The sequence below is a fragment of the Hemiscyllium ocellatum genome, chromosome 5, assembly GCF_020745735.1.
Source record: "Hemiscyllium ocellatum isolate sHemOce1 chromosome 5, sHemOce1.pat.X.cur, whole genome shotgun sequence".
Classification (NCBI taxonomy): domain Eukaryota; kingdom Metazoa; phylum Chordata; class Chondrichthyes; order Orectolobiformes; family Hemiscylliidae; genus Hemiscyllium; species Hemiscyllium ocellatum.
Genome location: NC_083405.1, coordinates 17566281 through 17854638, shown reverse-complemented (window position 1 = coordinate 17854638; position 288358 = coordinate 17566281). Strand labels below are relative to the sequence as shown.

At 41.4% G+C, this 288358-nt stretch overlaps 1 protein-coding gene across 3 annotated transcripts; it reads left to right on the top strand.

Moving 5' to 3' along the window:
- Positions 1–65568: 65568 nt before the first annotated feature.
- LOC132815625 (lysophosphatidylcholine acyltransferase 1-like) lies at positions 65569–287798 on the top strand. Of its 3 annotated transcripts, none has more exons than XM_060824572.1 (14): positions 65569–65628; positions 168826–168968; positions 188626–188840; positions 211601–211713; positions 218325–218385; positions 236343–236401; positions 242612–242646; positions 252578–252632; positions 257488–257570; positions 258701–258826; positions 266477–266630; positions 274900–274998; positions 280041–280179; positions 283119–287798. In XM_060824572.1, the coding sequence occupies exons 1-14, from the start codon at positions 65608–65610 to the stop codon at positions 283310–283312; spliced, it is 1497 nt and encodes a 498-aa protein (XP_060680555.1). In that variant the 5' UTR covers positions 65569–65607; the 3' UTR covers positions 283313–287798. The 3 variants fall into 3 exon arrangements, with proteins under 3 accessions (XP_060680555.1, XP_060680554.1, XP_060680556.1); XM_060824571.1 differs by lacking the exon at positions 65569–65628 and adding an exon at positions 129849–130123 and having other exon boundaries at positions 283119–287797; XM_060824573.1 differs by lacking the exons at positions 65569–65628; positions 211601–211713; positions 218325–218385 and adding an exon at positions 129849–130123.
- Positions 287799–288358: the final 560 nt, after the last annotated feature.

Here is a 288358-nt window from a genome sequence, read left to right as displayed (position 1 = left end):
TTTAAAAGACATTTGGATAAATACACAAATAAGAAAGGTTTGGAAGGCCAAGCATAGGCAGGTGTAACTAGTTTAGTTTGGGATTATGGTCAGCGTGGATTGGTTAGACCAAAAGGTCTGTTTCCATAGTGTATGACTATGAATTAATCAAAGAAAATGACTTGAGGGGGAGAGCAGTTTTGAACAGTTTCTGAGAAAAAGTCTGGCATTATTGAAAATTGTAAAAGTTTGAAAGTGTCTATTTGTTTCCTAGGGCATACTGTTAGCAGCAATGGCAATAATGGAAGACTCATTTAAAAACAGACATTCATCAATACCCCATCTTTTTCAATCCAAAAGTGATGCAAAAATTAGAACAGAATGATGTTAACAATGTGGGCTCAATTCCCACACGGGCTGAGTTTACCATGAAGGGTAAATCTTTCTCAATCTTTCCTCTCACCTGAGACTATCCTCAGGTTAAATCATCACCAGTTGTCTCTCTCTCTCTCTCTCTCTCTCTCACACACACACACACACTCTCTCTCTCTCTCTAATGAAACAGCAGCCTACGATCTGGTAAGACTATGGTGACTTTACATTAAATGTGGACCAGGACCATCAGATCACAAGTTGATGCTTTTATTGGACAAGTCAGGTCCCAGTCTAAAAGCTGACTTGATAGATTTTATTTATTTGATTTTGGTTTTAACAAGGGGAGTCTTTCACTGAAATGAAAGCAAGGAATTGGTTTTAACAATAAATGTAAAACTTGTTGAGCAAAATGACTCAAGGTAAAATAAAACAGCCAAAATCATTCACCTATAATATGTCTTCAATGATTCTGGAACATATGACAGAAACATATCAACATTAATCCCAAAACACTCTTGGCACTCCCCAAAATTATCCCTTATATACTACTTATAAAAGTAAAGAATCTAATTCTTAAAAATTGACTGTGATTTCAACACTCAGTTGAAAAATCTAATAGCCTTCTCCAGGAATTTTCATACACCTGAGTTTAAACATTTTCAGCTACAAATAATCTCTTCAGTGTTTTATCCAAGTGTTTCTGACCTGGAACTATCACTATCACTAAACTCTATACTCTGATTTTACTATTTTCTCCCCTTCTCAAGACCACTACTTTATACCCACATTTTAATCCAAGGGCCTCTTCAGAACTGTCCCAAATTGAAAACTAAACATAAAACACTCCCCCATCCCAAGCTATGAGTATTTCCCTTAAGCTCAAAACAAATTCAAGAATTTTCTAAATGATACCTTGATGCTCCATTACCTGTCTTTCTCTCCTAATGTAAATAAAAACTCATCTGTTCTGGAAGTTATTCCCTCAAACTGTTTCAAAAAAGATCAATTTGCCTATCTACAAACTAATCATTAATTCTTCGAACACACAGAAAAACAATTTTATCACTAATTCAAAATGTAAAAATCCAAACTTGAAGCACAAAATATTAAAAATTTCTATCAATCACACAGTTCATATTACACGTTAACGGGATGAATTCTACTCCCATTCCACCTAAATAATTATTCTCTGTGCAAGCAATCCAAAGAGCTCAAGTTCAAGAACAGTCTTATTGAAAACAATAGGCTTCTAATGATAACAAGGTGAAAGTGAGGACTGCAGATGCTGGAGATTAGAGTCAGGATTAGAGTGATGCTGGAAAAGCACAGCAGGTCAGGCAGCATCCAAAAAACTGGAAAATCGACGTTTTGGGCAAGAGCCTTTCGGATACTGCCTGACCTGCTGTGCTTTTCCAGCACCACTCTAATCCTTATAATAATAACAAGAGGTGCCATACCTAGACCTCGCAGATGGAAAGAGAAAATATGTGAGTAAAAGATGAAGGCAGAGACTGAGTAATCAGCTAGAAAGATGATAATCAACAGGAATCTTGTTTGTTAAACATTGCGCAAAGTACTACGTCAAAATAAGAATAATTTTAAGCCTGTTCAACAAACACAACAATCAGTCATACACTTAAGTGAACCAAATGTTCAACCAGAAATTCATAAAGAACCACATACTACAAGTGTCAATGAAGGCCATCTAAGTTAAGACAAAAGACAGACTGCTGATCTCCCAAGTGTCAGAAAAATATGCCCAAGGAGAGTTATAAAGTCTCCTGACAGATTGAAGCTGTGATATCAGAAATTTGGGGAGAGCTGGGCTAGTCCATAAATGTAACTGTAAAACATAAGGATGAAAACTTGGGGCAGATGTAGTATTCGGGTTGTAAAAGTTAATATATGGGCCTGTGTGAATAAAACCTCCATTAATGATCATGGAAGAAAACACATGGGGAAGAGGTGTGGAGGGAGTTTTATCATGGCTCCAAGTATTGCTTTGGATAGGAACATAGGAGGTATAGTTAGTAAGTTTGTAGGTGACACTAAAATTGGAAGTATAGGGGACAGCGAAGAAGGTTACCTCAGATTACAATGGGATCTTGATCACTTGGGCCAATGGGCTGAGGAGTGACAGATGGAGTTTAATTTAGATGAATGTGAGGTGCTGCATTTTGGGAAAGTAAATAACAGCAGGACTTATACACTTAATGGTAAGGTCCTAGGTAGTATTGCTGAACAAAGTGCAGGTTCATAGCTCCTTGAAAGTAGAGTCACAGGTAGATAGGATAGTGAAGAAGGCGTTTGGTATGCTTTCCGTATTTGGTCAGAACGTTGAGTATAGGAGTTTGGGAGGTCAAATTGTGGCTGTACAGGACATTGTCAGGTCAGTATTGGAATATTGGATGCAATTCTGGTCTCCTTCCTATCAGAAGGATTTCGTGAAAGGGTTCAGAAAAAATTTACAAGGATGGTGCCAGGGTTGGAGGATTTGAGCTATTGGGAGAGGCTGAATAGGCTGGGTCTATTTTCCCTGGATTGTCGAAGGCTGACGGGTGACCTCATTGAGGTTTATAAAATCATGAGGGGTATGGATAGGGTAAATAGACAAAGTCTTTTCCCGGGGGTGGGGGAGTCCAGAACTAGAGGGCATAGGTTTAGGGGAAAGGTATAAAAGGGACCGAAAGGCAACCTTTTCACGCAGAGGGTGGTGCATGTATGGAATGAGCTGCCAGAGGAAGTAATGGAGGCTGGTATGATTGCAACATCTGGAAAGATATATGAATAAGAAGGGTTTGGAGAGAATTGGGTGAGTGCTGGCAAATGGGACTAGATCAGATTGAGATATCTGGTCAGGATGGACTGATTAGACCAAAGAGTCTGTTTTCGTGCTGTACATCTCTATGATTCTTCGACTCTTAGTGATGCTTATGTGTAAAGGTATTCTTGTTTCCCTAATACGTATTAAACTCGTTACTCTTTAAAACTAACAATGGCTCAATCATCTTCCCAAAGCTAGCTTCCAGAGTCACTGATGAAAAATGTAAAAGTTATATTTTCTGTTCATGACAGCTTAGGCATTTGAAAAAAAAATTTGCTCTGTGCATCCATTAATATATTTATTAATCTACTTTCAAACTTTTTCACACTGTAGACTATATCTGATTTTCTAAAGATAACCACTTCAGACTGTAATTCAGATGTTGCAGACAACATCACTTATTTTAATTAATGCTAGCCCCCAGAAAAATATTGCAAAAATGCATTTTAGTTCCATTTGTATAATTTGTTTTTTTTTTTGCTTTCCTAAATAAAGACTTAGATGAATTAATTTGTGCTATGTTTCTCACCATTACAGATTACTGAAAAACATTACCTTTGGTTCATTGAAATTGTTTCAAAAAATATTTATTGAAAATGCAATCCACATTTCAGGATGAAAATGTCATTGCAAATGTCAGATTTGAAATCAACATGGTGTTTTCCTCTATTTATGTTGCATACTGAATTCTATAAATATCAACATTCCTTTCACCTTCGGCGATTATTGCATCATTGTCATGGAGTGCAACTCAGATTTGTGTCAAACAATGAACTTTAATGAATTCTTCAATCACGGAGCTAAAATTTTCATCAGATCTGTGATAAATTAAACATAGTCCAATAATCATAGAGTCACACAGTATGGAAACAGATCCTTCAGTCCAATTAGTCCATGTCGACCATGTTCCAAAAATAAACCAGTCCCACTTGTCTGTGCTTGGCCTATGTCCCTCCAAACTGTTCCTATTCATGCAATTATCCAAACGTCTTTTAAATGCTGTAACTGTACCTGTATCCACCATTTCTTCTAGCAGCTCATTCTGCGTACAAATCACAGTCTGTGTAAAAAGGTTGTCACTCATGTCGTAGAGTTTTAGAGTTGTACAGCACAGAAACAGACGGTTCAGTCCAACTCATCCATGCCGACAAAATATCTTAAATTAATCTAGTCCCAATTGCCAATTTTTGGCCTATATCCCTCTAAACCCTTCCCATTCGTATACCCATCCAGATGCCTTTTAAATGTTGTAATTGCACCAGCCTCTACCGCTTCCTCTCTGACAGCTCCATATATGCACCACCTCTGCATGATAAACTTGACCCTTAGGTCCCTTTCAAATCTTTCCCCTCTCACCTTAAACCTATGTCCTCTAGTTATGGGCTCTCCCACTCCAGGGAAACCTTGTCTTCTTATCCTATTCATGATTTTATAAACTTCTTTATTGTTACCCCTCAGCCTCCAGGGAAAGTAGCCCCAGCCTGTTCAGCCTCTCCCTATAGCTCAAACCCTCCAACCTTGGCAACATCCTTGTAAATCTTTACTGAACCCTTTCAGGTTTCATATCATGCTTTCTATAGTAGGGAGACTAGAATTGTGCGCAGTATTCCAAAACCGGCAGAATCAATGTCCTGTACAGCAGCAAAATGACTTCCCAACTCTTATACTCAATGCTCTGACCAATTAAGGAAAGCATACCAATGCCCTCTTCACATTCCATCAATCTGCGACTCTACTTTCAAGGAGCTATGAACCTGCACCTAGATTAGAGTGGTGCTGGAAAAGCACAGCAGTTCAGGCAGCATCCAAGGAGCAGGCAAAAGCCCTTCATCAGGAACAGAAGCAGAGTGCCTGCAGGGTGGAGACATAAATGAGAGGAGGGTGGGGGTGGGGAGAAAGTAGCATAGAGTACAAGAGGTGAATGTGGATGGGGATGAAGGTGATAGGTCAGAGAGGAGGGTGGAGTGGATAGGTGGAAAGGAAGGTAGACAGGTAGGACAAGTCATGGGGACAGTGCTGAGCTGGAAGTTTGGAACTGGGGTGAGGTAGCGGAAGGGAAAATGAGGAAACTGGTGAAGTCCACATTGATGCCCTAGGGTTGAAGTGTTCCGAGGAGGAAGATGAGGTGTTCTTCCTCCAGGCTTTGGTTGGTGAGGGAGCGGCGGCGAAGGAGGCCCAAGACCTCCATGTCCTCGGCTGAGTAGGAGGGGAAGTTGAAATGTTGGGCCACAGGGCGGTGTGGTTGATTGGTGCGGGTGTCCCAGAGATGTTCCCTAAAGCGCTCTGCTAGGAGGAGTCCAGTCTCCCCAATGTTTTTACCTATGAGTACGCACCCCAAGGTCTCTTTGTTCTGCAACACTCCCCAGGACCTTACCACTAAGTGTATAAGTCCTGCTCTGATTTACTTTCCCAAAATGCAGCACCTCGCATTTATCTAAATTAAACTCCATCTGCCACTCCCCAGCCCATTGGCCCATCTGATCAAGATCCCATTGTACTCTGAGATAACCTTCTACACTTTGAAACCTTCCACTCTCACCTTAAAAATAATCTCCCTAGTTTGGAACCCCCCACCACCCTACCTAAGGGAAACACTTGCTATTTGCCTTATCTATGTCCTTCATGATTTAACAAACCTTTACAAGGACACCCTTCAACCTCATATACTCCAGTTAAAAAATGTGCCAGCCTATCTGGCCTATTTTTATAACTGAAACCCTTCATTCCTGGCAACATCCTAGTAATTCTCTTCTGAACCCTCTCCAAGTGCAACTGGGATTGCTTTCTCACAAAACAAACCAGGTAACCATGGGAATGCAACTAAGAGTGCTCCCTCCTCTGTTCCACCTCTATATACTGGGGGAAAAAAACTGCTATGTAATGCTACCCAGCAGCAAGAAGGGATGGATGAAGGAGTAGGCACAGTTAAGGAAGAGATCAACTCTCTTTCCTCCAATAAAGTTAAAGAAGCCCCATGTAAAACTTGGATTATATTCTCAGAGTGTTCATATGCTTGTGACAAAAGATTCAAATCTAAATTTATCAAAGAATTTGAAAAGTGAATTTCTCCAAAAATAGCTTGGACTTATATAAAAAGTGGTTGAAGAAAAGATCTTATTGTCAGAAAAGTTTGGCTTGTTCTCAAAACTACAGATAAATGAAATTTGGCAGATATCCAATTTGAACATGCATTTGTTCTAGTTTCCAGGAGGGAAAAGGTTGTAAATATGAGCACGGAAAACCTAAAACAGCTGTAATCAGCAAGTGTGTTTTGTCCTACCCCTTTACGGATGAGCTGAGAGTTCATTCTCTCTGCTGGTGTTTATTTTAAAATTTTGCCATATAGGTTCCATATCGCTAAATGTGTGATTTTGGACAGGACTAGGATTTGGATTTCTCAATTTACAGATATGTTCGGATATTATTAATCAATTGAGTTTTTTTCCAGAGCCACAATGGGTTTAGTTTTGGTGTTTTAAATAAGCTTTAAGAACATAATCAGACTCTCAGGGGTTCTGCTGATACAAAATGTGTGTTGAGAAGAGGACTCCCTAAAATTGATTATGAACACATGTATCTCTAATATATAGCATTGTTTAAAACCTGAATGCAATTGTTCTGAAATTTGAAGTGATAACATAACTTGATATTGCAAAATCTGTCGGTGTAATCAAACGTAATGTAACCTGCTAAAGCTAAGCCAAAGTCCTCATAGGATCATGGTTTAGATTCAATACAGAATGAGGGAGAAGAGAGGGAGAACTCCAACAGTTTGTGTTAAGGAGAAAGGAAAGCAAAAAACTAGGAGACCAAAGGGGCTGGTGTTTGCCCCACTTAGAAACCTATCTTCTGCTTCCAAACAACTGAGAAAATTATAATAGGAAGCTCCATATGTAAAATCTCAGTGTAGAGAATGAACATCTCCATGCTGAATGAAGCACTTAAGGCCATCTTTGAATTTGACAACCCAATTGATCCTTTATCTCTAAACTTCAATTCAATCCTAGATAGAACCAAAACCTAGAAAATACCTGATTAAAATGGTAAACAAAGAAATAGAAGAAGAAATTCAAAAGATAGGAGAGAGTGTTTGGTATTGACCTGGATTATAATGTTTGTCAGACCTTATAATGTTTGTCAGTATTAATTGTGAAAAGTCACAAATATTTTCTTCTGAAAGGGAAGCCTGCTATAAATTTCAACCTTCTTTAAAACGGTGTGCTTTCGATATTCTATAATTTGGAGGTGCCGGTGTTGGACTCGGGTGGACAATGTTAAAGATCACACGAGGTTATAGTCCAACAGGTTTTTTTGGAAGCACTAGCATTCGGAGCACTGCCCCTTCAGGCAGGAATGTTCCCTCCCAGTTGGAAAATACTTCAGTGGTCAACCTTGGACCTTCAGGTGACCATCCTCCAAGGCAGACTTTGGGACAGGCAACAATGCAAAGTGACTGAGCAGAGGCTAATAGCCAAGTTCGGTACCCATGAGGATGGCTGCAACACACACACAAACACACACACTCCTATAGTCCCATAAACTTGCAGTCTCTCTCTCATACACAAACTCTCTCATACACTCACACATACACACCCACACTCACATGCACCCTCTCACAGACTTATACCCTTTACCCTCACACTCTCTCACAGACACTCAAACCCTCGCACACACAGACATAAGTTTGTGGGATGAATTTGTATTTGCAGAATTATATTTTAATTTGCTCAAAAACTGCATGAATTCATGTAAGATTCTGTAAATCACCCTTTTTAGAAATAGAATCAGTCTGAACACTGGGGCACAGACAGCCTCACACAGGGCACCTCACACCTTTAAGGCATTATCTGAGACGGCATGGCACCTATTGTTAAAGTTCATTTGAGAAGATCTGGGATTCACATATGAAAGAACTAAAACCAACTGAAACGATGAGAGACTAACAAACAATCCAGGTCTTTTCCAATATATTATTTCAGTTGCATCACACTGTAAATTTTGCTTTAAGTTCTGTGTCTTATACTCCCCAACTACCCGAGGAAGGAGCAGCACTTTGAAAGCTAGTGTTTCCAATTAAACCCATTGGACTATAACCTGGTGTTGTGATTTTTAACTTTCAATATTCTATATTCAGTATATCCTGTAAAACAAAAGATTGTACTAACTGTGGTGTAGTCATAACTAGACTTCAACCAAACAAAAACAAAAGATCTTGAAACGTTTTCAAAAATAAGATTTCGTCCTCAGAAATAATGAAAACTAACACTCAAGTAGAGGTGGCCTGGGGACAACATCCTCAAACATCTTGGAAACCATGGTCACTGGCCAAATGGATTCAACAATTGATTGGAACAGAGTAAGTTATCATCTCCTAGCAGTAGGGTATATGAACAAGTGCTCAGGGGTACAGGGCTGTCTTCATTTGGTGGTCAATATTGGGTTGTCCCAATTATTTGGGCAGCGCGGTGGCTCAGTGGTTATAATGTTGCCATACAACACCAGGGTCCCAGGTTTAATTCCAGCCTCGGGTGACTGGCTGTGTGGAGTTTGCCCATTCTCCTTGTGTCTGCATGGATTTCCTCCCGCATCCAAAGGTGTGGATGCCAGGTGAATTGGCCATGGTAAATTGCCCATAGTGTTAGGTGCATTAGTCAGAGGGAAATGGGTCTGTGTGGGTTACTCTTCAGAGAGTTGTTGTGGACTGGTTGGGCCTGTTTCCACACTGTAGGGAATCTAATCACATGAATCTCTTAGGCAGCTTTTATAGGAGGCAGCCCCTCAGAGACTTATCTTCTCCAAAGGGAAGATGGACAAAAAGAAGAGGAGAAAAACCCAGGATAGAGTTCCCTAGCACTTTGGCAATACAGCAAGATGCTGCCTTCACAACTTTAATGAGACCAACACATTCCACACCAACAATCCATTTGCCCTCTGTTATCAGTGAACCAACCCAATTGTCACAGTTGAATGTTTTATTTGTCTATGCTGCACACCTAACAAATCTTATGAAGCAAAGAGAATAAACAGTGTTGAGTTACTACAGGATTAAAAGCTTTGAAGTCAGAAATACGGTAGCATTTAAATGCTGCAGTGTGTGAAGCATCTATAAAAGAAAAAGAGTGAACCAATACATTAGGAAAATATGGCAGGAGATATAATGCATTATAGAAATATTTAATATCAGACATGGGGCAAATAGAACACAAAATTGGACATCTTAGAGTAAACAGTACTTAAGAAATAGTATGGTGTTGATTTTAGGTGATTTATGATCATAGTTATGCAGTCTAGGCAGTCAATTATCTATTATAATTTTCTCATCGTCTACTGAGAAGTAGCAGTTTAGATATGGTGCATTAGTTATTTAAGAAATGAAAGAAAATATACAATCTATGACAAATAAAAATGCTTTACTGATCCTAGACCTATTCTGTGGAGTGCAGGAGTAGAGGCTGTGCACTCCCACATCCCAGTGGTTCTACATCCTGTTTGGTTGTCTTGATACTGACAGTCTTTCTTCTTCCCTGAGGGAGCAGAATGATGTGGGGGGATCTCTTGGTCTTTCCCCCAAAGAAACGTTGTGGTTTGTCTCCCTGGATATTTTTATATTTTTCTCTTTCTCCGTTCCTGAGCCTGTCAATGCCTAATTTTGTGCATCTTCAATGCACAATTTAGGAGTGTGATAGTATACTCTCTACCTGCCTGGATCCATATAACTCTAACAACATTCAAAAGGTTCAACATCACCCAGGGCAAAGCAGTCTGATCTATATTTGATCTACCTCTCCTACATTCACTCCCTTCACCACATCAGCAATGAGTACATCTACAAGATACATTACAGTAAATTACTAAAGCTCCTCCATCAGCATCTGCCAAATCTAAGAACAAAGGCAACAGATACAGGGGAACACCTCAACCAGCATGTTCCTTTCCATCATCTTGACTTGGAACCACATTACTATTCCTTCCACGTCACTGGTCAAAATTTTGGCAGTATTGAGGGTGACCCTAAAATCCAGTGATGAAAGTGGATTAGGAAGACAGCTCCTCAGCATCTTCTTCATGTTTTTTTTTGTAGATATTTTTATTGAAATTTAACATTTTTGCAAATTTACAAAAATAAACAAAACTCTCAAGTACAAACATTGATGTACAATTAAATCATATATACAATAGCCATAATTTAACAAAGAAAAGAGAAAGAAGGAAAACAAAAAAAGAAAATAAAACGAAAAAAGAAAGAAAAAAAACCTCAACTTTCTACTAATCTAACTAACTAACCAGAGTGTATACCTAAGTCTCTTACATGCTCGGAATGTATAAACATCAAATATAATAAAACCCGTATTCGCGCAGGATTCCTCTCCCAAGGGGCCCCGGAGCAGCCCGGTCTGAAATCTTCACTAAATAAAAGCCCTTGTTAGGATAGCCGAAATATCTGCATTTATGTAATTCAAAAAGGGCTGCCATATTTTATAAAATAATTCAGTCTTTCGGTGCACCATATTTGTGAGGAAGTCAAGGGGGATATATTCCATAATTAATCTGTGCCAATTTGAAAGTCCAGGGGGGCCCTCAGCCACCCAGTTCACCAAAATATTTTTCCTTGCACAGAAAGAGAGAATAGAAAATAATCTCTTCCCATGCATATCCAGAGATGAGAGGTTCGAAAAGCCCAAAAGGAGAGATACAGGGTCCACCCTAATTTCCGTTCCTAAAATTTCTGTCAGGGTATTTGCCACTTTAGTCCAGTATCTGCGGATTTTCTGACAAGTCCACAGACAATGTACAAGAGTACCCACCTCTATTTTGCATTTGGGACACATTGGAGATGCTCCTGCCTTAAATTTTGCCAGTCGAGCCGGAGCTATATGGGCCCTATGAAGTATCTTTAGTTGGATAGCCTGAGTTCTGTTACAGATAGCAATTCTTCTAGCATTTTCCCAAATGTCATTCCACATATCCTCAGAGATTTCTAGCCCCAAGTCCTGCTCCCATGTTTTAAGCAGGTCATCCATGTCTCCTGAGACTCCATCATGTAGCAAATGGTATATAGTACTAACGGAGGATGCCCCCGCTGGTCGTAAGACATTACGTTCTCTGTCTGATTCTTCTTCATGTTAATTAGGACATTAAATGTTGGTCTAGCTAGTCATGCCCACATCCCATGAAATATTTTTTTAAAACACGCCACCATTTCCTGAAAGTGACATCAACCAAAACTAAATCAACTCTTATAAAACAATTCCTTTTGTAGTATTGGCTCCCTCACATACGAGTCAATTTTATTGATAAATTAAGCCAATAAAATCCTTTTTTGAATCATTAATATTTTTACAGTGACATTCATTACACCTGCAATCATAACACTTCTGTTTGATATAAATGACCTCCTTCTGTTGGTAACTCTTGTATTATTCCATAACTGCTCAAGGTGAATACATTTGACCAGTGACATTCTTGCAAAAGAAACATTTACATCATCTACCAAAATAAAATGTGGATATAAGTCTTTAAAAATGTCTTTAAAAGTAAATTTTAGTTAAATTTCATCATGTCCAGCCCTCAACCTACCAATCAACAGTGGTCCATGATTAATGTGATTGGTTACATCACACAATTGGATATAATTACAAACTACATCAGGAAATAGGTATTCTCCAAAAAATAAGTCTAAGGTATGAGGCTTGAAATCCTGCAATTTTGACTTTTGACTCTCTATTCACTTATCCCATAGAAAGGTACGTTATGTCTTTTGCAAAGCTGTGTGATTTAATATTGCAACAACTCCGTAGACAGTTTGAAGTTACATTGTACAGATGTTTTGAAAAGACCTCAGCTGAAAGACTGGCATGGAAATACAGTCCAACACTTGCATCTGACACAAAGATCTCTATTGTCTTCAGTTTAGTTTCTGCAGGGTCCTGACAATGCAATCATATATATATAACATAGAGCTCACATAACCATCAGTAAAGGCTTGTCAACACCAGCTCACTTTTGTAAGGGTTTCAGCAGTTCTACTCATAGCAAAGCATGAAGGGCAATTTCAGTGAAAGCAACTCATTTTCAAAGTGAGGAAGAAAATGGGCCAGATTGTAGTCCCAGCAAAGTACCATGCTTCAGCCCCAGGCTGTTTATTCAGGCACATTCAAAGCCATGTGCAGCTGCAAAGTTGTTTGACAGGAGAAAAACAGAACTTTCTATCTCAGCTGTCAAGTGTAAAATGTGATAGTCTTTTTCAGCTGCAGGATTTAAAATAATGTAGGAAGCCAGTAATTCAGTAAAATTTCAATATTTTCATTTCGTACTGAGCAAAGTTTGATTAAGCTATAACTCATATTTTAAACAATATGATAGCAATCACCGAACAACAATGCCCAAACCATTTGCATTGCTTGTTGCAGAAATTAATGCAAAGGCAAAGTCACCGTAGTTCTACCAGACTGTAAGGCAGCTCTCCCAGTAAAGAGAGAGTACTGCTGGTGAGTTTAACCTGAGTGTCACCATATCTTAGTTGAGGGGAGAGATTGAGAATGAGATCATTTTCTGTACCTCTGCCAACTGACCTAGAGAAATTGAAAACATGCTGTTGGAGTGACCCTCCATCACAAACCAGCCATCCAGCCACTGAGCTAAACAACCTCCTTGGCAAAAAGTAGCTTACTTTGGATAGCCTCTGTTATTAATTATAAAATACAAATAATAACATTAATGTTGCATTAAGCTATGTGATCCTTAAAATTCAGCTGCTGTCCAAAATATTTCATAAAGTCAAACCTTCATATACTTACAGTTCCTAATCATAGCTACACAAACATTTTTTGAACATCCTGAAAGGCCAGTTATAAAGTCATAGAGTCATAGAGTAATACAGCATGGAAATAGATCCTTCAGCCCAAACTGGTCCATGTTGAGCATGATGTCCACTGAGCTAGTTCTAATTGCCCACACTTGGTCCATACACCTCTAAACCATAGTCCTATCAGCATTCTCATAAATCTTCTTCATACTCTTTCCAGTTTAACTATGTCTTTCCTATTACAGGGTGACCAAAACTGTACAGAATATTCCAAGCGTGGCCTCACCAACAACTTATACACTCTAACATAACATCCCAAGTCATAGGAACATACAGCACGGAAACAGACCCTTTGGTTCAACTCATCCATGCCAACAAGATATCCTAAGTAAATCTAATCCCACTTCCCAACACTTGGCCCATATCCCTCAAAACCCTTCCTATTCATATTCCTATCCAGATGCCTTTTAAATGTTGTAACTGTACTAGTCTTCACCACTTCCTCTGTCAGCTCATTCCATACACGCACCACCCTCAGTGTGAATAGGTTGCCCCTTACGTCCCTTTTAAATATTTCCCCTCCAACCTTAAACCTATGCACTCTAGTTTTGGACACCCCACCCCGGGGAAAAGCCCTTGTCTATTTACCCTATCAATGCCTAGGATAGCTAGTGAGTACTGTGGAATAATGCAGCAATGCAGTCTCTATTCCCAATCTGCTGAGGTAGACTTGGAGTATACCACCTTGCTCTGACCCTGAGAGTGAACAACAATGACAAACCACCTCTAACAAAATCTCTCACTGGAAATGGCTCAGGATGAAGCTCAACGGACAATGAACCATAGACCTGTTTCCATAGCTTCATAATAATAGAAGCAGGATGAGGCCATTTGGCCCGTCAAGCCTGTTCTCTATTCATTAAGATCATGGCTGATCCATCCGTCATCTCAGATCCTCCTATCTGCATTATCCCCATAACCTTTAATTCCCCTACCATGCAAGAACCCATCCAAATGTGTCTTGGATATATTTAATGAAGCTGTCTTTACTGCTTCCTTGGGCAGAGAATTACACAGATTCACTACTCTCTAGGAAAAGCAGTTCCTCCTCATCTCTGTCCTAAATCTACTCCCGCTAATCTTGAGGCCATGTTTCCTCGTCCTGGTCTCACCGACCAGAGGAAACAACTTGCCTGCCTCTATTTTATCTATCCCTTCCATAAATTTATATGTTTCTTTAAGTGCCCTCCCATTTTTCTAAGTTCTATCAAGTACAGTCTCAGGTAGCTCAACCTCTCCTCATAGGGTAACCCCCTTATCTCCGGAATCAACCTGGTGAACCTCCCCTGCATCGTCTCCAAAGCCAGTATATCATTCCTCAAGTAAGGAGACCAGAACCACGTACAATACTCCAGGTGTGGCCTCACCAACACCTTGTACAATTGCAGCAGAACTTCGTTGATCTTAAATTCAATCCCTCTAGCAATGAAAGCCAATATTCCATTGGCCTTCCTGATTACCTGTTGCACTTGCAAATCTACTTTTAGTGATTCATGAAGAGCACTCCTATGTCTCTCTGCACAACAGCATGCTGCAATCTTTCACCAATTAAATAATACTCTGACCTACTATTTTTACTTCCAAAGTGGATAACATCACATTTACCAACATTGTATTCCACCTGCCAGACCCTTGCCTTTTCATTTAACCTATCTAACTCTCTGCCGACACTCCACATCCTTTGCACAGTTTGCCTTTCCACTCAATTTAATGGCATCAGCAAACTTAGATACGTTACACTTGGTCTCCATTTCCAAATCATATATATATATATATTTTATGAACAGTTGCAGGCCCAACACTGGCCCCTGTGGCACCCCGCTTACTACTGATCTGCAACCAGAGAAACACCCTTTTATCTCAACTCTCTGCTTCCTATTGATCTTCTATCCATGCTCGTACATTCCCTGCAACTCCATGCATTCTTATATTATTAGATTAGATTCTCTACAGTGTGGAAACAGGCCCTATGGCCCAACAAGTCCACACTGTCCCTCTGAAGAGAAACCACCCAAATCCATTCCCCTACCCTATATTTACTCTTGACTAACACACTATGGGCAATTTAGCATGGCCAATTCACCTGACCTGCATATCTTTGGATTGTGGGAGGAAACCCACGCAGACACAGGGAGAATGTGCAAACTCCACACAGACAGGAATCGAATCCAGAACCCTGGTGCTGTGAGGCAGCAGGGCTAACCTCTGAGCCACTGTGCCGCCCATTATGGATGAGTCTTTTATGTAGCACCTTATCAAATGCCTTCTGGAAATCCAAGTATACAACATCCACCTGTTCCCCTCCATCCGCTGAGCTTGTTACATCCTCAAAGAACAAAGGGTTGAATCCTAGGAAGCAATAATACCTATAGTGGCAGTTACAGAGATTTTGATATCTAGGGAATCAAAGTTACAGGGCAGCATCTACAGGCAGGGAATAAAAGAAAGAGTGAAAACTCCAGCGGGCAATGGAAATGTTCAAAGACTTCGACAGAATAGGAAAACACTTCAAGTTACTCAGTGTCAATGGTACAATGAAGGGATGGCAGTACCATTAAGAGACTGCAATTAACTGAGCAGTCTGAGAATACAGTAGGCTCACAGAGGTGGAAGATGGGAATTGTGAAATGACAGTGCTAACAAGATTAGTTAGTAGACATAACATGTTGGTATGTTCCTGTGTGCAATATGGCTGACAACTTCCTTATGAGGCAGAGTGTAGAAAAAAGGACTACTGATTGTGAGTCCACTCTTCAGACATATAGTGTATATTTTAACCCGAAATACAAATGGAAGTATGAAATCCATTGAAGCAGGTCAATCCAAGTAAGACATCCTTGCTCTTCCTAATGGCTTCCAGATTGCTTGCTGCTCCAGATTGGCATTGATGAAGTGCGAAGAAGCCACGTCCAGGTGACAGAACTGTGGTAATCCTGTGACGTCACTCTTCCCACTGATACTCTGGAAATCTTGCATACAATCAGCAAATTTTCCCCTTAAGATGAACAGCTGCCTCAGTGATAGCTTAATAAGGAATCTAAAACAGTTGCTCACTTCATCTTACTCATCCTCATTTCCATCCATGCTGACTCTAATTGACAAGAAACATGTCTTCATTAAGGCTTAACTATGTGAAAATCTGGTCTTTAAATCACTTTCCAATCCAAGGAAGGTTTCTGACTTGAAAATAAGCTGGACTTCTGTTTACCACCGGCATGGTGAAAACTTAACTCATTGTTTCAGCATACAAACGGTCTCCTCTGTCGCATCCTGGCAGCATAGCTCTCTTTATATGCATTCTGTGCAGTTATTTGAGTTTTGCCATGGAGTTATGAGACACCTCATGGGTGAATAGTCCTTGTCACTCAACAGCTAATCTTAAACGTTTGGGGGCCAAAGTTGGATGCCAGAATGGACTGCCTCCAAGTGATGATATTAGAATTGCTGCCAGAACTCCCGGTATTTTTGAGTGGTTCACGTGTTGCAAGATCGCTTGCTAAGTCAGCAGTTATTGTCCAACTGCAATTTTCCTACACAAAGTGAGCTGCCTTCCTGAACCAGCCCTTGGCATTGATCTGCATGATTTACCACCTGTTATTATCATGACATAAAGGACAAGAGGAATAACTGAAGTAACCGTGGGCAGCACGGTGGCACAGTGGTTAGCACTGCTACCTCACAGCATCAGAGACCCGGGTTCAATTCCCACCTCTGTGTGGAGTTTGCACATTCTCCCTGTGTCTGCTGAGGTTTCCTCCGGGTGCTCTGGTTTCCTCTGACAATCCAAAAAAAAAGTGCAGGTCAGGTGAATTGGCCATGCTAAATTGCCCATAGTGTTAGGTGTAGGGGAATGGGTCTGGGTGGGTTGTACTTCGGCAGGTCGACGTGAACTTGTTGGGCTGAAGGGCCCAAAATAAAAAAAATAAGTAGGACCTATTAAGGATCAAAAAGGCAACTTGTACGATGTAGTTGAAGATGTAGACTTTGTTCTTGTTAAATGCTTTGCATCTGTTTTACAAAATATTGATTGATTGATTGTGGGTGGCATGGTGGCACAGTGGTTAGCACTGCTGCCTCACAGCGCCAGAGACCCGGGTTCAATTCCCGCTTCAGGCAACTGACTGTGTGGAGTTTGCACATTCTCCCCATGTCTACGTGGGTTTCCTCCGGGTGCTCCGGTTTCCTCCCACAGTCCAAAAACGTGCAGGTCAGGTGCATTGGCCATGCTAAATTGCCCGTAGCGTTAGGTGTAGGGGAATAGGTTGCGCTTCGGCGGGTCAGGGTGGACTTGTTGGGCCGAAGGGTCTGTTTCCACACTGTAAGTAATCTAATCTAAGATTACGTGTACGAAGTGAGAAATGTTGTATTTCATGCTATACATTCAGTCATACCATATAAAGTGCATCAGGGTAGCAGAATAGAATGTAATGTTACAGCTGCAGAGAAGGTACAGAGAGAGAGAGAGAGATGAGAATTAACATCTGAGAGGTCCATTCAAAAGTTTGATAACAGCAGGGAAGAAACTATTTGTTCATGAATTCAAACTTTTATGCCTTCTGTCCAATGGAAGAGGGTGGAAGAGAGTGCAACCAAGGAGGGGGGGGGGGGGTCTTTGATTATGTTGGTTGCTTTCCTGATGTAGTGGGAAGTATAGATGGAGATATAGAGATGTACAGCACAGAAATGGACCCTTCGATCCAACTCGTCCATGCCTACCAGGTATCCCAACCTAATCTCGTCCCATTTGCCAGCACTTGGCCCATATCCATCTAAATCTTTCCTATTCATATACCCATCCGGATGCCTTTTAAATGTTGCACTTGTACTAGTCTCCACCACTTCCCCTGGCAGCTCCTTCCATACACGTACCACACTCTGTTTGAAAAGGTTGCCCCTGAGGTCTCTTTTATATCTTTCCGCTCTCACCCTAAACCTTGTAGTTCCGGACGCCCCCACACGCCCTCCTCCCAGGAAAGAGACTTTGTCTATTTACCCTATCCATGCCCCTCATGACTTTATAAACCTCTATAGGGTCATCCCTCAGCCTCTGACGTTCCAGGGAAAACAGCCACAGCCTATTCAACCTCTTCCTTTAGCTCAAATCCCCCAACGCTGGCAACATTCTTGTAAATTTTTTCTGAACCCTTTAAAGTTTCACAACATCCTTCTGATAGGCATAGTAGACACATATTTCTGATATTTCCTTGGTAACGTATTTACTGAGGTAGTTTATGATAGCAACAAAAACCTTAATTTATATGATGCCAATAATGTAAAGAAATAGTCAAAGATGATTCGAGAATAGGTAGGCGCAGCAACAGGAAGTGGAGGAATCACAGAAACTGGGACAATAGTTTTTTTCATAAATTGTTTCAAAATGGGAAAGAGAGAGAGAGAGAGTAGGAAACTGAAGAGGTTTAGGGAGAAAGGTTCAGAGAATGGAACTGAGGCAATGAATGCTGCAGCAAGTGCATGGAACAAAGGAAGTAAGATACACTGAAGACACAGTCTCTACTCCTGACAGGTTACTCTATAGCTCAGACATAAACATTGAGGGAAATAATAAGACACTCTCAAAACTCAAACTACTCATGTCTTTACCCAACTTAAACAATAAATTACTCTCGTTATAATACCCATTATAATAGCCAATTACAATACACTCATTGTAGTTAGCCCCGAATACATTACATGAAATAAGCAGTCAAAAAGTATGGCGCTGGAAAAGCACAACCGGTCAGGCAGCATCCGAGGAGCAGGAGAGTCGATATTTCGAGCATTAGCTCTTCATTCCTGATGAAGAGCTTATGCTCGAGATGTTGACTCTCCTGCTCCTCCTTAGTGGGCGGCACGTTGGCACAGTGGTTAGCACTGCTGCCTCACAGCGCCTGAGACCCGGGTTCAATTCCCGACTCAGGCGACTGACTGTGTGGAGTTTGCACGTTCTCCCCGTGTCTGCGTGGGTTTCCTCTGGGTGCTCCAGTTTCCTCCCACAGTCCAAAGATGTGCGTTTCAGGTGAATTGGCCATGCTAAATTGCCTGCAGTATGAGGTAGGGGGTAAATGTAGGGGTATGGGTGGGTTGCGCTTCGGCGGGTCGGTGTGGACTTGTTGGGCCGAAGGGCCTGTTTCCACACTGTAAGTCTAATCTAATCTAATCTACTCTTTGACCCTTATCGCCTGCATCTGCAGTCCTCACATGAAATAGGCAGCCAATCAATTCCCTGCAACTTGTAGCTCTAGCAACTCACCAGGCCAAAGTAGATTACATTGTAGAAATGAAAATTAGTTTTCTTCATAATAGATAGGTTGTAGGATTGAAAGCTTAGTTTGGGTTTCAACATAACAATACAACTGACTTAATTTGCTTCGTCTTAACATACTAGAAGAATTCCATGGCAATCCAGGAGGAAGTGTTGCAAGTATTAAAGATAACAGCTTCAATCCAGCCAGTGCTGAGCTGGAGGAAAAAGTAAGTCATGTAAGGCTTGATGTTGGACAGTACAATATCAGGGAGATGACGAAAAGATTGAGAGAAGTGAAAGAAGGTCGAACTCAGTACAATTAGCACAGCTTTGAAAGCTGATACCACCGCTACTCCCATCATAACGCTTCCAGTTGGCATTCTCAGCAGCATATAGTTAAAGAGGAGGATGTTAAAGAAAATGAATCCTTGAAAAGGAAGAATCTTGAAAGGCAAAGTTAAAAAATTAATTGCTGGATGTGAATTGACCCCATTTTGTAAGATTCACTTACAGGGATATGGATGTCACTGGCTGGGCCAACATTTGTTGCCCATCCCTAACAGCCCTAGAAAAGGTGGTAATGAGCTGACACCTTGAAGTCCATTGATGTAAATACAAATACGTACAAACTGACATCTTGAACTGCTGAGGTCCACTGATGTAACTATACCCATAATTCTGTTATGACGTGAGTTTCATTGATTTTGACCTGCGACAGAGAAGGAATGGCAATATAATTCAGGTCAGGGTGGGTGAGGAGTCTGGAAGGAACTTGCAATGTTGTGGTGTTCCCACACATTAATGGCTCTTACCCTTTGAGGTAGAAGAGATGTGTACACCATGATCACGTTGAGATCTGTTCTGACACATACAAATAGAACCATTCAAGGTTTGTCCAATGGCGCGTGACTGTGGAAAAGAGACTGTAAACAACATTAAAAGAGAATATTATGGCCAACTGTACAGAATAGTATGGAGACATCAAGAAGTGATACATCATCACAACCATCACAGAGAATGTTACCGTGACTTTGATAAGGACTATTCCAGTGGTGTGGAATGATCAGTAGCTGCTGGGATAGATTTGACCAGGAATTAAAAGAGATGGACATTGATCTGGGAATCTAATACTTTTTTCAGAGGAAATGGAGACTCGAGAATCGGAGGTAGTGAGAAAATTTAAATGCACTTGTTTGAATTAATGTCTTAGACTTAGTCCTCCATTATCCGCATACAAACTACATCTTACTTTTATTACTGGTTAACTATTAGCTGTAAGTTAAGAACACGTAAATAGGATTGAAACAAGTTTACTTGTAGTCATTCAAGTATCCTCAAGTTTCTGTATGTTGTACATCAATCATACTGAGTGTTTATTAGTAAAAGAATAAACAGTTATTCTTTAGATACTTGCATTACTCATCAACAGCTTCACCTATAGGCTTTCTGTGGCTTTTAAAATATAGCTAAGTCTAATTCTTGGAAGAAATTCATACATTAGCTCAGGAAAGTCAACACAGCAAATTCCTAAGTGTGACATATTCTTGATGTAATTTCAAACAACAATCATATTGTCGGATTGGGGAGCAAGAGAACCTATTATTTCTGTTAAAAATGTCACAAGAATTGATTTTTTTAGGACATTTCAATTTTAATCATCAACCACAGGATTAGGTCTTAAAATTCATTGCCCTAGGTTATAATATAATTGGACAGGATCCTGGAAATTGTATATATACTTGATACAAGTGTTAGGTAATTGTTTACTTCATGTTTTTAAATTGCATTTTTTCTTTTAATTTTACCATTCACTCTAAAGACAAGCCACTGTTCAGAGATTTTTCACTTATTAACCTTGAGTTCTCAATGGATGCAAATGTCACGACCCATCGTGAAGTGCCAGAGGGACAATTTGACAAATGTTCCTCACTCTAAATTAAAATTGTAGCTTAGCACAAGTTACAAGAGGCATTCATTTTGACATGTGCAATTACAAAGGACATACCAGTAACATGATTGCAGAACACATAAGAAATAGAATTTAATCAGGAGCATGTAGCTATTCACTGGATGCATAATTTCACTACTCCATGGCTATATGTTTTTGTGTTCGAATAATTAGGTACAGAGGTACATGCCTGTTGGGCAAAGGAATGTGCAAATCTGCTATCTTCAAATAACTGAAAGATTATCTTTAGAAGGGCAATGGAAGATGAATAAGGGGTTTATAACATTTTCACTACCTTAAATCTGAATTTTTAAAAATTACTCGAGAAAACATTTTCAAACTTGTTCAACTCTACATATGTTGAAGTTAAAGAAACAGTATAGATGGGGGATCCACTAGAACTTTAGACAATTATTCAGCTTTTATAGCTGTCTTTGACTTGTGGTTCATTTAGTCACAAATAATGAACTTGAATATTTTCATGATTCCTTGCTACACTCAGTGCATGGTTTGATTAAATGCCATGCCATACCTTATGCAGTAAAAGGTTTTGAAAAATGTTGAGAGTTAGCTCTGGAAAAAGTTAGCATGCTGCCTTCAGGTAAGAGCAACACCGCTCATGAAGTTTGACAATTCAGTCAAATATCTTATCAAAAGCTTTTGTGCAGCATCTCTGTGGTCTTTCTGGCTTCAGTTAGAAAAACACTTTGGTAAGCGAATATGTATTCATTGGATTTTTCAAGGTTAACCTCTTTGGCTTCCTCTGTTGAAGAATGTACTGCGATATAGTTGATCCAAATGTCTCTTCAATTTTGCAGTGTACAGTATTGTACAATTCAATGTAAGTTTCCAAGCATCCTGCAAGCAAGCAAAAAGAGTCTCATCACCAGGTTGGTTGGACTCACTCAGCTTCTCGGCAGCACGGTGGCACAGTGGTTAGCACTGCTGCCTCACAGCGCCTGAGACCCGGGTTCAATTCCCGACTCAGGCGACTGACGGTGTGGAGTTTGCACATTCTCCCCGTGTCTGCATGGGTTTCCTCCGGGTGCTCCGGTTTCCTCCCACAGTCCAAAGATGTGCGGGGTCAGGTGAATTGGCCATGCTAAATTGCCCGTAGTGTTAGGTAAAGGGGTAAATGTATGGGTGGGTTGCGCTTCGGCGGGTCAGTGTGGACTTGTTGGGCCGAAGGGCCTGTTTCCACATTGTAAGTAATCTAATCTTCTCTTCGCTCTCAGAACTTTGCTCAGACTGTGGACTGTTTGAACACAAAGTGCTGAAAGCAGTTGGCGATTGTGGCTTTGTTGGAATCCTCCATGCCTACTTCATCATGGTCATGGCCTTTAGAACAGTTGGATTATACTTCGTTTTCTTATCAGTGGCTCGATAAATTTAAAGATCAGCTACCATCAATTGTTGAATTTTAGATATCTGATCACAAGGATCAATATTGGGTGTTTTATTACTTGCCATATATATGAACAATGTAGGTGAGAATGTAGGGAGATTGCAAGCGGCTTTCAGATTACATGAAGACTGTTGGGGTTGACAATGAGGAAGAAGGTCTTAGGTTACAAGAGGATAGAAACAGATTGGTTAGATGGGCAAATCAGTGACAGATGAAATTCAAACAAGAAAAGTGTGAGGCAATGCACTTTGGAAGTAGCAACAAGATAAGGGAGCACTCAATAAATGGTAGGATACCAGGAGGGTCTATGAAGAAAAGGATCTTGGGATGCTTGACCTCAGTTCCCTGAAGGCAGCAGGACAGGTAAATAGGGTGGTTAAGAAGGCACACAGGACACTTGTCTTTATCAGTCAAGACATAAGTTATAAAAGTAGGGAGGTTACGTTTGAGCTGTACAAACACTTGATTAGACCACAACTGAAGTATTGCGTGCAGTTGTGGTTACTGCATTACTGGAAAGATGTGATTGCACTAGAGAACAGTGAAGAAATGCTGGATAAGTTTGGGTTGTTTATGTACATGCATTTGGAAAGGCAAGGACTGATTCTGAATAGTCAACATGGTTTTGTGTGTGGGAAATCATGTCTCACAAACTTGATTGAGTTTTTTGAAGAAGTAACAAAGGAGATTGATGAGGGCAGAGCAGTAGATGTGATCTATATGGACTTCAGTAAGGCATTTGACAAGGTTCCCCGTGGGAGACTGATTAACAAGGTTATTCCATGATCTCATGGAATACAGAGAACTAGTCATTTGGATACAGAACTGGCTCAAAGGTAGAAGGCAGAGGAGGGTGGTGGAGAGTTGTTTTTCAGACTGGAGGCTTGTGACCAGTGAAGTGCCACAAGGATCGGTGCTGGGTCCTCAACTTTTTGTCATTTACATAAATGATTTGGATACGAGCATAAGAGATACAATTAGTAAGTTTGCAGATGACACCAAAATTGGAGGTGTAGTGGACAGCAAAGAGGGTTACCTCAGATTCCAACAGGATCTTGATCAGATGGGCCAATGGGCTGAGAAGTGGCAGATGGAGTTTAATTCAGATAAATGCGAGGTGCTGTATTTTGGGAAAGCAAATCTTAGCAGGACTTATACACTTAATGGTAAGGTCCTAGGGAGTGTTTCTGAACAAAGAGACCTTGGAGTGCAGGTTCATAGCTCCTTGAAAATGGAGTCGCGGGTAGTTAGGATAATGAAGAAGTCGTTTGGTATGCTTTCCTTTATTGGTCAGAGTATTGAGTACAGGAGTTGGGAGGTCATGTTGCGGCTGTACAGGACATTGATTAGACCACTGTTGGAATATTACGTGCAATTCTGGTCTCCTTCCTATCGGAAAGATGTTGTGAAACTTGAAAGGATTCAGAAAAGATTTCCAAGGATGTTGCCAGGGTTGGAGGATCTGAGCTACAGGGAGAGACTGAACAGGCTGGGGCTCTTTTCCCTGGAGCATCGGAGGCTGAGGGGTGAATATATAGAGATTTACAAAATTACGAGGGGCATGGATAGGGTAAATAGGCAAAGTCTTTTCCCTGGGGTCAGGGAGTTCAGAACTAGAGGGCATAAGTTTAGGATGAGAGAGGAAAGATATAAAAGAGATCTAAGGGGCAACTTTTTCATGCAGAGGGTGGTAAAAGTATGGAATGAGCTGCCAAAGGATGTGGTGGAGGCTGGTACAATTGCAACATTTAAGAGGCATTTGGATGTGTATATGAATAGGAAGGATTTGGAGGAATATGGGCCAGGTGCTGGCAGGTGGGACGAGATTGGGTTGGGATATCTGGACGGCATGGACGGGTTGGACCAAAGGGTCTGTTTCCATGCTGTACATCTCTATGACTCTATTTCAAGCACAAAAGGCTGAGGGCAGACCTGATTGAACTGTATAAGATTATGAGGGTCAAGGACAGGGTGGATAGAAAGCAGCTGTTTCTCTTTGATGAACAACAAGGGGCATAATTTTAAGGTAAAATGTAGGTGGTTTAGTGGGGATTTAAGTAAATATCTTTTCATCAAGAGGGTAGTTGAGGTAGGAAACTTTACAACTTGCATTAGCACTTGAAGTATCATAACATTCAAGGCTACAGGCCAAGTGTAGGACTTGTATAGATTTAGAGTGGTTTTGTTGGTCCTGACGAGATGGGCTGAAGTGCCTCTTCTCTCTTGTACAATTCTATGATCACCCGCTATCCATTTACTGGAGCTTGGCCTCAATATTGCTAGGCAAGAAAATCAGCTTGACTTACTTATGGCCAGAGATACTGGGGTGCGAGGGGCTATTTCCTGTAATGGTATACTTTGTCCAAATCCTGATCCAATTACTGCTCGATCTATCTTTTGTGGTACATCTCATGGCAGATGTGAACCATGTCTTTATGAGACATTCTCATGAAGTCATTAGCATCAAAAATCCCTCCAACCTGCACTTCAACACGAATGCACAGCCATTCCAAGGTTCCATAATTGACAATCACTATCAGCATGAAAATTGTGGCATGACTTCTGGGTTGAGCAGATGCTACCACACGCAACCCTTGTAGGTTCACACAGCTGGAAGAAAAGTAGATGGAATGCTCATCATAATACATGACCTTATGGTGTAAAATACTACCAGTCTCCATTTTACTGAGCTCTGTCCTCTTGCAACATGACACACATGTTGCAGTACATCAAAATTGCTTAACTTTTAGCCTAATCCCAGATAGGCAAGTCTCTATGATTGTAGTGTATGCAAATACTAGGAGTCGTAATAAAAGCTCTTTGAATTCTCCATAATTTTAGCATTAAAATTCTGGTATCAGATTAGTTTTGCTTAATCATAGTACTAGCATTAGAATGCTAATTGATATTAGAAAAATGTTGGATTACTAAATTTAAAAAAAATTCTTTTCATCCTTTATGAATTAGTTGAAAGCATATGGAAAGAAAAACATATGCAACTTGTGATCTGACATAGAGAGATTTACTTTTTCTGAAGTAATTACAAAGGTTTCAGTCTTGTTTTGATTTACAAAGTATTGAATGGGTTTGAGATAAGATAGGAAGATATGGGCCTCAAATGTTCTGGAAATGCATCAGAGGTTTAGTACTTTTTTGCTAACTTATACTATGAATAGCTAATTAATGAACTATTTTTCTTTGTCTCTCTATTTTATAACAAAGATTTGTACCGAGGTATTTTGTACCTAAGATCGTGCCATGTAGGGCAACATTGTAAACTTTTCACTGTACTCCTGTACTTGAACACACGTGACAATAAACCTAATTCTAATTCTGAGTTCAAGCCATGGAGGTTTGACTTACTTCTGGCTGGAAGACCAATAGCATGCCTAGCCTGTCTAGAGAAAAGCACCTCTGGGCTCACCCCATCAAACACCCATGGTCCATGACCTATTCGCTGAACTGCAGAGGCATAGCTCTCCTGATAGTGAATGCCTCAACCTGATGCCAATCCCCTGGATAGCAATGGGAAGCTGCCGTTTATTACTGTACCAGATGGTTGCTTCCATGTACTTCAGTGAGGACTACGCCCCTCAGAGTTTGAAAAATAATTGTTTGTTTGCTGCAGAATGGCAGGAGAAAACAATCATTCTTTTTATTTTGTTGAGAGGTTTGAAGGGACTTCCAAAATTGAACATAACAGTAAAGTTATACAAGTGTTCAAATAATCCTCCTTTGTTTCTACAATTGAATAGAATCAAGCAGAATAGGTAGACTGAGCTATCAAGTCAGAAAGAGGCATCGGGTTTTATTAGTTTAGACAATGGGAAAATAAAGGCATAATTTAACTTGAATTCAGCTAACTTCAATAAACACATTCAAAATAATCCTTAAGTTCTGGTAACATTTTGACTTCTATTTCCATAAAAAGTTGTCTCAAATAAATCACTTTGATCATGGCTTTAGCGTAGCTGATGTAATCTTACTGAAGACCTTCTAGCTGTTTTGGAATTGTTCACTAATCAGAAGGTTGAATTGCACGTTGGATCATTAATGAATAACAAATGACTGTTTTCATTTTGAAGATTTCAGAGCTATACAACAGGTTTGCAAACTCATCATTCTTTTTCCCTTTGCTGTTTGGATGAAGATTAAGAATTTCCGAGACCAAAGTAAATGACTCCAGCAAGTTATGCAACTCTATAATTCTGTCACCGGTGTATGCAAGTACCAGAACAACTAGGCAGAGTCTGAAGCTTTAGTTCATGAGTCACTGTGTTCTGCAGAGGAGAAGCAAGTGCTTATATTTTTGGAGGTCTAGGGGTCTGTTGGACTACCATTTGCTACCCTTCGGATTAAGAAATTTAAAAATGCAATGAAATGAGGCGTCAACACCATTATACTTTGGCTAATCAGTGGCAATTGATCAGTAATACTTTATTTAGATATTTTAAAATGTACACCCAACTATTCACAATACATATTAATGATTTGGATGAGGGAACAAAATATAACATCTCAAAGTTTGTAGATGATACCAAGTTGGGTGGGAGGGTGAACTGTGATGAAGCTGCAGAGATACTTTAGCATTATCTGGACAGGTCGGGTGAGTGGGCAAATCAATGGTAGATGCAGTTTAATATGGATAAATGTGAGATTATTCACTTTGGAAGGAAAAATAAGAAGGCAGATTACTATCCGAATGGCTGTAAGTTGGGAGAGGGAAGTGTACAGCAGAACCTGGGTGACCTTGTGCATCAGTCGCTGAAGGTAAGCATGCAGGTGCAGTAGGTGGTTGCGAGAGGTTTCGAGTACAGGAGCAGAGATGTGTTGTCGCAGTTATACAGGGCCTTGGTGAGGCCACACCTAGAATATTATGTGCAATTTTGGTCTCCTTTTCTGAGGAAGGGTGCTCTTGCTCTCTATCTCTCTCTCTCAAGTGTAGCAAATGTTTACCAGGCTGATTCCAGCAATGGCGAGACTGATATATGAGTAGAGATTGACTTGGTTAGGATTGTTTTTGCTGGAGTTCAGAAGAATGAAGGGCAATCTCATAAAGATTTATACAATTCTAACAGGACTAGACAGGGTAGATACAGGGAGGATGTTCCTATTGGTGGGTGTGTCCAGAACCAGGGCATGGAGATTTGGGGTGGACCATTTAGGATGGAGATGAGGAGACATTTCTTCACCCAAAGAGTGGTGAGCCTGTGTAATTCATTATCAGAGGAAGTAGTTGATGCCAAAACATTGAATGTACTCAAGAGACAGCTAGATATAGCACTTGGAGTGAATCAGATCAAAGATTACGGGGAGAAACCGGGATTAGGCTACTGAGTTGGATGATTAGCCATGATCGCAATGAATAGTGGATCAGGCTCCAAGGACCAAATGGCCTCCTCGTGTTCTGATCTTTTATGTTTCTATTCCCATGCTTCTGTTAACTTTATATGATGTTGCAAGCACAATTGGCGTCCCAGTAAATATATAGCCAATATTCAGTATAACATAATATTATTCGTGGTTCAACATTAATCTTTCCGACTAATGTGGAGTAAAAAGTTCAAAATTAATTGAAGAAAATGCAGCAACAGAAGAATTTCAGAAAAATTCAAGGTATAAAAAGCAGAACCTTTCCTAAAACAATGTGCTTCAGTGATATTTGTGGCATGGACAGCCCCTTTCCTTGAAACAATTCAACCCTTGCATCAAGCCAAGTGAATCTTCAAGCATCCAGCAGCAGCGATGTTAGTTAGCAGCGCAAGCAGCTATCTCATTGAAGTGTTCCGAGAGATAGCAAAACAGAAACGAAAAGAGCTTTGCTTCGAAATAAAATGTTACAAAAAAACAAAACAAATGACTACGATTGGATTATGATTAAAGATTCTAAACAATATTTTAATTTGCAGATTTTAGGTGAAATGTGACACTTTACAAATACAAAATTAGCTCTTGCAAGCATTTAGTAATGACATCAATTTAAATTTCATCCAACAAGGTGTGATTTCTCCAAGGTTTTTTTAAAAAATGAGACTGGCAGCACCAAAGTGGAATATTCTATCAATTTCTTGATTCCTTAGGGATTGTACGCTATTGGAAATAAGGTACAGAAGCTTGAACACATGCACTAGCCTGTTTCATAATAGTTTGTACCCAACTGTTGTTAGAATACTGAATGGACTCACAAACTCTTAACATTCGCCTGTACCTGTGTTTTTGCTTTTGTCACTGTTTACCTATTACTTACTATTTATGCTACTTAACTGTGTGATCTGCCTATATTACTCGCAAGACTAAGCGTTTTAATGTGCCTCAGTACATGTGACAATAAATTCAATTCAATTCAATTCAACCCTGCACTATCTGGAGCATAAAATCACTGACAGCAATATCTCGATTTCCATGTTACTCTGCATATGTGCAGACTGAAGTTAGTGTCAGTTTCAGCAGAGAAAAAGTGGCAAATATGAATGGTTTAACTGTCATCACTATTTTAATTTTTTTCTGTACTTCATACAAGCTTACAGCAGATACCTGGATTTCTTTTAAACAACATTTATTTTAAAATACACACATGACAGTAAAGTTGCCAAGATACATGCTCTTTAAGTCCATGCACACAAGTCCCAATTTACTGGCAGAGTCCGATCACATGACTACTGAGTACACAGTTATATTACAGCATACCACAGAAGCTTATCTACATTTTCACTAAACCCTATCTCTCCAATCAATACCATAGGTGACTGATGGCGATTTAACCTGAGGGCCACTATATCGCAGATGAGGGGAGAGTTTGTAAAGGACTATCCTTTATGGAAGCCTCAGCTGGTGATGGAATTAAATCACAGGTTTGTTTCTGTTGATGGAAGTTTAAATGCTGCTTTTGAATAACTCTCTTTTTTTAAAATTTTTGATCAATTAATATCCAAATGATGAAGGTAGATAAGATGGCATCATTAGCAGTAGAAATAAGAATCTGGAGAAATGCAAACATCCACCTGAATTGCTATCATTTACTTTACACTATCATCCAATATCATAATTACTCACATGGAGTTTAAATAGACAAATGCACAAGAGCAAGAGAACTGCTATATGTGCTGTTGAACCAACTACTATTAGCTATGGTTGGGGTAGAGTGCTGCTGTCAATCTTCTTTCTACTCTGCATCTAAGACCCCATTGGTGAACAGTGGATTGTGTCGTCACAGTCTTACCAGACCATAGTGCTGCTATCTCATTAGGGAGAGATGACTGGTGGTGATTTAACCTGAGGGCCACCATATCTCAGGTAAGGGGAGAGATTGAGAAGGACTGTTCTTTCTGGAAGCGTTGGCTGGTGATGGAATTAAATGCACAGTGTTGGCATCGCAAATCGACCATCCAACCAACCGAGATAACTCTTAACAGTGGTGAAGAATGCACCACGAGTGAGTTTTGTAACAATAAGTACAAGTTACATTGACTAGTTGGATATTATCAGTAAAACTAACAGGTGAAAACGATGATGCATCTGTCTCCATCAAGCTCTTGACCTAGACTCTTTCACTCCTCACTCAAAACTGTATGATATTGTCAGATTGTGTTGAGCTTAATGGAGTCTCTAACGTTAAAACCTTTAGACCATTACCTTTTATGATAGTTCACTTCAAACAATATGTCCTACATTTTAGGTTCTGATATATAACGATATTTAAATTTAGCAAAACTCCATTTTCCCAGTGACTTCACAAATTCAAATGATCAAGGGAGTTCACAATTCCACTATAGCACATTCTCTTTGGACATGAAAAATTGATAGGTCTTTGGCTTGAGGATTGTGGACCTTCTGATTCTGATTTTGACATTAATTTGATCATAAGTTATTAGATTAGATTACTTTTTGTTTAGATTAGATTAGATTACTTACAGTGTGGAAACAGGCCCTTTGGCCCAACAAGTCCACACCGACCCGCCAAAGCGGAACCCACCCATACCGCTACATTTACCCCTTACCTAACACTACGGGCAATTTAGCATGGCCAATTCACTTGACCCGCACATCTTTGGACTGTGGGAGGAAACCGGAGCACCCGGAGGAAACCCACGCAGACACGGGGAGAAAGTGCAAACTCCACACAGTCAGTCGCCTGAGTCGGGAATTGAACTCGGGTCTCAGGCGCTGTGAGGCAGCAGTGCTAACCACTGTGCCACCGTGCCGCTCCTGTGCCACCGTGCCGCCCCTTTATCGCTTTACTGGACTTTTTTTTATCTCTTGGATGTTCTTCACAGAGCATGACATTCTTTCTAAATCTGGTAGCTGATCCATTATTTTATCTGTAAGGCACTCGATCCCTTGAGTTTCCTTCATAGACAAACTCTTTGCTGTTAATTCATATTGTTACACTTTAAGATCATCTGGGAAATCCTTTATTTTGTGACAATCCACCATAAAATAATCCAAATACTTCCATTTTGCAGAATCTTGGGATAGGTAATTTTTACCGACCAAATTCTGAATCTGTGTAAGTCTGTCCAGCTTCCATGGAGTTATATACAACTCATCTTCATTTAGTGCAAGCAATCTTCATTCACAATAGACAGATGTGTGTTGAAGTGTGTAAGCTCCTCACTTCAATTCCTTGATTAAGTTTGATACCTTTATTCATCCTCCATATTTGTGATACTGGTGCAGCAGACGTTTTCATTTACTCTGCATTATCTTTGTACTGTTACTGCTTCCAAAAGATAAAAGTTTAAAATATTGCCCCATACTCGAATTGTCTAATCATCTGACATTAAAGTTATGTCCATTACGCCTGTTTCTTCATGATACTGTTTTGTTAATGGGTTGTATTTCTCATTTTTGTTCTCAGTATTTGCTTCTTCTGGTAAACATTTCTGGTTGTTTTGTCTTTGATCTATCTTCAGCAATGATCGAGGTGTCTTATAAACTTTACTATCCTGTATAACTGTAGAATTCATAATGTGTTAAGAGGCTTACAAATTCTTCTGAACTCTCTGGCCAGCATACTGTTAACAAAGTTCTGGCTATACACCTAGCAATGGTTGTGTGGATTCTTTTTAAGGTAGATTCATAGAGCCCTACAACACAGGGACAGACCCTTTGACCAAACTGGTCCATGCCAACCAAAATGTCCATCCATGCCAACTCCATTTCCCTGCACTTGGCCTATATCCTTCTAAACCTTTCCTATCCATGTATTTGTCCAAATGCCTTTTAAATGTTGTTAATGTACCTGCCACAACCAATTCTACTGGCAGCTCATTCCACCTCCCTCTGTATAAAAAGTTGCCCCTCAGGTTCTCTCATTAGCTTGTTCACAAATCAAAGCCTTTCAGCCACCTGGTGAAATCTGATAGGAGGCAAGGCTTGGACAAAAGGCTAGGTGCCAGTGTGGGCTGGATTAGAAGGGCTGGTATTCAGAACTTTTTATTTCTTTTTTAAAAATATATTCCTATAATGCTGGGGTTTTTAATTCTTTATTTTTCTATTTTGTTTTCCCGCTAAGAATTTTTTTTGTCAGGTGTGTGCAAGAAGGGTTCCTGGCGCAATATGTAAGTAGGCCAACTAGAGGGGAGGCCATATTGGACACCAGACCCGGTGTCCAATCTCTCGGTAGGAGAGCATTTTGGCGTTAGTGACCGCAATTCCGTGATCTTTACTATACTCATGGAGAAGGATAGGAGAGACGGGATGGGAAAGTATTAATTTGGAGAGGGGGAATTACAATGCTATTTGACAGAAACTGGGGCGTATAAATTGGGAACAGAAGTACTCAGGGAAATGCACAAGAAATGTGGAGGTTGTTTAAGAAGCACCTGCTGAAAGTGTTGGATTGGTTTGTCTCACTGAGGCAAGGAAGAGATGGTAGGTTGAAAGAACCTTGGGTGATAAGGGATGTGGAACATCCAGTTATGAAGAAGAAGGAAGCTTATTTAAGATTGAGGAGGCAAAGATCAGATAGGGCGTAAGAGGGTTACAAGGTAGCTAGGAAGGCACTGAAGAATGGATTTAGGAGATCTAGAAGGGAACATGAAAAAGTTTTAGCAGGTAGGATTAAGGAAAATCCTAAGCGTTCTACACTTAGGTGAGGAACAAAAGGATGGCCAGAGTGAGGGCAGAGCCGATCGGGATAATGGAAGGAACTTGTGCCTGGATTAGATTAGATTAGATTACTTACAGTGTGGAAACAGGCCCTTCGGCCCAACAAGTCCACACAGACCCGCTGAAGCGCAACCCACCCATTCCCCTACATTTACTCCTTACCTAACACTACGGGCAATTTAGCATGGCCAATTCACCTGACCTGCAAATCTTTGGACTGTGGGAGGTAATCGGAGCACCCGGAGGAAACCCATGCAGACACGGGGAGAACGTGCAAACTCCACACACAGTCAGTCACCTGAGGCGGGAATTGAACCCGGGTCTCTGGCACTGTGAGGAAGTAGGGGAAGTCCTTAATGAATACTTTGCTTCACTATTCACTAGTGAGAGGGGCCTTGATATTTCTGAGGACAACATGAAACAGACTGATGTGCTCAAATGTTGATGTTAGAAAGGAGGATTTGCTGAAAAGTTTGGAAAAATGTAAGGTTAGATAAATCCGCTGGGCCATGTGGGATATACCCTAGGTTACTACTGGAGGCCAGGGAAGAGATTGTTGCACCTTTGGCATTGATCTTTGTATGCTTACAGTTCACTGGAATAGTACCAAATGATTGGAGGGTGGCAAATGTTATTCCCTTGTTCAAGAAAGGGAATAGGGATAATCCTGCGAATTATAGATCACTCAGTGTTACGTCAGTGATGGACAAAGTATTGGAGAGAATTCTGAGAGACAGGATTTGTGATTACTTGGAAAATCATAGTTTGATTAGAGATGGTCAGTTTGGCTTTGTGAGGGGCAGGTATTGCCTTCCAAGCCTTACTGAATTCTTTGAGAATATGACAAAATATGTTGATGAAGGTAGATCAGTGGATGTGGTGCACATGGATTTTAGCAAGACATTTGATAAGGTTCCCCAAGAAGGGCTCATTCAGAAAGTAAAGAGGAATGGGATACAGGGAAACCTGTCTGTCTGGATAAGAATTGGCTAGCCCATAGAAGACAGAGAGTGGTGACTGATGGAACATATTCAGCCTGGAGCTCGGTGACCAGTGGTGTTCCACAGGGATCGGTTCTGGGACCTCTGTTCTTTGTGGTTTTTATAAATGACATGGATGATGAAGTGGAAGGGTGGGTTAGTAAGTTTGCCAATAACACATAGGTTGGTGGAGTGGTAGATAATGTGGAGGGCTGTTGTACCTTGCAATAGGACATTGACAGGATGCCGAACAGGTCTGATGAGTGGCAGATGGAGTTCAACCTGGAAAAGTATGAAGTCATTCACTTTGGAAGATCAAATTTGAATGCGGATTACAGGGTTAAAGGAAGGATTCTTGGCAGTGTGGAGGAACAGACGGATCTTGGGGTCCATATCCATACATCCTTTAAAGTTGCCACCCAGGTTGATAGGGTTGTTAAGAAGGCTTATGGTGTGTTGCTTTCATTAGCAGGGTGATTAAGTTTAAGAACTGCAAGGTTAATATGCAGCTCTATAGACCCCTGGTTAGACCACACTTTGAAATTTGTGTTCAGTTCTGGTCACCTCATTACAGGAAGGATGTGGAAGCTATAGAGAGGATGAAGAGGAGACTTACCAGGATGTTGCCTGGACTAGAGGGCATGTCTTATGAGGAAAGGTTGAGGGAGCCAAGGCTTTTCTCATTGGAGCAAAGAAGGATGAAAGGTGACTTGATAGAGATGTACAAGATGCTGAGCGGCATAGATAGAATGAATAGCCAGAGACTTTTTCCAAAGGCAGAAATGGCTATCACAAGGGGGCATAATTTTAAGGTGACTGGAGGAAGCCGGGGAGATGTCAGAGGTAGGTTCTTTACACAGAGAGTGGTGCGTGCATGGAATACACTGCAGTAAGTGGTAGTAGAGTCAGATACATTAAGCACATTTAAGTGACTCTTGGAAAGGCATATGGAAGATAATACAATGAAGGGTATGTCAGTTAGCTTGATTTTAGAGTAGGATAAATGGCCAGCACAACATCAAGGACCCAAGGGCCTGTACTGTGCTGTACTGTCCTATGTTCTATGTTCTATGATCCCCAGTCCAAAAACCAATCCGCTACTTGTTGCTGGTTGAATCTCCACTTGTACACACTTCTTGGCTCCATCTCATCTACAAACTTTACTGTAACCATTGTTCAAAAAATTACAATGTCAGGTTACTTGTTTTCCAAAAAGCACAGCAATCTCTCAACAATCCTTAGTGTTTAAAACAGTTCTTTTCCCATTTCAGACCATACTCAAAAGTACAGAACAATATTTTCAGAGACAACTTGCAGTACTGTTGGACTTGCTATCCTTCAGTGTAACACTCATTATAATGACAACACGTGCTAGGGCTGTATTTGCTTTGTAGTTGAAATAGCTGGAGCTTCTTTTGACTTCATTGCCAGTGGTTTTTCTCAGCTATATGAAACAGTATGCTAAACATTTCAGGAAATCTCAAAAGATGATTCTTTTCTTTCTGGGATTCTGCCACATGTCTAAGCAATCCAAACAAATCTATCAGTTGCTGCTTCACTAACAGCAGCTTGTTCCTTTGGTACTAGGTGAATACCTTCTGCTACCTTAAGGATGCAGAGTCCTAATGGGAACAGGCATTTGTCTTAACAGGATGTAATTTATTGCATATCAATGATGGGTGCAAGTTACACTGGCTTATTAGACATTAGTCAAATTATGAGGAGATAATGATGACACACTTGATGACACACAAATTGAGCTGCACTTGTCATTTCCTCATAGAACATAGAACAGTATAGCATAATACAGGCCCTTCGGCCCTCGATGTTGTGCCAACCTTTTATCCTACCCTGCGATCTGACTAACCAACATATCCTTCATTGTACTATCTTCTATGTGCCTATCCAAGAGTCGCTCAATGTATCTGACTCTAGTATCACTGTTAGCAGTGCTTTCCACACACCCACCACCCTCTGTATAAAGAACCAAAATCTGACATCTCCCCAAACTTTCCTCCAATCACCTTAAAATTATGTCATCTCATGATAGCCATTTTCACCTTGGGAGAAAGTCTCTGGCTATCCTGTATGCCTGTCAACATCTTGTATACCTCTATCAAGTCACCTCTCATCCTTCTTCAACCAATAAGAAAAGCCCTTGCTCTCTTTTACCTTTCTTCATAAGGCATGCCCTCCAGTCCAGGCAGCATCCTGGTAAATCTCCGCTGCACCCTCTCTAAAGCTTCCACATCCTTCTTATAATGAGCCAACGAGAACTAAACACAATATTCCAAGTGTGGTCCAACCAGGGCTCTATAGAACTGCAGCATAACGTCACAGCTCTTAAACTCAATCCCCCTGTGAATAACAGGACTGGCAGCTTAATATTCCAGGGTATAGCTGCTTTGGGAGGAATGAAATAGGGGGGGCAAGAGAGGAGAGGGAATGGTGTTTTTGATAAGGATTAGCATTATGGCTGTATTTCGGGACAATATTCCCGGGCATACATGTAAGACTGAATGACAGTAGCTGATGGGTGAAGCCTAATAATGCATGTATCATTAACCCTGTCAGAAATATTAACTTGTATAACAGATTTAAATATTTGAATTATATTAATTCGTGATCAGGCTAAAGGTAACTATCAGATTGTACTATATACAATGGGATATATGCTCAGAGATTGATCATTAAGGAATTTCAGATATAATTAATTTGCATTGCATGTATTTGTTTTAAATATTCCATTTTACTGATGTAAATTCTCTCCATGGCTCCATGGATTTTGTCCAGGTGCTCCAGTTTCCTCCTACAGTCCAAAGATGTTCAGGTTCGGGTGGATTGGCCATGCTAAGCTGTCAGGCTCGATGAACTTGCAATGGGAAATGCGAGGTTAAAGGGACTTGATACGTGGGGTATGTCTGGGTGGGATGTTTTTACAAGGATTGGTGTGGATTCAATGGACTGAATGCTTCCACGTGGTAGGGATTCTATATTTTTCTAGCCTATCTGCATTTCAACCGTCACTCATTGGCTCTGTTTACTTATGTTAGACGCAGCCCAATCAATGGCAGCTGAAAGTTTCCTGGTGCTACATTGAAAACTGCTAATTGGCCTTGAAATTCATTGATATTATTGTCACTGAATCCTTTACTATCATTTTAGGGATTCCCATTGACCAGAAATTGAACTGGAACAGTCGTATAAATACTATGTCTACAGATCAGAGGCTGGAATTCTGAGGGGGTAAATCACTTCCTGTCTAGCCAAAGCCAATCCACCATTTACAAGGCATGTGTCATCATGAGTGCAGCTCCAACAGCACTCAAGAAACTCAGCACCTTCCATGACATTACCACCCCATCCACCACCTTCAACTTTCACCCCCCCCACTCCATACAAAGTAACAACAGTGGGGGATATAGAATATAGAAGATACACTGCAGCAACTGAGCAAGGCTCCTAAGCCTAACCCTAAACTCTGTCACCTCTGAGAACAGAGGCAGCATACACATGGGAACTTCAGGAACTGCAAGTGCCCCTCCAAGCTACACTCCATTCTGATTAGGAACCATATTGTCAATCCTTTCCTGCTGTGGGATCAAAATCCTGGAGCTCCATCCCTGACAGCATTACAGCTGTACTTATATTCTTTTTAGTGAAGTCACGTTCCAAGGAAAAGTAAAATAAATGTGTGTTTGATAATTCTCAAAATTTTACCCAATTATTATTGGAACTGCGTTTTGTAGCTTTATGTTAATTTTTTTACTACAATTACTTGTGCTTGGAAATGACTGCCTTTCAAAATTAAAGCCCACAGGAATGCTTCTGGAGAAATCTACCTCTTACCTTCAAATACTCAAAACATTTTTGACTTTAGCCATTAGATGGCAGTCATGGTTTGAGAAAGCTGTACATGTGTACCTACAACTGGCTGAAGTGAATATTTCAGTGCTCTTGTTTTGAAAGTATTTCAGTTGAAAAGGTCCGCGAACAGAGGCTTGCTTCATTTAAGAGTCGGAGTTTCAGTGGATGGAGGGAGGTGGAAAAGGCACTTATTACCACAACGGTTGAGTTGCTTTTTCAAAGATGGAATATCATCATGTAACAAACTGCATTCCAATTCAGTTAGTTCTTAGTAATCTGAGATTCCTTCCAAAGACATTGTTATAGCGTGCAAGTAAATAGTATTAATTCTGTGGTTTGACAGTTGTTTTGACTTTTGTGCATTCTCTGAAAATATCCACTTTGTACTAAATTTGCATTCACGCTCCACATGGTTTCTCCTTGTGTGTCTTTTTACATCTGCATCAGTGAATTCCAGTATCAAAGGATTTAAAGACTTTTTCTGTTGATCTATCATGTGGAATCCCTATAGCATGGGAACAAGCCCCTCAACCCTCCAAAGAGTAATCCACCCAAACCCATTGTTTATCCTTAACTAATATGCATTAGCCACACATCCCTGAACACTATAGCATATCACCTAAGGTGCACATCTTTGTGATTGTGGGAGGAAACAACACATACACAAGGCAAATGTGCAAATTCCACACAGAGCATCACCCAAGGCTGGGATTGAACCCAGGTCCATGGCATTGTGAGGCAGCAGTGCTAACCATTGTGCCACCCCAATGATGTGATGGAGTGTTGTTTCATACCTGAGAAAGGTGAAGCTGTCTGAAGATCCTTATGAAGTAAGTTGGCTTTCTGTTCCCATCATTCTCTTATGCAGCTTTTGGATTTCAGTTTGTAACATAAATGGGATAGTTCTTTCCAATGTGAGATCAATTTTGATTGTAATATATTTGAAAGAAATGAATCAATAATTTTAATGACAATTCTGTAAATCACTAGTCATAAAAATTCTGACAATGTATATAGATCATTAGTGTAGTTGTCTGCAGGTTCTCATGGCAGCTGTACTGTCAGTTAAATTGTGTTCTCTCCATTTAGCATTTGGTACATAATGTAAAGTCATTGTTGAATGCTCTAACAATATGGTCAAAAGCATCTGTCTCCTCTCTTGAATTCTATCATCTTAAAATTCTGATCTGCTTTTGTACTGACAGAGTAAAGAAACACATTCTCTTGCGCTTCTCTGGGTTTCTTCTCTAGTCCTGAGTAAGTGGTGGAAGGATTAAGGGGATGTGAGGAAAAACTTCTTATGCAGGGGTGGTAAGGGTTTCTGTAATTTGCTGCCTGAGTTAGTGATGGAGCTAAAGACCCTAAATTGTTTTAAGAAGTCTCTGGATCTCCACCTAAAGTGCTGTAATTTGCAGGACTATGGGCTATATGCTGGAAGATGCAATTAGAGAAGGCATCACGGTGTCTGGGTCAGCAAGGATAAGATGGGGGTGAATGGCCATCTTCTGTGCTGTATCATTTCTATGGTTCCAATTCTATCTTGCATGTATTGTCTTTTCCAGACAGTTTGATTCAATTCCATGTCTGAAGTATGAGTGATCTTAAATCTGCTTGAGCAAGTAATATGTATTTAACTAGAATTACTTTTCTTATTGAAATAATTTACTTGAAAGCTTTTGAAGAATTTTTGCATGAGTAATTTGTTTTATGTCAATGTTTTAACTTGTTAACCATGCTGATTATGTTGAATGTTGAGTTTCTTCAGGAAGCTTTTAAATGCTTTGTTTTCTGAAAGTTGCAATTATTTTTAATTGTTGTATCCTGAGCGTGAATTGCTCACAAAGTGTGGAAGTAAGAAAGCAAGAAGTGAAGAAACTTTGTTGTGTTATTGATGGTTTCTTTGCTCCTACTTGGAGGAGCCTCAGCCTGTGAGCCTGAGGTCTGAGATTCCTGCTCACTCTGTGGACAAGAACAGGAGCTATAGGAAGGATAAGAAAACTGACAATAGCATCGTGGTATAGAGAGCCATTCAAGAAGGGTTAGAGAAGAGAAATGTAATTGTAATCAGGAACAGCACAATCAGGGGAGTACTCACTGTTTTCTGTGGACAGTCACAAAGGCCGTGTTGTCTGCCTTGTGCTCGAGTTCAGGATATCTCAATACAAACAAAGAACTGTGGGTGCCAGAAATCAGACACTAAAATGGAAATTGCTAGAAAAATTCAGCAGGTCTGACAACATTCATGGAGAGAACGCTGAATTAATGTTCTGAACAGTTCTGAAGAAGGGTTCACTAGACCTGAAATGTTAATTCGGAATAGCTCATCTGATGTGCAGAGGAACTTAGAGTGGGAGAGGAAATATCCAGTTGCCGTGGTCCCACATAAGTACCAGCGATATTGGTAGAAAGAAGAAACAGATTCTGCTGAGGAAACACGTGCAGCAAGGGGCTAAATCAAAAAGCTGAACCAAAATTTCCAGATTACTACCTCAGCCGTGAACTAATTACCCAGTATCAACAAAATTAGAATTCCACAGTGTGGAAACAGGCTGTTCTGCCCAACAAGTCCACACCAACCCTCCAAAGAGCATTCCCCTATATTTCCCATGACTAATGCACACAACCTACACATCCCTGAACACTATGGACAATTTAGCATGGCCAATTCACCTAACCTGCACATCATTTGGGTTGTGGGAGGAAACCCACACAGACACAGGGAGAACATGCAAACTCCACACAGATAGTTGCCCAAGACAGGAATTGAACCCGGGTCCCTGGTATTGTGAGGCAGCAGTGCTAACCACTGTGGCTCAAAGACTGGTGTGGGAGAAATGGGTTCAAAAGCATGGGACATTGACACCAGAAGGAGCGAGCTGTCCTAATGGGAAGGATTCCACCTGAGTCATTTTGAAAACAGTGATCACAACTCCTTATGTTTTAAGATAGCTAGGAATAAGGACCAGGCAGAACCTTGTGGGAAAGTACCAAATTGGGAGAGGGAAAATTACATCAGTATTAGGCAGGAGGTAGGGAGTGTTAATTGGGAGGAGGTGTTATCAGGCAAGTCCACATTTTGACATGTAATGGTTGTTTAAAGACTTGCAGACCAGGGTTTAGGATCAGCATCTTCCAGTAAGAGGAAGGACAATGATGGCAAGGTCAAGGACCCTTAGATAATGAGGGAGTCAAAAGGCAAAAAAGGAAGCATATGTAAGGTTTAGGAAGCTAACATTGGGCAGGGGCTCTGAGGAATATAAGGGAAGTAGGAAAGAAATCAAGCAGGTAAATAGGAGAGCAAGGAGGGGCCATGAAATGACCTTGGCAAGTAGGGTTAAAGAGAATTCCATGGCATTCTATGCATATATTAAAAATAAGAGGATAACTAGGGACAATGTAGGACTAGATTACTTACAGTGTGGAAACAGGCCCTTCAGCCCAACAAGTCCACACCGACCCGCCGAAGCACAACCCTCCCATACCCCTCTTACCTAACACTATGGGCAATTTAGCATGGCCAATTCACCTGATCCGCACATCTTTGGACTGTGGGAGGAAACCGGAGCACCCGGAGGAAACCCATGCAGACACAGGAAGAACGTGCAAACTCCACACAGTCAGTCGCCTGAGGCGGGAATTGAACCCAGGTCTCTGGTGCTGTGAGGCAGCAGTGCTAACCACTGTGCCACCATGACTACTCAAGGACAAAGGAGGGGAATTGCACTTGGAAGCAGAGGATGTGAATGAGATTCTAAATGAGTACTTTGTATCGGTATTCACTGAGGAGAAGGATATGGGGGAGAGTGGGATTTGTGTGGAGCATGCAAATATGCTGGGACAATTTGAGATCAAGAAGTAAGTGGTATTGGTCTCTTGAAGAGCATTAAGGTGGGTAAGTCCCCATGACCTGATGGTATCTACCCCAGTTTATTGAGAGAGACAAGGGAGGAGATTGCTGGGGCCTTCACCATGATCTTGGTATCCTCACTAGCCACTGGAGAGGTCCAGGAGGACTGGCGAGTAGCTAATGTTGTTACTCTGTTCAAAAAGGGAAATAGGGATAATCTAGGAAATTATAGACAGATGAGTCTCACATTGGTGGTTGGGAAACTACTAGAGAGAATTCCTGGGGATAGGATTTACATTCATTTGGAAAAGCATGCCCTAATTAGGGACAGTCACCATGGCTTTGTGTGGGGCAGGCATGTCGTTTTAACTTGATTGAATATTTTGAGGAAGTGACAAAGTTGATTCATGAGGGTAGAGTAGTGGATGCATCTACATGGATTTTAAAAGGCTTTCTACAAGGTCTTTCGTGGTAGGCTCATCCAGAAGATTAAGATGCTTGGGATAGATGGTGACTTGGCTGCTGGATTCAGAATTGGCTTGCCAATACCATAGAAGGCAGAGTGGTGGAAGGGTGTTTTTCTGGCTGGAGGTCCATGACTAATGGTGTTCCATAGGGATTTGTAATGGGATCTCTGCTGTTGTGATACATACAAATGACTTGGATGAAAATGTTGATGGGTGGGATAGTAAGTTTGCCGATGATACAAAGATAGATGGAGATGTGGACAGTGTAGAAGGTTGTCAAAGGATACAATGGCATGATCAGCTGCAGATATGGGCAGAGAAATGGCAGGTGGAGTTTAATCCAGGTAGGTGATGCACTTTAGGAGATCAAATGTTAAGGAAAAATATACAGTTAATGGCAGGACCCTGAACAACACTGATATACAGAGAGATCTTGGGGTTCAAATCCAAAGCTCCCTGAAAGTGCCCACGCAAGTAGATAGGGTGGTAAAGAAGGCATATGGCATGCTTGCTTTTACTGGTCGGGGAACTGACTACAAGAGTCAAGATGTCATGTTGCAGCTTTATAAGATTTTGGTTATATCAGACTCAAAACGTATTGTGTTCAATTCTGGTCACCATATTACGGGAACGATGTGGAGGTTTTGGAGAGGGTGCAGAAGAGGTTTACTAGAATACGAGATGAAAATGAGAACTGCAGATGCTGGAGATCGGAGTTGAGAGTGTAGTGCTGGAAAAGCACAGCAGGTCAGGCAGCATCCGAGGAGCAGGAAAATCGACGTTTCATGAAAAAGTCCTTTACCAGGCTACTGCCTGGATTGGATAATATGGGCTACAAAGAGACACTAGAAAGACCTGGGGTTGTTTTCTCTGGAACGGCGGAGCTGATGGGAAACTTGATAGAAGTCTATAAAATTATGAGATGCATAGATAGGGTTGATGATCAGAATCTTTTTCACAGAGTTGAAATGTCTAATACTAACGGGCATACATTTAAGGTGAGAGGGGATACATTCAAAGATATTGTGAGGGCATGTTTTCTTACACAGTGCATGGTAGGATTCCGGAATGTGCTGCCAGGGGTGGTGGTGGTGGAGACAGATATGATTGAGGTGTTTAAGGCAATTTTAGAAAAGCACATGAATATGTGAGCAATGGAGGGATATGGGCCAAGGGTAGGCAGAAGGGATTAGTTTAATATAGTGTCATGTTCAGCATGACGTGGGCTGAATGGCCTGTTTCTGTGCTGTACAGTTCTATATTCTATGAATCATGCTGAAACAAGAGTCCTGGGAAATGGAATAACCTTTATAAACTTTTAAACTAAATAGCAGGAGGTTGAGTTCAATTGCAAGGAAAGTTATAAATCAAAGTTAAAGGACAAGGTGGGAGTGCAGGTTTCCAATGAGGTTGATTGCTACCAGAAAATGAAAGGAAAGGCTAGAATGTGCAAATATCATATTGTACCAAAGAACTATCAAAGAATAAGAATATTTGATAATAAAACAAACTTAAAGGCTCTGAATCCTAGTCCATTATACATTCAGAATAAGGTGGACAAATTGATGGCGCAAATCAAGGTAAATTAATATGATCTCCTGGTCATTATGGAAACATGGTTGCAAGGAGGTCAAAACTGGGAACTTAACATTCAGAGATATATGACTTTTTGGAGAGTTAGGAGGGATGGAAAAAAGTGTGTGGGGTAGCACCGTTAATAATAAATGGAACTGAGAACAGTTGTGATTGGATGATGTCAAGTCCGTTTGGATGGTGGTGAAAACAGCAAGTGAAAGAATATACTACTGGAGTCAGGTACAGGGTCCAAACAGGAAAGGTTATAAGTCAACAAATAGGATCATGTAAAAAGAATAGAGCAATAATTATGGGTGACTTCAATCTTCATTTGATTGGGCTAGTCAAATTGAAAAGGGTAGTTACAACAACAAATTCATACAGTGCATTAGGGATAGTTTCCTAAAGCAATATGTCATGGAGCCAACTAGGGAGCAGGCAGTCTTGGATTTGATAATGGATAATGAGGCAAGTTTAATAAATGGCTTCAGAGTAAAATATTCCCTCAGAAGTAGTGATCATAACCTGATGGAATTTAATATTCAGTTCGAGAGTGAGAAACTTGTCTTTGACAAAATGTGTTTGCCTTAAATGTGGGGCATTACAATGAAATGTGGATGGTGTTAGCTAAATTGAACCTGGTGGACAGCTTATTAGGAATGACAGTAACCAAGCAGTGGCAGGCATTTAAGAGGCAATTAACGACAGTCAGCATAAATATATCTCAGTAAGAAAGAATGATCCTAAGAGAGGGAAAAAACCAACCAGGGCTAATGAAAGGAAGTGAAGGAGAGTATGAAGTTGAAAGACAAGCGTATAAGGAGGCCAAAGTCATTGGTAACCTTGAACACAGAAATAACAGACTCCAGCAAAGGAAAACTCAGAAGATAACAAAGTGGGAGAAAATAAACTATAAAGGCAAACTAGCAAGAAATATGAAAACTGACAATAAAAGCTTCTTTATATATAAAAAGGAAGTGAGAGGTCAAAGTGAACATACACTCCCTAGAAAATGAATCTGGGCAAATAGTTTTGGGCAACAAGAAAATAGTATAGAAATTAAATAGATATTTTCTATTAGACTTGATGGTGGAAAACCTTCAAACAGTCCATGAATACTAAAGAAGTCAGACGAGGAATTAAGTCCCATCATTATCACCAAATAAAATAATATTAGAGAAAATAATGTGTGTAAAGGCAGATAAGTCATCTGACCTTGATGGCTTGCATTCTAAAAGAAGTAGTTGCAGAGATAATGGATGCATTTGATATAATTTTTCAAAAATCATTGGATTTGGAGAAGTACCAGAGAATTAGAAAACTGCTAATGTAACACACCATTTCAAAAAGGGAGGCAAAAAGTAGGTAACCATAGGCTGACATCTTTTGGTGGAAAACTGTCGGAATCAATTGTTAAGGAAGTAATAGCGAAACATTTGGAAAATCATCATCTAATCAAGCAGAGTCAGTATGGCTTCATGAGAGGGAAATTTTTTCCTGAGGAAGACTCAGCCAAAGCAGATTGAGGAGAATCAGGAGACATGTTGCACTCGAATACCTTCCAGAAATCATTCAACAAGGTACCTCAGTAAAGGTTAAATAATTAGAAAAGAGCCCACAATCTTGGATGTTGTTAGATTACTTACAGTGTGGAAACAGGCCCTTTGGCCCAACAAGTCCACACCAACTCTCCGAAGAGCAACCCACCCAGACCCATTCCCCTACACCTAACACTACGGGCAATTTAGCATGGCCAATTCACCTAACCTGCACATTTTTGAACTGTGGGAGGAAACCAGAGCACCCAGAGGAAACACACGCAGATATGGTGAGAATGTGCAAACTCCATACAGACAGGTGCCTGAGGTGGGAATTGAACCCGGGTCTCTCGTGCTGTGAGGCAGCAGTGCTAACCACCGTGCCACCCATTGGCATGGATAGAGAATTGTCTAATGGGCAGGAAACAGCCAAGTGGGGATAAAGGTTGGCAACTCCTGACCAGTGGAGTGCCACTGTGAATGTTTACAATATTTATTAATGATTTGGGTGAAGGGAGTGAATGTACTGTGACCAAATTTGCAGATGCCACTAAAAAAGGTGGAAATGCAGGTTGTGTGAGACATGCAAGCAGCTTGCAAAGAGATATTGATCGGATAAGTCAGTGGGAAAAAGTGCTGGCAAATGAAGTGTAAGTGGGAAAATGTGAAATTCTTCCTTTTGGAAAGGGAGAACAAAAGAACAGAATATTATTTACATGGAGAGAAATTGCAGAAAGCTGCAACACAAAGACACTTGAGGGTACTTGTACACTCAACACAGAAACTTAGAATATAAGTGCAGTAGGTACATAAGAACATAAAAACATAGGTAATAGGAGGAGGAGTAGGCCATCTGGTCCATCTTCACTGCCATTCAATAATATTTGGCGATTCATATCCACTTAACTGCCCATTTACCGTAACTCTTAATTCCTTGACCGTTCAAAAATCTCTGTGTCTTTGCCTTAAAAACATTCAACGAGGTAGCCTCAACTGCTTTACTAGGGTGAGAAATTCACAGATGCACAACCCTTTGGGTGAAGAAGTGGGCGGCACGGTGGCACAGTGGTTAGCACTGCTGTCTCACGGCGCCTGAGACCTGGGTTCAATTCCCGACTCAGGCGACTGACTGTGTGGAGTTTGCACGTTCTCCCCGTGTCTGCGTGGGTTTCCTCCGGGTGCTCCGGTTTCCTCCCACAGTCACAAAGATGTGCGGGTCAAGTGAATTGGCCATGCTAAATTGCCCGTAGGTTTGGGGTAAATGTAGGGGTATGGGTGGGTTGCGCTTCGGCGGGTCGGTGTGGACTTGTTGGGCCGAAGGGCCTGTTTCCACACTGTAAGTAATCTAAAAAAAAAGTTCTTCTACAACTCAGTGCTAAATCTGCTTCCCCTTATTTTGAGGCTATGCCCCTAATTCTAATTTCACCCGCCAGTGGAAACAAACTCCCTGGTTATATCTTATCTAATCCCTTCCCAATTTTATATATTTCAAAAAGGAACCCCCCCCCCCGCCCCCAACATTCCTCAAAATTCCAATGAGTAGAGCCCCAGTGTCCTCATACTCTCTCAATTATGGAATCAACGTAGTGAACCTCCTCTGCACCCCCTCCCGGAGCCAGTACATCCTTTTTCAAGTAAGGAGACCAAAACTGTACATGGTACTCCAGGTGTAGCCTCACCAGCAACCCACATGACTGCAGCATAACCTCCCTATTTATTAAGCTCCATCCCTCTCGCAATGAAGGACAATATTCTATCTGTCTTCTTAATTGTCTGCTGCACCTGCAAACAAACATTTTGATATTCATGCACCAGGACACTTAGGTCTGTCTACACAGTAGCCAGAGCAATTTCTCACCATTTAGGATCTCGGATTTACCAACAAGTATTCCATCTGCCAGACCCTTTCCCACTCACTTAACTTATCCATATCCCTCTGTAGACTTTTAGTGATCTTTGCACACTTTGCTCTACCACTCATTTTAGTGTCACCTGCGACCTGGTCCCCAACTCTAAATCGTCAATGTAAATTGTAAACAATTGCGGTCCCAACACTGACCACTGAGGCACACCACTAGCCACTAATTGTCAACCAACAAAACACCAATTTATCCCCATCTTTTGCCATGCTTAACAGATTACCTATAACAGCATGCACCTCTATCTTATGCAGCAGCCTTTTGTATGGCATCTTGTTGAATGTCTTTCGGAAATTCAAATATACCACCTCTACCCCTTCCCTGTTGTCCACCATGCTTGTAATGTCCTCAAAGAATTCCAGTAAATTAGGAAAACATGATCTGCCTTCCATGAACTTATGCTGCATCTGCCCAATGGGACAATTTCTATTCTGATGTCTCACTATTTCTTCCTTGATTATAGATCGAGGCCTTTCTTCCTTACAAAGGTTAAGCTAACAGGCTTATTGTTCCCACCTTTTGTCTACCTCCCTTTTTAAACAGTGGTGTCACATTAGTTGTTTTCCAAAATGCCAGAACTGCACCAGAATCCATCAAATTTTGATGGATGTGCTATTTGCCCTGCCATCTCATTTAGTACCCTGGAATATCTTCCATCTGGGCCAGGAGACTTGTCTATCTTTAGCCCCATTCATTTGCCTAACTCTTCCTCTTTAGTCACAGGGTCATAGTCATACAAACCCTTTGGTTCAACCAGTCCATGCCAAACATAATCCCAAACTAAACTAATCCCACCTGCCTGCTCCTGCCATATCCCTACAAACTTTTCCTATTCATGTACCTATCCAAATCATGTACCCATTCCTATTAAATGTTATAATTGGACCCATATCTACCACATTACAGCCTACCGGTCTCAACATTGAATTCAACAGCTTCAGATAATTTTATTTCATTTATTTTATTTATCCTTTTTTATATTTTTTTTCACTGTTCTGTACCTCTTATTTTTTGATTGTCTCTCTTTCTCTCGCTCCCCACTCTCTCATCACTTTTTTCCTCTCCTCTTCCCCCTCTGCTACCCTTCTCCCCCGTTTTCCATTTTGCCTCTGCTTCACCCATCCCCCACATATTTTGTCACATAGCACTGGCTTCAGCCTTGGTCATTCACAGCTCCTAATCTCCTTATAATCTCTCTATGCACCGTCATTATCATCTCTTTATTGCTACCTTTGCTTCTGGAGCCATCATTCACTTTCTCTCAGCCTAGTATAAATACCTCCCTATTTCTCCCCTTTTTTTAGATTTGACAAAAGGTCAGTTAGACTCAAAACATCAGCTCTTTTCTCTCCTTACAGATGCTGCCAGACCTGCTGAGATTTTCCAGCATTTTCTCTTTTGGTCCCACATCCACCACTTCCTCAGGAAGTTCATACCATTTGTGAGCACTGTCTGTTTAAAAAAATTGCCTCTGAAGTTTTTTTCAAATCTCTATCCTCTCACCTTAAAAAAGTGACCTTAGTCGTGAAAACCCCCATCCTAGGGAAAAGTCCAACTACCACTGACTCTATAAATACCTTTCATTATTGTATAAACTTCTATCAGGTCGCCCTTCAATCTCCAATGAGAAAAGTTCCAGCCTATCCAGCCTTTCTTTATAATTCAAACCTTCTATACCTGGCACAATCATGGTAAATCTCTTCTGAACTCTCTCCAGCTTAATAACATCCTTCCTGTAATTGGGTGACCAGAACGGACACAGTATTCCAAAAGAGGCCTCACTAATGTACTGTACAACCTCAACATGACTTCTCAAATCCTATCCTCCAATGGACTGAGCAAGTGTGCCAAATGACTTTTTAGCCACCCTGTCTATATGTAATGCAAACTTTAAAGAATTATGTACCTGCATCCCTATGTCCCATGTTCTACAACACTACCCAAGGTGCTACTAATAATTGTAAATGCCCTACCCTTGTTTGTTGTACCAAAATGCAATACCCCACATTTATCCAGATTGAACTCAATTTGCCATCTCTCAGCCCAATGACCTATCTGATCAAGATCCCTTTGTAATCTTAGAAAACCTACTTCACTGTCAACTGTGTCACCAATTTTGGTGTCATCCACAAACTAACTAACCATATTCCATATTCTCATTCAAATCATTTTTATAGATTACAAGAAAAAAGGACCCAGATCTGATCCCTGTGGAACAACACTGGTGACTGGCTTCCAGTCATAAAACAACCCTCCACCAATACTTTCTGTTCCCTGCCATCAAACCAATCATGTATCCATATGGCAAGTTCACCCTGAATCCCATGTGACCTAGCTTTACTAATTCATTTACCATGTGGAACCTTGTCAAAGGCTTTACTAAAATCCAAATTAACAGTGTCTACTGCTCTGCCCTCATCAACCTTTTTGGTGACTTCCTCAAAAAGCACAATCAAATTTGTGAGACACGTTTTTTTCTGGCACCAAACCATGTTGACTATCCCTAATTGATTTTTGCCTCTTTAAATATCATTAAATCCTATATTTTATAATCACCTTCAACAGTTTACCCATAACCGAAGTCAGCCTCATAGGTCTGTAGTTCCCCGGTTTCTCCTTATGACCTTTCTTAAACAACGGCACAATATTAGCCATCCTCCTGTCATCAGGCAGCTCACCCGTAGTTATGGATGATACAAATATTTCTCCAAGGGATCTTGGAAATTTCTCCCTTACTTCCCACAGCACTCTGGGATACATTATATCTCAGGTTCTGGAGATTTATCCACTTTCATATCCTCTAAGGCCTCCTCTTTTGTAATGTGAACTGCTTTTAAAACATAAAAGTTTATTTATCTGTATCTCTAGAACAAAGAACAAATAAAATGTAGGGGAATGAGTCTGGGAGGGTTGCTCTTCAGAGGGTCGGTGTGGACTTGTTGGGCCGAAGGGCCTGTTTCCACACTGTAAGTAATCTAATCTAAAATTTACAGACCAGGAACAGGCTCTTTGGCCCTCAAGGACATTAGTTCCAGTCTGGTTCAGGTGTAGACATTCCAATTTGTAATAGTTCCACCTTCCCCAAAACTGGTCCCAATGTCCCACAAATCTGAACCCCTCCCTCCTACACCATCCCTCAAGCCACATGTTGTTCCTGCCTATTCTTTCATTTCTATGCTGGCTAGCACATGACACTGATAGCAATCCTGAGATCACTACCTCTGAGGTCCTCCTCTTAAACTTCTCTCCTAGCTCCCTGAATTCTGCTTTCAGGACCTAATTTCATGTTTTCTACCCATATCATTGGTGCCTATATGCACCACGACAACTGGCTGTTCACCCTCCCCTTTTAGAATGCTCTGCAGCCGATCGCTGACATCCCTGGGTGGAAACTTCCCATCTGGGAGTCTTGTTTTCGGCCACAGAACCGCCTACCTACTCCCCTTACAATAGAATCCCTATGACTATGGCCCTATGAGTCTTTTTCCCAACCTTCTGAACAGCAGTGACTGTCACAGTGCCATGATCCTGGCAACTGCTGCCCTCCCCTGCTGAGCCATCTCCCCCAACAGTATCCAAAACAGTATGCGCTGCCTTCCTACTTTTTCTAAAAATTAGAATTTGAATTCCTACAGTGTGGAAACAGGCCCTTTGGCCCAACAAGTCCACACCACCCCTCCGAAGAGTATCCTACCTATACCCATTACCGTACATTTCCTCTGACTAATGCACCTAACCTATACATCCCTGAACACTGAGGACAATTTAACATGGCCAATTCATTAACCTGCACATCTTTGGAACGTGGGAGGAAACCAAAGCACCCAGAGGAAACCCACGCAGACACAGGGAGAATGTGTAAACTCCACACAGACAGTCGCCCAAGGCTGGAATCAAACCTGGGTCCCTGGTGCTATAAGGCAGCAGTGCTAACCACTGGGCCACCGTGCCGCCCCACAGTGCCTTTTTGGTCACTCATTCACTGTCTCCCTCAGCAATTCTAACCTGTGATGTGACGAATTCACTAAACGTACTACCCATGACCTCCTCAGCATCGCAGATGCTCCACAGCGAGTCCATCCATAGCTCCAGAGCCATCATGTGGTCAAACAAGAATTGCAGCTGGACACACCCCTTACAAATGTAAGAGTCAGGAAGGTCAGCCACATCCCTGAGCTCCCACATCAAGCAACAGGCATATGCCACGGGTCTAAGGTCCCCTGCCATTGTAAGCCTTAGCTTTATATCTTCTGGGAGAAAGTGAGGACTGCAGATGCTGGAGATCAGAGCTGAAGATGTGTTGCTGGAAAAGCGCAGCAGGTCAGGCAGCATCCAAGGAACAGGAGATTCGATGTTTCGGGCATGAGCCCTTCTTCATATATGAATTGGCCATGTTAATTCCTGAAGAAGGTCTCATGCCCGAAACGTCGATTCTCCTGCTCCTTGGATGCTGCCTGACCTGCTGCGCTTTTCTTCAACACATTTTTAGCTTTATATCAACTAACTAAAACCAAACAATGCACTTAAATATATGAAAGAAGGAAAAAAGCCTTACTTTGCAGAGTTGTTAGCTTCTGGTTAGAGGAGGATTAGATTCCATGTCTTTCTCCACAGCAAAAGTTACACCAAATATTCATTTAATATCTCTCCCATCTCCTGGTGTTCACCACAAAGATGACCTCCTTGATCTTTAAGAGGCCCTACCCTCTCTCTCATTACCCTCTAATTCTTAATGTATTTGTGGAATCTCTTTGGGTTATCCTTAGCCTTATCTGCCAATGCTATCTCATATGCCCTCTTTGCCTTCCTGAGTTAAAAATGCCCATACACTCTTTATACTGATGAAGGGATTCAATTGAGCCAAGTTGTCTATTTCTAAAATCAGATTCCATTTTACACCTGACGACAACCTCAATATCTTTATATATCCATTGTTCCTTAATTTTACCAGCTTACCCTTCACTCTAACAGGAACATAATGCCTCTGAAATCTCCTCATCACAGTCTTGAAAGCCTCCCACTTGTCAGCCATCCTTATATATGTGAACTGTCGACTCCAATCAACTTTTGAACGTCCTTGTCTCATAACATTAAGATTTCCCTTGCTCCAATTAAAAACTTTAACTTTTATAGAACGCTTATCATAGAATCCCTACAGTGTGGAAACAGGCTTTTTGGCCCAACAAGTCCACACTGATCCTCCGAAAAGTAACCCATTTCCCTACCCTACTACTCTACATTTACCCCTGACTAATGCACCTAATCCACACATCCCTGAACACTATGGGCAATTTAGCATGGCCAATTCACCTAACCTGTATAACTTTGGACTGTGGGAGGGAATCAGACCACCCAGAGGAAATCCACATAGATAAAGAAAAATGTGCAACCTCTACACAGAGAGTCACCCGAGGTTGGAATCGAACCTAGGTCTCTGGTGCCGTGAGGCAACAGTGCTAACTACTGAGCCACTGTGCTGCCCATTTTCTCTCTACCCCTCCACATTTTGTTTTGGTTAGTGAAGGAGGGAAACACCTCAGTGATGTAGTGTTTGGGCCTTGATCACTCCTTGATACCAAGCCCATGATGACCTATTCTTCCCATAATCATTTTGAAACTAATAGAATTAAGATCACCAGACCCAGAGTGTTGCCCCACTTTTACTTCAATTACCTGCCCTGCCTTATTGCCCAAAAGGAGGTCTAATTTTGCTCCTTCTCTGGTAGTAACATCCACATATTGATAAAGAAAATTTTCTTGAACACATTTGACAAATTCATCACCATGTAAAGCTTTAACACTATGGTAGCATCGGTCAATGTTTGGAAAATTAAAATCTCCCAATATTAATCCTTATTATGCTCACATGTATCCAAGATCTCTCTACATATTTGTTTTTCAATTTACTGTTGGAGGGCTTATAGTACAATCCCATCAAAGTGATCTTTCTTTTCTCATTTCTATTTTCCAGCCATTTATTTTCACTCGACAATTTTTCAAAAATATCTTCCCTAGTTACAGCTGTAATGTATTCTTTAATCAAAAATGCCTCCTTTCTTGCCTCCTTTTCTATCCTTCCTGTAGCATCTAAAACCCACCCGATTGAGCTGCCAGTCTTGCCCATGTCTTAGCCAAGTTTCTGTAATAGCTCTGATGTCCTAATCCCATGTTCTTAAACATGCCCTGAGTTGACCAACCTTACCTGTAAGTCCCCTTGCATTAAAAGAAATGCAATTTAGCTCTTCAGAGTTACTACATACTCTAACCTTCTCTTGTCTTCCTTTTCTAATTGACATGCTCTTTTCACATTCAGAGCCATCCCCATCAACCTTTCTATTTACACTTCTACTTAGAATTCCTCCACTGCCGCTCTCATAAAGTCTCCTTTAATGGAATGAGCAAATCTCCCCGTTAAGATTCGTCCCTTTCCAGTTTAGGTTAGACCCCTCCTTTTTGAACAGGTGTTTTCTATCCCAAAAGACATTCCAATTGTCCAGAAACCTGAATCCCCGAACAATGCACCATCTCTTCAGCCATTGATTTATCTCCTTTTATACTTTTGTTCCTCCCCTTGTTTGAGTTTAGCATTGGGAGTAACCAGAGATTACAAATTATAAGGTTCTGTTTTTTGGTCTTCTACCTAACCTCTTAAAATCACTCTGTACTGCTTTAATCTTTTTCTTAAAAATGTCATTCCTACCAATGTGTACGATAATTTCTGGCTTCTCAATCTTACCTTTAGCAAAATGCTTGAAACATTTATAGATGTCATTAATCCAAGCACCAGGAAAGCAACAAGTCATCCTAAATTTATCCTCACTTCCATGGAATCTCCTATCTATGCTCCTGACAGGACAGTCCCCGACAATACAGTCATAGAGTCATAGAGAGGTACAGCATGGAAACAGACCCTTCGGTCCAATCTGTCCATGCCAACCAGATATCCCAACCCAATCTAGTCCCACCTACCAGCACCTGGCCCATATCTCTCCAAACCTTTCCTATTCATATACCCATCCAAATGCCTCTTAAATGTTGCAATTGTACCAGTCTCCACCACATCCTCTGGCAGCTCATTCCATACACATACCACCCTCTGCGTGAAAAAGTTGCCCCTTAGGCCTCTTTTATATCTTTCCCCTCTCACCCTAAACCTATGCCCTCTAGTTTTGGACTCCCTGACCCAAAGAAAAAGACTTTCTCTATTTATCTTATCCATGCCCCTCATAATTTTGTAAACCTCTATAAGGTCACCCCTCAGTCTCCGACACTCCAGGGAAAACAGCCCCAGCCTGTTCAGCCTCTCCCTATAGCTCAAATCCTCCAACTCTGGCAACATCCTTGTAAATCTTTTCTGAACCCTTTCAAGTTTCACAATATCCTTCTTATAGGGAGGAGACCAGAATTGCACGCAGTATTTAAATAGTGGCCTAACCAATGCCCTGTACAGCCGCAACATGACCTCCCAATTCCTGTACTCAATACTCTGACCAATAAAGGAAAGCATACCAAACGCCTTCTTCACTATCCTATCTACCTGCGACTCCACTTTCAAGGAGCTATGAACCTGCACTCCAAGGTCTCTGTTCAGCAACACTCCCTAGGACCTTACCATTAGGTGTATAAGTCCTGCTAAGATTTTCTTTCCCAAAATGCAGCACCTCGCATTTATCTGAATTGAATTCCATCTGCCACTTCTCAGCCCATTGGTCCATCGGGTCCAGACCTGTTGTAATCTGAGGTAACCCTCTTCACTGTCCACTACACCTCCAATTTTGGTGTCATTTACTTACTAACTGTACCTCTTATGCTCGCATCCAAATCATGAATGTAAATGACAAAAAGTAGAGGACCCAGCACCGATCCTTGTGGCACTCCACTGGTCACAGGCCTCCAGTCTGAAAAACAACCCTCCACCACCACTCTCTGTCTTCTACCTTTGAGTCAGTTCTGTATCCAAATGGCTAGTTCTCCCTGTATTGCATGAGATCTAACCTTGCTAGTCAGTCTCCCATGGGGAACCTTGTCGAACGCCTTACTGAAGTCCATATAGATCACATCTACTGCTCTGCCCTCATCAACCTTCTTTGTTACTTCTTCAAAAAACTCAATCAAGTTTGTGAGATATGATTTCTCATACACAAAACCATGTTGGCTATCCCTATTCAGTCCTTGCCTTTTCAAATAATGTACATCCTGTCCCTCAGGATTCCCTCCAACAACTTGCCCACCACTGAGGTCAGGCTGAATTTTGTCAAACACTGCCTAGCATAAGAATCATTCCAAGTGTCCAATAACTGACTGCCCCTTTCATTTTCCTTGGAGAGACCATCCCCTTCAATACTTCCAAAAACTGAACATCTATTTGATATAGGAATAGCGATTGGAGACTTGTGAACTATCTTCTTACCTTTTCCAACAGTTATCCATCTGACTGATTCTGCTGTGTAATAACTTTTCTAAATCTACTGAACCTTTTCACTCTGTACCTCATATCTGCCTTTAATAACATGAAGCCTAAAAAAATGGAACTTTCAATAACACCTTTTTTTGAATTAGAATCCCTACAGTGTGGAAACAGGCCCTTTGGCCCAACAAATCCAGATTAACCCACCCAGACCCATTCCTCTACACTTACCCTGACTAATAAACCCACACTATGGACAACTTAACATGACCAATTCACCTAACCTGCACATCTTTGGATTGTGGGAGGAAACCAGAGCACCCAGAGGGGACCCACATAGGTACGGGGAGAATGTGCAAACTCCACACAGACAGTTGCCCAAGGCTGAAAGCGAACCTAGGTCCCTGGCACTGTGAGACAGCAGTGCTAACCACTGAGCCACAGCGCCACCCCTAAATATATCTGATGTATAAAATAAACTACCTTTCATTACCTACAGAAAATAATGTTAAAATGGAAAAAATTTAAAAATATATGTATCAAATATATAAAACTTAAATAAATAAAATCAACCACTTGGCTAATTAAATTAATAAAAATATGACTCCTCTTCAATAAATTCCTCAAAGGAAACAATCTTCTCCAGAGCTGACCACACGTGGACTCCTCAAAACGAAAACACAATTCCTTATTTTTACAAAAAATACTGTTCGGATTTTTAAAAAACTTCTGCAATGTAAAAAAGAACTTTTAAAATATGTATAGTCTTTTTTAAATTCTGAATTTAGAATAAAAAAAACTCAGCCTTTCACTCGAGACCCTGAAAGGCTCGGTGATAATGATCATTTTTAAAGAAAATTCATTCATGGGATGTGGGCATCATTGGCTGGGCCAGCATTCATTTCCAATCCCTAACTGCCCAGAGGGCAGTTCAGAGTCAACTACTTTGCTGTGGGTGTAGAGGTAAGACTAGGTAAGGAGGGAACTTTCTTTCCCTAAAGGATGGTCATAAACCAAATCAATTATTCCCAATAATCAACAATGGATTCATGGTCATCATTAGACTCTTAATTCCAGATATGTATTCAATTCAAATCTCACTTTCTGCCATGACAGGATTCAAATCCAGGTCTGCAGAGCATTACCTCGGTGGCATGGTGGCTCAGTGGTTAGCACTGCTGCATCACAGCATCAGGGACCCAGGTTTGATTCTAGTCTCAGGGGACTATCTGTCTGTCGTTTGCACATTCTACCCGTGTTTGTGTGGATTTCCTCTGAGTGCTCCAGTTCCCTCCCACACACCAAAGATATGCAGATTAGATGAATTAGCCATATTACATTGCCATAATTGTTCAGGGATGTGTAGGCTAGGTGCATTAGTGTAATAGGGTAGGGGAATGGGTCTGGGTGGGATGCTCTTCGGAGGGTCAGTGTAGACTTGTTGGGCCAAATGGCCTGTTTCCACGCTGTAGGGATTCTATGTATTGGAATGGCAGTCCAGTGATAATACCACTAGGCCATTGCCTAAGTCCTAGGTCTGCTTGTCATCGTTGCTTTAATCAAACAGCCGCTTGTGGATATTTGCATTAACTCCACAACTTGCCTGAGTTACTGTATCACTTATGCATAAATAACATGAAAAGAAATATGACAATACCATTAACATCATTGTTATTTTGACAGCCAAATATAGCCTATTAGCTTCTGGTAATTGCTTAATTATATCTTTACTGAATGGTATAGTATCACACAACATGAATTAAATATCAGTTATTCCTAGAAATGTATTACACAATCTCTTTAGATGTTTGGACGTATTGGAGGTGAACATGCTCTGTGCCCATAGCACAAAATGTTAGCAAAACAGCAGTCTATCTTGTAGTGGCCTGATTTCCTTACTCCTAAGAAACTCAGGCTGATAAATTGTGTTATTTTCAATTTCCTCCCTGTTATATTCTCCTTACTATTTGTGATGAGTTTTCTGTCAAACCACTAAGACTTCTGTAGAGAATGTAAATTTCATGATTTGTTTTCTCCCCCTCTATTTTACCTTTAGTCCAGGTATCAAGTCACCATAGTCTTAGCAGACCATAGGGCTTCTCTCTCAACAGACAAAGACAAATGGTGGCAATTTAACCTGAGGGCCACCGTATCTTAGGCAAGGGGAGATGCTGAGAAGGAGAATCCTTCATGGTAACTTCAGCCAGTAACTGGAATCAAACCCACATTGTTTGCATCACACTGCTTTGTAAAGCAACCATCCCGCAGACTGAGCTAAACCTACCCCTGTTTCCCTTTACTGATCGCAATGTGTCCCAATGGATACTAGGATGCACTCTACAATGCAAGAAATCTCCTGAGCCCGCTGGTAGGCCACAAATCTATCATTTGTTTTTACAGAATTTGCATCCATTTGAAGTGCAATATGTGATGTTAATTCTAAACTAAACATTAATGGAATAGTATATGGCTTTTCAACTTGCATCAGAACTTCTTTTCTGAAAGATGGATTGTTGAGAAATAAAGGGGATTGTCTAGAGTTTTGAAAGGTCCCAGTTGTCACATTTCTGTCATTTAAGCATGTCTTTTATTGTGTGAGATCAAACTGGAACTACTGCAGTGGCAGTGTGTGATTCTTTATTCTGTTACCATTAGAAATGCATGATGAAAGAATAAAAATAAAGAAGTTAAAATAGCAACATTCACATTCAGTCCACAATCTGTCAGGCACTATTTTGTGCCACTTATTTTTCTTGGCACATCTTTAGTTTTAGAACTAGTCCTTTGAGACATAAATCTAAACCACATCATTCATTTAAATGCATTTGTTATGTTTAATTTTCCCTGATGATAATGATGTCAATTGAGTTCAATGCTGTAGCAGAGCCATCTCTGAGTCACAAGATTGCGTATTCAGCTCCAGCTCCAATGGCTAACGTACATAATATACCCCCATGCAGCACTTCAGATATCAGCTATCTTTTGGAAGAAACACTAAATTGAGGCATCATTTTCCCTGTCAAGTGCATTTGGAATATTCAAAGATATTATTCAAAATAGAGAAATATAATTCTCCTGGTATCCTGGTCATTATCAATTTCTTAACCATCACCACATAATAATAAAATTGTTTGGTCATTCACCTCATTATTATTTATGATTTTTGATATGTGCAAAATGGCTGTTGTAGTTTCTATATTAGAGAAGTACCTCACTCGCTGTAAAATACCTTGGGCTGTGAAAAGTGCTATATAATTAGTTAATCCATTCAGAGATGTTATAACTCACCATTGGAGCACAAGGGACTTTAACTCGGGCCTCCTGGATTGTCACTGATGAGTAACCAACAAAAGTTGAGGATAGCTCACAACACTGAGAAACTCCTGGGTCTGAGATGATTGACCTCCAACAACCACAAAAATCTTCCTTTATACCAGGTATGACCTCAACAAGCAGAGATTTTTCTCTGCATTCCACTGACTGCAGTTTTGCTCGGGCTCCTTGATGCCACATTTGGGCAAATGTGGCTTTGATGTCAAGAGTTGCTGCTCTCACCTCACCTTTGGAATTCAGTTCTTTTGTCCATATTTGAACTTAAGCTGTAATGTAGTAAGGAGCTGAGTGATCCTGGCAGAAAGCAAATTGTATGTAAATCAGTTGGTTATTGTTTTGCAAGTGTTGCTTGGTAGCTCTGTTCTTGACCTTTCCATCATTTTAATGATGATCAAGAGTAATTGTTTGGGTTGGATTTGTCCTACCTTTGGTGCATGCGGTGTAGCTGAGCAGGTTTCCATTTTGTCAGATAGATGCCGGTGTTGGAAATATATTTGAGCTTGGATGGTGCACAGTTACTTTTGGAACAAAAGTGTTCAATATGATAGTCAGAATTTTATCAGGCCCCACAGCCTCTGCACTATTCAGTCTTCAGCCATTTCTTGATATCATATGGAGTGAATCAATTTGGTTGAAGACTGGCATCTGTGGTACTGGGACCTCTGGTGGAGACTGAGGTGGATCAGCCACTGTGCACTTTTGCCTGAAAGTACTTACAAATGATTCAGCCTTATCTTTTGCACTGATGTGCTGGGCTCCCCTATTATTAAGGATTAGGACCTTCCACCTCCTGTTAGTTGTTTAATTGTCCAACACACCTGGATGTGGTAGGATTGCAGTACTTAGATCATATTCTATGCTTATGGAATCACTTAGCCTTGTCTATCATTCAATGCTTATGCTGCTTGGTTTGCAAGTAGTCCTGCTTTGTGGCATCACCAGCTTGATATGTTTTTAGGTATGTCTGGTATTGCTCCTGGCAATGTGCTCTTGCACTTTTCATTGAAGCAGGATTGATGTCTCAACTTGATGGTAATAGTCGAGTGAGGGATGTGCTGGACCATGAGTTACAGATTTTGGCTGATTATAGTTCTGCTGCTGTTGATTGATTGCTTCCTGGGTGCCCAGTTTGAGTTGCTAGAAGTATTTGAAGTCTGTTCCATGTAATGTAGTGATAGCACCAGACAAAATCATGGAGGGTATTCTCAGTGTGAGGATAGGACTTTATTGCCACAATGACGATGCAGTGATCACTAATACTGATACACTGTCATAAATGGACACATCTGAGACAGGTGGATTGATGAAGTAAGTGATGCATTCTTGCTGATACCCTCACCAGCTGCTGCACACCCCATCTAGCTCCTTGCCTTTCAAACTCAGAGAGCTTGCTCAGGAGTGGTGGTACCCAACTATACCTAGTCATGGATATTGAAGATGCCCACAGAAAATACATTCTGTGCCCTTGCCAACGTCAGTGCTTCCTCTAATGGTGTTCTACATGGAGGAATACTGATACATCAGCCAAGGTGTAGGGGAATAATAATCAGAACAAATCTTTACCACACATGTTTCATCTGATGGTCAGGCAGCATCCAAGGAGCAAGAAAATCGACGTTTCAGGCAAAAGCCCTTCCTTAGGAATCATTCCTAATGAAGAGCTGTTGCCCGAAACGTTGATTTTCCTGCTCCTAGGATGCTGCCTGACCTACTGTGCTTTTCCAGCACCACACTCTCGACTCTAATCTCCAGCATCTGCAATCCTCACTTTCACTTACTTTTCATCTGATGCCATGAGACTTCAAAATTGATGGTCTCCAGGTCGACTTCTTCCTAACCGCATACTACTCTGCTTGAGGGGCAGAACAGACCCAGAGATGTTGTCTAGGACACTATCTGTATGATTCTGAGAAGAAAACTATGTCAGGCTCTTGCTTGATGAGACCGAGAGACAACTCTCCTAATTTTGGCACCAGATGTTAGTAAGGAAGAATGTGCTTTCTGTTATAAACCATATTCTGTCTCCACCATTCTTAGTGTACTGTGCAGATTAATGTGTAGCATCTTGGGAGCAGTCACAATGCCTTCATTCTGAAAGCATAGCACCAAGAGCCATCTTGAGAAATTATAAGCAATTGCTGCCCATCATGGCCATCCACCGACCATTTGGTTCATGACTCTGGCATGCAATCCATACACAGTATGTCTACAATATGCACAACGTGGAAATAATGGGAGTCATGCTGCCATAGGAAATGTCACCATTTTGCTGCTGAAGCATTACTTTCTGCAGAAAATATCTCATGATTTACCATGATCTAACACATCCAGCACAAACTCATAATCACAAGGACACAGCTCCTATCATCAGGGACACAGTCAGCAGCTGAGGAGGAAGAATTCTTTTCTGACTGGGTGGTGACAGGGCCAATAATACCTCCTGATGCTACCATCCTGAGAGAGAACAGCAACTTCATGCTGTGCAGGGATAGTTTTAATCATCCAAAGTGGCTGATCACAAACCTAACAAAATGTTCGAGGTCAAACTGTTGGACTGTTCTGAGACACTGTAGGCTACTTTGCACAGTGATATCATAAGACCCCCCATAAGGCATAGCCACAGAAGCAGGCTATTCAACCCATCGGGTTTGATCTGCTGTTCAGGGAGATCCTGAATCTATCGTTCCATTTTTTTGTTTTTTCCCCATAACCCATGACTCCCTTCCTGATTAAAAATCTGTCCATCTCAGCTATGAAAATTCTTTATGATTTCAGACTTGAAAACTTTCTGTTGCAAAGATCTGCACAGATTCACTACCCTCTGTGGGAAGAAATTCCATCTCTCATTTTTCTAAACTCCAGTGAATACAGGCCCAATCTATTCAAGCTCTCCTCAAAAGACAGGCCCTCCATAACTGGGATAAACATTGTGAAGCTTTTTTGGACTTCCTCCCATGTCAATTACATCTTTCTTTGAATAAAGGGACTAAACTGTTCACAGTATTCCACGTGTGTTATGATTAGCACCATATATAGTTTTAGTAAGACTTTCCTATTTTTATAGGTAAAAACAAGGACCGCAGATGCTGGAAACCAGACTCTAGATTAGAGTGGTGCTGGAAAAGCACAGCAGGTCAGGCAGCATCCGAGGAGCAGGAAAATCGATGTTTCGGGCAAAAGCCCTTCAACTCAATCTCCTTTGAAACAAAGGCCATAAGTCCACTTGCGTCCCTAGTATCTGCTAAAAGATTTGGATGTTAACTTTTCATAATTCACGCAGCAGAATTTTTTCAAGGAGGTGACCAAGTGGTTGGATGAAGGCAAGGTAGTTGGTATAGTTTATATGGATTTCAGCAAGGCCTTTCACTAGGTCCCAAATGGAAAAATGCTAAGGGAGGGATCATAGAATCCAGGGTAACTTAGCAAGTTGAATCCGAAATTGGCTTACTGAAAGGAAACATAGGATGGTGGTAGAAAGCTTTTTGTGGGACTGGAGCTCAAGGTGCAGTGGTATACCATAGGAATCAGTGCTGGGTCCCTTATTGTTTGTAATATGCAGAGAAGATGTGGATGAGAATTAGGTGTAACGATAAGTGAGTTTGTAGATAATACAAACATTGGCCAGGCGGTTGACAGTGAGGAAGAAGGTATTAGTTTATAGGATTAAATGGTTAGATATGCAGATCAGTGACAGATGAACTTTAACCCTGATAAAAGTGAGGTGATTCACTTTGTAAGAAGGAACATGACAAGGAAGTACTCAATAAATGGCAAGACACTAGGAAGCTCAGGATAACAGATAGAACTTGGGGTGCTTCTTCACAGTTCTGTGAAGGTGGCAGGACAGGTAAGAGGTATATAGGATGTGTGGCTTCGGTTAGGCCGTAGCTGTGTGCAGTTCTGGTCACCACACTTTCAGAATTATGTGATCGGAAGGACTGAAGGAAGGAGATTCATTAAGATGTTGCAGAGGATGGAGAATTTCAGCATTGAAGAGAGGCAGGATAAGCTTGGCTTTTCTTTGGAGTGGGAAAGGTTGAGGGGAGACCTGATAGAGGTGTAAAAGATTATGTGGGACCTGGATGGGGTTATTAGAATGCAGCTGTTCCCCATAGTCATAGGGAAACAAGGGAGCATAATTTTGAAGTGAAAAGCAGGAGGTTTAGAGGAAAATGTTTTCCTTACAGAGTGGTAGGGGTTTGAAATGCAGTGCCTGCAAGGGTATTTGAGGCAAGTGAATGAGCACTTGAAGTGTCATGTCATTCAAGCAATAGACCGACTAATGTGGGAAAGTGGGACTAGTGTAGGTAGTAGTTAATTTTTGGTGGTACAGACTCTTCATAGCATTGAGCACACAGGCTAATATATCTATGCAGTGCTGCACTATCTTTCATATAGGACATCAAACTACCCTGAATGTAAATTTGCTCACTGAGCTGGAAGGTTCCTTCTCAGATGTTTCGTCACCATACTGGGTAACATCATCAATGAGCCTCTGATGAAGCACTGGTGGTAATTCCTGCTTTTTATTTATGTGTTTAGGTTTCCTTGGGTTGGTGATGTCATTTCCCGTGGTGATGTCATTTATTTGTTCTTTTTCTCAGGGGTGGCAAAGTCAATGTGTTTGTTGATAGAGTTCCAGGTGGAGTGCCATACTTCTAGAAATTCTCACGCGAGTCTCTGTTTGGCTTGTCCAAGGATGGATGTATTGTCCCAGTCAAAGTGGTGTCCTTCTTCATCTGTACGTAAAGATACTGGTGAGAGTGTGTCATGTCTTTTCGTGGCTAGTTGATGTTCATGTATCCTGGTGGCTAGTTTCCTGCCTGTTTGTCCAATGTAGTGTTTGTTACAGTTCTTAAATGGTATTTTGTAAATGACATTATTTATGCTTGTTGTCTGTGTAGGGTTTTTCCAGTTTTAGCTGGTTATAGGGTCTTTCCAGCTGCTGTTTTAGTATTACCAAACTACTTGTTCTAATAGATTTAAAAGAGGAAGATAAACCATAAAAAGATCTCTGGTGTGTTCTGGCCGTTATTTATCCTTTAACTAACATCATTTAAAACAGATTATATGCTCAATATAACATTACAGTTTGTGGGAACTTGCTGCACTCACGTTGCGTCATGTTTTGTACATTACAATTACTGCATCTCAAACGTGCTTGACCATCTGGGAATAACCTGAGATCTTGAAAGGCATTTATCTTTCTTTGCAAATAGTAATTTGATTTGCATGTAAGGAGAGGTGAAGAGTTTAGTATTACAGTTTCTCTTGGCAGGAGTACTATTCGAGGGAGGACACAGCTTTAAAATGATTGACAAAAATGGCAGGCAGCAGATGAGGAAAAAATTACTCACTGAATTTTTATGGTCTAGAATGTGCTACCTAAAGGGAATTCGGACGTGTTCAATAGTAATTTTCAAATGAGCACTGGAGTAGAAAGGAGATACTTATGGGACTGTGGGGAAAGAACAGAGGAGTGAAACTGACAGAGTAGTTTTCCAAAAATGTTTAGCAGGCACAATGTGATGAATGGCCCCCTTCTGTAACATGAAATGTTCATATTCAGCCTTTTTTTAGTTTGTTGATGGGATGTAGGCATCACTAGCTATAACAGCACTTATTGCCCATCCTAACTACCCTCGAGAAGGTAGTGATAAGCTGTTCTTTTGAACAGTAGGGACACCCATAATGCTGTTTGGCCCAGTGACACTGAAGGAATGGCAATATAATTCCCAGTTAGGATGGTGTGTGGCTTGAAGAGGAACGTGCAGGTAGTTCTGGTCCCATATACCTGCTGTCCTAGGTGGTAAAGGTTGTGCATTTTGGAAAGTGTCAAAGTGCTATTAATGACTGCAAATATTTTGTGCATAGTACATCTCCTGCCACCATGCAATGGTGATGAAAAGAATGAATGTGGAAGATGTTGAATGAAGTGCCAATTAAGCAGACTGCTTTGACCTGGAAAGGGTTGAGCTTCTTGAATGTTGTTGGAACTGCACTCATCCATGCAAGTGGTAAGTATTCCATCACACTGTTGACTTCTGCCTTTAGATGGTAGTCAGACAGTGTTGAAAAATGTGTTGCTGGAAAAGTGCAGCAGGTCAGGCAGCATCCAAGGAGCAGGAGAATCAATGTTTCGGGCATAAGCCCTTCTTCAGGAAGGCTTATGCCCGAAACGTCGATTCTCCTGCTCCTTGGATGCTGCATGACCTGCTACACTTTTCAGCAACACAATTTTCAGCTCTGATCTCCAGCATCTGCAGTCCTCACTTTCTCCTCGACAGACAGTATTATATGTTACACGAGTCTTGGTCTCTGAACTAGCCACAGTACTTATATAGCTAGTCCAGTTCGACTTCTGGTCAGTGATAACTCCCATGGTGTTGATGGTGGACTCAGTGATGGCAATGCCATTGAACGTCAAGGAGGGAAGATGGATCATCCACTCAGTATTCTGTCTGAAGATAAGTGATTTTATCTGAATGCATGTTCAATTTTAGTTTCTATTTGATTCTATCTGGTGCAACATCAGCAGTCTTCTTGTGGCTTGCAAGAGGTTGATTACACTTTGCAAAATAAGGAAACACGAATAAAGGAAATGGTCATTAAAAATAGACATCTTGCTTTCTGCTTAACCTGGCAGTATGTGGTTTATTCAGAGTATTACTGTAGTAAACATTATTACAGTCAAGCTTGAAGACAGCATAAGGGCACTTGTGGATCATTCTCTTTCTATAAGGGTTATCAAGAGATAGGGTTATCATGAGATAAGGCTTATTGAACAGTACAATACTTCCACCAAGCAAACTGCAGGTCAGCAGTTTTGAAAACAAAGCAGATGTCAAAGTGTTCATAAGTGTTTCATCAGTTGTCAAGAAAGTCACAGTGTGATGCCTCCAGATCATGAAATGCACTACGTAAATGAACACACTTCCTTTTACCGTAAGTAGCCAAATAGCTCCATTGTGCTACAGTAAATGAAGGGAAAAATAATTTCCCTTGCAAATGCAAACTGATTTTATAAATATGGAATCTAAAATCTAACTGGGAGCGATCTTTCTCAATGCATAAAGGTGCTGTTATTAATTCTCAACAGTATTTAATTAATTACCTGTATTTTAAAAATCTGTATTTAGAGAACAGAGTACAAGGTTGATGCAACTTAAAGGAAAATGTATGTATTTGACAACTCTTAGATTGATTACATCATTCGCCCAGCAAGCCAAAGCTTGTTTTCAGATGAATAAGAAGACTGATAACATTATATAAAAGCGAAGAGGTATTCCTTCAAATAAGAATTAGAGAATGCCCTTTGAGATATAAAATGACAATCCCACAAAATATGTCAGGATTTTTCTTGATTGGCCACTTAAATTCAAATTTACCTGAATGTTGAAGATGGAGACACTTTTATGGGATTTCACTTTTAATGGATTTATAGAATTTACATATAATTTTAAATATAATAGTTCCAGGGCTTCGTCAAACTTTTCATAAGATATCTACAAAGTAGATGATTACTGTACAATGCAACTCAAGCTAGCCAAAGATAAATTGCATCCCGAAATTCAGGAGATAGCTGAAAAGATTGCGGCTGAGCAAAACATGCATTCTACCTTTGGTTATATTTAGCAACTACTTATACATCTGGTCATTCACCATGTCATACAGCAACTCAAAGTGGTATGTGAGATCCGTCATCATCGCCCACAGGCCACAAAGGAACTAAAGGATGCAGATGTGAAAGTGAAGCCTGATGTAGTTGATATATTTGGGCTACGCCACTTTGAGCTGCAGAGAAAATATTCATTGACATTCCCAGCACTTTTGGCATTAAGAAAAAGAGACTCCAAATCTTAAGACTAATGTGAAAATTCAGGAATGACAGATTACCTAAAAAGAGAATCAAACTCATTCATGAGTTTAGAGTAAATTATTAAATAGTTTATTAAGAAGCATGATGCAAAAGTCCGAAGGGAAAAGCATCCAACCCATGATAGGTCAGGACAGTTTACTGATCCCAGAAAGCAAATGAAAGAAAAGCATGCCCCTACAGAAATTTGTTTGCAACAGTAGTCTTTGAGTATTTCTGGTGTGTAATTGGGAAGCTTCACTTGTTTGATCCTGCCATCAAAGACTGAGCCCAGTATGTAGAAAGAATGTTTTCTTTTCCAGGTAAATGACATTGGGGCAGATGAAAAGCAACAAATAATTCTCCTTACAGCTTGTGGACCGATAGTATTTTTGGTTATTAGAGACATCAGATACTAAAACTTTTCAAGTATTGACAGATTTAGTTAAGGAATATTACGACCCCAAGCCTCCTCTAATTCTGAGGCGTTATCAGTTTTACTCGGCAATTTGAGAACTAAAGGAATCCAGGTTAAGATGACTAGCAGAGGAAAGTGGCTTTGGTTTAACACATAATGAGAGGCTGGGGGACTATTTGGTATGTAGCATTAATGATGTATCATTATGGCTATATCATTGGAAAATGTGATAAGTGAAGCAAATGGTTTACAGGTATTCTGAAAGAAGGGGACCCCCTTGCCAGTTTGACTGTTTTTTTTAGATTAGATTAGATTACTTACAGTGTGGAAACAGGCCCTTCGGCCCAACAAGTCCACACCAACCCGCCGAAGCGCAACCCACCCAGACCCCTACATTTACCCCTTCACCTAACACTATGGGCAATTTAACATGGCCAATTCACTGTGAGGGGAAACCAGAGAACCTGGATGAAACCCATGCAGACACGGGGAGAATGTGCAAACTCCACACAGTCAGTTGCCTGAGGCAGGAATTGAACCTGGGTCTCTGGCACTGTGAGGCAGCAGTGCTAACCACTGTTACACCGTGCCGTCCGTGTTTAGGCAACATCGGTTGAGTGAAGGCAATTGCATCGCCTCACTATATCCTGAACAGAGGGACTCTAGGTCAGCCCAAAGCAAAACCTCAAAAGAAAGCCAAGATTTGGCCAACAGTTAAAATTTTCTTTGGGATCCAGGCCGCAGGCCATTGTAGTCACTGCCGGTATGCAGACTAGAAACAGCAAAAGAATCCCACTGGACCAGAATTGAGTAGGAAAACTCAAAGGCCAGTAACCAGGAGAAGGCACACCCTTCACTACAGCTGGTTTGAAACAGTGAGATTGCTTAGCAGCAGTCAAGACAAAATAAACCTCCACTTAAATCATCAGACGCTAATGGAGGTCAATCCAGGCATGGCCATTCCAGTGACTACAGAACCAGCCATTAACAAAATTTGCTCTGGACTCTGACCCTTATGTTTCTGCAAGACCATGGCTAGACTGGGAACCTTTACTGGGGATTTACAGATTAAAGGTACAACATTGGTTCCAATCCCTTATGAAAAGCAGCTGGTTCCATAACCAGTGATTGTCGTAAAAGACTCTGGCCTAAGCTCGATGGAACGAAATTCTTGACAGTCATTCTTGATTGTGAAACCACTTGTTATTTCTGCAACTTGCTTTATTAATATTCAGACTCCCATCCGCCAAAGCTGCCAAACAAACTGGACTTTGGGAAAACTTGGCAAGAAAACCAATTTGAGCACTGGCGATTTGGCTCTGATTTACCTCGCCAAAGGGCAAGATTCATGGGCACCAGCTAAGTGTGCCCATTGACTATGGACCTTGGTACCCCAGCTTCGGCCAACCCATCAGGGCCATCTTGCTGTCTATCTGATACACTGGCAGGCCATTTACAAGGGACAGTCTTTCATGGCAGCATCAAAAAGGCTGCAGCAGAGAAATATTTGTGCACACGGAGAGGCAACTGGCTCAATAATTGGATCAGCTACACTTCCAGACCTCTTGAATTCTCTCACAGCATTTGTTCAATCATCACATACCTGCATGCTCACAAACATGCCTTGCCACATCATGCCTCCCCTTTGTGTTCATCAGGACTTTATCCAAAGTCAAAGGTTGTCATTGCTGCTGTTTTAGAGACTCTTTAGTGCAGGAACTCAGAGAGGCTGCTTATCCTATTCAACTGTATTGGAATGTCCTGGGACGAGGGGACAAATGTTGGTGAACAGCTTAATGAGATAGCTATCTATTCACCTACAGCATATGCCAGCTGTCTATGTGGAAAACACATTGCAAGTTTATTCAAACAACTGGACAGGTCAGAAAACATTGAAGAATCAACATTTTCCCCCAGTCAAGGGGTTGGGGGAGTACTGTCTGTCGGTGGGGGGTGGTGGGATGGTGCTAGTGCTGTCAGTCACTGACAGAGGTTTCACACAGTTCAAGGATTTTGTCACTGTCATTCACCCATTTGGGATGCAGAGCTCAGGGGGGCTGTCCCAGAATAATCTAGAGATGTTCAGCAGTCCTGTGGGCCAGCACAAGCTGTCAGACAATTGTATTTCAAAGACAAGGAACTGCAAACACAGCAGTCAAGTGTCTGATCAGAAATGTCTATGAGCTGATCATCAAATACAGTCACAGGTCTGGGGCAAATGCAATCCTGGTTGTCTAGTTAGGTTAGGAGAGTTTGGGGGAGCAGAGGGATCAATTATTGAAAGGATGGGATAGTCAAGGCTGGGAGTGGAAAGCAGAGGCCTCTATATTAGTGGGGATGAAGACAATGATGAAGGGAATTTCAAGTTGAATGGGGGGGAATTTGGAGCAGCATCAGAGGGCATGGTTGGTCTTCCAGGGATCAATGGGTGACCTGTATGGGATCTCTCAGTCATGCAGCCACAAATGCATCAGGACAGTGACTGATGTATTCTCTGCAAGTTTGCATGGGTTCATTTGTTCCCCCATGACAATGTCAGTATTACAATCCTGGGATTAGGATTTGGGAATAAAGCTAGGATCCCCCAGGTGAAGGAGCTATTGATTGTAAACATAGAGTCATAGGGATATACAGCACAGAAACAGACCCTTCAGACCAATTCTTCCATGCCGACCAAGTATCTTAAATTTAGTCCCATTTGCCAACACCCGGCCCATATCCCTCCAAACCCTTCCTATTCATATACCCATCCAGATGTCTTTTAACTGTACCAGCCTCTACTACTTCCTCTGGCAGCTCATTCCACACACGCACTTCCCTCTGTATGGAAAAATTGCACCTTCGATCCCTTTAAGATCTTTCCCCTCTCACTTTAAACCTATACCCTCTAGTTTTGGACTTTCCCACCTCGGGGAGAAGACCTTGCCTATTTATCCTACCCATGCCCCTCATGATTTCATAAACATCTATAAGGGCTCCTCAGTCCCCAGTGCTCCAGGGAAAATAGCCCCAGTCTATTCAGCCTCTTTCTGTAGCTCAAACCCTCCAACATTGGCAACATCCTTGTATATCTTTTCTGAACCTTCTCAAGTTTCACAACATCCTTTCTGCAGCAGGGAGACCAGAATTGCACTCAGTTTTCCAAAATTGGTCTAACCAATGTCCTGTACAGCTCCAACATGACCTCCCAACTCCTATATTCAGGAACAATAAAGACAAGTATACCAAATGCCTTCTTCACTATCGTTACATACCTGCAACTCTACTTTCAAGGAGCTATGAACTTGCAGTCCAAGGTCTCTTTGTTCAGTAACACTCCCCAAAACCTTATATTTTAGTGTATAAGCCCTGCTCTGGTTTGCCTTTCCAACATCTCACATTTATCTAAATTAAACTCCATCTGCCACTCCTCGGCCCATTGGCCCAACTGATCAAGATTCCATTGTACTCTGAGGTAACCTTCTTCGTTGTCCACTACACCTCCACTTCGGTTTCATCTGCAAATTTACTAGCCATGCCTCCTATGTTCACATCCAAATCATTTATATAAAAGACGAAGAGCACTGATCCTTGTACTGGTCACACATCATTGGTCACAGGCCTCCAATCTGAAAAGCAACCACCACCATCACCCTTTGTCTTCTACCTTCAAGCCAGTTCTGCATCCAAATGGCTACTTCTCTCTTTATTCCATATGATCTAACTTTTCTAACCAGTCTACCATAAGGAACCTTGTTCAACGCCTTACTGAAGTCCATGTAGATCATGTCCACCATTCTGCCCTCATCAATCCTCTTTGTTACTTATTCAAAAAACCTCAATCAAGTTTGTGAGACATGATTTCCCACACAAAGCCATGTTAACTATCCCTAATCAATTCTTGACTTTCCAAATACATATAAATCCTGCCCGTCAGGATTCCCTCCAACAACTTGCCCATTTCCAATGTCAGACTCACAGATGTACAGTTCCCTAGCATTTCCTTACCACCTTTCTTAAATAGTGGCACCATATTAGCTAACCTCCAGTCTTTCAGTACCTCACCTATGACTATCGATGATACAAATATCTCAGCAAGGGGACCAGCAATCACTTCCCTAACTTCCCACAGAGTTCTAGGGTACACCTGATCAGGTCCCAGGGGCTTATCCACCTTCATGTGTTTTAAAATATTCTGCAACTCACTTCCTAATAGTACTGTGAATGAAATTACACCACTAGAGACGGCAACAGTTCAATAAAGCAGCTCACGTGTAACTATCCTCCTCTGTAATATGGACATTTTCAAGATGTTGCTATTTATTTCCCATGTTCTGTCTCTTTCATTTCCTTCTCTTCCATATCTTGATGAAAAATACTCGTGTAGTATCTCCCCCATCTCCTGCAGTTCCACACATAGGTAGCTTTGCTGATCTTTAAGGGGCCCTATTGTCTCCCTCGTTACCATTTTGTCCTTAATGTATTTGTAAAAACTAATTCTCCTTAACGCTATTTGGAAAAACTATCTCTTGTCCCCTTTTTGCCCTCCTGATTTCTCCCTTAAATATATTTCTGTTGCTTTTATACTTTTCTATGGAATCACTCGGTTAATGCTATCTATACCTGGCATAGGCTTCTTTCTTATTATTGACCAAAACCTATTCCAATGCTGTGGAATTCATCAACAGGAAGAGGTTCCATTCTATTAATGTTCAGATGATCTGTGATCACCATTACCGCTTCCTGAAAGTATGTACCCATTACCCAGGCAACCCTATGCTATGGCTTGTGAATTCTGGTGTATTCTCACGTTTCAATTGAGCATCCAGATCACTGAGATACAAAGGATACCCACTGTAGCTTTAAAACCATTATGCACCCCACAGACTGACATGAAGTGCAGATATAATGCTGTCAATGCCTCAACCCTGGCTATAATAGATCAGAGTATAGGACTGTTGAAGATGTAGTTCCGTTGCATAGACTGTCCAATGTACTCTGACAGACTCTGTAAAACATCCTGATGTGCGCTGCCCTATGCAATTGCAGCATCAATCAATGTTCTGACTGCAGAGGAACTGGGGGAATGGAATGCAGCGAACTGGGGAAATAGTCTTCCAAGATGGAGGATAGTGTGTTTTGGGAGGAGGAAGCTGACGTGTCCAGTAAGGAGCTCAGCTGTGATTGGTGCTACAAGCCAGATAGAACCTCATTGACACCTGTTCTACTAGGAGAGGTGAGCGCACGCATACAATTGTTAACTCTAACTTTTTAGGTCATAATGCCTAAACATGTTTGGCATTGTGAGAGGAACATTTAGCCACTTTGTTTTGTTCCCTGTTGCATTCTGCATAAAAGTTCACTTTTGTGTTTGTGTTTGTAAATTGCTTACCTGTATGTGATGTTCCCTATGGACAGTGACAAGTGGTGGGCTTACAGTAGAATTTGGGGACAGGGTAGCACTGTCTTAGAAGATGTTTAGTTGGGATGTAGATAGGGGCAGATAAAGTTTATGGTGTTAAATGGTGACAAGAGTGAGAAAATGCATTGTATTGTGAGGGAGTGTCAGCCATGTGCCATTGGCAATGAGACTTTGTGCTATTATATTGTCTGTAAGGGGTGATGCCAGACTGCTATCATTTATCCAGCTGCACGGTGGCCTGGAGCAGGTGCAAGGGATGTTGGTCTTCGGGCATATTTCTGAATTATGTGATAAAATGGTGTGGAAAACAGATGCGAGAAGGGCTGTGGGGCATCCCTTGATGAGGTGGGATTGATAAGATAGGGCAAGCAATCTTGCTAAGTCTTGAGGCAAAAAACTCTCCAAAACTCTTGGTGCAACTTGAACGCAGCCAAAAAAGTAAGGTTCAGTCCATTGTCTCAGCTCTGAATTCAGCAAAGTGAAAGAACAAAGAACAAAGAAAATTTACAGCCCAGGAACAGGCCCTCTGGCCTTCCAAGCCTGAGCTGATCCAAATCTACTGTCTAAACCTGTCGCCCAATTCCTAAGCATCTGTATCCCTCTGCTCTCCACCTACTAATGCATCTGTCCAGACACATCTTAAATGAATCTACCGTGTCTACCTATACCACCTCTGCTGGCAATGCGTCCTGGGTACTTACCACCCTCTGTGTAAACTTTTCACCTCTCACCTTGAAAGCGTGATCTCTCGTTATTGAATCCTTCACCCTGGGAAAAAGCTTATCTCTATCCACCCTGTCTATACCCTTCATGATTTTGTAAACCTCAATCAGGTACCCCTTAATCTCCTTTTTTCTAATGAAAACAATCCTAACCTACTCAATCTCTGTTCATAGCTAGCACCTTCTATGCTAGGCAACATCCTCATAAACCTTCTCTGCACCCTCTCCAAAGCGTCCACATCCTTTTGGTAATGTGGCGACCAGAACTCTACATAGTATTCTAAATGCGGCTGAACCAATGTCTTGTACAATTTTAACATGACTTGCCATCTCTTATACTCAATAACCCTTCCAATGAAGGCGAACATACTATATGCCTTCTTGACCACTCTAACCACCTGTGCATCAACCTTCAGGGTACAATGGACTCCTAGAGAAATTGAGCTTCAAATCAATACAATGAGCCTGATGTTATTTGAACGCACAACCTTCTGATCTGGAGTCAGACGCGCCACTGTTATGCTACAAGCCCACTGTTCTCTGAAACCAGGACTGTGAGTACAGCATATTGGAGAACCAGGAAGTGTGAGTGCTGTGCTCAAACCAAACAGTGTTAACATTATGTTTTCTGAAACCAGCTTTGTCTTAATTCTCTGAGGTTGAGAGTCCGAATGATGCATATTGAAACTCTGGACAGTGTGCACTTCTTGTTCTTCTAACTCAGCAGTGCAAATACCACTCCCCTTCAAGCTGGGTAAAACATACTCATGGGACATGGGTTTTGCTGGCAAAGCCACTATTTGTGGTCTATCTTTAAATGCCTTGAGAAGATTGTGGTGAGCTGCTTTGTTGAACTACTGCCATCTCCAGTGGTGTAATTTCAATCACAATACTATCAAGAAGTGTGTTGCAGGATTCTGGCATAGAGATGAAGACATAAACCATTATATTTTTACTTCAGGATGGTATGGACTTGGAGATGAATTTGCCAGTTGGTAGTGTTCTCATGTATCAGCTGTTTGGTATTTTGGGAGGCAGAGATTGTGCTGCTGAAGGATGTTTGGATATTTACTGCAGCCTTTCCTGTAGATGGTTCACACTGCTGCTCATGTGAGGAGGTGGAATGAGTGAACATGGAAAGTAATGGATGGGGTTTTTGGTCAAGTGGGCTCTTTTGTTTGGTTGGTGTTGAGCTTGACTGTTGTTGGAGCTGCACTCATCTAGGCATTATGGAGAGTATTCCACCACACTCCTGACTTGTGCCATGTCGGTTGGGAGAAGCTTTGTAGAGTCAGGAATATGAGTTGCTCAACACAGAATTTCCAGCCGCTGACCTGTTCATGTAGCCACAGTACTTCAATAGCTGATCCAGTAAAGATTTTAATGAATTGTCGCTTGGTGGATAAATTAAGTCATTGAATGTTAAGCGGAGATGGTTAGATGGGTTGAATCTTACTAGATCTTGGCTGTATCATTTTGCTTGAGTAGGACCTCACAATTTTTCCTGCACAATCATGCCAAATGCATCTCAACATCTTTCCATGGCGCCCCTCTCTTCTGAAGCCAACCCCATCCTCCCACTTGCTAAAGTTAGTAATCTTCAACTAGACTAGCGTGCCTGGTGCAGGCACCTTTTTTAAAATGTGGTGATGTACCTGATTAAGTCCTGCCCTTCATATTCCCCCTGACTTGTCTCTGACATAGCACAGAAGGAGAAGTTGGTGTCCTGGTAAATGGGACAGTGGAGAAGAGAGATATTCTCTTCCCTCAGGACAGCCAGAGAATACTGTTACTAGATCATGTCAGCCTGGACTAAGATTGCCACTTATATCAGTACAACCTCCATGGTCTGGGGGAACATTCAGGAATGCTGCAAGGTCAAGGACTTTGCCAAGGTAAGTCCCATTCTTTATCACACACAAACTCTAACTCCACTATGCATCTATCTCTCACTGAGGCTCACACTCTACCATTCACAAAGCTGCATGCCATATCCTCCCTAAATGACTCTCCTGACCCAATCTTTCAAAACTACCAACTCTTCCACCCCACTGTGTTGCCCTACTACTCACTCAGAACACGAAACCATCTTTCTCCCATTTGGACTAGTACTGATAGGTATGCCACCATATTCATTTCACTCCTCTGCCTTCTCATTCCAGGATAAAACAGCCCATAATGGCTTCAAAAAGCAAGGGCAGGTGGTAGGATGCCTGACATTGTTCTCCTCACCCACTACACATAGAGAATTTTGGTCATTGTAGGAGAAGATTAGAACCAGTTATGTCAAGACACAAGAAACTTTCATGACTTGCAACCATGTAAGAAACGTTGCCCATTGCAGCACTACTCCCCGTTATAATAATGCACATTTCACCTTAACGTGTCACACTTCTATCTCTTCGCAATATGCACTCTTTTGTATCTTGCAAGTGCAAGTGGCAAGCCACCTGTGACGGGTGTGATTATACCATAGCTTTAAGAGATGTATTTTGTTCCTTTTTTACTGAACAGAGGTATCAAGTTGTCTCTACCAAGCCAATAAAGCAAGTAGCTTGCGAGGCCCTGTTTCTTTTTAAAGTTATAACAATAGAAGCAGCATGAATAGGTGGATTCAAGCTCCCATAGAACCATGGTTTTAATTTAATTTTCAATATCTGCTTGGGGTGGCTCAGTGACTAGCACTCTGCCACACAGCACCAGGGATCTGGGTTTGATTCCCACCTTGGGCAACTGTCTGTGTGGAATTTGCAAATTTTCCCCATGTCAACATGGGTTTTCTCCAGATGCTCTGGTTTCCTCCCACAATCTAAAGATGTACAGGTCAGGTGAATTGGCCATGCTAAATTGCCCATAGTGTTAGGTGCATTAGTGTGGAATAAATATAGGGGAATGGATCTGGATAGGTTACTCTTTGGAGGGTCAGTATGGACTTGTTGGGCTGAAGGGTCTGCTTCCATACTGTAGGGAATCTAATTGTTGGGGTTTTGAAGTTGGTTATGCAATTGCTCTACAGGTCTCTCTGCCAGAATTTTCTTTTGGTTTTCTTTTCTCCTGTCCTGAAAAACATTGCATGTGAGACAATCTATTTGACTAAATTTGCCTTTGCCAAGTGTTTATGGATCGTACTATATTGGAACAGTTGTTATTTATAGTTAAATAATCTGTTATTCTGTTAAGTTTTCCAAGAGAGGTAAGTTACGAAAATGTGTTGCTGGTTAAAGCACAGCAGGTCAGGCAGCATCCAAGGAACAGGAAATTCGACGTTTCAGGCAAAAGCCCTTCATCAGGATTCCTGTTCATCAGGATTCGACGCCCGAAACGTTGAATTTCCTGTTCCTTGGATGCTGCCTGACCTGCTGTGCTTTAACCAGCAACACATTTTCAGCTCCGATCTCCAGCATCTGCAGACCTCACTTTTTACTAAGAGGGGTAAGTTATACCAATTCTTCTTCCTTTTGTTTGCATTTTAATTGGGGTTAAGAATAAAGTATGTCTTGCTTGAAGAGTACTGTGACCAACCAAATTACACCTGGAACTTCAAACCCGACACTTGCCTTTAAATAAACATCAGGGTTGAGGCAAGCTCCTTGGTATATCTGAAGTGGGTTTGGTGTTGTCCATTACACAGTATTTAAGAGGACTGCCCAAGAGATTGACAACTGTATTTCTGAAGAATAAAACATGGATGCCTCCTGCAACCCCCATCAGCTCAGAGCCTGACACCTCGGTCCGTATTTTATACAGAATGGAATCAATGGCATCTGCTGGTGACTGCATCACTGCCACATCTCTGCAGCTGGCAAAGTAAAAATACCCTAGATAGCTAGCACTTGGATGACAGCTGGAAAAAGGGGACCTGCTCCTCTTCATGCAGATGACCCCGTGGTTTCACCAATCGGAGACTTCATGCATATGCACAGGTAGACACAGAAGCAACAGGCCGATTTGTCTAAGGCATGAGGCAAACTGACTTGAAGGTTAGAGGATTTCTCTGATGCTTTTTGCACCATGTTGTCTTTGTAATGTAAGTACCTGGCTACCTCTATAGAAAACTTGATGGCTGCCCAAGGACAGCCAGGTTATACATACTTAACTCAACTCCATCATTCTAGCCAAAACCCAGAGTACCAAGGGCAAGGTAACGGGTTAACACTGGACCTTTAGCTTGCTTAAATGCCCCTTCCTCATAAGTAGGAACAGTGGTGCCAATAGGCACCCCTAAAGTGTCTAGAGAAGAAGCTTCTAAGCATTTTGTGTATGGATCTTCCTTGGTTTGGATGCATGCTGGTACCACCCTGTCACCCGAAGAGGAAGGGAGGACCTGGGATGAGGTAGAGGTTGCTCTTTACTTTCTTGCCTTGCCATTGATACTGAGTATCTGTAGCTAGAGCGATGGAGTCCAAGTCTGTGTGTATATTACTGAGTGTGGTGGAAATGCTGACTGCCATCTTTCCACATGGTCAGCCACATGCACACATGAGAGCAGGTATAGTACAAATGACATTGGTGGACTCCTCCAATCTTCGATCCAATTTACCAACTTGCTTTGACAAACCGCCTGTTGGTCTTGTGACTGTGTACATTTAGATAAAGTCATTAATGGCCAAAACTCTGGGATCGCCTTTTGCCTGCTGCTGGAGCAGGTGCCTAATCTCTGGAAACCTGTGTATGTCAGAGACCTGAGGCATTTCTTCCTCAGCTAGCTGTAGCGACATGTCAAATATATACTCACCAGCTTGAGCTTCTGACTCTACTCTCAAAAGAGGACCCATCAAGGAAGGGCCTGAGCTGTGGGAGGGTGTGGGCGAAAACCTTGCTAGCGCATCATCTGAGAGTTCAGGGGGTTCCATATTAGAGCAAGAGATGGAGTTAGGGTCATCAGTGATGGTCTCTTTTTGATGGAGGCTTGTTGGGTACCATTAGCATGTGTTCAGTACAGAGTGTATTAGTTGTGCAAGAGGAATAAAAACAGATTAAGAATGAGGTAGTGTTTCTTTAATGGGAGAGCAGTACAGCACTATAGAAGAAAATTTACTGCGTAGCTGGCCACTGAGGTCTCCCCATTGCTATGTAAATGGGCATGCTTCTATCTGTTTAGATATGGTGGTAGAAGCCTGATATCCATTATCCCTAGACTGCTTTGGGCCCTCTCAGTCCAGTTGTAAGTCAATTTTTCCTGCATTGAGACAAAGGGATGGAGTGAGTATGATGGAAGTGGATGAAATAGCAGTTAATGATATATAGGGTGGCACTGCTGCCTCGTAGTGCCAGGGACCTGGGTTGGATTCCAGTCTCGAGCGACTGTCTGTGTAGAGTTTGTACATCCTCCCCGTGTCTGTGTGGGTTTCCTCTGGGTTCTCTGGTTTCCTCCGACAATCCAAAGGTTAAGTGAGTTGGCTATGCTAAATTGCCCATAGTGTTCAGGGATGTGTAGTTTAGGTGCATAGGTAAGGGGTAGATGTAGCTTGATAGGGAATGGGTTAGGTGAGATACTCTTCCGAGGGTCAGTGTGGACTTTTTGGGCCAAAGGGCCTGTTTCCACACTGTAGGGATTCTAAAAAGCAGGAGAGATGAAGATGAGCCCAGTGAGTGAATGGGAATCAGAGAGGACTGGGGCGATTGGTAGTTTGGGAGAATTAAGATGAATGAGATGTGTTGAGCGAACATGTTGAATGGAATAGTGAAAGTTGTAGTCCATGAGTATGTAGTTGCAGAGCTCAACTGAATGGTGGCCTGTGACGATGAGGTAGCAGAGAGAAAATGTGGCAATTGCCCTTCTGGAGCACAGATTAAGTGCTGGGTGTTAGTTTAATCTGGGACACAAAACTGACCAAGGACAATATCAGTCTAGACTGGCTGGATCTGATGATGTAGTTTCCATTGGAAATCAGCGGGAAAAATGACAGGGAGTCGAAAAGTGTGATGCTGGAAAAGCACAGCCAATCAGGCAGCATCCGAGAAGCAGGAAAGTCGATGTTTCGAGTATGAGCACTTCATCAGGAATAAGGGGGGTGGGGTCCCAAGGAGCCTGAGATATAAATGGGAGGGGAGTGAGACTAGGGGGCAGGCAGCTGGGAGTGCAATAGGAAGATAAAGGTGGGGGTTGATGGTGATAATTCAGAGAGGAGGGTGGAGCAAATAGATGGGAAGGGAGATGGTCAGGTAGGAAGGTTCAAGAGGGCAGTACCGAGTTAGAGGGTTGGATCTGGGATAAGGTGGGACAGGGAAATGAGGAAACTGGTGAAATCAACATTGATCTCGTGTAGTTGGAGGGTCCCAAGAAAGATGAGGCGCTCTTCCTACAGGATGAGGCCAAGGACTTGTGCCTCTTTGGCAGAGTGGAATGGAGGTGTTGAAGTGTTCGGCCACGGGCCTCTGGAGTTGATGAGTGCATGTGTCCCATAGATATTCTTTGAAATGTTCCGCAAGTTGGCATCCTGTCTTCCCAATGCAGAGGAAACCACATCGAGAGCAATGGAGACAGTAGATGACGTGTGTGGAAGTGCAGGTAAATCTCTGTCGGATGTGGGGGGCTCCATTGGAGCCTTGGATGGAGTGAGGGGGGAGGTGTGGGCGCAGGTTTTGCACTTCTTGTTGTGGCAAGGAAACGTGCCGGGAGTGGAGGGTGGGTTGGTGGGTGGCGTGGACCTAACAAGGGAGTCGCGGAGGGAATGGTCTCTCTGGAATGCAGATAGCAATGGGGAGGGAAATATATCCCTGGTAGTCGGGTCTGTTTGCAGCTGGAGAAATAGTGGAGGATGATATGTTGTATCTAGAAGTTGGTTGGGTGGAAAGTGAGGACCAGGAAGGTTCTGTCCTTGTTGCGAATGGATAGGTGGGATTCAAGGGTGGACGTGCGGGAAGTAGAGGAGATGCACTACTCTTGGGCATCGTTGACAATGTGGGAGAGAAACTGCGGTCCCTGAAGGAGGCTATCTGTGATGTTCTATGGTGGAACTAGTCCTCCTGGGATCATATGTGGCCAAGGCAGAGGAATTGGGAGTAAGGGATAGTGTTTCTGCAGGAGGCGGGGTGGGAGGAGATCTAGTCCAGGTAGCTGTGGAAGTCGGTGGGTTTGAAGTAGAAATCCGAGTTGAGTAGGTCATGGATAATGGAGATGGAGAGATCCAGGAAGGGGAGGGAGGTGTCCAAGATGGTCCAGGTGAACTTGAGGTCAGAGTGGAAGTTGTTTATGAAGTTGATGAACTGTTCAACCTTCTCGTGGGAGTATGAGGTCACCGATACAGTCATCGATGTAGCGGAGGAAATGGTGGGGAGTGGTGCCGGTGTAGTTGTGGAAAATGGACTGTTCCACATACCCAACGAAGAGACAGGCATAGCTGGGGGCCCATGCGGGTGTCCATGGCTACCCCTTTGGTCTGGAGAAAGTGGGAGGATTTGAAGGAGAAATTGTTGAGAGTGAAGACCAGTTCAGTCAATCAAATGAGTGTGTCAGTGGAAGAGCACTGGTTGGGTCGGCGGGAGAGGAAGGAACGGAGGCCTTTGTGGCCTTCATCATGGCGGATGGAGGTGTAGAGGGTCTGGACGTCCATGGTGACGATGAGACGTTGGGTTCCGGGGAAATGAAAGTCACAGAGGAGGTGGAAGGCGTGGGTGATGTTCCGAATGTGTGTGAGGAGATCCTGGACCAAGGGTGACAGGACGGTGTCAAGGTAAGTGGACAGGCAGGTAGTACTGACAACGTGGGGAGGCTGCAGAGTGATTGAGTAAAAAGTGAGGTCTGCAGATGCTGGAGATCAGAGCTGAAAATGTGTTGCTGGTTAAAGCACAGCAGGTCAGGCAGCATCCAAGGAACAGGAAATTCGACATTTCGGGCAAAAACCCTTCATCAGGAATGAGGAAAATGTGTCCAGCAGGCTAAGATAAAAGATAGGGAGGAGGGACTTGGGGGAGGGGCGATGGAGATGTGATAAGTGGAAGGAGGTCAAGGTGAGGGTGATAGGCTGGAGTGGGGTGGGGGTGGAGAGGTCAGGAAGAAAATTGCAGGTTAGGAGGGCGGTGCCGAGTTCGAAGAAATTGACTGAGACAAGGTGGGGGGAGGGAAAATGAGGAAACTGGAGAAATCTGAGTTCATCCCTTGTGGTTGGAGGGTTCCCAGGCAGAAGATGAGGCACTCTTCCTCCAATCGTCGTGTTGTTATGTTCTGGCGATGGAGGAGTTCAAGGACCTGCATGTCCTTGGTGGAGTGGGAGGGAGAGTTAAAGTATTGAGCCACTTGAGGGGTGGTTGGGTTGGTTGGTTCTGGCGTCCCAGAGGTGATCCCTGAAGCGTTCCGCAAGTAGGCGGCTCGTCTCCCCAATATAGAGGAGGCCACATTGGGTGCAGCGGATGCAATAGATGATGTGTGTGGAGGTGCAGGTGAATTTGTGGCGGATATGGAAGGATCCCTTGGGGCCTTGGAGAGAGGTAAGGGAGGAGGTGTGGGTGCAAGTTTTGCATTTCCTGCGGTTGCAGGGGAAGGTGCTGGGAGTGGAGGTTGGGTTAGTGGGGTGTGTGGACCTGACAAGGGAGTCACGAAGGGAGTGGTCTTTGCGGAACGCTGATAGGGGAGAGGAGGGAAATATATCCCTGGTGGTGAGGTCCGTTTGGAGGTGGCGGAAATGACGGCGGATGACACGCTGTATACGGAGGTTGGTGGGGTGGTAGGTGAGAACCAGTGGGGTTCTGTCCTGGTGGCAGTTGGGGGGGCGGGGCTCAAGGGCGAAGGAGCGGGAAGTGGAGGAGATGCGGTGGAGGGCATCGTCGATCACGTCTGGGGGGAATCTGCGGTCTTTGAAGAAGGAGGCCATCTGGGTTGTTCGGTATTAGAACTGGTCCTCCTGGGAGCAGATGCGGTGGAGACGAAGGAATTGGGAATATGGGATGGCATTTTTACAGGGGGCAGGGTGGGAGGAGGTGTAGTCCAGGTAGCTGTGGGAGTCAGTCGGTTTATAGTAGATGTCTGTGTTGATTCGGTCACCCGAGATAGAAACGGAAAGGTCTAGGAAGGGGAGGGAGGAGTCTGATTCGGTATTGGAACTGGTCCTCCTGGGAGCAGATGCAGCGGAGACGAAGGAGTTGGGAATATGGGATGGCGTTTTTACAGGGGGCAGGGTGGGAGGAGGTGTAGTCCAGGTAGCTGTGGGAGTCAGTCGGTTTATAGTAGATGTCTGTGTTGATTTGTTAGGTATTGGAACTGGTCCTCCTGGGAGCAGATGCAGCGGAGACGTTCGATTTGGCGGGACAGGAGCAGGCTGAGATGATGGGTCTACTGGGGCAGTCAGGATTGTGAATTTTGGGTAGAAGGTAGAACAGGGCAGTACAAGGTTCCTGGACTATGAGGTTGGAGGCTGCTGGTGAGAGATGCCCTGAAGTGATGAGATTCTGGATGGTTTGGGAGATGATGGTTTGCTGGTGGGAGGTAGGTCATGATTGAGGGGGCAGTGGAAGTGTCCACGAGTTGAAGCATAGCTTCAGTGGTGCAGAGGTTGGTGCGCTAAACTACCACTGCGCACAAACTCCCCCTCCCCCCCTTGTCTGCTGGTTTGATGGTGAGGTTGGGGTTGGAGCAGAAGGAGTGGAGGGCTGTGCATTGCAATGATGAGAGTTTGGAGTGGGCGAGAGGGGTGGAAAGGTTGAGGTAGTCAATATTGCTGCGGCAGTTAGAAATGAAGAAATCAAGGACAGATAATAGACTGGCACACGGTGTTCAAGGGGATGGAGTGTGTTGGAGGAAGGAGAAGGAGTCCTTGGAGGTTGAGTGGGAGTCCAGGTGGAAAACGTAAGCATGGAGATGGCAGAAGAGAAGTTCGCAATCACAACACATGTTGAATTCATTGATCTTGGAGCATAGGGGGATGAAGGTGAAGCCTTTACTGAGGACTGATTGTTCATCCTCAGTGAGCAGGACATCTGAGGGAATAGCAAAAACATGGCAGAGCTGGGAGCTAGGACCAGATCTGGGGCTGGAGTTGGGAGTGGGGGCAGAGATTGTCTCTGGAATGGCTGTGGTTATGGGATCATAGGTGACATTACCAATGGAAGTGATGTTCACCATGGGGTCAAGGGGCAGAAGCGTGTATTCTGTGGCACCTGCAGGGGCGACAGCCCTATTTCTATCATTCCATCCAGCAATACCTCCAAGTTCCAGTCTGTGAAACAAGGAGTCAGATTTGCTTTCTGAGCCATGTTCTCAGCGATAATGATTGAGAACCAAAATGTGAGGTGCAGTTCCTGGCTTGCAAGTGTACAGCTGGGCATTAAAATGACAGCAACCATGTGAATGTCAAAAGGTCCTGGTAGTGCGAGTATTTCTGTCTCTTCAAATATGTGATTATACGTGAATAGTACCAAAGAGCCCGATTGCATAATTTATGAAGTGAACAGCAGAGGATTGCGTGAGAAGTCATTGGGGACCATAGGGGATTAAGGCCCATGAATCTCACTCGATCAGACATTTTGACTGAAAATGGGAACAATCAGCACCACGTTTTAAATGTTGCATATTTAATGGCTGCCACTGACAGGATACACAGATACTTACAGTGGAATAGACATCCATCTCACTATATAGCCAGTCAGTACACTAATTACAATTGCATTTCTCCATGCAAACAATGGTTGCACACCATAGGACATTCTGCCCAATCATCTAATCATAAATCCAACTGGCCGTTGACTAGGAAATAAAAGAAACTTTAAATAAGATCATGCCATTAATTTTGCAAGACCTTCCATTGCCTGCATGCTGCAGTTTTCCACTGCTTCTACCTCTCCCTCTCCTCATTTTAAAATGGGCCTTGGTATCTGTATCAATTTAGAAATTTCTGAACTCATTCAAAAATGATCACTGTTCAAAACAACATCAATGACAACCTTCAGTTTTATTATAATTTATTATTTATTGCTTATTTAATTAGATTAACTATGATTGGTGAGAATTTGTTTTAACTTCACTGTTATTCGGCTATATAAAGACACTTCAACTGTGAATTGGTGGCTTTTATGATATATTGTTTCATGTTTTCTGGATGTATTGTGCAGTTTCACTGGCCGAGACTGTATGTGGTGTAGTTCCGTGTTTCAGCAATGGCACTGTTATGCTGAAGTCTTTGATTTCAACGATAGCTTCTCGTATTAAAAGCTTATTTTGTGGATCTTTTGTATTTCCTGCAATTAAATCAAAATTATTACAGAAATTCAATAGAGTAAGATCAATCATTTTAAATTCAGTTTGTGGCACTGGTTCACATTAGACCAAATGAAAAGCTCTTGCCCTACAATTTAATGTTCTATACAAACTATCAAAAATTAGTGAAAAGAAAAACTGTAAGGAACGAAAAGAAAAATGTGATGTCAAAGAGAGCTACCAACACATTGATGACAAATTTGAGTGAAACGAAACCTGGATATCTTTATCAATGGAGGAGTAATCTTCTAATGACACATAAATTTTATGTTGCATTCTAAAATCTATTTAACAGAGTCTTAAAATCAATTAATTGAAAGTGCTTGGGAATTACGGTTTGTAACGTGAGCAAGTTGATCATCAATCGTGGAAAAATCAATGGGATGATTTAGCATGGGAAGTGCTGCCAAAACCGTGAGAACAGTTAAGCTGGGTGCTGGGACCATGCGCAAAAGTGAAAGATGAAACATTCAGAACATTAAGCCAGGATGTAGAACAAACACACTCTGCTTTGAACTTCCTCAAATCTTTTCACAGTTAAATCTAGCACTGTAATCCTTATAACCTTCTCCCTTGTATGCTTTAGCTTCCTCTTAAAGAAATTAATAATTTGCTTTGACAACTCCATCTTCTCGTGAGTTCACATCTCATTGCTCTTTTGGTAAGGAAGCTTCTTCTGAATTCCTGAAAGGATTTTTGGTGAATCTTTCACGTTGATGGCCTCTAGTTATGTGCTTCCCCAAAAAAGAAAATATCCTCTCTGCATCTATTCTATCAACCTTTCATTATTTTAATACCACTCTTGAGTCAGCAGTACACCTTCAATTAAAAAAGTAGTAAAATATTGCATGTTGTGATGCCAATAGTTAATATAATAGGTGTACAATCTGAGGGTGTCATGACAATGGATTAGAACCCAAAAGCACTGAAGAACATGATTTCTTTTTATTCTAATGTCTGATTTATTTTAGAGAATTATTACAACCAAAACATGACTGCAAACATAAATTCAGTGATTGTCTAGTAATGTTCTGTGTGAACACTTGTGCAGAGTAAGGGAAACATCAAACAGAAACACTAAAAAAGTAGATAATGTGAGGTTTACTACTCACCCAGCTCTTAGCAGGAAGCTATCTCCTGCAGGCATGTTTTCGGTTTACAATTCCAGGAATATACAAAAATGGAGTTAAAAACTGATGACAACACATGGTCTCAGTGTATTAGTAGCTTAGCTGGTGTGTGGACGATGGTGCAGTGAAAGTCACACTTTGAGAATCACAGAACTATTACGGCTTAGAAGACCTATCATGTTTGTACCATTTCTGAGTATTTTGACTTGGTACTGATCTCCTGTTTCTCCTTATAACTTGGCATATTGTTTCAATTCAAATAGTCACGCCATCTTGTCTACCTCAACTGAACTTGCCTGCACCATACTTACAGGAAGTGGATTCCAAGCCCTAACTATTCATTGTATGAGAAAATTTTTGTCACCTCACATTTGTTTCTTTTGCAAAGATTAATAGAACAGTGCCCTCCGATTCTCAATTCTTTAATGAGTCTCTCTGCTCCTGCATATCCCATAGAATAGTATGATTTATTTTATGCTGTTAATCTACATTCTTGGTTCCAAAGTGTACCATCTAACAATCCTCCATATTGAACTTCATTTGCCACCCATCTACCCACTTCACCAACTTGTCAATGTCCTTTTGAAGTTTTACACTGTCCTCCTCACAATTTACAATTCCACTAATGTTTGTGTTATTACATACTGTGAAACTGCTTCCTGCATTAAAACACTTAAATCCTTTACATAGCAGGAAAAGCAAGTGTCGCAGTGCAAATCCCCAAGGGACTTTCAGTACAAACCTTATTGTATCCTAGAAAGTACGTATTAACCCTTGCTCTCTTATTATTTCTTATTCCTCAGGGAATTTTGTATTCTTGCTGATACTGTCTCTATAACATTGCTTTCAGGTCTGTTTGCAGTACTGTATCATAGGCCTTGTGGAAGTACACGTATATCACATCAACCTTTCTGCTCCAAGAAACTCCAGCAAGATGGTTAGACTTAATTTTCCTTTCATAAACCCCCATGTTAACTGTTGGAATTACTTAACATTTTTATAAATGACTATTAATTCTATTCTGAACAAAAATAATTCCACCACCAAACTTAAACTGACTGCTGTGTAATTTCTGGGCTAATCTTTACAAACTTTTTTGAAAAAGGTATAATGTTTGCCATTCTCCAGTTCTCAGGCACTACCCATAAATCCAAGAAAAATTAGAAGATATGACCAATGCTGCTGAAGAACCTTTCACTTTCTTCAAAGTCTTTGGATGCATCTTATCTATTTCTGGTGCTTTGTCAATTTTAAATACAAATACCTTAACCAATACCTCCTCCCTATCAATTTCAATCCTTTGAGTAACTGAGATTCCTCCTCTGCCAATATGACTTAGGCAACATCTGTCTTGTAAGTAAAGTCAGATACAAAGTAATCATTTAACATTTCAGCCATGTCTCTTGCCTCAAATTTGTAATGCTCTTCTTGGTTCTAATCATTCCTCCTCCTCATCACCCTTTCGCTGTTCATGTGCTCATAGAGGAGTTTGGGATTTTTCTTTTTGGTATTTACCAGTGATTTTCATAATGCCTCTTTGTTTCTCATATTAGCTTTTTCACCTCCCTTCTGAACCTCTGTTTTCACCTTGATTCTCAATTATGTTAATGACCTGATATAAGAACAGCTTTTTCTATTTCACGTAATTTCTAGCCCCTTTGACATCTGGAAGTCATACAGATGTAGAGATACATAGCACCGAAAGAGGTCCTTTGGCTCATCATGTCTGTGTTGATCAAAAACAACCATGTAGCTTATCTAGTACTTGGCTCATAGACTTGTAAGCCTTGCCATCACAAATGTACATCTTCTTAACTATTTCAAGGGTTTCTACCTCTATCACCTCTACAGACAGTGAGTTACAGTTTCCCACCATCCCCTGGGTGAAAAAAATTCTCCTCACATGTCGCCTAAACATTCTGCTCCTTACTTTAAATCTTTGCCCCTGGTCATTGAACTCTTCATCAAGGAGAACAATTCCTTCCTATCTAAAGTATCTACTCCCCTCATAATTTTAGACATCTCAATCATGTCCCCTCTAATCTGCTCTAAGGAAAACAATCTTAGTCTGTCCCATCTCTTTTCATAACTTAGGTTCTCCAGTCCAGGCAACATCCTGATAAAACCCCTCTACATCCTCTCTAGTGCAATCACAGCCTTCTTATAATGTAAAATCCAGAACTGCACACAATATCTTGCTGTGTTCTAACCAACATTTTATACAGTTCCAGCATCATCTCCTTGCTCTTAAACCCTATGCCTCCACTAATAAAGGCAAGTATCCCATTAAAAAACCTCCAGGTGTTGTAAGTCAGAAACAAAAACAGAAGTTGCTGGAAAAGCTTAGCAGGTCTGGCAGCATCTGTGCAGCGAAATCAAAGTTAATGTTTTGCGTCCGATGCCACTTCCTCAGAACAGATTATCTCATATGGCTTCTTAACCACTTTTTCCACCTGCCTGAATCCTTAAAGGACAAGGGTACATGCACACCAATGTCCCTCAGATCCTTGGTGCTTCACAGAGTCCTACCATTCATCAGGTATTCCCTTGCCTTGTCTATCCTGCCCAAGTGCATCATCTCACACTTATCCAGATTGAATTCCATTTGCCACTGATCAGCCCATCTGACCACTCTGTCTATATATTCTTGCAATCTATGACTATCCTCCTCATTACATATCACCCCACCAATATCATCTGTGAACTTAGTGATCAGCCTTCCTACATTCAAGTCTCAATTATGTAAATAAACCTCAAACAGGGAGGGCCCCGACACTGACCCCTGTGGAACCCCACTGGATGTTAGAGTTCCAGTTGGAAAAACATCCTTCAGCAATCATCCTTTACTTCCTGTCACTTAGCCAGTAGTGGATCCAATTTGCCAAATTCCTTTGGATTGAATTGTCTCTTACCTATGTTATCAGTATCCATGCAGGACCTTATCAAAAGCCGTGTGAAAGTCCAAATAGACTACATCAAAAGCATTGACTTCATCTACACATTTGGTCACCTCTTCATATAATTCAATCAAATTGGTCAGGCATGACCTCCCCTTATCAAAACCATATTAACTGTACTTGATTAATCCCTGCCTCTCCAAAATCAGATTAATTCTGTTCCTCAGAATTGTTTCCAATAGTTTCCCCAACACTGAGATTAGACTGACTGGTCTGTAGTTTCCTTGTTTATCCCTTGGTCCCTTCTTGAATAATAGTACCACATTGGTTATTTCCTCCCTTGCCCCCCACTTTTCCCATTTGAAAGACTATACCATGACCATGCTGAACCATCTCCTCTTTGAAGATAGTTCACTATTCGGCTACTGTTTTTCTCACAAACCTTGCCTCACAGAAGTCCACTCTCCGCCAGTTGATTATTCTAACCCTGAATTAGCCAATATCATTTTCCATAAGATATAATGATAACTAGCCCTAAATGCACTCCAATGTCACTTGATCTACTTGATTCACCTCATTCCTAGGAAGCAGGTGCCTCCTTTCTTGTTAGCTAGACACATATGGTTGTAGAAAATTCTCTTACCCACATCTTAGGAACTTTTTCCCTCAACAAGAGGTAATTAAATTGGTAATTAAACTCCCTCATTATAATTACACTTGTGATGTTTATATCTGTCTGCAACTTCATAGATATCATAGAATTCCTACAATGTGGAAACAGGCCCTTCGGCCCAACAAGTCCACCCCGACCCTGCATAGAGTATCCCACCCAAACCCATTCCCCATTACTCTCCATTTACCCCTGACTAAAGCACCTAACCTACACATCCTTGAACACTATGGGCAATTTAGCCTGGCCAACGTACCTAAACTGCATATCTTTGAAGCACCCGGAGGAAACCCACGCAGACACAGGAAAAAGTGTCAGAGGCAGGAATCGAACCCAGGTCCCTGATGCTGTGATGCGGCAGTCTAACCACTGAGCCTCATGTTTACTCCTTCCTTTTATTAACTGCTTCCAATTACTTTGTTATGCAAAAATTGAATGATTTGACCTTGAAAGATTCCAAAATGCCCCCTTACAGATGTTTAATGTAACTGTAACGAGCAAGTTTATTCTGTCTCTATTTGAAAGTAGTCACTACTGCCAGAAATGTTCCCATTTCCCTTTGATTCCTTTAACATGTCAAAGTTGATCAGGTCCCAACACTTCACTCCTGTCCTGCTGATGACTGTCCTCTTCCTTGGCAGGATAAGTGTATGGATAAACCAGGCCCACGACTCGACAGCAGAACAGAAATCCATTTTGTGAACTGTGTGGAATGCTTTATCGACACCAGCCAGTTCATCCTCAATCAACTGGAACAGACACAAAAAAGCAGGATGTCAACAAAGGGTCTGAGTGAGCAGGAGTATACTGCAGCACAAACGCGTTAATGCATGGCGGAGTGCGTGTCAGGCACAGTGCAGAATGGGCACGCAGCATTGCTGGGGCACAGCTCTAAGGGGCTTGCTAACCCCTGACTGCTCTTAGAAGGATCTTAACTTGGGCTACCATGTCCTTGATTCTGAGCCTCCTGTACGATCGTTTTACCATCCAGAAATAAAGCACAGTGGTATTTTTAAAACAAACATGCACTAGTACAATAAAACACAGTGGGGATGAGCTAAACACCGTCTTCGGCATGAAAAATCAAATCTGGTATCCAAGATGAATTGTCTGTTCAGAGTGAGATTCATGATTTTCACAGAGAGTACAGGTTTGGTCCTGCAGGAATTTTTTTGAGCACTCTTGTTTGCAGTTGGACCATTAGACAAACAATATTGTTGATTTAGGGGATGTGGACTTTGCTGACTCCTCCAGTATTTATTGCCCACCCATATTTGGCCTTGAAGCTGTGATAGTGAATTGCTGTTAAACCAATGCAGTCCTTCTGGTGTAGGTATTCCTACAGTGCTGTAAGGGAGGGAATTCCAGAATTTTGACCCAACAATAGAATATTTCCACTGACCATTTCCCTTGCAGATTTATTGTTCTATATCCTTCCTAATCATTGAAGATTGTCAAACCTAAAGTCACCATTGTTCACCATAGGGCTGCACTCTCATGAGAGGGAGGCAATCGGTGGTGGTCTAACCTGAGGGTCAGCACACCTCAAGTGAGAGAGGAGGTTGAGGAGAGTCTTTCATGGTAACCTTATCCAACATCTCTGATGCAGACAATTCAGAAGCAGACTTCAAGTGCCAGGCTACTGGAGAAAGAAAATCAGCATAAACCAGAAAATGCTGGATGCAATCAGTAAATTTATGCACAAAGGCTGAGAGCATGTCGTCCAAGTGCAATGGCAAGTTACAGTTGAATTTTGCGCAGCAAGCTCCCATAAACAGCAAAGATTTGATAACCAGCTTTTCCATGTGTACATGCAGTGTACCTTTTTGACCTTAATCAATTCCACCAGAGGAAATTCTGATGACAAGCTGATTCCATAGGATTGTCTCTCTTGTCCTCAAACTAAACCCTGGAAGCTTTCATTGGTAAATTTAGCTTTTATCTGCGAACCCAGAGAGGTTAGGAAGCAAAGACTTCGCCCAATTTAATAGGAATATTTTATTATTTTCCTCTGCTCCCTGTTTAAAATGGCAAGGTTAGCATTGGACTAGTTACTGAATAGAAAAGACCGAAGGCTGCAACTGTGGACTATCGGACACTGCTTCAGGATTTGGGAGGAAACGAACAGGTTTTGAGATGTATGGATTAGTGGAGACATTGGAGGAAGATCAGGCTTCTTGAATAGGAGGGAGGATGGTGGGGAGTGGGGGCTCAGAAAATGGAAATGGCAAGGAGAAGGTCAGTTTTAGTCAAAACTGTTGGGTTGGGCAAGTGATGAGAGAAGATGGCAATGGTAAGACAAACACACATATTAATTGTTTGTCCTTTCTCTCCCAAATACTACTACCTCTAGTTTGGAGGGTGTGGTTTGATCTTCAGAATTAATATCAATGCCACAGAATTTGGAGATGTTTTCTGAGTGGAGATCTATGTCACAAGTGCCTACATAGCAATGATGGCAGCAACAGGAAGAAATTAAACAGTTGAATCCAGATTCAATAGTTGATGTGAAATCTGGTCTATACATTCTACCAAACGTGTTGCAACCCAGCTTAACATTTTGTAGTTCCATCAATAGATACATCACATATAAAATCTTATCCACTGAAGTGAAAGAGGTCAGTTTAACTTACTGTTTTTTTACTTTGAATTTGTAATCCATTTTAGTGATATTTAGTAATAAGGTAAAGTCACCATACTCTTACCAGACCACAGGGTTGCTCTCAGAGAGATATAGAGAGAGACAGAGAGAGCGATAGATAGAGATAGAGACAGGGAGAGAGAGAGGACTGGGTTTCACGCATCAGATAACAGAGGCTGAAAAGGAGAGTCCAAATGGTAACCTCAGCTACGTGCAAGAATTGAACCATGTTTGGCATCACTCTACATCACAGACCAACTGTTCATCCAACTGAGCCAAACAATACCCCCATCCCCAGTAAGTAAATATAAGAGCTTCAAACCAATTGAATCTCTGAAAGACAAATGCAACTCTAATACAGAAATTTTTACCTCCCTGGCCACAGCCCTGAACCTATACAGCTGTCCAACTCCCTCAAACTCTTGACAGCATCTAAACCACAACATTTTGGACCCAAGATCCTTAGGTCCATGTGACTTACGTACAAAGCAGAGGGAAATTGATAGGAGACCCAGGTCATGTAAAATCATAAAATTCTGGAATTGAAAGTCTAATGGCAATGAAATGACTGTCATAAAACTGATTCATTAATGCCTTAGTGAGAAGGAAAGTGCTAGCCTTGTCTACTCTGGCTTACATGAGATTCCTGACCCACTACAATGTGGTTGAGGAACCATTGAAGGTGACAAGGGTGCAGAATATACTCAAGATTAGAAACCATTAGGAGGAAGGATCACCGGAGCCGAAACGTTAACTCTAATTTCTCTTCACAAATATGACAGACATGCTGAGCTTTTCCAGCAACTTCTGTTTTTGTTTCTGATTTACAGTATCTGCAGTTCTTTCAGTTTTTATTTAGGTTTTTCAATGCCCACCAAAACTAGCTGCACGCACAAGGCATACCTAAGTGGTCTCAACTTGGCAAAGCTACAAAATAGCACTGCCTGTGCGTCAAACAGAATACTGACGGATGGCTAATGTTGTGCCTTTATTTAAGAGAGGCTGCAAGAAGCAGCTTGGGATCTATAGACCAGTAAGTCTAATATCAGTGGTGGATGATTTGTTGGAGGGGATTCTCAGGGACTGGATTTACATGCATTTGGAGAGGCAAAGACTAACTAGGGAGAGTCAATGTACCTTTGCTGGTGGGAAATCATATATCACAAGCTTGGTTGGGTTTTTTTGGATGCAATCAAGAATACAGATGATGGCGGAGTGGTAGATATTGTGTATATGAACTTTAGTAGGGTCTTTGACACAGGAGACAAGTTAGTGAAGTTGGGATTCAGGGAGAGCTTACCATTTTAATACATTAGCCTGATGGTAAGAAACAGAGGGGGGGGGGGGGTCGAGGGTCATTTTTGGAGAGGAGGCCTGTGATCAGTAGTGTTCTGCAGGGATCAGTGATGAGTTCATTGTCATTTATATAAATGATTTGGATGAGAATATAAGAAGCCTGGTTAGTAAGTTTGCAGATGACATCAAAATTAGTGGTATAGTAGAGAGTGAAGATTACCTACGATTACAAAGAGATATTTTTTAATTGGGCCACTGGGCTGGAAGTGGAAGATTGGGTTTAACTTAGATAAATGTGAGGTGCTGAATTTTGGTAAGACAAACAAGGCATGACTTCCACGGTTAATGGTAGGGACCTGGGGAGGGTTATTGAACAGACAGACCTCGGGGTTCAGGTACATAGTTTCTTGAAAGTGGCATCACAGGTAGACTGGGTAGTGAAGAAGGCGTTTGGCACGCTTGTCTTCTCCGCACATACCTTTGAGTATTGGAGTTGGGATGTCACGTTGCAGTTGTACAGGATGTTTGTGAGGCCACTTTTGGAGTACTGTGTACAGTTCTGAGGTCCCTCTGCTATAGGAAGGATATTATAAGATTGGAGAGGGTGCAGAAAAGATTTGCAAGGATATTACTGGGACTGCAGGGTTTGAGTTATAAGGAGAAACTGGATAGGCTGTGACTTACTTCACTGAAACTTAGGAGATTGAGGGGTGACCTTACAGAGGTTTATAAAATCATGAGAGGCAAAGATAAGGTGACAAGCAAAGATGTTTTCCCCACGATAAGTGAACTCAAAACTAGAGGGGATAATTTTAAGGTGAAAGAAGAAAGATTTAAAAGGGATCCGAGGGGCACATTTTCATACAAAGAATGGTTAGTATGTGAAATTAACTGTCAAAGGAAGCAGTAGATGCAGTTACAGTTACAACATTTAAAACACTTTTGGATAGATACATGAATAGGAAAGATTTTGCAGGAAATGGGACTCGTTTAATTTGGGAAACTTGGTCAGCAAAGAGGAGTTGGACTGAAGGATCTGTTTCTGTAGTGAATGACTTTATGACTCCAAGCAGCATATAGTAGACAGAACTAAGTGCTTCCACAACCCCTCGATCAGATTTAAACCCTGCAGTTCTGCCACATGAATGCCATGAATGATTTTGAACAACCAAATAACTCACTGGATGAGAAATTTCCACAAACATCCCCATCCTCAATAATGGAAAACATAGCACACCCATGCAAAAGGTGAAGCAATCACATACTGAAGCAATCACAGCAATCTTCAACCGAGTGGATGATCTCTCCCTGCCTCCTCCAGAGATCCCTAACATCTCAGATACTAGTCTTCAGTCAATTTGAGTCACTCCACGTAATATCAAGAAATGCTTGGAAACACTGGATACTGCAAAGATTATTGGTCCTAACATCATTGTGGCAATAATGGTCATAGTTATTTAGATCCAGAGCAAAGACAAAGGCTTTTCAGCATTTTAAGTCTGCTTCAGTCAAAAACAAACATTCAAGCATTCTAATCCCATTACCCAGCACTTCACCTTGTACACTTTGACATCACAAGTGTACATCTTGATTTCTTAAATCTTACGAAAATTTCTGCCTCTACCACCACTATATGCAGTGAGTTCCAGATTCCCATCATCCTCTAAGTGAAAAACATTTTCCTCACATCCCCTCTAAATCTCTAGACCCTTATATCTATGTCCCCCGTCATTAAACTCTCCACTCAGGAAAACAGTTCCTTTCTGTCGACCCCATCTATGCCTCTCATAATTTTATACATCTCAGTCATGTTCCACCTTCAATCTACTCTGCTCCAAGGAGAGCAAATCCAGTCTTATCCAATCTCTCTTTATAACTCTCCAACCCAAGCAGCATCTCCTCTGCACCCTATTTCACACAATTACATTCTTTAAACATGTGGATTGCAGAACTGCATGCAAAACTCTTGCTGTGGTCCAACCAACATTTGACATAGTTTCCAGCATCACCTTCGCTGATAAATGCAAATTCTATCATGCCTTCTTAACCAATTTATCTTCCTGGCTTGCTACATTAAGGGACCAGAGGACAACGCACGAAGGTCTCTCAGATCCTCGGTGTCTTCCAGAGTCTGACTTTTATCATGTATACCCTTGACTGGTTTGTCTTGCCCAAGAGTATCATTCACACTTATCTGGACGAAGACATGTATCCAGAATTTGCTGTGCACCTAGGCAAGCTGCTATCGTACAGTTACAACACTGACATTGACCCGACATTGTGGAAAATTCCCCATATATGTTCTATACACACAGGCAGGACAAATCCAATCAGTCAATTACCCAACCTCAGTCTAGTCTTGATCATCAGTAAAATGATGGAAGGTGTCATCAAGCAGCATTTGCTTAGTAATAACGTGGTTACTGATGCTCAGTTTGGGTTCTGCCCAGGCCATTCAGCTCCTGACCACAGTATAGCCTTGGTCCAAATATAGATAAAGGAGCTGAATTACACAGGTGAGGAGAGTAACTGTCATGACATCATGACAATATTCAACCTGATGTGACACAAGGAATCCCAGCAAAGCTGAAGTCAAGGGGAACTCCTTTATGCTGACTCGAGTTACACCTGACACATAAGAAAGTGGTTGTGGTTGTTGGAGGTCAGTCATCTCTGCTCCAGGACAGCTCCGCTGGGGTTCCTTAAGGTCATGCCCTTGGCTCAGATTAGGGCTGACAATGGGCAAGTAGTCTTCATGCCACAGAAGTACCTGAACAGATCTAACCAGAGAGAATCTAACAACTGCCCCTTGATAGTCAATAACGTTACCACTGCCACATCCTCCACTATCAACATTTGGAATGTTACCGTCAATTACAAACTGAACTGGATCACCATATAAATACTGTGCAGGCAACAGCAGGTCAAAGGCTAGAAATTTTGCAATGAGTTACTCCCCTCTTAACTCTCAAGATCCTGTCCACCATCTACAAGGTACAAGTCAGGAGTACGATTGAATACTCCCCACTTGCATGGATGTGTGCAGTTTCAAGAACACTCATGCTTCATATTATCCAGAACAAAACAGCCTGCTTGATTGGCACATCCACAAACATTCACTCACCCCTCCACCAATGCCCAGTACCAGCAGTGAGTACTATCCACAAGATGCACTGTGAAAAATTACAAAGGCTCTTCACGTGGCACCTTCCAAACCCATGACCAATACCGTCTAGAAGGACAAAGGCAGAAAATATGTGGGAGCAACACTACCTGCAAGTTCCCCTCCAAGTCATCCACCATCCAGGCTTGGAAATATATTGCTGTTCCTTCAGTGTTGCTGGGTCAAAATTGTGGAATTCCCTGCCCACTGGCGTCGTGGGTCCATCCACAGTAAATGGACTGCAACAGCTTACCAACTTCTTAAGGGAAACCAGATATGGGCAATAAATGTTGGCCAGCCAGTCACCAAAGGTCTCATGACTTTTTCGTTTACAGGAAAAGGAGATCTTTCAAACATGTGGTCAACAAGAGGATCCAAATTTTCCATCAGAGTCTAAGGACCCAATGTAAATACAAAATAACAAAATGCTGGAGGAAGGGAAGGCAAAAACTTAGTGGTATTATCATTGGACTGCTAATCCAAGGATCCAAGTAATGTTCTGGGAATTCAGATTCGAATCTGCCACAGCAGATGATGGGATTTGAATTCAATAAAAATCTGGAATTAAGAGTCAAATGATGACCATGAATCTGTTGTTAATTGTCGGAAAAAACACATCTAGTTCACTAATGTCCTTTATGGAAGAAAACTGCCATCCTTACCTGGTCTGGCCTACATGTGACTGCAGACCCATAGCAATGTGGCTAACTATTAACTGCCCTCTGGACAATCAGGGATGGCAATAAAGGCTGGACTTCCCAGTGACACCTTCATCTCATGAATAAAAAGAACCCAGCAAATCTGGATTTGGAGAGAGAAAAACAGGGTTAACTATTCAGGTCCAGTGATCCTGCATCAGACCTAAAAATAGGCTGGGAGTGGGCAATATTTATGCTGATGATGAGGTAGGGGGGGTGAATAGGGTACAAGGAGATGGGGCCAAGAAAGAGAGAAAAAAGGGAAAGAGAAAGGCAAACAAAGAGATTTATGATAAGTTGAGTCAGAGAGAAATAAATGCTAGATACAGTACTAATGAGAAATGTAAATGTTTGAAAATGGGTTGGTTGTGCTGAGAGCAAACCATACAAGACATGACCAGGGGTGTGGGGAAGGGCAATGCACATTGGAGGAGGTGTTCAACCTCTGAACTTGTCAAACTCAGTGTTGTGTCCTGAAGGCTGTAACGTACTTAGGTGGAAGTTGAGATGTTATTTCTCCAGCTTGGGTTGAGCCTCACTGGAGTACTTCAGCAGGCCTGAGACAGAAATGTTGGCGTAGGAACACAAGTGGTGTGTTGAAGTGGAAGGCAACTGGAAGCTCAGAGTCATTTTGTTTGGCAAAGCATCACCCAATCTGTGTTTTGTGTCACCATTGTAGAGGAGGCTGCATCGTCACCAGTAAACACAGCAGACTAAATTGAATGAAGTATAGGTAAAACGCTGCTTCACATTGAAGGTGTGTTTGGGGCATTGGATAATCATGAGGGAGGAGGCAAGTAAGGAAGTATTGCACCTTCTTCATCTTCAAATGCACAGTAAAGTGTTGTGGGGAGATGTTGCGAGTGGAGAAGTCATGGATCAAAGTGACACAAGGGAATGGTCCCCACAGAATGCTGATAAGGGAGGATACCACTCTGCTGGAAGTAGCAGAAATGGCGACCTATGCTCTTTTGGTGGCCAGTGGGGTGGAGTGGAAAGCGAGGACCAGCTGAACCCTATAGTTATTGTGGGAGGAAAGGAAAGGGAAGGGATGAAGGAAATAGGTTGAACACAGTTGAGTGAAAAGGTGAACATTTCTGAGGCCCCCTGCAGAAGGTGGCATTATCAGAACAGATGAAATAGAGAACCTGGGAACATGGAATGGAGTCTTTACGGGAAGCAAGATATGAGGATGCATAGTCAAGGTATCTGTCAGAGTCAGTGGATTTAATATGATTTATAATGGCAGCTTATGGTAGAAATGGGAAGAGAGATACCGAGGAATGGGAAGGAGGAGTCAGGTATGGCAGCAGGGTGGAAAATGGAAGCAAAATTGCTAAATTCTTCCAATTCCGGATGAGGGAAGGAAGCAGCAATACAGATGTCACTGATATACTGGAGAAAGTGTTGCAGTGGGGTGTATATGTATGTGTGAATAGGACATACACTAGAAATGTTCCACATAACACTCAAGAGGCAGGCATGACTGAGGTCCATGCAGGTACCCTTGGCCACATCTTATACCTGGAGAAAGTGAGTGATGTTAAAGGTGAAGTTGTTCAAAGTAAGGATGAGGTCAGCAAGACAAAGGAGGGTAGTGGTGGATGGGGATGGTTCAGATCTCTCTTAAGAAGTTGTGAACCCTCAGACCACCTTGATTACTCTTACCTTCTGACTGCCTCGTTCACTCTTTGTATACCTTGTGCTTACACTCTCTTTGTCTCTCACACTGTGTGTGCGTATGTCTCTCTCTCTCTCTCGCTCCCCCGTCACTTTTCAGTTCTGACAAAGGGTTGCTAGGCACAAAACATTAACTGTTTTTCTCTCAACAGATGCTGCTAGACCCATTGAGTTTCTGCATCATTTTCTGTTTCTGTTTCAGATTTCCAGCAGCTGCAGTTATTTATATTTATATTAAAATCAGAACAGAATAATTCACAGCACTAAATGAAGCAAATTGACACCATTTGTCCATTACAGCTCTCTGCAACAATAACTCACCCAGATTAATCCCCTGTCATTTCCCTGTAGCCATGCAAATTTTCTCTCTTTAGAAGATCATTTGATTCTCTTTTGAAAGTCACCATTGAATTTGCTTCCACACTACTTTTAAGGCCTGTATTCTAGCTCCTAATCCCTCAATCTATGCAAGCGGTCTTTCTTATGTCATTATTGCTTCTAACTACATTGAATGTGTGTCATTTGCTTCTTGGTGAATCTTCCAAGGGGAACTGTTTCATCCTATCTACTTTGTCTGTAATTTTCATGATCCTAAATATCTCTATCATCTGAGGCACCTTCCACTTCATCTGGAGGTCAAAGATTGACCATGTCCACAGGGACACAATGTACAATGTGTGTGGGGGACGGCATTCCCGATGCCACCCTCATCCACTTGCCCATCTTTGTCTGGGGCTGTATTAAGCTGTGCATAGAGATGTGTACAAACACCAAATGCCCCTATGCACTGAGGTTCCACCTGGCCCTGGTGTTTTTGAAGGATGGGTCTGTCTGCGTTGCCATGGAATGGTCCAAGTATTTGGACCATTCCATATCACCCATCCTTGATAGAAAAATTTGCAAAGAGAAACAATTGACTACAACTCAATCAGGCAGTGGTCAGCACGTAGCATCCTCAAGACCCTGCAGGAAAAGGAGAGGGTTGTTTCTGTCAGGTAGTTCCCTGAGCAGACTTTCAAAGTCATTTGGCAGAATGCCTCATCGACAAAACTTTCTAAAATGCATCAAGATGTAGCTTGGCCAATGGTGAGAAGGGCACTACCTGTGAGATCATTCATGGACTCCCAGACTGTCTGAGACACTGCATGCTGCCTTCAGAGTAGCTGGGTGTGCTGGGGAGAAGAACTGTCACACATCTCCTTCTGGAATGTATTTTTGCAAAGGTCTGGAGACAGATTCTGCTTTTCTGTTGAGGTTTACCGAGCAGCTCTATGATCAGAATTCTGGGCTCTATCGATTGTTCCCTAAGATGCACACCAAGACACACAGTAACTGTTATGTGGAAGACCATAAACCGAAAGAAAGGTGCTCATTCAGATGCCTGAAACTTGTTGGTCTTCCAAAGTAAAGAGTTGAACTTGATTGAGTGTTGCAGATTGGCATATTTCGAAGTCCAGGTCTATCTGCTGAGGGATGCATAAAGCTTGGGCCAGCTGCTGTCAAAGCGCAATGGTGAAAGACCATCATGTACAGTCTGCCAAAGTACAATGAGGGTCTGTGCAGTTATCAGATCCTCTCTGCCTCAAATTATTTGCAAATAGTCTCTTAAGTAAGTAGAAAATGTCTTTAGTTTTGCAACCGTGGGAAATGTCAAATTCCAATATTTGTCTTCCTTACATGAAAAAAATTGTACAAAAGGTTTTTACAAATATATTAAGGACAAAAGGATAACTAGGGAGAGAACAGGGCCCCTCAAAGATCAGCAAGGCGACCTTTGTGTGGAGCCACAGAAAATGGAGGAGATACTAAATGAATATTTTGCATCAGTATTTACTGTGGAAAAGGATTTGGAAGATATAGACTGTAGGGAAATGGATGGTGACATCTTGCAAAATGTCCAGATTACAGAGGAGGAAGTGCTGGATGTCTTGAAACGGATAAAAGTGGGTAAATGCCCAGGACCTGATCAGGTGTACCCGAGAACTCTGTGGGAAGCTAGAGAAGTCATTGTTGGGCCTCATGCTGGGATATTTGTATCATTGATTGTCACAGGTGAGGTGCCGGAAGACTGGAGGTTGGCAAACATGGTGCCACTGTTTAAGAAGGGCAGTAACGATAAGCCAGGGAACTACAGACCATAGACCTCGGTGGCAGGCAAGTTTTTGGAGGGAATCCTGAGGGACAGGATGTATATGTATTTGGAAAGGCAAGGGCTGATTCGGGATAGTCAACATGGCTTTGTGTGTGGGAAATCACGTCTCACAAACTTGATTGAGTTTTTTGAAGTAGTAACAAAGAAGATTGATGAGGGCAGAGCAGTAGATGTGATCTATATGGACTTCAGTAAGGCATTCGACAAAGTTCCCCGTGGGAGTCTATTAGCAAGCTTAGATCTCATGGAATACAGGGAGAACTAGCCATTTGCATACAGAACTGGCTCAAAGGTAGAAGACAGAGGGTAGTGGTGGAAGGTTATTTTTCAGACTGGAGGCCTGTGACCAGTGGAGTGCCACAAGGATTGATGCTGGACCTTTTGTCATTTACATAAATGATTTGGATGCGAGCGGAAGAGGTACAGTTAGTAAGTTTGCAGATGACACCAAAATTGGAGGACAGCAAAGAGGGTTACCTCAGATTACAACAGGATCTTGATCAGATGGGCCAATGGGCTGAGAAGTGGCAGATGCAGTTTAATTCAGATAAATGGGAGGTGCTGCATTTTGGGAAAGCAAGTCTTAGCAGGACTTATACACTTAATGGTAAGGTCCTAGGGAGTGTTGCTGAACAAAGAGACCTTGGAGTGCAGGTTCATAGCTCCTTGAAAGTGGAGTCGCAGGTAGATAGGATAGTGAAGAAGGCATTTGGTATGCTTTCCTTTATTGGTCAGTGTATTGAGTACAGGAGTTGGGAGGTCATGTTGTGGCTGTACAGGGCATTGGTTAGGCCACTATTTAAATACTGCGTGCAATTCTGGTCTCCTTCCTATCGGAAAGATGTTGTGAAACTTGAAAGGGTTCAGAAAAGACTTACAAGGATGTTGCCAGATTGGAGTATCTGAGCTACAGGGAGAGGCTGAACAGGCTGGGGCTGTTTTCCCTGAAGCGTCGGAGGCTGAGGGGTGACCTTACAGAGGTTTACAAAATTATGAGGGTCATGGATAAGATAAATAGGCAAAGTCGTTTCCCTGGGGTCGGGGAGTCCAGAACTAGAGCATAGGTTTAGGGTGAGAGCGGAAAGATATAAAAGAGACCTAAGGGGCAACTTTTTCACGCAGAGGGTGGTACGTGTATGAAATGAGCTGCCAGAGGATGTGATGGAGGCTGGTACAATTGCAACATTTAAGAGGCATTTGGATGGGTATATGAATAGGAATTGTTTGAAGAGATATGGGCCGAGTGCTGGCAGGTGGGACTAGATTGGGTTGGGATATCTGATCAGCATGGACGGGTTGGACCAAAGGGTCTGTTTCCATGCTGTACATCTCTATGACTCTAAGTGTACCTGTGTAGGTACATCAAGATTATTCATAAAAGTTAAGTATATTTTTGCAAAGTAAAACAAAAACTCTCTCAAAGCTTGGCCAGCTGCTACCAAGGCAGTGGGAAAAGACCACCTTCTAGGGTCTTTCTGTCAAAGTGTAACAAGGGTCCTTTCAGTTGTCAGACCTTCTCTGAACTTCAAAATGAACATCAGTATTACCTGTATAAATGTGTTAGTTTTTCCAACTCTAGAGAAGCTCTGAGAAATGTCAATGTTATATTTGTTTTTTCTCTCTGCAAAGACTGTACAGATATGATTCAGAGCATCTGCATTAGTTTTATGAATAAAGGATATGTTTAAAAGAATAAACACTATCAAAGACTCATCTGTTTTCCTTTCTCCAAGGAGAATAACTTCAGCTTCCATATAACACATGCTCCTCATTCCTGAAGCCATTCTCATGAATCTTTCCTGCATCCCCTCTGAAGCCATTGTGTTCTCCCAAGTCATCCAGAATTGACCACCTTACTCTTGTAAATGCTGTATCAGTATCTTATTAAACTTGTTATGACTTCCTCACTTTTTAAAACTCCATACCTTCAGATTTAACCCAGGATCATTGTGCTTTATTAACTGGTTTCACATGTCAATGTGTCACATTCAATGATACACCCACATCCCTCTGCTCTGGTAGCTCCATGAGAATTGTACCCTTTAGTTTATATCATGTCTTCTCATCATTCCTGTCCAATAATTCAGTTCAAACTTGCCACTTGTATGCCCACTCCACTAGCTTGTCTATTGGTTCTTAAAGATTAACACTACACAATACCTCAGATTTTATGTCATTAACAAAGTTTGAAAGTATACCCTGGATACCAAATTCTATGTGTTTAGTATATATCAAGAAAAGGAGAGGTCCCAACACTGATCCCTAAAAATTCCTACTACTGTATATACCTTCTTCCAGAATGGAAAAAACTATTCACCATAATTCTATTTTCTGTCACTCAACTAATTTCATATTTCTTTGCTACTTCCCTTTTATTCCATGGAATTTGCTGAAAAGCCTGTAATGTGGCACTATTTCCGCATTCTGTTCAATTTAAGGCTACTCCTCTGCAGACATCATCATCTCAGGAACAACAGCAAAGAATAGGACTTCACTGTCATCAACAATGGAATAAACTAATGAATTAAACTCTCTTGGAAACCCACCTTAGGATTTGGAAAGACAAAATACTCCTCCACCTCAAACTAAACTGTAAGGTCATGCTGCTTATAATACGCGTTTTATTAATGCAAATTTGCTGTAGCATGATTCATAAATTGGGGACATGGTTTCTAAAGCACGACCTTTTAAAATATATGTTGGCTGTAAAGTGATTACATCAGCATTCATAAAAGTTTGGCTTTAAACACTGTTTCTAAAGAGCTATTTTTCTATAATGCAGAGTTGCATAAGAATGCGAACATCACGCTTTAGAAGAAGTACTGTATTAGCATAAAAGATTTGCATTATAACAGTTACATTGGCAATAGGAAGAATATCTGGGCCTAAATTATTCATGTTGAAGCTAAAGTACGCCACCGGTAGGTGTCTTAGCTTGTGTAATTACACATTGTTTTTCTATTCATTTTGTGTGCAAATGTGTTGGGGCACAAGTAGCTAAGCAAATCTGGTTGAAACACTCACCCTCACAGCATCATCTACAGTGAAAGGTTTTGGTGCCACATTTTAAGGCCTCTTGCACACCCTTTCACTCACTGCTAACCAGGAATATCCATGGAGTCTCCTCCACTTCACTCTGAGGCACCTTGTATTGGCAGTGACATTCACCACTTTGTTGGAATGTTTGTTCTAGGCAGACCATACCAGAAGGGAGGTCCTCTTCTCCAGTGATAGGAGAAACAAGTCTTACCAATAGATCCAGGAATCTTGGACCAAGGTTGCACAGAAGGTCACTGCTGAATCTATGAAAAGATCCTATCCAATGCAGAAAAGAATGAATGATTTCCTGCACTCCATGAGTAAATGTGGGCATCTTCTCACTGCAGACTTGTATTCATAGGGCCATCGCTCAATCTAACTCTGCCATTGTACAGCCCTGTTACATAGGTATGCAGGCCTCAGCATCACATGTATAATATGAACTGAAGGGTGCACACCCAACATGGCTGCCAATCTTCGAAAAATCACAGGCCCTACTCACTTCTGAGGAAGCCAAGCTTCCAACAGGGAAGCATGCTCATCAAGTGCTCATGCATCTGTTCCCATCAACCTAAACCTTTTTTCTAATTTTCTCTGGATTAACTTTCCCACATCAAAATGGCAAAGAATGGCAGAATGGTGCAGGATCCCTGCATGCTAAACCCTTTGTGGATGAAGAAATCCAGCCGGTGGATGAGGACCAAGACCAGTCCTATACAGTTGAAGAGATCAGCATGGCAGGATAAGCCGGTGAGGACCAGTGCAGAATGTTCTTCTCAGAGTCTCTCATAGTCCTCTATATAAGGATTCATGCATCTTCACCAATTAGTTATTTCTCTTCTTCTCCACAGGAACGAGCAGTCAGCAAAAGCAGAACAGATCTGAGGATGATGCTTGTCAACCATCTGAGGCCACATTGAAACTGTCACCTCGATGGGTACTCTGTCTAGATTAGACTTGGAGACACAATCTGATGAGAACATCACTGATGCGCCTTCATAACCATTAGAGGAAGAAGTGCCTGAGGTCTTGCTCAGCCCCATTCAGAAGATGTGCCTCTGTACTCAGCCATAAGTGGTGGCAAAACCTGCAAAGAGACTCGAAGCAACATTATACACTGATACTGAAGGCTTTTGCTAGATTAGAACAAAAACAATCCACACAACTTCTGTGTGCAGTGGTGACTGTCGCACATGAGTACTTGGTGACCTCCACAGAAAGGGCAGCAGCTAGCTTCGAGACCCAGGTCCAGCAGAATGCTCAGTGGATACATATACAGGCTCAGGCCTACATCCAATCAATCCAGCCAAAGGTACTCAGCTTCATTGGCAATGTGAGGGAGGGACAAGGCACCTTGACCTCACTCTAGGTACCCATTCCTTTCAAGGAGACAGGGTGATGTCAGCAGACACTCAAAATAAGTAGGAGTGACAAAGAGGCACCCTGGGAATTTCATGTCAGTATTGGTCACATTATATATGGTAAGATGTAAATATCCAGGAAGCAGTTCAGAGAAGGGTTACCAGATTAATTCCTAGAACGTGTGGTCTATCTTATTAGAAAAGGTTGGTCACAGTATACATGCATCCATGAAGTTTATAAGCGTAAGAGTTTATTTAATTGAGTCATTTATGAGGGTTTTGAGGACAGGAGGGTACATCAGGAGTGGGGTTTTAGGAGATGCACTGTGCTTTAGTAAGGGACCTGGCAACTGGCTAGGAGCAGCATCACAACTAGTGATTTCTGTCCTGCAATTGGTCTTGATCAGATAGCTGTGACAGGAAGTTTCCTCTTGTGGGTGATTCTACAACTCGGGGTTTCATAGAATCCCTAGTTGCGTGGAAACAAGTTCACACCAACCCTCCGAAGAGTATCCCATCAAAACCCATTCCCCATTACTGAACACATCCCTGAACACTATGGGCAATTTAGCATGGCCAATTCACCTAACCTGCACATCTTTGGATTGTGGGAGGAAACCGGAGCACCCAGAGGAAACCCCCACACAGATATGGGGAGAATATGCAAATTCCACTCAGTCAGTCACCCGAGACTGGAATCGAACCTGGGTCCCGGGCGCTGTGAGGCCGCATTGCTAAGCACTGTGCCATTGTGCCGCCCAGGGTCTCTGTTTAAAAATAAGGAATCTGCCATCTAAGACAAAGGAAATGTTTTTCTTTCAGAAGGGTGTGGGTCTTTAGAACTCTGTTTCTACTACCTTTTAAAAGAAAAGCACCTTTCAATATATTTGAAGCAGTGGTAGATCGATTATTGTTAGTCAATTTCCAGAGGTGCCCTGCCTTTTCACCTCACCTTGCCTTTATGAGGTACAGCTTTGCAAAGTGTGCATACATCTGTGCATGAGGCACATTAACAGTCTGTGATTCTCAAGGTCTCAAACACCTAAAAGGATACCTACCAAAGCCTTCAGGGTCACCACACTATGACTTTGCAGGTTCTTTATTCACTCTCGCTGCAAATACTTGGGCTGTATCTAGATATGGTGAGAGACAAAGGAAAAAGACATTTAGAGACACCTGACATAGGTATTTAGCCATGCACATACACTGCACTTAGGTAAATTTATATTTACTTGCGCTATTCTAATGTCTGCTGTGTTCTCATTTCCCCACTCGGTGCTGACATGGTTGCTTGAAGTCAAAGCAGTAGAATATTTCCCCCATTAGTAGGTGATGCTGAAATTCCATAAGGACACCTTTGATTGTCTCACTGTATCAGCCATGTCTCTGCCTGCAGTTCCTCTCAGAACACAGAAAACAATAGACCTAGCATCTGCACCATGCAGTCAAAGCTCCAGAGATTTTGTTGAGGGACTCTCACATTGTCCCAACACGTAAAAGGCAGGATATTGGGCCTAAGCCATGCACATATCAGGTCCTGCACAGGTACTCATGGAGGGCAATGATGCAAAGGAGTAACTGGCATCTACAGAATGCAAGCATCTGTGCCTACTCCAGAATGTAGGCTGTGACAGCTCCCTTGATAAACATCTGCAACTTCTGATTAGTATGGTCACAGGTAACCTGCACAAATGTAGTGAAAGCCTTTCCTATTAATGAAGTCTGCTGGTTGTTTGTGGGGCACTCTGAGGGCCACATGGGTACAACTGATTGTACTCTGCAGAAATCCTGAAATGTCAGTAAAGCTGACTGCCCTAACTGCCTGATTTCCTGTATCTAAGGGAAAATTAATAAATAGGTGAGCCTTAGTGAGCACAGCATCAGTGACCTCACAGATACATCTATAAGTGGATGCCTAACAGATTCCACTGAGATCTCCAGTGGCTCCAAGAATTGATCCCACTACATAGAAATTGATGGTATTCGCTCCTAGTCTATATGGTTTCAAGCACTCAATCAGCAACTGGAAGATATAGAAAACAACCTCACAATTATCTGAATATGGACAACCAAAGTTTCCTTGAATCCATGTGGGAAGCTCCAGGCACATTAACTGGCATACTGATGAATTGCTTCCCCTCCCAGAAGCTGCTTGCTGCACATAGACCTTGGTCCACACAGCAGCAAATTTTATAGGGATCATTGAGCATGGCATAGAGTTTTATGCAAATCGCTGCAGCAAAACTTGTTGACTCAGTTTTGAGCAAATGGATATTTTATTTGCAGCAAGGTCCATCTTTTCCTGAATATTTTGTGTTTTTAGGAATAGAGTATTCTGGAGTAGTTGCACTTTGTAATTCTGTATTCTGAACATCACAGGCTTCACACTGTAATCAATTTATTCTTGTTAGTCTGTTTTAGTTGCTTATCTGACACGTTTTCCACAAAGAAACTTCTGCACAGCTTGTGTGTTTTTTTAAACTTATGTCGTAATTTGTTCAGGGTGGCTGTATACCAAAAGAATGCTGAACTATGTTGTGGTTTTGAAGAATGAAACAACAGGTCTTATACATATTTTGTAATTAATCTTTTCAGGGATGTTATGATACAACACTGAAGTGCTTGGGATTTGATCCTGGGCCAAATAGCTCAGAGATAGGGATGTTACTAGTGCACCACTATAGCCCCCATATGACAGGTTTTATATGATTCCATCTGAACTACCCTGCTCAGCTAGATGTTAGTTACTCTCTCAACTGTATTGACACATCTATCCTCCAACAATCAATAATACTACATCATTCAAATTGTATAGGAAAGATTTTTGGAGAGATCTGGAGTTCCCAGTTACTTCACCAGTACCTGTCCACAAAGAGCAAATACCTCCTCTAGGAGACAAGCAGAGAACTGCTTTACCATGCCAAAGGGAAGATTCTTTTGTTTAAGGCAGGCCTGTAACTGTACCAGTCAATCCACATTCTTGTGAAACTCCTCCTCACTCTGTCACTCCCGGAGTACAAGACCAAATCCAAACAGACCGCCCAGTCTACTGTGGGTGCACTGAGACTGAAGCTATGTGCAATGATAAAAAAACTGAAGGGCAGGAAGTGGAGACAAAAAAAAAATCAAATATGGAATGAAAAACATTCACCACACTAACTGTAATGAAAAGACCCAAAAATACCAATAATAGTAATAACTCACATCCACTATCAAAGCAGCAGAATAGACTTTTTAAAAAAAATCCATACCAGAAAGTTGGAAAATATACCTATTTTCTTTTACCGGTTGTTAGATATGTAATATAGGTCAGGATAAAGTAAAATCTTCAGCACAATTTTAAAAGCATTAGAGCAACCACATTTAATGAACTAGAGTTTATAGTTTTAATGGGCAATATTCTTATTTTGGGTGCTGGTGAAGGTTAAATCTTGCCATATGATCAAGATTTTGAAGTATTTCAGTTTACTAAAGGAAACTGCATTTATAAAACAGTCAGATTGCCCAATCAGAAGATGCCCCAAGTGCTTTATAGTGAATGAAGTACTTTCAAACAATAAAAAAGTAGTTGTCATAGTTCAAGAGGACCTCTCTCATTGGAGAGAGCCAACTGGTGGTTAACCTGAGGGTCACCATGTCTCAGCAAGGGGCAAAATTGAAAAGATGCAACCTTCATGAGGACCTTAACCAGTAGGGAAATTGAATCCTCTTTGTTGGCATAACTCTGTATCGCAAACCAGCTGTCTAGCCAGTTCAGCTAATTCTGGGGACCGGTGAACTCAGTGGGCTGGGTAGCCAGTTTACATGGCAGGGTGATGTCAGGTTCAATTCCAGCACCATCTGAAGTCACCATTGAAGGGTCCTGCCTTCTCAATCTCACCCCTCACCCATGGCACGATGACCCTCAGCTTAAACTCACCATCAGTTGTCTCCTTCTAATGAGAGAGCAAACATGTGGCCCTATGGGACTATGATGACTTCACCTTTCAAACAATACTCCTGGTTGTGTTGTTGGAAACTTGGTTGCTCATAGCAAACTCCCCAACAGCAATGTAACAATGACTAATTTATCAATCAGTAAAGTTAATTGTGGTATAAATATTGACAAGATATTGGAGATAATGTCCCTACTCTTCAAGAAAGTGTCACAAGACCTTTTACATTTACCTGACAGGGTCGACAGAGCCTCAATTTAATGTCTCATTTGAAAGATAGCACCTGAATGATATAGAATATCATCAGTCCTAAACTGGAAGGTCAGACTTGATTTATGTGCTCAAATCCAGGAGTGACATTTTAATCCTCAACTCAACAGTATCACAAATTTAGCCACCGATGACACAGACCATGGATCATGAAAATTAGGAATAGGAGTAGGCTGTTTGGTCCCTTGAACGTGCTCTGTCATTCACGAGGATCATAGCTGATCTGACAGTCCTTATTTCAGACAGGTTGTGCTTTTCAAGCACCATATTTTTTTAATCTTAATAGCCCCTTCTGTCCACCTTTTTGCCCTGTTAATCCCCTATTGATCAAGAATCTATCTATCTCAGCCTTAAACATACACAAGATCTCTGCCTTACTCCTCTCAAGGAGTTCTAAAGACTCACAAACCTCTTCAACTTAGACTTAAATTGGTGCCCGAATTCTGAGACTAGGCCCAAGGCTCTCTCACAACAGGAAACATCGTCTCAGCATTTACCCTGTTGCCTTAAGAATCCTCTATGCTTCACTGAGATCACCTCTTGTTCTTCTAAGTTCCAAAGAGTAAAGTCTCAATCTATTTAGCCTATGCTCATAAGATAATCCATGCATATCAGGGATCATCCAAGAGAACCTTCTCTGATCTGACTCAACGAAATAATGTTTTCAAAGGAGAGAAACACTGCTCTCAGTATTCCAAATGACGAATCACCAGTACCTGGTGTAGTTGCAGTAAGACTTCCTTACTCTCATGCTCAAACCCCCTTGAAGTAAGGGCCAGCATTCCATTGGCCTTCCTGATTACCTGCTGCACCTGTGTCCTAGCTTTCGATGTTTCATGCACAAGTACCCCAACCCTCTTTGTGTTGTAGCTTTCTGCAGTTAAATAACACTCTCTTCTTTTGACTTCCTTTCAATATTAACAACTTTGTCTTTTCCCATATTATAGGCAAAAGTGGGTACTGCAGATGCTGGATATTAGAGTTAAGATTAGAGTAGTGCTGGAAAAACACAGCAGGTCAGGCAGCATCCAAGGAGCAGGAAAATCAATGTTTCGGGCCAAAGCCCTTCATCAGGAATGAGGCCTCATTCACGATGAAGGGCTTTGGCACAAAACATTGATTTTCCTGCTCCTTGGATGCTGCCTGACCTGCTGTGCTTTTCCAACACTACTCTTAACTTTTTCCCATATTATACTCCATTTGCCAGCTTTTTGACACTTAATCTATCAATAGCTCTATGTAAACTGTATCTCTTTTGCAACCTGTCTTTCCACCCACGTTTGCAGTTGTCTGCAAATCTGGCTACAGTATATTTGTTTCCTTTGTCCAATTCATTAGTATATACTGTAAACAGTTGCAGTCCCAGCACTGATCCCTCTGGAACCCCATAGACCACAGAGTACCAACCTGACAAAAAAAAACCCTGTCCTCATTCATTCTTTCCTGCTCATTAGTCAATTCTCCATCCATGCCAAAATACAATCTCCAACACTGTGGGTTCTTATAAATTAACCTGTTGTGATAAACCTTGTAGAACGCCTCTGGAAGCCCAAATACAACACATCGACTGGTTTCCCTCTCTCAACTCTTGAAAAACTCTAATAAATTAGTCAAATGTTGCTTTTCCTTCACGAAGCCATGCTGACTCTGCTTGATTAAATTATGATTCCCAAATGTTCTGCTATTATTTCATCAAAAATTGATTCCCATACTTTTCGATTAATAGATGTTAGGGTAATCAGTCCATTGTTACCTGCTTTTTGCCTCCCTCTCTTTTTAAACAGGTATGTCATATTGTTAGTTTTCTGGTACTTCTCCAGAATCTAGGAATCATTAGAAAATTACAACCAATGCATCCACTACCTCTCTTTTAGAATCCTAAGATGCAAGTCATCAAAGTCAGGGGATTAATCTGCCTTTAGCACTGTTAGTTTTTATTTTGTCTAATACTACATCTCCGGTGATGAATATGGTACTTAATTCCTCCCCTCTTCTCGTTAGTATAAAAAAATTCAAAATATCTCCCATCATGAAGATTAATGCAAAATGTCTGTTTAACTCTTCTGCCATTTTCTTGTTCCTAATAACCGTGTCCCCAGATTCATTTTCTAAGGGGCCTATGTTCACTTTGATCTTTTTGTATCGTGTCATACAGTCATACAGCACAGAAACAGAGCCCAACCAGTCCATGCCAAACATAATTCCAAACTAAAGTGGACCCAACTGTCTGCTCCTAGTCCATATCCCTCCAAACCTTTCCTAATCATGTATCAATCCAAATATCTTTTAATGCCGTAATTGTAGCTGCCTCCACCACTTCCTCAGGAAGTTCACGCCACACCCGCTAATCTTGAAATACTCCATCCTAGGGAAAAGACAACTACCATTAACTCTATCTATATCTAACATAATTTTATAAACTTCTAACAGGTCACCTCTCAACCTCTTTTGCTCCAGCAAAAAACGTCCCAGCCTATCCAGCCTTTCCTTATACCTCAAACTTTCCACACCTGGCAACATCCTGGTAAATCTCTTCTGAACCCTCTCCAGCTTAATAATATCCTCCTACTGGGGTGTACAAAGTTAAAAATCACACAACACCAGGTTATAGTCCAACAGGTTTAATTGGAAGCACACTAGCTTTCGGAGCGCCGCTCCTTCATCTAGAACTGGGTGACCTGAACTGGACACAGTCTTCCAGAAGAGGCCTCACTAATGTTCTGTACAGCCTCAACATGACATTCCAACTCTTGTCTATATGTGATGCAAACTTAAAATATGTACCTTCAATCCCAGCTTCCTATGTTCTACAACATGACCCCCAAGGCCTGACCATTAATTGTGTAAGCCCTACCCTTGTTTATTGTACCAAAATGAAATACCTCACGTTTATCTAGATTAAACTCCATTTACCATTTTTCAGCCCATCATACTTTATCAGGCAAAGCAACCAGAACTTTGTGCATTGCACAAGTCCAAATTTCTAATATGTGCAACCTGTGAGTGAGGCTTCTTTCCAGAAGCATTAAGTCATCAAAATATCTCATAATTTTTGTTAGTTATTTTCTCAAAATATATTCTAATTAGTGAATGCTTATTTTATGCACACATACCGTGTATCCAGTGCAATCTATATGATTAAGAGGAACTTGGTCATTTTACTAGACAGTTTTCTGAGAGGCAGTTTAGGATAATCAATATGTGCATTGCTATTGTGGTGCCAGAAACTGTATTTATTATAATTTAAATGCCATTAAAATAACCTATCATACAATACAGTAAGTGTTTCAATTGTTCTATTTTTTAAGAGGACACACCAACGTAAAACATAGCTAGATAAAAATGCAGCAGGCCGCAGGTCAACTAAACATACAAAATTAGCTAATTTGGTGGTTTTACAAAAACAGCATTCAAGCTTGAAATGCTAAGTCCTTTCATAGCATTTCAGGTTTAAAAATAAGACATCTAGTCTTAATAAAAAGTGACATAGTTAAAACGTCTTAAAGTGGAGGTCTCAGTTGTTGGAGTGGGATAGACAAAGTCAGAGGTCAAAAGACAGGTTTTAGCCCAACAGGTTTATTTGAAATTATAAGTACTCGGAGCACTACTCATTTGCCAGGTGAAGTAACTTCATCTGATGATGCAGCAGAACTCTAAAAGCTTGCCATTTCAAATAAACCTGTTGGACTACAACCTGGTGTTGTGTGACTTCTGACTTTAAAACTTCTTGTGCATGGGTGAACACTTTGCCTCCAGTTTTCATTTCTTGTCAACTGAAAAATCATAAACTAATGCTATTTCAACTTTTGATGTTGAGTGTCCTGTTAAATAAGTTTGATTTCAATTTTCTATGTGAACACCTTCCAGTGATTGCAGGCATTGGCTTGTAGGTAGCATTGTGACACCGCATTACAATGTCCAACTGACATTAGCATCACAGGAGACCTATTGTGTTATGCAAAAAAATTGAAACTTTTAAATTAAACCAGGAAATACATGACAATAAAGGTATCGTTACACTACTGGGTGCATTTGCTAGGCAACCAACTATTGAGAAAATACAAAGAGATAAAATTGCAAGGCAATTATGAAGAGAATTATCAAGTAGTCATAAAGAGGGATTTTAATTTTTCTATGACTGGGACAGTTAGTATAAAGGGCAATTAGGGGCAACAGTTTCAAAATCTGTTCAAAAGACTTTGTTTATGGCTAAATGTGAAAAAGGGAGTATTGCAGGACCCTAACCCTAACCCTGCAGTACAACGAGATCTAGGTATTCTTATACATCAGTCAAAGAAAGCAAGCATGCAGGTACAGCAGGCAGTGAAGAAAGCTAATAGCATGCTGGCCTTCATAACAAGAGGAATTGAGTATAGAAGCAAAGAGGTCCTTCTGCAGCTGTACAGGGCTCTGGTGAAACCGCACCTGGAATATTGTGCGCAGTTTTGGTCTCCAAATCTGAGGAAAGACATTCTGGCTATTGAGGGAGTGCAGCATAGGTTCACAAGGTCAATTCCCAGAATGGCAGGACTATCTTACGCTGAAAGATTGGAGTGACTGGGCTTGTATACGCTTGAGTTTAGAAGGCTGAGAGGGGATCTGATTGAGACATATAAGATTATTAAAGGATTGGACACTCTGGAGGCAGGAAGCATGTTTCCGCTGATGGGTGAGTGGCGAACCAGAGGACACAGCTTAAAAATAAGGGGTAGGCCACTTAGAACAGAATTGAGGAGAAACTTATTCACCCAGAGAGTGGTGGGTGTATGGAATGCTCTGCCCCAGAAGGCTGTGGAGGCTAAGTCTCTGGATATTTTCAAGAAAGAGTTGGATAGAGCTCTTAAGGATAGTGGAATCAAGGATTGTAGGGATAAGGCAGGAACAGGATACTGATTGAGGATGATCAGCCATGATCATAATGAATGGTGGTGCTGGCTCAAAGGCAGAATGGCCTACTCCTGCACCTATTGTCTATTGTCTATTATCTATTGACTTGACTCTAGGAAGTGAGGTAAATCATAGGAATTTATGAAATTGGTGCAGGAAAAAATCATTCGGCTATGGATACTTGCTCTTGCATTCAGCTAGATCAGAGCTGATTCTCTCGATGACATTTTCTTCAAAGTTTCCATATTCCTTGATGTCTAGGAGTCCATTGATCTCTGTCTTGATTTAGCCTCCACAGTACTCTGGGGTACAGAATTTTAAAAAATCACCACCCTCTTATAGTGAAGAAATTCCTCTTCATCTCAGTCCTAAATAGCTGATTTTTGTTGTCAGACTATGTACCAGATTCTACCATTCCCCCATCACCTATCTTCCTCCAGCAGGGGAAATGATCTTTCCTGCATTTATCTGTTCAGTTAAACCCAAGAGAATATAGTTTCAGTCTCCTCAATCTCTCTTCATAACACAGTTCCGTCATCTCAGAGATCAGTCTGAAGAATTTAAACAAGTACTTAGAAAGACTAAAAGGGGTCATAAAAAGTCATTAGCAAACTGGTTTAAGGAGAATCCCAAGGCTTTTTATACATATATAAAAAGCAAGAGGGTAGCTAGGGAAAGGATTGGCCGACTCAAGGAGAAAGGAGCGAATCTATATGTGGAGCCAGAAGAGGTCCTAAATGAATACTTTGTGTCAGTATTTACCCAAAGAGAAGGAATTGATGGAGGATGATCTCAGGGAAGGGAGCATGGAATTTTTGAGTCTAGTAGCTATTAAAAAGGAAGAGTTGTTTTGCATCTTGAAGAGTATTAGATAGATAAGACGCTGGGTCTTGATGGGATCTATGTCAGAATATTGACAGAGGTAAGAGAACAAATTGCTGGCACATTAAGACATTTTTGTGTCCTCTTTGGCCACAGGTGAAGTTTCAAAGGACTGGAGAATAGCCAATGTTGTCCCATTCTTTAAGAAGAGTAGCAGGGATAATTGAGGAAATTACAGGCCTGTGAGTCTCACGTCAGTGCTAGGGAGACTATTAAAAAAGCTGCTCAGGGACAAGAGCTATACACATTTTGAAGCGAATAAACTTATTAGTGATAGACAGCATGGTTTTGTCATGCCTCACTGACTTGATTGAGTTTCTTTAAAGGACATAACAAAGATGAGTGATGAGGGAAAAGTGGTTGATGCTGTCTACATGGTCTTCAGTAAATCCCTTCACAAGGACCCTCATGGCAGACTGGTGCAAAAGATGAAATCACACGGGTATTTGAGGTGAGTTAGCAAGATGAATACAGAACTGGCTTAGTCATAGGATAGGTTGCAGGTTTCGGTCTCCAGTCCAACACCAGCACCTCAACATCATTAGTCATAGGATACAGAGGGTAGCAATGGAAGGATGCTTTTCGGAATGGAGGGTGTGACTGTGCTTTTCCACAGGGATCAGTGCTAGGACCTCTGTTGTTCATGATCTACATAAATGGTTTGGAGGAAAATGTAGCTGGTCTAATTAGTAAGTGTGTGGACAATACAAATATTGGTGGAGTTATCAGAGGATTGTCAGAGCATATAGCAGGATTTGGATCAATTGGAGGCATTGGCAGAAAAAGGCAGATGGAGTTTAATTCGGACAATTGTGAGGTGATGCATTTTGGAAGGTCAAGTATAGGTGGAAATTATACAGTGAGTGGCAGAACTCTTTGAGGGATCTGGGTCTGCAGGTCCACAGATCACTGAAAGTGGCAGCACAGGTAGTTAAGGTAGTAAAATGCCTGTGTTCATTGGAAGTGGCACTGAATATAACAATAGGCAAGTTATGCCAACCTTATAGAATTTTAATTAGACCACACTTGGAATATTGTGTACAGTTCTGGTTGTCACACTACCAGAAGGATGTGGATACTTTGGAGACGGTACAGAAAAGGTTTATCAGGATATTGCCTAGTACGGGAGATTTTAGCAATGAAGAAAGGTTGGATAGACTGGGTTTGTTTTCACTAGAACACAGGAGGTTGAGGGGTTACTTAATAGCAGTGTATAAGATTGTGAATGACGTGGATGGAGTGGAAAGTATGAGGTTTTTCCCCAGGGTTGAGGGGTCAATTACTAGGGGACACAAGTTCAAGGTACGAGGGGCAAGTTTAAACAAAATGTGAGAGATAATTTTTTCCATACAAAGCATGGTGAGTGCCTGGAATGTGTTCCCAGAGGAGGTAGTGGAACAGACACAGCAGCAGCATTCAAGAAGCATCTGGGCAAATACATGAATAAGAAGGGGACAGAGGGATATGGATCCTGTAAATGAAGACAGATTTACTATGAACGGGCAAAATGTGGCGGCGCAGGCTAGAAGGGTCGAACGGCCTGTTCCTGTGCTTAATTGATCTTTGTTGTTCATTTCACTCTGAATGGAAAGTATATCCTTCCTTCAGTAAGGTAACCAGAACTGTACACTGTAATATTCTACATGTGGTCTTACCAAGGCCCTATATAATTGCAGCAAAACTTTTTTAATCCTAAAAGCAAATCCATGTTGACTCTGTCCAATCCTACCATTACTCTCGAAGTGTGGACTAGAGGCTTGGAGCGATGTAGGGACAGTTGTTGGACTGGGGTCCGGCACGGGCGGTGAGGAAACCTTGTGCAAGGCTACTGCAATGTAACCTTTTTTTGTTAGGGGCGGCACGGTGGCACAGTGGTTAGCACTGCTGCCTCACAGCGCCAGAGACCCGGGTTCAACTCCCGCCTCAGGCGACTGACTGTGTGGAGTTTGCACGTTCTCCCTGTGTCTGCGTGGGTTTCCTCCGGGTGCTCCGGTTTCCTCCCACAGTCCAAAGATGTGCAGGTTAGGTGAATTGGCCATACTAAATTGCCCATAGTGTTAGTTAAGGGCCAAATGTAGGGGTAGGGGTATGGGTGGGTTTCGCTTCGGCGGGTCGGTGTGGACTTGTTGGGCCGAAGGGCCTGTTTCCACACTGTAAGTAATCTAATCTAATCCAAGTAATTTGTTTATTTGTCTGTAATGTCCATCATTTAAGTTTTATTTCTCAGCTATACTATGAATCACTGTAAAGTAATGGACTACTTTTCTTTTCTATTCCTATTTTTGTATCTAAGATTTGTGTCAAGGCACTTGTACCTATGATGGCGGCATAAGAGACGTCATTGTAAACTTTTTCACGGTACTACTGTACTTGAGTCAGTGACAATTAAGGATATTTCAATTCTAAGGGGTCACTGATCTCGAAAGGTTAACTCGGTTTTTCTTTCAACAGATGCTGCCAGGTCTGCTGTGTTTTTCCAGTGCTTTATGTCTTTGACAATTTTCTAAGTGCTCAGTCACACCTTATGATAGACTACCATTTTCTCTAATACTGAGTATAACATTCCCCCATTTTCTCTCTCCCATCTAACTTAAATAGTCGAGCAAGGGCCTCCTATTTCCCTTGGTGATACTAAACAGGGGATGAGTCTCTTTTTGAATCAGGAATCTGTCTTGAATAAGAAATTGACAGAGTTTTGGATTCTTCCTTGGGTGAACCTTAATTGATTGAGCTGAGTTTCCTGTTCAATTAGAGGAAGCCGTAACAGAAATGGAAATTAGTTTCAAACACCCAAGGCAATCATAATTGAGACTGCGGTTTCCCTTAGAGTTTCTGCCAAAAAGTCTGTCACTGGCATCATAGGGATCAAAGGTGGCACAGGGGGAAAATACAGATCTTCTTAGAAGACCACCCTGTCATTCAACAGGACCACCATTTGACATAACACATTCTTCTCTTACCCCCTGTTCCCCCCGCCTTGATGAATTGTACCCTTCAAGGGCCTCACTGTCCTCAATATCCAGAACTCTTGAGAAGGCAGCAGGTCACCATAATTGAAATCATTGTAGGATAGTGTTTCATGCCATCACCCATTTACTCTAGGCAGTTGACTTAGTGCCATATGAACCTGTGTTTTCCACATTTAATAATGATTTCAGCTGTTGATGCACTCTTGTGCAGCTGCCCGTGACATGCTGCAGAGGTACAGACTGATGTGGGCACTGTTGTCTGCATACGGCCATTTGCCCAAGAGTTATAGTCACCTTCACCACTGGTTCTTAGTGATTTACAGGTCTTGTGTCATCTTTGTTTGTTAGTCCTGTGCTAAGGGTAGAATTTTCCTTGGACCTCCTCATCTCTCTCATCTGGACTCCTAGTGCCTGGCATTATGCTCTTCCTAAGAAGTCTGATGCTCTTCATCTCTGATGGATTTGATTTTTCAAGGTACAGCAACTATTTCCAGATGATGCATTGGGGTTAAAATAGTCATGTCCACTTATCTCTACAATGTCCATGCAATGAGATTAAAAACAATGACTGCAGATGCTGGAAACCAGCTCAGCACTGTCCCCATGACTGGTCCTCACTTGTCCTACCTGCCTATCTTCTTTTCCACCTATCCACTCCACCCTCTCCTCCCTGACCTATCACCTTCATCCCCTCCCCCACTCACGTATTGTACTCTATGCTACTTTCTCCCCACCCCCACCCTATTCTAGCTTATCTCTCCACGCTTCAGGCTCTCTGCCTTTATTCCTGATGAAGGGCTTTTGCCTGAAACGTCGATTTCGCTGCACTTTGGATGCTGCCTGAACTGCTGTGCTCTTCCAGCACCACTAATCCAGAATGTCCATGCTATGTTAAGTGATGCCAGCAGGGAAACAACCTCCTGAAATGCCAAGTTCTTAATTCTGGCTCTTTCCTTGATCTTTATTAGGACTTTAACAACCATAGAGTAAATCTTTAAACTTTGAACAACAGTACCTATTAAACTTAAATCACCTCTGTGACATAGTCCTTACATCCATACAGAAAGTCTGACAAAGACAGCTGCTAAAGACTGGCCCCCCCTCAGAAAACTCAAATAACGTTTGGAGAAGGACTTTTAATAAGGTCTTAATGATGTTGCCGTAATAGTTTAATAATGTAATAATTTTGCCTTAATTTAAGACCCACACTCTCCCTGAATATCTGGAATATCAGGAAGGGCTAAAGCCGAGGTGAGATCTCTGGATGTATGACATGAACCCCATTTTTCTGTCAGTTAAAACCCATTCATACATGATCAATGCTTGGAAAAAAACAGCCAGGAGTGTTGTGGGGATATTTACAAGACAGTGATCATAGTATAATAAGGTTTAGATTAACTATTAAAAATATTGAGCAATCCAGGGTAATCCAGGGTAAAAATAATTCATTTGTTGCACTCGCAATTTCAGTGAAGTGAGAACAAACCTATCCCAGGCAAACTGCGATCAGAGATTGGCACACAAATAGTAATAATAGCCAGGTATCTTTAAAGAAAAGGTAATTCAGGGTGCAATCAAGGTGAACTACAAAGTTAAAATGTAAGACAAATAGAACATAGAACATTATAGCACAGGACAGGCTCTTCAGCCCTCGATATTGCGCCAGTCTGTGGAACCAAATCAAGCTAGAATTCTGACAGAATAAAGAACCAGAGATGAAGGGAGAAAAGGATGTTTATGATAGATATCAAATTGATAACCTTAAGTGGGGAATTGAGAAAAGAAGAGCAGCGAAGAGAGATTATAAGAAGAGACTCTCAGTCAACATAACTTGGAATCCCAAAGTCATCTATAAGCATTTAAGTACAGTCGGTTCTGATATAACGCGATACTTCCTCTCTTGCGCAATTGCTGATTATAAGAAAATCGAGCAATAGCTGCGCCATTTAACTAATGGGGCTGAAATCGCATTAATGCCAATACAGATAAGGATCATTCGCATTCGAAAAATAATGGTCTAAATTCTTCAATCGTGTTAAAACCAATTTGTGTTGAAGAAACACACGTTATAGCAGAACTGACAGTAGTAAAAAGATTGGGGCCAAGCAGGGACCATACAGATTTATGCATTGAGGCAGAGAATATGGCTGAGGGGCAAATTTAATACTTTTAATGTTCTTTTCCAATTACGGGCGTGCCTTAAAAAGCATAGTAAAGCAATTTTCTATTTATCCCCTGAAGGAGGAGTTTGCACTTTGTGTACATGGGTTGGTGAAATAACCAGGGTGTATAAGAAATCCTGATCCCATAAATTTTAAGAGGAGACAAATGAGGGACTAACTGTACTTAAAAGTGTTATCTCAACTGAATCAGATGAATTTGAAGTTACTGAGGGAAGTAGAGGATGGAAATTGCTAGCAAAAGGTGTACAAATAAACGTTAAAAAAAAGATCATCAGCAAATTCTAAAGCCCCAGAATAAAAAGATCAGTAGCAGCACGGATATGAAGCAGACAAATGACAGGTGGCTATCATTATGACTTAGAACTGCAGTATATTATTGTTCCCTCGCTCCTGCCAGGTCAAAGATCTGGACCCCCCCCCCCCCCCCACTTACTAACAGTATTGTGGGTGTACCTTTCTTACATCTGGGGATTTGTACAATAACTTTGAGAGCTTGGAGACAGTAAGAACTTTAATTGCTGGAAGCCAGAGTCAATAGATATGAAGCTGGAAAAGCACAGCATTCAAGGAACAGGAAAGTCAATGTTTCAGGCCTAAACATTTAAATGACTCTTGGATAGGCACATGGAAGTTAGTACAATGAAGGGTATGTAGGTTAGTCTGATCTTAGCACAGAATAAAAGGCAGACACATCGAGGGACGAAGGCTCTGCACTGTTCTATGTTTTAACCCTTCGTCGTTACTGGGGAGGGCGAGGGAGAGGGAAGCCCAGAGGTAAATAGAGGGATTGGCTGAGGGGTGGGGTAGGGTAGATGGAATGGTGATAGGTGGATGCAGGTGGAGGGTTATTGTGATTCGTCAGTGGGAAGGGTGGAGCAAGTAGGGCGAATAGGGAAGTAGAAAGATGGACAGGTTAGGTCGTCAGGGAGGTGAGGAGGAGGGAGAGGTCTCGACATAGGATAAGGCTTCGGATGGAGAAATTTGGAAGCTAGTGAAGTCAAAATTGAAGCTATTGGGCTGTAAGCCCACCAGGTGAAATATCAGGTGTTGTTCCTCCACTTTATGTTTGGCCTCACTCTGATAGTGGAGGATGCCAAAGATGGGCATGTCACCTGGGGAGTGAGAGAGGGAATTAAAATGGATGATAACCAGATGGTGGGTTGGTTGTTGAGTGTAAAGCAGAGATGCTCCTTGAACTGGTCCCTGAGTGTGGGTTTGGTCTCCCGGATATAGTGGAGACCATATTGGGAGCAACAGATACAATAAATCAGGTTGGATGAAGTGCAGATGAATCTCTGCCAGATCTAGGATTGTTTTGGGCCTTGGACAGAGATGAGAGGGGAGGTGTAAGTGTAGGGAGGGGCAGGTGCTGTATCTCTTATGGTTGTGGGAAAGGTACCGGATCGGGTGGAGAAATTGGTGGGGAGTGTAAAGCTGACACAGGAGTTGTGGAATGAATGGTCCCTGCGGAAAGCGGACAGAGGTAGAGAAGGAAATATCTTTTTGGTGGTAGGGTCTGATTATAGGTGGCAGAAATGTCAGAGGTTGATGTGCTGGATTCAGAAGTTGGTGGGATGGTACATGAGGATCAAGAGGACTAACCTTATTATGGTTGGGGGAATGAGGTTTGAGGGCAGAAATGTGGGAAATGCAGGAGATGCGGTTGAAAGCAATTTTCAGTACCAAAGAGGGGAAACAACAGTCCCTAAACGAGGAGGATATCTGGGACATCCTACAGTAGAACACCTCATCCTGGGAGCAGATGTGGTAGAGGTGGATGAATTGAGAGTATGGGATAGCATTTTTGCAGGAGGTTAGGTGAGAGGCGTTGTAGTCTAGATACTCGTCAGAATCAGTGGGTTTGAAATGGAAGTCAGTGGTGAATCCGTTCCCAGATATGGGGACACAGTGGCCCAGGAAGGGGAGAGAAGTGTCAGAAATAGTCCAGGTGAATTTGAGGGCATGGTGGAAGGTGTTGACCAAGTTGATGAACTGCTTCAGCTCCTTCCACAAATTCTACAAAGAGGCAGCCACCCCTTTGTTTTGTAACAAGTGGAAATGGAGTCAAGATAGGAGGAGGTGAGCTCAGTGGGGCAGGGGCAGGCAGAGACAATGGGTCATCCGAGGCAGTTGGATTTATGGATTTTCGGTAGGAGATAGAAACGGACGGTGCAGAGTTGGGAAACTATCAGGTTTGAAGTTGTGGTTGGGAGGTCTCCTGAAATGATGAGGTTGTTGATAGTCTGGGATATGATGGCTTGGTGATCAGAGATGGGATAATAATTAAGGGGAGAGTAGGAGGAGGTGTTACAGAGTTGGCAAATGGCCCCAGCGATGTAGAGGTTAGTTCGCCGTATCCTTATTGCTTGGTGAGAGCTGTTCCATAAACTAGACAAGCAACAACCTGACATTGTCATTTTCACTGCATCAATATTAAAACCATTATCACCATCCCTGAGTAGGTCACATTCCACCGATATGACTGATCCATGAAAGGGGGTTGACTTGGGACTCTTCAACATTGGTTTTGGACCTCATGAAGTCTCATGGGATCAGGTCAAATGAGGGTAAGTAAACTCCCGGTTGGTTGCCATGATATTGCTCTCCTATCGCCAGATATAAATTAAAGAAATAAGTATAGTGAACATCGTTTTTTCAGACAGTTAGAAGTTCTGCCATAGTATTCTTCAGGGTTACCGCTAGGACCATTGCTTTTCTTGATCTATATTAATAATCTAGACTTGAATGTCTGGATACAATTTCAGAATTTGTGGATGGCACAAAACATGTTTGGCATGGACAAGTTGGACTGTTTCAATGTTGTACATCTCTCTATGACTCGAAGTTGAGGAGTTGCATTACTAATCAGAGAGAATTTCGCAGCTACTCTCAGAAAAGGCATATTAGAAGGCTCATTCACTGAAGCAACATACGTCGAGCTCATAAGAAAGGTACAATCACTCTGATGGGATTATACTATAGATCCCCCAACAGCCACTGGTTCATTAAGGAACAGATACATTGGCAGATTATGAAAATGTGCAAAACCAACAGAATTGTCATAGTGAGTGGCTTTAACTTCTCCAGCACTATTGGGACTTCCTTATAGCAAGAGGCTTACACAGCACAGAATTTGTTAGAATCATCCAAGAGGGTTTCTTGAAACGTTATGTGGATCGTATAATTAGAACAGGGGCCATACTGGACCTGTGTTGGCAAATGAGCATGACCAGGTGACTGACCTTTCAGTGGGACAGCATTTTGGAAACATTGATCCACAATTCCTTAAGTTTTAAGATAACTATGAATAAATGATAGGTCTGGGCCTTGAGGGAAAGTATTAAATTGGGGAAGGGAAAATTTTAAGATTATTAGGCAGGAGCAAGGGAGAGTTAATTGTGAGCAGATATTATTGAGCAAGTCCACATGTGGGAGTTGTTTAAAGACCTTTTGATCAGAGTTAAGGACCAACTAGATATTCCAGTAAGGAGGAAAAATAAGGATGGCAAGGGATGGGATCCTTGGATGACAAAGGAAGTTCTGAATTTAGTCAAAAAGAGAAAGGAAACATACATGAAGTTTAGGAAGCTAAAATCGGACATCGACCATGAGAAATATATTTTAAAAAGCAGGAAACAGCTCAAGAGAGAAATTAGGAGAGGATGATGGGGCCATGAAATATCCTTAGCAATAGGGTTAAAGAGAAACCCAACATACTTTATGCATTTGTTAAAAGCAAAAGGATAACTAGAGAGAGGGTAGGACCACTCGAGGAGAAAGTGTGCTTTGAGGCAGAGAATATGGGCGAGATTCTAAATGAGTACTTTGCATTGATATTCACCAAAGGGAAGGAAATGGAGGGTAGTGAGATTATGCTAGGGCATTTTAAAATCAAGAAAGAAGTGATGTTTGGTCTCTTGAAGAGCATTAAGGAGAATAAGGATCAACCCCAGGCTATTGAGAGAGGCAAGACAGGAGATTGCTGGGGCCTTGACTGAGATCTTTGTATCCTCTCTAGCCACTGCAGAGGTCCCTGCGGACTGGAAAGTAGCTAATGTTGTTCTCTCTGTCAAGAAAGGAAATACGGATAATCCAGGAAACTATTTACCCTGTCTATACCCTTCATGATTTGTAAACCTCAATCAGGTCTCCCTCCAATCTCCTTTTTACACATGAAAACAAACCTAACCTACTCAACCTCTCTTTATAGCTAGCACCTTCCATACCAGCCAACATCTTGTAAACCTTCCCTGCACCCTCTCCAATGTGTCCACATCCATTTGCTAATGTGGCGACAAGAACTGTAAACAGTATTCTAAATGCAGCCAAACCAATGTCGTGTATAATTTTAACATGACCTGCCAGCTATTATACTCAATACCCTATCTGATGAAGGCAAGTATACCATATGCCTTCTTGACCACTCTATCTACCTGTGCAGCAACCTTCATGGTACAATAGACCTGCACTCCCAGATCTCTCTGCCATCAACTTTTCCCAAGGCTCTTTCGAATCACGTCACATTTGCCTGGGTTTATTTCCATCTACCACTTCTCCGCCCAACTCTCCAGTCTATCTATATTCTCCTGCATTCTTTGACAGTCCCTTACGCTTTCTGCTACTCCACAAACCTTCGTGTCATCTGCAAACTTGCTGATCATACCAACAGTGCCCTCTTACAGATCATTTATGTATATCACAAGCAACAGTGGCCCCAGCACTGATCCCTGTGGAACACCACCCACTGTTCACCTTTCTCCATTTCAAGAAACTCCCTTCAATTACTACTCTCTGTCTCCTGTTGCTCAACCAATTCTTTATCCACCTAGCTAGAACACCCTGCACACCACTTTCTCTATTAGGTATAAGCTATAAGGAGAGGCTGGACACACTAGGGTTGTTTTCTTTGCAGCAGCAGAGGCTGAGGGGAGACCTGATACAAGTTAATACAGGCACAAATAGAGTCAGAATGTTTTTCTCATAGATGAAACGTCATATACTCGACAGCATGCATTAAAGGTAAATGGGTGAAAGTTCGAAGGAGATGTGAGGATAGTTTTTTTTTTACAGAGTGGAAGGTGCCTGGAATGTGCTGGCGTGGGTAGTGGTGGAGGCAGATACGATAGGGGCATCTAAAGGGCTTTTAGATAAACAAGGGTTGGTCAGAAGAATGGAAAGGAGGGGGAAGTAGCTGGTAAGGCCTTCAGGGGATGGGAAGGGAGGTTATTTGAAATTGGAGAACTCAACGTTGAATCCTCCGGGTTGTTGACTGCCCAAGCAGAAGATGAGTTGCTGGTCCTCCAATATGTGGTCTGATCCCCTGTGGCAATGGAGGAGGCTGAGGATGGTCATGTTGGAGAGGGAATAGGAAGGGGAATTGAAATGGGTGGTAACTGGGAGATCAGGTCGGCCCTTGCAAGCCCAGTTGAAAAGTTCAGCAAAATATGCCCTTAGTTTATGTTTGGTCAGGGCTCAGTGGTTACCACCACTGCCTCTCAGCACCAGGGACCCGGGTTCAATTCCTGCCTCAGGTGATTGTCTGTATGGAGTTTGCACATTCTCCCTGTGTCTGCATGGGTTTCCTCCCACAGTCCAAAGATGTGCAGGCGAGGTAAATTGACCATGCTAAATTGCTCATAGTGTTCAGGGATATGTAGGTTAGGTGCATTAGTTAGGGAATGGATCTGACTCTTCAGAGGGTTAGTGTGGACTTGTTGGGCCAAATGGCCTGTTTCCACACTATAGGGTTTCCATGAAATTCTATGAAAAGTGGAGAGAACTACATCAGGAGCATTGAATACAGTAAACTAGGTTGGAGGAGAGGCAGGTAAACGTCTGTGGAAGGACTGTTTGGGGCCCTGGATGGAGGTGAGGGTGTGGTGTGGCAGCAGGTGTTGCATCTTTTACAATTGCAGGAGAAAGTATCGAGAGTTTGGCGGGTTTGGTGGAGAGAGTGACGTGAACAATGTATAGGCAAAGGGAACGGTCTTTGCGGAATGCAGAGAGGGAAAGATGTTCCTGACGATGGGTCTAGTTGCAGTTGGTGCAAGTGTTTAAGAATGATGTATTGGATGTGGACAAGGGAGAACCTTTATTGTGTTTGGTGGGGGGTGGTTTAGAGCAGTGGAGTCGGTAATGGAGGCGGTGTGATGGAGGGCTGTCTGGATGACAGAAGGGGGAAGGCATGAAGTTCAAAACAGGTGGACATCTGGGATGCTTAGGAATGGAATGTCTCCTTGTCCGAGCCTCCATCCCATTCTGTTTCCCCACCAATCTCCGCATCCAACACATCATCCTAAAACACTTCTGCCAATTCCAACTCAACCCCACCACCAAGAATATCTTCCCCTCCATGACACTCTCTGCCTTCCGTAAGGACCATTCCTTTCGCCATTCCTTGGTTCACGCAACTGTCCCCATCAACCCCCTCCTGAACCCCGGTATGTTCCCTTGTTGCCGAAAAAGATGCAAAACCTGCTGGCACACTACCCCCCTCACCTCCATCCAGGGCCCCAAACAGTCCTTCCCGGTGACAGAGAGTTCACCTGACTCTCCTCCAACCTAGTTTACTGTATCCGGTGCTCCTAATGTGGTCTTCTCTGCATTGGTGAGACCAAACGTAAACTAAGGGCACATTTTGATGAGCATCTCAGCCGGGCTCACAAGGGCTAATCTGACCTCCCAGTCACTGCCCATTTCAATTCCCTTTCCCATTCTCTCTCCAACATGACCATCCTCAGCCTACTCCATTGCCACAGTGAATCAGACGGTACATTGGAAGAACAACACCTCATATTCCACCTGGGCAGACTACAGTTCAGAGGATTCAAAATTTACATGTCAATTTCAAATAACCTCCCTTCCCATTCCCTAACTCCCTTTCCAAACCCTCCTCCTTTCTTCCACTCCTCTGACCAACCCTTCTTTCCAGCTACCAACCCATTTTATTCCTCCCATTGACCAACCAGGCTGTATATCCACTACCTGTGTTCACCTATCACTACCTCACTGCTCTGCCTCTTTCCCCACACAAAACCCTAGCCACACGCCTGCCTTTATATGCAGCTACCCTTACCCCCACCCCAAGTCCTGAAGAATTACACCCAAGTCATTGACTTCTCCGCAGCAAGTGATTAGGAAGGCAAATGAAATGTTGACATTTAATGGAAGGGGAGTGGAATATAAAAATAAATAATTTTGTACAATATTTAGTGAGACCACAACAGGACTGCTGTGGACAGTTTTGCTTTTATTTCATAAAAAACAAGATATAATTGCATTAGAAGCAATTCAGAAGGTTCTCACTATTCATTCCTATGGGATATTGTTGAATTGGTGAGTGCCCCTGTTGGAATGTAAAGCAGGGGCAGGATTGGTGTGAGTAGGGGTAAATGTGAGGTGTGGCTGCCTTATATTCAGCTCAGAATGGGCTGGCTATCTCATGTAGGATTAAACACGTGGAGGAACATTGACAGCAGCAGGGAGAATTTCAAGTAAGTCCACAGTACCTTGTGCTGCTGATGCTTTCCAAATGAGCTCAGCTGGGCTTCTAAGTGAACCAATAAATTTGTAAAATAAACAAAAGAATATCTGTTTTAATGCACTGACTTCTACTAATCCCTGTTTGAGACTGCAATTTTTGAAAATTACTTAAATGTTTGGAAGTCAGTTCCTACTGGTGGTTGATGATGAAATATTATTTGCTTACATAATGCAAAACTATTTTCCTGTTTGTTTTCAATGAAGCAAGAATCATTTAGAAGTAAACACATATAAGCTTAAGGGAAGGTCATTAAAGTATAATTTTCCTATGGCATGATTTTTGCTAGGGCTTGCCCTCACCATTAAGTTTAACCTGCTATGTCTCTGTTCATTTCACAAATCAGTCATAATCTTTCTCAACATTTACACCACTTTTCAATATTCAGGGCAGCTGCAAGTTTTGAAGTTATGCCCAGTAGACTCAAATCCAGCTCATTATTACATATCAAAAAGGGCAATAATTCTGATACTGATGATTTGAATACATCATTGAACACATATTCTTGTCTTAAAACCATCACTCTCATCTTTTTTCATTCTGTTAATTTTGTGTTTCCACTGCCCATATAATCTCAGGCTTCCATTTATTAACAAGTCTGCTACATGGTGCTATATATAACAAGTTTAGAAAAACCATTTGTAGATCAACTGCATTTCATTCGTCAATCTTCCCTTAAAACAAATCCACACTGGCTTTAATTATTAATCATCATTTGGAAAAATGTAGGTTAACTTTTTCTCAAATTATTACTTCTACTTTTTCCCACCATAAAATTGGGCTGTCAAGCTGGTAGATGACTCTGCAACTGTGGTATGGTATCTCAAGAAAATTGGGAGATGGTAGCTGAAACCTCCAGCCTACTTACTTCAGCAATTAAGTAGCATCCTATTCAGACAAGGTAACTTTTCTATTTTGTGGCCTGCTAACATTTTAAGTGCCTTCTCCTTAGTCTATCTAACTTCTACCTTGTGACAATTGGTGAAGACAGATGCATATAACACAGTCAAATCTTAATTTGGATCTGTCGGTGAGGGCACATGCAGATCATGAAATTCAGCATTATCTCCAGTGTGCCAGCACAGCCTCTAGCTGTCTAAGTAGCACGGGTGTTTGATGACAAAGAACTGAAAACAGTACCAAACTCATGGTCTGTAGGGCAGCATTGTTACCTGGCCTCCTGTATGCATTGGAGACGTGGGCATGTTCAGCAGACACCTAATGTTTCTTGAAAAATACCTCTTGCAGTGCCTCCACAAATCCAATGGGAGGATAGGTGTTCCAATGTCAATGTCCTTCCTTGGGCCAATGTCCAGCCAAAAGGCATTAGTTGTGATCAATCAGCTATGCTAGGTAGGGCTCATCCCTAGCACATAACTTTCAAAACAAGCTCTCCACGCCAAGTTTTGGCAGACAAATGGTTACCAGGAGGGCAGAAGAAAGATATCCTAAACGCCCCCTTGAAAACGTGCAGGGCTATGCTCCAAGGGTATCTCTTGCCCGAGGTCACCAAACTGGAGTGGAAGCATCATCGGACAGGTACTCCATCTCGAGCATCTCCAACAGGCCCAGAGGGAAGCCAAGCGCAAAACAGGAGGACATGCGAAAACTTGAGCCAGCCCCTCACTTCACCAAATGTCACCTAGCCCAGCTCTCGGTGAGCAGTGCAACTACTCAGGGCGGGCGTGGAAGAAAACTCCTAAGGTCCTGAGATCATGAAATTCAGCATTATCTCCAGTGTGCCAGCACAGCCTTTAGCTGTCTAAGTAACACGGGTGTTTGATGACAAAGAACTGAAAACAGTACCAAACTCATGGTCTGTAGGGCAGCATTGTTACCTGGCCTCCTGTATGCATTGGAGACGTGGGCATGTTCAGCAGACACCTAATGTTTCTTGAAAAATACCTCTTGCAGTGCCTCCACAAATCCAATGGAAGGATAGATGCCTGTGAAGAAGGAGTAGCATTTTCCCAATGATATGCATTGTCTGTCTGTCTCTAGGCTAAGAGTATGTATTTAGACTTCGTTTCATTCACGCATCCCTCAGGGGGCCACGCACGAGCTGGGAATTTAACGGGCGCTCCGCGAGCCACCCGAGCTCGCGCGCGCGCGCGCTTGTGTTGAGGTTGGGAGGAGGGGAAGCGCCGCCTATTGGCGGGGCGGGGCGCCTGCGCGGATACAGGCAGGGAGACGGTTACTGCGACACGGCTGAGAGCGGCGTGTGGTCCTCGCGCGGTGCTCTGGTTCCTTCCCTCGAGCGGCCGGGCAGCTCCATCTTCCCATTCCCCCTTCCCCCACCACTCCCTGCGGAATATGAGGTTGTTGAGGAGAGGACGCTGCACGGCGAAAGTAAGCGGCGCTTGTGGGAATGAGGAGGAGCAGCAGCAGCGGGCTCGGCTGCCGCCGGTCAGGAATCCTTTTGTACATGACATCCGCTTGTCGGTGCTGCAGAAAGTGCAGGTGAGGTGAGGGATAGGGGTAGGGGTAGGGGTGAGGGGGGAAATGGGAGGGAGAAATGGGAGGGAGACGTGATGGTGATGGAGGGGAACGCTGTCTCTTTCTGCATCCAGCCCTTTGCTACAGAGCTGGCTGCCTCCGCTTTTTCCCCTCTCTCTCTCTCTCTCGACCTCGGTGAGGGCCATGGCAGTGACAGCGGCCACGAATTGAGGGAGACCCCATGCTCCCACAGATGATGGGGAAAACAAACCTCCCCTTTGATTTTTAAAACGTCCGACGTGAATTCAGCTTCACGGTTCGCTTCCACGTCGCGGGGAGTGTTGTCTTTTTGGGATCTTGCACTTGGATTGGGATTTGCAACTCTTGCTTTGTCGCTACGCGTTGAGACAATAGGAAGAAATTTCTAATCCCTCTTTTTTTTTGCCAAGTCTGCCCAAAACCTAAGGCAGGATTAATTGTGCCATTAACTGTAAATACCATGGACTTTTCAAAATCTGAGTAGAAAATTTGAGATCAGCTGCAGTACATCCGTTACGTGTCTTCTAGTATGTGAGTCTTAACTGCTCGTTTCCTTAAGGAAGCTCTCAGTAGTGAATTCCGTCCCCTTAGGAAACTAATAACGCGCAGTGTTTAGCTTCCTGTTACTTGTAGCCCCAGATCACAGCGACGCCATTTACGACTTGGCTCCACTAAGTTTGAAGGCGTAATACCTCGAGTATTTGTCAGTTAAGGTATGAGTGGGCTTCCAACCGATACTGCAGTCAAATGTACATGGTGTACCTTTCACGATTTTTGCATTCATCGAGGTTAGATTGTAACCATCATTTGTGGCTGGTTATTGTATTTCGCTGTGGATTAAATTTCCTTGCTTCATGTGTTCCTAAAAGCTGATGTGGGACGAGAGATCATCGTTAGCACCCTTTACAAGAGTAGTGTTTGTTTGTGAGGCATGCTTATTTTAAGAGTACTAAGGGAAACATGAGCAATGATAATGTTCTCATGGGATATAATTTGATTGCAAATATGTTGCTGTTGGTTCAACTGTGTATGGCAGTTCTGTGGGCCTTGGGGAGTTGCAACTGGTGCTTCAGCACACCTGTAGGTGCTGCCTGTCTCTCGGGTGCCTGTACAATCTTGTAAAGTGAAATTGTAAAATTATTTCAAGTACTGCAGATATTGGGAGTCTGAAATTAAGCCAAAGCTGTTGGCAATATGCAGGTCTGGCAGCATCTATGGAGAGAGTAACAACAGTTAATGATTCTTCACAAAATTGTTTACTTAATATGTCTGAAATATTTTCAATTGCTGTGTACAATATGCACGACAATGGTCATTCTCTCTATAGACTTCAAATCTACCTATCTGCTTATTCCTCTTTGTTTCAGCACCAGCTAAAATTTTTTACATATGTACCACCTAGCTACAAATTAAGTTTTGAAGAGTCACTAGACTCAGTGTTAACTCTGCTTTTTCACCACAGATGCTGCCAGACCTACTGCAATTCTCGAGCAGTTCCATTTTTATTTCCGATTCCCAGCATCTGTAGTTCTTTGTTTTATTTAATGCATAACAATCATTCGCTAACAATTGGACAAATGAAATTGTTTGAATCTCTATCTACAATTTTTCTTGAGCTCCCTTTTGTATGTGTGGGCAGGTAAGTAGCTCTGGTTTTGAAGGCATTGTTTTAATTAAGGCAGATGTTAAGTACGCTATTGAATACCCAGGTCTGCAACATAGTTATATAGCATGGAAATAGACTTTGCTTTAACCAGTCCTTGCTGACCATAAACTAGTCTCACCTTCCTGCACTTGCCGCATATCCCTCCAATCCCTCTTATTTGTCTACTTTTCTAAATAATTTTTAATCATTGTAACTGTGCCCACACTTCCTCAGGAAGTTCATTCCATACAGAAACTATGCTGTCTCAAAAAAGAAAAAAAACTTCCCAACCTCTTCTAAATCTTTCTCCTTGCTCCTTAAAAATATGCGCTGTAATCTTGAAATCCCCCATGCTAGGGGAAAGATAACTCATTCACCTTTATCTATACCCCTCATGATTTTATAAACCCCTGTAAAGTTACCCACAACCTCTGACACTCAAGTCCCAGCCTTTCCTTATAACTCAAGCCCTCCATTCCCAGCAACATTCTGGTTCTGAATCTATTCAGAACCCCCTCCAATTTAATAATATCATTCTTATAACATGGTGACCAGACCTCTACACAGTACTTTAGAAGAGATCCTACTAATGACTTGTACAACCTCAACATAATGCCCTGACTCCTATACTCAAATGACTGAGCAATGAAGTCAAGCATGCTCAATGTCATCTTAACCACCCTATCTGTATATATCTTCAAAATATTATGTAGCTGAGCCCCTAGGTCTCTCTGTTCTACAACACTACCCAAGGCCTTAATTTTAATTATCTAAGTTCTGCCCTTATTTTATTAAAATTCAGTACCTTGCATTTATCCAAATTTAACTCTATCTGCCTCTCTTCAGCCCATTGACCCAGTGGATCATGATCTCTATGTAATTTTAGGTAACCTTCTTCACTGTTCACTATAGCAATTGAATACAATGTTAACGGAAGAAAAACTGATACCTGTATTTTTGCTACATACTCTGAAACTTCCCCCATCCCAGTAGGATTTAAAATTTAATGAATTTTGCGAAAATTATGAATTTATGAATGTAAAAGTATCTCCAGTACTGCAAATGTTGAGAGTCTGAAATAAAACTAAAATGGTTGACAATACGCAGGTCTGGCAGCATCAGTGGAGAGATGATGATAATAGTTGATGATTCTTTATAAAATTTTGTGTATGAAATATTTTCATTTGCTGCGCACAACATGTGCATTAATTATCATTTCTCTCCACTCTTTTTTATTTATACATAATGGGTGAGCGGGGTATATTGAGGTATTCCAGTTTAGATTCACTGGTTCTCTGTTTCAAAAAAATTTTGTATGATGGATGCAATTTCATTAAGTAGAACTGCAGCATGGTGGAGTTGCTCACCTCATGAAGTAAGCCATGTGTGTTGCTTTAAGTGTATTTATCTGTAGATTTCTATAATGTCACAGGGAAGAGAAAGAAATAGAGTAAAATCTTTAAATTAAAGAACTGGCATAAGTTCTGGGTTGAATAGCCTCCAGTAATGTGCATTTTCAGAAAAAAAATTCTCTGCTTCTGATTAACACATGCTTTTCATAAAGTTACTGATAGACTGTATAGGTTAAAATCGACTCTGTGAAAGTGAGGACCATCCTCCCCTCCGATCTATCACCATTACCCCCGCTTCCATCCAACAATTGCACACTCGGCTTCCTTCCCCCACCCAGCCCCAGCCCCATCCCCCTCCCATTTATCTCTCCACCCTGAGGCTCCCAGCTCCCTGATGCAGGGCTTTTGCCTGAAATGTCAATTGTTTTTTACTCTGTTCCTGAGATTCTGTCTGACCTGTGCTTTTCCAACACCCTACTCTTTACTGTATAGGTTAAAAGTATACTTTTATGTTAGGAAAGTGTTTGCAGGCAAAAGCATTAAATATGATTAACTAAAAGGTGGGAAGAAGTTTGTATGGAATTCAAATGTCACCATGAGCCCATTGGAGTGGTAGGCCTATTTCTGTGTTGCACATAGTAATAATTACATCAAGACTCCACTATTTTAGGGAAGATTAAAGTATTGAAAGTATTACTGACTTCTCTTGCTGTCCTGATGAGTATCTTTCCTTCACTGTGCAATCAGAAGCTGACGAATCAGTTGTTTATCTTTTGCTCTATACAAAATGGTTATTCTATTTGCTTACATAATTTGAACTATTTAGTCCCATATTGAATATATGTGATGCACTTTAGGCTATTTTGAGAGATACAACAAAAGATAAGTCAATGGGAGAAAATCATGGATGTAAGAGCTTCTGAGTGTTTCCAGTGTTGGAGCTAATTTCCTCGATTTCTTGGAGCAGTAATTGCTGTTTTGTAAGCTATTGGTTGGTTTTGGAACTTTGGAGGAAAAGATCAAATACAACGTTACTTTAAGACTGAAGAGGAGAGAGAGCAGTAGACCACATGGGAGATTGTTCCTTGAACTGTTCTTGAGTTCAGAAAAAAAAAGCATTGAACTTTCACAGCTGGCTGACTATGAAGTTACCAGCATCTCTGGTGATCCCAGTTGATCCAAGAAAAATAAACAAAAATTTAAAATTTCACAGTCGAGCTTGGGGGGACCTCATTATGGGATCTGCTCTCAGCAGTTTTTAAAGTATGCTTAAAGCATAAATCTTAGATTTAAGAAAAAAAATTGAGTTTTTTAAAAAATGATTTATTGAGATCTGTCCCATGATTAAACATTTTAAAAATATAAATCTTGGATACTAAGTTGTTGTAGAGCAGGAAAACTGTTGTTTTTTGGGTCTGTAAATTAAGGTGCATAGATAGCCTTTAATAGAGTGCTATGCTCTTGTCAGATGTGAGAGTGTAGGGAGAATTTCAATGTTCTTCACTGATTATGTCTGTAGGAAGTGTTTGGTTGCGAATCCTGGCCGATCTCATGGATGGGTTGGAGCAGCAGTTAGAGGCAATGAGGAATTTACTGGAGCCAAGGGTGTCATGGATGGCTGTTTCAGGAAGGAAATAAAAGCGCAGAAATAGCTGGGTAGGTAGGTAAAAGTAGGCAAGTAGTGCAGGAGTCTCCTATGGCTATCCCCATGTCAAACAACTATGCTGTTTTGGAAAATATAGGGAGTGATGGGATCTCAGAGTGTGGCACTGACAAACCAGGTTTCTGGTACCAAAACTGGCATTACTGTAACGATAGGTACATCCGGTTCCAAGTGATTGATTGGAATAGGGGACTGTCTAGTCAGAGGCACGGGCAGATGTTTCTGCAAATGGTATATTGCATCCCGGGTGCGAGAGAAAAAGGTCTGAGGGTGCTGAATATTCTTAAAGGAGAGAGTGACCAGGAGAAGGTCATTGTACATGTGTTCTTTTCATCCTTCAACACTAAAAGCAGGGGAGTGGCTATACTCATTAAGAATAATCTCCCATTCCATTGCTAGATCAAATTAAGGATGAATGTGGGCAGTTTGTCATTCTCAAAGCTTTAATACATGGTGAGGAACACAGTATTCGGAATGTTTACTGTCCCCTGACGCACTCCCTTAAATTTCTGATTGATGTGCTTTCTAGGTTGATTGCCCTTGGAGTGCGCCATCCAATTGTAGGGGCAGGTTTTAATCGCTTCATGGATTCCACAGCAGATAGGATAATCTGCCCAGGGGTTCCCAGGGCATCTTGACACAATCTAAACAACTGGTAGACTTGGGATTGGTGGATGTATGGAGATGTCTTGACCCGGTAGGCAGGGATTTCACTTTTTTCCTCCAATCTGCTAGGATTGATTTGTTTTGTGCTCCATCGGCTTTTTTGGATATGGTGCTGCCATGTAAAATTGGGAACATAGCCTTTCTGATCGTGCGGCAGTGTATTTGAAGGTTAGGATCTGGGTAGTGGGGTAGGTTCGCCTTCGGAGACTGCCAGTGCAGATTATACAAGGGGTATAATCATTTCTTAATCAGCTAGTCTGAAACGACAGAGGAGAGCAGCAACGTCTGCTCGAGACCCAGCTGAAGGCAGCTGTGATTGCATACTTTGATAAACCATCTGTGATCAAATTACAGCGAATCACAGCTCTCCGGGCTGCTCTGAATACCGTGCTTTCTCAAACAGCAAAGGGAGATTCTTTTAGCCAAAAAAAGGTTATTTGAGTATGAGGATAGGCCAGGTAAGTAAGATGGCCTTCCGAGTGAGTTTGATCAGGCATTTACGAATATGTTGACAGGGCCTATGCTGGGCATGTGCAATTATTATGTACAGTCAGGACTGCCTCCCACTCTGAGAGAAGCTAATATTTTTCTCTTCCTGAAAAGGAGGAAGGCTCTGGAGGATTGCTTCGTATAGGCCTATTTTGCTGCTAAACTCAGATTTTAAAATTTTATCTAAGGCACTCTGGTTGAGATTGGAGAAGGTGTTGCCTTCTATTGTAAAGGAGGACCATACAGGTTTTATTAAGGGCTGTAGGTCCTATAATAACAAGCGTACTGAGCATGGTCCAGGTGCATCAGTATAGTTTGCTTCTGGGCTAGATAGTTTCCCTTGATGTGCAGAAGGCATTTAACTGGCTGGAGTAACTATCTTTTTCATGTTCTGAAGTGGTTTGGTCTTGGTGGGGTCTTCACCAGATGGGTGAAAGTGCTACATAGTGATCCTATGGAAATAGTCCTCACCAATGGCACGGTGGCACAGTGGTTAGCACTGCTGCCTCACAGCGCCTGAGACCCGGGTTCAATTCCCGACTCAGGCGACTGACTGTGGAGTTTGCACGTTCTTCCCGTGTCTGCGTGGGTTTCCTCCGGGTGCTCCGGTTTCCTCCCACAGTCCAAAGATGTGCGGGTCAGGTGAATTGGCCGTGCTAAATTGCCCGTAGTTTTAGGTAAGGGGTAAATGTCGGGGTATGGGTGGGTTGCGCTTCGGCGGGTCGGTGTGGACTTGTTGGGCCGAAGGGCCTGTTTCCACATTGTAAGTAATCTAATCTAATTTCAGTTCAGTGGGATCAGACGTTAAAGACCACGTTGAGGGCTTATAGTCGAGACTATCCAGATGATTGATTGGGATAAGGGAATTCCATTTGTACTTTGTGCAATCAGAGATGCACCAAATAATTAGACCAAATTCAGTCCAATTGAATTAGTATTTGGGCATGAAGTGAAAGGACTGCTAAAATTGATTAAGCAGAAATTGGCAAGTTAATATCAGAGACCAAACATTTGGACTGTGTCAAATTTTAAGGAACGATTAAATAGAGTGGGGCAGTTGGCTAGCATTTAAAAGTATCACAGCATTCAATGAAGCAGGAAGAAACCAAAAATTCACAATTTTGCTTTAAGGATAATGTTACTTATAGTGCTAGGTGAACCTTTAAAAGCAAGGCTTAGCCCTGATGAAAGGCTTATGCCCAAAACATCAATTCTCCTGTTCCTTGGACGCTGCCTGACCTGCGCTTTTCCAACAACACGTTTTCAGCTCTGATCTCCAGCATCTGCTGTTCTCACTTTCTCCTAGCAGATTTATTGCAAAAGGGCTGGATTATAAAAGTAGTGATGTTACAATTAATTAAGATGTTGGTGAGACCGCATTTGGAATTTTGTCCAGTTTTCCTCTCATTACTTGAGGATTGTGGTCACTAGAGGCAGTTCAGAAGAAGTTCAAAAGGTTAATTTCCAGGGATGAAAAGGCTGTTTTTATGAGTGGTTGAATAGCTTGGGCTTGGACTTGCTGAGGTTCAGAAGAATGAGGGGGGGATAGGATTGGAATATATAAAATACTAAAGGGGATTGATAGGGTGAGTGTTGAGCAGATGAGAGACCCTTGAACAAGAGGGCATAGATACTGAGAGGCAGTTGGTTCAAAACTGAGATAAGGAGAAACTACTTCTGAGTGCAGTAGAGGCAGAATCAATCAAAACATTCAAGAAAGAAATAGATATTTTCTGAAAAGTGGGATAAAGGGCTTGGGAAGTGGGTAGAAAAGTGGAGTTGAGACCAGCATAAGATCAACAAACAGTACTTCAGCTCCATCTCAAACATCAAAAACTGTTAGTACAACAAACTTTGTACACCCACCTCCATAACCAGCGCTCCTCAAATATTCCAGAAGATTCCCCTGGCCTCAGAAATGCCATTAGCCATGCGGCTGATGCAGCTACCACCCCCACGCTGATTGATGATGTCACTTCTGCCCCCATCATGGCCACTCCCAAAGCCACTTCTGGCCCTCACATCATCGCTGATGCCACACACTCAGTGACTTCCGCCACCCCTACTGCTGTGTCTGCCACCACTTCCGCCCCCAGCGCCACTCACCTGCAGTCTGCTGACCCACCCCCCACAGACCCCACTGTCACTATCCCCAACCTCCAGAACCCGGAGGGGCACATTACCCCTGCTCATGAATCCACCCCCATTCCCCCCCACCATCACACCCACTCCAGGTACTGACTCCGACCCTACTCCCAGCTCCACACCCACACCAGATCCCAGCTCCTAGCCCTGCCGAGTTTTCACCATCCCTCCAGACCTCCCCCTCACTGAGGACGAACGATCAGTCCTCCGCAAAGGACTCGCCTTCATCCCCCTCCGTCCACCCTTCAATGAATTTTATACATGCCGTGACGTTGAACAGTTTTTCCTTCGCCTCCGCCTCTGAGCTTACTTTCACAATCAGGACTCCCGCCCACCTTGCGAAGACCCCTTCGCCCGCACTGCATCCACCTGGACACCCCGTGCTGGCCTATTACCTGCCCTCGACCTCTTCATTTACAACTGCCACCGGGACGTTAACCGCCTCAACCTGTCTACCCCCCTCCCCCACTCTAACCTCTCACCCTCACAACACGCAGCCCTCCAATCCCTCTGCTCCAATCCCAACCTCACCATTAAGCCAGCGGATAAAGGGGGCGTAGTGGTAGTCTGGCGCACTGACCTCTACACCACTGAAGCTAAACGCCAACTCAAGGACACCTCTTCCTACTGTCCCCTCGTCCATGATCCCACCCCCCATCACCAAACCATCATCTCCCAGACCATACAGAACCTTATCACCTCAGGAGATCTCCCACCCACAGCTTCCAACCTCATAGTCCGGGAACCTCGCACTGCCCGGTTCTACCTCCTTCCCAAGATCCACAAGCCTGACCACCCTGGCCGACCCGTTGTCTCAGCATGCTCCTGCCCAACTGAACTCATCTCCACCTACCTCGACACTATCTTATCCCCCCTAGTCCAGGAACTCCCCACATACGTTCAAGACACCACCCACCTCCTCCAAGACTTCCGTTTCCCCGGCTCTCAACGCCTCATCTTCACCATGGATATCCAATCCCTCTACATCTCCATCCGCCATGACCAGGGCCTCCAAGCCCTCCGTTTTTTCCTCTCCACACATCTCCAACAGTACCCTTCAACCGACACGCTCATTCGTTTGGCCGAACTGGTCCTCACCCTTAACAATTTCTCCTTGGAATCCTCCCACTTCCTTCAGACCAAAGGGGTAGCCATGGGCACACGTATGGGCCCCAGATATGCCTGTCTCTTTGTTGGCTACGTAGAACAGTTGATCTTCCGTAATTACACCGGCACCACTCCCCACCTCTTCCTCCACTACATGGATGACTGCATTGGCGCCACCTCGTGCTCCCGCGAGGAGGTTGAGCAATTCATCAACTTCACCAACACATTCCACCCTGACCTTAAATTTACCTGGACCATCTCTGACACCTCCCTCCCCTTCCTAGACCTCTCCATCTCCATTAATGACAACCGACTTGACACTGACATTTTTTACAAACCCATCGACTCCTACAGCTACCTGGATTACACTTCTTCCCACCCTACCTCTTGCAAAAATGCCATCCCGTATTCCCAATTCCTCCGCCTCCGCCATATCTGCTCCCACGAGGACCAGTTCCACCATAGAACACACCAGAAGGCCTCCTTCTTTAGAGACCGCAATTTCCCTTCCCACGTGGTTAAAGATGCCCTCCAACGCATCTCGTCCACATCCCGCACCTCCATCCTCAGACCACACCCCTCCAACAGTAACAAGGACAGAACGCCCCTGGTGCTCACCTTCCACCCTACAAACCTTCGTATAAACCAAATCATCCGCTGACATTTCCGCCACCACCAAAGAGACCCCACCACTAGGGATATATTTCCCTCCCCACCCCATTCCACCTTCTGCAAAGACCGTTCCCTCCGTGACTACCTGGTCAGGTCCACGCCCCACCCTCCCATCCTGGCACTTTCCCCTGCCACCGCAGGAACTGTAAAACCTGTGCCCACACTTCCTCCCTCACCTCTATCCAAGGCCCTAAAGGAGCCTTCCACATCCATCAAAGTTTTACCTGCACGTCCACTAATATCATTTATTGTATCAGTTGCTCCCGATGCGGTCTCCTCTACATTGGGGAGACTGGGCGCCTCCTAGCAGAGCGCTTGAGGGAACATCTCCGAGACACCCGCACCAATCAACCACACCGCCCCGCCCCCTCCCACTCTGCCAAGGACATGGGCCTCCTTCACCACCGCTCCCTCACCACCAGATGCCTGGAGGAAGAACGCCTCAACTTCCGCATTGGAACGCTTCAACCCCAGAGCATCAATGTGGACTTGAACAGCTTCCTTATTCCCCGCCCCCACCCTCCTAGTTTCAAACTTCCAGCTCAGCACTGTCCCCATGACTTGTCCGGACTTGTCTGACCTGCCTAGCTCCTTTTCCACCTATCCACTCCACCCTCTCCTCCCTGACCTATCACCTTCATCTCCTTCCCCACTCACCCATTGTACCCAATGCTACTCTCTCCCCACCCCCACCTTCCCCTAGCTTATCTCTCCATGCTTCCAGCTCACTGCCTTTATTCCTGATGAAGGGCTTTTGCCCGAAATGTTGATTTCGCTGCTCGTTGGATGCTGCCTGAACTGCTGTGCTCTTCCAGCACCACTGATCCAGAATAAGATCAGTCATAGTCATAGTCATCAGTTAAATGGCAGAGTGGGTTCAAAGGGCTGAATAGCCTACTTTGGCTCCAAGTTCCAGTGTACTTGCTGTTTTAAGTAATGAATCAGACCAATTGCAAAGCAAATCTTTGATTCCATGTCCTGACAGGAATTAGACTCCTCTCTCAACTTCCCGTGATTCGTTCACTTCTCTCCCTTGCATGGTTTGGTCCTGTTTAGGCTAATTTTCCTTTTAGCCAGTCTTTAACTTGACATTGGAATCAATTTTGACCTTGCTGGTTTTAAACCATCAGAAGAAAAACATGTTTTTCTTTATGTACTTATTATCTAAGGACTGATGTTAAAGACCTCAGACTTTTTCTGTGATGATTCTATGATGAACTGAGGGAGCAGAGTCCCTTGTGTTTGCTTAAGGCTGAGAAAGATAAATTCTTGATCATGAGGGGAATTGAGGGTTGCAGAGAGAACGCAAGAGGAAATCTGATCAGCCATGGTCCTCCATAGCTGAGCAGTCTCTAAGGACCATATGACCTACTTATGGTCTCTTAGCTGTACTTATGGCTAGTCTAGTTGTTTATTTTGGTCAATGGGATATCTCCAGAATGATGATGGATGAGGGTGAAGTATAACTCTTGAATATTATGGATAGTGCTCAAACTCTACTTTTGAAGCTGACAGGGCTTGTTACTTGTGTTGCTTCTTACTTATCAGGTCCAGGCTGAATGTTGTCTAGGTCTTATTGAATATTGATTACTCCATTATGAGAAGTTCTAAATTGGATTGGGCATTCTGGAATCATCATTGGACATCTTTACTTCTGACTTGGGAGAGAGTGAAAGCTATTGGTAAATCAAATGGTTTGGCCTAAGGCACTACCCTGAGAAACTCCGGCAGCAGTGCCCTGGGCTGTAATGATTGACTTCAAGCAACTGCAATTCTTCCGTGCTTGGTGTGACCCAAAGTAGTAGTGCATTCCATATGTCTTTGCAAATCTTCTCTCTCCGTAGCTTCCCATTTGTGTAGTAGTCCTTCCTTTGACAAGCAAGTATCAACGATCCAACCATCATTTTCTTTAGCTGTCTGAAGGAACACAAGTAGCCTGTTGTGTCAGTGCACCTAATTATACATATTCCCACACTACCCCCATGATCCGGCAGCATCCAAGGAACAGGAAATTCGACGTTTCGGGCATAAGCCCATCATCAGGAAGGGTCGACTTTCCTGTTCCTTGGATGCTGCCTGACCTGCTGCGCTTTAACCAGCAACACATTTTCAGCTCTGATCTCCAGCATCTGTAGACCTCACTTTTTACCACCATGATCCATCAAGTCAGTCTGGACATGGCATGCGCTCCCGACAGATTGGCTCCCTGAATTGTGCTTTCAGTACACGTATGTCAGACCTACATGCTTGGTACCAAAGCTAGTAAGGTCATTCCGCCCCACTTGGCCATTTTCGTTGTGCTGATCTAGGTGTTATGTTTTTGTACTGGCAGGATGTTTTGCAAAGTGTGTATGCGCAGGACCTTGTGAACTGTTTTGAGAATTGGGTGACTCAGCCTTGTCTTAGAAGTCGTTGAAGGTATGGCTGTTGAGTATTTTACAGACAGAAGTAAATAGATACTTGGGGGATTGCGGGTTTTTGCGAATGGATATGAATGTAGAATTTAAAACTCAATCAGATCAACTGATCTTATTGAGTGGGCTTAGACTGAATAACCTACTTGTGCTCCTAATTTTTGTTTGTAATATACCAGGTGAGGCCTCACCAAGGTGTTTATACAATGTCAAATCCCCTTGTGCTGAAGGCTAATCTATGTCTTGCATTTCTAACTGTTTGCTACACCTCCATGCTAATTTTTTTGACTCATGAGCAAGGATGCAGGTCCCTTTGGACAATAGCAATTCGCAACCTGTCACTATTTAAGAAATGCTCTGCCTTCCTTTTTTATTTAACCAAAAGTGGATAACTTCACTCTTGAATTATCTTCAGTTTGCCATGTTGTGACCAATTCACTTATCTTGTCCAAGTCCTCTGGAAACCCCCTATATCTTTCTCTCAATTTGTGTTCCCATCCAGTTTGATGTCATCAAATTTAGTTACATTATAACCAGTCCTCTTTTTTGATATTTTCATAGCAAAACATGTTCTGATGTTATTACACCCCTTTGGAGCAGTTGGAACCCTGTTCTGCTAGCTCAGAGATTGGAACATCACCACTGCACCACAAGACCCATTCAATCTTTCCATTCGATGGAGAGTGAAAGGTGAAAGTGAGGACTGCAAATGCTGGAGATTAGTGTGTGGTGCTGGAGAAGCACAGCAGGTCGGGCAGCATCTGAGGAGCAGTGTTTCAGACAAAAGCCCTTCATCAGGAAGGGCTCCCTAATGAAGGGCTTTTGCCCGCAATGTCGAACTTTTTTTTTTCCCTGCTCCTCGGATGCTGCCTGACCTGCTGTGCTTTTCCAGCACCACACTCGCTCAACAGTGAACAGTTATAAACCTAGTACTGATCCTTGTATGCATGAGTAAAAGCCTGCTGTGCTGAGAATGTTTTTATTTCCACACTCCAATTTCTGTTTAACCAAGTCTAAATCTATTGTATATTTCCCTGAATCCCATGCTTTTTTTTTATTCAATAACCATAATGTGAAATATAATCAAAACATTCTGAAAATTTGAATGCACCTCATCTACTAGTTCTCCTTTATCAAAGCTACAAGTCTTATCCTCAAAAAAACTTCTTATTTTGTCAGCTGAATTTTCTTTTTCTGCCAAATTTTACCATTCTTTTTGAAATGTAACAATTATAAATTCTAATGTTTTGCCCATTACTGTCATAAAACTAACAGGCCTATAATTCTCCATTCTTTTTTCCTTAAAGTGCTTGCAACTGCTACTTTCCACACTGTAGAAACCTTTTCCAGAATCTATAGAATTTGAAAGAACCAGCAGTGCATGGTGGCTCAATGGTTAGCACTGTTGCCTTACAGAGCCAGGGACCCAGGTTCGATTCTACCCTTGATTGTCTATGTGAAATTTGCACAGTCATTATCCATGTATCTGCGTGGGTTTCCTTCCATGGTCCAAAGATGTGGATTAGATTAGGTGGATTGTCCATGCTAAATTGCCCAGAGTCGTGCAGGTTGCATGAGTTAGCCATGGGAAATGCAGGCTTACAAGGATAGGGTCAGGAAAGGGTCTGGGTAAGATGATCTTCGGAGAGTTGGAGTGGACTCGATGGGCCAAATGGCCTGTTACCAAACTGTAGCAATTCTAGAATACTATCATCTCGATGCATGTTTTTAAAATTCTGGTTTGAGGCTCATCCAAATCAGGAGTTATATTGGTTTTCAAACCAGTTAATTTTTCAAGTATTACGGTTTTTACTTAGTTTCCTCAATTCCACATGCCCCTTGGTCATGTGGTATATCTGGGAGATTTTCTGCATCTTCATGAAAATGCGCAAAGTAACTCTTTAGTTTCTCGACCCTATGATGCCTGGTGAAGGGATTATGTTTGAAATGTCAATTCTCCTGCTCCTCAGATGCTGCCTGACCGGCTGTGCTTTTCCAGCATCACACTCTTCAACAGAGAGACTTAGTGTATGTTTCATGAAAAATTTTTCCTCATGCTGCATTTGCTTAAGCTGTGGGCACGGTGGCACAGTGGTTAGCACTGCTGCCTCACAGCGGCAGAGACCCGGGTTCAATTCCCGCCTCAGGCGACTGACTGTGTGGAGTTTGCACATTCTCCCCGTGTCTACGTGAGTTTCCTCTGGGAGCTCCGGTTTCCTCCCACAGTCCAAAGATGTGCAGATCAGGTGCATTGGCTATGCTAAATTGCCCGTAGTGTTAGGTGAAGGGGTAAATATATGGGTGGGTTGTGAGTCAGTGTGGACTTGTTGGGCCGAAGGTCCTGTTTCCACACTGTAAGTAATCTAATCATACTGTACTGAATCCGTTTTCTTGATCCTTCCACCAATGGGGACAACTTCTCCCTATTTATTCTGTCCAGACCCTCATTACTTTGAACACCTCTATCAAACCTGAATAAGCATTTTTCTCCATGGAGTACAGCCATAGCTTTTCTTGTGTCTCCATAAAACTAATATTGTTGTCCTCCTTCCCCCTCAGTTGAAGGAAAACACTCAATGTAGTTTTATCTCCTTCATTTTTGTTTGGGCCCTGGAGGGGGGGAGAGCAATTGCCCACGTGGATAGAGACATGAGTTCACGGTTGTTATTTTTAGAGTGAACAGAACTTTTTTTTTACTTTCACTTTTTTCATTGTTTCCTCCTCCACACTACCACAACAGCAGAAGTGGTTTTTAAATTTTTTTTCCCAGCACCCATATCATGTTTGGAGTTCACGGACTTTCTCGGGAATAGCAGTCTCTTAATGAATTATATAGTCATTTTACTGGGAGGAGCATTCAGCTAAAGCAACATACGGGTAAAAACAATGACTGCAGATGCTGGAAACCAGAGTCTCTAGATTAGAGTGGTGCTGGAAAAGCACAGCAGTTCAGGCAGCATCCGAGGTACGGTAAAATCGATGTTTCAGGCAAAAGCCCTTCATCAGGAATACAGGCAGAGAGCCTGAAGGGTGGGGAGATAAGTGAAAGGAGGGTGGGGGTGGGGAGAAAGTAGCATAGAGTACATTAGGTGAGTGGGGGAGGGGATGAAGGTGATAGTTTAGGGGGGAATGGATAGGTGGAAAAGATAGGCAGGTAGGACGAGTCATGGGGACCGTGCTGAGCTGGAAGTTTGGAACTGGGATGAGGTGAGGGAAGGGGCAATTAGGAAACTGTTGAAGTCCACATTAATGCCCTGGGATTGAAGTGTTCCGAGGCGGAAGATGAGGCATTCTTCCTCCAAGTGTCTGGTGGTGAGGGCAACATGCATATTAATTTGCTGATGTTACAATCAGTGAGCATCAACTGTAAATATTAAGCTATCTGTTACACAATGAATGTCATTAACCTTAAATAGCTTCACAATGAATACTTTTCACCTTGTTAACCGATCTGACATACCAAATGCTTCCAATATTATTAAATGGCTCTGCAGAATGAATGCTTTTCCACCTTGTTAACCCATTACCTTTGCCTCCAGCTCCACATTGTTAAAAGCAAGTTCTTTTCTGATCTGAGTCATGCTCAGCTGAACCTCTTTTTTCACAAAAATCAAAACTTAATTCTTTCCTACCTATTCGTACTTATACACTTTCTCACTAGTTTCTCATCCTTAGAACCATTTTCATGAATCATGTTCTTCCTAGAACATGGTTTCCAAAACTGGACACGATACTCCAGCTACTCCCAAAATTTATTGTAATTTCCTTGCTTTTGTACTCTGTATATCTCACTTTATAAAACCCAAGATATGACACACTCTCGCTAGTATCCTCACATATAGATGAGGAAGCACACCACTTCGACTGGGACAATACATCTATCCTAGGACAAGCCAAACAAATTCCTGCACGAGAATTCCTAGAAGCATGGCATTCCATAAAACCCCATCTACCACCCCCTGAGAAAAGGAATAGAAAGTGACTTCACTACAGGGAATAACATCAGCAACCCAAAGAAACCCAAATATATAAGTAGAAAGCAGGAAATTTCAGCATTGCTGAAAGTTGTTACCTAGTAAGGTACTGAAATGTCTGGAAATGAACCTTTCAGCTCAACGAGCAAACCTTCATCCAACACCCAAGAAGCTGTATACTTTAATTACTTTTTAATTACTTTCTTCACCTATTCTGCCAAGTTCTGATTGATTGAGCAAATGCCCTGTATCCATTTGCTCCTTCACCCGCATTAGACAATCACCAAAAGGTAGGCAAGATATTGTTTCACAACGAATCATGCACAGCAGGTGAATATTCTCAAAGATGTTGAGTAAGGGAAAAATTAAACTCTGCATGGAATATTCCATGGGTGTGACCATAATTGTGGTGAAGATATTGAGGAAAGCTAAGGGTTAATTAGAGGGATTTTTGAAAGTACTGGTGGCAAGGAGTTTATTGAATAGAATCATTGTGACATGAGGAGGTTGAAGTGTGTGTGACTGAAGTGAGACAGGTGAATGGAGTCTTGACTAAAGAAAAGAATTGAGCTGTGCTCCACGATTAAAGCTACAATCTCTAGTTAATACTCAGATAATGGATCAGTACAATTATCTGCATTTATATTTGCATAGAGATGAGCTTGGCCTCATCTTGCTGTTGATATTTCACTTCTTTCAATGCTCCTATAATACTTAACATTAAAATTGTTTTGCATGCTATGCCACACAATGTTTACATTTTGTTCACATACTAATCTGAGGTGTCTTATTTTGCACTGAGAATCTTAATGGTATCATTTGAATTGATGATTTGCATTGAAGGCTTTGATCGTAGAATATTTGGTTTTCATCTGATAGTTCTAAGTGTTTCAGAGCTTGTGGAACCTCCTCAAAGGTGAATTAGTTTAATTAGTTATCAATACGTTGTCAGAATGTATATGCCCTTTGATTAATTCTGAATCAGTTTGCGATTGGATTCAATTAGATGGCTGCTTTGCTTTTGTCAAAACTACAGCTGTAATTCTTTGGTACCTGATATTCCAGTGATTGTAGCAGGACACCTTGGTCCAAATGGCTGCTTCCTGTTATGTGATTATTTCATATGCCTGATCATTTTTTTCATTAAAACTCCAAACACAAATTTCAGTATTGTTTTATACAGGTATAGCAGTATTTTATTCTAGTTTGATTCCCTCTAAATTTGTCTGAATAGTTTGCAATATCTACCTGTTCAATACCTGGTTTGCTGATCATCATATATGACACAATGCAATTTCTAGCACTTATTCATATTGCACAATGCTTGTTGCCTTTTGCCCCCTAGTTTCAGCTGTTTATCATACTAGTGCACTGACCTATTTAGATCTTTAGTTTTATTTCTGGTTACTGGGCATGATTTGCTTACGGAAAAAATCTCTTAATATAGTGATGATTCTTAAATTTTAAACTTTTTTTTTGCAGAAGTAGATTCATTGATAACCAGAGGCTTGAAGTTTTTTTTTGACTGAGTTCCTTTGTAATGACAACCAGGTGTGTGTCTACAGTGAACTAAGAATTTGTATTTACCTGCATAAAGCCCTCTTTCAGTTGGTGTTTCAACCAAAAAGTTGCAGCAAAGTTTCCACCTTAAATAACGTAAACTCTTTTTTTGTATAATTATTGCAGTAGTTATTCAAGTAAAAGTGATAACGGTATCAGCTAAAATTATATGCGCACCTTTTTTTAAAAAAAAAGACTTAAAGCAGTAAATATAAATTCAGCCTTTAAAATTGTTGCAGGCATATTTTGGAAATTTCTCTTTAAAGTGAAGGGGTTGAAATTTGCAGTGACATCTGTAGTGAACTAGTTGGTTCTGATGTGATAGTTCTGTTCTCATGCGATGTCATGTTATAAGAGAATCTTGCAATAGTTGTGCCATTTAAACTAATGGGGGTGGATTTGAGTTATAGCCTATACAAGTAAAGAAAGTTTTTGTGTCTGCAACTAACTGTCTAAAGTAGGTTGTAAGTTTGATTGTTGAGCTGGTAGATTTGGTCTCAGACATTTTGTCACCATGCTAGGTAACGTCATCAGCGAGCCTCCAGTGGAGTATTAATGTTCTGTCCTACTTTCTGTTTATCTCTCGGTTTGTTGTGGTGAGCAATATCATTTCCAGTTCTGTTTGAGAGATTGATAAATGGGGTCCAAATCCAATGTTTGTTAATGGAGTTTCAGTTTGAATGCCAAGCTTCTAGGAATTCCCTTGCTTTGTTTAGCCTGTCCCAGGTATTTTGTACATGCTGTTTGTTCTGTTGGTTATTGGTATGGGGTATGTTTAAATTTATCAGGATCTGTCTTATTGTGGTGGTAGATTTGTGGGCTACTATATGGGTCGGCGTAGTCTGGTTGTCATCTGAGATGTCTTTGTATGGTAGGGTGGCTAGAGTCTGTGGGTGTGTTGTGCCTTCCTTTTAGGTTGTGCAGGAATCAGCAGACTGTTCTTATTGGGTACTTGACCCTTTTAAGTTGTATAGGTGTTTTTCCTCAGTGTTTCATAATTCCTGGGTGCTGCAGGGTGTTGCAGCTCATTTTAATGTCCTGATGCAGCTCCGTTTGTGAGTGTTGGGATGGTTTCTCCTGTAGCTGAGTATCTGGTCAGTATGTGCAGCTCTCCATTGGCATTTCATTCTGCTGTGACATCTGGGAAGGGAATTCAGTTATTATTTTCTGGCGAATTTTGTAATGGTAAGGATGTTTCTTCTAATTTGTTGTATTTAATGATGACGACAATGGTGTCATCTCCATACCGGACCCAAATCTCTAACCTCTGCATAATTGCTTTTGCTAGAAGTCCTGATATTGGTGAACCCATAGGTGCACGGTTGATTTGTTTGCAGATCTTGTCGTTGAAGATGAAGTGGGTTGTGAGGCACAGGACTGAGTTTGAGGGTGCTGTCCTTGCTGATGGAATTGGTCCTGTAAGGTGTTTGTGTCCTTGCTTCATCTCGCAGTGAGGCAGTGTTTCTTTGGCAAGCTAAATGTTTATTGATGTGAATAGGGCCATCACATTGAAGGAACCCATGACCTTGTTCGTCCTCTAACTTGGTGTCTTTAAGGAATTCCTGAGTCAAGTGAGTGGAGTGCATTGCGTCTTCTACTAGGTATTTCAGTTTGCATTGCAGTTTCTTTGTTAGCCTGTATGTCAGTGTACTGGGAAGTGAGACTGAGTCTGGGGTGGGGAGGGGCCTTGTTTATGTACCTTTGCTAATCCATAGAAATGTAACCTGTACAGGAAAGCCACACACATTGACTAGATACTCAACTACAGGAGTCACCATCCCAACACCCACAAACAGAGCTGCATCAGGGCATTATTTAAATGAGCCACAGCACCCAGGAACTATGAGAAGCCAAGGAAAAACACTTACAACTTATTCAGAAACAGGTACCCTATAAGCGCAGTCCACCAATTCCTGCGCAACAGACTTAAACGGGAAGCCACAACATATCCCAATACTCGCCACCCTACCGTATCTCAAAGACATCTCAGTTGAAGACCAGACTATTCTGGCCCAGAGGCAACAGGGTAGCCCACAAGCCTACCACCACACTGAAACAGCTCCTGATGAATTTAAAGGATCCCATGCCAACAACCAGCAGAACAAACGTCATATACAAAATACCTTACAAGGACTGCAACAAACATTACATTGAACAAAGGGCAGGATGCTAGCTACCAGGATACATGAGCATGAACTAGCCACCAAAAAACATGACCAATTATCACTAGTAGCTTTACACAGATGAAGCAGGACACATGTTGGACTGAGACAGGCTAAACAAAACACACATGTGAAGTCCTAGAGTCCTGCCATTCAATCATGAACTCCATTAACAAACACAGATTTGGACCCCAATTACCAACCCCTTAATCAGAACCAGAAATGATATCACTTACCACAAGATAAATGGCAAGTGGGGCAGAACACCTAAGCTTCACTGTATGCTCATAGATGTTACCTAGGATGGTGACAAAACATCTGAACAAATCCACCAGCTCAGTGAGTAAACTTAATCTTGATCACGGCCTGAGCTACAAATATTCTTAAATCTGTTTAATTTCTTTGATAGTGTTAAAACCAATTCAAGTTGAAGAAACGCAGGTTATAGCAGAACCAACTGTAATTAGCATTTGCCTATGCAAGTGGACTTTATCATTAAGATATGAGGGAGAGAAAAAATTAGTCCTTTGGTTTGCAGATTGCCTGGATTCTTGATCAAGCATCAATTGACTTCAGAAGGCCTTACTCCTTGTGCACCTTTTGGTCAAGAACCCTCCTGGGTAATACCTTTGTTCTGTCTGGTGCCTTGGGGACAAAGAAGGTGTTCACAAAGTGTCTTCATTATAGTCAAACCCCCTCGTGGGCGGCACAGTGGTTAGCACTGCTGCCTCACAGCGCCTGAGACCCGGGTTCAATTCCCGACTCAGGCGACTGACTGTGTGGAGTTTGCACGTTCTCCCCATGTCTGCGTGGGTTTCCTCCGGGTGCTCCGGTTTCCTCCCACAGTCCAAAGATGTGCGGGTCAGGTGAATTGGCCATGCTAAATTGCCCGTAGTGTTAGGTAAGGGGTAAATGTAGGGGTATGGGTGGGTTGCGGGTCGGTGTGGACTTGTTGGGCTGAAGGGCCTGTTTCCACACTGTACTTAGATTAGATTAGATTACTTAATCTAAAAAAAATTGTTGCAATGGTAATTTCAAATGAATTGTTGTTCGGTAGACAAAGTTAATTGCTTTGTTTTTTTTTCCCCCAGCAGGTTTGAATATGCACACCTTCACAGGGTCTCAGTATGTTGTCTAAGAATTAATCAAATTCTAAAAGTCATCCTTTTATGATTGCTGCAATCAGTTTGATCATTTTTGACCAGCTCAATGTAACAGCTGTCTGCTGTGACTTCCCTCTTGATAGGATGTTTGAAACTTGGGCGCATGCGAATATGTTCAGTAATCACTTTTTGTTAAAGTTAAAAATTAAAGCTGATGATCTATCAAGCCAGTTCTCACCCTCGGATCTGCCAGTGTTGCCATCAGCATAAATCATAGCATTTCAATAACAAAAACAGACATCACTGGAAATTCCAGCTGGTCTGGCAGCATCTATGGAGAGAAAGCAGTCAATGTTTCAGCTCCAATCACCATTCACTGAGAAAGGATCATTGGACCTAAAATATCGACACTATTCTCCCCACTGCTACTAAATGTTCTGCGTTTCTTCAGCAATTCTTGCTTTTGTTTCAAATTTCCAGTATTTGCAGTTCTTCTTTTTCGTAGTACTTCAACGCTTGCTTATCAGCGGTTTGCAAGAAAGAACCATGCACGTGACATTTGTGTAGTCACACATTATGCACGAGTGGTGAGTGATTTTTGCCATTCGCAAAAGTTGCTGACTGTGATTATTGTCTGGGAATGCGTCCATCAGAAGTAGTTGAACCTTGCTGAGTAATCTGTTAAGTCCTGATCCATAAATCCATAAAAGGTTGATGTTTGTGTCCATTCCTATGTACTCCCTCATTGCTTTGCTTTTCTCTGGGTCAGAAACCAGTCTTTCAATTTCCCTCTCCTGTTTGCAGCATCTGTTAGCTTTTGTTCTCCTCTGTCCTCCCCTTCCACCCCATCGCCCCCAGTCCCGCACCTTCTACCCCATCCCCACCTCTGTCTCCCCCTTAAAATGTTAAATGTTTTAAAATATTTAAAATCAAATAATACACTTGTTTGTTTAGATTTTAGCATGTGATATTTGCTCTGTGGAAGACCTTTCAGTTTTGCCTAACTAGCAATAAGAGGATGTTGTGCTGCTGCCTACGAACCCTTTTTTTTTCTGCAGCCTTACTTTGGTGACTACAAAATCCAGTCTTGTTCTTTAAGTACAAAACAGTAAATATGTTCATGTAAATATCTGTTTTTGCTTATCCATTGATTTTAAAGTAGATTGCAGCAAAAGCAAATTTCTAAATGCTTCAGCAGCATCTTGATAGCTCCTTGCCAGGAGTTAGTGTGCCAGCATTTATTCATCACTGCTTGTAAATAACAATACTTTTCATTATTTTACTCACTAATTCCTTTTTAATTAGTGGAGATTGTAGCGTTCATTACTTGTCTAATGTTTACATATTGCATCCGTGTAATTAACTGACACTTCTTAGTCTCCTTTAAAGCTTGGATAGTTTCAGAAGGATTATCTCTCAATTTAGTTTATGCAAAATAAGTCAAATAAAATGTAAAATACTTAAACTAGCTGAGACCTCTAATGAATTAATAATGTGAATGTGGCAGACTGTGCCAGCATTTATTGCCAATGTCTGTTTGCCTTTGAAATGATGGTGTGCTGTCTTTTTGAGCTTCTGGGTTTTAATGCAGTGACATTGAAGGAGCATTGATCTATTTCCAGTCAGATTGGCAAGTGACTTGGAGCGCAACTTGCAGGTGATGGTTTTCTTTAAATCTGGTGCACTTGTTCTGGAAGTGGCTTTACAGGGTAGTGCCTAAGGGGCCTTGGTGAATTTCTGCATTGTCTTTTGGATCATGCCCACTGCTGTTACTGTATTTTGGTGGTGGAAGGAGTAAATGTGGGTGTGGTACCAATAAAAAGGACTGCTTTGACTGGGTGACATCAAGCTGTTTGTCTCTTTTGGAGCTGCATCGATTCATTGGGAATAATCGATTACACTGCTGACTTGACTTGCAGCTTGTGACTGTTCTTGTCACAACAGTGTTTATGTGGCTAGTCCAGTTCAGTATCTAGACAATGGTAAACCCCCAACCCCCAAAACACCACCACGAGATGTTGATTGTACAGTATTCTTGATAGTAATGCCATTCAGTGTCAAGTGTGGCATCAGGAATCGATGGGAATTGGGAAGGAAAGCTCAAATCGTGCCTGGCACATAAGAAAATGGTTGTGGTTGTTGGAGGTCAGTCATCTTGCTCCAGCATGTTCCTACAGGGGTTCCTCGAGGCACTATGCTAGGCTCAACAGTCTTCAGTTTCTTCAATAATCTTCCCTCCATCATCATGTCAGAAATAGCTTGCTGATTGCACAATATTCAGCACCATTCATGGCTCCTCAGATATTGGTGCCGTCCATATCCAAATGTAATAAGGGCTAGACAATATCCAGGCTTGGCTGGATTCAAGCCACAGAAATGTGGCCCCTCCAATAAGAGACAAACTATTCACCACCCTATGATTTTATGGGGTTAATTTGCTCTGCTGACCTGTAAGAAATTGGATGCCCTGTGGAGTATGGTGGTATGTTTCTGTCTTGCAGATATTATCATCTCCTATTAGTCAGAAAATTTACATTATCATCCCCAATTCAGAATCAGTAAGAACATTACAGTTAAAAAACCGTCACACCGGATCTTGCCATTTAAGGAATGATTTACGTTGCCTTGTTTCTGGAAATTGTCAAGTCGCTGCATTGTTTGAGTGGCTGGGGGTTGTCTTGTGGGCATTGCTGACTCTGTATGATGTAATAATTTTGTATAAAGGAAGGGCTGTTCCTCTTTAGGGTGCTTCTCTTGACATTCAAGCATTGTGAGGAATGTTACGTGATCCTCCAAAGCTATACTTAATAAATTTTGGCTTTTCACAGAAGTTGATGTATTGCAATTGCATCAAGTGTATAAAGATCTCAAGAACCCAACAACCCCTTGACATTCAGTGGCTGTACCATCACTGGCACTCGTGTCAACACCCTTAACCGTTGCCCAGAAGTTGAAATGGATTCCCTATATAAATAGTGACACAAATACATTAAGAACAAAAGGGTAATCAGGGAGAGAATAGGGTCCCTTAAAGAACAGTTAGACGACACTTGGAGTGTTGTGCATATTTTGGCCCCATATCGCAGGAGGGATGTTCAGAGGAGGTTCCCAAAAATGATCCAGGAATGAAAAACTTAACATATGAGGAACGTTTGAGGGCTCTGGGTCTATACTTGCTGAGTTTTAGAAGGATGGGGGGGGGGGGTGGTGCAGAGGTGGTGGAATCTAATAGAAACCTAGAGAATACTGAATGGCCTGGACCGAGTAGGTTTTTCCATTGGTAGGAGAGACTAGGACCTGAGGGCACAGCCTTAGAGAAAAAGGAAGACCTTTTTAGAATGGAGATTTTTGAAGTATTGTTTTTTTTGAAGTAACAGAAGATTGATTAAGGCAGAGTGGTGGATGTGATCGATGTGGACTTCAATAAATCATCTGACAAGGTTCTGTATGGTAGATTGGTTATCAAGGTTAAATTGCATGGAATCTGGGGAGGACTAGCCATTTGGATACAGAGTTGGCTCGAAGGAGACAGAAGGTAGTGGAGGAGGTTTGTTTTTCAGACTGGAGGCCGATGACCATCAGTGTGCCACAAGGATAAGTGCTGGATCCACTGCTTTTCTTCATTTTATATAAATGATTTGGATGTGAACATAGATATGGTTAGTAACTTCACAGATGATAATTCTCAACAGTACAATGGGACCTTGGTCAGGTAGGCCAGTGGGACAAGGAGTGATAGATGGAGTTTAATCTAGATAAATGTGAGGTGCTGCATTTTGGAGAGGCAAATTAGGGCAGGACTTGTACACTTAATTATATGGTTCTGAGGGGAGTGTTGCTGTACAAAGAAACCTTGGAGTGTAGTTTCATAGTTTCTTGAACGTACAGTTACATGTAGGCAGGATAGTGAAGAAAGCATTTGGTGTGCTTAACTTTATTGGTCAGTACTTTGAATAGCACTTGCGATTTAACCTTGATAACCAATCTACCATACAGAATCTTGTCAGATGACTTATTGAAGTCCATATCGATCACATCCACCACTCTGCCTTAATCAATCTTCTGTTTCTTAAAAAAAACAATAGTTACATATGGATTTCCCATACACAAAACAACATTGACTTGGGAGGTCATGTGGCTGTTCAGGAAATTGGTTATGGAATACCACTTCAGGAGTACTGCGTTCAATTCTGGCCTCACTGGTATAGAAAGGATGTTGTGAAAAATTTACAATGATGTTGCTGGGTTTGAGCTACAGGGAGAGGCTAAATAGGCTGGGGTCTTTCTCCTGGAGTGTTGGGGACTGAGGAGTGACCTTAGAAGTTCATAAAATCATGAGGGACGTAGATAGGCTGAATAGCCAAGGTCTTTTCCCCAGGGTGGGCAAGCCCAAATCTAGAGGGCATAGGTTTGGGGTGAGAGGGGAAAGATTTAAAAGGGACTAAGGGGCAACCTTTTACACAGATTGGTGTATGTATGGAAACAGCTGCCAGAGGAAGTGGTGGAAGCTGGTATAATTTACAACACTTAAAAGGCATCTGAATGGGTATATGAATAGGAAGTGTTTAAGAGCAATATGGGCTGAATGCTGGCTAGATTAGTTTACGATGTCTGGTTGGCATGGACAAATTAGACCAAGAGTCTATTTGTGCTGTACATTTAACTCTAAGCTAATAGCTAAATTCCAACTTGTTGAAGATGGTTATTGCGTGACACTTGTGTGACTCCTTGCCACACGATCAAATGTGGCTTTAAAGTCAAGTGCAGTCACTCTACACTCCTTTTGGAGATCAACTCATTTTACTCAAACTTAAATCAAGGCTATAATGAAGTCAGAAGCTTAATGGACACGACAGAACACAAATTAAGCATCGTGAACAAGTTGCTGTTGCTACATAACATTGATCACCTCTTCGGTCACTGAACTGATGTTTGAAAGCAAATAGAGTGGAATTGACTGGGTTGGATTTGTTCTTTTTTTTTATGGAATGAATATACCTGGAGAAATTGCTTCATTTCATGCAGATGACAATGGTTGGAATTGTACTAAAGCATCTTGGCTAGGACTATGACAAGTTCTGGAGCACAAGTCTTCAATATTAATGCTGGAATACTGTCAAGGCCTATAGTATAGCAGTATTCTTTAGCCATTCATTAGCCATTCTTTAATACTGTTTGAAGTGAATTAATTTAGCTGAAGACTTGTATCTAAAATGCTGGGAAATGTCTGGAGAAGGCTGAAGGTGATCATCCACTCAGAATTTCTGGTTGAAGAATGTTGCCAATATTTCAATTTTGTCTTTTACAGTGGAGTGTTGGGCTTCCCTACTATTTGAGAATAAGAATATTTATAGGGCCACTACCTCCATTGATCATTGGATGTGGCAGGACAGCAGAGTTTAGATCGATTCTGTTGTTTCTGGAATTGCATAGATCTGTTTATTGCATACTGTTCATGATGTTTGGCATGGAAACAGTCCTGTATTGTAACTTTACCAGGTTCTCTCCGAAGATTCTTGCAAATGCTTCAACTTTTGCAATGATGTGCTAGGCTCCAAAAATTAAGGATATTTGTTGAACCTTTTGATAAGTTAATTAGTTATTCACCTGATTCACAGCCAGCAGGGCTGCCAAAGTTATGTAGTGATTTGTTGGCTTTGGAACCACTTAGTCCTGTCTGTCAGTCTGCTTGTGCTGTTTGGCACACAAGTAGTCTGTGCTGTAACTTCACCAGGTTAATGTCTCAGTTTTAAGCAAGCCTGGTGCTGCTTATGTTATGGACCAGGCCAGACTCCCTCAAACATTAAGGAAGTAGACTAGACCCTAACTTTACTAGTTTTAAGCAGGTAAAACACGGATATTCTAGGTGAGATGCAGTTGGTCAAAACATGTAGTTTTAAAGCAGAATTTATTTACAAGTTTACCAAATGACATGCAAACAAAAGAGAACAGAACAGCTATTAGAAAGCCCAACATACTATCCCAGCTTCAAATTTGGGATGTTCCAAATTCTTGCAACAATCCCATGAGCACCTCTTGACATGTAAAATCAAACAGGTCTTACAGGAGAGAAGTCAGTACTAGTGTGGCCCTGTTTCTTTGGGTCTGGGTCCAGCAGCTTCTGAACACTGCTGTACTCAATCCAAACAGAGAAAAAGAACTGATCTGGAGAACTGGCCGCTCCCCTTTCATTGTACAAGCATTTTTTTAAAATTAAAAATGTGAAAGCCTTTTGCCTGAGGCAGTATCTGATAGTTATAAATAAACTGGCCTGAAAACCCATCCAAACTCAGACTTTACAATCTCTCTGGAAAAAGAACAGCATAACCTTGTTAAAGGAGCAGCATTGTCACGCTCCCCGCTCCCTTAAATGAAATATCACTATCCAGAGATGTCTTTTTAAAACATTAAATCTTAAATGTTAATACACTCAACGCGCATAGATTACATTGACTATAAAGATGCAAACATGCACAACTACATTCGGTTTGTCTGTTTTCCTCCAGCCACTGAATGTCTGTTTCTCTTTAAAGTCTCAATGCTTCAACAGTCACATTTTGTTGTGCTGCCACATGCACAATTTTCAAATTTTGAATGGCTGTAACAGCAAGCTCCATCTAAACAGTCTAGCATTTTTGTCCTTAAATTTCACCACAAACTTTAATGGGTCATGGTCAGTGTATATGATTTGACTCAGCTACGTTCCCAGCAACATTTCTTGCTGATGAATGTTCAGTTTCCTGGAGAAGTACCCGATCGGTCTTTCTATCTTCTCATCATTGTCTTGTAAGAGCGTAGCACTGACATCCACATCGCTTGCATTGATAGCCACCTTGAATGACTTTGCACAGTTGGGTGTGGCTAGTACTGAGGCTGTGGTTAACACAGCTTTTAAGGCTACCAAATGCCTTCTGACAGTCCACTGTCCACTGAAACATATTGCCTTGGGCAATTCAGTGAGTGAGCAACCACTGCTAAAATTTGGTGTGAATTTTCAGTAAAATCCATTCAATCCCAGGAACCATAATACCGTTCATTTTGTCAATGGTATGGGAAACTCACCAAGACCTTTTTGTTTTTGCATCCCATCAGGCCATTTATCCATGTCCAAGAACATGGTCCAGGAAGGTGTCTCTGGCTTTGCCAAATTCACTTTTTAGCCGGGTTTATCACCTTGCCTGCCTTCTGAAGTCTATCAAACAAGTCTGATAAATGTTGCAAATGTTCCTTCCATGTGTGACTAAACATCACCATCAGGTCAACCATGCATATGACGGAGGAGAAAGCGAGGGGTGCAGATGCTAGAGATCAGAGTCGAGACTGTGATGCTGGAAAAGCACAGCAAATTAGGCAACATCCAAGGAACAGGAGAATCAATGTTTCGGGCATAAGCCTTTCATCAGGGCTAAGCTTTGCTTTTAAAGTGATACTCTTAAATGCTATCTAGTCAACTGCCCTGCTCTAAATAATCGTTCCCTAAAATTTGACACAGTCCAAAAAAAAAGGTCTCTGAATTTAACTTACCAATTTCTGCTTAATCAATTTTAGTAGTCCTTTTACTTCATGCCCAAACACTCATTCAATTGGATTGAATTTGGTCTAATTATTTGGTGCACCTCTGATTGCAGAAAGTACAAATGGAATTCCTTTATCCCAATCATCTGGATAGTCTTGACTATAAGCCCTCAAAATTTTCTTTAATGTCTGCCACCTTTCTAATGCTCCCTGCGACTCTGGATGACTAAAACATCTGAATTGTTTTATGCCTAAGCTGTCCATAACTAATTTGAATAATTTCTACGTGAAGTTTGACACTTGATCTGACTATCTCTGTGGATAGTCCCTACCTAGTGAAAAATTTGAGTAACTCCTCTATAACCCTTTTAGCTGTGCTATTGCATAATGGGATGGTCTCTGGAAATGTAGTGGTCATATCCAGTATTGTTAACAAATACTGATGCCCACTTTTTGTTTGAGGTAGGGGTCCTACGCAATCTATTAAGACTCCTGTAAAAGGTTCCTCAAATACAGGAATAGGTATCAAAGGTGTAGGTTTTATTATGTCTGTGTGGTTTTTCCAATTACCTGACATGTATGACATGTCTGGCGAAATTCAACTATAGCCTTGTGCAGTCCAGACCAGTAAAAATGTTTTTGCATTTTATCTTGGTTTTCTCTTACCCCTAAATGATCCCCTACTGGTAGCTTGTGCACCAATCACATCACCTTTCTATAACCCACTAGCAATGCAACTTGATGAACCTGAATCTGCCTGATTGTGATGGTCTTCATTTCCTTATTCAGACATAATTTTTAAGATGATGATCAGGTATACATTTTAGATTCTTCTTCTGTGTATGCCTTTCAATACAATTGCTTTAAATTTTCATCTTTCTGCTGTGACTTAGTTTTTTCTGAGCTAAAGATGTCTGCTTTGTCATCTAACTGCTCGTGGTTTATGTCAACCATCTAATCAAACAGGTCTCTGCTAATTCCACTTCATTTTCTTATCTGTACTCTTTGATCTATCCTGTTTCAACTGGTGACTTTGTGACCTAGTAATGTCTCAGTCAGGGAACGTGCCAGGATATGTCCTGCCAGTTGCCTGAATTTCTACCACAGTAGGCAGCACTTCAACCTGTGAACTAGCTATATCATTAGCAAGGACAAATTTGTAATCCTGGAGCTGTGAGTTTGTCCAGTACTCCTACTATGACTTCTCTACTCTTCACTGGATACCCTAAAGTTACTTTTTGCATAATTGAGTGCTTCTTGTCATACCATGAAATCCTGTTACCAACACCTTTTCTGGCAATAGTCCTTCAGAGGTATATTTCTCATCTTTCAACATCACAAATTGAGGGGATCCTGTATCCCTTAATATTGTAACCTGTTTAACTGCTACTCCTGGCCAATGCAAGTAAAGTTTACCTGTTCCTCCTTAACCAATGTCCAACCAGCTTGTACATTGTGGTGCAGCTTTCTAGCCTCCACTGTGCTTTCTGTTACCACTCCAACAAAATTTACTGGCTTAACCTGTATTCCTACATCTGGCTTCCCAGTGCTTTTCCTAACCCACCAATGCTGATTTCATGTGGTCTACTCTATTGCAGTGAAAACAGAAGCTGGAGCTTTTTTTAGCTTCCCTTTCCTCTTCAGGGATTTCCTTTTTACTCTTTGGTGAGTTTTCCTTATGATCTTCACCAAGATCTATCTTTCCTTTTCCAAGCGAGGATTTTTCATTTCCCCAATTTCTATCCCTCACTGATTGAAATGGATTTTGGAAGTTCCCAGTACACCAGAAAATGAATTTCTGAACTCTTGTCTAAGTGCCAATTTCTGAAGCTCAAACTCACTTCCTTTCTTCTCTCCCCTTCTCTCTGTCTTTTTTTTTATGTTCTGCTCAAGCAAATCTTTTTCTCTTGCCTCTGCTTTTAATCGCAATTCACACTGCTTCATTTCTGTTACCTTTTCCCTTGTCCTTTTGCCACTATTCAAGCTGCTTCATTTTCAAGTGAATTTTAGCCACCTTTTTAAAGATTCTGATGGCATTTTCAGCAAATTTAAATGCTTACCAACACACGTAATTATCTCTCCTTTCTTCATGAAAGGAGGCAGCTCCAGCTTTTCTGCTAATTCCAGCAGCTTGGTCTTAATCTCCTTTTGCAAAACCCCCAAAGTCACTTCTTCATCTCCAGAAAACCTTTAGTGACAGAGCCATTGCTATCCTAAGTACTGTTTGAACTACCGAACTCAACACCCAGAACAAAATATACCACCTCTACCCCATACTGCTATTGAGCCCAACAACTCTAATTCCAAATCGGAACCATAGAACAAATCCAGCAAACAGCCCCCAATCTGTTATGGACCAGGCCAAACCCCCTCAAAATATTTCAAGAAATAGCCCAGATGCTAACTTTTTGCTAGTTGTTTTAAGCTGGTGTAACATGGATATTCCAGCAAGAATGCAGTTGATCAAAACAGAATTCATCTACCGGATTACTGAATGAAAACAAAAGAATGGAACACAAAATAACTTGGCTTATCCAAAAACCCAACAGATTATCCCCTCTCCCTGATGCTGTTCCAAATACTCGCAACAATCTTCATAAACACCCCTTGGCACAAAAGGTAAAATCAACAGTCTTACAGGAGAGAAATCAGATACCAGCATGGACCTGCTTCTTTGGGACCAGCAACTTCAGAACACCATTGTGCTAAAACCAAACTAAAGCACAGAAAAACTGAGCTTGGAGAACTGGCCGCTCCCCTTTCTAGGACAGTCACCAAACAACTCCACCTCCCTGTGGTCAACCATTTCAACTGCCCCTCCCACTCTGCCAAGGACATGCAAGTCCTGGGCCGTCTCCACTGCCAAATCCTAGCCATCCATCACCTGGAGGAAGAACGCCTTATCTTCTGCCTTGGGACTCTCCACTCTCACACGGCATCGATGTCATTTTCACTAGTTTTCTCATTTTCCCCCTCCTCATCTCAAGCCAGTTCCAACCCTCCAACTTTACACCACCCACTGAATTCTCTCACCTGGGTCCACCTTCCTGCCCACCTATCTGCTCTGACCTATCACCATCGCACCTCTGTGTCTACCTGTCACCTTGCAATCTCCCTTCCCCCACCCCACCATTCCTGATGAAGGGCTTGTGCCCGAAATGTCAACTCTCCTGCTCCTCGATGCTGCCTGACCTGCCGTGGTTTTCCAGCACCACATTTTTTGACTCTGATCTGCACTCCTCACTTTCTCCCACTCCCCTTTCATTCTACGTGTTCTTTTTAAACTTAGTCTTTTGCCTGAGGTAGTACCTGTTGGCTATAATCAAACTGACCCTAAAACCCATCCAAACGTAGACTTTTCAGAGTTTCTTTTACGACCTCTCTGAAAACAAAACCAAGGACAGTATTACTTTTGTTACAGGAGCAATGTCACACACTCCCATCATGCCATCCTTTACTGTCCTTTGAACTAGGGTTGATCCTCGAGGAGAAAGTGAGGACTGCAGATGCTGGAGATTAGAGCTGAAAATGTGTTGCTGAAAAAGTGCAGCAGGTCAGGCAGGTCAGCCCTTCCTGAAGAATGGCTCATGCCCGAAACATCAATTTTCCTGCTCCTTGAATGCTGCCTGACCTGCTGTGCTTTTCCAGCAACACATTTTCAACACTAGGGTTGATCCCTTGGCTTGATGATAATGATGTGCTTGGCCATAAGGTTTCACCTTCTGTTTGAGTACAATTCTGCTGCCACTAGTAGATCACAGTGCCTCCTGGATACACTTTTTTGACTTCCTGACTTGTACTGTGCTGTATCTCCTGCATCACTGACAGAGGATTGTCTGGTACTTTTTAAGGTTTTGTTTCATGAGGATGACTGTCAGGCTGTTTCTCTTTCAGTTTTGGCTCTAGGCTCCCAATAAGAAGAATTCTGCAAGAGCTGAGTTTGCTTTTGCCATTTCAAAGCCAGCTGGTTTGTTAGGGTCAATTTACTATTTCAAAACTTTTAGCAATTGGGTACAATGAGTGACTTGATAGAGGGCTGTTAAGAATCAGTTGCATTGCTGTGGATCTGAAATTACATAGTCCAAACCAGGGGAGGATGGCAGATTTATTTTGCTGAAAGGATATTAATGAATCAGTTGGTTTTTGCATCACTCAGCAGTTTGCTGTTGTCATTATTAGATTTTTTTTACTAAATTCCAGATTTCATTTATTGTAATCACATGTACCTAAAGCTGTTTTACAAATAGTGCTAATGATCATAGTAAACAAGGACATAAGGTGTTTACAGCAAGATATGCAGGTTACAACTGTGGGAGGTGCGCCTAGCAAGATGAACATTCGTGAAGTTAGTGTCCCTTCAGTCTAATAACAGGGAAGCAGCAGTTTTTGAGCCTGTTGGTATGTGTTGAAGCTTGTTTCCTCTGCCTGATAGAAGAGGTTTAGGAAAACTTTACTGGGATGGGAGGGCTCTTTGTTTGCAGCCTTTTCATGGCAATGAAAAATATTAGTGGAGTCTATGGATAGGAGCAAAAATAAAATAAAGTGGAGATCACAGTGGATCAGGCAGCATCCATGGAGAGTAATCAAGCTAACATTTTGAATCTAGATGACTCCAGCAGATCTAGTGAAGTGTGGAGGGGATAGCATTTATGGAATAGTCGGGGCTTGGAGTGCTGGGGGAGAAGGGACGTTGACAGTTCAGATTAAGTGATCAGAATATGCAAACGGTAGAACAATGGTATGTCAGACTGGAAAGAACAGAGTCCACTGGGTTGTGGGTAGGGAAGGGAAAGGGTGACAATGTATCAAAGCTAAAAGAAAGAGAAGGAATGAGTTCATAATTTGAAGGCAGTGAACTCGATATTTAGCAGAAGGTTGCAAAGTACCTAGTTTGAAGATGCTGTTCCAGTTTTCACTGATGCACTGCAGTGTTGCAACATGCCATGGACCGAGAAATGGGATGTGAGCAGGATGCTGTATTAAAATGACTGGCTATGGGCAGGTCAGGGTCATGCTTGCGCATGGACTGGAGGTGTTGTGCAAAGTGATCACCCAGTCTGCATTTGGTTTCTCCAGTGTAGAGTAGGCTGCATTGGGTGCATCAAATACAATACACAAGATTTGCTACTGCAGCAAAGGAAGGGTTCAAATGTGATTGGCAGAGGGATAGAATCCTCAAGCGAGAGACAATTGAAGAGACAGGTCAGGCTGGAACACGATGGAGTGAGGAATGCCTGTTGGAATAAATTGCATTTATTTCAGTACAAGAGGACTGATAGGTAAGGCCAATGAACTGAGGGTGTGGATAGCTATGTGGCACTGGGATATTATAGCCATTGCAGAAACACTTAAGGGGGGACAGAACTGGCAGCTTAATGTACTGGAGTACAGGTGCTTTATTTTGAGGAAGGAGGGGAGGGGGAGTTGCATTTTTGATTAAGGCAAGTATCACAGCAATTGTTGGAGATGAAATAGCTGAAGGATCATCCAGTAAGGCCTTGTGTATGATTTTATTGAGGTTGTACTAAAGTCTCCTATATAGTCAACGGGAATTAGACGAACAAATATGCAGGGAGATTGGAGAGACTTGCAGGAGCAATAGGGGATTTTAATTTTCCTAATAAACTGGGACTGCCATAGCATTAAGAGCTCAGATGGGATAGAATTTGTGCATTCAGGAAAGATTCCTGAAGTAGTACTTGGGAAGGGACAAAATGTGACCTATTCTTGGTAAATAGAGCAGGTCAAGTGACAGTGGGGAGCACTTTGGCACCAGTGACCATAGTTCTACTCATTTTAATGGTTATGTCGAGGGACAAAACCAATTCATAGGTTCCAGTTCTGAATTGGGGCTGGCCAAATTTGATGGAATTAGATAGGAGCTTGCAGGATCAGAGTAGTTTGTTTATCGACAAGTGAACCTCTGGCAAGTGGGAGACCTTAAAAACTGAGATAGCTAGAGTTCAAGATCTATATGTTCCTGTGAGGGTGAAGCACAAGGTTGGGATAGTGAAGCCTCGTTGATGTATTGAGTCTTTGACCAGGAAAAGAGGTGCTGGTGGTGTGGCTCAGATACAGGTGGCGGGCATCAAGGGAATCCCTGGAGGTATACAGAGAGCATAGGAGTTTACTGAAGAAGGAACTCTAGGTTAAAAGGGATCATGAGATAGCCTTGGCTGAGAAAATTGTGGTGAATCCAAAGAGGTTCTTCAAGTATATTAAAGGAAAAACAAGAACTCTTGATTAAACTTAAAAATATAAGCCATATAAAAATATAAGCTCCTAAGTTAGTCTGCAGCAATGTTTTGTCGAGGAATAAGACAGTGCTATTTTCTGGGTCTGTAGATTGGAAGGAGCAAAAATTGCCCTTCGAGTGATGTGCCCTTGTCGGATATGGGAGTTTAGGGAGAGTTTACGTGCTACTGAAAATTATACCTGCAATAAATGCTGTTGGTTGCGAATTCTATCAGATCAAATGGATCAGTTAGAGCAACTGGCAATGAGGAATTTACAAGTGCAAGGGAGTGTAATGGAAGGCAGTTATAGGAAGAGAAAGTTTGCAGGTACAGTCACATAGATGGATTAACTCCAGGAAAGGTAAGTGTAGGTAGTGTAGGAGTCTTCTGTGACTATCTCCATTTCAAAAAAGTATGCTGTTTTGGAAAATTTAGGGGGTGATGGATTCTCTGGCATGTAGCACAAACAGCCAGGTTTCTGGAATCAGGACTGGCTCTAATGCAATGTGGGATACATTGGGCTCTAAAAGATCATGATAGGGGACTCACATGAAGCATAGACATGCATTTCTGTGGCCAGTTGTGAAAAATCAGAATGGTGTGTTGCATCTCTATAAGATCATGAGGGGCATAGATAGGGTGAATGTACTCAGTCTTTTTCCCAGGGTTGGGAAATCGAGGGCTAGAGGGCATCAATTTAATCTGAAAAGCAGTGTTTATAGACATTTGGAATGAGCTGCCAGAGGAAGTCGTTGAGATGGGTACATTAAAAACACTTTAAAAGGCATTTTGGCAAGTACATGGATAGGAAAGGATTAGAAGGATATTGGCTAAATGCAGAAAAATGGGTTTAATGTGGACAGACACTTTGGTTGGCATGGACCAGTTTGAGCCAAAGGGCCTCTGTCTGTGCTGTAGGACTCTAGCAATGTTATGATTGGAGGAGTTACAAGGGGAAGTGCTGCTTCACCTGAAAAGACTATTCTGGACTTTGGATGGTGAGCAGGGAAGTGGTAAAGGGCATCTTCTGTCGTTACTTGGGAACATGTGGTGGGACCGGGGGTGTGGCCATGGGATTGGTAGTTGTAGACTAATCTAGGGTGTCCTGGAGGGAAGGATCCCTGTGGAATGCAGATAGAAAATTAGAAGATGTGTTCTGCTAGAATTGTCTGAAATGGCAGAGAATGATCCTTTTGAATGCGGAGGTGGATGAAAAGTGAGAACAAGGGGGACCCGAACACGCTGTTGAGTGATGGAAGGGACAAGGGTGGAAGTCAAAGTCAGATGCATCTGACCTGTCAGCCACATTGGGTGAGAAACCATGGTTATAGAAGAAGGAAGCCATGACAGCAGCGTTGTTTTGGAAGGTGGCATCATCTGAAGAGATATGACAAAGGAACTGGGAGATTGGGATGGAATCCTTGCAGACCGTGGGGTAGGAAGAGCTGCATTTACGTAGCTATGGGAGTTGGTGGGTTTTTTTTTGTAGTGGATGGCAGTGAACAGTTTATTCAGTGAAAAGGAGAGAATGGGGAGATTAACGTCTTGATGGTCTGGGCTGTGTGTACAACCTTTTGTAGTTTCTTACGGTCCTGGGCATAACAGTTGTCAAACCAGACCATTATGCACTGGGATAGTATGGTTTCTTTGGTGTATCTCGCAAAAGTTGGTGAGGGTCCTGAGGAAATTTTGCATGTCCATAAGTCCCCTGAGTGGTGTTATGCCTTCTGGACTGTTGCATCTATGTTAGAAATTCAGGACAGTTTCTGTTCTTATCATTCCTCAGAACTTGATGCTGTCAACCCTCTCCACCTCAGCTCTTGATGTAGATGGAAATGTTCTCCAATCTTTGAAGTCAACAATCAGTTTTTTTTGTTATGCTGACTGAGAGGTTGTTATCATTGCATCACGACAGAAAGTCCTGTTTCCTTTCCGTATTCTGACGTATTGTTTGATCTCTGTCCTACCATGGTGGTGGTGTTAGTAACTTTTTGATGGCATTCATTTGGAATTTGGCTATAGTTGTGGGTGATCAGGGAGTACAGTACGGGGCTGAGAACTCCTCCTTGGGAGGCTCCAGTATTGAAGATTGAGGTGCAGTTGTCTATCTTAACTGATTGCAGTCTGTGGGTCAAGAAGCTGAACATCTAACTGCAGGGAAATTAGCCTGGAGGGCATTCTGGTGTTGAAGGCAGAGCTGTAGTCAATGCGTACGAGTCTGACGTAAGTGTCCTTGTTGTCCAGATGGTCCAGAGATAAGTGTAGACCTCGGGAAATGGCTTCCGTGTGGACAAGTTTAGTTAATAGGCGCATTGCAGGGGTTGAGGCAGACTGGAAGGTGAGAATTGATGTGAGCCGAGGCAAACCTCTCTACGCACTTCTTGTTTATGGAGGTCAGAGCTACTGAGCAGTAGAGGTAAAGGTGTATTGCAAGTGCTTTCTTTCGGATTGGGATCATAGTGGTCTTAAAGCAGGTGGCAACTTTGGCTTGTAGGAGTGATAGATTGAAGATGTCAGAGGATGTCCTCGCCAGCTGGTCCACACAGGATCTAAGTGTGTGGCTTGATATTCTGTCTGGGCCTGTCGCTTTTCTGGGGTTGACTGTCAGGAAGACTGATCACACATCTGCAGGAATGATGGAGGGAATAGGTGTATCCAGACCTGTCAGGGCAGGTGAGGCCACACTACCAGTACTCTGCTCAAGCTGAGTGCATGAGAGAGGAGTGTATTTTTATTTGCTGTCTTACTCCACTTTATTTTGTATCCCATGATGTACAGACCTTGCCACAAGCAGCAGGTGTTCATATGGTGGTTTGGGCCTCTAACTTTGTCTTGTACTGCGTCTTGGCATCTCTGATGCTTTGCAGAGGATAGATCTGAATTTTCTGTATAGGTCTGGGTCATCTGACTCGAATGCTGCATGCCTGGTCTTCAGTAGGCATAGGATTTCCCAGTTTATTCACCTTGTCTGGTTGGGGATTGACTACATTGGCACACAGTACTCTTCACAGCTACTAATGAAGTCCATAACTTTGTGTTCATTTTAGGTTGCTTGCTGAGTTGTTGAATATGGTCTGGTCCAGTCCACTAATTCTGAGCAGTCCAGAGAAACTCTTCCGCTGCTTCAGACCAGCATTATGCTACTTTCTGTGAAGGATCAGCTTTTGCTTCTAAACTGGGAGGAGGAACACAGCATTGTGATCTATTTTCTGAAGTGATAGGTGTTTTTGCTTGTGTAACAGTGGTCTAGAATGTTCAATCCTTTAGTGGGGCTGGAAAAATATTGATATTTTGGCAGCATCATCTTGAGGTCACTGTAGACTGTTGTCAGGATGGTGGAGGTGAACTCACATAGCAGATAGCTGGGAGCGCATTTCGCTGTAAGATATTCTAGGTCCTGATGAATGCAATATGAAAAGCTTTTACTATATTCAAATTCTGTACTACCAAGTGACTAATTTTTGTTAAATGAATACTTATAAACAAAGTCTGATGCTTTCAAATCTTTGTATTCAGCTCCCAGATAAACTACTTCTGTACTTTCTTATTTGTACATAATAACAGGTTTTCTTTTCTGTTCCTCTGGGTGCTCTGAGAAAAAAAGGAGAGCTTCCATTGTACTAGAATGTCATTGCCAATGCTAGTTCATGATCTTTCTCCTTCATGTGACTGCTGTGATATCAGATAAGCTAGTGGTCTTTGCAAAACGATGCACGAAATGTGCAAATTAGAACTTGTATACAATTAGTGTTTACATTAATGTAATACCAGCTGAGTGCCTTTTAAAATTAAGGTACCCACTTTAAAGTGTGCTTTTTAGATTAATATCTCAAACTTGCATTGAGTTAACAAAAACTCTTACAACCTTTCAATGAATGTGATAATTTAATGTTTGAAGTGTAGTGAAATACACTGGCGTATTGTCTTGGATTAAAACTTGCTCTTTTTTTGCATTCCAACGTTTTGTATTTTTAAATTTTTCAGTTAGCAATTATGACCGTGACTCTGTTCCCAATTCGTCTGCTCTTGGCTGCTTTCATGATGTTGCTGGCTTGGCCATTTGCCTTCCTCGCTGCATGGGGCCGTATTGAAAAAGAACCTGAAAGACCTATGAACATGTGGAGAAAGTAAGTGTTTTCTTCCTATGCCACTGTCGAGACATTAATCATACCTGTGTTTAAAATCTTTTTCTTAAGAAATAAATGACAACCTTTCAAACATATAGAATGTTAGATGATGGAAACCAGTCTTAAACCCACAGTCTGTGCTGACCATGATGTAATTCTAAACTAATCCCATTCTCCTGCATGTGGTCTATAGCCCTCTGTTCCCCACATGTTCACATGTTTGGCATTGTTTCCCCACTCTGCATGTATAACACTCATGATTCCCTACCATTACAAGATATGAATTCCTTTTTTAAATTATCCAGCTATGGCATTCAACAATTGAAGTTTTACGGTGTGATTTTTAAGAAAGATCTTTCCTTTCTCACACTTTGGCTAATGATGGGTGTGTGAGGATAATGTAGAGGAGCATAATGTACTTGGGAGGCACAGGGCTTGTTTGCTTGGGGTCCATGTTTTGCAACCACATTACTCAGAGCAGCTGAAATCAAGAATAAACAAATGATCATACTTTATTCAGTATAACTTCAGTTTAAAGATTTGATCTCTTCCAGTATCTTCAAACCTTTAATCTGTTCAACCTGACTACTCCATTGAATTACAGACTGAGAAAATCCTCAAACAGCTTGATAATTTGGTTGGTCTTTTGTATTTTGAATTTCTTTTCAGTGGAGGGTATTCTTTGTATGTAGTATATTTTTTGTTGGCATTTAGTTTTGTCCATGTTCCAGGAAGACTCATACCTACAAACAAACAAAATTGATATGCTGGATCGATATGAGCTAGTTGATCAAGCTTGTCTCCCATCACAATTGCTTGGAGTGACATGGTTGAAGTCTTGTCTCTGCTAGTCTACATCACTTCTTCCCTCCTCTCCAATGAAAGTTCCATTTATAAAAAGTATTTGAGTTTTTAAATTAAGCTTTTGGGGCAATTTATGGAGATGCGATAGAGAAATTTAATTGCATGCAAGTGAAATGCTCCTTTTAAAATGTTCAATCAGCATTTATTGCTTTGCAGTTGTAAGCATGTCTTGACTTTGCAACTGTTCTGAAGTATGCAGCCAAGTACTCCTATCTGCATATACCAGCTTTCAGATGTTTGGCAATTATGACTGAAGGTTTCCCATTTTACAGCATATATTGAAATCTAAAATTCATACTTCGTTATTGGGGTGATTCAGCCACAGTTAGAATGCAGAATTTGGGGTTAGGATTGAATCTGTCTCACTGTCCAACTTATATTTATTGCTGATGACTTCCATGTCGTGAAATATTGAAAATTGGCATAAATAGCAATACGATGTAGCGTTTGAAATTAGCACTTCATTCCACTCTCTTTCGGTATTGTAAATTGCAAACAATCCGAAAAGCTTCACTCTTGAAATTTTCATTTGTGTTTTTACAATCTAGCCCTAGTTCAGAATTTTCTGGGTTTTTGTCACTGTTTATAAAAATTGTGTATTGCAAGGGACCAGAGGAGCTCACAAGACTGAAAAGAGACTTAATTCTGCTTAGGTTTAGAGTGTGCTACCTTCAGTGAAACTACTCAGTTGAGAGCATTTCAGAAACAGTACAAACTATGGTATAGTGATTGCATTAGAGTAAACTTAGCATTTAAAAGTCTACTGTACACTAAACTAGCATTTGGAAGTGAATTAAAAGTCTAGTTTATTTATGATATTCAGAAAATAATTCAAACTTGTGCACAAGAAGAAAGCTAAGGATGCTGTAAATCTAGAATAAAGTCAGATATGCTGGACATGTTCCACATGTTCCAGAACGTCTGGCAGTGTACATGGAGAGAAGCAGAATTCAACTTTGAGATGCCCTTACTTTTAAAATAGGTCAACCACTGACAATATGGAGACTTGGTGTTAAGGCAGGTTTCATATGTCTTCTCGTGAAATCTGTTTTGCTTTAACATGTAATGTAATCCACGAATGTGAAAGTATTTTTGACCATATTTGCACAAAATAGTATTGGTTAGATAGTTGTATCTACAGTGAGGATTAGTGTCCACCTTTCTGGAGGATGTAAGTTGTAGTGCTGAAATGTGTGAATGGTTGGTACCAATTGAAGTAAGTGTTCTCTCTTTCTGATACTATCAAGATGCAAATTTTGTTATAAATTTATTTGAGAAAAGATATCTTGTCTAGTCAAAGTAACAAGTAATCCAAAACTGTACCAACTAAGGTAGAGAGATCATAACTTATCAAGGTGATGGTGTCAAAACAGGACAGTAAGGAAGATTTTACAGACACAACAGTATGGTGGGGTTACATGTAGCATGATATGTACCTAAAGATCACAGTTGAGGCTGTCTTCATGGATACAGAACTTGGCTATCAGCTCCTGCTGTGATTCTGTATTGTTGCACATCTCCAAAGGCTGCCTTGGAGGATGATTACCTGAAGATTAGAGGCTGAATGCCCTTGACTGCTGAATTTTTTCTTGACTAGGAGAGAACATTCCTGTCTTGGAATTGTTGCGTGATGTCCATTTATCTGTTGCCATAGTGTCTTCACAGTCTCGTGTCAGCATGTGACTCTTACACTTCATGTTGTTCCAGCCATTTTGGTTTCTTTCCACCACCAACTTATTTTTATTGTTTGTAATTATCTTTCTGCCTCAATTAATCAGATTGCAGATTATCCTTTCACTTGCTCTTCAACTATTGACTCTTCACTCACACCGCCTGACACCTGCAGAGATTTATTATTCAGCCTGTCACTATCACCATTTTGTACCATCTTTTGATCTCTGCCTATAGATTTTGTGCCTGTGTGCATCTCTTCACTCCATCTGATGAGCAGCTTGTGATTTCACACAAACCTGTTGGACTATAACCTGGTGTCATGTGACTTCTGACCTTGAAGCTATGAAACGTTGTTTTTGCAACTCTGAATTATCTGGTCAGTATCCCTTCTGGAGTAATTACAACGTACACCCAACACCTGATGCATTAATCCTGCTGTCATAACAATTAGCTTCTGGAACAGACATTTCTGGCTGTAATAAAGGAAATAATTGTTGTTTGGTTTGTGTCAGTGATAAACCCCTAAAAGCATAGTTTCTGGATTTGGTAAAATGAGATTTGAGAGTCACAGTCAATTATACAGAAAGAGGCCATTAATCTTACTGAACTTTTGTAGACAAAACCAGTTCCACTCCCCTGTTTCTGTAGCTTTGCAAGTTTGTTCTCAAGTGTCCAAGTTCTTTTTAGATTCTGCGTCTACTACCCAGTGGGGGTCCATAAGTTTTTAAAGCTCAGTATAAAATGTTCTTCCTGCCACAAACACTGCATAGGACAAACGGGAAGAAAGTTAGCCACCAGGATACATGAACACCAGCTAGCCACAAAAAGACACGACCCTCTCTCCCTCGTAGCCCTACACACAGATGAAAAAAAACCACCATTTCGACTGGGGCAACACATCTATCCTGGGACAGGCTAAGCAAAGACATGTCAGAGAATTCCTAGAGGCCTGCCACTCCAACCACACCGCTATAAGCAAACACGTAGATCTAGATGCCATCTATCAACTCCTCCAGAAAATGAACAGGAAATGACATCACAAAACCCCAGGAGCCCCATCCAGAAGGAAGATATAAATAGAAAGCAGGAGACAACAACTTCGCTTCACTTGGAGGTCACCACTGATGTTACCTCGCCAGGTAATGAAACGTCTGGATATCAAACCTACAGCTCAGTGAGCAAACCTACACCCTAAAGTTCTTCCTGTCCTCTTCCCTGTGGCTCTTGACTAACCTGTGTCTTAGTCTTCATATCTTTAGCAGATGAGAAAAGATTGGAATGATTTAATTGAATTAGGTTGATTGATTGATACATGTTCTTGCATGAGTACAGGGAAAACCTTACAAGTCACTACTTAAGGTGCACCTTGGGTAGCAAGGTACCTAGGTACAGAACCTTAGATACAAAATAGAAAAAAAAGGGAAACAAAGTTTAAAAATTTCAACATGATAGTCCTCCTTAAAGTGGAAGAACAAAGAAACAGTTAACAGTTCAACACTAGTCATTAAGTGACTGATCGTGCTGGCCCACACTCCTCACAATGACTCTCTATCTTACAACTGTTCCTGTTCCTGCCATGGGTCCCTTTTGGACTGCAGGCTCCCATTCTCGCTGCCAGCTGCCTCAGGCTGCTTGCTCACACATTGCTGCTAGATTAGCACTCAGGTACTGCTCCAGACTCCCAGCTACTTGCATGATCAGGATCTCAAAGAAGCAGCAATGCTGAAACTGCCAGAGTTTAGCCCAAGCATGCCATCCACCTTGTGACTGCCAAAACCCCCACCTTCTGCCATTGCTTCCATGACCCAGCGCTCTCCAGGAGGTAAGTAGAGAAAAGAACTTGTAAAGACAAGAGGAGAATGTGCAGGAGCCACTATCTTGGCGAAAAGTATCATTGCAATATTGTGAAAACAAAGTGCTGGAGGTACTCAGCAGGCCTGGAGGCATCTGTGCAGACAGAACAAATTTAGTTTCAGAATGCAGAAGAGTTATATTGGACCCAAAATGTTAACTCTGATTCTGTCTCCACCTCCTGTCAAACTTTAGTTTCTCCAGTTGCTACTTCACTTCAGATATGGCAGTTCTGAAATATTGCTTTTATATGTGTGGAGTTTTACTGTACAAGCTGAGAATTTATGGCTTATTTAACTTGTGAAAGACCCTGATGTTTTGATAGGATGAAATAAATATTTTAAATTTTTGTTCTGGAATCAGTGCTGATTGCATGAGGTGGTTTTCAACAGTTGCTTAGTAATATAAAAGTTTAATGGTGCACATGCTAGAAATCTGAAAATAAAAATACAGGAAATGTTCAGCAGGTCAGGCAGCTTTTATGGAGAAAGAAACAGATTATTCGTGTCACCCTGCTCTTCGAGACAGGCGACAGACAAATCAAGCAAGTATAAGCAATTCTCTAACATCTGTTGGTGGGAAATATGTGGAGCCCATAATTAAGTTGATGATTGAAAACCTTAAATTTCAATTCATAAGAAAAACCAGCATGGATTTAGAAAGTAGATCTTGCATTGCGTTTAAGTTTTAAGATGCAAGAAAAGGTATGGACAGGAGAGTTTCGATGTTAATTATGTAAGGTTCTAGAGATATTTGATGAAAACCTGTTTTAAAGGACTGCTAGCTTAAGTTGAAAGCCATGACATTGAAGACTTATTATTGACCAGGGTAGGAAATGAATGTAGGCAGTATACAGTTAATAGGCATGTACTGGATTTGGCAAGATGTGAGTTAATGGTATCCCACAGGAGTCTATATTGGGACTTCAATAGTTGACTCTCATCATTTGGTGGTAGCATTGGAAGTTGCATTCAAAGATGGACGTCATTGTAAGCAATGTAGGCAGAAAAAAGTGAATTGGCAAAACTAGCAAATGGAATTGTTGGTCACACAAAGCCATCACTTTGAATGTGTCAATTTTCTTAGGTCCGATTCCAAAAGCTAGAGACAGTTGATGCCCAAAGAAACTTGGGGGTTCAGATATCTGATCGTTAAAATATCAGGTTCAGGTGCAGAAAATATCCAGAATGGCTAAGAGGATGCTGGCGCTTCTCCTTGCAATGTTAGAATGCAAGGGAGATAGAAGTAATGCTTTAAAAAAAACCCTGCTCAAACTGAGGGGTGGGAATGGTAGTTATCATTTTGGGTTGATGAATTTCTTCAGACCTGCATGAATTCATCTTAAGCCAATCTGGTTTTGGCCATTATTAAATGTTTATAATGTTATTTGAGAACGGTGATGGTAAAGTGGAGGAAAGAATCAGTTTTAGATTTTCAGTTCTCTGAAAATCCTGAATTTATTACCATCAGACAGTCAAACTGAACAGTTTGAAGATTAACAGCAAGAAGTAATGTGATTTTAGATATGACCAAATTTTTCAAGGGTGATGGTTGCTGGTATGTTTTGTCGGCTAATGTTTTATGATTTGGACTAAAAGGGGCCAAACGCAGATTCATTCCGGGATTAACTGTCTACAACAGAAGTGCTGTTATTAGCAGACCCTAATTCCAATAGCAGTCAGGGCTGGGAATAAGTCCTATATTGTTTAAAAGTCATTGAAAATGTAGCTTCCAGCAGCAGAAATTTGTGGAGGATTCAGAAAGGAAGACATTCTAGACACCTGTAGAAAGAGTTCAGGAACCAATTTTAAATAATTAGTCAACTGAGTTCATTTGAAAGGCCTTTAGGTGGGCATATGAATAAAAAGGGCCTAATGCAAATAATTGGACTAGATAAGTTTCGGATATCTGGTTGGCATGGACAAATTGGACGTGTTTCTGTGCTGTAAAACTGACTCTGAGGTAAGGTTTGTTTTCTGGTCTATGGGAGAGACATTAACTGTAGAAAAAGCGTTGAGTGAATGTAGAAGTTTGCCAAATAGAAACAATTTACAGTTGCATAAGCTTCTTATCATAGAGCTGGTGTGGCTCTTCTGAAATTTGAATATCCATAAGGTTGCTGCTGAGATAAAAGAGATGACTGTTACCAGTATCTGATATTTGAATAGTTCTTGTAATAAAAAAAATTGTCATACATTTTCTTACTGTTCTTTTGCTAGAAGTAGTGACTGGCCTCCATAATAGAGGAGATTTCAGTCTGGGATGTAGTGCTGACAGAAACAGACTCTGCCTTGCCACTGCCTCTTTCAGATGATACCACTTTTGGTGACTAATTTGACTACTTGTTCAAGTTCCTGTATTGAATGACTAGAAATTTCCGACAATTAAATTTTGTTCAAGCATAATTATTTTCAGGGTCCCATCCAAATCCTTTTCCTAGACAAAACATAAGCTTTATCATATTTGATTCTAGGGTGGGTTTCTAACTTCAGAATGTATTTACTAGGATTTTTTTTTCATCTACATGATGTTGCCCAAAACTGCTTTTGTTACAGACTTAACTATTTCGACCTATCAGGTCTTCCACACTTTTTACTTTGAGTTTGATTTGACCCAAAAAAAAATCAAGTCTGATTCCAAGTCACCCTGTTCTGACTAATCTGCACTGGTTCCAGGTGAGACATTATCTTGAATTTAAAATTCTCATTTTTGTTTTCAAATCCTTTCACCATTCCCTCCACTACCACCAGCCCCCAAAAAACTCTTAATTTCCTCAAAGCCCACAACCTTCAGTAATATCTATATTAGTTTCTTGAGTAAGGTTGATTTTAATAATTTCAGCAATGGTGGCTGAACTTTGTAGTTGACTAATTCCTATGCTCTGGAATTGCCTGGAGTAAATGATCAAAAAGTGTCCTAAAGCATAGTTTGGTCGGTTTTCTTTTTCCTAAATATTCTTGTACTACACAACATTTTTTAAAAGTACTAGATAAGTTGATACCAGGTACTGTATCAGTTTAAATCCATAAGTCAGCGTGATGGAGTCTCTTTACTTGCTTAAATGAGTGCTACTCCAACAATACTGAAGGTAAAAACATAATGAACAAAGTAACTCAATTTATTGGCAGCCTGCCCTCCACCTTGAATGTTCATTCTCCATCACCAAATGTTGCTGAAATATATTCGATATGCAGGATGCAGTCCTGTGATTTGCAAGGCCTCACTTCAGAGCATCTATCAAAAATATGAACCCTACCACCTAAAAAGCAAAAATACAGGAAATGCATATGGTGGGGATACCACTTGCAAATTTTGCTCCAAACCACATGTCCTTCTGGTTTGGAACTATCACTATGCCTTCACTGTCACTTTGCAAAAATCATAGAATTCCATTAGTACTGTGACATATGTAGACTGATGCAGAAGTTCAATTATGTAACTCATTTCCACCTTTTCAGTGTCACTTAAAGATGGGCAATAAATACCAGCAATTCATGTACAGTAAGAATGGAGAAAAGTGATGACATTGGAGGGAGAATATTGTAGATTTATCAGAATGGCGGCTGGATTTCAAGGGTTAAATTTGAAAGTTGGTCATATTTTCTGTAATTTAAATTCCACCCTGCCTCAATCACTATAACCCATTATTACTGAACTGATTGTTGTACCTGTACAGTTGCTTTGGCTGACAAGCATTAATTGTATGCAGTGCCAGATCAAATCTGGGACTTTACTGGTTTACGGTGTAGTTATATTGTAACACAAATGCAGGAATTTGGGGAATGAGCAGATCGAAAGATTAGCTTCATACTGCCATAAGAACCATGATGTAGAGGTGCTGGTGTTGGACTCTGGTGGACAAAGTTGAAAATCACACAACATTAGGTTTATAGTTCAGCAGGCTTATTTGGAAGTACAAGCTTTTGAAGAACCCTATATACTCCATCACATACATGCACATACTCGATCAACACGCGCGCATGCATCCTCCCCCTCCCCCATACGCAGGTTGATGGGGTGAATTTGCATTTTCAGATACGTTCTATTTTGTTCAAAAAGCGCAGAGTCTGTAGGCAGACAATATATCTTATAATGAATGAGACATTTATAAATTCCTACTTTGGCAATAGAACCAGTCTGACTCAAGATTGGTATACATACAGACTCTAACCTCGCAAACCTTTTAATGCATTGTCTGAGCTGAGATGTCACTTTTTTAAAAAAAATAAAACCTTAAGTTCTCTCAGGAATGTGACTTGGAAGAAGTTCTAGGATCTACATAATGAATCTAAACCTGCAACCCATTCTAAAATATGAAAGACTTAACAGCAATCTAGGTTTATTCAACATACTGCATCTGTGTATGACACTGATCTTTTGATATAAATTATGTCCTATGATCCTGCTCCACAACTATCTGATGGAGCAGCGCTCTGAAAGCTTGTACTTCCAAATAAACCTGTTGGACTATAACCTGGTGATTTTCGACAGAAAAAAACAGTTCTTCCATACTGTAAATGGCTGCAGTTTTTTAGTTTTCAAATCCTGTTTCAGGTTGCACCTGAAATGTATGAAGTTCCTGGTAAAATTAACTTGCAGTTCTGTGTTTGCTGACAGTATATACTGATGGTACTCCTTTTCATGAAATATAGTAGATTAGTATCACCATATTTGTCTCATGTCTGTTTACTTGACAATAAGTTGAGTGACTGTGTATTGATAGTTACAGGAGGTGCTGCAATGACCAATTATTTGAGCTTTCTTTTGTATGACATAGTGTTGGAAAATCAGAATAAATGTCTTGAATTAGTGACTTCTCAAAACATTTATTTAAATATTGACATAAAAGTTTGTGCTGGAAATGAACCAAATCAAATGAGTGCTCAGTCTAATTTGTAAATAAAACATTGGAATACTTCAAAGAATAGCCTTTTTACAAACAGGTCAATATCAGCAAAGATAACTTATCTAAGTTCTTGAATGGTCATGTTTAAGCATGCAGTTTCTTGTTTTGCTATACAAAGTCACAACCTGCTTGGTTATCTTAGAATCCCTACAGTGTAGAAACAGGCAATTAGGTCCAACAAGTCCACACCAACCCTCTGGAGAGTATCCCACCCGGAGCCATTCCTCTACCCTATTGCATTTCCTCTGGCTAAAGCACCTAACCTACACGTCCCTGAGCAATTTGGGCAATTCACCTAACCTGCACATCTTTAGACTGTGGGAGGAAATCCATGCAGACACTGGGAGAATGTGTGTAAACTCCACGCACAGTTGCCGAGGCTGAAATCGAACCTGCGTCCCTGGCGCTGAGACAGCAATGCTGCCTCTATTGTAATGTTTCTTCCTGTAGACTATTTGTAAATATTTAAGTGCTTAACATTGTAATCTGTGTATTAGTAGAAGGATTTGAGATATCTTTATAGGCTTGAGGAGGAGCACATGCAGAATTGAGTACTAATGCCACTTAATTGTGCAATAGAGAATATGCCTGGGAATTGTGCTTATTTCAATTAAATGAAAGCATGGAGTGGAGCAACTGTTTATTGGGGCAGTCCCCATGGCAATACTTTTGATATATCAGTCAATTTGCCAATGAATCCGTATCCTTTCTCCTGTTGTATAAATTTATTGTTCCTTTTGAGATTTGATATTCTTGCATTTGCCTTGATGAGGGCAAAACAAAAAGTTTCACCATTATTTCTTTTTTTCCAGCAAAACTTTTGCAAAAAAATACACTTATGCATATAAAAGCTTATTGAAAACTATTTCCTTATTTCATAATTTCTTTTAATTTTTTTTCTTTCAAGAATGTCTTGAAACACATAAAAGGGGATAAATCCCCAAGATCTGATCAGGTGTACCCTAGAACTCTGGGAAGCTAGAGAAGTGATTGCTGGTTCCCTTGCTGAGATATTTGTATCATCGATAGTCCCAGGTTACGTGCTGGAAGACTGGAGGTTGGCTAATGTGATGCCACTGTTCAAGAAGGGTGGTAAGGACCAGCCAGGGAACTATAGACCAGTGAGCCTGACATCGGAGGTGGGCAAGTTGTTGGAGGGAATCCTGATGGACAGGATGTACATGTATTTGGTAAGGCAAGGACTGATTAGGGATAGTCAACATGGCTTTGTGTGTGGGAAATCCTGTCTCTCAAACTTGATTGAGTTTTTTTTTGAAGAAATAATAAAGAGGATTGATGAGGGCAGAGCAGTAGATGTGATCTGTGTGGACTTCAGTAAGGCATTCGACAAGGATCCCCTGGGGGAACTGGTTAGATCTCATTGAATACAGGGAGAACTAGCCATTTGGGTACAGAACTGGCTCAAAGATAGAAGACGGAGGGTGGTGGTGGAGGGTTGTTTTTCAGACTGGAGGCCTGTGATCAGTGGAGTGTCACGAGGATTGCTGTTGGATGCGCTTCTTTTTATCATTTATGTAAATGATTTGGATGTGAACATGAGACACAGTTAATAAGTTTGCAGATGACACCAAAATTGGAACTGTAGTGGACAGGGAAAGAAGGTTACCTCAGATTACAATGGGATCTTAATCAGATGGGCCAGTGGGCTGAGGAGTGGCAGATGGATTTAATTTAGATAAATGTGAGGTGCTGCATTTTGGGAAAGCAAATCTTGGCAGGACTTACACTTAATGGTAAGGTCCCATTATGTTGCTGAACAAAACCTTGGAGTGCAGGTTCTTACTTCCTTGAAAGTGGAGTTGCAGGTAGACAGAAGGTGTTTTGTATGTTTTCCTTTATTGGTCAGAGTATTGAGTACAGGAATTGGGAGGTCACGTTGTGGCTGTACAGACCACTGTTGGAATATTACGGGCAATTCTGGTCTCCTTCCTACCGGAAGGATTTTGTGAAACGTGAAAGGGTTCAGAAAAGATTTACAAGGATATTGCCACGGTTGAGGGATTTGAGCTACAGGGAGAGGTTGAATAGGCTGGGCCTGTTTTTTCCCTGGAGCGTTGGAGGCTGAGGGATGACCTTATAGAGGTTTATGCGATCATGAGCATGAATAGGATAAATAGACAGTCTCTTTCCTGGGGTGGTCGAGTCCAGAACTAGAGGGCATAGGTTTAGGGTGAGAGGGGAAAGATTTAAGAGACCTAAGCGGCAACATTTTCACCCAGCGGGTGGTACATGTATGGAATGAGTTGCCAGAGGAAGTGGTGGAGGCTAGTACAATTGCAACATTTAAAAGGCATCTGGATGGGTGTATGAATAGGAAGGGTTTTGAAGGATATAGGCCAGGTGCTGGCAGGTGGGACTAGATTGGGTTGGGAAATCTGGTCGGCATGGACGGGTTGGATGGCAGGATCTGTTTCTGTGCTGTACATCTATGACTATGATTCTAACTATGGGTGGTAGTCAACATGTACTTTGTCAATTAGCACTCAATTCACTGATTTGTTAGGAATAGTTTTAGAAAAAAGGAATCTATTGAGTGCATTAATGAATTGGCACATTATTGGGTCAATGATTTCTAAGTTAATGAATATGTTTGAAACGTTTGAGCCTTCCCATTGCACTTCCATTTGTTTCCTATATACGGAGTGGGTGTCAATTTGATGAGACTATGGTTTGCAAATTCCCTTATTTGTGCCACGGTTTCATTAGTCTTTACAAATGAGAGATGAAAAACAATGGGTGTTTCCAAATCCAGTTGTAGATGTTAAATGCAGTGAGCCCAGATGATTCATTAAGCAAGTTTAAATGCAGCAGTCCATCAGTAATGCTTCTCTTTCCGGCAAGTCCTGTGAGCTGTGTAGGGCAAGCTGAAAGAAACTGACTGTTGGTGTCACGCCTGTTGCACTGGAGGAAGAACACTGATGTCCTTTCCTATGGGACAAGTCAACTTTGTATTAAAATTGGAGTTGCAAATCAAAACAGTCATGTAATTATGATGTAATTTAGTTTTGGCAGCTATCTCCTGTGCTGTAACAGTTTCTGATTATAGGGTCTAGAGCATTCTTTGTTCCAGTTCATTTGGATCCCTTTGCTCAGCATTTTCTGTGGTGCATGAATGCGTAGCAGTGCCATTTCTTCCTTTCACCCAGGACTGGAAAGTTTATTTGACTTTGTTTCCAAAATCCACCCTCCCTGTTCAGTGTCCATCGCTAATTTTTCCTTTTGTTTTTGTCTCTGGGGTTCCCAGTGTTTCTTTGTCAAGGAAGACTTCAATAAAACAAACAATTTCATGGCACACCCACTTTTTCATCTTAATTGCCTGGTCATTAATATCCTATTTACTTGCATTCACTTTGTTAGCAATGTTGTCAATGTAGCTCACACAAGCAAATGCATTAATGTTTCAAATCCAATGGCAAACATACTTCAACTGTAAGCACAGATTTATTTTCAAAATCTACTCTACTCCACTATTACTACTTTGTGAGCAATGATCAGAGCAAAATGCAGAGTACATTGCAGTTTACTGGGTTAGTGGGAAACTGGGCCTACTGGTGTGTGTCAAGCCTTCTGATCCAGTGAACAATTGATGAGGGCCACCGACAAATCTTGCTCCACTAAGTGCTCCCGCCTGTTTTTCTTGTATAAAAAAAGTGTTGAAAATGTAATACTCGCAGCAGTAGCTTGTCAAATGCAATTAGCTTCTAGCATCACACCCACAATCTTGTTATGCAGGCACCCACTTGACAACTGTCTCTCTGAATTTGCGTGTTTCTGAGTGCAGTTTCTGAATTTCTGAGTGCAGTTTCTTCCCACAGTCCAAAGATGTGTAGGTTAGGTGGATTGGCAATGCTAAATTGCCCAGTGTCCAAGAGTGTGCATGCTAGGTGGGTTAGCCATGGGAAATACAGGGATAAGGTCGAGGGATGGGTCTGGGTGGGCTGCTCTTCAGAGGATTGGTGTGGACTCAATGGGCCAAATGGCCAGTTTTCACACTGTAGGGATTCAATGGTTTAAGGTTTCAGCCATAGTATGTGGCTGCTTTGAGTTTGCTACAAAGCTGAGCTTCCAGGTAACTTGCCTCTTGAGCTTTAAACATGCATCCACTCAGACATGTCTCCTCTTGATGCTCTCATCTCTCGAGTTCTTGACTGACTTTGCCATCTATAAATCTGTAGATTCATCTGTAAATGGCATCTTAGTCTACTTGTGACTATTGCAATGTTTGCCAATTCCATTCTTCAGATCAGACATAACAGGGAAGAGGCAAGTGGCATCTTCTCTCCATCAGAATCCAAAGACTAGTTAGCGCTCATTATATTATCTCTGAACATTTGCTTTTGTTTTGTTGACTGAATTAGCAGAGAAATTGCTTCTGGTGACGAGGAACTTGTCCATTTTTTTCTTATAGTTATGTTACATTCTAACAAAATTCCAAAAATATTCTCATTAATATCAGTGTTAATGTGGTTGTGTGTCCTGGCAGATAGACCTGTTCAACAGTTGTTTCAAGAGGCTCTGAAGGAGATCGAAGCATAGATGTAGCCTTGATGCCAAGGTCAAGTGATGCTGCTTCCTGGCAATGTCACGGCACGCAGGTTGAAAACTGCTGCTCTAGCTTACTGATCAGTATTTACTATAATCCCACGTCACTTATCGATAGAACTCTGCCCAGTTTATTTGTCAGCTTTGTATTTCTTCAATTGAGGATTCCCTTTCATTATGACTGACAGCACCCTTGACCCTGTTTACTCAATTTCCTGGTTTATAGCATTTGCTCCCTTCCTCCCCTTCAGAACAATGGTAATATTCACCTTGTCCTCAACCTCCATCTCACCTAGCACCAGCTTTCATGTTAAAAGGTCACCTTGTGCCATTCCATATCACTAGCTTATTGTCACCACCAGGAATATCGTTCTACTTTTAAGCCTCCAAAGGATCTGTTCCCACAGTGGCTCTTCATTTCAGTCAGCAATCATCCCAACAGCTGCTTGTCAGGAGATGCAGTGTTTATCCTTGCATCTCTTCCATTGCCACTAATTTAACTTGCCTTGATTTGTCCTTTTTTTTTAATGGACAGAACAGCCCAGTTCTGACTGTAATGTCGAATTGAACCAGTATTTTGGATATACATCTGAGTTGACCAGCTACCCCAATCTGACCTCGTCCCATTTGGCTTGCATCTCTGAATCCTTCCTAGTCATATATAGACAATGGGTGCAGAAGTAGGCCATTCAGCCCTTTGAGCCTGCACAGCCATTCAATATGATCATGGCTGGTCATTCCTAATTAGTCTCCCCTTCCTGCCTTATCTCCATTACCCTTGATTCCACTATCCTTGAGAGCTCTATCCAACTCTTTCTTAAATGAATCCAGAGACTGGGCCTCCACTGTCCTCTGGGGCAGAGCATTCCACACAGCCACCACTCTCTGGGTGAAGAAGTTATCCGTCCAGATGTCTTTTAAATGTTGTAATTATACCAGCCTCCTCCATGTCCTCTGGCAGCTCATTCACAATGCACCACCCTGTGGATGAAACTGCTATGCCTCCGGTCCTAAAGTCTTTCCCCCCCTCACCTATTTAAACCTATGCCTTCTAAATTTGGACTCTTTTCCACCCCCAGCCCCGCAAAAGACTTTGGCAATTCACCCTATCCATACCCCGCATGATTGTATAACCTCTTTAAGCTCAGCCTCTGACGTTCTGGGGAAGAAGACCCAGTCTATTTACATCTCCTGATAGCTCAAAACCTCAATCCTAGCAACATCCTTGTAAGTCTTTTCTTGTAAATCCTTTCAAGTTAGAACATAGACCCTCTTGCCCTCTGTGTTGTGCTGACCTTTTATCCTACTCTAAGATCAAACTAGCCTACATGTTCTTCATTTTACTGTTATCTATGTGACATTTAAGAGTTGCTTAAATGTCCATAATGTATCTCACTGTACTACCACTGCTGGCAGTCCATTCCACTCGCCAACCATTCTGTGTGTAAAGAACCTACCACTAACGTCTCCCCTAAACCTTCCTCCAATCACTTAAAATTATGTTCCTGCGTGATAGTCATTTCTGCCCTGGGAAAAAGTCTCTGGCTATCCACTCTGTCTATGCCTCTCATCATTTTGTACACCCCTGTCAAGTCACCTCTCGCCCTTCTTTGCTCCAATGAGAAAAGCCCTAGCTCCCCCAACCTTTCTTCATAAAATATGCCCTCCAGTCCAGGCAGCATCTTGGTAAATCGCCTCTGCACCCTCTCTAAAACTTCTACATCCTTCCTATAATGAGACAACCAGAACTGAATACAGATAGAGCTGTAGCATAATCTCTCGCATCTTAAACACAATCCCCAACTAATGAAAGCCAACACACCATACACCTTCTATGGACATGGACTTCAAGTTCCCTCTGTGCCTGTACACTGCCAGGAATCCTACCTTTAGCCCTGTAATCTGCAGTCAAATTCGATCTTCCAAAGCTAATCACTTCACACTTTTTTTTCCAGGTTGAACTCCATTTGCCACTTCTCAGCCCCTTTCTGCATCCTGTCAATGTCCCATTGCAACCTACAATAACCTTCCATACTATCCACAACTCATCTGCAAACTTACAAACCTGCGCTTCACTTCCCCATGAAATTAGATTAGATTCCCTACAGTATGGAAACAGGCCCTTCAGCCCAACAAGTCCACACCAACCCTCTGAAGAGTAACCCACCCAGACCCATTTCCCTCTGACTAATGAACCTAACACTGGGCAATTTTGCATGGCCAATCTACCTGATCAGCACATCTTTGGACTGTAGGAGGAAACCGGAGCACCCGGAGGAAACCCACACAGACACTGGGAGAATGTGCAAACTCCACACAGTTGCCTGAGGCTGGAATTGAACCTGGGTCCCTGGCGCTGTGAGGCTGCAGTGCTAACCACTGAGCCACCATGCCGCCCATCTAAGTCATTTATAAAAACCACCAAGAGCAGAGGTCCCAGAATGGATCCCTGTGGAAGACCACTGGTGCTTTCCATCTACTGCCACCCTCTGTCTTCTGTGGACCAGCCAATCCTGTATCCAGACAGCCAAACTTTCCTGTATCTCATGCCTCCTTACTTTCTGAATGAGCCTATTATGGGGAACCTTATCAAATGCCTTGCTAAAATCCAGATACACCACATCTACTGCTCTACCTTCAATGTGTTTTCTCACATCCTCAAAGAATTCAATAAGGCTTGCGAGGCATGACTTACTTCACAAAATTGAACAGCACTTTTCAGCAGGGACAACAGATGGACTATCTCATCACCATGTCCGGGAATTGGCTAATGTTACACTCCCGAGATGGTATAAAGGCATCTTTCACCTATCCATTCTTAATTATTTGTCTGTCATCCAATTGAGCGCTTGACGCATGTCTAATTACAAGTTACTACTGATAATGGTGAATAACCAACTAAGATTAGTAATATATGTTCAGTTTTCTGCTCTCTCCTGGAGATTGTTGGATATTCTCCTCTTGAAATAACCAGTAAAAAGTGAGGTCTGCAGATGCTGGAGATCAGAGCTGAAAATGTGTTGCTGGTTAAAGCACAGCAGGTTAGGCAGCATCCAAGGAACAGGAAATTTGACGTTTCGGGCCAGAGCCCTTCATCTGGCCCGAAACGTCGAATTTCCTGTTCCTTGGATGCTGCCTAACCTGCTGTGCTTTAACCAGCAACACATTTTCAGCTCTTGAAATAACCAGTTGTCATAGGTAAAAATTCTCGAATGCTTACCTGAGGAACAGTGACAGTTACATTCTGGTTGCTGAGAATAAGTGCATGACTGCATTGATTTTGAAGTTTGGTTTACGTTTTAACATTAAGATGTTGATAGCTCTATCTTAATTATATTTCATTTTTAAGCCTTAGCACCACAAGCCAATTATAACATGACATTCTGTCAGTAAGTCACTTGACTTGAACACTGTTTGTCTCTCAATCCTATTAGCACCAGAAACCAAATTAACTGTTACACAATATTAAAGCAATCAGATAAGCAGTTTTCTTGTATTTTTAACTGTTATACGACATTGGCTTAATCATGCTGTTTTACATTCCCATTGTGATGTTGGCTATGCAGTCGATCAGATTGGTTGGTTGTGTTCTGGAAATGTTTCAAAAACTTAATAGCTTCTAGGGTCAGTTGAGAGAATTCCTGTCCTAGTTGACTAATTTGTTTGATCTTGATTGCTCATACTTTATTTATATTTTTGGTTGTAGTCACTGTATCTGTGAGTCAAGCTCCCCAATATCTAATTATTGCTATTCCAGAGGCAGATTCAGCACTGTCTAATTTGGACCAGCCTCGCTTTTTCTTACTCTTTACTGTCTTAAATTCATCTATTTCTTACAGCCCTTGGAGAAGCTGCGTTTAAAAATTGTTTGGGTTAACACTATTTAAGTATTTCAATCTTTCTCGAAGGTTAAAAATTGTGCAGAGGGATGGAAGAGAATGTATCTTTTTTTTGCCATGTTGTGGACTGCATTGGCACCTGTCACTTGTGTTCTGGTTTTTGCACATCAGACATGGAATTGGGGCTAATCTTCTCACTCCATTTACCCTAAAATACCATGGTTAATCTTCTGAAACATTTACTTTGATTCTTATGGTTAATATAAATATGTATTGACAGCTCTTTACTGGACAAAGTTTCATCCAGTTCAGAAGCAACCATTTTACTTGACATTGTCCTAGAATTTGCTTCCAAATCTCCAGCTTGTATTTTCTTCAAGATAACCATTTTTCAACACAGCTTCTGCTTTGGGCCAGAGAGAGAAACAAAGAAGGGGATAGAGTTTAATATTCTTCTAGTGAGCTTGTTTGCAGGGAGAAAGATTAGGTAAGATTAGTCTTTTAGTGAGAGCTGTAATGCAAGCAGAATGAACATTTTTGTATCAAAGTAAAATTGCATGCATACATTTTCATTTTAGAATGAATGTACAGTAAAGGTGCTCATGATGTGAACTGCTTTATGCATTACACAACTGAAATTTCATAGAACTATCTAGGCTTTAAATTTAAAAATGTTTGGTTGTAAATTGTCGTTGCTGCTTAGTGGTCCAGTGTTTAACATTAAATTCTGGTCTGAGTTAGTTTATATTTGACCTCCTGTTTTGTTTTATATTTAAGAGGCATTTGATGCAATTTTGGAAATTCTGCTTTTACAGTAGCATCTGTCATCTGTTCTGAAGTCTGCAGTTTTAGTTTCCTGAAGTTTTATGTTGCATTCATGACCAAACTGAATTTTATTTTTTTGTCCAGTAGATACTGCTTTCCATGATTCCAAAATTCCCATAATGTGGATTAGTTGATTGTGTGTGCAATAAAATAAAAAATGTTACTGAAGCAGCATACAATTAACATGCCATGCCATGTTTTGAATTTGATTAGATTAGATTACTTAGTGTGAGTTTAATGAATCTTTTATTTCTTTTCATGGGATGTGGGTATTACCATGGCAGTGTTTTAGCTTCCATCTCTCACTGCACTTGAGAAGGTGGTGATCAACCACTTGAACCATTGCAGTCCTTTTGTGTGTTGATAGACTCACTATGCTGTCATGGAATTTCAAAATTTTGAAATTCCAGTGAAGGATCAATGCTATAGTTCCAACTTGATAGTTGGAGCATTGGAATCAAATTTGCATGGAACCACTACCAATTGCACCAATTGAACATGATCTTTATGTTCAAGGACTAGTTTTTTAAGAAGATTTAAGAATGATCTCAACTTCTAGATTATCATCAATTTCATTTGATTCACTTATTCTGGCCTTAATGATTTGGATTCCTGTGAAGTGTTGAAGGATGCCATTACACATTAGAACGCTAAGAATTTCCAATCTCTTGTTATTGCAGGAGGACTGAGGCAGATAAAAGAGAAGCCCCACTATTACCTTTGGTTTCTCCTAAGTAAACCAGTTCCATCATTTCTTTGGAAGTAATAGGAGTAAATTCAATTATTTTCCTCAAGTTGATGTATGAAGTGTATCTAGAGTTCTTTGCCGCCCCTGTTAAAGGAATGCACTAGCACTGTTGGTTCAAGTTGATAAACAACTGAAATGAATAGAAGTAGGAGCAATTCACTATACTGTAGGTGCTGGCAATTTGAAAGAAACAAGTAGTGGAGAAACCAGTGGGTCTGTTCGGACCTGTGGAGCAAGAAACGACATTAACGTTTCAAGTCCAATGTGACAGTTCAGAACTAAAGTTGATTGTGCAAGTTCTCTGGTTTCACAACTGTTGGATTCTAAAATGCATCATTTGCTTGAAAATTGTGGTCTTTGACATATTTATATTTTGTGTTTTTGTAGGACGTTGGATTTTTTGCTGAAAGTGATAATGAGAGCTATGTGGTTTGCGGGTGGCTTTCATTGGATGACTATAAAAGGGCGCCGTGCTTTGCCAAAAGAAGCACCTATAATGACATTAGCACCACATTCTTCATATTTTGATGCAATTCCAGTTACCATGACCATGGCTTCCATTGTAATGAAGGCAGAAAGCAAAGACATTCCTATATGGGGAAGTAAGTAATTTTTTACTGAACGTGATATAATGGATGTAAAATTGCAAAAATTGGTCACAATGCAAATGCTGCAAGACTCTACTGTACAGACCGTGTACTCACCATTTACTAAACCATTGACACTTGATATATATATATATGCATATCTGTTTCATGTTAATTGATTTTTGGGTATTAAAAGCTGAGTTGTAAGGAGAATTGGAAAGCCAGAGCTTATTTATGAAGTGTCATTGCTAAATTTATATAACTGCTGCCCTCTAGTTAAGTGATTGTTACAAATCACTAGTTCAGTTTTTTCCACTTATCACTAGTAACAACAGCATAATATTTGTACACATTCTATTGTGAGATTCAATCTACGCACAAATCTATTCACTCCAGCATTACAATTTTGGTGAACGTTTTAGAACGTGTATGGATTTTTAAAAAATAAGTAGTTGTAATGCAACCATTTAGTCAAGAGTCTTCACGTGCCATTGTTATTTCAAAATGACTATTTATGACTAGATTCCCACGAATGTTTTAACATTGAAGATTTTACAACCAGGCCTGCACATCTTCTATTTAGTAGAAATATTTTTGGCTTGGAAGTGTCCAAAAGGCACTTGAAATTGCTAATATCATCTTTGTGTTGCTAAATAAACTAAGTTACACTGTTGTGACAGTATTAATCAATTTTCTTTCCTGTGCTGATTTGTAGCCTGAACAGACGATGCAATTCTTACTGAATATTAAGCTTTTGGAATATTTAGCAATACAAATCTACCTTACAGAATGCTTAAAAATTAATACTCATCCTGAGGTTCAGACAGTGTTAGGAAATGGTTTGAGTGTTATGGTACTTCTCAGCAGCTTAAGATCTGAATTTCAGTCATTTAGATAGCCACTTTGTTATTTGTTGTTCAGTTGGCTCGTTTCAGTGTTGTATTCTTTTATAATCAGTGTGTTTAATACATAATTGTGTGTATATTGTAAAAGTCTAATGAGTCACAGAATTACATGCAATACAGTTTGTAGGTAGTTTGGAAGTAGCTCACTTTAGGGTGGTATTGAATTGAATTTATTGTCTCGTATACTGAGGCACAGTGAAAAGCTTTTTCTTGCGAGCAATACAAGCAGATCACCGTTAACCAGCACAGGTAAGTAAATAATAAGTAAATAGCGGCAAAAGCAAAAACACAGGTACAGGCAATGTTAAGAGTTTGAGACTCCATTCAGTATTCTAACAACAATAGCGTAGAAACTGTTTTGAAACTGGTGTATGTGTTCAGGCTTCTGTACCGTCTTCCCGATGGCAGAGGTTCTTTTTAAAAAAAAAACATTGCCAGGGTGGGATGGATCTTTGAGAATGCTGGCAGCCTTTCCTTGACAACAGGCCTGGTGATGGATTCTATAGATGGAGGTTGGCCTTTGATTGTCTCTGCAGAGTTCACCACTCCTGTAATCATCTCCAATCTTGAATGGTACAGTTACCATACCAGGTAGTGATACATCCAGGAGAAAGTGAGGACTGCAGATGCTGGCGATCAGAGCTGAAAATGTGTTGCTGGAAAAGCGCAGCAGGTCAGGCAGCATCCAAGGAACAGGAGAATTGACGTTTCGGGCATGAGTCCTTCTTCAGGAATTCCTGAAGAAGGGCTCATGCCTGAAACGTCGATTCTCCTGCTCCTTGAGTGATTCATCCAGACAGAATGCTTTCTCTTGTACACTTATAAACATTGGCAACAGTATTCGCCAAATTTTCTCAGCTGCCTGAGGAAGAGAAAACATTGGGCCTTTGGAGTCAGTGCATCCATAGGAGTCCAAGAAAGCTTGTTGTTGATGACCACTTCCAGGAGCTTGGCGCTCTCCACTCTTTCCACATCCCGTAAAAGTCGGTAATGTGTTCCTTGGTTTTGCTGGCATTGAGAGCAAGGTTGTTCTCAGTGTACCGTTTTTCCCTATCTTCCTCTTCCCATATGTAGTCTGTTTCGTCGGCCATCTGAGATTCGACCAACTATGGTAGTGCCATCAGCGAAATTGTAAATGGCGTTAGTCTGGTATTTGGCAATGCAGTCATGGTTATACAGTGAATACAGTAGGGGGGCTGAGTATGCAGCCTGGGGGGGTGTCCAGTGTTGAGTGTTAGTGAGGATGAAGTATTGTCCCCAGTCTTCACTGATTATGGCCTGTGGGTCAGGAAACAGAGAATCCATTTGGAGAGTGGGGCTTAGTCTGAGATCACCAAGTCTAGTAATCAGTCTCTAGGGGATAATAGTGTTGAAGGCTGAAATGTAGTCTAATAGCTCTAGTCTTAAAAAATGCTAATAAGGCTGAACTTATTAGCAGCTATTCCCACCACCCACAAAAAGATGCCGCTACCAGACAAATATTCCCCTCCCTTCACTTGTCTGTTTTCCACAGGGACCATTCCCTCTGGGACACCTTGGTCCACTCCTCCTTCACTCCCAATACTGCCCTATACCCCACGTTACCTTCCATGTAATTGTGGAAGATCAATCACCTGCCCATTTACTTTCTTCCTCTTTACTATTGACTCATCTTTCAGGTGAAGCATCATTTTACCTGCACTTCACTCAATTTGTTTTACATATGCTGCTCACAATGTGGTCTCCTCTATGCTGGGGAAATGAAACACAGTCTGGGCAACTCTGTTGCAGAATATCTATGTTCTATCTGCAAAAATGACCAAATTTGCCATTTCCTGCTACTTAAATACACAACCATATTTTTTGGCCAGCATCTCTGTCTCAGGCTTGCTGTAGTGCTCCAGCGAAGCTCCGTGCAAGCTGAAGGGTACCATCACTTTTCTGCTTTGGGGACCTTGCAGCGTTCAGGGCACACTATCTAGTTCAATAATTTTGGGGCTTGAGTGTCTTTTCCATATTCTTACCCCAACCTCTATACACCAGGCCTTGTCATCACAATCCAGTGGTCAATTACCAGTGGTCCCCATTAGCAGCTATAAGATTCTCTCTGGCTGACCTTCACCTATTCCGTTGACTGCTATACTGCTGTTCTCTTTTGACTCCATCTCTACCTGTTGTTTGCTTGTCTAACACCCTACATATTGCAAGACCTGAGTATTTCCTGCAATTTATTTTTCTTTCCTGAGTTCCAGCATCTGCACTTTTTTTTGTTTTATTTAACTTGTGTATCACTGACCATTTGTTTTTCCCAGGTTTGATTCTGCTGTGTGCAATGCTTGGAAAACAAATTTTCTTTACCTTGCCTTATTATACAAGATTAGAAATTATGATTCCTGCAAGTTAAATAGGACCTATTAAAGTCGAAGGATTAAACAATTGCGAGCTTGCATAGATTATTGCAAAGTTGTCTCCAATAGATAGGTTACATTTATTCAATTACATATTTTCCTCATACATCAATACAAGGGCCTAGATGTGGTCATGATTCCTTGATGAGGGAGTGTACCATCATATCTAGTCAACTTCAGAAGTCTGGGTCTGAAACTAAATTGACACCCCTCCACCTTGAAGCTGTAACTGAATCATTAGTTATTGTCTTACACCATGGAATTACAAGCAAGGTGATTTCTCATCACATGATAGAGTGCCAAGATTGGCTGTACTTAAGCAGACTGTAATATCCAATAGTTCTAATCACAATCATGAAATGTTTCCCAAACAATCCTACAAATGCTGTCTGAGGAAGTTAAAAATCACAACACCAGGTTATAATCCAACAGGTTTAATTGGAAGCACACTAGCTTTTGGAGCAACACTCCATCAGGTGATTGTGGAGGGCTCGATCGTAACACAGAATTTACAGCTATAAATTCTGTGTTACGATCGAGCCCTCCACAATCACCTGATGAAGGAGCGTTGTTCCGAAAACTAGTGTGCTTCCAATTAAACCTGTTGGACTTATAACCCGGTGTTGTGATTTTTAACTTTGTACACCCCAGTCCAACACCAGCATCCCCAAATCATGTCTGAGGAAAATAATTGCAAAGACAAATATTTGTCAAGAAACTTATCTTCCTCTGTCTTAAGTGAGAGATTCCTTAATTTTAAACTATCCCCTAGTTATAGAATCCCCCATGAAAGAAAATATCCTCTCAGCATCTATGTTGTCAAATCTGTTCAAAGGTTATGTTTCGATGTGGTGATCTCATCTTCTGTACTACAATAATTATAAAACCCAAATACTCAAATAGACATTGAAAACTAGCCTGGTGAACTGTCTCAGAACTGGTTCATTTCAAGTATACCCTTGAGTTCAGAGACTAGAGGTGGGATCAAACCAATATTCGGTATGACCTTACTTGCTGTACCTCCTTTTTTTTATATTTGCAAAGACAACCAGATTCCTCTTCATTGCAGTTTTGTGCAATGACTCCTTCCATTTCAATAAAGTTCTGCTTTTCTGTTCTCTATACCCAAGTAAGGCAACCTCATTTCCTGCAATAAACTTCACCTGCCCAGTTTCTGTTCACTTACTCAGCCTATTACCCTTTTTTAGTCACCTTTTCATATCCTTCCCTCAGTTTTCTTTCCTACCCATACTTATTTCATCAAATTTGGCTCATTTCTTCAAGTGATTCTCCATCTGTGAAGCTTCAGCATGGATCCTCCTGGTGCACCACTAGGTAAAATTTGCCAATCTGGGAATGATCCATATATCCCAATTCTGTATTGGTTAGTGATTCTTCCTTCCAAACTAATCTATACCGCCCCCCCCCCATCTTTTGAGCAGTCACTTGTTGCATCTACTTTGGAAATTAAATCTATTAAGCCTATTGGTAGCACGATCAAATCTTATGGTTAAATCTGTGAAGAACCTTAAATTTGCTAAACAAAAATCTCCCTTTACAAAATGATGATTCTATTTCAACTGTGATGTTCTAAAAGTCCCTCCTCAACAATGGATTCTCTCATTCTGCTAATGGCAGATGAGTCACTTGCCTGCAGTTTCCTGCCTTCCTCCTCTCTTCAATAGATATTATATTTGCAGGTTTTCAATCCTCTGGGACCTTTACAGATTCTAGACAATTAATTCTAGGAATTACAATCTATGCATCTCCACTCTGATCAGTTCTTTTAGGACCACAGGATGCAGGCAATCGGATCCAGGAGACTTAACTTTCGGTTCTGTTAGTTTTCCTGTTGTGATTATTTGAGGTTCATAGTTTCCTTTTGCCATCTGCTTTTCTGCTATTCCTGGGAGTTATTTGTTAAATGTATTCTATTGTGAATTCAGGTACAAAACACTTTTTCATATCTCTGCCCGTTGCTCGCTTTCTATTAATTCCCAGTCTTGCTTTCTAAAGGGCCACATTCTATTTAGCAACTTTCTTTCTTTTAGTATACTTGTATAAGCTCTTACTGGCTATTTTTATACTCCATTTCTTTGTTTTATTGATCTTCCACCATCTCTCTCCCTGTCAATCTTATCCAAGTTTGCCTGTATGCTGATTTCATCCACACCCTTCATCTTCCTCTTTCTTGTTCTCTTGCCCATTCTTGACTTGATGGATCTATACTTTGAGAAGGCACACATTTAGCTTTGCATTTAGCTTTGAGGATGCATCAACAGCAGCAAGTTGTATTTATGTAGGCTATCTTCATACACAAACATCTCCTGACACTTTACGAAGGCATCATGGAATCCATGTGCATTTTCTAGAAGTCACCTTCCATTTGCTGAAATGTAAAGGTTCCACATCACGGTCACTTTGACTGTTACTGTCAAACAGTAAGTTTATAGGGTGGGAAGGATGCCCAGTAGTGATGCAGTGTTTAGGGTGTGTTGGGTGAAAGTGGTATGGAGAGCAGGTCACGGGAGACAGGACAAGTAGGGGTCCTGGGGATGAGGATGTGACTGGTTGCTGAGCAAGGAAAAAAGAGAGCTGATGGCAGGGATGTCGGGTCTTGGAACTGTTTCATGGAACAAGTGCTGTTTGTTTTTCTCCTCTTCTAGGGCACACTTGTTTTCTCAGTCCACTCACAATAAGCTAGCTGCTCCCTCTTCAGTTGAGGCGCTATCAGACCTGCCTTGAGTGCCTGCCCCCCCAACCCCAGTAAGTGACTTAAATTGGCCAACTGTCAGAAGAGCAAGTAGGGGGTCACATACACTACTAAACTTGAATTAAAAGTGACAGTTTAAAACATGAAATTTCATCTTATGAAATTTCACAACCATAACATTATTAAGTGGCCTGTTTTGTAACTTTGAATTCATGTTAAAGGGAGGTTTTCATATAATTGCCATATTGTAATTAAAACATCTAATACATGGTATTGGTTTTTTCCTAGATAATTACTTATGATTTTGAGGAAGTTACTTTAATCCAAACATTATATTTGATATAAATAGAATAAAATAATAAACGCAAGTGCTTGAAGTCCCACCTGTGCATAGTAAGGAAGGGAGTTTTGAATTTCTAAGTCAAGTTGCTATTGAAAAGGAGGTGGTGTTGTGTGTTTTAAACAGTACTAAGATAGGTAAGTCCCAGAATCCTGATGGAATCTATCCCAAAATATTGAGGGAGGCAAGGGAAATTGATGGAGGATTGAATGACATCTTTGTGTCTTCTTTGGCCACAGGTGAGGTCCCAGAGGACGAGAGAATTAACTGTCATCCCATTCTTTACGAAGGGTAGCAGGGATAATTAAGGAAATTACTGGCCTGTGATCCTCATTAGTGTAGGGAAATTCTTGGAAAAGGTTTTCAGGGACAGCTGTATGTATTTAGAAGCAAATGCCCATATTGGCGATAGACAACATAGTTTTGTATGGTGGAGTTCGTGCCTCACTAACTTGATTTTTTTGAGGAGGTGACAAAGAGGACTGAAGAGGGAAAAGCGGTTGATATCTACATGGACTTCAGTAAAGCCTTTGACTAGATCCCTCTTCATGAAGTGCCGGTGTTGGACTGGGATGGACAAAGTAACTAGCCTGACTAAAGATTGGAATGCAGAAGACTCTGAACTCACACCTTTTAATACATTATCTGAGCTGAGATGTCACCTTTTTTTAATAAAACCTTATCTTGAGAATCTGATGTAAAAGAAGTTCTGGAATTTACATATTAATGAATAGAAAGCTGCAACCCTTTCTAAATGATGAAAGACTTAACACCAATCTAGGTTTGTTTAATGTATTGTTTTAATTGCATGGTACTGATCTTTTGTTGTAAATTCTGTGCCTTATCTTGCCCCCGTAGTTAGCTGATGAAGGAGCAGCACTCTGAAAACTAGTACTTCCAAATAAACCTGTTAAACTATAACCTGGTTTTGTGATTTTAAACAAGATCTCCCATGACAGACCCATACAAAAGGTGAAGTTTCATAGTATTAGGGGTGAGCTGGCATGATGGATGCAGAACTGACCGAATCTTAGGAGACGGAGGGTAGCAGTGGGAGGATGCTTTTTGGGATGGAACGTTGTGACTAGTGGTGTTCCACAGTGATCTGTGCTGGGACCCCTCCTATTCATGGTTTACACAAATAATTTGAAGAAATACATGGCCTGTCTAATTAGTCAATTTGTGGACGATACAGCGATCGGTGCAGTTGTGGATATTGGGGAGAATTATCAGAGGATATAGCAGAGTATAGATCACTTGGAGGCATGGGCCGAAAAATGGCAGATGCTGTTTAGTCTAGACAAATGTGAGTTGGTGCATTTTGGAAGGTTGAGAATGGCAGAAGTCTTAGGAGGATTAATATGTCATGGGATGTGGATGTGCAGGTCCACAGATCAGAGGGTGTCAGCACAGATAAGGTAGTAAGAAAGGCCTGCAGCATGCTTTGGTTTTTTTGTAAGGGGCATTGTGTATAAGGATAGGCAAGTTATGCTGCAGCTTTATAGAACTTTAGTTTGGCCACACGTGCGTACATTTCTGATCACCACATTACCAGAAGGATGTGGATGCTTTGGAGATGGTACCAAAAGAGCTATGAAGAATGGTTGGAAAGACTAGGTTTATTTTCACTGGAATGCAGGAGGTTGAGGGTTACCTGAATGACATGGATTAAGTGGAAAGTATGAGGTGTTTTTGTTACCTTGCTTAGGTTCCCACTGCCATTCTAGTTTAACTCTTCCCAACCATAGTAGCAAAGACACACCCTTCGAGATCAGTCCTGCTCCTGCCCAGGCATAACGTGTCCAGTTTGTACTGCTCCCACCTCTCCAAGAGCTAGTCTCATTGTCACAGGAATCTGGAGCCCTCCCCTTTGCACCATGTTTCCAACCACATGTTCATCTGAGATATCCTGCTATTTTTAATGATTTGCATGTGGCTCTTCTCCAAACTAATCTTGTACCTAAAATCTCTTGTCCCTTGATCCTTTCTTATAAATCCGTGTACACACTCCGAAGGATCCACCATCCTTTGCAAAATGTGGTGACCAGAATTGATTCCGGTCTGAACATTCCAGATTTTAAATCAAAACCAATCTCATAGAATTGGATTTAGTATGACCATTCAACTGATCAAGTGGTAAGCAGTTCGGCCTGTTGAGTCTCTGCTGCGCTCAAGCATTCCAGCCAATCTCACCGAAACACACACTGCCGGTGAAACTAGCAGGTCTGGTAGCTTTTGTGGAGAGAAAGCAGGGTTTGCGTTTTGAGTCCACTGCTTCGTTGGAACTGATAGCAGATAGGAAAAATTGAAGTTTAATTTTGAAGACAAGGTTGGGGTGGGGTGAGTGGAGGTGATTGTGGAGAGTGGAAAGGAGTCCAGAGAGAAATATATAAAAGGGGTAGGCAAACGTTGGGGCTAGTGATAGATCAGGCCAGAAGAGAACCTTATTGATCAAGTAATGATGAGAGCTGCAAAATAGGAGAGACTGGGTTGGCTGTGCTAAAAGCAAACCGTTTCATAATTGGACCAGTTGTGGGAATGGGCACAAAACACAAAAGGTGAGAATCGGGCTCTAAAGTTGTTGTTTAGTTCTAGAGGCTGCAGTGCAGGATGCCCAAATAGAAAATAGGATGCTGTTCTTTGAGCTTGTGCTGAGGCTCGCTGGGACAACGTAGAGGCCTGCAGTAGAAATGTTGGTAAGGAACTGGAAATTCAGGGTCATTTTTATGGACAGAACATAAGTGTTCCGCAAAGCGGTCATTCAGTCTGTGTTTTGTCTCCCCATGTACAGAACTCTGCACTGTGAATAGTGAATATAGTAGATTAGATTGAATGAAGTACATTGCTTCACCTGGAAGGTATGTCTGGGGTCTTGGATTGTGAGGAGGGAAGAGGTAAATGGGCAGGTGATACATCATCTGCGATTGCATGGGGGTGTGTTGGAAATGGAAGAGGATTACACCAGCGTGGCCTGGAAGGAGCATTCCCAGTGAAAGGCTAACAAAGATTGTGGAAATGTCTGGCTGTAGCATCTAGCTGGGGTTGATAGAAATGCCTGCTTAGATGCGGAGGCTGGTGGGAAGGTAAATGAGGACCAGGGGGCTCTATCGTGGGAGGGTGAGCATAGATTGCAGGAGATGGGTCAGACACAGCTAAAGGCTATTTTGATTCTCTGTGGTAGGGAATCCTCAGTTGGGAGACAAAAGTGTACATTTGAGGCCCCCTTGCAGAAGGTGGTATTATCAGAACAGATGTGACGAATATGGAAAAACTGGGAGAATGGGATGGAGCAGAGTGAGAGGATGTGTAACTCTTAACTCTGGGAGTTGGTAGATCTATGATGGATATCAGTGACCAACCTATCCCTAGAAATGGAGGTGTTCAGGAACAAATGAGGAATCTGAGATAGACCAGGTGAGAAGCAGACTGGAATTTGGAAGAGAAACTGAATTTTTTCCAGCTTTGAATGAGGGGGAAGTAGCACCAATTATGTTATTGACGTACCAAAGAGAGGATTGTGAGGGGGAGCCTGAATCAGACAGGACAGCAAATGTTCCATGTATCCAACAGAGGCAAGCAAACTAGCCCAAATGGGTACCCATGGCCACACCTTTGACCTGAAGAAAGTGAAGAGTCGAATAAGTTGCTCAAAGTGAGGATGAGCTCAGCCTGGCAGAGGAGGGTAGTGGTAGGCGGGGTCAATTCAGGCCTTTTATCCAAGAAGAAATGGAGAGCCCAAAGACCATCTTGATGAAGTATAGAAGCGTAAAGGGGTTGCATGTCTATGGTGAAGATGAGGTGGCTGCTGCCCACAAATTGGAATTGTTTGAAACTGGTATAAAGCATTTTAAAAAAGGATATAAGTGAGGGGGAACTGGACAAGGGGAGAAAAATACCACTTTTTCCGAGCTGCTATCAGTTCTGATCAAGAGTCACTGGACTCCGTGTTAACTGTACTTGCCCTCCACATACTGCCAGGTATGCTGGGTTTTGCCAGCAATTTCTGCTTTTGTTTCAGATTTCCAGTGTCTGCAGTTCTATTTTAGCTAACTTCATTTCCCCATAATCTGAAAATTTTCAGGATAATTCATTCCCATTTGAAAGCCCTCCACACAACTACATTTCAGATCATAATAACTACCTGCATTTTTTTTCTCAATGTTGTCTCTAGTTCTTTAGCCTGTTATTTAGAATCAGAATCTTGTGTCTCCACTCATTTGCCAGCAGGAGCAGAATCTCCCTACTATTTTGTGCAGGCTTTTGATGATTTTGAATCATACTTCAAAATCTCATCCTTCACTTAAAGCATTTAATGAGGATTTAATTAGCTGTGTAGGGAAGAAAACTGTCAGGAACAAAAGGGATAGTTTTTATCGTAATTATATAGGATGTCGCTTGTGATTGAGATGGAGTCTGAATGGTAAACATGATTTGGAGATGCCAGTGTTGGACTGAGGTATGCAAAGTTTAAAAATCACAACACCAGGTTATAGTCCGACAGGTTTAAATTGGAAGCACATTAGCTTTCGGGAGCTTCGCTCCTTCAGGTGACTGTGGAGGACTCAATCCTAACACAGAATTTATAGCAAAACTTTAGTGTGATGTAACTGAAATTATACATTGAAAAATTGATTCTGTTGAGTTTTTCATCTGTTTGAATACCATGATAGTTTCACTTCTTTCATGTGCAAATCACAAAAGTAGTGAAATTGTCATGATATTTAAACAGATGAAAGACTCAACAGACAATCAGTTTTTCAATGTATAATTTCAGTTACATCACACTGTAAATTTTTGCTATAAATTGTTAGGATTGAGCCCTCCACTATTACCTAATGAAGGATCGACGCTCCGGAAGCTAGTGTGCTTCCAATTAAACCTGTTGGACTATAACCTGGTGGTGTGATTTTTAACTAAATGGTAAAGAGTGTAAACCTAATTGGAAGTATCCCTTCAGGGAGTTCTGAGTGAGGGCTATGAACCAACCATATGTTCATGGATTTGGAGAAAAAAAACTAGTTGGAGATGAAACAATACTTGTAAGGATGGTAAGGACCAAGGATTTTTATTTGAGATGATACATTTAAAGGACCAAGGGAAACTGTCTGAAGAGTGAGCTATTAATAATGGCTATTTATGATCCCGCATAATCAGAAAAAGTTCAAACTTATCAATGACTGAAATTATCAGCCAAGATTCCAAGTTATAGCTGGAACAAACTGAGTAAAAGCATTGACAAAATACTATTTCATAAAGCACCTTTAAACTTTAAGCTACAGAAAAGTCCCCTCAACTTTTCTAATGCCCAAAAGTCTTGCTGCGATCATTATCTTTTACTGTAGCCCTAATTTTCTTTTCACAATTTGAGGGCATTGCTGGCAAAGCCAGCATTTATTGTCTGTCTCTAATTATCCAGAGAGCAGTTAAAAATCAAGCACACTGCGGTGGATTTTTGAGTCACGTCTAAGCCAGACCAGGTGAGGGTGGCAGTTTCCTTCTGGGAAAGGCCACATGGGGTTTTCTGACAAATAATGAATTCATGGTCATCCTTATGCTGTTGAATTTGAAGTATCAAAAGACATGGAACATTTGTTTAAAACATGGAATCAGGAATTGGGGTTGGAAATCCTTTCAGAAATGTGGGACAACATCTGGGAAAATGCCAGAAAGATCTGTAATAGATTTGTAATAGAACCCAAGCTATTCAATTAAAGATACTCCATAGGACTCATATAGCACCGGAACGATTGGCAAAATTTAGGGTAGGAACATCTCCAGTGTGTCCTAAATGTCAAATAGAAGTGGACACTCTCACACTGCTTATGGACTTGTCATAAAATCCGCAAATACTGGATCAGAGTAGCAAATGCTCTGACAGAAATCTTGGGAGCGGAAATTGGAGTAGATCCAGGATATTTCCTCCTGGGCTTTTTGAACCTGCCCTCTCTAGATGTGCACGGGAGGAAATTATTTTCCATTCTCTCCTTTTGTGCAAGGGAAAATAGCTTAGTAAATTGGGTAGCTGAGGGCCCTCCAGGACCTTCGAATTGGCACAGGTTAATTATGGAATGTATTCCCCTTGACTTCCTTCCAAATATGGTGCACCAAAAAACTGAATTATTCTATAAAATATGGCCTTTATGAACTATATAGATAGATAGATATTTTAACCATATTGTCAAGGGCTTTTATCTAGTAGTGGTTCTGGCTGGCCCGGGGGCTCCCAAGGGGAGGAGTCCCGTATGAATATGGGTTTTATTATGACTTGATGTCAATTCGTTCTGAGCATTTGCTTCATTATTTAATTACTATGTTATCCTTTTTTTGAGTAATGCAAGATATTTTATTATATGCCTTGGTTATTTGTAGGTTAGATTAGTACTTGAGTTTTTTCTTTGTTTTGGTTATTTAATATTTGTATATTAATGTTTATTTTTATTTTGTAAGTTTGTAACAATTTTAAAAACTTCCTTTTTTTTTCAATAAAAGGATCTATTTTTAAAAAAGTAGGAAGGTTGTATTGGGAGAGGATTTTAACTTTCCAAACATAGACTGGGACTGCCATAGTGTTATGGGTTTGGAGAGAAATTTAAGTGTGCACAAGAAAATTTTCTGATTCATTATGTGGGTATACCTATTAAAGCAAGTGCAAAACTTTTCCTCCTCTTAGTCACCTGCCTTGCCTTATTTCCTGAGGTGTCATTGCAGCAGCATTTTGGAGTTAGTGGCCATTTTAAAAGGAAAGACCAGCTCTAAATTGGATTAGAGTGGTGCTGGAAAAGCACAGCAGTTCAGGCAGCATCCGAGGAGCAGAAAAATCGACGTTTCGGGCAAAAGCCCTTCATTAGGAATAGAGGCGGAGTGGCTGAAGGCTGGGGAGAAAGTAGCATAGAGTAGTTGCAGTGGGAGAGGGGTTCCCTGAAATTCTTGTAGCGAGAGGAGGAAAACTTTGTCATTGTTTTCACCTAGTTGATTTTAACCCTACTGCGGATCTTCTTGCACGGATGCCTGCTTTGAAGAAGTTTTTCTACTCTCTACAAGAATCTCAGGGAGTCCCCCTCCCACTGCAACTACTCTATGCTACTTTCTCCCCACCCCCACCCTCCTCTCATTTATCTCTCCACTCTTCAGGCACTCTGCCTCTATTCCTAATTAAGGGCTTTTGCCCGAAACAACATCGATTTTCCTGCTCCTCGGATGCTGCCTGAACTGCTGTGCTTTTCCAGCACCACTCTAATCCAGTTTCCAGCATCTGCAGTCGTTTTTACTGAGCTCTAAATTGGAGAAAGGTCAATTTCAACGGTATTAGGCAAGAACTTTCAAAAATTGCTTAGGGGTGAATGTTCTCAGGTAAAGAGATGCCTGGAAAATAGGAATCCTTCAAAAATGAGATGACAAGGGTCCAGAGACAGTACGTTTGTTAGGGTGAAGAGCATGACTGGTAGGTGTTGGGACTGCTGAATGATTAGAGAAATTGGAAAAAGAAGGTAGCATATGTCAGGTGCAGACAGCTGGATCAAGTAAATCCCTAGAAAACTGTGGAGGTGCTGGGGTGTTGAACTGTGATGGGCAAAGTCAGAACTCACCCAACACCAGGTTATATTTTAACAGGTTTATTTGAAATCACAAGTTTTCGGAGCACTACTCCTTCAGGAAGTGAAGGAAAGAGCACAGGCACCAAATTTATAGGTAGAGAGATCAAAAGATAGAACATGTGTGCATGGCATGTCAACAGACTAACTAACAAGTCTTTGCAGGTGTTCGAAAGTGTGAAATGCTGTGAGTGAAGTGATAATAGCTGAATAGCAAGTGAAGGGATGATCAATAATTAACTAAGGCAGAGTGGTAATTACAAAGTCAAAAATAAGATGGTGCTAGAGACAAGTTAGATGGCTGGAGTAACATGACCGTTATGATCTCTCTACCTTAAATTAGTTTGTACAGTTTTGGACTACTTGTCACTTTGGACCCTAGTCATGTGACTCTTATCATGTTACTCCAACCAGTCAGTTTGTCTCTAGCGCCATCTTATTTTTTGATGTGTTTTGAAATTATCTCTGCCTTAATTAATCAGATCGTAAGTCATTCCTTCACTTGCTATTCAGCTGTTGACACTTTAGTCAAATCTTTTGACACTTTGGATCATCTTTAGACATTCCTAATTACCCAGAACATAGAACAGTACAGCACAGAACAGGCCCTTCAGCCCACGATGTTGTGCCGACTACCGATCCTCATGTATACACCCTCAAATTTCTGTGACCATATGCATGTCCAGTAGTCTCTTAAATGTCCCCAGTGACCTTGCTTCCACAACTGCTGCTGACAACGCATTCCATGCTCTCTCAACTGTGTAAAGAACCCGCCTCTGACATCCCCTCTATACTTTCCTCCAACCAGCTTAAAACTATGACCCATCGTGTTTGTCATTTCTGCCCTGGGAAATAGTCTCTGGCTATCGACTCTATCTATGCCTCTCATTATCTTGTATACCTCAATTAGGTCCCCTCTTCTCCTCCTCTTTCTCCAATGAAAAAGTCTGAGCTCAGTCAACCTCTCTTCATAAGATAAGCCCTCCAGTCCAGGCAGCATCCTGGTAAACCTCCTCTGAACCCTCTCCAAAGCATCCACATCTTTCTTAAAATAGGGCGACCAGAACTGGATGCAGTATTCCAAGTGCGGTCTAACCAAAGTTTTATAGAGCTGCAACAAGATCTCATGACTCTTGCACTCAATCCCCCTGTTAATGAAAGCCAAAACACCATATGTTTTCTTAACAACCCTTGGGTAGCCATTTTAAGGGATCTATGTACCTGCACACCAAGATCCCTCTGTTCCTCCACACTGCCATGAATCCTATCCTTAATCCTGTACTCCACTTTCAAATTTGACCTTCCAAAATGCATCACCTCGCATTTATCCAGATTGAACTCCAACTGCCACCTCTCAGCCTATCTCTGCTTCTTGTCAATGTCCCACTGCAGCCTACAACAGCCCTCTACCTTGCAATGATCTCTCTGCTTATAAGTTGTCAGTGTGCCTCCTTTCACTTCACCTGACCAAGGAGCCGTGCTCAGAAAGCTTGTGATTTCAGATAAACCTGTTGGACTATAACCTGGTGTCATGTGACATCTGACTGTCCGTAGAAGAATAAAAAGGCAATAGGAGAATACTTAAGAGGAGCATGAGGAGGGCAAGAAGGGGCATTAGGCTTTGGCAAGTAGGATTAGAGGGAATCCAGAGGGATTCTATAAATACTTTAAGGACAAAAGAGTAATTAGGCAGAGAATAGGACCACTTAAAGATCAACTAGGAGAAAATGAGGACTGTAGATGCTGGAGATCAGGGTCAAGTGTGTGGTGCTCGAAAAGCACAGCCAGTCAGACAGCATCTGAGGAGCAGGAGAAGCGATGTTTTGGGCAAAAGCCCTTCATCAGGAATGAGGCCCCTTAAAGATCAACGAGACTGCCTGGGTATGGAACCACAGGAGGTGGGGAAGATAGTGAGTATATTGCATCAGTATTTAATGTGGAAAAGGGTATGGAAAATAGAGAACATGGGAAATAAATAATAACATCTTGAAAAGTGTCCATATTATAGATGACATTGCAGGATAGCTTAAACGCATAAAGGTGAGTAAATTTCCAAGACCGGATCATGTGTACCCTGGAACTCTGGGAAAACTAGGGAAGTGATTGCTGGACCCCTTGCTGAATTAATTGTATCATAGTTAGCCATGGGTGAGGTGCCGGTAAACTGGAGGTTGACTAACATAGTGCCACTATTTAAACAAGGTGGTAAAGAAAAGCCAGGGAACTACAGACCAGTGACCTGGCATCAGTTGTGAGCAAGTTTTTGGAGGTAATCCTGAGGGGTAGGATTTACACGTGTTTGGAAAGGTAACAACTGATTTAGGGGTAGTCAACATGGTTTTGTTCATAAATTTGAGGGTTTTTTTTTGAACAAGTAACGAAGATCGTTGAGGGCAGAATGATGGATGGAATCTATCTGGCCTTCAGTAAGGTGTTCAACAAGGTTTCTCATGGTAGACTGGTTAGCAAGGTTAGATCACATGGAATACTGGGAGAACTAGCTATTTGGAGACAATTGGCTTGAAGGGTGAAGATTGCGGTGGGTGGAAGATTGCTTTTCAGATTGGAGGCCTGTGACCAGCGGTGTGCTACAAGGATTGGAATTAAGAACAAAAGAATCTGGAATTAAGAGTCTAATGATGGCCATGAATCCATTGTCGATTGTAGGGAAAAACCCATCTGGTTAATGTCCTTTAGGGAAGGAAACCTACCTGGTCTGGCCTACATGTGACTCCAGATGCCCAGTAATATGATTGACTCCTAACTGCTCTCTGGACAATTAGGGATGGGCAATAAATGCTGGCCTAATCAGTGAATAGATTTTTTTAAAGTGTGTAAGTTGCAGATGATGCCAAAATTGGAGGTATAGTGGACGTTTGAGCACTACAAGATCTTGATCAGACGGGCCAATGGGCTTACAAGTGGCAGATGGAATTTAATTTCAGTAAATGTCAGGTGTTGCATTTTGAAAAGGCAAATCAGGGCAGGATTTATACGCTTAATGGTAAGGTCCTGAGGAGTGGTGTTGAACAAAAAGCAGGTTCATAGTTCCATGAAAATGGAGTCCCAGGTCAACAGGATAGTGAAGGTGGTGTTCGGTATGCTTGCCTTTATTGGTCAGTGCATTGTGAATAGGAGTTGGGAGGACATGTTCTGGCTGGTCTGAACATTGATTAGGCCAGTTTTGGGATAGTGTGCAATTCCGGCCTCCCTGCTATCGGAAGGATGTTGTGAAAATTGAGAGGGTTCAGAAAAGATTTACAAGAATGTTGCCAGGGTTGGAGGATTTGAGCTACAGGAAGGGGCTGAATAGGCTGGGGCTATTTTCCCTGGAATATTGGAGGCTGAGGGGTAACCTTCATAAAATCATGAGGGGCATAGGGTAAATAGACAAGGTCTTTTTCATGGAGTAGGTGAGCCCAAAACTAGAGGGCCAAGGTGAGAGGGGAAAGATTTGCAATGGATCTACGGGGCAGTGTTTTTATCCAGAGGATGGTGTATGTATGGAATGAGCTGCCAGAGGAAGTGGTGGAAGCTGGTGCCATTACAATATTTAAAAGGCATCTGGATTGGCATATGAATGGGAACGGGCTCCAGCCAAAAGCGTCTATTCTCCTGCTTCGATGCTGCCTGACCTGTGCTTTTCCAGCAACACATTTTTGAATATGAATGGGAACGGTTTAAAAGGGATATGGGCCAAATGGGGCTAGATTAATTTAGGATACCTGGTCAGAGTGGATGAGTTTGACTGAAGGATCCATTTCCATGTTGTACAGCTCTATGACTCAGTGATTCGAAGTCTGTGCCAGTTAAAAACAGGCACCCAACATCTCTAATCCCAATTTCCAGCATTTGGTCTGTAGCCTTGTATACCTTAGCATCACCAATTGTTCATCTACATGCATTTTAAATGTTAAGAGTTTCTACCTGTTGCACCCTTACAGTCAGTAAGTTCCAGATTTCAACTACCCTCTGGGTTTAAAAAAAGAAAATCATCTTTTATCCCTTCTAAACTACTTATTCCTTAAATATATGTTCCACCACCTGCCTCTCCAGGAAGAGGAAAATGTCTCTTCCTCTCAATTTTATACAACTCAATCTCCCCTGCTGCATGCAAGAAAATAGACCCCAGTCTGGCCAGTCTCTTATAACTGAAACGTCAATCACATCAGGTAACATCCTGGTATATCTGCTTTGCATTTTCTCTTGTGCAATTACATCTCTCCTAATACTGTTAATTCTAGAATTGTGCAAATTATGCTTGCTGTGGCTTAACTAACATTTTATATGGCTCCAACATAATTCCCTGATCTTAAATGCTCTTCCTTAGCTAATAAAAGGCAAATATGCTAACTTAACCACTTTTATTTACCTGTCTGACTACCTTAAGTTTTGGTGGACATGCTTCCCAAGCCCTCTTTGCTCCCCAAGGTTGTAATGTTCATCGTGCATTTCCTTACTTTGTCCATTCCGAGAACACCATTTTTCACTGATCCAAATTGAATGCCGTTTGTCACTGATCAATCTGACCAGCCTGTCTATTCTGCTGTAAACATGCTGTTCCACCCAGCTTTGTATCACTTGCAAGATTTTATGTATTACATTTAGTTTCCTCATCTAAGGTGCTAACATTCAGTGGATAGTTGGAATCCTAGTACCCCACTACTACTGCCTGCCATTCAGGGACAAACTTTCTTTTTCCTAGTTTATTTCCTGTCTACTAACCAATTTTCTATCTATCTCAGTACGCTGTCCTAATCCTTTGCACTTGAATTTTATATATTAATCCATAATGTTTGATTTTGTTGAAAGCCTTCTGAAATCCTGGCTTTCCTCCTTGAGTAATATTGCCACATTGCCTATCCTGCACTCATGTAGCAACTCTGTTGTGGCCAGGGAGGCATTGAAAATTATTGCCAAAGCCCCTGCTATTTACTCACTTTTCTCACTCAGCAGCATGAGTTGCACTTCATCTGACCCTACATAATTACTTTTCTTTATTCACTAGTTGTAGTTTAAAACTTTGATTTCAGGCTCATCTTTGTTGAAAAGGACAATCTTAAATCTAACTGAGTTATGATCACTGTCTGAAAAATGCTTCCCACATGAATTCATAAATTAATTTCAGGACCAGTCCTGCTTTGTGGAGTTTAGATTAGATTAGACTTAGTGTGGAAACAGGCCCTTCGGCCCAACAAGTCCACACCGACCCGCCGAAGCGCAACCCACCCATACCCCTACATTTACCCCTTACCTAACACTATGGGCAATTTAGCTTGGCCAATTCACCTGACCCGCACATCTTTGGACTGTGGGAGGAAACCGGAGGACCCGGAGGAAACCCACGCAGACACGGGGAGAACGTGCAAACTCCACACAGTCAGTCGCCTGAGTCGGGAATTGAACCCGGGTCTACAGGCGCTGTGAGGCAGCAGTGCTAACCACTGTGCCACCGTGCCGCCCACGTTTCTACGTACTACTTTGAAATGGATGCATTTTAAGAATTCTACTTCCTCTAAGGCTGTAACATTGAATACCCCAGTTAATGGGAGGTTTCAACTTTTTTTTAACTATCCAATTATTTTAACATTTCTCTGAAATCTGCCTATATATTTCCTTTTTTGATTGCTCCTTTTTTTTGGTTTTTGGGTTCCTCTCGTATGAATTAATTTGAGGAGTCTTTGAAGATTTCATCCCTCCTTACTGCTACAATTGATTCCCTCTATTTATTTCAGTCCCCTTCCCACTCCCCCGACCTGAAACATTGACTTTTCTGCTCCCCTGTTCTTAACCTGCTGTGCTTTTACCTGCTCCACGCTTTATTGACTCTGACGTTTCAGCATCTGCAGTCCTCACTATCTCTAAGGTGTAGCTCCCATGCAAGTGTCCATGCCCACCCCCTTGAATTGAAGGAAAATTTACTGAAGGGAAAATTATCCACCCCACCACCTTCATTCTCCGCATCACTGCTCTAAATCCCAACATCCCCAATCAAGCATGATAAAGATAGGGTCCTCCTTGTCCTCATTTATTTTCTACCCCTCCAGCCTCTGCATCCAATGTATCATCCTCAAACACATCATCAACTCCAATTAGACCCTGCCACTCAATGTCTTCCCCTCCCAACCCCTCTCTGCCTTCAGCAAGGACGTTCCCTTCATCACTCCTTGTTCACACCATTCTCTCCATCAACCCCCTTCCACTGTAACCAAAAACGATGCAACACCTGTCCAAACTCCACCTCCCTTACCACCTAGGGCCACAAACAGTCCTTCTTGGTGAGAGAGGTTCTTCTGCATCTCCTCCAATCTAGTCTGCTGTATTCAGTGCTCTTGTTATGGTCTTCTCTACATTAAGACCAAATGTAGACGAGGTGACCATTTCACAGAGCATCTTTTCCTGGCCCGAAATGGCAAGCCTGACCACAACTAGTTCCCCCTACGACATGTCCTTCCTTGGCCGCCTCCATTACTGCAGTGAATCAAACTGCAAATTGGAGGAACAGCACCTTTAGTTTCCATCTGGGCAACCTACTGGACTTAACATCAAGTTCTCTAATTTCAAATAACCTTCCTACCCACTCTGGCAACCTTTTTCCCCCACCCCATCACCTCTTATCTATTCCTCTACCCTCACATCTAGCTCTGAAAAAGGGTTAATACCTGAAACACTGATTACTTCATTTCCTGATGCTGCCTGCTTGTTGTTTCCTTCCAGCCTCCTGTTTGCCTACTTTGGATTGCACATCTGCAGTTTTTTTGTCTCTAAAGAACAGACTGCTATGTCTGTACCCTGAATCATATCTTACAGACAGTGCCTCAGATACTACCACCTAATGGGTAAATTGTGTCCCACTGGCAACAAACATGGAATACAGTCATGAATTGTCCAGAGCATAATTAACATTGAGCCTGGAATGGCCCCCTTCCTGATGAAGGGTTTCTGCCCGAAACATCAATTCTCCTGCTCCTCGGATGCTGCCTGGGCTGCTGTGCTTTTTTAGTGCTACACACTCGAGTCTGATCTGCAGCCCTCACTTTGTCCTTTAAGAAGCAGTTGAGGACATTGGATACTACAGTGACAATGGACCTCTAAAACATTCTGGTAGTCGTACTGATGAGTTGTGCTGCTGAACTAGCTATCCTCTGGCCAAGCTATCCTTGTACAGTTGTAATAATAACGCTGGCATCTATTTGAAAACATAGAAAATTACCCAGGTATGTACTGTCCACAAAAAACAGTCCAACCCAACTAATTAGTCAACCAATCATTTCACACTGAGTCGTCAGCAAAGTGATGGAACTGGTTATTAGTTTTATTAAGTGACATTGCCTCGGAATAATGTGCTCACTGACACTTAATTTGGTTTCCGACAGGACCATCCTGTTCCTGACTTGTGTTTAGGTTAGGTCCGACATGGACACCAAACTGAGTTCGAGGTGAGGTGACAGAAAGACAGCCACTTTACAGTATGGCATCAAGCAACCGAACAAATCCAGAGTCAAGCAGAATGTGGAGAACGCTATTAGTTGGAGTCATACTGAGCATAAAGGAAGATGTTTGTGTTCTTTGAAGGTCAAATACCTCAGTCCCAGAGCATCACTGTTGTACATCCTTAAGGTAGTACCCAAGGGCCAGCCATCTTCATCTGCTTCATCAATGATCTTCTTTCACCATGAAGTCAGAAATCAACATATTTGCCGACTATAGTGTGTTTGGTATCATTCACAAGTCCAGATACTGAAGCAACCATCATTTTCAGCAACATATGAACAACATCCAATCTTGGATTGATGAGTGGCAAGTAGTATTTGCATCAGAAGACTGACAATATCCAACAGGAATAAATAACCGTTTTGTCCAGTTGTTTGTTGTCATAACTGTTGCTGAATCCTCGGGCTTTCATTGTCCTGGGATTACCATTGAACAGAAACTGAACAACACCAGACATTTTAATATTGTAGCTGTCTGGGAATTCTGATATGAGCAATGTGTCTCCTGTCTTTGCAAGGCATAATCAGTGTGATGGAATGCTTTCCACTTGGCTGGAGGAATGTGTGTCTCATGACATTCAAGGAGCCTAACACCAACTTACTGATTTGATCGGCATCCTGTTCAACATCTCTCTCTCCCTCTCCCTCTCTCTCTCTCTCTCTCTCTCTCTCTCTCTCTCTCTCTCTCTCTCTCTCTCTCTCTCTCCCCCCCCCCCCCCCCCCCCCCCCCCAACAAAGCTCCCTCTCCCTGGTATCAACATGTGAGCAAATCTGCATCCTCTAGGATGGAAACTGTCAGCAAAAAAAGAATTTGTATATGCCATCATCCTGGCAGGGAAAGAGCTGTTTAACTGTAATAAAGTTGAGATAACGCAGCAAGGCATGTGAAGAATGGGTTGCTCTTTGCTTATTCTCAGCTGAGGCTGTAGGAATGCTAGCAAACAAATTGGGTTGATCATTTGAGGAGAATGATTAGCTTATAGTATTTACATAAAAATTGCTGTCTACAATTAATCCCCTGTTTGCTATGCAACTCATTTTAAAAATTTTGTGCATCTGGGAATTGACTTTCTGCATCAGAACATGGTATCTGTACAGAGCTAGGAAACAACTTATAGCTCCCAATGTTTTTTTTCCAATTTGACTACAACACATAACTGGATGATAATCAAAATAGTCATATTGTTATCGGGAGTAATATCCTTTCAAGTTATGCTTCGTTATTTCCCTGCCTATCTTTGCTCGAGAATATACGTTTTGGTTACAGCGTCTTTCTGCAGTGGAAAGCACTGAGACAAGATTTTCATGTCTTTATTTAATTGAGTTTTGTGACTTGTCTTACCAGCATTGATCAAATATATTCGGCCAGTCTTGGTGTCTCGCTCAGACCAGTATTCTCGCCGGAAAACAGTCGAAGAAATTAAGCAAAGAGCCTTGTCTAATGGCAGATGGCCTCAGGTGAATTTTTATTTGATGTGAATGTTAAAAATTCCTTAAAGGTTGTATCATGCATATCTTTGTGTAATGTGAATACTTTAAAGTGGAAATAAACGACTAGTTGGGTAATGTCTGAAAGAAAGCTATGTTAGTGTTGCGAGTGAGATACCAAGATTTGCTGCTTGTTTCTAACAGCTACTTGTTCTTTCTAATCTTGTGTATTGGAAGCTTGATGTTTTCTCTCAACATTTTACAGAGCTACATATGATTTCAAAGTAGTGGGCTTTTTGGCTTCTCAAGCTTGCTCTGCCATTCATTATGATCATGGCTGATCTGTTTGCATTTGGAATTCCGCTGTTTCATCTATTGTTAGTAGCTTTTACCTCTTTACTAAAAATCTAATCTCATTCTGCCATAAGTCTTCAGTTCCCCTTCTTACTCTGCTTTGAGACAGGGTTCCATGGTCACATTACTCAAGAACAGAATCTCCTCATTTCTGTCCTAAAAGGCAGCTCCCAATTGTTGAACAGTACCCCTGAGAATCTTACAAACACCTATCAAATCACTCTTTAGCCCTTCAAAACCAGACTGGAAACAAGCCCAATCTCTGCAACCTGCTCATTCTGGGTATCAATCTAGTAAACCACCTTGAATTGCCTTCGAAGCATTTACATCTTTTCTTAAATAAGGAGACCAAAACCATTCAGTGTTCCAAGTTGTGACCCCCATCTGTGGAGAGAAAAATGGTTAACATTTTGAGCATAACGTGACTTTTCTTCGGAACTGCAGGGAGCTGAGAAATGGTTTCTATGCACTTGACAAAGGAGAAAGATGCTGGTGACACTGACTGTGAGGGGTCTCAAGCAAAATACATAGGGAATGTTAATGAAAGTAGAGGGGAGATATGGATGACAAATAAATGTTAATAAGTGTTAATAGCAGAAAATAGGTCAGCTTTGTTAAGAGCATTCCTGTGTAAATGAGATGTTCTCAGAATTTTTTTGTACACCATTGTGACAGGGAAAAGCTGTGTAAATGTAATAAAATTGAGAACGCAGCAAGACAGATATGTGAAGAATGAGTCTACTCTTTGCTTATTCTCAACTGAGATTGTAGGAGTGCCTTCTAACATTAAGGAAAATGTTTAGTTTCCAATGTACACCATAATTGTTGTCTACAATCAATTCCCTGTTTGTAATGTGACATGCTTTTCTAATCCTGTGGATCTAGGAAAGTGTTCATGTTCTGAAGTTGTGGAAATCTGTTTCGTCTTGAAAATTGTAATATGCTAAAGAAAATTAGGTGTTATTCCCATAACTTATGTTGGGCTTTGCTGGAGCACTGCAGCATCACTGAGCAAGATAATGTGTTAAAAGAACAAGCAACTCAAAGGTTAGGGTTATCCTTACATAGCGAGCAGAAGTGTTCCACAAATCAGTCACTCGGTCTGTATTTGGCCTTGCCCATTAGATGACATTTTGAACAGTGAATAATATAGATTAGTTTGAAAACAATACAAGTAAATTGCTGCTTTGCCTGGGCAGTGTGTTTGAGACCTTGAACAGTGAGAGAGATGTTTAAAAAGTGGACAGTTATACAGCACTTGTGATTTCATGTAGGAGTGAAAGACGAGTGGACCTGGATTCTATTTTGGAAACTGAGGAGATGGAAGCAGGAATGGCCTTTTGAACCTGATAAGCCATTCAATATGGTTGTGGCTTATCATCTGAGTCAGTTCCATCTTTCTCCTCATACTGTTGATGTCTTTACCCCTAAGACCTATATCTAACTGCTTTTTGAAAATGCTCAATGTTTTGGCCTCGACTGTTCTGAGGTGGAGCTTTCCACAGACACTCTGCTCTCTCTGAAGAAATTTCTCATCTTGGTCCTAATGGCCTCCCTTGTACGGGATAGTGTAGTCAGGGAAATAGTGCCAGACTGAGGATGTTTATTTAAATGTGCACAGTATATGAAACATTGTAAATCAGCTTGTCATGCAGGTTGTAATTGGCAGGTGTGATGTGGGTATCATAGACGTGGCTGAAAGGGGAATAGGGCTGGGAACTAAATATCCAAAATGTGCATCCTATCTAAGAAAAAGGAAGATGTGCAGAGGGGAAAAGGGTTGCCTTGTTGGTGAGAAATTAAATTGATAGCAGGACGTGATATACAATCAGAGGTGTAGAATCTGCCTAAGTAGAGTTGAGTAGCTGCAAAGGGGAAATAAACCCTGATGGGAGTTACGTCTCGGTCTCTTAGCAGGATGTGGAAAAGAAAAAAAAGGCGTGTAAGAAAGGCACTAATATAATAATCATGGGGGAACTTCATTATGCAGGCAGACTGGGCAAATCAGGTTAGGAATGCATCTCCAGAAAAGATGATAATGAACAGTCTACGAGATTTTTTTTTTGAGCAACTTATAGTAGATCCATCTGGGGAGCAAGCAGTCTGGATTTGGTGATGTTTAATAAGGCAGACTTGATTAAGGAGCTTAATGTGAATGAACCCCTAGGGACAGTGACCAAAATATTGAATTCACTCTGCATTTGTGTGTGAATCACATGTAACGGTATTACATTTGAGTAAAGGTAACTACAAAACCCTGAGGGAGGAGCTGGCCAGGGGATTGGAAGGGGACCCTTGCAAGAAAGATTGTGGAGCAGCAATAGCAGGAGTTTCTGTGGATAATTTAGGAGGCATAGCTGCAATTCACCCCAAGGAAGAAACAACATACAAAGGGAGGCAAAGGCAATAATGGCCAACCAGGAAAGTAGAGTCTTAAAACAAAAGGAAAAGCAGAAAATCTGTGAAGATTGTGGGAAGCCAGAGAATTGGGAAAGCTTTAACATTTGAAATACCAATAAAGGTTTTTAGATCCTGTATTACTATAACTTTCAGCATACGTAACTCTCCTCCTATATAGAATATTACAGCGTACTACAGGCCCATGGGCCCTCAATGTTGCTACGATCTGAGAAATTAATCTGATGCCCATCTAACGTACGCAGTTCCATTATTATCCATATGTACGTCCAATACCCATTTAAATGCCCTTAATGTTGGCGAATCTACTACTGTTGCAGGCAGGCTGTTCCACGCCCCTTACTACTCTCTGAATAAAGAAACTGCCTGATATCTGTCCTATTCTATTACTTCTCAATTTAAAGCTATGTCCCTTGTGTCAGCCTTCATCCGAGGAAAAAGGCTCACTGTCCACCTTACTAACCCTCTGATTATCTTGTACGTCTCAATTAAGTCATCTCTCAGCCGCCTCCTTACCAATGAAAACAGCCTTGGTTAGCTCAGCCTTTCCTCATAAGACCTTCCCACCATACCAGGCAACATCCTAGTGAATCTCCTCTGACCATGTTCCAAAGCTTCCACATCCTTCCTATAATGCGGTGACCAGAACTACACGGAATACTCCAGACGCGGCCTTACCAGTGCCTTGCACAGCAGTAGTATGACCTTGTGGCTCTGAAACTCGATCCCCCTACCAATAAACACCAACATACCATATGCCGCCTTAACAACCCTACCAACTTGAGTAGCAACTTACGGGATTTATGTACCTGTACACTGAGTTCTGTCTGTTCATCTATATTGTCAAGAACAGTATTCTGCATTCCTGTTATTACTTCTGAAGTGAACTACCTCTCACTTTTCCGCATTAAAGTCCATTTACCACTTCTCAGCCCAGCTCTGCATCTTATCTATTTCCCTCTGTAACCCACAACATCCTTTGGCACTATCCATTATTCTGCTTAGATTAGACTTAGTGTGGAAACAGGCCCTTCGGCCCAACAAGTCCACACCGACCCGCCGAAGCGAAACCCACCCATACTCCTACATTTACCCCTTTACCTAACACTACGGGCAATTTAGCATGGCCAATTCACCTGACCCGCACATCTTTGGACTGTGGGAGGAAACCGGAGCACCCGGAGGAAACCCACGCTGACACGGGAGAACGTGCAAACTCCACACAGTCAGTCGCCTGAGTCGGGAATTGAACCCAGGTCTCTGGCGCTGTGAGGCAGCAGTGCTAACCACTGTGCCACCGTGCCGCCCTAAGTGCCACCGTGCCGCCCTTAGTGTCATCCACAAATTTACTAATCCATCCTTCTATGCCCACATTTTTATAAATGACAAACAGCAGTGGCCCCAAAACTGATCCTTGTGGTGCACCACTGGTAACTGAACTTCAGGATGAACATTGCCTATCAACCACCCTGTCATCTTTCAGCCAGCCAATTTCTGATCCAAACAGCTAAATCACCTTCAATCCTGAAACACTATTTTGTGCAATAGCCTACTGTGTGGAACTTTATCAAACTCCTTACTGAAATCCATTTACACCACATCGACGGCCTTACCTTCATCCACCTGTTTTGTTGCCTTCTCAAAGAACTCTAAGGTTAGTGAGGCACAACCTACCCTTTACAAAAACGTGTTGACTATTCCTAATCAAATTATTCCATTCCAGATGCTTATAAATCCTATCTCTCATAACCTTTTCCAACAACTTACCCACAACCAAAGTAAGGCTCACTGGCCTGTAATTACCAAGGTTGTTCCGACTCCCCTTAAACAAAGGAATAACGTTTGCTATCCTTTAGTCATCTAGTACTGCACCTGCTGACAATATTGACATAAAGATCAAAGCCAAGACTCTGCAATCTCCTCCCTGGCTTCCCAGAGAATCAGGATAAAATCCATCCGGCCTTGGGATCTTATATACTTTCAGATCTTCTAAAAATTGCGAAAACCACCTCTTTGTCAATTGCAGTTCCATCTAATCTAGTAGCCTGTATCTCCATATTCTCACTAACATTGCCCTTTTCCAATATGAATACTGATGAAAAGTATACAGCAAAGACAAAATGCTGTGTAACAAATTTGGCTGTTTTCACTTTCCTCTGTGGCCATTCCCACCAACAGTATCCAGAGTAGTACACCGTTTTTGCAAGGAAATGGCCACAGGGGCTCCTGCGCTGCCTACCTAATCCTCTTTATCTGCCTGATGGCCAGTCATTCCCTCAATGCCTGTGAAACCTTAGTTTCATGAGTGACCACACACTGTACTTGCTATCCACAGCCACATAGGTACTTCACAGGCTTCTGAGAGATTCAGCTAGAGACACATTCTGCACGTATCCAATACCTGACTGCCCATGTAGAGCAGGAAGAGCACACCAATGTCTTGACCTCTCCTTCCATGACTTACCTCTTTTAAATTAAATTCTTAGATTGTTCTTAAAATTAAATTATCATTAATTTCAGGCCTTCTCTGGATCTCTGCAGAGTTGCCCTTAAAAACTGAATCCACAATGAAAACTGTACAAACTATAAGCAATAAAAATAGTATTGGTGGAAGTCAGTCTGACAGATTTGATTGTTGACCAAGGAAATTCTGTTTTACTGGTCAGGAGTTTTCTGGGACCTTGCATGACTAAGCCCAATCCTAATGCCACATCTCTCTAACTCGACATTTGACAGGTGCTTTTGGAGGTGGTGCTGGTCCTTAGCTTTGAGTTTGCAGGCATGCCCTTCTGTGTTTCCTTTTTTCGGTCTTCCTCCTGTCAGGTGTTCTCAAAGAATTGTCCCTACAGGAGTTTCTTTCAACTCTTTCTTCTGAATGAAGGACTCATATATATTGTCATCTGTGTTGTATTTCATAGGGAAAGCATTCAAGGAGTCTTTGAAATACTTCCTTTGTCCTCCTCTTGTTCAAGTGCCTTTCATAAGCTAGATAAAAATGTTTCTTTTAGCAGTCAAAACTCTGTTGTCCTAAGTGTGTAGCCAGCCCAGTGGAATTTGTTTTGGAATGAGCATGGCCTTTGGTGCTATTGGTTGCTTCAAGGACACTGATGGTAGTACGCCTCCCAGTTGGTATGGAGAATCCATCTCAAACAACGTTGATTATGCTTCTGAAGGACCTTGAGGTGATGTCTATGCGTATTCATGTTTGAGTCATATAAAAGAGTATAATTACACACCCTATCACCACCTTTTGGCCTACGCCACTTTTTAAATTCAGATGTCACTTTACATGCTCCTCTGAAGTTTTGCAATGTGGCTGCTATTCCAACTGAGCTTTGCTCCTCAGGCTTTTATCTGGAAGCTCTATTGTTCACTCCCAGGTGTGCTGCGCTCTTACTGTTGGTCCAGTGCAGTCCTTGTGGATTGCTGACAAGGGAGGGGGCAAGGAGCATGATTGAGATGGATAGGTTAGAAGTTTGACCTTTTAATATTTGTAAGTAAGTAGTTCTTGTAAATAAAGAATTTGAGAAATTACATCCCAAGAATGGAAATTGACATGGCCTTTTTGCTTTTAGCTAAATTTTAAATCTGCTTCCTGGACATCAGGGTGCTAAGTTTCTAGTTCACCTTATCCTAATCTCTCTCTTGAAGATGTTCTATTTTTAATTGAATTATCCTGCTAATAGTTTTCTTGATCTGTACATTTTGAGCATGTTTTCAACCTACCGTATGCTTGACTACGTTGACATGAGTTATTTCCAAAATCTCTGTGCATTTGAAATTAGCTTGACTTTCATTTTTCAAAATGGTTGTTAAAGAAATATGTTATTCCATATATTCAGTTAAATGGATCACAATCTTATTTCCAGGTAATGATATTCCCAGAGGGTACATGTACGAATAGGTCATGTCTGATAACCTTCAAACCTGGTAAGGCTATAGTTTCATTCTCACAAATAGTTTTAGTATAGCATAATGGACATTTAATATTTAAAATGTGATCACTTATCTATGAATAATTTGGGTATAATTTTTATTTTGCATCTGGAGAATGTGTTTTCAAGCTGTTTTAACACTCAATTGAAGTATTAGTGATTACAATTGTCACTAATACTTCCCAACATTTTTTTAAAATACAGTACCGTGTTGGTATACTGTTAATACATGCAAGTTTAATACTGATAATTTTTATTACACAAAAAATCTTTAGCACTCTAACACAAAATTGAACTATTTTTTAAAGAGCATCTTTTGATTTGGGAATTTTTTCAATCTGTTTATTTCTGCGATAATGTGCTTTAGTTGACAGTTTTATGTATTTAAATGTGGCAACTACAGTTTGTCACCATGTGCACGTTAAGTTAGTGCTTCCTGACCTGCACACATTGTAGAACTAAAGAATTGTCTTTAAGAATTCTTAAGTTGTAAATACCACACTTTGTATTCCAAAGCAGTTTTAGAGCAAATGGAACTTAAAGACTCTATGCACATGAGCTTTTTTCAGAACTCCTGTTTCTGATCCCTGTATTAAGCCATGGGTCATTCAGTCTTGGAAGTGTGTTCTGCCATTAGATCATGGTGGTCTCTGTATTGTATCTCAGTATACCCACATTATTTCCATATTCTTTAATATTGACAGCAATCAAAAGTCTATCAGCCTTATTTAAAACTATAAATTGGCCTGCCTTTGTAACTTTGTTACCCTTTTGTATGTTTCCTGATATCACTACTTGAATGGTCCGAGCTTAATGTTAATGCACCTTTTTGTTCTGTCTATCAAATGCTTTAATCACTATGACCATCTCGATTTGATCACCTCATTCTAAACTCAAAGCATATTGAGTCAATGAAACCTGTCCCCAGATTTTACCCATTCAACCCTATATCATTCTGGTTCATCTCTATTGTAGCTGTTCCCACCTGAGGATAGGAGTTTTTATTATCTGGGTTGTCAGACTGTGAGCTACTGCCAGCAGTAGTATACCAGTTGATGCAGTATCATCTTTCTCACTTTTGTATTTTTTTTTGTCTATTGAATAGAGTGGCTCTTTCATCTTCCATATCTTCCAGGAGGCAATGTCAATCTCACTCCTGTAACTTCGAAAAAAAATAATTCCTGGGATGTGGGCACTGTTGATTAGGCCAGTATTTATTCTTAAAACCTTGTTGCTCTTGAAGATGGTGGTAAGCTGCTCTTTGAACCACCAAAATTCAATTGTTATATTGTAAACCCACAATGTGTTGGGGAGAGAATTCCAGAATTTTGACCCAGTGATACCCACAGGAAGCATAATCTATCTCCAAGTCCGGGTGGTGAGTGATTTGGAGGGAGACGAGCAAATGGTGTTCTCGTGGAGCTCCTGCCCTTGTCCTTCTAGATTGAGGTGGACATGGGTTTTGAAGGTGCTCTGCGGAGAGCCTTGGAGAATTCCTGCAGTGTTTGTCATACATGATACACTCTGCTTCTGAGTGTCAGTTGTACAGGATGCGAATACTGATGTGGGACCAATCAAATGGACTGTTTTGTCCTGAATGGTCTCAAGTTTCACGTCAGAGTCATAGTCATAGAGATGTACACCCCAGAAACATACCGTTCCGTTCAACCCATTCATGCCTACCGGATATCTCCATCTCCATCTAGTCCCACTTGCCAGTACCCGGCCCATGTCCCTTCAAACCTTTCCTATTCATCCACCCATCCAAATGCTTTTTTAAATGTTGCAATTGTACTAGCCTCCTCCACTTCCTCTGGCAGCTCATTGCATACGTGTACCACCCTCTGCATGAAACGGTTGCCCCTTAGGTCTCTTTTATATCTTTCCCTTCTCACCTTAAACCTATGCCCTCTAGTTCTGGATTCCCCTACCTCAGGGAAAAGACTTTGTCTATTTATCCTATCCATACTGCTCATGATTTTATAAACCTCTATAAGATCACCCCTCAGCCTCCAACGCTCCAAGGAAAACAGCCCCAGCCTATTCAACCTCTCCCTATAGCTCAAATCCTCCAACCCTGGCAACATCCTTGTAAATCTTTTCTGAACTCTTTCAAGTTTCACAACATCTTTCCGATAGGAAGGAGACCAGAATTTCATGCAATATTCCAACAGTGGCCTAACCAATGTCGTGTACAGCTGCAACATCACCTAATTCCTGTACTCCATACTGACCAATAAAGGAAAGCATACCAAATGTCGCCTTCACTATTTCTATCTACCTGCGGCTCCACTTTAAAGGAGCTGTGAACTTGCTCTCCAAGTCTTTGTTCAGCAACACTCTCTAGGACCTTACCATTAAGTGTATAAGTCCTGCTAAGATTTGCTTTCCCAAAATGCAGCACCTCACATTTATCTGATTTTAAACTCCATCTGCCACCTCTCTGCCCATTGGCCCATCTGATCAAGGTCCCGTTGTAATCTAAGGTAACCTTCTTTGCTGTCCACTACACCTCCAATTTTGGTGTCATCTGCAAACTTTCTTCCAAATCAGAGGTATAGTTAGTGAGAAATGATTTATATAAATGAAAAGGAGTGGACCCAACACCGATCCTTGTGGCACTCCACTGGTCACAGTCCTCCAGCTAAAACAACAACCCTCCACCACCACCCTCTGTCTTCTGCCTTTTGAGCCAGTTCTGTATCCAGTTGGCTAGTTCTCCCTATATTCCGTGAGATGTAACCTTGCTAGCCACTCTCTCATGGAAAACCTTGCTGAACACCTTGATGAAGTCCATATAGATCACATCTACGGCTCTGCCCTTATCAATCCTCTTTGCTCCTTCTTCAATAAACTCAATCAAGCGTGTGAGACTTGATTTCCCATGCACAAAGCCATGCTGACCATCCCAAATCAGTCCTTGCCTTTCCACTTGCATATACATCCTGTCCCTCCGGAATTCCCTCCAAAACTTGCCCAATAGTTCCCTACCTTGTCCCTACCATCTCTCCTAAACAGTGACACAGCATTAGCCAACCTCCAGTCTTCCAGCATCCCCCCCCCCCCCGAGACTATTGATCATCCAAATATCTCAGCAAGGGCTCCAGCAATCGCTTCCTTAGCCTCCAGCAGAGTTCTAGGGTACACCTGATCAGGTCCTGAGGATTTATCCACCTTTATACATTTCCAGACATCCAACGCTTCCTCCTCTGTAATATGGACATTTTTCAAGATGTCACCATCCAAACCCCTACATTCTATAACTTCCATGTCCTTTTCCACAGTAAATACTGACACAAAATCCTCATTTTGTATCACCTCCGTTTCCTGTGGCTCTACACAAAGGCCGCCTTGCTGATCTTTGAGGGGCCCTATTCTCTCCCTAGTTAGCCTTTTGTCCTTAACGTATTTGTAAAAACCCTTTGGATTCTCCTTAACTCTGTTTGCCAAAGCTATCTCATGTCCCCTTTTTGTCCTCCTGATTTCCCCCATCCCTACTGCCTTTATACTCTAAGGATTCACTCAATCTATCCTGTCTATACCTGACAAATGCTTCCTTTTTCTTAACCAAATCCTCAATTTCTTTAGTCATTCAGCATTCCCTATATCTACCAGCCTTTCCTTACGCCTTAACAGGAATATGCTTCCTCTGGATTCTCATCATTTCATTTCTGAAGGCTTCCCATTTTCCAGCCATCTCTTTACCTGTGAACATTTGCCCCCAATCAGCTTTTGAAAGTTCTTGCCTAATACTGTCAAAATTGGCCTTTCTACAATTTCAACTCTTAGATCTGATCTATCCTTTTCCTTTTCCATCGCATCTGGAGCTACAGTCATCCAGGCAAGTTATAGCAGAGGATTAAGCAATGGTAATGCTATTGAATGTCAGGGGATGATGGTTAGATTCTCTTGTTTGAAATGCTCATTACCTGGCACAATTCTGGCATGAATATTGCTTTCCATGCATCACTCCAAACCTCGATATCCAAAGAGTTGTGAATGTTGAATATGGTGCTTTTATCACCGAGCATCCCACTTCTGACCTGGCTTTATGATGGAAGGGTGATTATTGAAGCAATAGAAAATTTTTGGGCCAAAGACACTATCCTGATGAAGATTACTGCGAAACTAAAGGATTGTGAAGCCTTTGAAAACATGCAGAGGCTGGCTTAAAGGACAGTCTGGGGCAGGGTGGACAATGAATTAGGAATAAACTAGCTCATAATATAAAGGAAGATTGCAAGAGTTTGTATGTTAAAGGTAAGCACGAGACAAAATGGACATTGGACTGCTGGAAATGGAAATTAAGTAATGGGGAAGAAAGAAATGGCAGAGGAACTGAATAGGTACTTGGGATCAGGTTTCACAGTAGAAAACACCACCAACATTCCAGAACTTGAGAGTCAGGGACAAAGGTGTAACGACTATCACTGAAGAGAAGATGCTGGGGAAGCTGGCGAGCTAAAGGTGAATGAATTACCTGAACTGGATGAAATAGAGCTCTGAAGAAGATAGAGTTTGGAGAGACATTAATGGTGATCTTTCAGGAATCACTGGAGTCAGGGAGTGTTCAAGGACTGGAAAGTCGCTAATGTAAACCCCTATTTAAGAAGGAAGGCAAAAGACAGGAAACTGTAGCTTCCTCTGGACTCTTGTTATTTCATTTCTGAAGGCCGGTTAGCCTGACCCTCATTATTGTTAAGATATTTAAAGTCCATTATTAAGGATGAAATTGTGGAGTACTTGGAAGTGCATGGTAAAATAGGGTGGCTTCTTCAAGGGGATGTCATGCCTGACAAATTTGTTAAAATTCTTTTGAGGAGGGAATGAACAAGTTAGACATAATCTATTTGGATTTCCAGAAGGTCTTAGACAGGATACCACAAAGGAGATAAGATTCCATGGTGTTAGAGGCAAGGTACTGGCTTGGATGGGAGGATTGCCTGACCAGCAGAAGGTAGAGTGAAGGGATAAAGGGGTCTTTTTCAGGATGGCAATTGGTGACTAGTGGAGTTCCACAGTGTTGTGTTCACAAATAATTACATTATAAGCTATTAATCCGAATGAAGGAATTGAGTGCATTATTGCTAAGTTTGCAGATGACACAAAGATAGGTTGAGGACAGGCAGTGATGAGGAAGTGGGAAGGCTGGAGAAGGACTTAGGCAAGTGACAGATGGAATACAATGTGGCAAAGTGTGAGGTTATACATTGTGGTAAGAATATAGATATAGACTTTTATAAATGAGAGGCTTTGAAGCACAAAGAGACTTGGTAGTCCTAGTTCAAGTTTCTCTTAAAGTTAACATGTAGGTTCAGTTGATAATTAGGAAGATAGTGTGATATTGGCATTCATTTCAAGAGGGCTAGAAAACAAGAGCAAAACTATACTGCTGACAATGTACAAGGCTCTGATCAGACTGCATTTGGAGTACTGTGAGCAATTTGGACCCTGTATCTAAGGAAAGATTGGCTGGCGTTGAAAATGATCCAGGGGAGGCTTACCAGAATGATTCCGCGGATGCAGGGCTTGTCAAAGGTTGAGGATACTAGGTCGAGACTCGATGGAGTTTAGAAGAATGACAGAGTATCTGATTGAAACTGATCAGTTATTGACATGCCTAGATTGAGTGGGCAAGAAGATGTGCCCGTAGTAGGAGAGACTAGGACCAGGGAACAGGCATCAGGGAGAAGGGATGAACCTTTGGACCTGAGATGAGGGATTTATTCAGCCAGAGAGTGGTTAATCTGTAGAACTCATTGACTTGGCCTTCATAGCCCTCTGTGGCATTATTTGTATTTAAGACAGGTTCTTGATTAGGAAGAGGTGCAAAGATTATGGAGAAAAGATAGGAAAATGCGGCTCCGGATCCATCTCCATCCATGAGAACTGACTCAACTCTGACATTTTTTTTTTTACAAACCCACTGACTCCCATAGCTACCTGGATTACACTACCTCCCACCCTACCTCCTGCAAAAAAAGGCCAGCCCGTATTCCCAGTTCCTCTGCCTCTGCTCCATCTGGTCCCAGGATGACCAGTTCCACTATAGAACGCACCAGAGGGCCGCCTCCTTTGAAGACAGAAATTTCCCCTCACGTGGTTGAAGATGCCCTCTAACGCACCTCCGCCCTCGAACCCCATCCCTCCAACCGCAACAAGGACAAAACCCACCTGGTCCTCACCTTCCACCCCACCAACCTCTGCATAAATTGCACCATCCACCGACATTTCCGCCACCTACAAATGGGTACCACACCAGGGATATATATTCCCTTTCCACCCCTATCCGCCTTCCATAAAGACAGTGTTCCCTCTGCAACCACCTGCACTTCCACATTATTGTGTCTGATGTAGTTCCCTCTATATTGGGGAGACTGGATGCCTTTCCGCAGAGCGCTTTGAGAGCATCTCCGGGACACTTGTACCAACCAACCCCACTGCACCGTGGCTGAATGTTTCAACTCCCCCTCTGCTCTGCCAGGGACATTGTCAGTGAGATGTACAGCATGGAAACAGACCCTTTGGTCCAACCCATCCGTGCCTACCAGATATCCCAACCCAATCTAGTCCCACCTGCCAGCACCCGGCCCATACCTCTCCAAACCCTTCCTATTCATATACCTATCCAAATGCCTCTTAAATGTTGCAATTGTACCAGTCTCCTCCACTTCCTCTGGCAGCTCATTCCATACCCATACCACCCTCTGTGTGAAGAAGTTGCCCCTTGGGTCTCTCTAATCTTTCCCCTTCTCACCCTAAACCTATGCCCTCTAGTTCTAGACTCTGACCCCAGGGAAAAGACTTTGCCTATTTACCCTCAGCCTCCGACTCTCCAGGGCAAACAGTCTCAACCTGGTCAGCCTCTCCCTATAGCTCAAATCCTCCAACCCTGGCAACATCCTTGTAAATCTTTTCTCCAGGTCCGGACTACCACCATCGCCACTCCCTTACTACCCGATGCCTGGAGAAAGAACGCCTTATCTCCAACCCCAGGATATCCAATGTGGACTTCACCCGTTTCCTCCTTTCCCATCCCCAGTTCCAACCTTCCAGCTCCGCACCGTCCTCATGACCTTCCCACCTATCCGATCCACCCTCCCCTCCAGCCTATCACCTTTACCTCCGCCTCCATCCACCTATTGCACACTCAGCTACCTTCTCCCCAGTGCCCTCCCTCCCATTTATCTCTCCACTCCTGAGGTTCCCCGCCTCATTCCTGATGAAGGGCTTCAGCTCAAAACATCTATTTTCCTGCTCTTCAGATGCAGCCTCACCTACTGTGCTTTTCCAGCAACACATTCTCAACTCTGATCTCCTAGTCAACTGAATGGGCTTATCAATGTAGTGGCTACAAGAACAAGTCAGAGGCTAGGAATAGTGCACTGAGTAACTCACCACCTCATTCCCCAAAGTCTGTTTACTATCTATAAGGCATATGTCAATCGAATGATAAAATACACCCAACTTGCCTCCAGCTCTTAACAGGGCAAAGCAACATGCTTGATTAGCACCACATCTTCAAATTGACTCCTTCAGATGTAGCGGTATGTGCCATCTGCAAGAAACACTGCAGAAATTCACCAGGGTTCCTGAAACAGTACCTTCCAAACCCATGACCACTACAATCTAGAAGGACAATGACAGCAGTTGCATGGGAACATCACTAACTGCAAGTTTCTCTTCAGTCCAATAGTGATATCTTGAAAAGTATCCATGTTACAGAGGCGGTGGTGCTAGACATCTTAAAACACATGAAGGTGAATAAATCCCTGGACCTGATGAAGTGTATCCTAGAAATTTAGAATATAGAAAAACGTAGAAAAATACAGCGCCGTACAGGCCCTTTGGCCCTCGATGTTGCGCCGATCCAGGTCCACCTAACCTACACTAGCCCACTATCCTCCATATGTCTATCCAATGCCCGTTTAAATGCCCATAAAGAGGGAGAGTCCACCACTGCTACTGGCAGGGCATTCCATGAACTCACGACTCGTGAGAACTTTGTGGAAAGTTAGGGAAGTGTTTGCTGGGCTCCTTGCTGAGATAATTACATTAGTCACAGGTGAGGTGGGGAAGACTGGATATATTGGCTAAATTGATGGCATTATTTAAGAAAGGTGAACTAAAAACCAGTGAGCCTGACATCAGTGGCCGGTAAGTTGTTGGAGGGGACTCTGAGGGGCAGGATTTATGTACATTTGAAAAGGCAAGGACTGGTTAGGAATAGTCAGCATGGTTTTGTGCGTGAGAATAATGCGTCACTAATTTGAGTTTTTTGAAGAAATGACAAAGGTTGATGAAGGCAGAATGGTAGGTGTTAGCTATATGAACTTCAAGGCATTTGACAAGATTCCACATGGTAGACTGGTTAGCAAGATTAGATCTCATGGAATCTTGGAAGAACTAGCCATTTGGATATAACATTGGCTCAAAGGTAGCAGACCAAGTGTGGTAATGGAAGGTTGCTTTTTGGACTGGAGGCCTGTGACGAGTAGCAAGAAACTGTGCTTGGTCTACTGTTCTCGTCATTTTTATACAAATGATTTGGATGTAAATATCAGAAGTATAGTTAATAAGTTTTCAGATAACACCAAAATTGATGGTGAAGGTTATCTCAGTACAACAGGACCTTGATCAGATGAGCCAATGGGTTGAGGAGCGGCAGATGGAGTTTAATTTAGATAAATGTGAGGTGCTGCATTTTGGAAAGGCAAGTCGGGGCAAGACTTGTACACTTAATGGTAAGGTCTTAGGGAGTGTTACTGAGCAGAGAGACCATAGGGTGCAGGTTTGTAGTTTGTGGAGTGTGGTGAGCAGGCAGGGTAGTGAAAAAGTTATTTGTATGCTTGACTTTGGTCAGTGTGTTGACTATAGGAGTTGGGAGGTTATGAAGCGGATGTACAGGACATTGGCCACTTTTGGAATAATGCATTCACTTCTGTTTTTCCCTACTATAAGAAAGATGATTTGAAATTGGAAAGGGTTCATAAAAGGTTTACAAGGATGTTGACAAGGTTGAAGGGTTTCATTTATAGGAGTGGCTGAATAAGTTGGGGTTATTTTCCCTGGTGTTGGAAGTTAGGTGACCTTTAAATAATTCTATAAAGTCATGAGCATGGATAGGGTGAATAGTCAAGGTCTTTTCCCCAGGATAGGGGAATCCAAAGCTAGTTGGCATAGATTTAAGTTGAGAGGGGAAATGTTTATAAGGGACCTGAGGGGAAACATTTTCCACATTGAATTGCATTTATTGTCATGTGTACCCAGGCACAGTGAAAAGCTTCATTTTGCGAGCAATACATGCAGATCATAGTTAAGTAGCATAGATACCTAAATAATAGGTAAACAGCCGCATAAACAAAAACACAGGTACAGGCAAATGTTAACAGTTTGAGAGTCTATTCAACATTCTAACAGTAGAGTAGAAACTGTTTCGAAACAAGCTGGTGCATGTGTTCAGGCTTCTGTACCTTCTCCCTGATGGTAGAGGTTGAAGAAAAACATTTCCAGGGTGGGATAGATCTTTGAGAATGCTGGTGGACTTTCCTTGACAGTGGTCCTGGTAAATGGGTTCTATAGATGGGAGGTTGGCCTTTATGATTGTCCGGGTCGAGTTTACCACTCTCTGTAACAGTCTCCAATTTTGAATGGTACAGTGGAATGAAGTGGCAGAGGCTGATACAATTACAAATCTAAAAGGCAACTAGATGGATATATGAATAGGAAGGGTTGATAGTAATATGGGCCAAATGTTGGCAAATGAGACCAGATTAATGGAGGATATCTGGTTGGCCTAGAAGGTTGGAACAAAAGGTGTATACATGCGATACATCTGTGACAGTTGTCAAATTGCTTTTGATAACATCACCGTTGCTTCATTGTCACTGGATCAATATGCTGGAACTCATTCCCTAACAGCACTGATGTGGAGGTGCAGGTGTTGGACTGGGGTGGACAAAGTTAAAAATCACCAGGTTATAGTCCAACTGGTTTGCTTGGAAGTTCTAACTTTCGGAGCACTGCTGCTTCTCCAGGTAGCTGTAGAGCAGGACCTTTAGACACAGAATTTAAAACGTAGAACATTACAGTGCAGTGCAAACCCTTCAGTCCTCGATGGTTTCACAGGTCGGCACAACAATCTGAAGCCCATCTAACTTATGTTATTCATTACCATCCATATGTCTATACAGTGGCCATTTAAATGCTCTTAAAGTTGGCAAGTTTATTACTGTTGCAGGCAGGGCATTCCACACCCTTACTACTGAGTAAAGAACCTACTTATGACATCTTTCCTATATGTCCCTTCATGCTAGCTATCGCCATCTGAGGAAAAAGGCTCTCACTGTCCACCCTAACTAATCTCTGATCATCTTGTATATCTCTAAGTAATCTCTCAATCTTCTCTCTCTCAAAAACAGCCTCAAGTCCCTCAGCCTTTCCTCATTAGACCTACCCTCTGTACCAGGCAACATCCTGGTAAATCTCCTCTGTACCCTTTCCAGTGCCTCCATGTCTTTCATATAATGCGGCAACCAGAACTTTATGCAATAATCCAAGTGTGGTTTTGTACAGCTGCAGCATGACCTCATGGCGCTGAAACTCAATCCCTGTACCTTTTTTTTTAGATTACTTACAGTATGGAAACAGGCCCTTCAGCCCAACAAGACCCTCCGAAGCGCAACCCACCCAGACCCATTCCCCTACATTTACCACTTCGCCTAACCTGCACGTTTTTTGGACTGTGGGAGGAAACCAGAGCACCTGCAGGAAACCCATGCAGGCACAGGGAGAATGTGCAAAATCCACAGTCAGTCGCCCGAGGCGGGAATTGAACCCGGGTCTGTGGCACTGTGAGGCAGCAGTGCTAACCATTGTGCTACCGTGCTGCCCACAAAGCAAAAGATTAGTGCCATGCAACTGAAACAATATTGAACAAAACAAGATTGCTGTTAAGTCTTTTCATCTTTTAGCATGGTTTGCAGGTTTTGATTTGATTAATATGTAAATCCCAGAACTACTGTCACAATCTCGATATCTTAACTTAAGGCTTTACATAAAGAAAAGTGACATCAGCTTAGACAATGCATTAAAGGTGTAAGGTTAGAGTCTGTGTGTCTGTCATATGGATTGACTGTCTCCATTGACTAGGTAAAAACAAGGACTGCAGAAGCTGGAAACCAGAGTCTAGATTAGAGTGGTGCTGGAAAAGCACAGTAGGTTAGGCAGTATCCGAGGAGCAGGAAAGCCCTTCATCAGGAATAGAGGCAGGGTGCCTGCAGAGTTGAGAGATCAATGAGGTGGGGATGGGGAGAAAGTAAGAGTGCAATAGGTGAATGGGGGTGGGGATGGAAGTGATGGGTGGAGTGGATAGGTGGAAAGGAAGATAGGCAGGTAGGACAGGTCATGGGGACGATGCTGAGCTGGAAGGTTGGAGCTAGGGGAAGGGGAAATGAGGAAACTGGTGAAATCCACATTGATGCCATGGTGTTGAAGTGTTCCGAGCAGAAGATGAGGCATTCTTCCTCCAGGCGACAGATGGTGAGGGAGTGGCAGTGGAGGAGGCCCAGGACCTGCATGTCCTTGGCAGAGTGAGAAGGGTAGTTGAAATGTTGGACCACAGGGTAGTGGGGTTGCTTGGTGCCTCCATTGACTGCCTGCAGATTGTGTGCTTTTTGAGCTTTGGGTGACCATCCTCCAAGGCAGACTTCAGGATACACAATGCAGAGTAGTCGAGCAGAGGCTGATAGCTAATTATACTACCCATGAAAATGGCCTCAACTGGGACCATGTGTTCATGTCACATTACAGGTGGCCCCACTGCACTGTACCCATGCGCGGGCACACCGAGGACTTTACGCTGTCACACTTGTGCACACGCAAACACACTCTCTCACGTGTGCTCTCCCCCCCTCACATATGCACCCACACACGCAAGTCTGTGGAGTGAATTGGCATTTGCAGAATTGTATTTGCAGATCCATTCTATTTTGCTCAAAAAGCGCACATTCTGCAGGTAGTCAATCCATGTAATGTTTTATAAATTCCTACTTTGGAAATAGAACCAGTCTGACTCGAGAGTGGGATACTGACAGACTCTCGTACCTTTAATACATTGTCTGAACTATTACTTTTATTGAAAAAGACCTTAAGTTATATTGAGAATGTGACTTAAAACTACTGGGATTTACATATTGATGAACAGAAACCTGCAATCCATTCTAAAAAAATGAAAGACTTTATTAAAACCTAGGTTTGTTCAATATATCACTTCAGTTGCATGACAGTAATCTTTTGCTATAAATTGTCTTGTGATCCTACTCCACGGCTACCTGATGAAGGAGCAGCACTCCAAAAGCTAGTATTTCCAAATAAACCTGTTGGGCTATAACCTGGTGTTAGGATTAAAAATCATAACAGCACTATTAACATACTTACACCAAATTAATTCAACAGTTTAAGACTGTTCACGCCAATCTTCTTGGGCACCAACAGATGGATGCCAAATTCTTGCCCAGCCAGCAAGTTCCACATCACTGAACTGAAAAAAAAGTTATGGCTTATGACTTGAGGAATTTTTTTGGATGCAATATTAAACTAACACTATGTCAGCCTTCTAAGGCAGTTGGAAACATGGGTAAAAGATCTAATGGAGGAGAAAGTGAGGTCTGCAGATGCTGGAGATCAGAGCTGAAAATGTGTTGCTGGAAAAGCACAGCAGGTCAGGCAGCATCCAAGGAACACGAAATTCGACGTTTCGGGCATAAGCCCTTCATCACGGCTTATGCCCGAAACGTCGAATTTCCTGTTCCTTGGATGTTGCCTGACCTGCTGCGCTTTTCCAGCAACACATTTTTCAGCTCTGATCTCCAGCATCTGCAGACCTCACTTTCTCCTCGAAAAAGATCTAATGGCCCTATTTTGGCCAAAATTAGGAGATATTTATCCCCAATGTCCTGAACAATTGTTCTCTCTCAGTCAAGATAACAATATAGGTTATTTGATCACTGTTGCATTGAAGTTTGTGAGAGCTTACTGAATGGAAATTATCTGTCATTTTCCAACATTACAACAATATCTGCAATTCAAAAATAACTAATTGGCTGTAAAGTTGTTTGAACACTTCAGACTGTAAAATTTAGTGCTGTAGAAATACTGACCATCTTGTCTTCTGTGGCTGGAGAGCTATATGATGCATCTGAAGTTGGGAGCATGCAGGATGCAATAGTGTTCATTGTATGAATGTCAGCTTATAAATGAATATTGAATGAAATTGTGGTGCACCTGAGAGGGTTGTTTGAGATGGAACCTTAGGTTGACCATACTTTTTTTTTGTGCTATTGGGACTGTCATAGACTGTGATTTCTGGCTTGTTCCTCCTCTGTGGTACCTTCCCTCATTTGTTTCTATAACTTCCTTAGCCTGTTGTGGGTCGAGACATTCCTCCACTGCGGAGGTCTCCACTACAACTTCAAGTACAGCCTCTGAGAATGTGCAAACCCACTTCCTAAATCCCCAAACAATCAGGACAGGTGACGCCGTCCTACTCATTCTGTTGCTTTGACAACAGAGGTATTGAGCCTTGTTTAGAAGATTGAGCTTTGAGTCTAAGTCTGTATGTTTCTGTTTTCATACCTCTGGACATTTTTAATTAATGGTATCCTACAATTAACCCCAACCGTCTATCATTTTAATTGTTTTTATTTGTATACCTCCTGCTTAATGCATATTTCCACCCTTCCCTTTAATTAACTTCAGCCAACTTTACAGATAGTGTGCATTTAAAAGGAAATAAAATGACTCTACATAAATTTGTGCATTGTCCTTATTAAATTGATGGTGATATGCCTGTACATTTGCAAAACAAGTTTGTTATATCAAGTGAATATATAATGATGTTTTGCATAAGTGGGGTTAGGCTGGTTGGGTTCTGGCCAAAATTTCATTTTGTTTATTTTTGTGGATGGCACAGTTTGAGATATTATTCATGAAAGTGCACTGTGACTATTTAATGTTTTGATATTTACTTTATGATAACATGAATATAGATAAGGGTTTTAATTGTTGACACTAGTTATTGAAGCTGTACTTAAGTAGCTATTTATGGGCTATTAACTTATTTCTTTGATTAAATTGGCTTATGATAGTGTTGAAAAATGTGCTGCTGGAAAAACACAGCAGGCCAGGCAGCATCCGAGAAGCAGGAGAATCGACGTTTCGGGCATAAGCCCTTCAGAAATGAGGCTGTTGTGCCAAGCGGGCTGAGATAAAGGGGAGGGGTGAGGGAATTTGGGGGAGGGGCACTGGGAATACGATAGGTGGAAGGAGGTGAGGGTGATAGGCCGGAGAGGTTGGGAAGAAGATTGCAGGTCAAGAGGGCAGTGCTGAATCCGGGGGCTGGGACTGAGATAAGGTGGGAGGGAGGGGAAATGAGGAAGCTGGAGAAATCTACATTCATCCCGTGTGGTTAGAGGGTCCCTAGGCGGGAGATGAGGCGCTCTTCCTCCAGGCGTTGTGTGGTCACGGTCTGGCGATGGAGGAGGCCAAGGACCTGCATGTCCTTGGCGGAGTGGGAGGGGGAGTTGGTGTTCAGCCATGGGGCGGTTGGGTTGGTTGGTGCGGGTGTCCGAGGTGTTCCCTGAAACGTTGTGATAGTGTTGATTTGGTTTTTCAAATGCGCTGCTGTACACTTTGCCATTTCACAATGTTTTCAGTGAGTCAGAAATTAATGTAGTAATGAGACTATAAGACCAATCTTAAACTGGGGAAAAAAAACTTGGTTTGTGTATTCAGTTGACAAATTTAGAGTGCATCATCCTTTTAATTTCATTAATCTTAAACTTTGGTCAATTTTGGCATTAATGCACATCTTTGACAGTGAAGTACTTTTGAAATTTTGCTATCATAATTTGTCGCTCTTTTCTACATATTTTGAAACTCAAACGGCAGTTGACTCAATCAACATAACAGTTGAAACCATTGTCACTATAACCTAAAGCTGAAAGCCAAGATATCTGCTTTGACTGCTCCAACATGTGCATATAAACACTTAGTAAAGTTATCTATTCAAAAAGGCAGATAGTGATCAAGCTGACAACAGCAGTTTAGTCAATGTGGGGGAGCTTTAAATATATAATCTGAGACAACATAAATGAAAGTAATATAGTTGATCTGTATATGGACCTTCATAAGGCAATTGATAAAATTTTGTATGTTAGATTTGTTAACAAAATAGTCCATGGAATTTAAAAAAAATAGTGATTATGTATATGTAATGAGTTGGTAACTTCAGATGGAAGGGAAGTTACAGGGATATCTGCCAAGGACCATTCTTTGCAAGAGATGTTAGTGACTTGAACTGACTCTCAAATTTAGAAATTAAGTTTAATGAGATAGTCAAATGAGGTTGTAACATTTCAGTGATTAAAACTATCAGATTTTAAAGTCCTCAGGCAGAAATCCTAAAAGGCTAGCATCCAAATTCAGGTAATAAGGAAGGCGAATGGAATATAGGTCTTTTATTTCAAAACTAATGATGTATAAGACTAGAAAGTCTTACTAAAAACATACAGGGCCACATCTACAGTACTGTTTGGGTCCACTTAACTATGAAAAGTTATACTGGCACTGGAGACAGTACAGAGATGACTTACTAGATAGGTCCAAGGTGTATAGGGATTTGACAAAGAGTGGTTGAGTAGTTTGGGTGTGTACTCACCCAAACTACTCAACCACTCTTTGTAAAATGAGTTCAGAAAAATGAAAAGTGACATTATTGAAGTACAAAAGATTCTTCAGGGACTTAATGTAGATGCGGAGAGGCTGTATCATATTTATGTAGGACCACCCAACATAATGTCAGAGCAAGGGATCATCCACTTAAGACAGATGAGGAATTTTGAGGGTAGTGCATCTGTGAATTCTTGACCACATACAGCTGTAGAAGCTGGATCATCAAGTATATTCAAGACTGAGACATTGCTTTCAATTAGCAATGGAATAGAGGGTTGTGGGGAAAGACAGGAAGGTAAAGCTCATTATCATATCAAACATAATGTCATTGAATGGCAAAGCAAACTCAATGAGCTGAATGCCCAAGTTCTGCTGAATATCTTACGGTCTTAAAACTAAATGCTGGAAATATTCAGGTGAAGCAACATCTGTGGAAAGAGGAGCGGTGTTAACTTTTCATGTCAATACCTGATGTCTGATGAAAAGTAATCAACCTAAAACATTAGCAATATTTTTTGATCTGCAGATGTTGCTTGACCTAATTCTATTATGCCGTTTTCTTCTGTTTCTGATTTCCAGCATCTGCATGTTGTCTTTGTGTGTTCAGGAAGGTGAATGAGGCAGAAATTTGGCAGAAGAAATATATTAAGTCATGTATTTTGTTGGAAAGAAATAATGAGAGAAAATGTAAACTAAATGATACAATTTTCAAGATGGTGTATGAACACTAACTTGGGAGTATGCATACACAAGTGTTTAAAGATGCCAGAGTAATTTGACTCTTTTGGTTTAAAAATATACTAAAGATCATCCAAATGGTGTGGGTCGAGTGTCAAATAATAATCCCCTGCAGGTGACCAAGAGTGTTAGACAGTGTGAGTAAAGTGTCAACAGCTGAAAAACCAGCAAAGGGATGATCTGTAATCTAATTAAATGAGGCAGAGCGATAATTAAGAAAATTAAAAATAAAGTGGTGCCGGAGACTAACCAAATGACTGGGATAACATGATAGTTAGAAGAGTCACGTGTTGAGGGTGTGACCAAAGTAATAAGTAATCCAAAACTGTACTAACTAATTAAGGTAGAGACTCTCTGGTTCACTTAACCAGATTATAGGTCATTCCTTCACTTGTTATTCAGCTGTTGACACTTTATTCACATTGTTTAACACTCTTGGTCACTTGCAGAGACTTACTTTCAATACTCCACTCACACCATTGATATGATCTTTTAAACTCTGCCCTTGATTTCTCTGCTTTATAAACTTTGTCTCTGTCACTTCATGTAATGAAGGGCTATGCTCTGAAAGCTTGTGATTTCAAATACACCTGTTGGACTATAACCTAATATTATGACTTCTGACCTGTTTATATAATGAATACATAATCAGAATATTTATTTAAATATTTATAAATTGCCAATTAAGCTTTGCTGGAGTATTGTCCAGTTGTGGTTTGGAAGGATGTCAAGGCCTTGGAAGTCACTTCTACACCTCAATTTTTCAGCACTGATGCTGACCCTGATCCCATTTTTAAACACTCCTCTCTTTATCAGACAAGCTAGGTTGAGACTAGAGAAACTGGGATTGCTCTTTTTAATGCCAAAGATATGGATAGTTGTGGTAGTTATTCAGAATCATGATGTGCTCTGATACAGTAAATGAAGAGAAACTGGAACGGGCAGTTACCAGAGGTTATAGATTTCATGTTTTGATGGCATGGTTTTAACAAAAAGTTATGGATTGGAATGTGTTCTTAAAGTTTATTAAGAAGATTCAGTAATTTTTGAAAGGAAATTGGATAAATAATTGAAGTGGAAACTTTGCAGAACTGAGGAAAGATTGGAACCAATTAGACAGTTTCCTCAAACTAGGCACAATAGACGAAATGGCCTTCCCTACCTTCTGTGTATGATTCTAAGCACTCCATTTATTTGTTGAATTTTTTTGTTTTCTTGAACCTTGAACAGAGTTATTTAATTTTAATTTTCAGGAGTTCAGAAGCAGACTGTATACTTCTGCTGTGATGCCAATCCCCTATTCTAAATGTCTGTCCACTTAATATGTATGGTAATATTTGAATAATGATCAATTGAATGAGATATTGAATCTTTGATAATTCTACAATAAAGAGTGTGTGAATCCAGAAATAGTGGAAGAAAGGAAATTGACTTATCGGATGGGGGAATAAAAGATGGTATTTTTTGTTTTGTGTTTTTCAGGTGCATTCATTCCTGGAGTCCCCGTACAACCTGTGGTCTTGCGTTATCCTAATAAAACGGTGGGTGCTTTTGAAAATCAGATTTTTAAAATGTATTTTACACTTATTATGATTACATTTTTTAATCTAATTAAATTGCTTGTATTAAATCATTGCTCAATTTCATTTGCTTTAAAGTTCTAATTGTCATAAACTGTTGTTCTAACATTGTTGGACCCAGAGGAAAATTGTTTTGCTTCCAAGACTTCTGTGGGCTGGTATTGCCACATTTTCTAAAAAAAAAACACTGCAAAACAGATATGAGAACATAATTTCCTCATCATTGAGGTCATAGAAAACCGTCACAACTTTGCAGTTCATTGTTTTCAAATCGCTGTATGTTCTTTGCGAATTGTATTGTCCTACAATTCCAGAAAGTTTTAGATCAGATTCTGGAGTCATTCCACAGGAGCATGAAAAAAGACACAAGGATAAATTAAATATTTAGTTTTTTGCTTCCTTTTCATATTTTCCAGGAGTCTAATATTTCACCAATGGAGAGGCATTTCTAGAAAATGTGCTTCATATTTATTTTCAAAGGAAGCATACAAAAGAAAATTGAATTTGATGGTACCATTGGTGTTCAGTAGCTACAAGATGACCAAATAGTAAAGAAAGCTTCCAAAAACAAAGCAGAGTACAAGAGGAAAGGCCAAGTTAATTACTTTTTTTGCATTAGCTCTGTCCTGCAAATGATTCTTTAGTACTTAGCTAAATATTGCTTGCATCAAAGCACAATAATTGCCCCCTTAATTGGATAGGCCATCCCTGTCTACGCTGTTAAATTAGGGTAAAATACAATTGCACAGTCAAAACTTTTGCATAAGGTGCTTGTTTGCTAAACCAGCTTCTTGCTACTGTTCCTGAATCAGACCTGGTAAAAACAAATAATTCCCACACTTTCTATCACATTCAGACTTAATGATCTTGTTCTGATAATTCTAATCAAACCCAGTCATAATGTTATCTGGCAAATTAGTGTTCAAACTCCAGTTGAGTGAAGAGTTTACTTTAGTTGACCATTCCAGTTGTTTGTTAACTGCCAGCTCTAATTGCTTTACTTTAGCTTTCAACTTCTGTTTTTAAGCACAATGCAATCCCAGATCATCCCAATGTGTTGGGCAACTGGTAGTTAATTTTGGACCAATAAATTGATTGTTGCTTTCCAAGAATGCCATTTAGATTCCTTAGATTTTGTCTCAAAACCAAAACCATTCAAATAAATCATTCTCCATGGCTTTTCCTCAGCACTTAAGGTTATCAACTATTTTTTTGAGCAGTTGCAGTTAGCAGTAAGATGGTCCATCTCTGCCTGAGACTGTTACATTATCAGACTTGGAATTTGAAAGTATGTGGAATTTTGTAGCATTTCAAGACATGAGATTGAGATATCTTGAGACTGTGGAGCCAATCACTTAAACCTAATCCCCTACTTTAAAGGTGAAGTAACATGAGGATTGAAGTCACAAATGAATTATTTCAACCATGTCCTTCCTGTAGAATTATTTGCTATTTCACCTCTATTTTTAATTTTCTAAAATACCTTTTTGACCTGTTACATTCTAGCATTGTACTCATTGTTTTACCTTTGCATCCTAGTTTATTTATGAAGTTGAAATAAAGTATTTCATATTTCATGTCACCTTGTTTTGCTAGCTGTATATTTTGAGGGAAGTTTTTTATGATTTAGGAATTGCCTGTTTAAGAATGTACACTTTCTGTATTTGTTTATTTTGGAAAAAAAATCCTTCTGTGATGACAAGAGAGCTGAAAAACTCAGCAGGTCAGGCAGCATATGAGAGAAGCATAGCGTTTTAGGTTGATATTTCATCTGAACTCAAAGACAGTTGTCTAATATTTATTCATATAAGTTTGTATTTTTTAAAACACTCCTATATTGTAGCTTTTTAAAAATATGTTCTTCTGTACTGCTTCATAAATAACAGTTTAGATTTGCTGACCAGACGAAACACTTTATTTTTCTGTCGATTTGATAACTGTGTTAAATGTTCCTAAATGTAGGATTCCTTTGAGGCACTGACATTTGCACCTTTGCTACCTAATTGGATGAACAAAAACACTGAAAATATCTAAAGTTGGACCATTTTACAGGAAAATAGCCATGGATTTCAATTTTAAAACAAAATACTAAGCAAAGGTGTTTCCAAAAGAAAGGTCATCTTCTACAGGCCTATGAATAGTTCCAAAGATGTATAGGAAAGGAAAGCAAAGATGATTCTGCATAGGAGCGTGAGTAGCAGGGTAGTTGTTATGGGGGTCTGTAAGTTTCCAAATATTGACTGGAAATACTATAGTTTGAGTTCTTCAGATGTCAGTTTTTGTCCAATGTGTGCAGGAGGGCTTGCTGACAGTATGTAGACAGACCAACAAGAGGCGAAGCCTCATTAGATTTGGTACTGAGTAATGAACCTGGCAGGTGTTAGATTCAGAGGTAGGTGACCACTTTGATAGTGACCGCAGTTCATTTATGTTTACTTCAGTGATGGAAAGGGATAAGTATACACTTCAGGGCAAGAGTTATAGCTGGGGGAAAGGCAATTATGATATGATCAGGCAAGATTTAGGATGCATAGAATGGGGGAGGAAACTGCAGGGGATGGGCACAATTGAAATATGGAGCTTATTCAAGGAACAGCTACTGTGTGTCCTTGGTAGGTACTTACCTGTCAGGCAGGGAGGAAGTGGTCGAGTGAGGGAGCTGTGGTTTACTAAAGAAGTTGAATCTCTTGTCAAGAAGAAGGAGGCAGCTTATGTTAGGATGAGACGCAAACTCTCAGGGCACTTGAGAGTTACAAGCTAGCCAAGAAAGACCTAAAGAGAACTAAGAGCTAGGAGGGAACCTGAGCAGTCATTGGTGGATAGGATCAAGGAAAACCCTAAAGTTTTCTATAAGTATATCAGGAATAAAAGAATGACAAGGAAGATTAGAGCCAATCAAGGACCGTAGTGGGAAGTTGTGCGTGGAGTCTGAGGAGATAGTGCTAAATGAATACTTTTCATCATTATTCACACTGGAAAAAGACAATGTTGTTGAGGATGCTGAGATCCAGACTATTAGACTAGATGGGATTGAGGTTCACAAGGAGGAGGTATTAGCAATTCTAGAAGTTGTGAAAATAGACAAGCTCCCTGGGCCAGATGGGATTTATTCTAGGCTTCTCTGGGAAGCCAAGGAGGAGATTGCAGAGCCTTTGGCTTGGATCTTTGTTGACATTGTCTACAGTAATAATTCCAGAAGACTGGAGGATAGCAAATGTCCCCTTGTTCAAGAAGGGGAGTAAAGACAGCCCTGGTAATTATAGACCAGTGAGCCTTACTTCAGTTGTGGGTTAAGTGTTTGGAAAAGGTCATAAAAGATAGGATTTATAATCATCTAGAAAGGAGTAAGTTGATTAGGGAATGTCAACATGGTTTTGTGATGGGTAAGTCAGACCTCACAAACCTTTTGAGTTCTTTGAGAACGTGACCAAACAAGTGGATGAGGGTAAAGTGGTTGTTGTGGTGTATATGGATTTTAGTAAGGTGTTGGATAAGTTTCCCCACAGTAGGCTATTGCATAAAGTATGGAGGCATAGGATTGAGGGTGATTTAATAGTTTGGATCAGAAATTGACTGGCTGAAAGAAGACCGAGGGGTTGGGAAATATTCATCCTGGAGTTCGTTTACCAGTGGTATACGGCAGTGATCTGTTTTAGGTCCACTGTTGTTTGTCATTTTTATAAATGACCTGGATGAGGGCATAGAAGGTTGAGTTAGTAAATTTGCGGATGACGCCAAGGTCGGTGGAGTTGTGGATAGTGTCAAAGAATGTTGCAGGTTACAGAGGGACAGCTGAGAGGTAGCAAATGGAGTTTAATTCAGAAAAGTGAGAGGTGATTCACTTTGGAAGGAGTAAGAGGAATGCAGAGTACTGGACTAATGGTAAGATTCTTGGTAGTTTAAATGAGCAGAGAGATCTATGTCCCAGTTGCCACTCAGATTGTAGGGTGTTAAGGCATATGGTGTGCTAGTTTTTGTTGGTAGAGGGATTGAGTTTGGGAGACACTAGATTATGTTGCAGCTGTACAAAACTCTGGTGCAGCCACACTTAGTATTGTGTACAGTTCTGGTCATCGCATTATAGGAATGATGAGGAAGCTTTGGACAGGGTTCTGAGGCAATTTACTAGGATGTTGCCTGGTATGAAGGAAAGGTCTTATGAAGAGGCTGAGGAACTTCAGGGTGTTTTTGTTAGAAGGTTAAGAGGTGATTTAATTAAGGCGTAATCGGAAGATTAGATAGGGTAGACAGTGAGAACCTTTTTTCCTCAGGTGGTGGGGACACAGTTTTAAATTGTGGGGTTATAAAGATAGGACGTGTCAGAGGTAGTTTCTTTACTCAGTAGTAGGGGCGTGGAACACCCTGCTTGCAATAGTAGTAGACTCGCCAAGTTAACGGGCATTTAAATGGTCAGTGAATAAACATATGGACGAAAATGGAATAGTGCAGAATAGATAGGCTTCAGCTTGGTTCCACAGGTCGATGCAACATCAAGGGCCAAAGGGCCTGTACTGCGCTGTGATGTTCCATGTTGCATCCCATATTTGGGTTGCAATAATAAATCAAAAGTGATTAGAACTATTTTACTAGTTAATTTAGTACATATCCATTGTACCCTACCTATCCATTAAAAAGAAATATCAAGTTCATTTTATAAACATATTTTTGTGCTGGTTAATTTTGTCCTGGAACAATAATGGAATGATGTGCCCTAATCCAGCTGGGCTTTAATACCCAGCAGTCTCATGTATCAAGAATGGATCAACAATGGCATGCTTTAGACCAAGGGAGCTAAGCAGATTGAAATCTCTGACTTTTGCTGTTTATTCTACCCGAATTACCCTTGCTGAAATCCACAACGTGTTTTTTTTTTCCAATTATACTAACTCCCAAACTTACGCAGCCTCAAACTGGATTCCATATTCATTTGTCTCTGTGGTTTCAAGTTTTTTTGTTCACCAGTTAGCTGAGTATTCCTTGACAGGTTGAGTACTGCTCTCTCATATTTGAAGCCACCTGTGCAGCTCCCCTTACCCCAACATTGAAGTCTCCTTGGACCCTGATGCCCTCACCTAAGACATGGTAGCTAAATTCACAGATGATACAAAGGTACAGAAAGTATGTTGTGAAAAAGACACTAGACAGGTTGCAGGATATAGGTTGAGTCAGCAGGTAAAAATCTGGCAAGTAGTTATAATGTGGGTAAGTGTGAGGTTTCTTGTAGCTTAAATAAAAAGAGATACTTAAATCAGTTTATATGTGGCATTGTTGAGAATGTATCTTTGCAGCATTGGTCGCCTTCCTTTAAGGAAGGATACCAGTGTGTTGGAGGCAGTTCAGAGGCAGTTTACTGGATTGGTTCCTTGAACGAGTGATTGTTGTATGGAGAGTGGTTGGACAGGCTGGGTTTATTTCTACTGGAGTTTAGAAGAATGTAGGGTGCCTTGAATAAAGTGTGTAAGAACTTAAACTGTCTTGACAAGGTGAACATAAAAGTTTCCTTTTGCGATTCAGTCCAGAACTATGGGGTACTGTTTTGAAATTACTGGTCACCTTTTTTTTTAGGACACAAGCTTTATTTTGAGAGTTGTGCAACTTTGGATCTCTATCTCAGAAGGTGGTGGAAATGACGATAATAAATAATTGAGGTGAAGGTAGATTCTTGTTAAGCAAGAGAATGTGGAGCAATGCAATGACCTTATTGAATGGTGGAGCTACCTCAAGGGCTGGATGGCCTACTTCCATTTTGTATGTTTGTATCTCAGTAATTGCCGTAGCACCTCAATCATCTGAGAGATCTGTACTCTGATTCTAGCCTTTTGAGAATCCTTGATTTAAATTGGTCTCCCTAAACCCTTCAACTCTATCTCTTTCTGTAAGATGATTCTCAAAACTTACTGCTTTGACCATCTGGACTTGCTTTGCAAAATATTCTAATTTTACTGTATAAAACTATGAACTGCCTTGTGAATTTTATTATATTGAAGATGCAATGTAAAGTCAAGCTGTTGACTTTGTACGGAATGTCCATTGTCCCATCAGTTTGAACAGTACAATCAGCAATGTGCCATCTGTACCTACCCCTATGAAACTCAACCAGTTTGAATTGCCGATTATCCAATCCTCAGTAAACATTGATTCTGAACCAGATTTTCATTATTTTAATTGTAGGATACAATCACGTGGACATGGCAAGGACCTGGAGCGTAAGTTGATTTAATTTTTGTTTATTCTTGTCAGCATATTGATATTTAACACATCAATTAATAACATTAGGCTTTTCGTTGATTTCAATAAGAAATTATTATTGGAGGTAAATCGTGTAAAGATTTGAATTGGAAGGACATGAGGATGAAATCGCTGTGTCCAGACCTGGGTGAAGGCAGGCATAATATGCACTTGCCTGCCATAGCTAGTGAGAAAATGCCAAACTTAAATGATAATTTGAGTACCTTTGACAGAGAGGATGAGAACTGCATCTTGTGATATTATACACAGCCCGTTTATCAATTTTCCAAGATGAGCAGTGTCTATTTTATACGGAAAAGAGGACAGAGTTGTGCACATCTTAATGCTGATAGTCATAATTGGACTTTGTCACAACAAGTAATGAGCTTTTTTTGCCCTGTAATAAATGTGAGGAAAGAAGGATAACTGTGATGACTTAAAATATATTTGTTTGCAATATTCACTTAGTTCAAAGTCATGTTATACAGATGAATCATACAGGATTTTTGCAAAACGTAACTGCATAAAATACTTACTAGTAAGTGGTATTTCTTTTGCAAAGAAATTCAAATAAACATTTCACTATTTTAAACGTTGTTAACTCCATGCACCACCATCTTGCATAATTCAAAATAAATTGTTGTACACAGAAGAATATCCTGTTCGCTTTTTCAAATGCAGAAGGAAAAAATTACCTGGACTGACAGCTCATTTCTTTTATGCCCCTCTATCAGAACGTTGTTTGATCAAGCTCCAGCTGTGATAAAGATCTCTGCCATCTGAAAACCCTCTGATGAAAGAGATGGGTGAATGAGATGTCTGTCAGGCAGGTTGATGTGATGGAGTTGAGCTTCAGGAACAAGAACTGGCAGTGTAATTGGTGATTAAGGTGGCAGCATATTCCTCTGAGTACAGATACTTACCACCAATGGTTATAAGTAGGAATGGTGAGTGACATAGAAGCTTAAGAGTATACACTGGATGACGCTTAATGGAAAGGAACTGTGGACCATATCATGGAGAAGTAGGAAGCTTGAATTGGAAAGAAGTGCGTCTGAGGAAAAATGACCAGGAAGATGATAAATGGATCAGGAAAGAAGCTAAATAGCTTATTATAGCTTTAAATTAAGGGGTGGTAGGTATAGAACAGATGTTAGGGGTAGATTCTTTACTCAGCGAGTCGAGAGTTCATGGAATGCCCTGCCAGTAACAGTGGTGGACTCTCCCTCTTTATGGGCATTTAAACGGGCATTGGATAGACATATGGAGGATAGTGGGCTAGTGTAGGTTAGGTGGGCTTCGCTGTATTTTTCTATGTTCTAAATACAGCATGGTATCCAGAGTGTCAGTCAGTTTGCATGTATGGGTGGATCTGGAACCTTTCCTGCACAGGTCTTTGCATGGAATCAGCAAAGGCTTGGAAGGAAACACATTCGTTCTTTTAATTAGTGACTAAATTTGGGAGAGTTGATGGAGATTATTCTAAGTAACAAAACTCTTAAACTATTAAGATTAACTCCGAACTAATAATAGCTTTTCAGAGAGAGCCATTATATTGCATTAAACTTGTATAAGCTATTGTGGTTATTTGATAATTCCCAACTTTTCACAGATAAATCTGGCAGATTTGGTTTGTTAAAACTAATGTTCCATTTAAAATCAACCAAAAGTCAGAATGATTGATGTTTTTAGCCTATTAAAGAATAGAAAATCAGCAATTTTCCATACTTGCGTGAGACTATTGTCTGCTGATGCTCAGTGAATGGCAGAACCCTTGGAAGTATTGATATGCAGAGGGATCTGGGTGTGCAGGTTCACAGATCACTGAAGGTGGCAATGCAAGTAGATATGGTAGTTAAAAAGGCCTACGGCATGCTTGCATTCATTGGAAGGGATATTGCATATAAGGATAGGAAAGTTATGCTGCAGCTTTATAGAACTTCAGTTTGGCTACACTTGGAATATTATGTACAGTTCTGGTCACCACACAAGGATGTGAATGCTTTGGAGATGGTACCGAAAAGATTTACCAGAATGTTGTCTGGTATAGAGGCTTTTAGCTATGAAGGAAGGTTGGCTCAAATGGGGTTTGTTCTCACTAGAATGCAAGAGGTTGAGGGGCAACCTGACAGAAGTTTATCAGATTGTGAATGGCTTGGACAGTGGAGAGTATTAAGCTTTTACCCCAGGGTGGAGAGGTCAATTACCAGGAGGCACAAGTTCAAAGTGGGAAGACATTTATAAATGAGGCAAGTTTTACCACACAAAGGGTGATAGTGGAAGCAAACACAATAGCAGCATTCAAGAATTACGTGGACATAAACATGAACAGGAAGGTAGGAGAGGGATATGGATCCTTGTAAGTGAAGACGGTTTAAGTATGGAGGGCAAAATACCTCCGCGCAAGCTTGGGGAGATGGAGGACCTGTTCTTATGCTGTATTGTTCTTTTTGTTTTCTTTTTCAAGAAGCCCTAGCAAAACTTGCATATCACGGGGCAAACTCTCCAGTGGTTGGATTCATACCTGACACATAAAGAAGATGGTAATGGTTGTAGGTCAATCATTTCAGCTCCAGGATATCTTGCAGGATTTCTTTACAGTATGTCCTAGGTCCAGCCATCTTCAGGTGCTTCATCAATGACCTTCCAACCTTAAGATCAGAATTGATTGCACAATATTCTGCACCCTTTGTGATGACTTAGATACTGAAGCAATCCATGTTTAAATGCAACAAGATCTGGACAATATCCAGTCTTGGGCTGACAAGTCACAACTAACATGGCTATGACCATCACCAATAGACAATCTAACCACTGCCCCTTGACATTCAGTGACCGCAGATCATAGACTATAAATAGTGCAGAGACTAACTCACCTGACTTGCCAAAGCCTGTCCCCCATCTACAAGGCACAAGTCAAGAGTTTGATGGCATAGTCCTCACTTGCCTGGATGAGTACAGCTCCAACAAAACTCAAGAATCCTGACATCATCCAGGCCAAAACAGCCCACCTGATAGGCAATACGTCTACAAGAATCCACTCCCTTCACCACTGACACTCAACAGCAGTGTGTGCTATCTACAATGTGCAGAAATTCAATGATCCTCAGACAGCACCTTCCAAACTCATGAACGCTTCCATCTAGAAGGACAAGGGCATTTGATATATGGGAGCACCACCTCCTTCAAGTTCCTTTCCAAGCCCTCACCATCCCAGCTTGGAAATATGTCATCGTTCCTTTATTGTCGCTTGGTCAAATTCCTGGAATTCCCTCCCTAATAGCACTGAGAGTCAAGCCACCACATGTGGACTGCAGCAGTTCAAGAAGGTGGGTCACTGACATCTTCTCAAGGACAACTAGGGACAGGCAATAAGCGCTGGCCAGCCAGCGACACCTATATCCCACGAATGAATGAATAAATAGTGATGTTTTGAAAAGTGCATTGCAGAGAGGAGATGCTGCAGATCTTAAAGCATAAGTCCCCCGGACCTGGTCAAGTATATCCCAGGATTTTGAGAGAAGTTAGGGAAGAAATTGCAGGGCCTCTGGCAGAGGTATTTGTATCATTGACAGCCACAGGTGAGGTATCCGAAAACTGGCGGATTGCTAATGTTCTGGTTTTTTTCCCCAGAAATGTTGAAAGAATAAGTCGGGGAACAATAGACCTGTAAGCCTAATGTCAATGGTGAATAAGTTGAAGGGGATTCTGAGAGACAGAATCTACATGCTTGGAAAAGCAAGGGCTGATTAGGGATGACTTTGCGTATGAGAAATCATGTCTGACACTTAACTGAGTTTTATTTTGAAGAGGATAAAAGATGGCTGCCGTCAGAAGGGTAGACATTGTTGTCTTGGACTTTAGAAAGCCCTTTGAGCTTCCGTATGGCAGACTGGTTCATAAGATTAGATCACGTGTAATCCCGGATGCTAGCCAATTGGATACAACAATGGTTTAGTGGTGGAGGGTTGCTCAAACGAGGACTGTGACCAGTGGTATGCTGCAAAGATTGGTACTGATCCACTGTTTGTTATTTATAGAAACAATTTGGGTGAGAATATGAGAGGCACAGTTAGTACATTTGTGAATGACACCAAAATTGATGGTATGTTGGACAGGGAAGAAGGTTATCTAAGATTACAACAGGACCTTGATCAACTGGGCAGTGAGATGAGGAATATCAGGTGAAGTTTAATTTAGATAAATGCGAGGTGTTGCATTTTGATAAGCGATCACAGCAGGATTTGCACAGTTAATGGTCAGGCCCTGGGGAGTGCTGTCAAAAAGAGACCTCTGTGTAGGTACTGAGTTCGTCGAAAGTGACGTCACGGGTAGACAGGGTGGTGAAGATGGCATTTGGCTTCATCATGTGTTGCTGGTCAAAGCACAGCAGGTTAGGCAGCATCTCAGGAATAGAGAATTCGACGTTTCGAGCATAAGCCCTTCATCAGGAATAAGAGAGAGAGAGCCAAGCCGGCTGAGATAAAAGGTAGGGAGGAGGGACTAGGGGGAGGGGCGATGGAGGTGGGATAGGTGGAAGGAGGTCAAGGTGAGGGTGATAGGCCGGAGTGGGGTGGGGGCGGAGAGGTCAGGAAGAGGATTGCAGGTTAGGAGGGCGGTGCTGAGTTGAGGGAACCGACTGAGACAAGGTGGGGGGAGGGGAAATGAGGAAGCTGGAGAAATCTGAATTCATACCTTGTGGTTGGAGGGTTCCCAGGCGGAAGATGAGGCGCTCCTCCTCCAGCCGTCGTGTAGTTGTGTTCTGCCGGTGGAGGAGTCCAAGGACCTGCATGTCCTCGGTGGAGTGGGAGGGGGAGTTAAAGTGTTGAGCCACGGGGTGATTGGGTTGGTTGGTTCGGGCGGCCCAGAGGTGTTCTCTGAAGCGTTCCGCAAGTAAGCGGCCTGTCTCACCAATATAGAGGAGGCCACATCGGGTGCAGCGGATGCAATAGATGATGTGTGTGGAGGTACAGGTGAACTTGTGGCGGATATGGAAGGATCCCTTGGGGCCTTGGAGGGAAGTGAGTGTGGAGGTGTGGGCGCAAGTTTTACATTTCCTGCGGTTGCAGGGGAAGGTGCCGGGGGTGGAGGTTGGGTTGGTGGGGGGTGTGGATCTGACAAGGGAGTCACGAAGGGAGTGGTCCTTGCGGAACGCTGATAGGGGAGGGGAGGGAAATATATCCTTGGTGGTGGGGTCCGTTTGGAGGTGGCGGAAATGGCGGCGGATAATACGTTGTATGCGCAGGTTGGTGGGGTGGTAGGTGAGAACCAGTGGGGTTCTGTCTTGGTGGCGGTTGGAGGAGCGGGGCTCAAGGGCGGAGGAGCGGGAAGTGGAGGAGATGCGGTGGAGGGCATCGTCGATCACGTCTGGGGGGAATCTGCGGTCCTTGAAGAAGGAGGCCATCTGGGTTGTGCGGTGTTGGAATTGGTCCTCCTGGGAGCAGATGCGGCGGAGACGAAGGAATTGGGAATATGGGATGGCGTTTTTACAGGGGGCAGGGTGGGAGGAGGTGTAGTCCAGGTAGCTGTGGGAGTCAGTCGGTTTATAATAGATGTCTGTGTTGAGTCGGTCGCCCGAGATAGAAATGGAAAGGTCTAGGAAGGGGAGGGAGGAGTCTGAGACAGTCCAGGTGAATTTCAGGTCGGGATGGAAGGTGTTAGTAAAGTTGATGAACTGTTCAACCTCCTCGTGGGAGCACGAGGCAGCGCCGATACAGTCATCGATGTAGCGGAGGAAAAGGTGGGGGGTGGTGCCAGTGTAGTTGCGGAAGATGGACTGTTCCACATATCCTACAAAGAGGCAGGCATAGCTGGGGCCCATGCGGGTGCCCATGGCAACTCCTTTAGTTTGGAGGAAGTGGGAGGATTGAAAAGAGAAGTTATTCAGGGTGAGGACCAGTTCAGTCAGTCGAAGGAGGGTGTCAGTGGAAGGGTACTGGTTAGTGCGGCGGGAAAGGAAGAAGCGGAGGGCTTTGAGTCCTTCGTGTTGGGGGATGGAGGTGTACAGGGACTGGATGTCCATAGTGAAAATAAGGCGTTGGGGACCGGGGAAGCGAAAATCCTGGAGGAGGTGGAGGGCGTGGGTGGTGTCCCGAACGTAGGTGGGGAGTTCTTGGACTAAAGGGGACAGGACCGTGTCGAGGTATTGGGAGATGAGTTCGGTGGGGCAGGAGCAGGCTGAGACAATGGGTCGGCCGGGGCAGGCAGGTTTGTGGATTTTGGGCAGGAGGTAGAAACGGGCGGTGCGGGGTTGTGGGACTATGAGGTTGGAGGCGGTGGATGGGAGATCCCCTGAGGTGATGAGGTCCTGGATGGTCTGTGAGATGATGGTTTGGTGGTGGGAGGTGGGGTCGTGGTCAAGGGGGCGATAAGAGGAGGCGTCCGCGAGCTGGCGTTTGGCTTCAGCGGTGTACAGGTCAGTGCGCCAAACTATCTCCTTCTTCAAGGACCGCAGATTCCCCCCAGACGTGATCGACGATGCCCTCCACCGCATCTCCTCCACTTCCCGCTCCTCCGCCCTTGAGCCCCGCTCCTCCAACCGCCACCAAGACAGAACCCCACTGGTTCTCACCTACCACCCCACCAACCTGCGCATACAACGTATTATCCGCCGCCATTTCCGCCACCTCCAAACGGACCCCACCACCAAGGATATATTTCCCTCCCCTCCCCTATCAGCGTTCCGCAAGGACCACTCCCTTCGTGACTCCCTTGTCAGATCCACACCCCCCACCAACCCAACCTCCACCCCCGGCACCTTCCCCTGCAACCGCAGGAAATGTAAAACTTGCGCCCACACCTCCACACTCACTTCCCTCCAAGGCCCCAAGGGATCCTTCCATATCCGCCACAAGTTCACCTGTACCTCCACACACATCATCTATTGCATCCGCTGCACCCGATGTGGCCTCCTCTATATTGGTGAGACAGGCCGCTTACTTGCGGAACGCTTCAGAGAACACCTCTGGGCCGCCCGAACCAACCAACCCAATCACCCCGTGGCTCAACACTTTAACTCCCCCTCCCACTCCACCGAGGACATGCAGGTCCTTGGACTCCTCCACCGGCAGAACACAACTACACGACGGCTGGAGGAGGAGCGCCTCATCTTCCGCCTGGGAACCCTCCAACCACAAGGTATGAATTCAGATTTCTCCAGCTTCCTCATTTCCCCTCCCCCCACCTTGTCTCAGTCGGTTCCCTCAACTCAGCACCGCCCTCCTAACCTGCAATCCTCTTCCTGACTTCTCCGCCCCCACCCCACTCTGGCCTATCACCCTCACCTTGACCTCCTTCCACCTATCCCACCTCCATCGCCCCTCCCCCTAGTCCCTCCTCCCTACCTTTTATCTCAGCCGGCTTGGCTCTCTCTCTCTTATTCCTGATGAAGGGCTTATGCTCGAAACGTCGAATTCTCTATTCCTGAGATGCTGCCTAACCTGCTGTGCTTTGACCAGCAACACATTTGCAGCTGTGATCTCCAGCATCTGCAGACCTCATTTTTTACATTTGGCTTCATCAGTCAGAATTGGGATGTCATGTTACAGCTATACAAGACATTGGTATGGCTACATTTTGAATTTTGCATACAGTTCTGGTCAACCTGCTATCAGAAGTGTTAGCTTCTTTTCCTGAGGTTTCACACGCTAGATTACATTTGCACACACCAACTTCTGCAAACAGTTTATTAAAGCCTGTGCAAGCTAGGTGACCCCTCTGACACTCTTCACAGACGTGCAAAGTAGAGTCAGAAGAGGCTCCCGAGCAAAGGAAACACATCCCCTTTGTACAGGTCAGCTGGCAATGCTCAGATATTATTCTCTCTCTCTCTCCCCACTGCCCCCCCCCCCAACCAATAACACATTGCCCCAGGTACAATGGTGGAATGAGGTCATCCTTTGAGGTAATGTAAATACCCTAATCCTGGGGAATCATTATGCAAATGATTTTCTGTCTCTATGATTCCCCAAGACAATGTATGTGTGATATGTTTCAGTATCGGGGGATGGTCATGCAAAAGAATTTGATTGGCTGGGGATGGCTATGAAAGCATTTATGAATGGAAGGGACTGAATGAGAGTTTAATTTGATAATAGCAGTAGAACAGTAGTAAATGGCTGCCCAAATGAATTGCGAGTCACCCACGTTCCTGCATGAATGTCGCCCCACCCACTTCCAGAATGTTCAGCTTCTGGAGAAAGACAGGGCAGTTTAACCCTTGAACATTGCATTAATGTCCAGAGAGTACAGTTTAATCTTTTAACATTACAGAAGGATGCCATTTTAACTGGAAATGATGCCAAAAAGATTAACAAGGATGTTACCAAGACTGGATGGTTTAAGTTAAGGAGAGGCTAGATAGGCTGGAATGTTTTTCTGTGGAGGTCTGATATTAAAGGTGACGTTCTAGAGGTTCATGAAGTCATGAGGGACATAGGTGAATACCAAAGGTCTTTTCTCCAGGCAAGGTAAGCCCAAGACTAGAGAACATAGGTTTAAGGTGAGAGGGGAAAGACATAAAAGGAACCTGAGGGGCATCATTTTCACACAAATGATCATGTGTACATGACATGAGCTGCCAGAGGAAATGGTAGAGGCAGGTACAATTACAACATTTAAAAAACATTTGAAAGGGGCATGTGCAGGAAAGGTTTAGATAGAGAGGGAGGGGCCAAATGCAGGCAAGTGGGACTACTTCAGTTTAGGAAATCTGGTCAACATGGATGAGTTGATCCGAAGGGCTAGTTCTGTAGTGTATTCCTGTATGACACTGACATCATAAAATGATGCATTATTACAAAGAGCAATCAGGACAGAAATATGTAGAGCACTGAAAATAAAGATATGCTTGTGGGTTGAGGCAGGCTGTTAAAGGAATTTCATCTATTGATTTGCCCATGCTAATAGCATAAGAAACAAGAGCAAGTGTAGACCATGTGAGCTGCAGAATCCGCTTTGCCATGGCAGAACATGAGTTTCAGTGACACTGGAAGGGAAATAAAGATGGGAAATCATCTAAGGGCTTACTACTTATTTATGCATTTATTTATGATAGCATGTAACCTGGGTTTTGTGAGCATTTAAAGAAACATTTGTTTAATAAATTTTAACAGAAGGAAAATGGCATTTTTTAATCGAATGATTTAATCTGAGTTTTGTAAGTTGTAAGTAATTGAAGAGGCCTTTTAAACGGGAGTATAATTTGGGATCCGTAATAGTTGAAGCAGGTACTACTGTGTCACTTAGAGACTATGCTGATTAGTTATTAGCAAATTTTCAAGTATCAACCTGAAATTGTAACTTTGCTATTTCATGTTGTCTATGTTTTGTGGTATATGATGGAATATTTTGTATCTTGTAAACATGTTACAGAAGTTCACAATTTAAGATATTCTAGTTATTGCTCAAGACATTTTGTCTTGCACTCAGCAGGGCAAATTACAAGAAATACCAGAATAAATAGAAAGTAGCATTTAAACCAGGTGAAAGGAGAGTTCTGATTGTTTGTTTGGCAAATGGATTCTGTTCAGGTCATTGCCAAGGAGCATGCATCATTTAATGACTGACAATAACACTGAAGTGTTATTTAAGCTTTAACTGATACAGTTTGACTCTCCGGTACCTTGAGAAATAGCCAGTGAATGGTTATCCCCCATTTTGTTGTAGGCAAACCAGGCACAGTGTATGTTTGTGTTATTTCTGCCTGCAAAGAAAAGTGCCCTATGTATTAATACACATGACCTCCGGTACATGCAAATGTGTTAAACTGCGAGCAGTGACCTCCTCAGTACAAGATAATTTGTTTTGACAATTTGATCTTTTCTTCAGCAGTACTCGAGTTTTGTACTATCAAATGACTGTTTGTTTATTCCAGTTACTGATATCACTTTATACAATGTTATTTCTCAGGTTAAAAATCCTTTGGCTTACGTTGTGCCAACTACACAATAATGTGGAAATAGAGGTTGGTTTTTCTTCTGCCTTTTGGAGGGTGGGAACCTTCGGTGTCATTTTATTATTTGGATTGGGTTTTTTAAAATATGGCTAGCTAAAAATGATTAATGTGTTGTACATTCTAGCAACGTTGATTTAACATTAGATGTTATTTATACAGCTTTTCAAAATAAATCTGCCAACATAGATGGAAATTCACTGAACAAATTGACCTCATGGGGATTTCATGGCACTTGTGATCTCTCTTCTCCCATACTGCACTAAGAACCTCAAGCACAGACCACTTTCCAGTGTTGCTTTTTTCTCTTCATTTCCAAATTAGAGGAACGATTTTTTGGAACGAAAAATGCTGGGATCACTGAATCAGTTTAGCGATGTTGCCTTTTTCCTCCTTCAACCCCAAATTTTTATTCACGTGTACATTCCTAACAAACAAGGGCAATTAGACTTGAATCAGAAGTCCTTTTTACTGCCAATCTAAAATTTTGTACACTAACCTCAAGATGTTTAAGATGGGTATTACAACAATAAAGATGTCGCAGTTGTGTAAAAGGAAAATCCATTTGTTCCATTTTAACTTCTGAAATATAAGATGCTAAACACTTAAATTTGGGTGCATACTATATAAAAAGAATAAGTGCTGTTAAGAATACAAATTTTTCCCTTCATTACAATGCTAGAGAATATTGGAAAAGTATATTCATCGTCTTTAACCAAATTGCTGTTGGTAGGTACACACCAGAAAGTAAAACATTGAAAATTAAAAATGTTTTACATTGGAAATGTTTAAGTATGTAAAACATAGTCATCTTCAGACTAATTCAGTAATTATCACAGAAATGCACAAGAAACATTTTAATGTCCAGATTAATATTCATCTTGAGGAATTCCCATCATTGTTTGCAGAGGTTCCTCTGCACAAATGAATGGTTTCATTACAATACATAGGGTTCAGTTTTTTCCTCCATGGAGGTAGCAAAAAGGACACACAATTGGGTGAGCTAGCTTTGAAGAAAGACTCCCCCTCTTGCCACCTTATCAGTTAGGTACAGGATGAGGAGGTCTATGAGCAATCTTCTCAGCTCACCAGCAATTAAGACCCTTGAGTGGTTAATTAGTTGCCACATAATATCCAAACATGCATATGAACAAGGAGAAGAAGTGGGCTATTTCGTTCTTTAAGCCTGCATCCCTGCCTACTCTGATAGCATTTCATCCCTTTGTTTAATAAGAACCTACTATTAAAATTACTCCAGGACATCACTTCCTCTACCTTTTCAGGAGGAGAATTCATCAGACTCTAGGCCCTCAGAAGGCAAAGAAAAATCTCAATGGATGACCTCTGATTTTTTTTCGACAGTGAGCCTAGTTATAGATTGATGAGAGGAAATACTCTGTCAAAGTCCCTCCAGTCTTGTTTGCAATTGAGACCTCTTTTTCTCCAGCTACTATAAGCTTAGCCTATCCAACTTCTCTTGATAAAATAGTCCAAAATGTTTTGTTATTAATCTAGTACATCTTTCCTGAACTGTTTCCAACAAGTTTACGTCCATTCTTACATAAGATAACCAATACTGTACTCCAGATGTGATCTCATCGGTGTATTGTATGCATAACCTCCGACATTTCACATTCAATTCTGCTGCTGCCTAACTACTTACTATTCCTCCATTCTAACCTTTTGTTTCATGCACTCGGGCACGCAGATCTGTGTCTCGGAGTTTTGCAATCTCTGACCATTTGGATAATATGCTTTTTTAATCTTTGTGCCAGTATAGATAATTGCATATTTTCTGATTATATTTGTCAGATCTTTGCCCCCTCACTTTATCTATATCCCTCTGTCATTCATCTGTCCTCTTCACAACCTATTTCTATTCCTTTCAAACCTTTATGCAAGTCATTTTTGTAAATCATAAACATTTGAGGTCCAGCACCAACTCCTGTGGCACACTACTCATTACATCTTGCCAACCTGTAAGCAGACATATTTCGGGACGGCACGGTGGCTCTGTGGTTAGCACTGCTGCCTCACAGCACCAGCGACCTAGCTTCGATTCCAGCCTCTGGCGACTGTCTGTGTGGAGTCTGCACATTCTCCCTGTGTTTGCATGGGTTTCCTCCGGGTGCTCCAGTTTCCTCCCACAATCAAACTGCTGTGCAGGTCAGGTGAATTGGCCATACTAAATTGCCCATAGTATAGATTATTAGTCAGGAATAAATGCATGGCAGGGGAATGGGTCTGGGTGGGTTACTGTTTAGAGTCGGTGTGGACTTATTGGGCCAAAGGACTGGTTTCCACACTGTAGAAATTCTAATTCTAAGAACCATTTGTACCCACTATCATCATCAAGTAACCAGCCAATCTTCGATTCGTGAGAGGTGCTGGAAGAATACTGCAGGTTAGGCAACATCTGAGGAGCAGGAGAATCGACATTTCGGGAATAAGTCCTTCAGGGACCAGCCCTCGTTCTGATGAAGGGTTTATGTCTGAAACGTCACTTCTCTGGCCCCTTGGATGCTGTCTGACCTGTGCTTTTCCAGCACCACACTCTCAACTCTGATCTCCAGCATCTGTCGTCCTCACTACTGTAGTCCTCTCCAGCATCTGTAGTTCCCAATCTTCTATTCATGCAAATATGCTACCATGATATGAGCTTTTATTTTATACAATCTTTTAAGGTATTCGATCAAATGTCTTCTGGAAATCTAAGTACTGTTCATCCACATGTTCCCTTTAATCTACAGCATGTTACCAACTCAAGGCACTCCTATAAATTAGTCAAATGTCATTTCTCTTTAAAGGTTATGTTCATTCTGCTTGATTACCTTGAATTACTCCAACTGCCCTGCTATAACTTTCAATAATAGCTTCTAATGTTTTTCCCTCTGGCAGATAGTAAACTAAATGGCCTGTTGTTTCCTCTTTCTGCTTGACTCCTTTTTCAAATAAAGGAGTTACATTACCTATCTTGCAATCTATTGGGATCTCTTCAAATCCAGGGACTTGCAAAAAATTAAAACTAATGCACCAACTGTCTCTCTAACTACTACTACTAAGTGCCTAAGAGGAAGCATCTGGACACACATCAAATCTCAGCTCTGATAATTTGCTCAGTATCATTTCCTTAGCAGTTGTGATTTCACGGAGTTCCTCCTGCCTTCCATTTCCTGATTTATTGCTGCATCTGGAATGTTACTCATCCCCTGCAATAAGATGAAAATGAATTATCTGTTGTAACCTTGTCTTGTCAGCTCTTCATTATCCATTATTAAGTCTCCAGTCTCTCTCTCTATAGAACTAACACACATTTGGTTAACTTCTTAAATACTCAAAGAAACTTACTATCTGTTCATAGTTCTAGCTAGCTATATCTCTAATTTTTATCATCTTTTGACCATTCTTTGTTTATATTAATTATGACCTGCCATTTGTATTTTCAGCTACGTGCTTTTTTTAGGCCAAGCCATCTCTTATAATTTTGCTTATTCTCTGGAAAATATCTACTCCATGCTAACAAGGCCCAATTTCATCTCTACTGACCAACTCTGAAACCTATTTCACCAGTTCACTCTGTTCTCATGCCCTCATAATTAACCTTACATAAATTTATAAAGTCTCTGTCCCATTCCCCCCTCTGTCAAACTGAATACCTTATTCATTGATATTGTGGTTGCACTACTGAGGGGCTTTTTCACTTTGAGGTCATTAATTCATCCTAACTCAGTGCAGCATATCAGGTCTACTATCATCAGCTCTCTGGTCAGTTCCAGAAGTAGCAATTTTAAGAAATTATCCTGAAAGCATTTTATGATTTCCTCTATTTTTGCCCATCTAATTTTTCCAGTCTGTATAAAGTAAAATCACCCGATATTATTGAATCATAGAATACCTATAGTGTAGAAAGAGGCCTGTTGATCCATCGAGTCTGCTGCATATTACACATTGCTCAGGTCATAATAATGCAGAAATTACGACCTTGTGATTCTACTTCATTTACCACCTAGATACTCGTAATGACCTTTTTTTTCCTGAGTATTTTGTTGATACCTACATGACCTGTGACATCTGGATACTTCCCATCGAGTGCAATGGCCTCAACCTGCCAATGGCTCAATTACCTACTTTCCCTGTAGGTGAGAAAAATAACTACTTTTCTTGACTGGGAAGCCAGAACCATGGGCCTGCCACATGAGGGTGGGACACTATATGCCACAATCTGAGGTCATTCGGGGTAGCAGTTGGTGTAAGGTGGCCACTGATAAGAGACCTGTTCTTGATTTCAATCTTTTAACTATTGCTGCAAGACTCTGAAGAAAAAAATGGCTTTCCCACAATGGATCCCTTGAAGATTTAGATCCCCCAGCAATAATTTCCAGGGCCTAAACACTATCATTCTCTAATTGATGGCACGTTTTGAAGAGCTGGGACTTCATTATTGGGATCTGTGATTCACTAACAAGCTAACTGGTCAGGTCCTGAGGCAGATTAGAGTCCAGTTCTTAATGAGCAATTCATAAAATGTTTTCTGTAGTTAATTAAAGCTTGCTTGTTGGAGTTAACGTATGTATTACCTTTGAACATGGCCATTTAGAATGTTCATGGAAAATTTCTGCCATGATGCTGAATGGAACTTCGAAAAGAATATATTAGAGTGAAACAAATAACTAGTAACTAATTTGATTATTTGTCCTAAACTGTTTGATATTGTCGAATTTAGAAAGTGTTTGGGTTAAAAGACTTATTAACTTATGCAAGTTAAAGTTTACCTTAAGACTTTTTACCATTCTTTGTATAGTTATTTGAAATAATCTTGTTCATCATTAAAAGCAGTTTTAAAGAGGTATATTAATTTTGTTTTCAGTTTTTGCCAATATATACGCCTTCTGAGGAGGAAAAGAGAAACCCCATTTTGTATGCAAACAATGTTAGAAAGGTAATGGCAAAGTAAGTATAATGATAATGCAAAACTTAATCATACATAACCACCATATCCTTAATTCTTTACCTCCATTGATATTAGGACTAATGAGAGCATTGGAAAAGTTTGTTTTTGTGTCTCAGATCTTGTATCCTCCGGCCAATTAATTCCAGGAGTGTGTATTCAGGCCTCCATACCATTGGATAAAAACTGAAGCTCCTTTCAGACATACAAAAACATTTTATCCCGAGCTCTTGAACTAACTTGATGCAGAAAACCAGTGACTTAATGGACCCACCCAATGTTTCAAAATATAATGCAAACCATTTAATATTATTACTTACTAGCTCGCACTGCAGAATTTATACACTTACTAAGACTACGATGCTTACTATTTTAAACACTTCTGCCAACATAAAATAAATGATTGATTAAACCCTGTCCTGAGTCAAATATTTACTTTGTAGCCTTAAAGAAAGATCATTCCATCCAGGAAAAATTTGTTTTATTCGTGATGACTTCTTGCAAAGTTATGTGATCTGAGATAGAGACCCGCAAATGCATATAATGAGCGAAAGCATATTCATCAATGTATACAGTTCCATCTAAATTCATTAGAGTTTTATAATGGTTTGATTGAAACCAGCATCAGGAGCATGAATTTGTGATCTTAGAACAATACAAGAATAACTTGTCATCAACATAACTTTTTTGTCTAATAATATGTTGTGTATCAGAGCAGAAAAATGTATTGCTGGAAAAGCGCAGCAGGTCAGGCAGCATCCAAGGAGCAGGAGAATCGAGGTTTCGGGCATAAGCCCTTCTTCAGGAATGGAGCAGCAAGTGCCCCCTCTGAAGGACTGTTCGACCTCCATGAAAAATCATAGATGCACACTTCTGTGCTTGATTTTGTGTTTCTCATGTTTATGGGAAATATCTAATCTAGCCATCCATTTGCTTAACGTTCAGTATATTGTTTAAATGCCATCTCATATCATTTTTTTGAGGTTATCTATGCTGCTGTATGGGCAAACTTTAATTTTTGTAATTGCCACTTTAGAGATTCATTGTAGTTCATTGCTTTGTAAAAAAAAAGTCAATTTACATCAAAAACTTTTTTTCCCCTCGTGTTTATTTTTGAACCCATTCCTTGTAGCGCTCTGGGTGTACCTGTGACTGACTACACATTTGAAGATTGTCAGCTTGTAATGTCTGACAGCCAGCTGAAACTACCTGTGGATACCTGTCTACTAGAATTTGCAAAACTTGCCAGAAAGCTCAAGTAGGTTCTGTTTTATGCTTGCTGTCTAACTTCAGCCATATCACCTTTCTTGAATTAGTTGTGATAGTCAATCTTTTAATGATTTAACACTTGACATATTATGATCCATTCAAATTGTTTACTTTATTCACAAATGTTCAGGTATTCTGGTGGGCCAATAGGACAGTTAGTTTGGGTTCCTATTGCCCAAAATCTTTGAGAGATTGGAAGATGATTGGTGCAATTATTATTTACTTAAATATGAAAATGTATTTAATTCTGTGCAATCAAGCAGTATAAGAGTAATAGAGTAACATAGCTCATTTCACATAAAACCAAGTATAAAACATTTCACTTTAAGTTGGTGTTCAGAGAATGATTGCAGTGCTGCAGGAGGTCATTTGGCCCATGTTTGTACTGACACGATGCATGAGCAATTATCCTAGTACCAAGTTCCACTCCAAACCCCTGTAATCCTGCAAGAATGGTCTGATTCTCTTTCACAGACCATGATTGAATCTGCTGCCATCACTTTCCAGCAGTGCATTACAGACCCTAACCACTCAAAGTTTTCTGTATCTTGCCTTACTATTTTTGCCAATTAAGTTAAATTAACTGATACTTCTGCAGCAAAAGATCTCCTGCTTCAAGTAACTGTTGGTCAGGAGATTTATAATGTTGTATTTGGCTGTGGCTGGGAAAATGAGTGCAATATAATAATGCATCCCAAGCAATTACTGTTGGTAGAAATTCATCCTTTCTGATCAGTGGGCATGCTCAACTTTGTTTGATTTAAATTAAGACCTTGAAGATTATGGTTTGAAAGATTGCAGAGACGTAGGACAGCGGGTCGGTATAGAGAATGTAGGTATGGGCTGATTTGTGTTTAAAATTTGACTTGATTCTGCTAAATTAAGCTCTGACCTGGGCATAAATCATGTAGAAACTCAACAGTAATGCTTACGTATGTTTCAACAGTGAGCTGGTTATTTTATGAAAGCTTAACATTTTAAAAAAATCTGTTAACGATAGTTATCTGCACAGTGGTTAGCACTGCCTCACAGTGCCAGAGACCCGGGTTTGATTCCTGTCTCCGGCAACTGTCTGTGTAGAGTTTGCATGTTCTCCCCATGTCTGCGCAAGTTTCCTCCAGGTGCTCCGGTTTCCTCCCACAGCCCAGAAATTGTGCAGGTTAGGTGAATTGGCCATGCTAAATTGCCCGTAGTGTTTGGTGAAGGGATAAATGTAGGGAAATGGGTCTGGGTGGGTTGCTCTTCGGAGGGTCGGTGTGTACTTGTTGGGCTGGAGAGCCTGTTTCCACACTAAGTAATTTAATATGAGCAAACAAATTACGAGCAGGAGTAGGCAGTTCAGGCATTGACCTTGTTCCTCCATTTGCTAACATCATAACTGATGTGATTATGGCCTTATCTCAATCTTTCCTGTTGTCTGCCAGTACCCTTTGATCCATTGTTCATCAAATCTCAGCCTTAAATACTTAGGACCTTTCCTGCAATACTGTTTGAAGAAGAGAATTTCACAGACCTGCAATCCTGAGTTTTAAAAAGAATGTTTCATTTCTTTCTTAAAATGGAGATGGTTATTCTCAAACTGTGTTCTCTCAATGCAGCCATCCCCATAAGGGGAAATATTCTCTCAGCAGCCACCCTGTTCATTCCCCTAAGGATCAATACTTTCAGTGCGATTCCCTATCATTTTCCTAAACTCTAATGGATGCACATCCCAACTGTCAAGTCTTTTTATTCCATAATCTAGTGAATGTTTTCTGAACTGCTTTTAAGGCTGTTACGTTCTTTCTGGAGTAAGTAAACCAAAATTATAATTATACTTAATATGTGGTCTGACAAACATCCTATACATTCATAGCAAAACATTCTCTACCTTAATATGTACTATTACAAGGAGAATACAGTATATTTTTCTATTCTTCCTGCTGAAGTGATTGAGTTCACGTTTTTCCACATTCTACTCGATCTGCTAAATTTTTGTACACTCAATTTATCTAGTTCCTTTTGTAGGTTCATCTCCTTGCAATTTACTTTTTTACCTATCTTTGTCATCACATTTAACAACCATACAATCTGTTCCTTGTTCCATATCGTTTATATAGATTATAAATTTTTCTTCTGCACTAACCAGTTGGCACTCCACTGGTTACAGCTTGCCAACCCAGAAATGACGCATTTACTCCTACTGTCCACTTCCTTTTGGCCAGCCAACCTTTCTGATATATTACCCCATATATCAAGAGCTTTTTATGTGGTAATATTATGTGGTATTTTATCAAATGCCTTTTGCTAAATAAACCAAGTACACCCCATCTGTAGTTTATTCTTTTATCTATATGGCTTGTTACTTCCTCAAAGAACTCTTAAAGTATGTAGACGTGATATCCCTTTTTAACAAAATCATGTTGACTCTACATAATTGTATTAAGATTTAAGAGCCTTGCCTCAATAATAAATTTGTTTTCCTTTTGACAGCTATTAAGCTAACAGCCTGCAATCATCTGCTTTCTGAAGTAGCTGCTTTCTGACCCCTTCTTTTCTTGAATAGCGAAGGTATATACACAGTTCCCCAATCTGATGAAATTTATTCCAGAGTCAAAAGAATTCTGGAAAATTGAAACCAATGCAGCTACTTCATTTCTGCTTCATCCTATTTCGTTGGCATAATTGATTATTCAGTTAATCGATTCAATGCCTTCTGTGCCCCCGCCACCCCATCCGACGTTGTCTTCCCCCGCACTATTCCTCCCCCCCCCGGCAGCCCAAACCGTATCCTAGACTGCCCCCCCCCCACCCACTCAAAACCTGTCCAACACCACCCCCTCCCGACCTCATCCAACACCAACCATCTCTTGCACCCTAACTCTGCAACCCCTCCCCCCTCTGGGGCAACCAGACTGGACATCCATAACAAGACTGCTGCTGCCTTTTGGGGAGTGAGTATCCAAACAGAGCACGCACGCACAACATCTTACTACAGGTTCCACTTTGCCCTTTACAGGACAATGTTGGAGAGATTATCAGGGGAGGGGGTTTTAGGGAACACCCTTGTGTCAAACTCCAGGAAAAGTGTGGAGAAAGATAGAGGGAGGGTGGGAGGTCAGTCATTTTGAGCCAGTGCCTGCACTCCCATCAGTCCAGGACTGTTCTCGACAGGACTTTTACTCTCTGGAAATAAAAGACACGATCAGTGTTGGAGACATGTCTGTCTTGTAATTTTTCTGTCGGGACCTCTATCTCCTTCAGGTAATTCGATTTTCGGATTATCAGGATTCCTCTGTATATATCAGCTTATAATTATGTTTTGATGCAAAATAAGGACACAGTTAGAGGTGCTGATTACTAAATGCTTGCAAACGCTAACATTTTGGTATTCTTTAAAAATACTTTCAGTACTTAAGCATCAGACTTAGCTCCACAGCCCGTGCAAATACATAATGTACTTCTCTAGAGGTGACCTTTGTGTTTTACAGAAGCTGACAGAGTTTGTTATGGAGGTGATCAGTGGATTACGTAGACAGTGTAATTTAGCACATTTTAGTTACTCCATCAAGAAAGGTCCTTCAATCCCTGCAGTGAAGCATCTTGTTGTTGAATTCTTTGAAGTTTTATGACTCCGCTGTCCTAGCTAGAAGTGCAAACATGCATTTATTAGTTTCCCTAAATGCTAGTCAAGATTTGCCATTTATAATTTGCACCAATGCCCCTGACACTACTTTATTTTGAGTTTGTTTTCAGATTACTCGTGGCATGCAGATCATTTTTTCTGTACAATTAATTATTTTTTATGGTTCTGAAATGTGGTCTGCCATTTCCATTTGGCATTGATAAAGAAAGTTTTTACTTTTTGCCAGTAACATTAGTAGAGTTCATTTCCCAAGCATTCACTTAGCATGTTAGAGCTGAAAATATGTTGCTGGAAAAGCACAGCAGGTCAGGCAGCATCCAAGGAGCAGGAGAATCGACGTTTCGGGCATGAGCCCTTCTTCAGGAATGAGGAAAGTGTGCCAAGCAGGCTCAATGGTAGGGAGGAGGGACTTGGGCAAGGGGGCATTAGAAATGCGATAGGTGGAAGGAGGTTAAGGTGAGGGTGATAGGCTGGAATAGGGGTGGGGGCGGAGAGGTCTGGAAGAAGATTGCAGGTTAGGAAGGTGGTGCTGAGTTGGAGGGTTGGAACTGAGACAAGGTGGGAGCGGGGGGAATGAGGAAACTGGAGAAATCGGAGTTCATCCCTTGTGGTTGGAGGGTTCCTAGGCAGAAGATGAGGCGCTCTTCCTCCAGCCGTCGTGTTGCTATGGTCTGGCGATGGAGGAGCCCAAGGACCTGCATGCCCTTGGTAGAGTGGGAGGGGGAGTTGAAGTATTGAACCATGGGGTGATTGGGTTGGTTGGTCCGGGTGTCCCAGAGGTGTTCTCTGAAATGTTCCGCAAGTAGGTGGCCTGTCTCCCCAATATAGAGGAGGCCACATCGGGTGCAGCGGATGCAGTAAATGAGGTGTGTGGAGGTGCAGGTGAGTTTGTGGCGGATATGGAAGAATCCTTTGGGACCTTGGAGGGAAGTAAGGGGGGAGGTGTGGGCGCAAGTTTTGCATTTCTTGCAGTTGCAGGGGAAGATGCCGGGGCTGGGGGGTGTGTGGACCTGATGAGGGAGTCACTGAGGGAGTGGTCTTTTCGGAACACGGATAGGGGAGTGGAGGTAAATGTATCCGTGGTGGTGGGTTCCGTTTGGAGGTGGCGGAAATGACGACGGATGATACAATGTATATGGAGGTTGGTGGGGTGGTGGATGAGGACCAATGGGGTTCTGTCCCGGAGGTGATTTGAGGGGTGGGGCTCAAGGGCGGAGGAGCGGGAAGTGGAGTAGATGCGGTGGAGAGCATCGTCGATCACGTCTAGGGGGGAATGCGGTCTTTGAAGAAGGAGGCCATCTGGGTTGCTCGGTATTGGAACTGGTCTTCCTGGGAGCAGATGCGGCGGAGACGAAGGAATTGTGAATATGGGATGGCGTTTTTACAGGGGGCAGGGTTGGGGGGGTGTGGCGGGGGAGGGGTGTGGAGGTGTAGTCTAGGTAGCTGTGGGAGTCAGTCGGTTTATAGTCCGGGTTGATTCGGTCGCCCGAGATAGAAATGGAGAGGTCTAGGAAGGGGAGTGAGGAGTCTGAGACGGTCCAGGTAAATTTGAGGTCTGGGTGAAAGGTGTTGGTAAAGTGGATGAACTGTTCAACCTCCTTGTGGGAACATGAGGCAGCGCCGATATAGTCGTCGATGTAGCGGAGGAAAAGGTGGGGATGGTGCCAGTATAGCTGTGGAAGATGGACTGTTCCACATATCCTACGAAGAGGCAGGCGTAACTGGGGCCCATGCGGGTGCCCATGGCTACTCCTCTGGTTTGGAGGAAGTGGGAGGATTGGAAAGAGAAGTTGTTCAGAGTGAGGACCAGTTCAGACAGTCGAAGGAGGGTGTCAGTTGAAGGGTACTGGTTGGTACGGTGGGAAAGGAAGAAGCGGAGGGCTTGAGTCCTTCGTGATGGGGGATGGAGGTGTACAGGGACTGGATATCCATGGTGAAGATAAGGCTTTGGGCACCGGGGAAGCGAAACTCATGGAGGAGGTGGAGGGCGTGGCTGGTGTCCCGGACATAGGTGGGGAGTTCTTGGACTAAGGGGGACAGGATCCTGTCAAGGTATGCAGAGGTGAGTTCGGTGGGGCAGGAGCAGGCTGAGACAATGGGTCGGCCGGGACAGTCAGGTTTGTGGATTTTGGGCAGGAGGTAGAAATGGGTGATGCAGGGTTGTGGGACTGAGTTTGGAGGCAGTGGATGGGAGTTCCCCTGAGGTGATGAGGTTATGAATGGTCTGGGAGATGATGGTTTGGTGGTGGGAGGTGGGGTCATGGTCAAGGAGGCAGTAGGAGGTGGTGTCCGTGAGTTGGCGTTTAGCCTCAGCGATACCATATTTGTTATTAAAATATGTTTTAATAGGGTGCTGTGCCCTCTCCTGGTTATTGCTCAGGTTCCCAAAACACTGGAAAAAACTTTTTATTTCAATAAAATTTTTAACATACCTTTCTTATGTTGAAGAAATTAGAGGTTTCAAAAAAAAGCATCGCATTATTTTTTGACCTGCCTCTCTGAATTTATTTAATCCTCCTAATCCTCCTTTTCTTGCTGTACTGAATTAACTCTGATCTGATCCAGCTGGTTCACATCTTGCTGTAGTTGTTGTTCCTTCCAGGCTGAGCCATACTTTATTTTGCACCAGGTTCCCATTGTTGCTTTACCTACTCCTCCACGTTTTATTGGTGTGTGTTACTTAGGCTACTACTGCTGTTTCTAATCTTTAAGCTGCTTGCTAGCTACCTCGTTTGCATTGACCTTGTGATTTATCTACCACTCTCCCAATTCTTGGACGTTACTGTTTTTGGTTCTTGAATTTTACTCACATTCCAACATTAGATCTACCTGCCTGAATTTCAGGTGTAGGAAGTAACAATGCATCTTTCCTGGAGTCCTAGTTAAACCCAGTGGTTGAGGTTCACTCTGTAATCCTCCTGAACTGTCTGCTTCTACTGGTAAGCTTTTAGTAATGTGCACACTTGGTCTTTCCCTTAGTTTTACATTTATTCTCTATCTGAATCTTTGTCGCAGATTTGTTCATTTACATTCTATTTGCAAGTCTGCCATGCTCATTTTATTTTTTACCTGGCAGATCCTTTGCCAGTACTGTCTATCCATTGCCATTACAACTCCTCTGGCACCCCATTCTCCCAGTGATGACACAGACTTGAAGCCGCAGTTATACATTATTTCCCTCCTCTGAAATCTATGAAGAGCTGTCAAGGCATTCCTCATTGCGTTTTTAGCACCAATATTCTTTGTCTTGCTTCAGCCATCCACACTGCTCTTGATGGACTCTGTCAATTTCTCTGCATATCTGCCTAGAATTGTGAATTAATTAATCACAACCATAAAATCTTGCTCTTCGCTGAGGCTTCAGTGATGCCAGGAGTTTGGAAACACATGATCAATCCATCACCAGATCACACCTTGGTCTCTCTCCATACTGCTCTGGCACATTTCCATTGAGCTCTGAATCTAATTCATTTGTCATTTGCTTAAAAATCATAGTTTGCCATGTGCTACCAAAATGTTTTTTTACATGAATTCTGCCTTTGCACTTTCTGCTTCTGCAGAGACTAATTCCACATCTTCAAGACTGCAACTTTCCTCCTCCCCAACCCCCACCACACACCAGCTGCACAAGCTCAACACTGACTTGGTGTTAAAGTATGGTGAGGTCACTACTGAATACATGAATTTGTGTTATACTAATCTTTTAAAGGTTTCAAATTAAATATTTTAAATAGCCTGCAGCTTCTTTTTCGGTGATGTAAAATTGGGTTGGGCATGAACGCTCAATGTGTACTTAATGCTTCATTTTAGAATTTAATTTGTATGAAAGGGAACCTATCAGTGAGTGATGTGCTTTCATGAAAAGAAATCTTTTTTCCTAAAGGTATGTTTACAAATATAATTTTAATTTTGATAAACCTATGATCGCTCTTTGACATTGTCTTAGCCAGAAAATGCTCTGTCTCAGGATTTTGAAATTGACTGGTGATCATAATGTTTTTATTATCATTTCAGTTTGAAGCCTGATAAAATTGAAAAGGAACTAGATGAACTTGCAGAAAGTGCCAAAAAAATGAAAGGAGGACTGACAACTCTGGACACTTTTGCTCATTATTTGAAATTGCCTATTTGTGATGCAATAAGAGATATGTTTTTACTTTTCACGGAGGTAAACTATAAACTATGTTTATAATTGTTATCTTTAAACGTGCAGAGTTCAATAGATTTTTCGTTTCTTATTTTGGATGCATTAAATGTGCTCCTGCCTCGAAACTTAAACCCTGTACATATCACCAGCATTATCAATTATTAATAATTGATTATCTGCATTTATTTCTATGCAAGAAGCCTGACCAGTAAGGCAGATGAACTCTGAATGTGGTTGGGAACGTGAGACTAGCTATTACAGAAACGTGGCTCCGGGAAAGGCTGGAATAGCAGCTTAATGTTCTAGGGTGAGATGCTAAGGAAGGATAGCAAGGGGAGCAAGAGAGGAGGGGGAGAGGTGTTTTTGGTTAGGGATAATATGGCAGCTGTAGTTGGGGAGGATGTTCCTGGGAGCATGTCCAGTGAAGTGATTTAGGTGGAACTGAGAAATAAGAAGGGGGTGATCACCTTATTGGGATTGTACTACAGTCCCCCAGTAATAAGGGAATTGAGAAGTAAATCTTTAAGGAGATCTCAGACATCTGGAAGAATGATAGGATTGAAATGGTAGGGGATTTTAACTTTCCAGACATACACTATGGCAATCGCAGTCTAAGGGCTCGGATGGAGAGGAATTTAAGTGTCCAAGAAAACTAACTTATTCAGTATGTGGATGAACCTATTAGAGAAGGAGCATAACTTGTCATTGTGAGAAGTATGGCCAGCCAATTATCAGTGAGGAGGGGTGTGCACTTTGGTTCCAGTGATCATAATTACGTTAGTTTTGAAATTATTATGGAAAAGGATAGAACTGATCAAGAAGTCCAAGTTCTAGAATGGAAGAAGGCCAGTTTTGATGGTATTAGGCAAGAACTTCCAAAACTGGATTGGGTGAGGCTATTCTCAAGTTAGGGATGGTCAGAAAGTGGGAGGCCTTGAAAAACAAGTGAGTTTCCAGAGACACTGTTCTTGTTATTGTGAAGTGCAAGGCTGATTGGTATAAGGAATGTTGGGTGACTAGAGAAATTGAGGCTCTGGTCAAGAAAAAGGAGGTGCATGTCAGGTGTAGACAGATGGGATCAAGTGAATGGGAGTGTAACGGCAGGTGAAGTAGAGTTGAAATCAGAAGGGCAGAAAGAGATATGAGAGCGCTTTTGGTAAAGACAGTTAAGGAGAATCCAAAGAGATTCTAAAAATATATCAAGGGCAAAAGAGATTAGGGCTCCTGTGTGATCAACAAGACAGTTTTGAGCTGCTGGAGATTGGTGAGATACTGTAAGAGTATTTTGTGTCAGAATATACTTGGGAAAGGATATGGAAGCTAGAGAATTTGCAGAAAAAGTAATAACTTGCAAAGTGTCCACATTACAGAGATGGTGTTGCTAGGCATCTTAAAATGTATAAAGGTGGATAAATCCCCAGGATTTGATCAAGGAGGGAAGCTAGGGAAGAGATTGCTGGGCCCTTGCTGAGATATTTGTATTATCAATGCCATGGGTGAGGTCCCAGAAGAATAGAGGTTGGTTAATATATTATTTAAGAAAGGTGGTAAGGAAAAGCAGGGAACTATAGAACAGAAAGCCTGATGTCAGTGGTGGGTAAGTAATTGGAGGGAATTCTGAGACACAGGATTTGCATGTATTTGAAAAGGCAAGAACTGATTATAGATAGCAAACATGACTAAGTTGCATGGAAAATTGTCTCACTAACTTGATTTGAGTTCTTCTGAAATGACAAAGAAGAGTGATGAAGGCAAGGTAGTGAATATTGTCTATATGAACTTGAGCAAGGAGCTTGACAAGGTTCTGCATGGTAGACTGGTTAGCAAGGTGAAATCACTTGGAATCCAGGGTGAGCTAGCAATTTGGATACAAAATTGGTGTGAAGGTAGGAAACAAAGGGTGGTGATGGAGGATTGTTTTTCAGACTGGAGGCCTGTGACAAGCAGTGACCTGCAAGGATTGGTGCTGGATCTACTGCTTTTTTGACATTAACATAAATTATTTGGATGTGAATATAGGAATGGTTAGTATGTGTGCAGGTGAAGTTACAATTGATGGTACCGTGGACATGGAAGGAGGTTATCTCCAAGTCCAATGGGATCTTGTTCAGATTGGTCAGTGCGCCAAGGAGTGATAGATGGAGTTTAATTTGGATAAATGAAAACTGTTGCATTTTGGTAAGGCATATCAGGGCAGGAATTGTACACTTGATGGTAGAGTCCTGGAGAATGCTGCTGAACAAAGATCTTGGGGTGCAGGTTCATAGCTGAAAATGTGTTGCTGGAAAAGCGCAGCAGGTCAGGCAGCATCCAAGGAGCAGGAGAATCGACGTTTTGGGCATGAGCCCTCCTTCAGGAATGAGGAAAGATGCTCACTGTAGAGGCAAGCTGGTCAAAACAGCTACATGTTACTGTCACTAGCTGTGTTGTGAGTTCAGTTATGCATTAACTCCAGTTTACCTAACAGCGTTCTCTTTATTTTCTGCTCATCTGGGCACAGTTTTTAAAAACAAACGCAGTCTCTTATTGTCGTTACCATGCAAGGATAGTAATATCTGCAGATGTGATTGTGGGCATCCTATTGGTAGATGTCACTGCATGAACATAAAAATCACATAGGAGAAAACATTCCAGTGTTAACAACTGTCAGTCTAACAGGCTACATTGACAATACTGTTATCCTGGGGGGTGTTTCTAGGTCATCGCTTCTTATTTGCTTTTCTATAAATAATCTATGGCATTGGGTTTGAGGTCACAATCAAAATTTGGAATTTCTACAAATTCACTTGCAGTTCCTCCCAGACGTGAGGATATAAGTGATACCAATTTTAGCTGGTATAATGTCATCTTCCACTAGCCATCCATTTTTGTCTCATTATCCAATTTGTGTCTCATTTTGGAGTACTAAAGAATCTGCAAAGGGGGAACAAATAAAAGCAAGTCAGTTACTGCAAAGGATCATGAATAGCCCAGTGAAAACATAAATAATGTAAAATACTGGGTTCCAGTCATCATGGTGTCATGAATCTTGGAATACTTATGGAGAAGGCTGGCTATAGTGGTATAAAAAAGAATTGGCCCAAATGAATTAGAATCAAACACTGGACATAAGAGTAATGTAATAATGGGAGGCTTTCAAAGAGGTGCGGTTGGGACTGGTTAAGAGATAGGAGGGGCATTACCATGAAACAAGTATCCGAAACTTGAACACACAAGATAACTAAGCATTAAAATGAGACAGAAAATAGATCTCTATGGCTATTGCAAAGCTAACAATACCGTAGATATGGCAAAATTATTATGGAAAAAATGGAAGTCTATTAAATGAAATGGAATGTAGAAACTGGGAATGTATTAGCACCTGATTTTTGGGCTCCATTTTAAAATTAAAACATGAAAACTTAGAGGGTCATCATGAAAGGCGGACCGATTTAGCAACCACAAAAGATTATCTTGAAGAAGACTGCTTCAGAAGCAATCTCACTTTTCAAGAGCAGTGACAATAAAGTATGAGGAAGAATTGATATTTGATAGAATTAAAATAGAGGCTGGAATAAAAGATTGGCTCCTCTGAATGGAAAAATGTCACCCAGTTATCCTGAAATACTGGGAGTAATGAGGGTGCAAATTATGAAGGCTTGTGCCATAGCCTTTTATAACTCTTCTGTAGCTACCTGGTTGATGTCAGGACGAAAGAATTGCAAAAAATACAAAACAAGTGAGAGACCAACCTGATGATCACAGAGTAGTCAAGATTGATGCTGGGGAACCGTTAAGACCATATCTAATTATCAACTGGAAAAGTATAGTGAAAAAAATGAAAGGCAGCTCAGATTTGTTAAAGGCAAAGTGTGTTTGACTAATCTGATAAACTACTTTGAAGTAAGTGTTGATGTGGCTAGTCTAATTGATGATGCATGTACATATTTTCAAATGGCATTTTGACAGATTAGGAAAAATTACACCCGATGGGTTAAGGACACTGACATGGAAGAAAAATCAAATGATATGGGGAGGTATGTATGAGTAGGTGTTAGCAGTTGCTTTTAAGATTAGAAAAAAAAATACTCAGTGTTGCCCAGAAATCTGCATTTGCACCACTGCTCTTTCTAATGTATCAAAAAGTTTTGATTGAGTACAGAATTAAGATTTTAGAGGGAAGAATGAAGCGATGTACGTGGTTCACGTTGCAACAGTTCTGAAGGAGTTGTGGGAAACTGAGCCTGAGGATGAATCTCCATAGAATATTCAGGACAAATTGAGAAGGCTATTTAAAAAGAATCTAACTTCTGTTAGTCATCAGCTGATGCACTGTCAAACTTGAGATCTTGCATTTTAAGAAATATTCAAGACATAAACATAAGAACAAGGAGCAAGAGTAGGCTATCTGGCCCTTTGAGCCTGCTCCGCAATTCAATAAGATCATGACTGATCTTTTTGTGGCCTCAGCTCCACTTACCTGCCTTCTCATTGTATGTCTTAATTCCTTTGCTGTTCAAAGGAATTGGGAGGATGCGGAAGAATTTCACTAGAATGATGCCAGTGATTTGAATTACATATTTGCGCAGAGTGGAGAGGCTGAGCTGGTTTTCCTTATGATGGAAAAAATAAGATCCCCAGCACCAAAATGTCAGTCAGTCAAATGTATAAGTGAGCCATTTTATTGTATGCCTAACCCAGTAGATCCAAAATAAGCTCTTTACTCCAAGCTTTACCATAGCAAGCTGTTACTAAGAGGGTATGAATAATGTTTCAAGGATGTTGTCAAAGCCTCTCTGAAAAGGTGCAATATCCCCACCAAATTGTGGAAATCTTTGCCCAAGACTGTTCAAACTGGAATAGAAACATCTATAAAGAGATCGTGTTTTGAGGATTACTTCCAGGCCCAGGTGGAGGACAAATGCAAAAAACAGGACTACATTAAAAATCTACCAAGCATCACTTTCCCGCACCTGTGATAGGTATGTGCATCCATCATTGGAGTTTAGTTCCCTCAGGATCCTAAACTCCTGAGTGGAAGAAAGTCATCCTTAGTCCCAAAGGATTAATCTAATGGAAGAAATGACTCTGGAAGAGCCAACAGAAGCATGAATGACCTGAATTGGTCGTCTTCTGTGCTATTTCATTCTATGATTCTGACTTGTGTCAACCATCTACATTTTACCTATGGTTTATAATTTGTTTATTAGTGAAGAACAAACAGAAGTACAGTGGAGTTTGCTTCCTAACTTTATAGAGAGATCTGTTTTGCTGCTTCCACAATTCATAAAAGTTTCATTGTTATCTTTCAAAGATTGATCTACTACTCAAGTTTTGCAGCCAATATTTCTCCACATGTCAAGCTACTTTTTTTCTTTTATGGGCATCACTGGCTAGGCTAACATTGTCCATTCATAATTGCCCTAAAGGTTTAGCTGCGCTACATTGAACTGCAGCAGTTCATACGATCTAGCTACAAACAAGTGTAGTTGGGAGAGAATTCCAGGAGTTTGATACCAGGACAGTGAAGGAATGGCAGTAGAGGATGGTGGGATGCCTTGGAAGGAAGCTTACACATGGTGATGTTCCCATGCATCTGTTGCCCATGACCATGCTGGTAGAGACTTTTATTTGGAAGATGCTACTTAAGAAGCCTTGGTGAGTTACTGAGGTTCATCTTGTAGGTGCTGAGTTACTGCTGCCATTTTGTGTTGATGTTGGAATGAGTGAATGTGGATAGTGTTAGATAAGATGTTAGTCAGTTGGGCTGCTATGTCCTGGATGGTGTCAAGTTTATTGTGTATTGTTGAGGCTGCACTCCCTTCAGCTTCAAGAAGCTCAGAGATAAGTTAGTGCAGAATTCCCAGTCTCTGGTTTGCTTTTGTCTTTTTATATGGTTGCTCCAATTCAGCTTTTGGTTGGTATTAACCCTAGTATGCTGGTATTGAAGCTTCAGCGATTGTATATGATTAAATTTAAAGGGGTGATCATTTTATGGTCATTACTGTGCATTTACATGATGCAAATGTTACTGCCATCGATCAGCAAGAGCATGAATATTGTCCAGGTCTTGCTGCACTTAGACAAGGATTGCTTCAGCATCAGTGCAGTAGTAAATGGTGCTGAATATTATATAAACATCAGACAAACCTACTTCTGGATTTAGTTAGGCCCAGGAAGCTATCCTGAGGACGTCATGCAGTGATATCCTTTGGCTGAGCTCCCATAACCCAAATTGTCATCCTTTGTGCAAGGTATGATTCCAGCTAGTTGGAGCCTTTTGCCCTTAGTTCCTGTTGATTCCAGTTTTGAAAGGGGTCTTGATACTACATATTGTCTTGGTATCATAAGCAGTTATCCACTTCCCCTCTCGAATTCATCTCTTTCAAATTTGGACCAAGGTTGTTAAAATCTATGAGCTCTGTCGAAGTGGCAAGTCTCTTTCTCAGAGGTAAAAAGGCAGCAGCTGAATCACACTTTGATTTCCCTTCTGTGTGTGTTGGAAGCTAGTTACAGATACGTCATTAGAAAAATGTCTGATCAAATCTCAGTAGAATTACATGCAGTAAGTTGAGTTACTATTCATCTTCCCTGAACAATCCGGTCATGACAAACTTCCATTGGTAAGTCAATAACAGAATATACGCCCTACTCTCCTAGAGAGTGGCTATCACCATTGAGCAGCTACTCTGCTGCTACTTTTCTCTATTAAAATGGAGCTCCACAGTTCTGACCAGGAATCCCCAACTCTGGCCTTACCAGAAATTGACTCTAATAATGTTGCTTTAACACTGGATTGTGAGAAAAACAAACCATGCACTATTTTTATGGCAATAACTGCCATCCTCTAGTTTAAACGTCCAAAAGCTGTTTGAAACCCTCTCGAGGGAAGTTGAGTGTGAAAGGTTGCAATGTGGTGAGGGGCTTAAGGTGGATGAGATAATGGAGTAGTGTGTTTCAGCTGGATAAAGGCAGGGTATGAGGGGATATGGTTAAAGTTGAGTTGGCAAGAGAGTGCAGACAGCATGTTAGAAATTTGAAGAGTTAAGGATGCTGAGGGAATATTAAGCATAAGATAAGCGTGTGAAGAGATGGATAATTGGGTCAGGGGAATATAGGTTATGGGCAGTTGTACATTTACCCAGGTGTTAGACAAGAATTTTTCCCACTTATCATTTTCTGTAAGTTGGAACCATCTGAAGTCTCCCACTCAAAATCAGATCTAAAAACTTAGAAGGTCCTAGAGAGCAGAACATTGCCCATTGAACATTCAAATTTGCTGGCCAATTCCCAGTGGGCTGCTGGTGTCAGGACTTGAGTGATCCCATAGTGCACCCATCCAGCCTCTGACTGACTATTCAGGGTCAAGGTGATCTTTGCTGTAAAGTGTTAGAATCAAGTTCTCTTCAGTCGTCATTTCCTCCCTCCACACAAACCAAACCAAATCAAATCAATGTATTGCATGTCCAGTATCTAACAGATTGGCTATAAGGCTGTGGTCAGTATTTTAAAGTTCACAGCATTCCCTCCAGTTCAAATGAATTATGTATGCCATGCATGATTTGGAGATGCCAGTGTTGGACTGGGGTGTACAAAGTTAAAAATCACACAACATGCCATGCAAGTTGAGATTCATTGACTGACAAGAAGATAATCTACTTAGGATCAGAATATTTGTGAGCGAACATGTTTGCTCTCTGTAGTGAATTATGATTTTCCCTTAGATACTCTAACACTGCTGTACAGCTTCAGTTAGTGAGAGTAGCGATAAGCTGGATACAAGAGAAAACCCAAGCAAACCATTTTTGTCATTACTGTAATCAGAAAAAAGTTGGTGCAGTGATTAATTGCAACTGGTTAGAAGTAGTATTTATAAATAGTTTAAATAGCTGTGGTCATTGAGTATACTGGGTCATATGTCAGATTCAAATGGTTTTTAAAAAACCAAGACTCTTTACGAAAATTACTGTGAATCAATATAAATTGTCAATATATTCATATGTTATATCGCTTTCAAAAGGATCTTAGAGTAAGCATGGTTTGTGGTTATTGTAGATATGTTGGTTTCTGAGACTTTTCACAAGATCGGCTTGTGTAGTATGCAGCACCCTCTGCTGTCACCTTGGTAGAAAATCTTTACATGACAGTGAAATACATCTAAAATGTTTGAGTTTAATAAATGTAATCAATGCTATTTTGAAGTACATTGCTGAATTATTTAGTCATAGTGAAATATTTAGTCAGTGTTTGTTCTCAGTAGATTTGTAGATTTTTGCTGCAGTTTGCTGAACTTAATTATTCCTACTTTCAGAATGAAAATGGAACAATTGATATCAGAGAGTATGTGATTGCCTTATCAGTAGTATCCAGACCATCTAAAACGCATGAAACAATTAAGTTGGCATTTAGGGTAAGTATCTTTCAAGTGGATACTTGTTAATTTTGTTTGGGCTTGCAATCAAAAGTTGCTTTCTGCACAGTTTTCATGAAACTAAAACTAAAATAACTTTTAGTGCGTGTGCCTGGAGCAAAATATGTACCTTAAACATAGTCTCTTGAAATGTAGCAAAAGTGTCAATTTTAGTCTGCAAACAAACTTTTTATTAAGATTTTCATTATAACAATTAAATACATTGTAGCATAATTCCATTTTATTGAGTAATTTAAGTTTAATATTTATGCTTATGTTATAGTGTGCAGGAGCAATGTAACTAAGACAGCACCAGGCAAGAACATACTATTTGACCATCAAGCCTGATGTTCCACAGGTCTTACACAAACTCTAAGACTTAATCCCAACTATTTTTTTGCAAATATGAAGAGAAGACTGTATTGCATCTTTCTTCTTTGAGCGTCATTAGACATGTCAAGAGATCATATGCTTATCACTCACTGCACGTTCTTTTATGTGCCAAAGACCTGAAAGAGGCTGGCAACTGTGAGTGCCCCAGTATATAAAGAGTGTAGCAGCTCCCAGGGTACCTAGCTCAGACCTGCAAAATCTGGTGGCTGTGGTCACAAATGAGTTGAAAATTTATGGAAATGAATCTTTTTCATGAGTATTGCTAGTTGGCAATAGAGTGCTTTCAATTCTATGTGGGTGCTCTTCATTGCACCCTGTATCTGCAGGAAGCCAGAGGTGGCTGAGAAGCTTAATACCCTTATTACCTGACTGACCAAATCAAAGGGGAAGAAAATGATAGGTGAGATCTGAATAACATTGGATCAGTGATGTCCTGCGTGAACATACGAGTAGAAAACTGAAATTCCATTTAAAACGGCCTAAAATGACCACTTTCTTTTTTTAAAAAAAAAAGCAGCTATAACTCTTAGGGATATCAGGTTGTGATTGCCACCCAGACCTTGTGACTGCAAACCCTGTCCAGAAGCTGACACTGGTGTAACACAATAACTCAGGACATTGTTCGGCTTATTTTTGTGCAGGCACTCCCTTTATTCGCAGAGAGCTGCACTGAAGTCTGAAGATCCACTCCTAACCAGAAGTCGTCCCCTCTCCATCACTCTGTTGTCTGGTTCCTCTTTAAACATGTTGCAGACAACTCCGACCAGAATGTCATGAATGAATTTATCCAGGTGTCGCACAACACCAGAGTGATTAAATCAATATGAATGCAAGCTGCTAGCAAAAGCAAAACTTCCCACTTTTAGGAACAAAATTACAAATTTATGCAGTCACTCTCTGTGGCTCTGGCTCTGGCTTTGGCTCAGTCTCTGCACAGCTGCTTCTCGATCTCTGGATGGTCAGCTGGTCTCTGCCTCTTTCCAGGCTGGTCTCCTCAGATGATTCCCAAGAGCAGTTTGCAGGTGAACCCATATTTTATACCTTTTTTAAGATGGTTTTCTGGAACTTTCTCTGGTTCTGGCTGATCAGGGAGAAACACTTAATAGTTTGAAACAAGAGTTAATCATTCAGAAGCCATGTTACGTGTTTCTTTGTGTAGTAGGACCTGGTGTCTTTCTGTCTCAGCCCTCCTTTGTTTGGTAGATAAGTGGTTGGTATAGCTGTCCAGATTTTATGTTTTGCAAATGTCAATTTGGAGTTTTACTTAGCCAATGTATTCAGCATCCCTTGCTCTTTAGCCAAGTTAGCAATCTGTCTCTGTTCTAGCAGCCAGGAGGCTGCTATAACCCCAACTGTTAAAAATGATTCACTGTTTCTTACAGCCACAAGCTGACTCTGTTTCTCTCGGTGCTAAAATTATACCCCTCAGCCAGAGGTTGGTTGTAACTCCCGCTGTGCTCAAGTTATAACTCTGAGCTAGAGCTGCCCCTGCCGACAGTACTACCTGAGCCTGCCTGGAAGAACTATCTGTGAGAGAACGCTCACTCCTTGAACCTGTCCAATAGTGAGCAACCTGATGTTCTGAAGCTGATGCATAGTGGTTACTCAACTGTGTGACTGGAGAATCCAAGGAGGCACCATGCCCATTCACCATAGAGCAACTGCTGCAGTTGCAGCAGCCCCATTTAAAATGATGTCGTCACGCAGTCTCTAAGCAGAAATCACAAGTCACCAGGTACCCACTTGCTTTTATAGGCAAGATTTTGAAGCATCCAGTTTCTCAACTGGGCAAAGGTTATTTAAGAAATAGTTAATATGGCAAGATTAAATGCTTCTTGAAGACTTCCATCAGATTGCCCTTAACTATCTAAATTCTAGTCAAAATAGGCCTAATTTGTATAATATTTCCTCATAACATCAGAAGGTTTGGGTTATTTTCAATGGGGAATTCTGGTTCTGTAGATATGTTCAGTTTGAATCAATCATACTTCTAAGCACAAAAAAGCATTTTAATTAAGGACTCAACATTATTTTTTTTGTGCCTTTTTTAGTTTTGTATATTATACCAATTTTCCTTCCTGCTTTGATTTAATTGCCTTTCCTTTATGGATTTGGTTGTGATAGAAACATTCTTTCCTTGAGTCCAGGATGTTTAGCTGTGGTTCAACAATTCAGGATACAGTGTTATAGGTCAATACAAGACCTCTTTTTTTTGCTGCATTAAGCATTGTTGCAGTTGCTCATTTTAATGTTGCTAATTTGCATCAATGATTCCAGTTCAGTTTTTCACATGATGCATGTGCTTTTCATTAATGGTAACCAGTATCATTCCATAGATTGAATCTTTCCGAGCAGACAAGTTGTTTTTTCAGTTTAATTAGGAGAAAGTGAGGACTGCAGATGCTGGAGACCAGAGCTGAAAATGTGTTGTTGGAAAAGCGCAGCAGGTCAGGCAGCATCCAAGGAGCAGGAGAATCGACATTTCGGGCATGAAGAAGGGCTCATGCCTGTAACGTCGATTCTCCTGCTCCTTGGATGCTGCCTGACCTGCTGCGCTTTTCCAGCAACACATTTTCAGCTCTTTTCAGTTTAATTGCCCACATCAGACCTTGTTGTGTCTTAACCAAGCACCCTATACCTTTTTTAAACACACAGAAATTTTGTTTGTTTTTTTGCTGATTGCCTTATGTCACTTTTTAACCAAATTAAATAGTTTTTCCACTTTCTGTAAGCTATTCCATTTTTCCTATAATTCTAAATTTTCAATTTTGACTGTTCAACAACAGTACTATTATGTTTTATTTTTATTTCCACCAAAACTAAGTTTGTAAATATAAGGGAAATATCCAAAATGAAAGTCCCTTTTTTTTAACCTCTATTCTTTTATGGAATGAGAGTATTGCTAGTATTTGTTGTCCATCCCTAATTGTCCTTGAACTAAAAGGCTGTCAAAGCCATTTCAGAAGGCACTTGAGTCAACCACATTACATGGGTCTGAAGTCTCATGTAGTCCAGACCAGGAAAGGTTGACAGATTTCCTTCTCTAAAGGAATTATAAACCAGGTGAGTTTTTACCAACAACCAATAATGGTTACATCATCCGCCATTGGGTTAGTTTTTAATTTCAGTTATGAAATAACGCAGACTAAATGATTTGAACAGGGCTTTTACTGCCTTCTATTCTACAATTTTGTCCACCGTACAGTTTAGCACAATGTTACAGGCATTATTCTCTGAAAGTGAATCTGTATCCATGATTGAGTATCTGTCAAATGTGACATTGGGGTTGTGATTGATTGTTAAGTAGACTGTGTATCTAGCAGACTCTTACACAAATCAATGCTCCATTTGCAATGCTTGAAGAATGGAAATTCCTTGTGTGTCTAGACTAGTATACCCTCCTCAAATACTGCCACCCAAATGGTCACTCATTGCTTTAAACTGTTTAAGAATTTTACTTACCAATTGGCTACCTTGTTGCCGACAGAACAATGATGAGTGTATTTCCAAAGTAATTCAATATTGTTGAATTGTCCTGAGGGTGTGCTAAAATATTACAAATATGCTTGGTTCCTTCCATTTTATTGGTCACTGCTGTAGTTGAAAATGTTGAGTATCAAGCCTGTTCAAGCTTAAAGCTTTGCACTTCCATCATCATTTATGATTTCCAGTCTTTGACACTTATCCATAATATAATCCATTTACCATTTTTCTCACGCTAATCGATTTTTGCCTAACTTGTGGTGTTCTGGATATGTCTTTGCAGACTTAAAAATCCAGTTGATCCTTTTAAATCTTAATCTATTACAATATTGTGGATTCAAAACAATTAGAATAACATACCAACTCTTGAGACCACACTGATGCAGTGATTTCCTAAGTTCCATTACAATTTTAAATGTGCTTCAGAACATGCCAGTGAGATGAATATAACAATACAAGGACGTCAAAATTCTTAAGGAGTAATAATGGGACAGTAGCTCAGTAAAGTATAAATGAGCTTAACTTGGTATACAAAATAATTTTAAAACCTTGAAAGACCGGATGTGTCCATTACAATTTACTTAACTATTTTACTAGAAACTTAATTTCTTTCTAAGATGCATGTCTATTAATTCTTCCAATTTTCAGGTTGAGTTTAACTCTTTTTTTTTGAACATTTTCCATTTATAGCTGCCTCATTTGTTTTGCCCAACATCTATTTTATGAACCCTGTATTAATTTCTAGCTATAAGTGAACAAGAAATGGCATTTCCCTTCTTTATCTTTCTGCTGCTTATATTTTTAAGGGATATTTAAAATATAACAAGCTTGCATTGGTTTGATGCTAAGTATCATGCATAATCAAGGTCATTACTTTGCAGTTTTCCATTTGTGTAAATAAATTCTTATTCAGATGCAGAATGGAATAGAATATATATCATATAAGCCTTATGTAAAATTGTTATAATTGCTTGAGGAATTTAGGGAAATTGTTTCTTTCAGGTTAGGTTACCTATAGCATTGGTAGTAACATAGTAAATCACCTTTTGTGTTTAGTTGAATATATTTGAGCACTCCACAGCAGCATTACAATTGTATTTTGTTCTCATGTATTGGGTATAACTTCAGATATGTAATTTTGGAACACTTTTATATTTCTTTAATAGATGTATGAGTCAATTGATCAAACTATAACAGAAGACGACCTGGCCTGCATTCTGAAGACTGCTTTGGGAGTAAATAAGCTTGATGTATCAAAACTTTTCACAGTTACTGATGCTACTCAGCAGAGGAAAATAAGTTATAGTAAGTGTTTTATATTCATTTGATTGAAGCCCTGTAATACTCAGTTAAGTCATTACTTGTCCAGAAAATGTCAACAAATATATGTCAGAAGTCCTACTTAAAGTTGCTTGGGGTCTGTCTCTTGCAGGTTTACTATTGCAGTCATGCTGTTTCATATTAATTCCATTATCATTAAACTGACACTTCATGTCAAACAAATTATTTTCTATTTTTACAAATTTTGGCAAATTGATTCCTAGTTTTTAAATTGTAATTTAGGTCACTTCAAAATTATCAGACTTACTAACTTATTCAATCTTAATATTAACTAGGAGTAGAAAAATACTATTCAGCTGTCAAGCTTGTTTTCAAGAACAAGGAGCAGGAGTGGCAATTCATCCTCAAGCCTACTTCGCCATTTGATATGATCTCACCTTGGCCTCAATTCCACTTTCCTGCCAGATCTCCATAACACTTCAACTCATTAATTAAAAGTCTCTGTCCTCCTCAAATTTACTCGATGTCATAGCAGCCACCATGCTCTGGCATAGTGAATTGCACAGATTCAGGATCCTTTGAGAGGAGTAATTTCTCCTCAACTCTGCTGTAAATCTGCTACCTTTATTCTAAAATTGATCTCTTATTCTAAATTGCTCCACATGAGGAAACATTCTTTCTGTATCTAGTTTCAGTCCCTTTTTGCCTCTCGTATACCTCAATTAAATCTCCTTTTATTCTTCTAAGCTCCAGAGAATAGAGCCATAAACTGTTCAATCTCTCCATCAGACAAACTCTTTATCGCTGGAATCTATCTTACAAACTTCCCCTGAGCTGTCTCCAATACACCCACGTTCGCCCTCGGGAGACCAAAATTCTACACTCTCGCTAATGCTTTGTACCATAGCAGCAACACCTCCTAACTTTATATTCTTTTCCTAAGCAATATATGCTAAAAATTTCATTTGTCTGCCTTAATATCTATCTACTAGTTTTTTTGCAATTTGTGCACAAAGGCAGTCAGATATACTGAAGTGCTCCAGAGTTTCACTCCATTTAGATATTAAGTTGCCTTGCTATTTGTCCAACCAAAACAGATGACCTCACATTTATCCACATTTAACTATGTCTGCCAAATTTTGGCCTATTCACCTAACCAATGCATTTCCATTCCAGAAAATCAACAATGGTACCATTACATTACTGCATACATTAAATGAGCCATCAACTAGGATGAAAGAGGGCAATATTTGTAGGAAATTAAAGTACAAAAAATGAAGGACTTAATCATCCTACTATAAACTTGAATAAGAGTGGAAGGTCAGCCAGAAAGATGAGTTTCTAAGTGCACTTCAGAAGAATTATCTTGAATAGTATGCTTTCAGTTAATGAAATAAATATTGCTATATCTGACATCCAGAGAATTTTTAGTGAATTCTGCTGGGACAGTGTTTTTGGAGTTTTATGCAAACAACAACGTGTTTTATACCAACAACGTGTCTACCTTGCAAGTCTTTTGATTTTTGATTCCAGATGCATTTGGTATCTCTAACATAAAGAAAAATGTTATACTATATAACAATGTCAAAAGTCATTACTTATGTTTAACAAATTCTTATGTTTCAGTAGTGAATTGTACTCTTAAAAATCCTTATTAAAACTTATGCCATTAGTAAGCTTAGATGTTATTGAGGGGTTCTAGTGGTGCAGTGTTAGAGTTCCTACCTCTGAGTCAGGAGGCCTAGGTTCAAGTTCCACCTGCTCCAAAGGTTGGTAATAGCATCCCTAATCAGGTTGATAAGAAAATATCTAAATCGTTAATAGGTGCACAAACTTATCATAGATTCATAGTCCCAACAGTGTGGAAAGAGGTAATTTGTACCATCAAATTTGCATCGACCCTCTAAAGAACATCCCACACACAAATCCAAGCCTCCCCCATCCCAAAACCCTGCATTTACCTTACCATTATCTGGGAAATGTTTGTGAGGCTTCACTTGCCACTGCAGTAAACACCATCCCAAATCCCAGAATGTGAATACATCTCTTGGAAGGGCATGGCAGCAGCCACTAATGATTCTGACCAAACAGAGTGCTGAATGAATTTCGGAACAGAAAGTTGTCGTGGAAATGCCACAAATTGCATTTTAAATTTCACTATTAATGAGGAAATTAGCATGTAGCAGTCATGAATGTGTAAGAGAATCTGGCATGTTGAGGACAAACTTTGTACTGGGTCGATTCATTCCTCTCTCATTCTCAAGGGATGTGAATTACTGGCAGTGTTGGTATTTATTGTTCATCTCTGGCTTCCTCAAAAGGTACTGAGGCCACAACCTTATTAGACTAACTGTTTGCTGAGTCACTAGGTTCTTTTTAAAAAAAAAAGTCCACATTGTGGTGGGACAAAAGCCATGAACCAGGGAGGACAGAGGGTTGCCTTCCTTTAAAAGCATTAGTTATTGGTCTTTTATAGTGATCCTGAAACTTAATGAATTTGAATTCTAAAACTGAGATTTGGTTTTGCATTCTGGAGTTTTCATCCAGACTTCTGAATGATCAGAAAATGATCATGGTGGATGTACTTATGGATGGACTGCAGCATTTTCTCAAAGGCATCTAGGGATGGACAATAAGTGTTGGTCCTTCCACTGATGCTTGTGAAGCATAATTTAAAAATGTATGGCAACTACTGTACAACCACTTTTGATGAAACAATAGTGGATGCAATAAGCTCCTGACCCAATTCATGGTAAAGTTTCTTCAACATCCACAATAATATGGACCCTGATTCCTCCCCTCTTCCTCTACCCTACCACTACCACCACCCAAAAGAAACTTAGTCTAGCAATTGTTTGATCCAAGTATTAAAAGACTTCCAGCAGTTAGGTTTTCTAACACTTTGAAGTTGCATTTAGGGTAACTGTCCACACGTGATAAAAATGTCAATTCTCTAACTTCAGTGGACTTCTGCAAGTTTTCGCATGCGAATCCTGACTATGCTGAGGAGTACCTTTACCCACACCAGATGATGGCTGTCACAGATTGCATGGAAAAGCAGCTTGCTGCAACTGCTAATGGGTTTTGCACAGACTTCTCACCTGACCTCCACGAGGAAGATAAAGAAGATGGTACTTTGGACAAAAAGATTAACTAATTCCATGGATAAAATCCTTCTCCTGGTGAGGGGGGGTGGACCAATTTAGGGCGCTTACATTATTTCTGTACTTTCCTGTATGAACTCAACTGCCATTTGTGTTTATCATTTTTCCAGTGTGCTATGAATTGAACTTGTTTTTAAGAGAAAATGTAACTGTCATTGGAAGCAAAGATTGGGAAGATGCTCACGATTTGTACCTAGACTTTGAAGGGAACCAAGCACCTATTCAGGTCCATTCACATATTTGTGGTACAAGTTATGGTGACTATGCATGCTTAAAGCTTGTAGTTCAGTTGTGCTAGTGGTTTTTTGTGTTTTTATCTGTTTGTAGTCCAATTAACTGTTTGTTTAATTTTAACCACAAAGCTTTTGAAAAATGGTTGCAGAAGGTGGGGTTATCATGTTTCCCTGCCAGTGTTACAATATAACAAACTCTTGTTGTAGTGTGGTCTGTACTCTTAATGATGTGCTGATTAGGACACTGTTGCCTATATAATATTTGTGTCATTACTGTTCACTTCCCTTGCTGTAATGACTGAAAAGAGAAAAATGTGAATTAAGTTTAAAGAACATAGTGTGAGGGTTCATCAGTGTTCGGATTAACGTTTAATTTTCTGAATATAACTTTACTCTAATGCCAGGTTATTTTCATTATGATTGGAGTTATTTTTAAAGATTACTGCTAATATATCAATGTAATGGAAAATATTTGAGGGCAATTATCCCACCTAATTCATTTGGTTAATTTTTTAAGCAATCTTTTTTATTGATCTGTTAACATAACATATTCTCTAAGTATTGCAAAGCAAATTAACTTGAGAAGGTAGCATGAAAATAAGTAGTAACAGACCAATAAGCAGATGACTTATGATGGAAATTTGTTAGCAAGATTTTGAATGAAGTGATGCATGCCAAAGGTTTAATAGTATATGCAGAATATGAAAATAGCCATTCTGTCTGCTGTATGGGAAGGCAAAGTTGTTTCATTCAAGATAAAGAACAATGTGCTAATCGGGAACAATATATGTTGTTTCATTTGTATGGTTCATCTGTATTGAATATTTGCCCAATATAGGGCTACCTAAAACTTGAGAAAAGGGAGTTAAGAAAGAATGATAAATATCTGAAAACTAACTTCAAAAGTGAAGTTACAAAGGAAGGATACATATATAGCAGTAGTGGTAGAATCTTGGACATGACAAACAAAAAAGTGAGAATTTCCACGAGAGTGTGTTTCACCACAAAGCTATTAACTTGAAGATCTGAATTATTTAAATCTAATTAGTGCTATTTCATGTCATGCCATGTAGCTGATTCTACTAAAAATAATTATACTCACTAGTAATGTTGAGTAAATATCACCATTGAACAATGTGTAAGGATGCCACATAATGATGAATGGACATTTAAAAGAAAGGAGTTTTACTCTGTTTAATTCTATGCATTTCCAAATTGTCCCATTTGAGAAGTGGTCTAGTCATAGTTATTAGCACTTCAACTTGAGAAATGGAGGAATATATATGATTTTGCATTGGAAGATCCATACTATGGTTTTATAGTCCTGCTCAGTCCAGAAGATTGCCATTATCTGGATAAAACAGAAATTCATATACCTGAGTCAGTATTGAAATGATTCACATGATTGGCTGGTTTGGTCCCCTTAAATCTGGCAAATAGCACTTTATCAAAGTTATTCAAGATAGGGATTGACATGAGTTTTGAATGCTGCAGGTCCAGTACTACTGCCAGAGAAAATTAGGTCAGGTATGGGGCTGCTAATGTTTCTGCTTTCCACCAGCAAAAAAATGGATGAAGTGTTTTGAAGAAATATGGCTTATGTTTTTTTTCATTTGAATGAAAGAGGAGGAGCGAAACTGTTAAATTGCAAAGTTGTAAAATGGAGTAAAGCGATTTCAATTTCTGTCTCACTTGGGAACTTTTTTTCTCTTTAAAGATCTTAACTGCCTGCCCTTTTGTCAAGTTTGGTTTGAAGCATGTAAAATTATATGGATGGAAGCAAAGTACGCATTAATGTCAGAAAAATGTGTTTCAATAGTCTCATTTTTGTTGATAAAATGATAAAAGCACAGGAGTATGGGAATTCTGCATTTTGCCCATATGAAATGATGTTACAGATCTACTCCCAGTACTGTGTGAAGTTAATTTCATAGGTAAACTAAGACTTCTACGTTATGGTTAGTTTTATTTTTTTTCTTTCCTTCCTCTCTCTTCACCCCCCCCCCCCCCCCCCCAATAATCATCAATGATTTTTCTTAAGTGGATCTATATGTTTTTGAAAATTAATATTACAGTGCTTTGGGATATTTTGGTAGTAATATGGCATTGTGCTGATTTCAAATCTATTATCTACTCTTTATTTCAAAGTTTTGTAAATGTTGTTTATTCTGCCCTCTTGGCTGAATGATGGTGTATGATGATGAATACCCTGAAGCCAATGAATGGTGCATCTACAGCTCAAGTTGCTGAGTGCTGAGTCCATCAGTCTAAAGGAATCAATATGGAACTAAAGTTGATGCTGTGTAACGATACATAACTAAGAATTATGTTGAAGCTCACTATTTAAAATGGTTGTGTATCTTAATTTTTGATTAATATCAGGAATGATTCAAAGCAAATTGACAGCATTGTTCTTAACTTATAAGCACCTTTTTGTTAAACCTATGCTGGAATGACATGAAGCATTTATTGCTGAACATCCAGCAGTATTAATGTCACTATTGATATTATCTAGGAAATTTTCAAACTGATGTGGAGAAAAAATTGGAATTAGGAATACTGTGAAATTTATAATCCTACTGAACAGGACACAATGGTACTGCCAGTTGTGTAATCAAATAGTCTTCAAAATTGAATGCAACTATTGCATAATTGTGATTAATAACTTAAAGTAATATATGCATGTAAATCCTTCCATGTGAATAGTGAATCAGATCAAACTTAATAAATCTTGGTACTGTCCACATTGTGTTGAAGATGTTGAATTTAAGATTCCTTTTACAGTCATGTTTGTGGCTTATGGGGGAGAAAAAATACACTCCAGCACAATATGTGATGAGCCTCAGTGATGATTACTGTGCAACAGGGAAGAGTTTGGACTTGTCCAAGTATTATGAATAATTCCAGGTGAATCTTTTTTAGTGATATTCTTTGAAATGTATTGTATTTTGTGTTTTTTGACTTGATTTTGTTTGTTTCAAATTCCCCTCTGTGTTTCACTGAGGTGACTGGGTCACATGATTTTGAAACCTGGGATCAGTGCAGTTTCACTGTGGTAAGAATGTATGTTTTCAATCAAGTTCTAAAAAAATTAAATAAATCTAAGGAAGTTGGATATTGTTTATTAAAACTAGTTGCTGTCCAAATAACACAAACTTTGCATGCTGTGATTGAGATTATTGGGATCATAGCTTTTGGAACACAACTTGTTTTTGAACTAATTTTTAAAGTGACTGCATAACTGTATAAATCCATGGAAACATCATCTGATTTGTAATTGTCTTAATGTTCATAAATGTGCAAATAACATTAACATCAGTGTGCAATTCCATTTTAAGACATAGGTCTTATTAGGTTTTGTAATCTTTTTTAATATGTATATTTCTATCAAAAATACCTCAGGCAAGCTATCTTGTGTGTTCTTGGCTGTCTTTGAAAGGATCTATAAAAGTGTGCAGGAGGCTACGTTTTGACTACCTGTTTACTACTGTATTTTACATAATTGGACATTTTACTTGAGTTAAAGTTTCACAATGAATTACATATGGAAATTTGTTGCCGTAATTGATCATGTTTTTCAAGTTTTCATTGTACATAAAGGGATCCCTGCTCAAACTTACTTTTGGACTTTTGTATCTCCGTGAAGTTATTTGAGTTGTCTGTATAAATAAATGTCAAAAACAAAGCTTTTATTTCTTTGCTATTAGGTTATTGAGCACAAAGCAAAATACTTATGCAAGAAATGATTTCTTAACTTCAAGAGCAGATCAAGGGCTAGAAATTTGTTGACTCCCCAAAACCGGATTGCTTTTCCACTGTCATGTGATACCTCAGATAGTAACACAATCCATGTCCAAATGAAGTACGACCTGGAGAGTGTGCAGGTTTGGGCTGAAAAGTGACAAGTAAAGTTTTGCTCATGAATGCCAGCCAGGTACATGGGAGTGCCACCATCTTCAAGTTCCCCTCCAAACCATTCACCATCCTTCCTTGGAAATGTACTGCCATTCCTTTCAATGGTGCATGAGCAAAACCCTCCTATACCTACATCACATAAACTGCAGCAGATGAAGGCAGCTCATTACCACCTTCTCAAGGACAACTAAAGATAATAGCTGGGCAATAAATGCCCACCCAACCAGCAACGCTCATGACCCCAAAAATGAGTTATTTTTACATTTTGCCTTTCTTGAAATGTTTCATACTATATTTTATTAACTTTGGTCACTAATAGTGAGTCTATCAAGCTGACTGATCTTTGAGCTGTTAGTTCATAGCATTAAAAAAATTTATAAAGTTTAGACACTGACCTTTAACTGTTTGTTGTTGTCACGTTCTTTTTGTGTGGAGCTTTAATTACTGCTGCACTATTAAGCTTAAACATGCTGTCACACTTTGCTTCTTTACCCAGGTCCTCTTTTGCTATGTTCCAATTCTGAAGAAGAGTCACTGGAATCAGCAGGTCTGGCAGTATCTGTGGAGTGGAAGCAAAGTTTTTCCAGCATTTTTTGTTCCTACATTATTATGTTAACTTGATCTATCTTTAGAGATGTATAAATCTCCCATCTCCATCCTACCTTTTTTTGCTTGAATCCCTATCCACAGTCCTAATTTCCAGAACCATGATTCCAGCCTAGTTTCATTGGAACCCATTCCAACAGAACAGTTTGGTGTTTCTCATACTGCTGCTATGAATCTGTTCTTTCCACACCACTCTTTTTGACCTAGTAGTTCTGCAGTCTGCTTAATCCTAAGATAATGGACACATGGTTGAGTAGCAACCTAAGATTATTACCTTGAGTTTCA

Bases quoted from the DNA above. Each gene is read 5' to 3' on its own strand.
- LOC132815625 (XM_060824571.1), top strand. From the start codon at position 129,977: ATGAGGTTGTTGAGGAGAGGACGCTGCACGGCGAAAGTAAGCGGCGCT. The intron at 218,386-236,342 runs GTAAGGCTATAG...TGTGTTTTTCAG, and splicing joins TCTGATAACCTTCAAACCTG to GTGCATTCATTCCTGGAGTC. The intron at 242,647-252,577 runs GTAAGTTGATTT...GTTATTTCTCAG, and splicing joins ACATGGCAAGGACCTGGAGC to GTTAAAAATCCTTTGGCTTA.